Consider the following 288358-nt stretch of genomic DNA (forward strand, 5'->3'; position numbering starts at 1 on the left):
TTTTTTTAATAAAAAATACTAGAAGTCAGCTAAATTGATTGATTGTGTAATTTATTTTAGTTCATAGGATTCAATGTTTTCATAAGTTTTTGTGCAAATAACTGCCTTTATTAATACTCTATCAAACAAATGCCAAAGGAAGTAAAGCTACCTAGTAGGTACTTTACTTCCCTAAAAAAGCTATTTATATTATCTATGCTCGATAATAATACACATTTTATCATTAATCAATAAACAGTATCTTACCCGACTCGAACTTCAAAAATTATATTCAAGCAGGGACCAATGTGTGAGTACTGACGGGTACTCAAGCGCCACCATGATCTATCCATTGTACCACGTATTAAGGGTAAGCTAAACATTATGGGGGAAATATCGCCATTATGTCATTATGCGTTTCTGTTTATTTCTTTATCTGCACGGAGTTGGGACAAATTGATGCCAAAATAGCCATTTTATGTTAATCTGTTTGAGTGGTTTCAGCTAAGTTGGCAAAATGGCTTAGATACTGTCATATTTATATCTTCATTTTCTTTTTATTTATGACGTGATTATTTTTTCTTTTCAAAATCGGCAAACATACTCAAAAAGCGCGCGTCCACTCTTTTTTTTTTCCACAAAACAAAAAAAAACTGATGTTCCATTCGGCGTAGGCGTTTTCACTCTACATCTACAAAGAGCACTTCTGTAAGGTGATACACAACAAGCGTGATAAATACGTACAGAGGACGGGCAAAGTTGAATACGAAACCTACAGAATGTCATACGAGGAACGAAACGGCATCCCATATTCAACTTTTGGCCCATTTATGTGCATGAATGTACGAGATGCGAGCGGAAAAACCTGAAAACGAGGCAACGATTCATCCATCATTCAGCCTCGCTGTGGCGTAAAAGACGGCGTATGACGATTATGACATTCGTTTCACTGGAAACACGCCAACTTTTCTCTGCACACCTTTCGCCTTTATGCCGAAGCTTTAGCGACGATATTATCACGCTGAACTGCAGCACTTGAATGGTAAACTTTAGACAGTTTTTACAAAAGATTTGAAAAAAGAATGTATATGCAGCTATGATTCAACACCATTTGTGGTCCTTTGTTCTAAGTGATATCAGACAATTTCGTTTAGAATTTGAAAACGGAATGCTATTTCGAACTGGAAAGCATAAGATTGCTAGAAATTAGGGAGTAAGAGTACTGTGTAATTGTCAGCTCTATATCAAGAGCCGTAGGTTTACAATGGATTGCGTTGTGCTAAAATCCGTTTGTGTTTGGGAGGGTACTGTTAATCAGTTATTTTGGCATAATAATGATGATGTAGCTATAGATGTGAGTGCTTCATACAGGTAAATAGACTCTTGCAGATGTGCAACCAAAAATCCAGAGAAAAAAACTGATTAAATTTCGTTAAATTCTTTTAATTGGATTCACACCGTATTTGTCAGTTCAAAAAATGCTCACTCGTAGAGCATTTTTTGAGGAAACTCCGTAAGCATGTTTATAATTATAAGACATAGTTAAAATAAATAAGAGTTGAAACTAAATAATGTTTTTATTTCATTGGGAATATTTCGAGAGCCTTATAAGCGTTGTGAAGACCAAACAATTTAATTGTTCAAATATCTAGTAATTTCTGTGCCGTTGCAAGGTTTCTTTAATTACTTAGATATAAATCAAATAACCAACATTATTTGATCCCATCAACTTACTAGGAGCAGTCAGTCACTCTATTTATTTTCATTTTATCATAAGTTTTTATAATAATAGATGAAAGATTGGACGAAAGAGTAACGGTCTTTTGGCTTACTATACGAATTGTTCATTCCAAATATGGTGGTCCACGGTGGTGGTACGGTATATTTTTCTTGGTTACCCTGAATGTATAGTTTTCGTAATGTTTTTAATTGTTGTTATTATAAGGTACCCCGGTAGTACGACAGTGCGCCACGCCGGCCTGTCCTCAGCAACCCCTGGCCTCCGTCCAGTTCAGGCCTCGCAGCGCAGCTCGCCGTCCACTATACGCCGCCACGTGTGCACGGAACGACCGCGCCTGCAATGGCATCGTTTCCACTCGAATTTGCAAAAGTAAGTACTGATAGCAGCTCTCGATAATTCCTCCATGGCTGGCAGTATTATTGCCACTCCAATCATCCAATCAAGGCAAGCTTATTAGAAACCAGGTATACATTTTACGTTTTGTCAACAAACATCCATCTGAAAATAATGTATTAATTAACTACACAATCCGTGATCCATTTCTTGGTAGATTAGAAATTGTAGCGAGAAACGAGAACATTCTAAATTACTTCATTTCTCAGAATAATGTAATTGAAATGGAATTTCATTAATTGAACTTGTGTAACAATTGTTGCGCTTTGTATTTCGTAATCGTTGGCTTATTGGTATGGAATGTATGAGCTTGGAATCTAAAGTTAATTAAACAGAATATACAGTAAGTAGGTAGCTATACTTACCTAGGTATTTAAGCTTAAGCGAAACTCTCTCTACACTAAAACATATATCTAAATGTACCTTGCTAACGCCGGGGTAACTAAGTATTGTATGTGTGAATTGTAAACAAAAAGTCCTTGTGTAAACACTATAAATTATTATATGAACATAGAACTTTTGAAAATCTAAGTCTCAATAATAATTAGTGGTATGGCCACAAATTACATAAGTACACTCTAACTTACCTACTCAACAATTTTAAGGAGTTACTTAGATTTTAACTTACTTAGTGTAAAAACTTTGATACAGGGTGAGTTTTTCGTAGGTGCCCATCCGAAAATAGGCCACAAAGCTTTTCATTCTGAACAAGATCAAGACTCACCCTGTATAAAAAATCCTTTCCGTGACGAAAACATCTAAATCAATTATAGAAAGTGACATTACCATCAATCTGGCGGCAACGATATCAGCGAGTCATCGATGGTACATTACTTTCAGTCAAACTCTTTCCGTTTCTTTCCGTTTATCACTGTGCGATCATCACGAAAGAATAATAATATCCTAGTCATAAAACTTTTCTCAGGACCTAGGTATTTGTGAGTGGTTATTTTATATGATTGTCCGTTTACGTGCTGCTGGTATACTCACTTCTTCTTCTTTCGTGTTAGTGAACATACGAATTTTTAAATTTGTCCAGACCAAAAAGAAGCAACTTTGATAGCATTGTGGTTGGCCTGGAGTAAGCCACTATCTGTTTTCGATAATAAAATGATCGCTTTTCTCTCGTGGAGTTTAGTTTATGAAGGACAATAACATGTAGGTAATATGTAAAAATTAAGTAGAATCTTAGAAGAGCAATAACATAAACATAAATTCATAACAAATTACTTTATTGTACAAAACAGAGTCAGGAAATAAATAGAATCAACAGTGATTCGGTTAGCGAAGGATACGATAAGACATTGATAGCCGGAAGAAACTAGTTATTCTGAACAACTTTATTGTAAAAATTATCAAGTAATGGCCAAGTGCATGAACACTAATACGCTCTGTAACTGTAGGTTTAGATCAACATTGATGTTGTTCAGAATGTCCATAATGATTCCCTATTTAGTTTTTCCTCATTTTCGCAGGCAAAGCATAGTTATCATTGATTAAACCTCTACAGTTACTAAACTAAAAGTTATATAAACCGGGAGTAAGCACTAAATACTAACTAAACCTACATAGGTACTAAGGTAAGGACTATGATTGGTGACTTTATACCAAGAGAGTTATCGGTAGACCTGTGATTTTATTATTACCTATGCACGTACAAAACTAGAGATCACCGAAGCAGTTACTTTCATTAGTACTACAAACTATGAGTAGTTAAATGCACTATATCTTCTACAAATCCGTACAAACATCTACTGAACTCCGTAAGGATAGTGGTATGATATCCTCGCCACCTCCCCGTGAGGCACATAGTGAAGGTCCTGGTAGGCCTTCACCATCATCTGCTGGTTCATGACTGCAAACGGCCTTGGGGAGATGCTCTCGATAGACGGGAGCGGCCTCAGGTCCAGGCTCGAAGACTCTTCCTTAGGCCGCATAGCGCTCGGAGCGTAGTTTGAAGACGAAGGGACTGTATAGCTGATCATATTGTTGTAGACGAGTGGATGGTCGCAGTAGCTGATCGGGGCTAGCTGGTAGTTGACAGGAGGCTCTGGAAGTGGCTCGAGCTCTAATTCTGGCTCCCGATGGATGAAGAGCGGCGGATTGCTGAAGACGGTAGAATCCGGACGGTTTTTCCGTCGAGGCCGATACTTGTAGTCTGGATAGTCCTGCATGTGCTTTATCCGGAGACGCTTGGCTTCATCGATGAAAGGGCGTTTCTCCGTTTCGTCCAAACTCTTCCATTCGAGGCCGAGGCGTTTGGAGATCTCCGAGTTGTGGAGTTTGGGGTTTTTCAAAGAGATCTTCTTTCTCTGCAGTCGTGACCACACCATGAAGGCGTTCATTGGTCGCTTGATGTGGTACGGGTTGGGGTTTCTGGACAGCTTCGGTATCTGCTTGACTGTGATGCTCTGCTCCAGCTGGTATGCCATGGATAGTGGTTGGAAGTTTTAGCTCGTCTTACGCAACGTCCATTTCTGGAGATTCTTTGGCACAATCTAGTTTCACAGTCGGAACATTTTTGTCACATTATACGTATATGGAAGACAACAAGTTGGACGCACAATTTTGCACAAAATTCCTCAAAACTGGCCAGCGGGGACCGTGCAGGGTGACGGGTTCATACAAACTGGTCAGTCGCCCGCTGAATGCCGATCATTAGCCCAACAAAGAGGAGACCACAATTGGAATGACAATTTTCCGTCTATTATTTGCTGGTGAATAAAACGCGGTGACAATGCAGTGATTGCTCACAAATTGTCAAATGATACTGTAGTATGTTTTGTGTCCGCCGCGCCTTTGGACTCGACGCTATTAAAAACTTGACGGTAGGGTCAGCAGACGAAATTGGAGGGATTTTGTACGGTTAGGAAGGAAAATATAGTATGTTTCACTTTTGGCACCACAGTTTTGATATGCCTAATTAATTAACTAATGAAATATTTTCTTACCTACCTATACTTTTAAATAATACTTACCATTAGTGGTAGAATAAAAACGCAAGTTTTCTGGTAGTCCATTGTGCAATGGGTTATACATATATTATTTTTATATGATTTAAATCAGTGATACGTAATTAACTAACGTAAATCCTTTTAGTTAAATTAAATGAAGTAATAAAATTTAAACGACCTACATTTCAATACTTTTGTTGCTTTTTAAGCACTTCCATTAGCGCACAAATAAATAACAAACCATCAGTGGTTTCGATTTCAATAGGAATCGTACAATACACTTTCAATTGTGTTAGGCCTATCTAGGCTTGGCCAGAGTGGGTAATATGTTTGTAACATACCTATTAAGTATTACCTAGCCTAAGTATAATCATAGTAGGATTTAGTATGGTATGTTCAATGAAGCTGTAAACCAATGTTAGGTTTGTAACGAATATTATAGAAACCACCGGTTCTAAAACTGTATTGGGTGTTATAAGTTTAACGTGTGCGTGTATCTGTATTTCTGTCTGTGGTAGTGTAGCTCCCAAACGGATGAACCGGATTCCGTTTTATTTTTTAGTGTCATGCTCATGCGTAAAATTATACCGAGTATTCTTAGCCATATTTTATCAAAATCGGCTTAGCCGTTCAAAAGTAAGGCAAATTTAATTGTAGAATGCCGGTGGGGGTTGTTGGTAATTTACTTCGATCATATATTATTACCCGCACTTGGCCAGCGTGGTGGACTAGGCCTAAACCCTTCCTTCATTGGAAGGAGACCCGTGCCCCAGCAGTGGGGACGTAATGGGTCGTGATGATGATGATGATGATATATTATTAATCCCAACTTTCCCACGATAGCTGTAAAGCTCAATGTGTTCTAACGTAGCTATTTTAAAAACTTTCAGCGCCCTCTACCTATCATAATATAAACAATTTTCAGTTTTTTCCAGGTCACATTGCTTTTTACTTTTTTTATCTTCTTAATTTTGCTTATCATGCCACCTATAGAAAAATATAGAAACTTTTACCGTAAAAGCTTATCTCTGTGCTTTCATTGCCACTAAATCGCCATCTGTTGGTCAAAACCAGCACTACCTTGTACACATACAAGACTCCGCCTCTACATGAGATGTCAGGCAATGGGCGATTCATCTTTAAATTATTTGACTAGATGGCGCTAATCAGAAAGATCACCGAGTTCGTATCCCCTAAATCCTAGATGTCGCTACTATGCTTTTATAGCATTGGATTTAGATAACATTGTGTAGAGACTCTATATTTTTTTGATGGGATGTAAAAATCAGGCTTTATAATTGTCAAAATAAAAAGTATTCGGCTTATTTATGATATACCTAGGTAGATAATAGCAAAATAAGGTAGGTACCTATTTGATATTTAAAAAAAAAACTCGATTTAAAAACAAACAATTTTTTTTTATTTCACTGCTTTAGATTGAAATATTTGAAAATCGAATGTCAAGCTGCAAAATGTCAATAAGCTCTACTAGTCAATACGAATCATTAAAGCCTTTATTAAAACCAGGTAGTAGGCACCCATAAAAATTTGACACACATACTTATCTCATTCCTTTGTTAACATTACCTATAAGTGAAACAGGTATAACTTACATTTATATTTATTACACAATTCGAATGTACTTTAAAGAAGAAAACCACAAAATGGTTTCAAAGATAACGAACCAAAGAGAGAGAAAGAAAGAATGAAAAATATAAAGCGATTTACGGTCCAAATCGCGAACAACGGACCACTTTGTAAATCACAAGAAGACATAAAGATCGTTCATAAGCCTCCATATTTATGAAAATAAGAGCCTATAAAGCTGTAATGGAAAATACAAAAGTGGGGGCGCGCCGCCCGCCCTGCGTCGTAGGAGGCGACGGCGTTTTTATAGTATACGACAGTCTGAAATATAATATTAATATACTCGTGAGCAATGAAAAAGTTTCAGTGACATAGCACCAAATGACTCTTCAACGGAGAAAACTAACCGTCTGCAATATTGAAGAATATTTAGCAGCATCAGAATAACACCAAGTAATAACGTAAATATTTTGTTCAAAATTAGGTAGGAGAACAATAAGCGAATGACTGCGACATCGGCATTTTGTAAACGGAACTATTTTCATTGCTACACAAACACACACACACACACACGCACTCACGCCTTGTACTAATGTACTCCCTTGCGGGGTAGGTAGAGGTGCATTGCTGCACCCACTTTTCGCCAGAGTGTTATGTTAGTCCCAATGTAATAGGGGGCGGGCCTATTGCCATTTTACGGGCACATCCAAGACCTGAGAACAAATATCTGTGTTTAAACAAGTATCTGCCCCAGCCGGGAATCGAACCCGGGACCATCGGCTCAGTAGTCAGGGTCACTAACCACTACGCCATTCGGTCGAATTGCTAGTGAGTATATAAATACTGAAAAAATGAAAAGTGTTAAATAAAGGCATACTTATCAGGTTTTTCATTTTAGAACGACCAGAAATTTAGGTGCCATTGATTTTGAATTTATATTATAAATGTAATTACATTTATAATATAAATTCAAAATCAATGGCACCTAAATTTCTGGTTATTATAAATTCAAAATCAATGGCACCATTAATGCTGTGCTAACAGCTACAATGTTAGATGTGATAGATTCACTCATACAAGAGTAGGCATATTATAGTCTTTATTTTTTCACATACGGTTGATCTAATAAAATCGTACACTGTAAACGCCTCATAAGCCGTAACTTATTGTTATTGGTAGTTTTAAGCTGTCGTTTATGTTTTAAATCATAGCAAAGTTGAAATGCTATTTAAATACATTATTTACTTATTTCTGTCTGAATCGTTTTTATTTTGTTTAGAATAAAATCAATACAGAAGTGTTTGTTTATACCTAAGTATATTCTTATTTTCTTCAACAACATTATGGGATTAGTTTTACTTCAGCAAAGCAGACAAGACCATCATACAGTTGTATATTCGAATCTCGTTGTACCTAGTGGTACCTAGGTAGTTATGTTAGGTTAAGTTAGTCTAAAGTAAGGTGGAATTTCACCAATAACTAAACGTATTTAGTCGTCTGTCAGTTAGTACAAAATTTATAAAAAATAAGTTTAAATAAGTACCGGCAATTTTAAATACGTTTAGCCCCTGTTCCACAATGTCTGGTTAGTCGCTACCTGTCGGATAAAATACATGCTGTCACTGTCTAAAAAATAATAACAGAGAGTGACAGCATGTATTTTATCCGTCAGGTAGCCACTAACCAGACATTGTGAAACAGACCCTTAGCGTTTTATAAAATTACCTATACTTTAACTGCCAGTTACAATAACTCGTCGTTATACGAGTTTGACAAATTAAGTTACAACCTGTCAAAATCGTAACAAGGTAATTGCCAAGAGCCCTATAGCGAAGTCAAAACAAAATAACGTTTACGAAGTAATTAGTGACAAATTATATACCTACCTACATTTTAAATTAAAAAATGGTTGTCAGAACTAATTTGCGATAGGTTCACAGTTGTCGGTAGATATAGTTATTGAAAGTCGCATACATATAACATAATTTTAAAGATAAAAAATCTGCGTCGCCAAAAAATCACGATTCGCATCACCATTCCTTTCTCTTCACAATTGAATCTGACTCCTTTCTCCTCGCCACTGTAAATATAATAACGTCAGTATAAAAGGAGAACGCACACTGGCACAAAGCGGCGAACGAAGCAACTCCTGGCATTCAACGATGAATAGGAAATAAAAATATCGTATCAATAGCGACATAAAAGAGAGGCGAGATGCATGCCACACATGAGATATCTCAGCTTAAGATTTAGTTTCTAACTGAAAAAATATAATCATGTAGCAATGATAATTTTAATACGAACTAGATGGATGTCAGTGCAAAAAAAACGTCTGGAACACCCCACTTCTACTGCAGGGCCCTGAGTGTGAGTTTTTTCACCTATCGAGAAGTGAAATCGAAACGCAAATTTGTATGGCGCGGGAGACACGCCACCTAGCGGTAAGTAGCTGTACTAGCTCCGCGCCATACAAATCTACGTTTTTGATTTCACTTCTCGATAGGTGAAAAAACTCACACTCAGGGCCCAGATCTCTTATATTGAATTAGGTCGGTTAGAAGATTTATGACTTCATTCATTAGTACAATTTCAACGGTTTTACAGTAAATAAATAGGGTAAAGTAAATAAGTATTACTTAAGTATGTTCTTCACATAAAAAGGTTTCGATATAATTATTTAATACAGTGAAACCAGGATAAATGGGACCTGGATAAGTGGGAAACCTCCATATCTGGGTCTCGTGCTGAGGTCCCGGCACTTTAGCACTTGATTACCTCTGTTAGCTCTATTCTCTCTCTCTCTCTCTCTCAGCCTTCCGTAGTCCACTGTTGGACATAGGCCTCTCCTAACGATCGCCACCCCAAACGGTCACCCGCCATCTGCATCCAGCGGCTTCCCGCTACCTTCCGCAGATCATCAGACCAACGGGTTGGGGGGCGACCGACACGCCGTTTGCCGACACGGGGTCTCCACTCCAGAACCTTTCTACTCCAGCGGTCGTCGGCTCTGCGGGCTACGTGGCCAGCCCATTGCCACTTCAGCGTGCTAGGTTAGCTCTATTAGACACAGCAAACCTCTTTAAATGGGATTCTTAAGATATATTTGAATGGTAATGTTACCTCTAAAATTGAGAAAGCTAGTGTATTTACCTCTATAGCTGAGACAATAACTCATGTTGGCCCATTGGAATCTTACTTATCCAGGTTTCACTGTACTATCATCATGGGCCTTGTACGTCTATGACAGACATAATTTATTTTGACATCGTTTACGTTTAGTAACGTAAATTAAGGCACTGGTGCCCAACCGTAAATTCAAAACGAAGTAACATTTACGTGAATTAACAGTAATTACTAATGTAAAATTCTATACATTTTGAATCTGAAAATGGTTGTCAAAACAAGGTTCACTGATATAAAGTTATCGTAAGAATAATCACAGGAGACCACACCGTGTGTGCCACAGTGTCACAAGAGCGATATTCTATTACATGTGGGGTGGAGCGCAGGGTAACATTTTTACTCCCGCCCAGTCCCCTTTCTTTCTATTTGTTTGTCTGTTTATTTGGCTATTTGTGATAGGCATGCTGGTGTTAAGTTGGGCTTCTTTAAGTGAGGTATCGTTGGTCAACAAGACAATAATATAACATAGGTATTAGACGTTGATGTCTCCGATTTTATATTTTATAAATTTAAAATTTAACAAAATAATTTAGTTTTAGTTGATAATATTCTGATGCGCTGTTAAATCGATGGCGCCATTAATATTCACCGAAACGTTTTCATTGAGTGTTATACTGTATCATACACACACAGTCTGTATGCTAGTACTTAAGTATGTTACTGGGCCGCCACTAAAGTAGTGGGTCCGTCCTATCATGCACTTTCTAAGTCGTGTATTTATGACGTCACTAATAAAGCAGTATCTTTGTCTCAAACCGCGTAATGGCTCATTCCCTCGGAATAATGACACATAATGGCCGCAAATGAATGCATTATCAGACAACGCAGGCTTTCACTGAGAATAACATGTAATGTACTTAATCTAAGCAATAAAGTTGAAAGCCGTGTGACGGTGTGAAATAGAAACCGCTTCTATTTTATTAATTACATCTACAACCGAACTAACAAAACTTTTAAAATACTAACATTGCATTTATCTAAATTTTTTAAAGTTTTCAACACTAGTAATATAATTTACATACATAATTGTAATTGTATAGGTACATTCTTATTACATATTATTTAGAAACATACAAGTTAATTTAAATATAATATATATAAACATATACTTATTTGTATTTATTTTATTACTAATTAGTATTATAATTTCTTAGTAGGTAATTATATATTTTTATTTTTAAAATTACTCTGTGTGTAATTAAGCTGTTGTTAACTTCAATTTGTTGTAGTATTAGATATCTTATTGTTTACCTATTTTATTTAAGTTAGTATGTTCTTACCTTTTCTTTCTGTAAGTACCTACATATTAATGCATTTATATTATGTGCACCCTGTTTAACATTGTATTTTTATATACACTTAAGGATACTTATTATTGGCCTTACCTTACACACACTACTTATGTATAATCTACTTCGTAACGCTGTTGGTTATCTATAAATAAATAAAAATAAAACACTATGGTAGGTTCGTCTCAATCGTTATTAATAAAATAATATTTTGCGTTACCGATAAATTTTATCCAATATCAGCTCGACGTTTAGAAGAATCGTGCTGTGCTTAACGCAGAAATAAATACTTAAGTACTTACTCATATACCTACCAACAATAACTCCCCACAATAAATTAATCAGTCTCTTTGCTCCAAACCTCACATCGCCACAATACTCCTTGGAGCACAATAAGTTATATTCTCCCTGCTACAATACTGGCTGCTACGTGCGTAGCCGGCGGCTACAATATCGGCTACGAGCTACGAGTGCTACGCCGTAGCCGCCGGGGTCACGTGAATTTCAGTGGTGTAGTGACCCTTTATTTTTAACGGTGGTTCGATGTTATAAGTTCGATGTTCTTATTGGTACTATTTTCTTAGTTTTTAACGGACCTAAAAAGAAGAGGAAATTTTTTTGTGTACTGCATGGTAGTTCTGTATTTTTTTCTGTCATTTGTGATTCTCTTCTGCTTCTTTGATTTCTATCAAGTCGGAATCTGGGTATGTAGGTACCTGGAAGGTACTAAGGGACTCAGTAATTAGACGATGAAACCTGATCGAGTATGATTGTTTTCGGCGAGTAGATGCCTAATGTTAAGGGTCTGACGTTAGAATGATGATTGTAATAAAATTAAAACATTAATGGTTATATTTTAAGTATTTACTGTATCATTGTATGTAATAACCCCAATTAAAATAAACTTTTCTACAACTATTTATATTTAAAATATCTGCGTTCAATACAGTTATTTGACCGCTATTTCAAATTATTATTACATCATCAATCAAATTCAATTACCAGCCAACAGCTTTTAGTATCACCCATACAAGCCCAACAAAATATTGTGCATAATGACTTTGTTGATCAACACACCAGCTAACACGTTTAAGGCCACCGATCGCCGCGGGGTCGCCGTAACAATGTTAAAGCGTCCGGCGGTAAACGTGTTAACTCTATATTTTACCACGTTGCAAAGCCACCGCGTTATGCGGCCGATGCTTGGATATAGCTGTAAAGGTTAGGTAAAATGGCCACCAGTTAGGTACGTGGGATCAAAGATTAGATGCCATACACACGTAATGGCAATGATGGCAATTATCAATTGACTAGGTTTTTCCCAGTGGCATCAATTTCCTGCAAAAACTCCGACATATTAAGTAGCAAATAAAACGGAAATATTCTCTACCACCAACCACCAACCACCAACGAGCTTATTAAACCAAAGCTCAAAAAGTAACCTAACTTTACAACTCATAAGTCTCATAACCCTTCCAATGTACAATCACATAGAAAAGTGTTTCAGGCGGCACTGTAATGTAAACAGTGACATTGTGCGGCCCGCGGCGGGGAGGCGAGCCGTCAAAACGGCACCTAACGTGATATTGTACACCACGCCGGATTGTGCTCGGGTACACTGATCGACAAAAGTGTAAAGGTTGAAGGAATATACACTCACGTGCAATGAAAATGATCCACCTGCCATTGACATTCCTTGTATAGTTTCTCTCCTCCTAGGTACCTAGTCTGGAAGAAAATCATCATCATCATCATCAGCCTATGTCAACCCACTGCAGGGTGTAGGCCTCCTCCATGTTATGCCAAGTCCCACGGTCCTGTGCTACTCTCATCCAGTTTGGTCCAGTCACTCTCCTTATGTCATCGGACCAACGGGTCGGCGGTCTACCGACTGATCGCCGTCCCTCCCTTGGCCACCACTCCGACACTGCCTTGGTCCATCTGCCGTCTTCCCGCCTTGCCAGATGCCCTGCCCATCTCCACTTCAGCTTCGTGATCCGTCTCCCAACGTCTTCAACCTTTGTCCTGCGTCGAATTTCTACGTTCGGGATACGGTCCACTAGCGAGATGCCTAGCATGGTGCGCTCCATGGCTCGTTGTGCTACTTTAATTTTGTGCACGCATGTCTTTGTGAGCGTCCATGTTTATGTCCATGTTGAAGAAGAAATTACTCTTAGTAATAAGGCCGCCATTTGTACCGTCTATGTTGTAAATTTCTGTTTGTGTGTACACACACAAACAGAAATACACAATAAACAATTATCTATCTATTCCATATGGCACTGGAACTTGTTCATTGCTCGTTAGTGTATTTTACGGGTAAAAGCTGGTAAAATATCTCAGTTATCATCCGATAGCTGAAACACATGAAATTCTAAGCAAAAAAATTTATACGTGCAGTCAGACTATACACGTGCAGTCAGTCAGAAACCTCAACATCGACTACATGTGAATGAATCGTCGAATTCGTGTAATCATCAAGACCCACCCTCTTCGTCAACTTCATAATAATTATGATGAAAACAAGAATAATGGTAAAAGTTCATACGATTACATTACGAGATGTAACTCAGTCGAATAAGCTGTAAGTCTTTGTATTATTATTCCAGTTAACTTGTCAAAAAATATATTTAACTACTTGTCAGTAGAGATATGTTTATTTCACTTTTTTTTAAAGGACCACTCCACCAACGGAATGGTTTGTAAGAAGAGGGTTAATAAATTTTTTATATACTATCTATATAATATATACTAAAAACCGTTATGTGCCCGAGTGTCCCGCTACCCTCAGGTAACCGAATCATTGCGGGCGCTGCGTGTTTTGAAACTATACAAGGCCAGAACGCAGAGGATGGGACTGCTCGCGTATATTTTCAAATTAAAATGGTGCCATGATTTACTTGAAAGTATACAAGGCCATTACGCACTAATCGCGTATATTTTCAAGTAAGTTGGGCCAAAATTATAGCTTGAAAATATACTGCAGCAGTTACCACTGCGTACAAATCGTGTATATTTTCAAGCGCCAAGCGGCAATGCGAGCACTTGAAACTATACGTGATTAGTTACCAGGTAGCCCTTTTGAATTGTGGCTCTCTCTTTCTTTCATGCGAAATAGTAATAAGTCTATTGCTTTCTAAACATTGCATCATCATTCCGCACTTGGCATTAATTTCGTAACGTGTTTTTTGTTTACACCGTAAGTTAAAAAGTAAATTGTTATAAAACTGTAGAACTGTTGTTAATAGTAAAAATGATCAAATAAGAGGGTGTAGAAACTGTAGAACAATTCATAAAAGACAATTACGGTGAATTCAAAACTTGATGAAAAATATGTCTATAATAGGTCTATACCTACTACACTCACGAGCAATGAATAAGTCCAAGTAGCAAAAAGTCAACACCAAATGACCCAAATTTTTTTAAACCATTAAATTTAAAATTTGATCAAAATTTACTATTTTAGTTGGTTATAATAATATTTTGATGCGCTGATAAATGCACTTTAATATTGCCGACGGCGTCATTAAGCTAGTCTTATCCGTTCAGGAGTGTAGTAGGTATTACTCTTAATTCATTTAAATAATAAGATATTAGTAGGTATGCTTACTTGCAAGTATGATTGCTATAAATATCAATTTATCAATCAAATTAGAGCTTGTTCATCTTCATTTATTATCATTTTATAGGTATGACAGGCAGAACAAGTCAATTGTAGTCATTTACATTTACCGAAATAGTTAAGTAAATTAGAATCAGCATGTAGGTATAAATTATAGGTATGCGACAAGTACGCCAATCAAGCAATATGCGTAATAGCAATGTATATTTTCAAGTACGATTCAGTAAATCCCAACTTGAAAGTATACGCGATTAGTACGCACAAATCGTGTATATTTTCAAGTAAAATATTTATTTTTTTCACTTGAAACTATACAGTGCTAGTACACTATGGGTGCGTTCTGGCCTTGTATAGTTTCAAAACACGCGCGGGCGCTCTGTTTCAATTTCATACCGGCTGCCCCCGCAATAGGCGCTATGTGCGCGACTGTACCGGCTCACAATTTAACACAACATCACCAATTATGGACGCAGACATAGGTATGTAGTATATAACTATATAGGTAATTGGAGGTATATTGATACTAATGTAGGTATTAAGCATAACTTTTTTATACCACATATGAATTACAAAAAAAAAATATTACGATGGTTTCCGATTCTGAAGGAAGGAACCAATAAAAAAAAGAGCTTTTGATTTTAGAACTGTAGCTTTGCGACCTTCTATGTTGAATGTCGAGGGTTTTAAACGTTGGTTAAGTTATTTAATTCGCTTATCACCAATAGAAATGTTACTTTGGAACCGAAATCATACAGTTACATCAGTCACACTTAGCTCCAATTTCTCCATAGTCGGTTAGATCGTAACCAGGGAAAGGTTGATCAATAATACGTCATCTCCATATTAAATTATTGACAGATGGGTCAAAAGTCAAGCAATAATCCCTGGTTATGCTCTAAGCCACTATAGAGAAATTTGCACTTAGTTCTAAAAGGCTAACCCCAGTTCTAAGCCTAACGCAGATTCCCTACCCTCACTAGTGTGACCACGAGACGTGGACTCATTACCATGAGACTACGCGCAAACAATCCACATGAATGCACCCTAATGGACATATCCAGCCGCCATTCAGCCGGGTCTAGAGACCTAAACATAATACACCATGCGTAGATTGACAATATACGAAGACGATGGAGTGCCAGTGCGAAAGAAACGTCTCGACAAATAACGCTTCATTTCGACCACTGAGGGCTTATTAGGACTTAGTTCGCTTAGAAGATCTGTGATTCTGTGATATTCATAGGTACAATTCCTCCATTCTCGGTTAGAGCATAACCAGGGAGTAGTGGTTAACTTTTGAAACATCTTGCATGGATTTTATATGGAGATGACGTTTAATTTATAAATCAATCCCTGTCGGTTAGATAACCGACAATGGAGAAATTGGCACTAAGACCCTCCGCAGACTGCAGACTTTTAGTCGGCCGATAGTTTGGTCGGGTTCTTAATCAGTATGTATGGTAGTGCGCACATTCAACGATTATGTATCGGCCGATACTCCAAAGGTTAATAAAGGATAGTTTTTAGCTTTCTTTTTTATGTAACACACCGTCTTCTTCGTTTATTGTTAATCTAAGATACCATGCATTGACTTGCCGTAATCTAAAAGAAGTTAGACTGAAGCTTGTTTGAATAGCTAAGGTGAACCGACAACGCTATCTTTGCAACGGGTAGAATATGGGATATTATTTTCTATTAATTAACGTGGAGTCCAAAATCTATGGAGAAGCATAGTTGTATCACATCAGTTCCCGACTCTTCTGACTTGCATTTTTTTTCCTCACGGTTACAAAACCTAAATCTACATAAACTAGTCTATGGTGTTTGTCACCGACACCGACGTATTACAGGAATAATGAATCTTTTTTTTTCTGAGATTTAACTTGATTGAGAGTTTTTTTTTGTCAAATCGAAGTCGGTGTTGTCTTTAAAAGAGGTCATTTTTTTTTTTGTAGTCATTGTAACCTGCAATCGGTCTTGAGTGACCATAAGCAGTTGTTTGGAGTGTTTTTATGGCGTTTTAGGCACTCCCTCCCATCGTTGGGTTGCCTTCTTATTCAATTGGTCCTAGACCGTCCCAAATGTGCTTTCTTTTCAACCTTCTTATTGGAATACAACTGGTGAGGTCAGTAGCCAGCTTGTTGGGGTGATCAGCAATCCTATCTCTGTAGGCTCTGGACAGGTTTTCCACTTCCGCTTTAACCGTGGGCATTTGTAAGTACTCATGGACCTCATCAATTTTGGTGAACCATGGTGCGTGGGCTATGGTTTTTAGAACGCTGTTTTGGAACCGCTGCATTATTGCGATGTTGGAGGTTTTTGCTGATCCCCACAGTTGTATTCCATAGGTCCAGACAGGTTTTAATACAGCCTTGTAGATCAGCAGTTTATTGTTTACGGATAGTTTTGACTGTCTCCCAAGTAACCATGACAGTGACCAATACTTCTGGTTCAGCTCGTCTCTCTTCTTCTGAATGTGAGTTTTCCAGATCTGCTTCCTGTCCAAATGGAATCCCAGGTATTTCACGACCGTCTGATGAGGCAGAACTTCACCACCGAGTTTTACAGGAGGACAGTTGTCACGTCTAAGGGTGAAGGTGATGTGGTTGGATTTGGCTGCACTTGCCTTGATCTTCCATCTTTTCATCCAGTTATGGACCTGGTCAAGATGACTTTGAACAGTTTTTGAGGCTGATACAGGGTCTTTGTCCGATGCCAGGATGGCAGTATCATCTGCAAATGTGGCTGTTAGAGTATTTACTGATTCTGGGACGTCAGAAGTATAAATTAGGTACAGTGATGGACCCAGTACTGACCCTTGTGGTACTCCAGCTTTTACCTCATGAAAAGATGACGTTCCCTCATTTATCTTCACATAAAAAATGCGATCTTCTATGTAGGATTTCAGCAGTTGAAACAAATTGTGAGGAAGCCATAATTTTAATTTGTATAGGAGTCCAGCATGCCAGTGCCAGACCTTATCGAACGCTTGTTGCACGTCAAGGAATACTCCTGAACAGTACTCTTTGCTTTCTAGGGTGTGCCTGATGTGATCGCATACTCTGTGTACCTGTTCAATTGTAGAGTGCTTCATTCTAAAACCAAACTGGTGCTGTGGTATTATTCTGTTATCCTCGAGCCATCGGTTAAGTCGTCGGCTGATGACTTTTTCGAATAATTTCGAAAACAAGGGCAGAAGGCTGATTGGTCGATATGATGAGGTTTGATGGGGTGGTTTTCCAGCTTTCAGGATCATCGTTATTTGAGAGACTTTCCACTGGTTAGGAAAGTATCCAATCCTTAACATACTGTTAAAAAGTGTTGTCAGAAAAACAAGTACTTTTGTTGGGAGTTGTTGTAGGACTTCAGCAGTGATGAGGTCGTATCCTGGGGCCTTTTTCAGCTGTAGTTCTCTTATGATTCCCTTTAGCTCTCGAGGTGTGCAGCTTTTGATAGGTGGGCTTAGCTGTAGGTCACTTTGTAAGAAGGATTTTACTTCCTCTTCAAAGGCATTGTCTGCAGTGTCTGTGTTAGGAGTGAATACATTTTTAAGGAAGGCTCCAAATGCTTCCGCTCTTTCTTCATCAGTTTTGGCCCACATACCATCTGGGCGTTTCACTGGGTACTCAATCAGCTGTGGTTTCTGTGAAGACTTTACAGTTTTCCACAGTGAGTGTTCATTGTTGGAAGTAGCATTTAGTAACTCTAATCGCCTTTGCAGTGTGTCATTCTCAGCCTCGGCCAGTGGCCAAAAGTGGTCATTTGACAACATTGTTTTTTTTTCAACTGAATTATACATAATTTTAAAACTAAATATACATGTGTACGTAGATATATCTACAATGGGTATACGGTAGAAATATCACATGTCCAAACTCCACGACACGAACAGACAAAACAATACGTCACCTGAATACGATACAAAGCCTGCATTACAATTTACACCCAACTATCAACACACCAATTCCATATCATTCGTATTTCCTGCACCACAAGAGCGACATTTGTACTGCAAAAGGTGTAGCCTGTAAAGGTAGGTAGGTACATTAGGCCACAACACACACTATTCTTGGTGGTGGCTAATTGCGCCCTTGTCCGCAGATCTGTGCGACAGTCGCGGCGGGCGACGTGTGTGAATTCACCTTAATGTTGCTGGTATAGACCAACGCCCGTATTCATAGGACTTTACAAAGGGGTGGTACAAACGGAGATTTAGATATAATAATTATGAAATACAGGCTATTCCATTCATAAAAGGAAATAGACATTGTATGAGGTGAGAGGGCAATAATCCCTCTATTTTTATTATAAATATTGTTTGTGGCCGCATACAGGCCATCTTGTGCATAAGCAAAAGTATCTTCCCAGGATTTAGATTTAAACAAGAGAGCTGTGTCATCACAATAGCAGATAATTTCTCCTTGGCAAGGTTTTAAGAAGCAGAGATCATTTATGTAAACGAGAAAAAGAGTGGGGAATAGGATACTGCCTTGAGAGACTCCATAGTGTTCGCTCGAGGGTAGTTCTGAACTGAATTGTGGGCCTATCCTGACTAGTTTGGTTCGACCAGAAAGGTTACTTTGGAAGAGTTCTTCTTGTACCAGTGTTGTGAAATTTTTAAATGAGTAACGGGAATGATACGGTATTAAAAGCAAAATCGTGGAATACATATATTGATAGGCACTTTGCTTCCTTCATCTAAGCTATTTGTCACAAAGTTGGTATGGTTGGTATGGTTATGGTTGGTAAAGCCCATCATCATCTCTCCCAAGGAGCGCCACAACACTCAGTCCTCGGCCTTCCTCATCCAAGGTTAGAGCACAACATCATCATCATTAGTAAAGATAATCTTCCTAAACGAAAGTCAAGCTTTATCACTACTGTAATATAATATTGTGTGGCTTGTTATTGAAATAAATTTACTTAGTTTGGTGATAGTACAGAGTTTTCTGTCCAGGTAGCTTTCTAATCGACAACTTAGCATTTTTTCAAGGATCTTAGATATTCCGTGAAGGATAAAGATGGGTCTATATAGTTCTCGACACACGTTTTGTCGCCATTTTTATAAATTGCTATCCCCACAGCTCCATAGGTTATAAATAAACATACATTTTTGACCGCACATTGTTTTACAATCAACCTATAGGATTGGTTAGAAGAAGTAGATAGATAGAATATTCTTTATTTTTGTACACAAGAACAGAATTTATAAAGCTTTTATACAAACAACAACAACAAAAGGCGGTCTTATCACTAAAAGCAATTTTTTCAAGACAACCTTTGGGTGAAAGAATATTTATGTTCAAATAGGGTTAATATGATATAAGAATTATTAATAAATATACCTACAAACTAAATAATATACTTACATGAAGTAATGATTTTTTAAACTTCGTTAACTATATTAAATAACTCGTGGTTTATTTTACTGTAGGTGCCTAGACCAATAAAGTGTTTGATTCATAAAAAGCTCAACAGTAATTATTTCGTAAAAAAAAGTTGTTCAGGAATATCCCTTCAGTATGACCCCTTTTCGGTAATATTCGACTATAGCACTTTTGCTACATCCTGTATAAGTAGTTGTGTATTTTTTCATCACACAGCCAAGCTTTTACTACATTATAATGATCAATAAGCTTCCAGACTTACATAGTTTAGGTTTTTTTGGTATGTATACGCAAGTCCCCCCCCCCTTCAAGTAAATGTTAATTTTACGCCTATATAAACCTCACCATAAACCCGACGCAAATAGCGAAAGAAATTTCTCTGTAATTCAGAGCGGATAGCAAATTACTCTTGTCTACTTAAGTATAGCTTCACATTTCGCGTCAACTCAATCAGGGCTCACCTCCATCCTCATTTTTCAAATTGAAAACGCCATTCGATTACGAACCCGCCGCGTTCTTTTTTCAAACCTCGAGATTGTGGTTTAAAAAGAAATTTAATCTCGCTAATAAACATGCAAACAAGAACGCACTGGCTACCTGTTGCCTGACGGCGTCTCGGCCAATCGCGTGGCAGCGGCCGCCCACGGCGCAATCTGATTGGCCCGCTAGATTTAAGGGGGGATCGCACAGACGGGGGACATTGAACAGAGTTTAGCATGACACTGGCGAGAAAAGCGTCGCATTGAGCTTTCCGGAGCTTTTCACGGACGCGCGCGGGAATTCTGCAGCTCACCGTTTGACTATCAAACTTTAATTCTCGATTGTTTTTGGTGAATAACAATTTGTTTTTATTGAAAAGATATGGCAAAAAATACTTTTTTAGTAACTAAAATTAACAAAATAAATTTTATTGTCCCAAACAGCACGATAAAAAATACATTAATAAACTGTTGAAACAAAAAAAACTCTTGCTCCCAATTCGAAATCCGAAAGGAGCCACCGACTTCACGATTGAGTTTTTAAATTTCATAAATCGAACGTCGAAAGACATGTCGGTCGGCAAGCAGCCCGCTGAGCACATCAAGCGACCAATGAACGCCTTCATGGTGTGGTCCCGGGGCCAGCGGAGGAAGATGGCGCAGGACAACCCCAAGATGCACAATTCTGAGATCTCCAAGCGTCTGGGTGCAGAGTGGAAGCTGTTGACCGAGATGGAGAAGCGACCCTTCATTGACGAGGCAAAAAGGTTGAGGTTAGTGGAGTATGTATTTATTTTATATTCGTAAATTTTTCTTTAAGCTTGGTTATGCCAAAAAATAGTACCGAATTTAAAAGTAATGTAAAGTAAAAAAACGTTATTAACAAATTTGTTAACATTTTTGTGATGCGGCTGCTTACCAACAGCAAGGTAAGATTTAATTACGGAGGTTCTTTCTCCTTGGTGGAACGAAAACCTGAGGTTTGCCTGTCAGAGTGCTGAAAGATTCTGAAATTACTTACTTATAATTTTAGTTAAATATATTATTTCAGGATTTTTACAGGCGAAACTTGCTAAGTTCACTGTCAAATCCTAAGGTTCATTTCAGTTCGGGCTTTCACGGTACCACTGTACACATTTTTTTTCCTACTGAAACTGTAAGTGGGTTAAAAAAAGTACTTAATAAGTTTTGAAAAATCCTTGACTAAAAAGTAATTTTTGATTTAGATGTAAGTTTTACACACTGAAGTTTTTTCTAATGCGTTAAAACGTTTCCCTTATATTAAACTTATGTGCAATGGATGCACAGGACTCTATTTTATCAAACTATCTTAAAATTTCGTGGCTCTAAAACCATTCACTCAGACAAAAAAAAAATGTCATTTTGCTCGGTAACAGTATCTACACATACGTACTTACTAAGCAAGAAGTAATAAGGGTCATAGCGCATTTGTTCGGAATTTTTTGACCCACCACTTACATAAATCAAATAAATGCTACCATGCAGGTATTATTATAATTGATAAATACAGTGTTACAGTGTACCATACCTGCTGATTCGAGTGGTATAGCATCGCATTCTTAGATGGCTGATAAGCCATCTTGGTCGTCGTGGTAAGTCATAAGTGGAAGAACAAAGCAACTAGACGTGCGCAGAAAACAAAAAGATAAAAGTAAAAAAAAAAACTTCCGGTTTCACTTTTATAAGTCCAAAATCATTATATAGGTAGGTGTCACCCCGGTTGGTACTGAACACCCTCTAGATATAAAAGGGTAGCGTGTAGCATTAGGCCACAGGCGAATCGCCTTATCACTAAAATAACTTAAAAAAACCATTAATTGTTCTATTTAACTAACTCTAATCGCTATAAAATGTTATCAAAAACTGGCAAAAACTCGTGTTTAATTAACAAACGCGTAAAACACGGTTTATCATTAGGTAAACATATTCTTTAAAGATCCTTATAAAAGCAGGCTGTATTCACCTGTTCTTTTATCATCCTTGTGTTTTAGATGAGACAAAAAATAAAAGTTTTGTGTTTACGCTGTGATTGCTCAGCAAACACCCAGCAGTGTGTGGTAGGTAATGGTTTACTGCACATTTCCTTTATAATTAACACCCCCCTTTTTTCGTCGGTGGTTAAAAATACGCTCTGAATAATAATATGCAGCTATTTGCTTGTGCTTAAATAATGAAAGTGATAAACACGTGATTTAGGAAGTACCCACTAATGCACGCAAGAGGGATTAGAATTATTAGCCGGGCAGGTCAGTGTCATTCGGTGACTGCCCAATGCGCTAAAACTAAAACGCACCTGGTCCCTTTTGAGCTCTATCAGCGACAATAATATTTAAGTTATATCCGTAACAATATAAAAGTTGCGATGGTTGGCGTCATGAGATATTTTGATGTTGACAGCATATAGAAGAAAAGGTTTTCAGTGTGTGATAAGTTGCATAATATCTTAAATCCAAAAACCTTCTTTTATTTTTACCTACTTTTTTAGCTCATCTGTTTTGTTGAGCGAATAATTTGTGCGAGCTGTATTTTTTCTCAATAAGAACTTATTTTTACTAACATATGTGTGAAAACTTTGCTATGTATTATTAATCGAAATTTCTTATGTATAATATTTAGCTGTAAGTTTTCCTATGAATAAATAAATAAATAAATAAATATTTCAGTACTCAGCAGTTTCTCAGTATAATGCATAATCAAATTAACTTGCTTAAAACCTAAATAAAACACTCTTTATACACACCTGGAGTGAATAAATACTCAGCAGTGGGCCGGATGTGTGTTCTGCTTATCATGATGGATTTCACACGATGCACCCAATTTAATCTCTTATTTAATTAACGAATAAAGGTGTTATTTGAGCGAGTTTTGTGTACCTACAACTATATTAATATACATTATTTTATGGTGGTCCTAAGATGCCGTTTGGCCCGCTGTTTCTAAGACCTTAGTATAGACCTTAGTTACGCTCACGGGTAGTAAAAAAATTCCAGTGGCAATAGTACAAAATTAGTCCTTGACTGTCTGTAATATTGAAGTACATTTAACGGCGCGGCGCATCAGAATATTATCAATTTCACCGTAGTGGGCTAGAACATAACCAGGGATTAATGGTTGAGTTTTGAAACATCTGTCAAGAATTTAATATATGGAGATGACGTATAACGACTATGGCGAAATTGGAGCTTAGAGCGTAAAAATTAGTCAAATTATAAATTAAATGTTAAAAAAATATATTGAAAAAATCTACATTTCGTGCGTGTATACATACGTACTTCAATCAATCTTTTGTTGTGGCTCTATGTCGTGTGTGACTAACACAACAAATTCCGCCAAATTCGATTGTAGTAAGGAACACAAATGTATATAGCTGTCTTTACGGTAATTTAGATATTATACAGGGTGTTGCAAAATTGGTATACTAAGCCGAATCCTACATGTGCAGCATGGTATATCTAAGCCCGAAAATGAAATCAGAATTTGAAAATTCGCGAAAAAAAAATTTCATTTTCCTTAGAAACTTTGTTGGTCACGTGACTTTTACTGTGGAAAAAAAAATATTTATGGCGAATTTCCAAATTCTGATTTCAGTTTCGGGCTTAGATATAACATGCTGCACATGTAGGATTCGGCTTAGTATACCAATTTTGCAACACCCTGTATTTACAAGGTTAATACCTAGTAACCGGCATGGCAGTAAATGAATGAGGAAGTCCGAGGACTGAGTGTTGCTTCTTTCCAAATATTGAATACACTTGGTTGAGTTCTGAGCAGAGTGCAAAAAACAAAGAAAGTAGTGATAATATTTTTTGTATTCTGGTATGAGAAAACCGTATCATCGTATTCAGTCATTCGATAGAATCCTAATCCTAACTAATATTATAAATGCGAAAATAACTGTGTATGTCTGTTACTCTTTCACGCAAAAACTACTAAACGGATTTGAATGAAATTTGGTATACATATATGGTCTAGACCCTGAGAAAGAACATAGGCTACTTTTTATCTCGGAATTCCCACGGGAAAATCTTTTAAGGCGAAGCGAAGCTCGCGGGCTCAGCTAGTAATTGATACTTTCTTACCGTCTGGCCATTACTCGGGTACAAATCCAAATACAGTCTTGAGCAGTGAGAAAAGGGAGTAGAGAAATAGGTATAGGTACTTAGAGAAAAAAACTAAGGAAAGCTACTTAAAATAAGGCCGCCAGTCAACAGACCACCATGAATAGTTATAGAATAGATTTAATTAAAGTTATTTGGTGCATATTTCGTGTTTATCATTACATCTCATATAAACTTGTACTATAAGGGCCATTAGTGCGTTGCGTCGTCGCTGCGTACTTTTCCATATATTTATGACATACTTCATGCCTATCATGCCAATGGGGCCTCACCCTAAGTATGTCATCGTCCCTCAAGTATTTAAAACAAAACTTTCAAAAAAGCTCACAGCCCTCACATACATTATGGGAAGATAAATAATTATTACTTAAACAAAGTTTAGATTCTCATGTCAGAAACACAGTTGTTGCGCCATTTCCATTATTTTTTAGCTTCCTTTGACTGACAGTGTTTGAAAGGAGTAACAAACGATGAGAATACATCTTAGATTAAAAATATACGAACACGATGGTGTATAACATACAAAAATAAAGGAAAAAACTGTCTGCATTTTGTTTACGGTCAATCTGTTTGTGTGTTCAACAGTTCAACCTAATAACAACACTGTGCCAATGAACAAAGTCATAAATGTAAAAAGATAATAAAGCAATACAAAATCAACAAATTAAAACATACAAATTAATAATGATAAAAAACCATTGCACAAATCTCTTTCGCAACCGCATCAGTGACCGTGACAATTCAAAAACAAATACAATTTTAAACTGTAACCACCTTTTCCGACCCTATTTTGACGCGAAACAATTAGATCGCATTGTGGCTCCATTGTAGGGGCGGGTTGCTCCCCACTGTACCTTATCGCTTCGCCCCAGAGCTATAAAAATAAGCTTATGTCTTGCGTCGACTGTCTAGTCCTCTCTGTGCAGATTGGTACGTATATAGAGCTGTTGTTTGTTTATGGTTATGAGAAATGAGGCGCTGTAAGGCGTATGCTTTGTTTTGCGACGATACAGCGTTGATGGGTTTGTGTTTTGTTTTGAGTTTAAGCCTTGGAGTTTATGGTTAGGTTAGGATATTTGATGTAGGACCTACTGCAAATATTTTAGTGGTTAGTGTCCCGTGTTCGATTCGGTTAATATGTATCTATATATGTATTCAGCTGTCCGATACTCACCCCCTTATTCATAGAAAAGTTACAAGAGGTTTTAACTAATAAACTGTTTTGTCCCTCTCTGTCAAAGAACAAATTGTTCTTTATCGGATAGGGACAAAACAGTTTATTAGTTAAAACGTTCTCTAACTTCTCTATGAATAAGGGGGTCATATTACAGGATCGGCCTATTTTGGGTCGGATAACCGTGTGTGCAATCATAAGAATTTCAGTAGATATTTTAAAGTAATTAACTACTATATCCTGACAGTAGACATCGCTTATCAAACCTAAAACAAACACATCACCTAAATACTTATTGATTGCACCAGTCAGCTCTTAATAGTTCCAATGCGCACAGATGCAAGGGTTGAACGAAAGCGCACGGCCGTGGGTGCTGATTATAACGTTTATCTCTCAATCGTGCGCGTTCCATTCAATAATGCGCGAAATTCCCTTTTATTGGGCACACGAGTGCTCGTGATATCAATCAACGTTATTAGTTGCACTGGCGATCGTTTTACAGATTTATCGAAGTATTTTTGTTACATAATATTTTTTTAGAGTTTATATTTAGAGGATAGACACGCAAAAGCGCATCAAATGGACTGATTCAAACGCGTAAATATTATAAAAAACAGTTAACGCGTTGAAATTTTAAGCGTTGTTGACGATGACGAGCTAAATCATCCCCTTTCAGCATTGTGTACCAATTTTGCAACACCCAGCATATGGTACAGCCGATTCGTCACTTGAAATGGTGTGTGCTACTCGTATTACCTACTAATGTAGTAAAGATAATAAGTTAATATGTTGCATTTTATCTACGCCCAAGTAACGCTTCTACAGTACGAAGATATTCCCTTCACAAGTGATTCTCAAAAGCCATATCCCCTACCATCCTTATCAATTCTATTTGCTCCAAGCAAATTTTGTGTTGTATCGACCTCTAGAAAACCTTGCTTATGAATAGGTCGCATTCTCATGGTTCTATGTGTTATTGTATGACTTTATTTGAACATTGATAATATGATTTTTTTACCATTAGGTATAGAGTATACGTTGTTAGAAAATAAATAAAGGGTGCCTCTATATTTCAATCGTCTTTGTCGTAATGTTTTAGGGTTTTAATCTGCTTTATAAATTGATAAATGTGTAGGATGGTCCAAATGTTCGTGTCCTAGCCTACAAGAAGCTGTGACATATTTTTTATTCTACTGTACCTTTTAAAAATACGTCTCAAATCAATTTATTGTGCGGAGTTTCATTCCAATACTACGCAATACAGATTTTCTTTGATTATTTTGCTTGAAGCATTTTCATGCGAATTTCAATAATGAAGAAATTTTTACATCGTGCGGTCATTAAGTACCTTAATAAAAAAGTCCTAACACCAAAATACATCCATCAATATTTATGGTGAAGACTTTCAGGGAGTCTGCTCCATCGTATCGTAGAACTGGTTAATGATTTAAACCGCGTTCATGATAGCATTGAAGATGATCCTAGAAGTGGAAGGTCTACTCCCTCTAGCACTAACAAACTAAATTTAGACCCACTTTTCTTTCATTTTCTTAGTGGGGCTTAGAAATTTGAGACCCACCCTTACCTCGTAAAGTCCGAAACACTAATTTTGCCACAAAAACAAGTGCCAGCGCAAAAAACCTTTTAGGGCAACAATAATTATTTTTTGTAACACTGTCTGACACTGATTTGCTTGTTCTTCTTCATTCATTCATGGCTACCAATTCAAGAAAAAAAAAACTATCACCTATAACCCGCTGCAAACTAGACTCTACATAGATAAATAGTACACAATAACTTTATCAAAACTTAAGTAGGTATACCAAGTATGAATTTAAGGCAAACGTGACTGTTTGTTTACTCGCCTACCCGTCTCGCGTTATCGTACAATGGACAAAAAGGCGCACCTATGTTTGCTTTGATATAGTTTTTATCGTCTTGTGTTTAACTATTCAATATGGGGACGTTATTGTAGCATCTTTAAGGTAAGCGTCCTATCGGTATCGTGACGTGCGTAACGGATTGTCATAAATGTATCGAGAAACGGCGTCGGCAATGCCGATGAAGTGGACGCACTTGTGTGAATTTCTATACAAAGAATACTGAATGCTATGAAAGGTGGACGTTTACCTACGAATGATTGAGAAGCTCAACTTAAACTTTGTAACAAGCTATAAAAGTGTATTATAATTTTGAAGTGCATCTGTCTGTGACTTTGAGGCATAAATTTTTAGAAACATACGTACTTAGTAATTACTTAATTGATGCCTTGTCTACATGCTTCTAGTTGATATATTTTTTGAGTAAGATGACTTAAGTATATCAAGGGATTTTTTGGCTTTTAAAAATAAATAAACGGGTTATACCTTCGGTACTTCAGTTTATAAATAGGTAAGGTCTGATTGATTCTGCTAAATAGGATGTGACAAAAATCCAATGTCCTTCCTACGACTAAAATAACGATAAAATGCTCAACTTAACATAATCAACAATAAAAAAAGAATAAAATTCTTTCCACAACACAATAACATTCAGTAGTTCATAAAAGTTACCAATATCAGCCAGTGTTGACACAAACGTATAGAACCATCGATCGTTCATACTATAAGGACAATCCAATATTGATACAATTTCGATTAGGTAACAAAAATACAACACGAAAAAACCGACTTTATCGAATCTTTATCATTGACGTTTGGTTTTTTTCTCTTTCGGTTTTTTCTTCGCGGCATTATGATATTTTTCTTTTTCTGTTATCTTTGTTTGTATTGATGGCCAGCATTGCGATATCGTTTTGGGAATGATAGTTCGGTCATTGAACTTGGCTCTTGGAGTTCGATTGTCGAAAAGTGATGTAACTATCGATTTTAATTTTTCTTGTACTTAACTAGTTTACTTATATATTTTTTTATTTATTAAGACTTTATTCCAGAGACATTTTAAGTTTCAAAATGTCTACCATAAATATGTACCCTAACGTCCCGAATTACCTAATCTGTTTCTTATATGGTTAATGGAAACAATGTATCTTGATAAGTATTCAAAGATTCAAACTGATTCACTTCTGCTTCTGACACTACGATTTTACAGTTTAAGTATTAAATTTCTTCGTTTCGCTTCTGTATACTATAGACAAAGATTTTTCCTAGTGATGGGAACTCTCATCTAATGGCTAGATACTTCGTTATGATCATCATCATCATCTATTTTTACACGGAATTTTAATTCCATAGGTACGGATAAATATCGCTGTGTACGACAGTAGAGACACACGATTATTATCCTCCTACTTTGTTCAAGCAGGCATACCTACGCTTAAAACTTTTAATGACAATCATTAAACCAGTGTCATCTGCATAGATTAAAAACCGCAAAATTACAATACAACGCAATCATCAGTAGCAATCATCGATACAAACAGTCTCCACAAACGTGCCACCAGCTTACTATCGCCGACTGACCGACCCCCGTCCACTCGAATAATTACACACGACTCGCTGACAATCGCTCGATTCTATCGCAAAATCGAACTCTACGCACATCACTAAACGCTGCAACTGCCGCGCGCAACGTTGAACAACAATCTGTATGCCTATAGTTTAAGAGTGCATTTGTGTTGGACAGTTCTGCCGTTTAGTGCTGGGTATAAATTAACACCCGATTGTGACACGGACAATGCAATAATCCGCGCATTGTTGAGTCGACATTGTTGTTTTAAGAGAGGCGCGCGTCGCTAACAATTGTCAGCTTTATTGCATAAATAATAATGTTATTTTGCTATTTGCCCTCCGGCGCGTTTCATTGTAGCTCTTTTGTTCGCAAATTCTGAGTTACAGAATGCTAAACAATGAGCATGAGCTGTTATGAACAAAAACTTTATTTTTCACGTACCCACTTCTATAAAAATCATAAGGAAAAGTTTCAAGTTTTGTTTTGCAATCATATGTTTTCCATTTCAAATAAAATATTATTCTGTAGGTAACCTAAATATTTTATCACGTAACATTGCACGAAAACTCTGCTTTGCCTACAATTTCTATAGTACAAAAGCCACATGTCTAATTCAGTTTTATTTTTTAAAATGTTGACGATATTACACGTTTCCGCTTTGTTTGCCTTTTGCATCGCTTTGACTGCTTGTCAGTGAAAACAATAGAGCGCAAACGAAAGGATTAGCCGGTCAGACTATCTCCAGACTGACTGTCTAGGGTGCGCCACAAATTGAACAAGTTTTTTTTATAGTAACACAGTAGGTTCGTAGGTTCCTACCACAAAAACTTAGACAGTTTTTAACAGAAGTTAAAAACTATCAAACACCTGAAAATCTATCATATTTTGTTTTACACACTTGTTAAACTATATTTAAAGTTTTGTATGGAAATCCAGCCCGTGGCCCTAACCCATCTTTTCCTTCCCAGAGCCCTCCACATGAAGGAGCATCCGGACTACAAGTACCGGCCGCGACGGAAGCCCAAGGCGCTGGTGAAGAAGGAGCCCAAGTTCGGGTTCAACATCAGCGGGCTCATGGCGCCCGTGCCGCGGCTGATGCAGCCGGCCGGGCCGCACCCCGTGCACTCGCAGATGCAGGTAGTTAAATACAGAGCCATCATCTTATGATCATGTAAAACAAAACACAAACATCCAACACCCGATAGTAAAAGTCGCGTAATTAATAAAATTCTAAAGCCTTTATAAATTGAAAAAAAAAAGAATTTCACACGTCGTAAAACAAAAATTGTCCAGAATGACCCCCTAAGTCACCCCTTTCAGTTTTCTGTACCACTTTTAGACGCAGTGGATGATTACATAGGTACTGACTGATAATTAACTCCCGTCTTGTATCTCGCCTTGCGTGTACCCCATGTCGTACACCAACAGCTATTCAACAAACACTACCTCCACAGATCCCCCACCACCTGCTAGGCGGCGACAAGCCGGAGCTGTCGCGCGCGCTGTTCCCGCCGCTGCCCTACCCCTTCTACCCGTTCAAGCTGCCCCACGACGACGGGAAACTGGCCGCTGAGCTCGCACATTTACAGGTATGGAGATAAAGAATATTCTTTATTGCTCACAAACAGGAGTCGGATACACGGAACAGAAGATAAATAGCACAATCGCCAGCCTTATTTTACTAAAGGTATTCTCCTCCAGACAACCACAAAGGTAGGAAAAATTAAGTTACAAAAGGTAAGTATGTAGATTTAAGCAAGATGATCGGGAGTGTTAGCTGTCATATGCGAATGTTGCAGCCCTCTATGTCTATTTTCCAGAATCTAGTAGCACTCTTAAGGTATGCGCTCCACCTATCGGTATTGTCATCATCATCACGTCCCCACCGCTGGGGCACGGGTTTCCTTCCAATGAAGTAAAGGTTTAGTATCGCTATTGTACGTATCGGAATATAACGGTCTTTCATAAATATATGGAGAAACGGCTAGGATGCGACAACCCAGTAGACTAAACTGGTTGAATTCTGTAGAATCAGGCACAATATCTATTGTGTTTCGCGCGACTACGGGACGCAAAAGGTTAAGGAAGATGATTGGAAGTGTTGTTGTATGCGAATTTTTCAGCGCTCTATGTACGGTCAGCTGCATAAGTAACTATACACTTTTGTACCTTGTACCTAAATTTTCCGAAATGTACTCTAAGTAGCACTCGTAAGCATCCACCTATCGGTATCGTACGTATCGCACCAATCGGATTGCCATAAATGTGCGGAAAAACGGTTTCGGTAATGCCGATGAAATGGACGCACTTGTGTGAATTTATTTTTATGCAAAAAAATCTTAATGCGATGCGTCCATTGAATGGTGGACGCTTACCTTTAACCCACTTTCAGTTGGTACTGGGTTTCGTCAAAATAGTTCCGTTTTCTTATCCTCTCAAACCTTTCAGGCATTATACGGTGGAGCTCTATACAGCAGCGCTCTCTACGGGGGCGCCTTATCCCCCTGCGGGTGTCCCCCGCGCCGCAGCCCCTCACCCCCTCCGGCGTCCGACGTCAAGAGGCCTGTGGCCTACGTCCTCATGAAGAGCGATGAGGAGCCGCCCCAGCATGTTATATGAAGACCAGTGCCGCTCCCGGCCCGGGCTTGGCCCCAGCATTGGGAGCGACCCTCGACTTCCACTACCGAGAGGGAAACCAGCTCGCCTGACAGTGTGTGAGGGAAATAGCACGAGTGGGGGAAAAGGTAGGAAGTGAAGGACAGCTACAGTAGTAGACTGAGCTTACCTGACAGTGTGTGATGGAGAAAGGATAGGAAGTGTTGGTGAAGACTGATTGTTTGGGATTTTTCAAGGGGTGAATTTGGTGTTGGTTAGGTTACTTACGTGCTTGATATTATATTAGTGCAATATATTATAGGCAAGGCAATGTAAAATCTTTCCAGTAATAGAGGACTCGGTACTATTTGTTTTTGAAAGTCTGTACTGTAAATCTACGTATGTGTAAATATAAGTATCTTAGTTTATTGTGATGGATATCTCGGCTAGAATAACATATCATGTAAAATGTTAGAGCGTGTACAATTTATTGTTGATAGCACTGAATGTTTAGTAAACTTTTTTATTTGAACAGTAGCTAGACCTTACGACGCTATGTCAATTTGTAAAAAAGACTTTCGTAGAACTGAAGTTATAATATATAACTTCTTATTATACCTAGCACAGTTGAGTTACATAATATATTACTGACCTATTTAAACAGGTATGCACTACTGTACTATTTTACTTACGTTTCCTTTAAAATGGTGGATTTGAAGACATAATGGGGTCCGTCTAAACTTGAAAATTCAAAATAACAAAAGTTGTTCAGAATGGTGACCTGAGCCATCGCCTATTTAGCAGTTCTTTTAAATCACACTGTATATTATTAAACAATGCCCATTCTACCTTATCCCAGAATAAATACTTCGTAAAGTTAGGAAGTTTATCATGGTTTATCATATCAATGTAAATAATAGAATAAAAAATAATATTATATACTTAGTAGACACAATAATGTACGCATTTATTTATCATAACAAGGATACTACTTACTATAATAAATAAGAGAGCGTTGTATGACAATTATTCATTAACTATACTTACATTTACATTTTTTACTTTATGTGCATTTACGAGTATTTTGTTAATTATTTTTTGTATGGTTATTGTTAGAACTGTTTACATTAAACTATGGATTGAAATACGTCACCTATTTGTACATACTTACACCTTAGTGTTCGTTTGTCAGCTGTTATTTTTACATACTTACACCTTACTCCTAATAGTTTTATTTTGTTACTAGCTGTTCCCACGCGCTTCGCTTCGCCTTAAAAAGTTTTCCCGTGGGAATTTCGGGATAAAAAGTAGCCTATGTTCTTTCCCAGGGTCTAGACCGTATGTATACCAAATTTCATTCAAATCCGTTCAGTAGTTTTGGCGTGAAAGAGTAACAGACAGACAGACAGAAAGACAGACAGACACAGTTACTTTCGCATTTATAATATTAGTTAGGATAAGTAATAATTTAGCTGTCCATTGATTTTAATTGTTAATGTACCTACTTTTATTGAAGTTTTTTGAGTAAGCACACATTGACATTTAAATTTAAATATTCTTCACTATCTACTGCTAGGTAAGTACTATTATTTCTTTTGCAACCTCTTTTAGGCTAACTACATTATATAGTTTTATTTCTTTTAATTGTTTTAATACACTGTACACTTATTGTTACTTTATACAAATATGTTTGTTTACTGTTATAAATGATTAATTGTCTAAGTTTTTAATGATATCACTATCATTCTGAAATGCAATGACATTAAATAATAAAACTGAAATAAAGTGCTTTTCTTTATACCACAATATGTAGTTACCCTATTTTTAAGGGTTCCGCAGTCTGTTCCTCAAGAGGTAAAAACGGAACCATTACAGGATCACTTTTGACTATCTGTCTGTCTACCAAGACCCTTTATTTTAAACTTGAATTCATGAGAAACTGAAACTTCTCCCATAACACGTTGTGCTGAAATATTTCGGCAAAAATAAAATAGTTCCCACCTTATTCAGTATCTAGAGTTACGGGAGAGAACCAATGAAAAAAATGATATTACCATGCCTTATTAAGCTTCACTCCCTAGAATACCAATATATTGAAAAAAAATAACTACAGGTCGGAATTTTATCACTGTGCTGTACCCGCCAGCATCTCATGTCTCAGTATGTCAGCACTTACCTGCTGAAATACTGAGCAATTTAATGAAATACACTAATAATAAACCACTCACTGCTGGGCAAAGGCCTCCTTATATTTGGTCCAACGATCGCGATCCTCCGCCACTTCGGACCACTCAGGTAGGAACTTGTCCAAATCGTCCCGCCATCTCAGTGTGACACAAATCAGGCTATTAAAGAAAAAAAAAAACACTCTGTTTAAGCGAGAAACCCACCTATACAGAAAACATGACCTTTTAATTAATTAACCAGACACGCGACAGCTATCTTGCTGCGAAAACAAAACAAACAATAATCTATGGACTTTGCATTTAACACCCTTGAAAAACAAAACATCAGAAACAATCTCCAACTCTAGAACACACCCTAACCTCAAATGAAGCGATGCCACTACAAAACGCTTCCAATCGTGAATTCTCGTAAAAATCTGGGGTGAGCTACAATTTAATTTGCTCCCGTTCAATTATCAGTGCATAAACACTACATCAATTTCACTACCTAGCCTAGTGTCCCCCGGATTTGGTTTCGCTGGCTCTTAACTGGTAATATTAGGGATGATATTAGGTTGGAAAATGCTGTGGGGAGGGACGGCGTATGTTGAATGGACGGGGTGATGTGAAGAGCACTGCACATGTTCTGTTTTGTTCGAGCCGTGTTTTTGTTGGGTATTGGAGTAGGTTTTGCTGTTCGGAAAGAATTAGTTTGTTACAATTTGGTTTAGATATTATAACTATACATAGTAGGTATTGAATTTATAAGCTATCTATGAGTAGATTGGATCTATATCGACACTGGAAAAGCGAAAATTATAGAGCGGAAAAAAATACTGATTCCAGCAACGTATAGTTACGACGACTCAGAAAAAAATGTCGTTATTAATTTGTTCAAATACAATGTCTGAAATTCAAAATGCTTAATAGACGAGAAGAAAACCCACTGAAAGTCTTTTGATACTTCTGTTTAGGTATAGGTCTCCTTACTGTGAAAAGTGTAAAATATTCATATCTGCTGACCACTAAGGCCGACCGCAGTGATTCGGTGGGGAGTAAAGTAAGGGATTCCATGAATTCCCCTCTATGTAATACTATGCATATACAAGTGGTGATCGCTTTCAGGGAAGACATACGGTGATGGCCGAATGGTATGAACCACCGTCATTTTGAGCTGAGCTTTATAACTGCTAGGGGACTAACTCTGGTTCCACGAAGACAAAATATGAAGATCGAATAGGTGGCAAGTGTGAAAATGATTTAAAGAACCTTCTGTATACTATGTCGCACTTTATATTACTATTATTTGACCTACTATTTTTTTATTTTCGAAACATTACTGTAAAGACTATAAACTTTTTTATGATTCCATTTAGGATAATAATTATCAGCACTAATCTAAGACAAAACTGGGTAAGTATAGAAAACTTTTAAATACCAGTATTGCAACTATAGAATCTTAGTTGTGAAGTCACAGTAGGTGCTCCGGACGCGGCCGGGGCGGTGACTGCAATAGGCCAATTTCAATCGCTGACCCGGTGTATTGTACCAAATAAATGCCGTATGAAAGGTGTATCTGCCCATTTTGTACGAATTGGAAGATAGATGATCGGATTTTTAAATCCACCCTTTCTTTATATTCCAAATGTATTTTTTGTTTAGGTAAACGGCTAGTAGGTACTTAACATAGCCGCTATACAATTTCTACGAACAACTTACAAATCCGTCGTAGTGTACCTAATGATCCAACTTCATTACCATGGAGATCAAGAAACACTCGTTACTTATCACCAAATAACCTTACACTTCTCAGTTTCACAAAAACAAGAACCTCCCAAGCCCCAGTCTCCTCTCCCCCCCCTTTCCCTCCCCAAAAGAAACGATCAAATCACAAAGTAGTATTCAAATCAAAACGGCAGCAACCCTTTCATTCTCATTCAGGGTCCATCGCGACGGCGCTCCCGGCGACACAAACAAATAACCCGACCGGGATGGAACCACACCTGCGACTAAACTTTGCGATTGAAAAATTTATGGAAAAGTACTTCTTGAGATTATTGTTTACGGTTTCGGGAAAGTGAAAGGCTACGAAGTGCTACGGCGTAGCTCGTAGCACCAAAGCTCGTAGGCATAATAATTATTATTAAAAAATTTAAAAGTTTCTGTGTTAAGTATTTATTTCTCAGTAGGACTTTAATGTATTTTGTATTTATTATAAACATGTAACTAACAAAACAAAAGAGCCCATACCATTGGTAGCAACGCAGTTAAACGCTTAGTTATAAAAATATTCTCAAGAACAAATTCACTTATTAATGATAGAAATAAAATATATCTGAACTTACTCGTTGTTTTAGCTTGTTTTATTTGTTTTACTAGGTTGTTGAAATCTGGTGTGTAATCACAAACTCAAAATACGAAATTGCGACTGCGACTAATCGCAAGTGTGCAAGCGGGGTGTCGTTCAGAAATCGCAATGATTGAAGTCCTGCGATGCGGGTCACGCACGCCACCGGCGCTCACAAAGGCCTCAAATTTGCACGTAGCAGCCCGTTTACGCGGCATCTCGCATTCATCGCATTCAATTCGGCTGTATACGAAAAATTGCCATTATGCCGAGCCGCCGCCATGACACCCGAGAGTCAAAAGCGCGACTGTTTGTTATGACGAGATGATGTAACATTCTCTGTTTGCATTGTTGCCGATTTGGTAAGAAGTAAGTGAGTTGGTTATAGTGATAAAGGATAGATTCACTCGCAACACTAGTCAAAGTTAAAACGCGCACGGTCGATAACAAAATAAAAACTAAAAACGTTAAAAAATAATTCAACCGTTCCATTGTTGGCGCGCCTAAATTCAAACATCGAACAAAAAAAAACAAATCACGACCATAAAGAAAGAGCGATAAGTTTTATTTACAGTGACAATGTTGGCGGCGGAAGCGGTTGTCGATCCGATAGCGAAGTGTCACAAAGCAGCTTATTTCCGGAGCGCGGGCACAACGCAATAAATGGGAACTAACATCAAGGTGGCTAAGGGGCTTGCAGTTTTGTTGCACTAAAAATGCATCAGCCATTGTAGTAAAAGTATAAAACGCTGGGTACCATATTATTCTTTATACAGGGTGGTCGGCACATGTGATGTAGATACATAATTATAATACAATAACGCAACATAACAAACTGTAATTTGGATTACCCACTTTACTTAAATCTATGATCTATTGCTACTATACTTACTTCGAGATAACTTTTGAACTTTAGATTCGGTTTTCATAAAATAGCATTGGATTTTAAAGTATAAATAATTCCGTATATTTCAATGTACCTAAATAGGTTAGGTATAGGTTGGCTGGAAGAAATTGCTTTTTGGCAATAAGCCCGCTTTTGTATACGTTTGTGTTTTTTTATTTGTAACTGTTCTCTTTTATGTTTGCTTTTGTATGTGTACATTAATGTGTATAAATAAATAAATAAATAGGTAGAAGAAAATCGTATTTTAATTGGGATGCATGAAAGAAGCCGCCCCGACTGTCACATCATCTGTACGCCTTTATAGATACGTCCGGTGCACCATGGGAATTCAGCGATTGACAATAATCAGAATGGCTAATCCTTATACCACGGTGACAATCCCTAGACCAGCTCTAGTCATTGACACCGACACGCTAAGAAGAACAATGGTTTCTTTATAGTCTTGGTAAACGAAATGCGTAGTAGTAAAATATTATACTTACCCTATTTGATCATAAATATCCTTCCACCCAAGGGTTGTCTTGGAAAAATAGCTTTACGCAATAAGACCGCTAATTTTTTACCTATGTGTAAGTATAATTATAATTATGTTATGTAAATTCTATGCTTGTTATTCGATACCGGTCGAACATCTTTAATATTTGTATGTGGGTAGGTTACTTTTACTTTGACAATAAGTCAGTCGTTGTCAGCCTTCGTCTGGTTGTTAAGCTCTCGTTATTCGGCGCGGTAGCGATTATCGGAATAGGTAATTTTATTGTGAATTTGAGAAATATCGGTTAAATATCACCTGCTATTAGGCATTATATTTTTTCATATTTCATTATTATAATTATTAACGGACAAGTGAATTTTGTGTGTGAATCTCAAGATTAGATTTCTCAAGCATCGAGGCCCACGCCCAGCCTTGGGCGTACTCACGTGAGCAAAACCTATCATATTTATTATTATAAAACTTGTTGTGAAAGTATAAATAAATATTTATTTATTTATTTAATTCTTTATTCTTTATTGCACAAATATAAAAAAAAAAATGTACAAAAGGAGGGCTTAACGCTAAGAGCATTTTCTACCAGCCAATAAATAAAATCTCTCAGATAGATATATCTGTACTTTCCAGAGTAGCATGAAGGGTAGCCATAGCGTTTCTTTATTACACATACTGTGTGTAAAAGCAACAAATGTGTCCAAATAACACTTGAAACGCTATCAATATATTTTTCACTAACCACCCTATTGTGGGGCCGTTTGTAACCCTCTCAAAGGACCCAGAATCGTCGCGATTAACTCCACAATAACGAAAATACTTCACAAAAGACTCATAAGCATATAGAAGCCGTAATCCGATCAGTGGAAAAGTCTCCGTATTCATAGAATGGCGTAGGGATGGGAGATGCGCTTATAATGTACGTATGGGCTCTCTTGTTTTGTTATTATTACCTATATTATACATTTATAATCATATCATTTATTGGGCGTTTTCGTGCTTTGGTCGGCACATTAAGCCGTCGGTCTCGGTTTCTGTTTCGACAGCAGTCGTTGAGCCTAGTCAGAGGCCTTCGGTCAACTTGAAAACATCTGACAGTCGGGTTGACCACTCCTGACAACTCTCCCAGCACAAGCTTCCTTGTGTTGAGGTCCACCAATCCGCATTAAGCCAGCTTGGTGCTTCTTTCATTGGAAGTTGATCCGTGCACCAGCAGTGGTGATGGGTTGTGATTTATTGTATGCATAAAACGTTAAAATAAATATTTTTTATTGACATATCCCATCCCTAGGGCAGCTCAGCGCGGCACGCTACAATGACGTCACACAAAGTGACCACGCATCGCGCTGAGCGCGAAAGGAGTTCTAAATCTGAATAAAAAAGGTACTTGGCTTTGTGCTGAAACTCTTTGTACAAGCCGAGTCTATTTATGTTTTGCAATGTTCTGGATTACGTTCGCAGAGAAAAAGATCGGAAATCTCTCCATCCACTAAAAAGTTTGAGTCAAATTTTCATTTACATAGAAAACCATGTCACATCTTGTATGTATTTCAATTTTCAATTCTCGCAGTCATACCAAGTTACAGTGAAATAAACCCTCCCAAACACAAAATCAAAAGGTTCAACAAAACAGACTGCTCCGTTTCCCGCGCCAAAGAATGCTTGACATAAATAATAGCGGTAAATAAGAGTAAAATATTGAAAAACGTCATGGGGGCAGAAAGGCGTGCGAAACTGGATATCCTGGCATTTCCGGTCGCGCGCGCTAAAATGGCACAACGGATATTTGCAGACGCGAGCGGGACGCAGAAAGAAACTAACCATAGACAACTATCACTATTGTTTAACATTTAAATATAACCCTTTTATTTCAACAAAAAAATATGGTTTACATCTTTTGAAGTTCTTTGAAGCAATGTTTGAAACCGCCTCAGCAAATGGACTAAACGTGATTACATGCGATGAAACGGTCATACTTTTTATTTCTACAGTCACGTAACATGTGTGGGGATGAAATTACAACTTTCTATCCTCAAACGGGCAGAATTTTGAGCAGATAAAAACCCTTTCAGCTTTAAAAAATATCTCCTACATTTGGTGGACGAAACATTCGTGGCTTACTTACTCTCTCTCTTTTTCGGCCGTATAGGTACGGGATGTCTTTCATTTTCTTTTTCTACACCCATATACACATTTTTATTTCTGTTTGTCGAGCCTTTCAGGCTTTTGCGGTCTATCCCAAATTCACTCGGATAAAAAAGTCCATAGCTTGCATTGCATCCGACTACAGAAAGTTTAATTAAAAAGCGAATGTAGTTTTTAATATTTATTCAAAATACTGGCTGCTCAACTGTGAACCGTTTACATTTAAAACAAAAACCTATTATCTATGCTCCATTCGCACTGGCCGGAACCGCAGGAGGGGCGCGGTAGATTTGAAATTGGAACCAAATAGGCGTTAAATGGCGACGCTCGCTGTCATAACGTCATTTGGCGTTCATCAGCGGACGAGGCAGCACGTCTAACTGCAGCATGTTTTATTAGCGTAAGGAATAGCGCGGCACACTGCCACGAAAATTGAGATTTGCATCGAGGAATATACCGGGAGGTTGATTACATTTTCTTTGCAGTTGCTGCATCATTTAATTTCGCTTCCCGGCTGAGGCTGGGGCGCTTGGCGTTAAATAGTGACCTGTCTAGCACTTTACCTGCATCTCAGTTGGATGAGCGGTTATAATTGGGTTAGATTAGAAGCTGAATTTCAGAGTCTGCAAGGTAGAAATCAAAGGATTTAGGCACTATAATATATCACAGCGTCTGCAAAACGATTCTTATTCTAATGTGAAAGAGCTTTCTTATCAGTCGCTTCGTTGCGATTTCACATAACGGGGGATTTGCTCGGCGTTTTCTTCTAAATTTCATTTGAATGTGATCGATTCACACAGCCTGCCCGCGGCACCTTTACAATGGAATGTATTTTAAAAGAATTTGCTGTCGAGTTCTAGACAGGTACAGTCAACAAAAAATCAAGAAACTCCCCCAGTCCAACGGTTTAATTAATCCTAGAACTCAAATACGTCATTTAACGTAATGCTGACTAAACATTTAACTGATCGTCTCCATTTGTATTTGTATTGACATAAGTGTTTTTTTTTTTTTTATATAACCATTAAATTTAATGGATGTCACTGAGTACGGTAGTAAAACACATAGGTGGAAGATAATTATATAGGTAATGATGTCGATTCTGAAGGCAGAAATTCTAATTTTAACGCTGTCAAACTAAAAAATTGCTAGGATAAAATGACATTTACGGAAACAATCATAGAGTCGAATTTTAAACAAAGAAATTAAGGTTTTGACAGCACTAAATTTAGAATTTCTGCCTTCAGAATCGACATCATTGATTACCTTGGTATTTTTCATATCACCTGACATTGGATCTAAAAAATAGTATCTAAAAAAAAGAATTTGCACTAGCGGAGTTGTTACATCTCTTTTGCTGACTATACGTGGCTTTAAGCATATTTTTACGTACATGATGTACTTATTTACAAATCTATTTGTAATTCTGTAAGTTTCATTTTCTCTAAATTGGATTTACGTCCCCCCTTATCACGTCTGTAGCCTAAAACCAAAAGTCAGTCTACCATGGAAAGCCATTATTTATTTGATATGCTTGGAAATATTACATAATTGGTATATTTTACGATCGTATTAAATTATAAATCTTGTCTACCTAATTCAAAATGTTTACCAATACTTACAAAATAATCTACTACTACTAACTTGAAACGTAAGTAGTACATATTTGTAATAAAACAATGTAATAAATTAAATCAGTTAATTTTAATAATTTAATTTAATAAAAATATATAAATTTTATTTAAAAATATACACAATTTATTTAATTTAAAACCTTCCCTTTTCATCAGAAATTGTGATCAAAGATTGGAATCAAGAATAAATACTTAACGTTTTAATCCATTTACCGTCAATGGAATCGATCTAATTCTCTGTTGGAAGAAAAGGTGGCCTGGAGTGTGGGGCTGTGAGCACAGTATTGTGTACAGGACCACGCAGTCTTGGTACTGGTCAAAAAATGGTTCATCAACAACAGCTCACAATACAGTTATATGTGTCGCAGTAAGATAGTTATAGCCGTAATATAGTTATATACCTAGGGATATGATTATATACCGGAACATAGTTATACGAAAGCGATTCATTACTATCTCACTAGGGATATAGTTATAAAACGGACCAAGTTTAGTGATATAGTTATATTACTAGATTAAGTTTAGTGAAATAGCTATTTGAGTGAAACCAAGATCTCACCTGTTGATTAGTTTAAAAAGATTTGTTTGATTACTTTTAATTGTACTTATTGTTAATGCTTTAAATTCCAAAAAATATGATCGTTTTAATTATAATTTCAATTAATTTAATACTTGTTCATGCCACAAAGTATTGTAACTGCAGGTTACCTATACCTACATAAATAATGTAGATTTTTTATGAATAACTATAAAACATTTTGGCTTTGATGCCAAAGGTTATTGAAAATGTTCCTGTAATAAAACGAAAAGGTGTTCTACTAAAATATGTGCCTGTAAGTAGCATCCAGTGCTATGTTATTCTGGATATCATTATTCCTCTACTTGTCCGAACAAAAATTTTAAAATATTTTTATTGAAACCATGATCTCAGTTGATAATTGATAAGAGACAAAGATATCTCAAAATGTTGATTAACTTTAAAAGACTTTTAAAATTTTGTTTAGTTTTGATTTTATTGTTAATGCTTAAATTCCAAAAAATATGATTGTTTTAATTATAATTTAAATTACTTTAATACGTGTTAATGACACAAAATAACTAACTGCAGAAACACATAGTTGATTTTTTTATAAAGATAAAACCAATATACCTACCTACTATCGTTTTATTTAATTCTATGTGGTAGATTTCTATTTCACTAAGTGCAATCAATTAATACATTTATAACACTGAACTTAATCTAGTAATATAACTATATCACTAGACTTGTTCCGTTTTATAACTATATCCCTAGTGAGATACTAATGAATCGCTTTCGTATAACTATGTTCCGGTATATAATCATATCCCTAGGGATATAACTATATTACGGCTATAACTATCTTACTGCGACATATGCATTATTATTGGTGGATTTAAATAAAAAAAACAGTGTAATACTAAGTTTGTATGTGCAGTTTCTCACTTGAGAATGTGGTGTAAAGCCAAACTCAATATGGTAAAGTCAGTATGGAATGCAGCGTTTTCATAGGCTGTTTTGGCTGATCAAGCCCCTTATGTTCATGCTTTGATAGATTTTTATTCAAGTGAAAAACTCGAATTTTAAGGCTACGGTAAATTCGTAGCACTTTGCTACGCCGCGTCGTAGCATGCTACGAATGCCCGTAGCCTCGTAGTAATTTTCTCACGATGTTTTTTTTGTAATTTTATATACACTGAAACTCATTTTATATTTAATGAATATTATATTTAATGAAAAGTATCAAAATGAGCTCATCCGAATACGCTATTGTGTATACAATTGTCTCGCAGTGCAATTAAAGCGTGTCGAGGGATAATTGCGGTGGATTGTAACAACAATGTCGGCAAGAAATTAACTTTTGCTTCAGCGCCATAAATAGGTTTACAAACAATGTTAAATGCTATTATTTGTTGATAAATCTGTGACTTCGAGAAGACCTTTTGTAGGATGGGATATTTTTGTTGAGTTATGAAATTGAACGACAAAGTTTTTTACACTTATTTTACTAATTGATTGTTTGCTTAGTAAAAACTCAGACAAACAAGGCTAGACTTTTTCTAGTAATAGGTAAATAAATGAAAAAAGTTCTAAAACACACTTTAAGTACGCGGAAGATAAATAATTTACAAAAACTGGTAACCCATCAAGACATAATAACTTCAGAGCTTCTAACTGCATAAAAGCAGCTTTCCACCCGTTCCGAAAGAAGAAAATTTGCCAAAGCACTCTCAAGAATAAGAAGTAATAAGCAGTTTTCTTTCGCGCCAAAATTGTCCGCCATAATAGCGTCGGAGGCGAGATAGCGCGCCCGCCATAAAAAGAGATAAACGACCTCTTTCTCTATTATTTTTGCGCTTTGACAAAGGCAATGTGTGCACTTACCCTCGTCTCTGTCGCACCTACACACAAACCTATTCTCCGTCCCCGTCTGTCGCGAGTGAAAAACAAAAATGCGTCGGTTCCCCCTCCCCGCCGCCTCGCTAATGTTCGTGGGTGGAGAGGCAAAGGAAGCGCGGGGTTCTGCCTTCTTTGTAATTTAGTTGGAAAACCTAATATATGTCAATTAAACGTGATTAGACGCAGCTAATTGAGGGCCCTCCTATGTTTATACGCACGTTATTAAGCTTTTAATAACATTTTGGTAATTTATAATGCCGAAATTACGTAATAAACTCTTCAAAAGTTTAACAATGATTTTTTTTTTACACGGCTTCTTTTTTAAAAAATCGAACGCGATTTTGTAACCTTACAAAGTAATGGTAACAAAAGGAATTTATAACTCTTTCCAGCCAGTACGGTCGGTATTGTGTGGCAGGGTCGACTTTGTGTCGCCATTCAGCTGGCAACAATGGCGCGCTGTTTTGGCGGGAGAAAAAGGCGGGAGCCGTTATCTGCCGCCGCCATTATGCAGCCTGATAAGCGCGACTTCCGCCCGCCAAGACGCCCTTCCAAGGAGGTTTTTCTTTTACGGTCACGTCTGGGCGTCAGGTGAAGATAGCTACGTGGACTCCTTTGCGGGACATTTTTCTGCTTGTGACCTCTTTTCTTTTTTTAAGTTGGTTGGTTTAATTTTATAACTATTACAGTTACACCCTTTTCATAACATGAAAATGTACATAGGTACGTTCGGGTGAAATCTTGCAACTCAAAATTATAAATCAGTTATCTTTAACCAATAGGTTTGTAATTTTCAATAAAAACAACATTTTTTGTACCTGTTAAATTTGGAGAGATGTCATTAATAACCGAACAACGTAGATTATCACGATAAAAAAACCATAAAACTCGATAAACGGAATCGATTTATCCTTAACTTTAAAAGATACATAGGCAGGTATAGCTGTATGTAAATGTATGTAGCTAGGTTAGTTAAAAATACAAAATCGAAACTACTCAAACACCCATTGAATCCGAACAAGAAAGCGAACAAAAGTTCATTAACCCGCGAAACAGCGCCAGCATTTAAAAAGCAAAATGATCACTAAATGTAACTTCATATTCTTTGAGTTGACGATGGAGTATAAAAGTGCTTTCAATAAACAGGATAATTTGGGGGCGAGGGGTGTGCTAGGCGCGGGGCGGGGAACCTGAATGAGCTAATTAAGGCGGCAAACGAAAGAAAACGCGAAGAAAGCTCAGAAAACTCCGCGAAAACAAGAATATTCCGGAGTTGCAGGGGACGGACTTGGATTTAGATGCTCAAGCGGTAACGTTGTGTTTTTGTAAAGGTAGTTATTCTGTTTTCGCGGGCGAGAGATGGTGGAGTTAGGAAGGTAACATTAAACTAAGTATGTCGCGCTCATAGAAATATAACAGCCCATCAGTAAAAAATGGTAAACGGTAAAATATAAAATCGAAGAGAAACAAAAAAAATACACAATGATCTGTTGTTTCAACTTAAAATAAAAGTTCAAGTTCTCAGACATACTTAGATATTTCGTAAGTATACATACTATAAATAATGCACTTAATGATAACTTGCGCGTTTAAATTATGTCGACTGAGTCACGTCTTCGTATTAATATGTATTATTTATTTAGGTATGATTTTAACCATGGTGTAGCTATCTTGTCACAGCCATATGTCACTTTTTTCTATATATATCACTAAATACAAAATATTGACTTCCCGAGTGCGTCCCTGCCCCCCACAGGAAGCAGCCATGTCCTCCTGCGTCTGAATGCCCGCTAACAAACTCCTTTATAAAAACACAATAATTACTTTAAGCCGAACAAAACCGACTTTCTTGGCCTCAACACAAGGGCCCTAATTTCACCTTAGAAAAGTCGGATCTTTCTTTTATTTTTCCCTCTTCATAATCAGGTCTTTCTTCACGGCTAAGCGATTTTTGTTTTAATGTAATTTGTAGACAAAGGAGAGTGGAGACGAACCTTTTTCCTACTGGAATACTGGAAAAAAGTAGGTACCTACCATGATTTTTAATTTAATAGTTTACTACCGTTTTGGTTTGAATTTTAATTTTAAATCTGAAGTTAATCTTCTGTTGATAAAAAGTTATAGTTACTTTATTATTATTTTTTAAATTAGGTCCTTGCCTACTATATAGGCCACGGAACACGGAAACGGCTACATAAAAAAAACTTACCTACTTATTAATTTAAAATTCGCATGATTGGCAAAAAAACGCCCCTTTTATCAATATTTTAGGTGACTGGGTAATTTGACTTGCCTAGAGATTTCCTAGTAAAATTCCACCTTGCTCGATAGGTAGCTTACTTTCTCAAATTCATCACACAGTAAGCCCTAGGCCCTAACGTAATGTGAATACATTTCCATACAATTCAATAAGTAGAATATCATTCAACAAACCACCTAGGCCACTTACATTCAGTTGGCATCGTGGAATCGTCAATAACTTTTGCCACCTCTTTCGGCACATAAAGATAAGCGATTGTGACAATAAAATAAAATAATTCGCTTTAATATCGTCTCTTTTGATGCGGGTGTAAAAAGACGCTTGCGTAAGCGGCTTTAAATTTCCTTTGGCCTGTCGATAATGATGATATTTGGTATGGAGTAGGAATCACAATTCTAACACTAAACCGAGGTTTACGTTTCGATTAACCTGGGGTTAAATATTTATTATTTTTGATAACAGCTTTTACCGGCAGACAGAGTAAGTACCTACTAAGCATTTTAGGCATGTTTTATAATTATTCTTTAAACATTTTCATTTCTTAAATATAGCCAACCATAGTAACAATGTATGTAGGTACACACAGCTGCAAGTAACACTTTGAGACCAATCATTCAATTAATACTTACTTATTGAATAAGTACTTATAGTTTGCTGATTGCTTGATGCATGCAAAGTTTAATGCAGATTTTTATATAAGTATTTTTTTAATACAATTCTGCTCAGATAATGTAGAGATATCAATCTCAATAAGTTATGTGATAAATTTACCTACTTACTTAGATGCTTACTAGGTAAATTATGATGCAAATTGCGAAACAGAGTCAGTTAATCAGTTGTGGAGGACGGGTTAAGTTTTTCAATAAACCACGCTCTTCCTTCCGCCTCCTGACGCGCTAATGAAGCTTTACTTGCAAATCTTGCAAATACGGCACTACGTATGTACTTAGAGAGTTGAACTTTATCAGTGAACTACGCGATTACCTACTTTGTATGGCAAATTTTCTCAATAAAAATAACTTGATCAGTTCTTATAAGAATTCCGTCGACCAGCAGAATAATTATGGGCTTTTCGCGTAGTATACTTTTATTACTAATAATACTACTGCGATACTACATGTCATGAAAATATGGTACCAAAATAGTAACTATAAAAATATACTACAGAATCCAACCCCGAGTCTAAGCCCCTGTTCCACAATGTCTGGTTAGTCGCTACCTGTCGGATATATAATACATGCTGTCACTGTCTAAAAAATAATAACAGAAAGTGACAGCATGTATTTTATCCGTCAGGTAGCCACTAACCAGACATTGTGGAACAGACCCTAAGTCTAAACTATAGGCAGAACATAACCTCAACTCTGTCTGAATTCCCGCCGCGCCCCAGTGTTGCCAACTGCGCGCAATTAGCCCACGCTGATGGGTAAACTTTTATCTCGCGAGCTCGCAGCGCCGCCTAATGTACGACGCGAGATAATTAGTTCTTAGCTACTTCTGGATACAGGAGATTGAATGGAGATACCATCTAATTGATAGCCGCGAGTTTCGGGTAATTTACGGTTATGTAAACTGGCAATTAATTTTGTGTTGCAAGTTGGAAGTTGAGGAAACTAAGATGTAGCATGTTGGTTTAGGTATAGAAAATTGGTATTAACACTCACGCTCATTATACAAAATTGCTACACTAGCTACCTTAGATACTCACTACGGAAGAAGGTCCCAGGTTCGATTCCCGGCTGGGGCAGATATTTGTTTAAAGACAGATATTTGTACTCGGGTCTTGGGTGTTGATATTCATATATAATAATGTATCTATCTATGTATTTGTGTAGATATATAAGCTGTCCGATACCCATAACACAAGCTCTGCCTAGCTTGGGGTCAGATGGCCGTGTGTGAGATGTCCCCACATATTATATATTATATTATTATTACTACGGTAGACAGTAAACACTCACGAGCAATGAAAAAGTTCCAGTGATATAAGGAACGTCAATGGCAGGTGGAACTTTTGCTAGGGAGTGTATATTTCTACTGATCCATCAATGAGAGACAATGGGTGTCAAGGAGTCATAAAACACAAGTATAACCAATCCAACAATTTTATTACAAAATATTTACTTAATAAATAATATTCAACATTAGATACCACGAGGATTGAACTTATATTACTAAATAACCCAATATACCTACTTAACTAAAAATAAGAAATAAGACCACTACCAAATTAAATTTGTGCATTTTGCTTCAGTCTATAACCTAGAATGTAGCTTGCATAGATATTATGTAGTAATAGGTACATACATAATTAAGTAATGCACTATTAAAAATATATGTAAGTACCGAACTACTGACTGAGCAACATAGATTAATAACATATTAATAACATAACTCCTAATAAAACAAGATAATTTATTTTACTGATGTTATTATAAGTTATTATAATAATAATATTATCATTTAATTGTTTTATGCACAAACATAAAATATAAGTCTACAAAGGGTTGACTTAATGCTACAAAAATTGTATTGATCACAGCACTGCTTACTTTTACTTACTTGTAATTTAATGTAATAAGCCGACTGGCGAATAAGGGTTATTGATTTCATGTTAGGTACACCAAGGCACAACTTTGAATCATAATTTGACGACAAGGCAATGCCTACAAGCTAAGCTTAAACGTAAATCTAAATTTGGCATCATCACCACAATCCATCACGCCATTACGTCCCCACTGCTGGGGCACGGCTCTCCTTCCAATGAAGGAAGGGTTTAAGCCTAGTCCACCACGCTGGTCTAGTGAGGCTTGGTGGACAGATTTAGCGTATTAACTACACTTTTTTGCCTGTGAGCTTACGCTAATGTTACTCTTTGTCGGTTCAATTCTGAAGATATTGTCGCTTCTTCTTTTGTTAGACTTTCTCCTCTGAACCTCTTGTACCTGAAAGTAAATAAATAATTTTGTACATAGGTATTAAGAAAGAAAGAAAGATACTTACATTTATTTGACACACTGAGACAGAATAATAAGACAGAAAAAGAAACAAATATATTACATATAATAAATAAATATTATATAAATGCATCCCCCACCGCAAATTGTTTGTAAGGTTGCAAATAGGTTGGTGCATTGTCAGATAATATTTGAAGTACTTATACAAAATAGAAACACGCTAACCAAATAGTACCTACAGTAGGTCACTATACTTACTGGCAAAATGACTAAAACGCAGAAATTCCCGGGTTTTATTCCTAATCAGCCAAATTTTATTTAAAAAACAAAACGAAACGTACAACACCTCAAATTTTCCGTCATGGGTAAAAAATAGGGTGTTCACTTACACCGTGTCGTAAAACTTCAGTTGTTCCTTCGACAGCGAGGGCTGGGTTTCCTCCAGTGCCTTCTCTATGTCTTGTTTCGACACCACGACCGCCTTCATCGCAGACTCTTCTGGGTTATCCTATGGATAATAATAATGGAGTTATGACGGTGACAAAAGAAATACACAAAAACGTGCGTCTAGGGTTTTTGCTACCGTGATAAAAGAATCACCCAGTCAGAATAGGGTTTGTCTGACTGCCCAGTTGATACGTCACCAGCTGCCGTTACACGTTATCGACGTATAGTGCCACAACCTTATCTGTTCCGGTGACAGCTCAAATAAATCTCTATTATTTCTTAATTCTATAAGATTTTAAGTTTGCTCGTATTGTTAATTCGCTCTTGCGGTGTTAATAAACCCATCTAATGTTTTAAAATATACAATTCATAAGTAAGTAATGAGATATGGATCAATTAAGTTCGCTGTCACCGGAACAGATAAGTTTGTGGCACTATAGATAAACGTCACCATATCGCTTGCCGATTCGCCATAAATATGGTGCTGTAATTGGTGGAACGCGATTTATCGACGTCGATAACAGACCCCGTGAAGCGTCTGCCACACCAGTTTGACTTACCAGCTGATCCTCCAAGCTGGTCAGCTGAGCGGTGACCAGCAGAGACTTGAGGTCTGCCGGGGAGAACCCGTCAGTCCTGGCCGCGACGGAGCCCAGGTCTACCTCGGGGCTGATGGTCACGTCTTTGGCGAGCGTCTGCAGGATCGATAGCCGCGCCGCCTGGGGGAAAATGTGGGGATTGTGAGTCTTACGAAAAAAATATGGTAAGAAGTAATCTTTTTGAAAATGCATTCATTTATGTGGTGAATGCCAGTTTGTAAATGTCATAATTATAAAAAAAAATTGGTAAAAAGTGGGCCCTTAGGAATCGAATTCACTAAGGTACATCCGTTTCGGAGTACCTAACGCTAATGCAGAGAGAACATACAAACTTATAACACCTCTCTTTTACCGTGAATTCATTCAGCAGCATACCTAGGCAACATACCTAAGTAATAATATGTAGGTACTATATTTTTATTATTTCTTTTAAGTACTCGTATATCATTAAAAACAATTCATCCAAAATTCATTGAATAAAAAAGGTTTTCCAAGTGGAATAATCTACGACGATCCAATAAACAAAAAAAAAGTTGTCTTTAAAAAATATCTGCCCAGGCGGGGATCGAACCCGGGACCTTCAATGTAGCATTCAGGGTGGCCGCACCTCGGGCGGCATGGAGGTCATGACGTGCGTGTGCAGGCGGCCCGCGCGCAGCAGCGCCGGGTCCAGCAAGTCCGGCCGGCTGGTGGCTGCCAGCACCGCGCCCCCCGCGCCCCCCTCCGCGCCGTCCAGACGAGCTAGGAGTTGGTTGACCACGCGGTCGGTGACGCCGGTCGAGTCGTGGCCGCGCCTGCGGAGGATAGATAAATGAGGAGTGTAATAGGCACTTAATAAAAGAAAAAAGTAAAGACAATGGCACTCCACCCTCCAAAAACCAAAGATTACTGCCTACCCTATTAAGGGTGGATTCGACCAAACATCACGTTACACGAGAATAACTATACCGGAATAAAATTTATACGCGAGTAAATATCTGGGATAAGTACATTTGCATTCTACCAAGTTATACCATGATTAATTGAATGAACGAGGAACGAAACTGTACTGCAACTAAAATAAAAATAGCTGCGTTTCAAAGCATGCAATAGAAATGACATGCCAACTTAGTTTGAATGGATTATAATAAAGTAAAATTGTTTATGTTTTAATATTTTATTCGCTGTTGTTATTCTGAGAATTTGCCTTTTAACGTACTTTTGTTTATGTTTTGACAGATGTGTTTATATGTCATTATGACGGTTTTCTAATCAGCTGATGTGCCGCCGCCATTACAAAATTACTCTCGGATTAGCTCGTTACACGGTCAATTTTGGCGGTATAACATTTTATTCTTGGGATAAGCTACTTATCTTGGTTTCAGGTTTGGTAGAATGCAAAATCGGCTTACTCGCGAGTAACTGGTAGTTTACTCGTGAGTAAAAAGTTACTCGACGTTGGTCGAATCCGCCCTAAGAAAGAAAGCTGGCTGAAGGTGTTTACGTGCGCCGATCTGTCAGTTTCATACTATTTCCGAACCAGCGCTGATAAGTGCTTACAAAATCTCCATAGAAAACTCTATCGCCGCTGGTATCAAGCGTTCTTTCTGTTCTTCGACTATCTATACGGCCTCAATTCAAGGTTGATTGGTGAAAGAGTATTTTCTAGTATTTTCAAAATAAAAACGTAACTTTTTCATTTTGAAAAATAAACGCGGGAAAGTGCGCGCGTCAGAATGGGAGTGTTGAGTAGGAGCGATGCACTTTTGTTTCCAATGTTTGTTAGTCTGTGAATTTTGTGAACGTCAAATGTCACAGTGAACTGTCAAACGTCACTTTATTCCGAGCTTAACAACTGTCAATGTCAGAACTGTCAAAACTATTTGATAGCTGCATTTTAGCGAAATTTCGTGTTTTTGTTTTGTGGTGAAGTTGTTTAATCTTAGCTTAGTTAAATAAAAGGTTCTAAATAAGGAACTAAAATGACCGAACCGGCTCCAGTAAAGAGACATCGAAGCGCTAATTGGGAAATGGATGAAAAGGTTCGTCTCAGAATATTGTCTAAAATGCCATGGTTACCCAAGTGCTATAATTACTTTGCTCTATTAGTAAAAGCACTGTTCGTATAACATGATTAGGTTTTACTTACATTAGCACTAACCTAAGTATATTTTGTTTCAGAAACTGATGAGAGATGTCATTAAACCATATTTACACATAATAGAGACCAAAAAATTAACTTTGGAAGCCAATGCGGCCAAAATTAATGCTTGGAAAGAAATAACTGAAAAGTAAGAAAGTATAAAGTATATTTAATTAGCACCTACCACTCAATAACTTTAAAACTATGCCTATACTAAGTGTCTATGCCTACCCACTTATTTTTTATGAAAGTACCTATTAGTATACTTCTCTACTTATACAGATAGTTAGGTAAGTACTTATTATTTCTTGTAATCTTGAGTTCATTAATAGGTATGATTCAAAGCACATATTTCATAGTGTAAAATAATTAGTTACAGTGGCTTAAAATTATATGGGATGGATTGTTCATTATTCTTATTCCATCAATTTCATTTTATTACAGGTTCAACAAAGTAAATGACACAACAAGAAGTATGAAACAAATAATGATTCAATGGAAGATAAATAAAAACATTTGCAAAGCTAAATTTGCAGCCCATTGTATACCAAAAATGGGACCGTTGAAAGTTCTGAAACCCGTCACACCGACCGCACCCCCATTGAAATTAGGAGTTACTATAATCAAAGAGGAACCTCAAAAAACTTCTAGTAATTTAATAGAACTTGACAGCTACAATGTAATGGTAAGGACTAAACTTTAATATTATTACGGCAAGGGTAAATAACCACTCACATCCCAGTGAGTCTGGTGACCAATTGGTAAACCAGACACAATAGATTTTTAATTGTCTCTGATATCCCGAGATGTGAGAGGATAATGGTATGCTGTTATGTATGTATGTCTTTGTCACTCTCTCTCTACATTTAATGAAAATTTCAGGGCTCTACATTGAAAGGCAGTAAAATGACAAATGTTGTGATAACTTGTGCAAAACCTAAAGCATCCACATTGAAGGAAGATGGAAACATTCAAAAATTAGTAGTGATTCCTGCTTCAATAACTCAATCGGAAACCACTGATCCACTTGAGACTAAGCAAGTAAGTTACCTATATTTAGCAGAATCATTATTATATTTTGCAGAAACTTAAGCCAATATTGCACGAAAGAAGCCTGCCTGAGTGACTTATCAACAGGCAGCCATCAACTAGACATCATCATCTTATAAAATTTATTACGTTTATTACGGAGGGTTATTTCGTTTTAATCTACAACTTATTCTAATTTCCCACTCATTTTACTTTTTACAGGAAATACCAGAGACCGAAAATGATCCATTGGCTATGCTTGAAGATGTGATCATTCCTGTGCCAGTAGAAATACCAGAAATCACTGAAGAAATTGTGACTGAACAGGTATACTTTGAATGTTTAATGCTGACAATCGTTACTTTTTCCGTGCGAATTTATTATTATGTAAGAAGAAGCCATAGCACTTGGTGATAAGGTATTTTTAATACATCAGTAACTACTGAAAAGTAAATAATTAAAAAACTTTTTGAACACTCATCCTTCCTTATTACAAGATATACTGTACCTGATTAAATATTTTTTTACAGTTGGATGATGAGTACTATGACGACATTGCTGACACAGCTGCACCTACCTCTCCAGAAGTAGTCAAGGAAGAGGTATTTATGTTCTTCATGATTATATTTATGACAGAATTCGTATTTATTTACTAACTAGCTGTTCCCGCTAGCTTCGCTTCGCCTTAAAAAGTTTTGCCTATGTTCTTTTTCAGGGTCTATACCATATGTATACCAAATTTCATTCAAATCCGTTAAGTAGTTTGGTCGTGAAAGAGTAACAGACAGACACAATTACTTTCGCATTTATAATATTAGTTAGGATTAGGTACTATGCATGTTCTGACTAAACCGTGCTACTCTCGGACTGCTGTAAGTGGGAAGGAGACTTTTTTACAACTCGACGTCGTATCGGCAGAATGAATATATATCTTAATAACTTTAGCCATTCTGTTATGAATATATAAGTTTTTAAATGATAACCTTTTTTACTCTTCTCTCTAGATGGCTGAAGAAGTACCTGCAATTGCTACGAGTCCAAAAGACGTGTCTAAAAGTCCTGAAAGAGAAGCTGAAAAGGTATATTTATGAGAAGATTCATAAGCAGTAGCATCATGGGGCACAAGACAAGACGGCTTAAAAGATTTGTCATTCGCGACGCAGATGTTTTATCACGGCTTGTCTTGAGTTCCATACTACAGTACGTAAAAAATATTCTTTGACATGCTATATTATAACAAATTACAAAATTTCAGGTTCTTGAAGAAGACCCCGCAATACCCAAAGTAACCACAGATGACGTGCCTCAAAGTAGTGAAGAAATTGCTGAAAAGGTAGGTTAATCTACAACATAACACACCTATCGTATTATTGCATTTTCTGAACACTTTTTCCCAAAATGTAATATGTTTTTATTTAATTTCAATATTCAGATTGCTGCCGTGGTGCCGGGTGAAGCCACTAACACAGAGCCAGCTCAAAAACCAATAAGGAGACGTAGAAAGGTATTTTATTTTAGTTTATTGCGTGGAAAACCAACAGCTTTCACTAAAATGAAGCTAATTTTCCAATTTATAGTTATATCTTGTTCTTATCGTGTAGGTGAACAACCATCTGTGTAGGCCTACCCTTGGCGCGCAAGACGTAAATTCCTATCGTGTTCAGATTGAACACAAGTTTCAGGCAATGAGGCGTTTGTAAAAAAAAAAAAAAGTTCCTTTTTGGAGAAATAGATGGCGTTGTCTGGGGTTGTACCAACTTTCAAACCCTCAGAACACACTCAGATCACAATATGTTATTCTGTGAGGCCACAGAATAATAACTAGTACCAGGTACAGAAGTCCATCTTCGCAATGGCTATCAAAGAAATATGACTCCATCCCATAAGCAATAAGATCTAATTTAGATCGCGCTCCAGCCGCACACGTTTTTATTTACTTACCTACCAATTTATTTTTGAGGGAATATGCGCCTTATTTCACTGGACTACGGTGCATAATAAGTTATACGTGGTTATACGCATTGAAAAAGAAGCCACCTTAGGGTTGCCTCAGCACCACAGACTACAACGTTTACTAAGCAACGGACTGAGTTTGTAAAAAGAATGTCATGATATTAAAACAAAATAATTTGAATTTAGAATACAAAGCTATTCCAAACTTTTTTTCTATTGGAAACAACCAGTAAAAACAATGACAATTTCATAGTTAAGATATTTTGAAGTACATAAAATATGTATGAATCTAAGTACCTAAAACATTTAATTTTGTGAAAACATGTTTTTTTTCGTTATAATTTATATTATGGATATAATTTATATTATGATACAGAACGTGTTAGTTTCGTTAAGCACTAATCCCACTCAGCGCACATTTTATAATCGATTCATTAATACATTTTGAAGGTAGTTGTGTCTGTAAATTTAATAATTTAACGAAAAAAATATTGGAATAGACTTTGTTCAACATGGAGAAAAAAAGGGTTTGTAGTTCGGATTAATTTCATTTCAAATAAGGAACGTAGAAGAAATCAATAAAATACTTAGATTAGTTTTACCTGTCAGTATCTTTTGGTAATGTAAAAAAATTTAAATTTGGATCACGATCCGTATTTAAGCAATTAAATACGGCACAGTATCTTTTTGCTGCTTTTTTTCTTTTTATGTCCATTTTTCTATTCATAATTCGCGCGCGCGTGTATCGTCTTCCGCTTGCGGCAGCCGACTAGATTTGCCCACTCGAAGCGGCAGGCGCCAGGCTGGCGCCAGCGCCGCCCACGCGCGGAGTGACACAGGCCTGGTGAGGCTAACGAAATGTGAAAGTGACGTAGGTAGGTAGAATTGTAGTATTATTTTCTCTATGATGTCGATGTCACTGTCAGTGGTCACTGTTGCTTCAGCGTTCAGTGCGATTGTGCGTACAGCCGTTCTTTTCAAGTTTTCTCAGTTTCCTTGTGTTTCTCCTGTATTAATTGAGTTGTAGTTGAGCTATCTGCTCCTCCTCCCTTGATACTGTAGAGTTAGTGCACTTGAGATAAGGATAATAAAAGGAACCGCAGTTTTCTTTAATGCTATTTGTTTGCCACCTGTAAGAAAGAAAAGCAAGTGATTAATAATAAATTAAGTTAAATGATAAATATAGGTACAGGTACTGACTGAGCAAGCAACCTAGTGCATATAAAATGTGAAAAGCTATAAGTACCTACATGCAGCTCAAATCCTTTTTAATGAATTTAATCCCTGACTTGGTGGGTCATGTTGGGCAACTCTACCTACCTGTTTGAGTGCTTATGTTAGATAGGTAGGTACCTACATAATATATCATGTTATGTAACAATGGTTAATTTACATTACCGCGAATGATTTAACTTACTTACGTGAATGAAAATCACTTGGTATGAAATGATCCGAACACAACCATGAATGTTTTCGGAGTTTCAAATCAATTTTTCGCACATTTATCCGAGTCGCCTTAATCCATTGTTGCGCCTGGCTTTCATCATTTGGAAATTTATGATGTCCTTTATTTTTACAAGTTGCGACGGCACACATTCTCATCTTGTCTTGTAAGTATTTCTTTGGGATCTTATTTAGGATCATACAATAAATAAAAATAGAAAATCAGTTCTCGCACGCAGCACCCGTTCAAACGGCGCGCATAGAGAAAAGAACACTACGTGACGGCGCGGGTAGAACTATTCACAGAATACTTAGCACTATCCCAAGCCACATGCAGTCTGAGCCTCGGAAGGATGGCTCGCGCTACCACCCGACATTTAATCACAACTAGTGAGTTCTTATTCTGAGTTTAGTACTCTTTGCTCTCTATGTAATTTTTGACAGTTGGTACACTGCGTTTTCACGCCATCTATCGGCTTACCCAAAAGCTCAACTGACAGCTGTCAAGGAAAACGGCTCATTACAAGTTAGATTTGGCACTCCCGACATGAATTGGCTCACGATCGTGTTCAGATCATCTTGTTTGTGTTGCATGTGAGTCAATTTTGTCAGTTACTCTGTGGAAGAATGAACGAAAAACATGAAAAATTTATGACGGCGGAAAAAAAAACAAATTCTCATAAATTTTCTTACCGCCATCCCCGTCCGGTGAAATTAAATAGATAACAACTTTAACGAAAGTTTTAAAACGATATCATGGTAAGTTATTCAGTAGTCTAACGTGTTAGAATCATTCGTATATCTATACTATATTCATTCTTATTTGGCGAAAAAGGTAAACAATCTTTGTGTGTCTTTTTAATTAAAATACTATTAAACAAATAAAGTACGGCCAAAATAAATGGTTTAATTACGAAATCAATCATTTTTGCTTGTAAGTATTTCATTTGTGACTATGTTTTATTTTATAAGTTAGTTTTGAAATTAATTCAAATAAAGACACTCCAAGATTGCTCAAAATGTACGACAAGTAAGAAAAAATACATTATACTATGATCATTTTAATGAACCTAGTTTTTCCCCGCAGTGCTTCACAAGTCGGCCGTCATATCGTCAGGGTGAATTACTAGTAGAGTATTTAGAAAGGAACCCAGAGTTGGCCAGGGGTCTTCTAAAGACCGCCCAAGGGCGGAGAGAAACAAAAAAAAAATGGATATCGTTGGCCTTGACCCTAAATGCGGTCAGCGGGTCTATAAAAGATGGACGCGGCTGGTGCAAAGTAAGTTTTGTTTTGACTACTGAATTAAAAGCCCCGTAAGTTAACTTCCTTCAAGATTACCGACTAATATCACTTTATTTCTTTTTATTTTTAAGTACTGGACAGAAAAAAAATGTTATTTAAAACGCATATGCGCAAGGAATTTGGCAATGAGGCGACCTGGAGGCGGCCCTAGCGACCTGTCACTAAAATTGTCAGACTTGGAACAGAGGATGGTGGCGGTCATGGGCGGTGAAGAGTTTGCCACTGCCACCGGTGATCAGCGCTTGGTAATCAACCCATTTTTTTTTAAGTTTTTTATTCAGTAAAAATAAACAAACTTAACACTTGCCACTCAGGAGGTGAATAATAATGTTTAATTATGCTATGTGCCATCTTTTGTGTGTTATGTTTATGTATGTGGGGAAATTAGACGCAGATTACTGGTTTTACACGTTTATTTTAATTAATAACTTGCGAGTCTCTTGAGAGTGCACACAACATGACAACAACGTTATAATATGAATCGCCAGTGGCGCCATCTACCATTTCCTATCATCTTACTCGCTCACTCATACTATCTCACTCCCACACTCAGCCATCCTGCATTTAGTCTGACCCTAGACTAACCTTAGTGCTAAAGTTACACATAAAAAAAAATCTCATTATTTTACATCAAAACTCAAAACTGAACAACTTGGTAACATGTATTATCTCCTATGTATATCTTACTTATTTATCTCTTAATCATAAACTTTATAATATAACAACAAAACAGCATTATCTCATACTGAAAACAAAATAGGTACAACTCAAAACTTAATAGTTAGGTATATATTTATTTGTATGAGTCCTATGTAAGTATCAAACTCTTATCTGACATAACAACAATACAACATTATTTAGAAACTTTTAAACTAAAACCTTATGTAGGTACATACTTTTAATTCTAGATTTAATTAGGTAAGTATGACAACTTATAGCTTACAATATGAAATCTTAAGTAAACAACACAGTTTAACTGTACTTATAGGTATTATGAAAATAACATTTTGACACATTGTGTAAGTAACTGAAATTTAAGTAGAAAATCTATTCGGAAATAATTTTACTAACTAGTGCAATGCCTATTTATTTTGAATGGAACACAATGTCATGACCATCGCGTGAGGACCTGCAACATACAAAATGGGTTAAAAATAAAATAATTACTTTAGCTAGTTCAGTCTTCACTGCTGTTGCCATCATCCTCAGACAGTGTGTTATTATCCATATTTCCGCCAGGCCATTTCTTCATGAAATCAGCAGCACTTGAAGTCTTTTTAGGTCCTTCCTTGGACATATCCACTTTTTCGACATCATATCTGTTGAGACCTTTCGATTTGGTTATTCTATAAGGACCCAAGTACTTTGGTTTCAACTTCATGCCAACACCAAACTGTGTCCTCTTTATAGCGACCAAATCCCCTATCTGATAGTGTGTGCTTTCCTTTCTCTTCTTATCATAGTTCTTTTTGTTTTCTTGTTGAATTTTCAAAATCTGTTCTTTAGCTTTAACTCTCAGTTCATCCCGGTTACTCATAAAGATGTCTCTTGTTTCTTGTTGAATTAAATTTAATATTTCGGTATCTTCCTTTAATCGCATCTTCGTACCAATCAGTAGCTCATATGGTGAAGAATCAACGCTTCTTTGGTAAGTACTGTTCAAAGCTTGCTGTAGGCGACTTACATGTCTGTACCAAATATCCGGCTGCTGGATACACATCTTCGTCAACACTGAGATAATTACTCGGTGGATCCTCTCCACTTGACCGTTACCTCGAGGGATTCCTGTGGTAATTGTGATATGCTGTATCTTCTCCTCCTCACAGTATTCTTCAAAGTCTTTACTTGTGAAGGCCGTGCCTCTATCTGTCACCACTCGTCTTGGGTTTCCGAACAGCTGTTGATGAATCTTCAATTTATCTATCGCTTCTTTGCTTGTTGTGCTCTTCGTAGGAAATATCCATGTATACTTGGTGAATGCATCAATCATCGTTAAAATATAATTATACTGTTTCTTGGTCTCTGTCATTGGTCCGATGTGGTCGATATGCAATGTGTCTAGTGGCAGCTCACCCTTATCGATTGGTGATAAGAAACCTTCCTGCTTACCAGTCTTCCGGCTAGCCAACAAGCATGGTATGCAAGTTTGAATGTATTCCTCCACTTTTCTATCCAAATTCTTGACATAATAATCTTTTTTCAGTAACTCAATTGTTTTCTTCTTACCAAAATGACCATTTTCATGAGCTTGACGTATCAGCTCCATCTCCATGCATTTAGGTACCACCAGATGCTTCTCGGGACCCTTAAATAATAGCCCATTTTCAAGCCAATAGTCTTCATATGGTCTCTCTTTCAAAATCTCCATTATCGCCTTTAAAGCAACATCTCTCAGTTGGGCTTGCTTCAGTTTCTCTTGAAAATCAGATGTTATCATTGCTACATAGTGGTTTCTGCTCAGCGCATCTGCATGTCGCATTTGGGATCCCTTTCTGTGCTCCACCGTGAAGTTGTACTCCTGAAGGAGCGTTATCCATCTGGCCACTCTTGTGGATGTAGACATATCTCTCTTCATGAGCGTCATCTGAAAAGCTTTACAATCAGTTACTATTTTGAATTTAATCCCAAATAAGTATTTTCGAAACTTCTTTATTGCCTCTATGATGGCTAGTGCCTCAAGTTCATAACTTGAATATCTACTTTCAGCGTCTGTGGTCTTACGGCTCATGTAATACACAGGATGCAAACAACCATCTTCATTGCTCCTCTGCATCAATATAGCAGCATATGCCACACTAGATGCGTCTGTATGCAGCTCTGTTTCTAACTTAGAGTCATAAATCTGCAGCACTGGGGTGCTAGTAAGCTTCTCCTTCAATTGTTCAAATGACTCTTTCTGTTCTTGGTTAAAGTTAAAGTTACAGTCCTTCTTCATTAAATCAGTCAGAGGTTTTGCAATCAAAGAATAATTTTGGATAAACTTACGGAAGTAAGATGTTAGACCAACAAAACTCTGCAGCTGTTTAATCGTCTTTGGTTCAGGAAATCTTCGTACAGCCTCTGTCTTGTCTGGCGATGGTTTCACCTGGCCATTCTCAATAATGTGGCCTAAATACTCCACTCTTTTGACAACCAACTGTGACTTCTTCCAGTTCATCTCCAGTCCATACTGTGATGCTACTTGCAGTACTTCTTGCAGCCGCTCTACGGCCTGTCTTTCAGTTTGAGCTGGAATTAATAAATCGTCGATGAATATTAATACAATCTTTTTGGCAATCAGCTCACGATAGATTATCGTTATAAATCTTGTGAAAACTTTGGGACAAACGGCTAAACCAAATGGTGCTTTCAAGAACTCAAACTGGCCATTGTGTGTAACAAAGGCAGTAAACTTTACTGAATCCTCATGTACAGGTAGATGAAAATAACCATTTTTTAAGTCCAACGTACTGTATACTTTCGCTGATGCTAACTGATCAATGTGGTCCTCAATGATCGGCAATGGGTACTCGTCCTTAACCATCTTCTTGTTGATTAATCTGTAATCTATACAAATCCGAGTAGTACCATCCTTCTTCCGAGTTAACACTAATGGACTAGCATATTCTGACCAACTCACCTGAATTATTCCATCTTTGAGCCACTGTTCAATCTGCCTTTCAACTTCTTCTTGTTCACTGATGGCCAGCCGTCTTGGTCGCTGAGCCACAGGTATGTCGTCCTTCAGTATAATACGCAGTTGAATGGGAGCATCCTTCGTCTTCATTGGTTGGTAGCCTTCTACCAAACCCTGCACCTGTTGTTGGATGGCTGGGCTAGCCTCACAACCTATATCATAAATGCTATCTGAAACAAAACATGAAATATTGCGCAACCAATCCTCACTCGACGGCAATAACATTATGTTCCCTTCATTCATTAACATTGTCACATTTTGTAAAAAGTCTTGTCCTATTATTAACTTATACGGCATAGAGTCTTTAGAAACGACATGGAATGAAACTTTGTGATATTCGTGTCCATCAATAATCACTGGAACCGTCAACTTTCCCATAGAATGCACTTTCATTTGTCCAAGTCCCGACAACGCAAGTATTTCATCATCACATTTGGGACATCCGATTGTGTTGTAGAACGTTTCCGACATTAAATTCACTTCGCTGCCCGTGTCGATAAGTGCGCTTGCCATATTTTCCATAATCTTCACGTCTTTTTCGGGTTTTTTCAACCATATTTCCTTCGTCGTGTTTGAAACATCTTTGTTTACGTTCAACATAACCTCATTGCTGTCAGTTGTCAGACGTCTGTCAATGTCATCGATTGACATATCGATCGGCACGCCATTGCTCCTCGTATCCGCCATGTTTGCGTAGGTGCTGCCCTCTGTCGTCGCATCTTGATTTTCCGCTGCGAACATCGTCCGTCTTGGTCCACCTTGAAGTTGTCGCGTCTCTCCGCCGCCATTGTTGCCAACCTGCCGGAATGACTGTTGTCCCCGGAAGTTTGGACGGCTAGTTCTTGCATCTGATTGGCCGCCGTAGTTTCCGCTTGTTGAAGTTTGTGCCGATTGCGACGCCCCCTCTGGCTGGCGTGGCTGGACATTGCAACTCGTCGCGATATGCCCAAAACCATTACACTTAAAACATTTTAGCCCAAGATGTTGATGCGGGCATTCTCTAGAGTGATGGTTTCTCTCTCCACAGTTGTAGCATCTCAGCGCAGGCAGTCTGGGCAGTCTTGTATGCGTCATAGGTTCCCTATTTCTTCTTGTAGCACCTTCTATCTTAAGTTTTTCTTTTACCACCTCGTATATGCGTAACTTTTCTTTGAGTTCGGGGTACGTGGTCGCCCCATACAACATAATCTTATTGCATTCTGCGTCTTGTATGCCTTCTATAATGTATTTTATGGCCACGTAGTCCGCCATCCTGCCGCGTTTGCCCAACTCCTTCATGACGAGAAGGTAATCGAGGCAGCTCTCGTCTTCATGTTTCTTACGGCTGGCCATGGTTTCGTGTAGTGTTTTTTGATCTATGGAATCCGGAAATTCTTTGGCTAACGCTTGTTTCATCTCGTCCCACGTCTTGAAAGGCCGCTCTGATTTCAGCCATAGCGCCGCGGTGCCCACCAACGATCTTCTCGCGACAATAAGTTGTTGCAACGGAGTCCACTGCAGTATCTCAGCATTGTCCTCCACGTCTTGAATCCACCTCGAGACAGCGTAGATTTTGTCTTGGCCACTGAACTTAGGAACTAAGTCGTCCCCAAATCCAACCTGCATCACGGGCCGTGTTTCAGCCACCACAGTCTCGTCAAAAGAAGCACTTGCATTCACGCGACGTCCTTTCGGCATGATTTTGTTATGTTAATTCACTCGCGTCGTAATTTGTACGTCTTTACACACCGAAAACCAGTAACTACGAAAATTTTCACCCACGTATCCACGTGCGTCTTCCGTCTTGTCGTCTTGAAATCTTCGTGAAATCGTCTTGAATCTTCAGGAATCGTTCGTCTTTAGATCAATCGCGGTCGAGCCCCCAAATTGTGGGGAAATTAGACGCAGATTACTGGTTTTACACGTTTATTTTAATTAATAACTTGCGAGTCTCTTGAGAGTGCACACAACATGACAACAACGTTATAATATGAATCGCCAGTGGCGCCATCTACCATTTCCTATCATCTTACTCGCTCACTCATACTATCTCACTCCCACATGTATGAACTCATGTAACTTAATTTTTTTAGACAACAAGACACGTTGACCACGAGCCAGAGGAGGTGGCCACTCGTGAAGGCAGTTGTGACCAGCTTCCCTCTCTGGAGGTAAACAATTAAGTTATGTTAGGGCTGATTTTTCAATAGTCAGATGAAAGTTATCAGGGGAATAATTCTGATGCTGTCACGTCTGAATGTTTGTATTAGACACTGACAGCAACAATTTTATTCCTGACTGTTGGAAAATGTGCCCTTATTCAGGTTAGGGTCACCTTTTTGTTTTAATGTAACTAATAGTGGTATGTATTTGATTTTTTTTCAGACTGCATCATGCTCTGGTCAATGGCAGGAAGTTAACGTCGAGGCCGATCCTGAGCCCATTATAGGCGAGGTGCAGACCCCTGACTACATTGTTATCGAGGAGCAGCATCCTGAGCAGTCATCCGGCTCAGATCAGTCTCCTCACAACTCACAACAGTCCCGCCGCCGCCGCCGCAACCAACTCGACATAGAAGTCGATAGGATGACGGCGATAGAGGAAAAGAGGGTCGAGGCTGAGCTGCTGACGGCACGGGCTTTAGGGGACCTAGCATCAGCGTTCCGTGATGGGGTAAATGTGCTGAAAGAAATCGCACAATATTTCAAAAAATAACAAATTTATCTAGCTTGCGGTTTGTAAATAGACATTGATTTTAATATTATTTAGCTATGTTGATTAAGGTACCAATGTGTAAATTTTTGTTTTAAGTTGTAATTTTGATTAATGTAAAAAGCATGTATGCTGTATGGTTATGTTCCTATTGTTATAAGTTTTTAAGTGTTTTATGTTCAATATGTTTTCCCTGTAATTATAATTTAATTTTATGTTAATTATAAGTAACCTACCTTATGAAAATTTTAGTTAAAATGTTGATGAATATACTTACTTAAACAAAAATACTAGTGTATAACGGTGGTGGATAAATATAAACAATTCTGAAATTTACATTTATATTTTTATTTAAATAAACTTTTTTGCACGACAAGGCATAATAATATTTACAAGATACTATAATTTATACATTGGTTAGCGATTGGCCCAAAGTAGTCGGACCAGTTGTGCCCGAGCTGCCTCTCCCCTGTGTAGCTCTTCATTGCCCTGGCCTCCACCATGCAACTCCCCGATGTCCTGGGCTGGAGCCAGTTCCCCCTGCAACTCCTCGTTGGCTTGGTCCAACTCTAAATGTGCCTGGTTGCACATATTGTGAAGCACAACACATGCGTGTATTATATTCGCTGCCTTGTCAGGGTGGTCCCAAACAACCAACCAATTTTCTCCGAATTCCGCCATGCTCATTTCGAAAGCCTCGTCCAAATAGCGGACCATTCGCCGCTGATTTCTGCGCCTTTGCAAATCCCTTCGATGCGCATTGCGCAAAATTGAAAATTGAAGCGCTAAACGAGCCATTTAAACAGCTAATTTATTCACAAATCTCAACTTAAAACTTTGTAAAGTTGTATATTTGTTCTTGCTTAGATGACTCAAGAGTACCAATTGACATTTTGGACGCGATTTTGATTAGTTCCATGAAAAACCGCTCACTATTGAACACAAGATGGCACCACCGTCGATCCCGGGAGTGCCAAAAGGCGAGAAGACAAGATGAAACCAATAGGGAATATGCGTCTAATTCAAATAAAGGTCAAATATGATTTTTAATAAACTTTGTTATTTCCGAATTATGCCTCCATCAATATTTTTGATTATAATTCATTTTTGAGCGAGTAAATAACTGTTGAAAAGTACAAAAAAACTTCGGTAACTTGAAACATGACGGATTTTCTTAGAGCGGATGTGACGATAATGTCAATCTCAAAATAATCTATGCCCATAGAACTGAGCGTCGGCGCGACTGGTGAGAGTCATTATTCTGAGCCGTGAAACTAAATTATGACGTCACCAATCTTCACACAAAGTTTTGGCCGTTTATAATGGACGTGTCGGTTATAAATTTTTAACTTTCTTTAAAGTACCTACCTTAAATTACTTTTTTTGGCGTTGAATTTTTAGGGTTCCGTAGCCAAAATGGCAAAAACGGAACCCTTATAGTTTCGTCATGTCCGTCTGTCCGTCTGTCCGTCTGTCCGTCTGTCACAGCCGATTTACTCGGAAACTATAAGTACTACAGTGATGAAATTTGATGGGAATATGTGTTGTATGAACCGCTACAAAAATATGACACTAAATAGTAAAAAAAAGAATTGGGGGTGGGGCCCCCCATACATGTAACTGAGGGATGAAATTTTTTTTTCGATGTACATACCCGTGTGGGGTATCAATGGAAAGGTCTTTTAAAATGATATAAAGTTTTCTAAAAAACATTTTTCTTAAAGTGAACGGTTTTTGAGATATCAGCTCTCAAAGTCGTAAAAAGTATGTCCCCCCCCTCTATTTTTATAACTACGGGGTATAAAATTCTAAAAAAAATAGAGGAGATGCATGCTAATTAACTCTTTCAACGATTTTTGGTTTGATCAAAGTATCTCTTATAGTTTTTGAGATAGGTGACATAATAAGTTTATTATATTTGCTGCTACGGAACCCTTTGTGCGCGAGCCCGACTCGCACTTGGCCGGTTTTTTTTACTATAATAAAGCGATGTAAAACTATCGAATAAGAATATAAAAAAAATAAATGCATATTCCCTATTCATTGCGTGTCAAGGGTCTAGTTTGCCACCACAATTTAGTCCATTGTATCTAAAGGTACGTTATTTGTTCCAGAGAACTTCAAAAGCAGCAAAGGAAGATAATAATGTAAGTTTAAATGTTATATTGCTTGCCTATATTCTAATCATTCGATTTTAAAGTAAAAAAAAGAAATAGGTTATAAATATTTTACACACAACTTGAAGACGTAATAATGTATTGAAAAACAAATCTTTAAAGTACCATAAACATAGAAGTAATAAAACTAACAGTCATACATGTCCGCTTTGCAATATTATATTTTTTATTTGTTTTAGGCAACCAAAACCGCCAATCAAGAAGCAGCGGTGAGTTTTCTTTTTTGTACTCTTCATTTATAAATTCTAATGTAAATGAAGTACTCATATAAAAATCCACAGCAATATGCGAAATTAGAATATAACTGATATAGCCAATAGCTCAAATACTTCAGTGGAAAGCGCATATTACATAGTCAAGTTCTAGTCTTAGTACATCTAGTACAGGTTTGATGGTTTGTTGAAAACTATGAAAGTATACGGTTACTCGCGTAGAAAGAGGCGCCTCTAGTGGAACTATCATGAAACTTTTTAAAGATTACAGAAGAAAACGTAACCTTTTTTCGCTTTCGTAAAGTGCAAAACCCGCACTAGACGTTGAGGTGTGAAACTAATATATTGCTATAGCTGAGTCAGAACCCTTTTGCTAACATGATAAATACACATGTTGCTTATCTATCTGTCTGTCTCATATTAATGTTGTGTGTTTATGTAATGTTAATGTGAATGTTAGTAATCTGAGTAACCTGTGTATGTGTTGTGTTAAGTAAATAAATAATTTATCTATCATCTATCTATACAATTTCAGGACCAGCAATTCCTGAGTTACAGCCAAGCGGTGTACAACGACAAGGCACATTATAGAAAACTCGAGAACGAAAGACTAACCGCAGAACACAGCCTGAGAATGACGTGTATGTCCGAACAACACCAGGAGATTATTAAGATACTCAAGCTGCAACAGGAAGTACTAAAGAAGCAGTTAAATAATGGTCATGGTAGTACAACCACGTAATTAATTGATTAATTTTATTATATGTCTTTAATAAGTGATGTGATATAGGAATAATGTAGCTGTAAGAACATTGCGTTTGTATTTTAATGTTTCTTGTTTCATTTATAAGGCCTCTTCTGATATTAATATTATATTTTTATGGACTGGACTACCACTACTGTCACCAAGGTGAGTTTCATTTGTCCATGCATTATAAAAAGCGCTACCTAAATTTCTCATGCCTTTAGAATAAAACAATTTGGTTTCCTTGCATTAACCATGCTTTTGAATAAGCCGTATCATGAAAATATCTTAAAACTACATCCTGCCATAAAAAAACACACGTTCCGCTCAAGCGAGATAGCCCAATTCACGTAAAGTTGACCTAAAATTGCAGACGTCAACTCCCGAAAATTTGACTAAAAATAATAGCTGTGAGAATAAAATAAATTGGTCCCATGCTATAACATAACAACGCGAACTCGGGTGTTCCCTCTACTCAACGCATGCCATGCCACAGAGAATGCTAGTGTAAATACTTCTTCCAACAAGCACCCACAAGTACGGTCAGATGCAGAGAAACCTGACCCCCCTCTCATAGTAACAATGCTTCTTAGGGGGTCAGGTTTCTCTGCTCCTTACTGTACTTACAATATGGCCACTTACTTGGGAGCGAGACTGTCAAACTCGTCGAAGAACAACACGTACGGCCGCTGCATGTCCGCCCTGAAAGATCATTTCACAAATATTTAATTAAATAGGGTGGGTCAATTTCACCTTGCCATTATAATATGGAAATTATGAAATCTGGCATGTACGCTAACGATAGATTATAATCAGCACTAATATAAGGTATACAAGGCAAAACTATTTTTTTTAAAATATGTAGGTATGTGGGTATAACTCTTTAGTAAATGCAGTGGCACAGGCCCAGCAATCCGAATCTAGCTTTAGCTTTTACATACAAGACTGTACGCAACTAAAGAAGTCCACCTCCAAAACCACATCAAAATTAAATATTCAAAATTACGAATAAACTCACTTATCAAATATATCCCGCACATGCTTCTCACTCTGCCCAATGTACTTAGACAGCAACTCGGGTCCCTTCACCGCTATGAAGTTGACTTGAGGCGCGGCGCTCAGGCACGACCCTATGAGCGACTTGCCCGTGCCTGGAGGCCCGTAGAGCAGCACCCCGCAGGACTGGTCCGGGAATAGAGCTGGGTACTGGAGGATGAAGAATTGGTGAGATTAGGTTGCGACAGTGGCGCCAAGTTTTGTGGTGGCGAAATTTGGTACTATTGGTAGAGGGAAAGAGTTTTGAGTTTAAATTTTGTGGCGCTTTGCGTTTAGGAGCCAAGGTTTGTCTGAAGGTATTTCAAGATTTCAACCTTATTTCTCAATGCAAAGTAACAAAGTTTATTTACCAGGTCAACGATGGCGTCCTGCTTCTTGTCTAGCTCTGATGAGTCTGGGTGACGAAGCTTATCTGAAGGAATGTCATCCATATTTGTCAAGGCAAAGCAAACAGTGTATTTACCAGAACCACCATGCCGCCGTGTTTTGTGAAAAGCTTAAGTCGAAGCTAATCTAAATTAATTTCAAAAATATTGCTCAAAGCAAATCGAAACAACTAACCATCAGCGGCCAGAAGATGGCCTCAGTGAGTTGCTGCGTGACCTCCTCCATGCCGCCTACAGTCGCCCACACGTCTGACACTTCGCTCTGCTTCTTTTCTAACTCTGAGGAGTCTATGAGGCGGGGCTTGTCTGTAGGGTTGCCACCTGAAATGTGGGGAGGAATTAGATGAAAATTATATGTGTTAATGAGACAGTGGCGCTAGCCCTGAAAAAGGTGTATTTATGTATACAGGGCGTTCTAACGTTTACATAGGAAGGACCGCAGTCAAACAAACTTCAAGAAAAAATTGAGTTATAGAGTTATTTATTAACTTGAGAAGATTTAATTTAAGGTGGAGTTTTTCAAATGTTAAAACAAATCGAGTATCCACTTATAGAGGTTCTACTGTACAAGAAAAAATGCCTGTGGATAATCAAATGAGTTGGTTTTGTTATACAAGACTTATGTGTTTTGATACCATTAATAATGAATGAAACTTACTTTTTCTCTTCACAGCTTTGAATATTCTCTTATTGAGGTAGTCACTGATGTCCCTCACATTCTGCCCGGCCGTGTCCATCGCCAGTCTAATAACATCGTCGTCTTCTACCAGGAACTGACTACGAATGTTATTGTTGACTAGATGCTTGAATAATTCCGTTCTTTCTTCCTGTAACGCGTAATAATTATTAATCATTACTTTTTGGTACAGGATGTTTTGGTAGGCAATAGAGTTTGTGTTGTGGAAATCCATATGGTAATGATACGCAATTTACCTAATCATTATAGCCCGTAATCGTCCACTACTGAAGGGGAAGTAGAGAAATCTCAAGGAAACGCCACAACACTCTGTTCTCGACCATCCTACTGGCTAGCGGGTTTGTTTACCCCACCAGTCATCCGTTCTTCAGCTTACAAGGTGTTGCAAAAATAATAGGAATCCGAAAAGGGGTGACTCAAGGCGTCAGTCTGAACAGCTTTTGTTCTTGACTTTTGAAAAAAAGGTAAATTACCTGATCCAACTCCCCGATCTCGAACTGCGCAGTGAACAGTGGCTTCCCGCTGAACTGGGCCAGCGTGGGGTGCAGGTCGTTGACCCCGGTGGCCGTCATCAGTACCGCCACGCCCGAGCAGGACTGGAGCGACGATTTTATCAGTACTGCTAGTCTGGAATAAGATTTAACATACATATTACATACTTAAGTACATACATATATTATGCTCACGACTGTAAACCCCCGAAAGAGGTAGAGTAGTCAGAGGTGACACGCAAGCGAGCCATCCGCTTTTCGCTGTACATTTGTACTCAAGTGATAGGTCGCGAGCCGTATCGTCGTTTTTAAATGAGCACAATGTACCTAGGTTACATGTATAATCTAGATGTGCAGGTTTCCTCGGACTATAGCTAAACAAAAGTGATAGAAAGTAACTTACCTTTGATAATAAGCTATGTCAGTCGGCGAAGCAGCCCCTTCCATGTCAGGGTGAACTAACGAGTCCACATCATCACAGATAAGCACAGATGGACTGTGTTCCTGACACATTAAGATTGCTTTTCCTAAAACATCTGGAATGTCTTTACGACCCTTCAGAGATCGACAGTGCAGAATATGGGACCACACTGTCAGTTCCTTTTGTACTATTCGGCATAAGGATGATTTTCCTGTGCCAGAAGCACCTGAAAATACAAACAATACAAGTTACATAATATATTATGATTAACAACAACAAAACATATTTATGAATAATGTAAAGAAAGAGATCTTACCAGTTACTAAAACATTGCTTTTAATTTCTGAAGCACCTTTAAAAGTTGCTTCTCTATCGATTTCAAAGTACAAATGTGAGACAACCTTCATGACTAAACTCTCTACAGACTTCATACTTCTACATAAATTCTTACTATCATAATCTAGACTTGAATTCATTATTTTTTGAGGGACTAGGTCTGGATTATGTTTGGCGGAGATTGTGCAATGCCGCAATGACTCAGAATTCACCACAGTGTATTTCAACCTCTCTGGTTGCAGTTTAAATTGTATAAATCCATCAGATATCTGTACATTTTGTTTGACTATGTTATTGTTGATTAGGAACTTTCTACCGGAATGTGTATTGTCTATGACACAAGTCTTGAACTTTTCTACAATATCTGACTCTGATTGTGACCCATCTGTTACTATATCTATGTGGTCTGGTTGTTCTATAGGATTATTTATGAGTGTCATTATAATTTTCATTCCATTTTCTATATTCACTATGGTATTCAGTGATTTTGGGATAAGTACAGTTGGTATATTTTTATTGTACACTTCTCTGCTTAGACTCCTAAATATTACTTTGTCTATTGGAACTATTTCTACGCACATATCATCAATCAATTCATTTTTAGTTTCTCCATCATCTTTGAAATCATTTATGACTGATGGACAGTTTTGAATTGTAGCTAGAATAGTTGAGCCTTTATCCTTCTCTTCTATGAGATCTTCATGTACAAAAACTGTAAATGGGTGGATTAAGTCTTTTTTACCATCACTGTCTATTGCTACTGCTCTTAAGACCAGTCTCTTTGGAGGATGTAGATATGGCCTTAGCATGCCTTCATTTATTTTGCCAATGTTATTGAATGAGGTATCTTCACTTTTGTTGGTAGTTTTATTGGTTAGCTGTGGTGGTTTGTGCAAAGTGTTGAAGGCATCTACTTTGATAACCACTCTGCTGTGGTTGACTAGAAGGCCAGTCTGTTTGGCAGTGAACACTATGGGTAAAGACACAGATATCCACACTACTGCTTTCTGATTGGCTGCCACAAATCTTAGTTGATCTAGAATTCTCAGCTGAAGAAGCTCTGCATTGTGTTCCTGAAATGAAATAAAGAATAAAATAGCACATATTGAAATGTTTTTTTTATGGATTAATAAATACGAAGATTACCATAATATCCAAATCCAAAATGTTTCTAATTAGATTTTTACTATTTTTAACAACAATAAAGGAGATAGTCTGCTTCATACTAATATTAATACTATGCCTATTTCTTGAAAATTTTCCTATTTATAAATTGCATTATGTTAATCTCCTCACCAGTATTTCCTGGTCATCAGGGCTGTCGGCATCAATGTAGAGCTCCTCCAGTACCTTTGTGTCACTGTACGGAGACACAAACACCTCCGCTCCCTCGGAGAGACCCACTAGCCTGGCGAATATGGGGTTGCAGGCCATCTGGCCTTCTGCCACATTGCTGCTGAACATCACCCATAGCAGGATGTGCTTGTCCTTGCATAGCACTTGAACGCATTGTGACTGGAAGTAAATAATTAGTTGAGTAAAATAAATACATATAAAAAAATTAGGCAAATAATCACATTAAACTTAAGTTAAACTTTACTAAAATAATTTAATATAATTATTATGTTCAGATGTATGAATTATAGTAAAGCAGCCTATTGCACAATGTTCTTAAATTTTAACTAATAGACTGGAAAAATTAATAAATTACAGTAATTTTAATGGTATAATTTATCTTTTCTGTAATTTATATTTTCTTACTCTAAAACTTCATTAAGTAGGGCATTAAAGAAATAAGTTGCCAACAGTAAAGATAAAATTTTGTAAGTAGATAAGAAACTCTGTAGTCAAATCATCATCAGCCCGTAATCACCCATTGCTGGATAAACAGTTACATATTTATGTATGCATCTCACTACACATATTATTATTTACCTGTTCATTGTTTGTGCTGTACTTTGGACTGATATAACCAAAACAAGTCTTCTCGTGCGTGAAATTTACTTTTAACTTTACACCCCCTAACATTGTGGTTAAGCTAGCTGAAGGTTAGGTTAAAAACAGGGATGTATGTATTAATTAATAAACCACTGGTTAATTTACTTTGTTTTAAGGCTAATTCATATAATTTGATTTTATATTCGTTCACTAAACAAAACAAACACAGATTTGGCTCATTTGGATGTGACTGACAGTGGCATCACTGACATTTGATTTGACATAAGATTGTCACCGGCACCACAGGTAAAAGTTTTTATATTGTGTCACTTCATTTTACCTTTTTCAGGTCGGTTTAAAATTTTCTGATGTTTTGGGAACTGGATTTTTCGGGATTAGATGCTTGAGAAACGGATTGTCTGGCTTCGGAATAATACCGTTAAAATAGTAGTAAGTATTCAAAATATTATTCTGAGTAAACACACAAAAAACACACAAAGGACATTCACAGACTATAAACATGTCGTAAAACGTTTCGATAGCCGTAAATAAAAAAGTATTGTAAAGTTTTAGGGATTGATGATTAGTGTTCCAAAAGTTGTAACTGTAGTTCGGTAAATTAAAGAAGATTTTATTTACTTTTTATTTTGTGAGAAGTAGATTTATTTATTTTCTAAACTTCTCTTTTTAGAGTTTATATTATTTTCCAAACAATAGTTTTGGTAGCGGTTTACGTTTGAAGAAACGTAATAAACAGAAAAATGGAAGCATTTCTGTGATTGGTCGGTCATTGACCAATAGAAAAAAAAACAATTCAAAGCAACGGTTTTTGGCTGATTGTTGGTTCATTCCGGTGGCGTTAAATATTTTATAAATTTTGATCGAATTTTACATGAAAGAGATTTCTTGGACTAGGAAAGTTTTACAGTAAATCAAAACGGCTACTGCCGTTAATGAAATGTAAGTGATTTCGCAATTTATTTGTAAATCGTTGCCCTCTTGACTCGACAAGCTAACAGTCGCTTGTTTTGCCTCCATTTTTGGTCGTTAGAAGTAACGTTTTTAAAATGCATGTTTACGTTTTGTCTTATTTTATTAGCAATTGAATGTTAATTCACGTGTCGCCGAACTAAATAATTATCAATTCAGTGTTTCTGTGCACGTGATAATTTGTGTGTGTGAATTTTAGTCGTAATGGCGCCAACAAGACTGGCATCAAAGCCCCTAGCTGTAAACGAAAACTTAAATATTTTGGGCCATGGTATTACAACGAGGAGTAAGCAGATGGCTACTCTGAAAACCTACAAAGACAGTCTGAAGGCGCCAAACAAGAGGAAAGCAGATAGTCCCATGAAAGATGCGACTGCTAAAAGGGCGGCATTCGGTGATATTACAAATGCCTTCAACAAGTCCAGCGCTTTGGGCCTGGAAAAAGAAAAAGCCATCGTCGTGAAGAAAGTAACTGTTGAAAGCAAAGTGCTACCTACAGTTAAGGTCTGTACTTTACAATTTTTTTCTTAATAAATACTATAACTTCTATCATGTACCCTCTTTTCTTTTGTAATTTTATGAGGTTCCTTATTTCTTGATGATATGGGTAAGCAGAAGCCGCATTTATCATAATTGTCGTATAAGTAGACTTTAGTTATATTTTCCCTCCAAAAAAAACGAAGTTTTTGGCATGGGATTTTCAGCCATTGCTTAGTTTGTTAAGTTCAATGATTAAGTTCGTCCAACCCATCTGTTCTACTGCAAGATAACAATTAACTTCCCAAGTGACTATCTAACCAATATTGTCAACTAACCCAACAACCTAAAAACTTGAGACATTTCAGAACATAAGACTGCCGCAAGCCACACTAAATGGCAAAACCTCCAAGACAAAAACCCTGCAAAGGGTTGCAACAAATGCCATTGAATCAGTGCAGAAGCACTTTGCCAAAGATCCCCCTAAACCAGTTGCTGCGCGAGCCCAGAATGGGATTCTCAAGAACATTGAGAAGAAAGAGAAGACAGTTGTTAGCAATAAGGAAAACCAGAATGTTTCCCAAGGGTCAGGGAAGTCGGCCCGGAGTGACATGTCTGGTGAACCCTCGCTCTACATGACCGCGTTGGAAAATATGTTAGTATTTCATATACTGTATTGTTTTCTTACAGCTCAAAGCACATTTTCTGTAATAATCGAAGTGTAGGTGAAAATGTGGCAAGAACTTGACACAGTTTGATAACAAATATAAACAATAATTTAAAATAAGCTGCTATGTAGGTAATAATACAGTATCTTCTGTATATTTGACCTCTTTTACTGAAATAGTGGACTTTTATTGACGACCGAATGGCGTAGTGGTTAGTGACCCTGACTACTGAGCCGAAGGTCCCGGGTTCGATTCCCGGCTGGGGCAGATATTTGTTTAAAGACAGATATTTGTACTCGGGTCTTGGGTGTTGATATTTATATTTAGTATCTATCTATCTATGTATTTGTGTAGATATATCAGCTGTCCGATACCCATAACACAGGTTCTGCCTAGCTTGGGGTTGGATGGCCGTGTGTGAGATGTCCCCACATATTTATTTATTTATATTTATTTATATTTAGTTAAAGAAATATGTAATATGATAGGATACAACTATATTTTATGCAAATAAATCCATCCATACCATGCCACAAAAATATGTCTCCTTTAGGTGGACTTCTGAAGGGTCTAAACTAAATCTTAGATTATCTGGCTTAAAAAAATAAGCATTATTTCCTTTTGTGTAGGTTCTACCATTTGAACAATGGAAAATAAACCTGTTGTAAAGTTGTATCTATGTGTGGTAGTGTGGTAATGTCATTATTATCAGTACCTAATGCCCCATTCTTTTCCATGTTGAGAGATGCCTATCCTTATGGGTATTATGTATTGGTCGTAGAAGCAGGAGGGGTGTTTTTGCAAGTTATGCTAAAGTTGGTACATGCTTATTGCACAGTGTAGCCTCCAAAGTATTTACCAATGTTGTGCATTTCAGAAGCCCGACTGATGTTACTAAAGAGGAATACAAGACTATTAGTGAGAAACTAGACAAGGTGGTGCTAGATGACACCATCAACAAGTCCCTGGATGATGAGACGGAGTCCCCACACGAAGCCCCGGCCGGGGTGCCAGACTTCGACCAGGAAAACTGGAACGACCAGTTCCAAGTGTCCAACTATGCCATGGACATCTTCAACTATTTGAAGGGAAGGGAGGTAGGTATTCTTCGGTTTTTTTATTTTCTTATTCCTACAGCTTCAACTGGCTACATGGATAACATAATTATTACGTAGGTACCAAATGGGAATCGGATCCATACCGCGAATTAAATATCTTTTACTTTAAAATGTAAAACGGATGCCGATAGAGCCTGAATTTGGGGATTGCGCCAAATCCATTGGGATCAAATGGAATCTTTGTTCAAATCTCCCTAAGTTCTAATCTGACTTAGATCCACTGTGCATTTGTGGGGTCACATAACTAGACTTGCGAAAACTAGATGGCAGAAATTCAGTGTAATCGATTATTTTAGATCTCGGATTGTGTACGCAGTAGGTACAAATCCTTCCAACAAGCTTTTCACGAATACGCGATTTCCATTAAACCATATTCCATACCACTATCAGACCTCTCTACCAACATACTACACCAAACCATACCTACATAACCCTTCAAGCTTAACCAAACCTCCGCCCAACAGCACATCTTCCAAATCGACGACTACCTGCAACGAAGCAAGGGCATCACCAGCTGGATGCGATCTCTCCTCGTCGACTGGATGGTGGAGGTCCAGGAGAGCTTCGAGCTGAACCACGAGACGCTGTACCTCGCCGTCAAGTTGGTAGACCTGTATCTGACGCGGGCCACGCGCAAGCAGAAAGACAAGGATCCGCTGACCAAAGAGGAGCTGCAACTGCTTGGAGCGTCGTCGCTGTTTATTGCCGCTAAGTTTGACGTAAGTTGTGTTTTGTCTTTGTGAGTTTGGGGTTGGAAAATGCATGGTGTTTTTAAGGAATGGTTTAAGTTTAGGATGAGTCAGGAATTTGGATGATGAGGTGTAGGTATTTGCGGTGCGTTGTTGAGCGAATGGTTTCCAGCTACCTACTCAATACTGTAGATTTCAATATAAATAGTATATAATTCAATAGAAATAGTTAACAGTATATCTGTAAAGGGTCCTTGAATTGGAGATTATGCAATATCCCTGGTGTATCGTTTGGTTTGACTGCTCTTTTGAGATGATGCATGATAGTTACATAAAGTTTTTTTATTCTTGAAATTCTCAAAGTTGCAAGAACTTTTATTTCACTTTTTTTACTAATCTACGGCTAACACTAACACACAAACCTAACCTTTCCTGGTTTTCTTTAAAATTATCGCATGGTGTTTTATACATGACTGTTTTTGTTTTTGGCCTAACTTGCGCTTCAGGACAGGGCTTGGCAATCTAACACACAAATGCGCGGTGGAATGTCCACGAACCGCTTATGGTTCTTGACGAAAAGAAGATACGAGTTGTCCCGAGCAGAATGCAGATGCTTACAAGTACTTAAATAACTCTTTTAACACTACACTGCCTTGGTTTAAACAGGGTACAATGTAATATATTATGTAATAATTTCACAATTAATCTTGTTATATTCATCACATATCCAAATAAACAGAGTTTGCGTAAAGGGGAGTGTAATAATCCTTTCTTTTTTCAATTTACATCTTACCCTGTTTGATAAGTTCTGATACTGAACATCATTTTGTCCGGACGATAATTTCCAACATTTCTATCATTCTATCACTTCATTGGTAGACTCGTCTCATATCATAGTCAAGTCATTCAATAACGATACTGTAGCTGATGGATGGATACGTGCTAAGAAGCAATGAGATTACTAAAAATCAGTACAGCATCATACCACAAACATTTAAACACAACCAAGCTTAAATTTCTAGTTACAGCTTTTAATAGGGTTAAATTACATTCCATAACTCATCTCAAACCTTACGCGACGACGCATACACTAACTATCGATTATTTTATAAAAAAAATTAATAGAACTTAATATTTCTTGTAATGTGTGAAATACAAACTAATTATTATACTTAACCTACTGATAATTCGTTTACCGCATTCGAAGCGATGAGCGCAAAATGTGGCGTATCCTAAGATCATGAAATCTCAGACTATCTCCACTACTACAGCAGAAACTTTTCAACAAAACTATTGGTGTACACCATTTTCGCACTCAACGCCCCATTTTACACGCCCACCTTCACAAATCTTTTACTACCTCACCCGCACCAAAATCTCACCACATTAAACCCTTTCAGGAGCGCATCCCACCCCTAGTGGACGACTTCCTGTACATCTGCGACGGCGCCTACACGCTGAGCCAGCTGCTCAAGATGGAGATGGAGGTGTTGTATGCCATCGACTTCGACCTCGGCGTGCCGCTGTCGTACCGGTTCTTGAGGAGATATGCTCGCGTGAGTTTCATGGTCTATTTATTGATAATAGTGTGGGTTTTTGGAGTAGTATTCTGCTATCACTATCGTCATTATATGACCGCAGGGGTTGGTGTGTGCGGTTAGAAACGCAGACAGTAGAGAGTGGAATGAATGTTCCTGTCTTGACAGTGAAATATCCTGAATGCCACTCTGCCAAGCGTTAAGAAAATTAAAATAACTCACTACTCTAAGAATTCTTTGTATGGCCATTATGCGTCTTGCCACTCAGGAGGACACTTGAGGCACAGCACCTCAAGGCGAAGGGAAGAAGCCGCCGGAAAAGCGTCTTATGAAGAAATAAGCCTCACGTTACTTTTAGGTATAATTATATGTTAATTTTGGGTCATAAACACGATAACTTATCTACTACTACTTCCTGCTCTTACAGTGCGCCCGTGTGTCGATGCCCACGCTGACGCTAGCGCGCTTCATCCTGGAGCTGTGCCTGCTGGAGTACGGGCTGGTGTCGCTGTCGGACAGCAAGATGGCGGCCGCCGCGCTCTACATCGCGCTGCGGATGAAGGCGCTGGGCAACTGGACGCCCACCCTCGAGTATTATACCGGTTAGCATTACCTACGGCTCAATATTCGTCCTCTGATCAACTTACTGGGCACAAGGAACGTCACAATACTCTAGCCTAGGGCTAGTAGCACGGAGCGCCTTTATGACGTGACATAAGTTTTGCATCTCGCTCACTCACATCGCGCAGCCTCAAGAGCGAGCGCGACGGAGAACATTTGGTCACGTCTTAATCCGCCCCGTACTAGACCTTCAGGTCGCTACTCGAGTAATATAGGTACAGTCAGCTTCATAAGTAGATATACACTTTTGTACCTTGTCAATGTGAAACCGTCTATCAAATTCATTGAAACATTGACGGTTCGTCAGTTTGACAAGGTACAGAAGTGTATAGCTACTTATGCAGCTGACCGTACCTTCGAGTGCACATAGACCAATGACGTGGATGTAGCAAGTTATTACAATAAATTGAAGAATAGGGATTTACTGCATTGCAACTTGCAGTCAACAGTCAAAGACTTTGTATGTTGTGTAATACAAGTTTGAATAGTCATTCTGGTTGTGATGCTCATCTGTCTGATATCTATATCTCACTCCAAACCTTATCATTTTCAGGATACAAACTAGCAGAGATCCTCCCGGTGGCGCTATTACAGAACGCAGTATTACACAAGAAGCCCAAGTCAGCTATCAGCACAGTTAGAAATAAGTACTCCCACACCATCTTCTTCGAAGTAGCGAAGGTCCCTCTCGTAGACGACGCCTTCCTCAGCAGCTGAAGCCGGCCTCGTGGCACTTTACAAACTGTAAAAAGTATACTGAGGTGGGTCCAAATTATCTAACTTAATTTATTAGACTGCGGAAGAAGCCGATTTTACTATTTATATTCAGCCATAGAGTAAGCTAGCCAGACAGTTACTCCCGAAAATTGCGGTCCCGGAATTCCTCTTGTAAAAAGTGATCAGTTTAATGAAATCGGAAGCGCGCGGACCTCCATTTTGTAAAACGTAGAAATTAGTGACGTGGTAGTCGTAAGATTCACCTTTCGTAGATGGTTTGGAGGTGCCACAGGGCACGGCGAAAGCTTCTTAGTTGCACAACGTGTGTAGCCATTCTAACTTATACTGGTTGCAGTATAATTAGTATCTGGCATGACTCTAGAAAATGTTAGTTTACATGAAACTAAAACAACTTTTGTGGATGGCAAACGCCAAAAACTGACCCTTTTGTATTAACTCTGGAAATAACAATTTGAAAGGCAATTCGAGAGGCCACTTGAATGCAAAGTTTATTGGCAATTTGAACCCCGCAATGGGGTTGTTAAAATTAAGACTGACACCGGTGCAGGTGAATAGAAGCTTCAACTATTTTATAGGATCTTTTGAGTTACGGAGATATTTCTTCTTATTTTAGACCAATTTTAAAAGTGCCATTTTACTTGTATGGCTATAGAAACAATGTTTCATCAATAATCAACAAGATCCTAAACAATTTGAAGCAGTGAGTGAGAGCTTGAAATCAACTCTTTGTTTTGTGTGGACAAAACCAAATCAAATCATGATATTACTTCCACTAACCTCCATAGCATACCAAAAACATAGTCCAGTACCCCACATTCCAATAAAAGATTGTTATTTTCATTTTGCGTATTAGTTTTAATATTATTTTTAAGACGCAATAATTTGCTACTTTGTCTCTAGGAAATCTGTCTTCCTATAGTCAGTTTTAGTTAATTGCTTGCTCTGAAACCCTTTTGAGATTTAGTTTTCTCACCTTTCCTTTAATATGAATTGTTTAATAATTAATAGATCAATTATAATAATAAGATGCAGAAGGCCGAGGGAGCTGAGCCAGCGATCCTGATAGTTTTTGTGAGATGTCGTATTGAGCAACATTTGCTATCACTTTTAATTATAATTGTTATTATTAGATGGATTTTGTAAGGTTTTAATAAGTAATTTACATAGTAATTATTGTGAGATTATTCCATCTTTGTCTTATGTTTTGTAATTTATCACATTTTAAAGAGTACAAAATATTGGAATGTTATAATAATGTTGTTCAATTAATGGTAAGTTTTAGATTAATGTCATTTTAATGCTGTTTTTGTATTCGTCGTCTAATTATACAAAGTTAATGTAAACCTGAAGTGTAAATAAAGTGATTTTGGTTTGGTATCTACCGTGTTTTATTTTATCTGTGACAATAGTAGGTATGCATAAAATAATGAATTACTTCTAACTAATCTAACGATAAGAAGGAATCTAGGTATGTAGAGCAGAATCTAAGCAACATAGAGCAGGATCTGAGTGATGTACAGCAGCATCTGAGTGATGTTGAGCAGCATCTAACTAATGTAGAGCAGAACCTAAGTAATGTAGAGCAGCATTTAAATAATGTAGAGCATCATCTTACTAATGTAGAGCAGCTTCTTAATAATGTAGAGCAGCATCTATGTAATATAGAGCAGAATCTATGTAATGTAGAGCAGCATCTAAATAATGTAGAGCAGCATCTTAATAATGTAGAGAAGAATTGAAATAATGTAAAGCCGCATCTGAATAATGTAGATCAGAATCTATGTCATGTAGAGCAGCATCTAAATAATGTAGAGCAGAATTGAAGTAATGTAGAGCAGCATCTAAATAATGTAGAGCAGAATTTAAGTAATGTAGAGCAGCATCTATGTGATATAGAGCAGAATCTATGTAATGTAGAGCTGCATCTTAATAATGTAGAGAAGAACTGAAATAATGTAGAGCAGCATCTATGTAATATATAGCAGAATCTATGTAATGTAGAGCAGCATCTAAATAATGTAGAGCAGCATCTTAATAATGTAGAGAAGAATTGAAATAATGTAAAGCCGCATCTGAATAATGTAGAGCAGAATCTTACAAATGTAGAGCAGCATCTATGTAATGTAGATCAGAATCTATGTCATGTAGAGCAGCATCTAAATAATGTAGAGCAGAATTTAAGTAATGTAGAGCCGCATCTGAATAATGTAGAGCAGAATCTTACAAATGTAGAGCAGAATCTTACAAATGTAGAGCAGCATCTATGTAATGTAGAGCAGCATATTTGTAACATAGAGCAGAATCTATGTAATGTAGAGCAGCATCTTAATAATGTAGAGAAGAATTGAAATAATGTAGAGCCGCATCTGAATAATGTAGAGCAGAATCTATGTCATGTAGAGCCGCATTTAAACAATGTACAGCAGAATCTGTCATGTCGGGCAGCATCTTAATAATGTTGAGCAGAATTTTAGTGATGTAGAGCGGAACCTAAGTAATGTAGTAAACTAGTAATAGTAGAAGAAATTCTCGTGGCACAGGAAATACAATCAAATAGACAAATAATCTAAAACTTTAAAAATATTTATTTATTTCATGGCGAATACGGAATTTGGCAGATAAGTGTCATTGTCTGAATACAATTTCTGATGTAGTAAAAAATCAATAATTTAAATCCAATACAGAATTCCTTCAAACTGAGTTAATGATACAATCAAAGGTAAAAAGGTGATACAATGCTTTTAACTCTTTAATGCGAATTAAACAGAGTTATTTTAAAATATGACTGGTAACGATTTTGAAATTAAATATAATTGCTTCGTACAGATTTTGAACAAAATGTAGTGGTCAGTAGCCATTATGATATTGAAGAGATTTTACAGTGATTGAACCACTGGCACTATACTATCATCTATCACAGTAAATGCATTTTATCTGAGCCACAATTCTACTAATCAAGCTACTTTCAGGCAGTGGTGAAAAAATATAACGATACAAGCTGGTTTATTTCAACTGGAAATCAGCTCGTTGTATTTTATACTCATGTACTGCTTGTCATTCCGAAATGTTAAATCCATGGAACAAATTAGTAGAATCGAGCCTGAGATAACTCCACATCGACAAATTGGTTTCTCTATTGAATTCCTAATGTAATCAGTTATTCCTAAATGGTTATGTTGACAACATAATTGTGTCGTGCTGTCGAGCACAAACAAGTTTGTCTGATGCTATTTCTATAGCAGTGACTCAAAATTACAAATTAACAGATTAATAAGCTAATCACATCTTAGAAACTATAACAAGAGGTTACTTATTTTGGCCTTCTATGTCTTAACATGGTGATAATATGTGACTTTACCAGAATAAAGAAAACTCACACCTATTCCTTTCCGGGAATGTTGTATTTTTCATTAGCAATGGCCAGCCACAGCTACTAATGAAAAACAAATATGTGAGCCTACTTTCCATGGTGGATTGCGGTACACTAAACCTTAAAATATTATGTACAAATTACACTGCGTTTCTAACAAACGAGAAACGCATCTAATATATTTACAATAAAGTTTTGAATGCTTTGGCTATTTAGGGCACTAGTTTTATGTTTATTTCTATACTTTATAATAAAGTCCTTATGTAGGAACTTGTACAGCACTATACATTTGCCGAGTCTAGTATTGGAACAAACACAAAACGTATTCGAGTGCGACCCTATAAAATAAATAAATTACCAAGTTTGCTTCGCCTCCCTTCACACTTCACTGCATAACAAATCAACTACTACAGACTGAAATAATAAGACAATTTTGTATTGACCAAATGCATATAAGGTGTACTATAGCGAATCTGAAGGCATAACATGGTATTTAAACATTTTTTTAACACCCACTGGGAAATGAGATTTACACAACGATAATCATAAAATAATTTTACGTTCTAACCGTTTTAATTTAAATGCAATGCCTTCAGAATCGGCTGCAATACACATTGAATCACAAATCAAACAACAACAAAAAACATTCTTATCGCGACACTTTGCCTATCGCATATTTGTCAGATTAACCTGATATATTTGCACAAATGCCGGCTTAAACTTGACCTATGCATTCCACGGGTGTATGCCATATAATTTATACATTAACCGCGCCGTCCAAACACGAGAAGCGAAGCAAACCCACGTCAGAGCTCACCAACAGTCTATTAGCTAGGATTGATATTCTTGTGGTTCGAATCGTGGGGGTCGTGCGACTCGTTCATTGGCTGCGCCCGGGGGGAGACCGGCCTGAAGGTGCACTCTAAGGAGTCGGAGTCTGGTGTGCCGGGGGTGGACGGGGTGAGCCGGTCCGTGCACATCCTCTTAGAGAGGGGAGAGTCAGCTTCGTCGCACCGCCGCTTGCCAGTAAGTAGCAGGTTTGGTCGTTGTACTGGACTGAAGCTCGAAGCTCGTATTGCGATGGGGGACAGACTGCGTCGCGTCGTGTATTTTCGCGTCGGTGACGGTGATACTACTGGGGAGAATCTGGAAGGATAGAGACGGTAGAGTTAGTGGAGAGTTAGTAATAAACTGTAGTATAAATAATGATGCCCTACTAACAGAGATAAACGAGACAAAAGGACACTCATGAACAATGAAAAAGTACCATCTGTCATTGCCGTTCCATATTATGTCACTGGAAATTTTTCATTGCTCGTGAGTGTATTTGTTTGTAAGTGACAGAGATATTTAGCGCAAGACTTTATTTCGCGCTAAGTATACTCTACAACAGGTACATAAAGAGCTGTTTTCCAAAACGATCTTTAATTATCTCTACCTACATAACATAATAGTCATAATACCTATTAATAGGTAAGCATTTAACCTATATTGTATTACCTAAACTACACTTATCTATGTTTATGCAATACATCCATGCGTGCAAACAAAAACACACATGTTTAATTTATACCATAGCGACAACACGTATTATGAACAGAGCGATGCGGGTCTGCTGGGATGACGACAGAACAGACCTTGACTTGTTTCAGCATTCGCAATCATTTGCACTGCGGACAGTATTCTAGAAACTATTCTAATGCAGAGGAGATGCAATTCAAATGCTGATAACTTCGCTATACATAATGTCTTCTTGTTTCATAATGTATATGTTTGTTTACCCAATACTTGTGACTAGTGATATACAATAAACAATCTATCTCCAATGCTCTATGTTGAATGACATACAAATCACGCCACTTGGCTCATGATAATCAAGTAAGATTTTAAAAGTTGATCTCTTTTGCCATGGCATCCGAACCACATTCCAGCAACAATTTCAATACATATTATTAGGTGACTTAATCATTTAATAAATGTGTTGTGTCTAGAACATAAACATGACTAGACTAATAACAATGTGCTATGTAAAGAAACATGACTAGACTAATATCCAGAAATAAATCCATTGTTGATAGTACTCTCGAGATTAGTTCTAGAATAGGTACGGCCCTACGAGTTGGTATGATGTTGCGGAATAACTGAATACTTTCACGAATAATGGCATCTTATCTGCTAAATGTGAATAATAAGCCCGCTCCGATACATATCACCATTCTCTACACAATCTTCGTCTAGACGTTGTTTATTTCGATGATTAAAAACACCAAATAGTCCTAAGTGTACTATGATTATCAAACCCCACCCTAAAGGCCCCACCTTAATAAAGCTCCACAATGATATGCCGTTTCTTATTTTAATATTTACACATGGTAGCTAAAGTATGTAGATTACGATTGCATATTAGCATACATTCGGGTCCACAGTTTCGCAATAACATTAATCATCATCAGCCAATAATTTTAAAATCGCAATAATGCTTCCTAATGCTATCCACCACTTGGCTTTTCGAATTTGTGTAGGTATTTGCCAAAACTGCCATGTGTGGTTAATCAGTTAATTTTGCTAACATTATTGCGGAATGTAGGTACCAAAATTTTTGGTATTTGCCAAATACAGCCAACATCTAATAAGAAATACGAATAGCCAGCCTAAGATATCTAAGTCACACAGCTTACCAGCGTCTATGTTTAGTCTAGACCTTAACAATAAGTCACCTCACAATTCCTTACCTGGTAACTCTAGTAGGCGAATTCGCAAGCCCGGAAGCCACCAGCGTGAGGTCCTCGCAAGACTGGCCCATCTGCATGGCGTTGTGGGTCTCCCGCTCGTGGGCCACCTCGCGCGTGTTGCTCACGTCGGCACACTCCTCCGCGCGGAGCTGGTTCACTCGCGGCGTGAGGCGCGGGCCCCAGGAGGTCTGCTGTGGAGACGGGGATGGGTTACTTTATCATCAGCCAAAGTCTCTCAACGCAACTGCTCATAGTACATGTATTGATCAGATGATTGCAAAATCTAAAAAAAAAACTTTATTATCACACCCTCCCTGCTGGGGCAGCGGGTCTCCTTCCAATGAAGGAAGGGTTTTAGGCCTAGTCCACCAGGCTGGCCTGGTGCAGGTTGGTAAACGGTGCGGGATGGGATACTTGTTATTGGTTAATAGGAAATAGGACAGACGCGGTCGCCCCGTGCACACATGGCGCACAGTGGACGGCGAGCTGCGAGCACAAGGCCTGAGCTGGATGGAGGCCAGAGCGGTTGATTAGGACAGGACGGCATGGCGCACTCTCGTGAAGGCCCTCTGAACCAATGGGGTACCATAGGTCAACAACAACAATAGGAAATGAGTGAATGAGAGCGATTGGATAATGAGACAGTACAATGAAGCCTAATATGGATGAGGCTTATCATCTGCAGTGGGTAGGGATATGCTGAAGATTAAGAAGGTAGTGGCAGAAGTTGGTGCTCTAAATGCACCTTAGCATATGTAAAGTGTAATTTTGTTATGTGTTTCTTTTCACTCAAGCCATATCATAAGTGGGTCGACTATAATCACCATTTTGCTCTATTACAATAATTATGTTTGCATTCAATTTGTTTTTTGCAAAAATACCATAAATATTATCTTGATAACACAGCATTCAGGTAATTGAAATTGATGATAGTGTTTTTTTATGAAAATTGCTTTATTTATAATCTTACCATAAGCCAGATAATTTTGTAATCTAAAACTCAATTTGATCCCCAAATGCCTACATTTACAATATTTTGAGGGTAGGTAATTTATGTACAATAGCATAAATACACAATTACACAGTAATTGTACTTAATGGGGGTTGACTGGTAGAAAATGCTTTTAGCATTAAGTCCACCCTTTGTACACTTATTTATATATTTGTGCAATAAAGGATAGAAAAAAATAAAATAAAATAAATTAAAACTTAAGTACTTCCTTACTGGGTATAGACAAAAGTATTGGTGCACCCATTAAATAACAAATATATATCTTTCAAGTACATCCAACACTTTAGGAAAGATCAATCTATAAAAAAGATGCTTACTTGGAAACAAGATCAATTTTCTGGCGAGTAGTCATTGTTACTAAGTGCAGCACTGCTGCCTATCTGTCTATGCTATACAGACTACTGTACCCGAGCACTTTTCAAGACTACCCCAATAACACACATTCAAATATAGCAGAAGTTGTGGCTAGTATATTAATATATCACATTGACCAACCAAATAAAACACATCAGATTAAATTATACTATGATACCATCGCATTGCCAATACTCTTAACCCTAGAGTGCTCGCGCTATGAGCATTTTGCCGCCCTCAGCAAATAATGTTTATTATTTTGTGAACTATACACTCCTCAAGGTCCAGCGTCCATGTAGCTGCCCTCTCGATCTTCTCCTACATGTTACGTAAATTTGGAGAAATTCAGTGCACAGGTTATAGCAGGAAGAGAGAATTGAAGAGAGTGTGTCGCACGGGGCGGCAAAATGCTCACGGCGCGAGCACTCGCGTCAGTGAAATTAAAGTTATTTTTTTTACAATTGTTATGAAATATTGTTAGTTTTTCAGTCTTTTTTGGTAATAATAATGTAAATTAATTTAGGTATGTTTCTATTTCAGTTTACATTCGATTTACGACATAACTTTGTTAATTTACTAACAAGTTAATTTTACGAAGAATTTACCTGGAAAAAATAGCTCTGCCTATAACTACACCACGTATAACAATAGAATCTTACATATGGACAGTACATAAGTGTTTTTTATTGGTCTGGTGGTACAAATCTCCCGTTTTGTACCACCGGACCAACAAAAAACACCCTAAAGAAGAGAGGGTACCTACATGCCTATAACTATGTCCATATAAGAAAAATAGCAGGTCAAAAAAGGGTGCAATACATGAAGAAAGTTAATGTGCAACGAACACTTTGTGTTCATGTTTCAGTACTGTGTTGCTAAAATAAATGCTGTAGATGACGATAAAGTCTAATTTTTTTAATAATTTTGAGATTTGTTGATTTTGTGTGGCTTAAGACAAATTTATACCTAAAAGATCAAAATTTTTCCCAAAGCATGAACGATAGCTCATATATTGAACAATTATAATATAAAAACTATAAATATTACTTTTTCTAATACCATATGATTCATTTTATTCAAATAATATGCATTTATAAGTTTTCGTAATTATTAAGTGTCCAAAAAATTCATTTTAATATGGGCGGCAAAATGCCGCCACGCGAGCACTCGCGTCACAAAAAATGGCGCGACTACTCTAGGGTTAAAGAGACATATTTGCGTATGTTAAAATATTATAATGTAATAAAGTCTTAACTCACAACTGCATTAACTGGGGAGGCTACGGGGCTGTAGCTGGAGCTTGTGCTGAACCGCCGCGTCCGCTGCAGGCTGTTGTTTGAGAACATGCTGAAGAAAACCGTGTTGTTCCTGAAATTCACAGTAGACATTAGCAATAAGGAAATGTATGAAAGAAATTAAATGAAAGATTGGATTTTAGAACTTTAAGATAATAAACAAATTTTCAGACTTTGTGTGGTGGTGGTCCAGAGGGATACGCAGACACACACTTAGATTATAACACCCCTATTTTTCAAAGGGATGAGGCAGATGGTGGATCATTCCAACATTTAAATAATATTAGATAAGATAACAGGTCTGTTTCCCAAAAATATTTAACAAATAGGTATGTGTTCACTAAAATAGTTATCATTTACATTTTTGTGTACCTAATACACCATAAGAATGTTGAAGAGTTGTGATAGCACAGTCATTCCAATCATAAAAAGCACTATTCACATCTACAACTAACGATGCAGACTCATTAGTGAGCAGAAAAACACCACAATGTTACTAAACCAACATCATTATTGAACACAGGTTCACATCCATACCTACGGTGTACCTACTCAGGATAAAGTCGTGCATAGTAACAGTTTAGTGACATGGGCACAGATATTGGTCGCGCAGCGCGCAGCCGACCTCTCGGCTATCGAAAATAGTCGGCTTCGGGCGATAAACAGTAACAGTAGGCTTAGTACGTAGGTGTCGACGAAACATGCACACGTCTTACTTACCTAGGAGTCGTGCTCGTCGTCGGTGACGTCGCAGAAGTCGACGCCGCCTCATTGATCAACGGTGCACTACTGCACCTCTTCAATAAGTTAGGCGTATCCACATCCATTATAGCTAAATCACCATTCAAACCGTAATATAGGCATCAGTATCAAATTCACAGGCACAATTGCACACGCTAACGCAGTTTATGTAACACACAGACGTAGATTGTTAGCTTAAAAAGCGCCGGTCCAATTTGCTTTTCCGTTTGGAGTGTTAAAATATTGACCACGAATGAAAATAAACCCGAAATGATCCGTAATATGCTAAAAACCTACACTTTTGAAGAGAAAAAAATGGCTTTAGAAACGATCTGTCAAATTGCCGCAACTTGAGATGCGTTCGGTTTTGAATGGATGCGTTCATATTATTAAATAAAATATGAAATTGTTAATCTCAGAATAATTATTCAGCTTTTCACAACTCTTTTTAGAGAATTCTCGATCCTAGAAAATGCTGACTGGTCGAGGGCCAAGTAGGTAGCTTTATTGAAAAAACACATCATATTCTACATTTTTTATTTAGAATAAGCAGCCTTATTACTAAAAATGGTCCTGCGTTTAATTTCTTACCAAGTCAGATATTGCTTTGCTGGTAAATAAGGTGCACTTCCTACTAGAGAGTCCCTAGTTAATACGTTGAGATTGGAACTAACTTCATCAGTGCGTTTTCGTTCGTCTACTGCTGGACACAGGCATATCAAGGAGTACTAACTACAACACTTCTATCATCGGCTTTCCTTATCCAACCAGAACTTAATTAATTTAGCAATAGTTATTACCTGTTATCACCTTCATATAGGTAAGTAAGTACCTATTATTTAGGCTACAGCATTGGTATGTACTACATACGTAGATGATACCTACCTAACTTACCCAGGACAGGAGAGACCTCTTCATTGAGTACCTAGTTCTTCATAAAATACCTAAGTAGGTATATATGGTAGTGCAGGTAGGTGTAGGGTTTCTATTTTTTATATTTCCGCCTGAGTTTAAGAGGAGGCTGTACGGTGTGATGGGAGTGCAGTATATCAAATTAAGGTACCACCTCAATAGAGGTGTAGTAGTTAGGACTAGTAGGTATGTTCAGTGTTCACAGACCAAGTGGTATTTGATGTAAAACTAGTAGTTAAATAACTAGAATTAACTTAACAGATTCTGAGGATATCCTATAATGATACCTTCTATGATATTATGTAAATAAAAATTCTTAAATAACAAATTACAATTTAATACCTTTCTTTTCCAAACATACAGCTATAAAAATTGTGGCTATCATGTAAACATTTAATACAACCACAGCAATATAATTGGATACAAACAAAGTCCTCACACTTAAATTTATTGCACCAGTCATCAAATTAGCACTTAAGAAATACAGCAATCCATTGCTATTTATAGCTGACAATATTGTAGGCAAATGTAACGATTTCCCCATTGCTTGGGAAGTAACTTCTACAAAGTAAAATAATGTTAAAACAGGGAGTAGTATTGCTAACAAATGACAGCAGTATCCTGCATTCGCTAAGGTTCTTGATGCTGGCCTTATAAGGTTAACTACAATAGTGAACAGCCAGGACAATAATGACCCATATAATAATTGAAATAAGACCTTAGACCTTGGCAGGCTATGGTTACATAATACTCTTTTAAAATGAACAGCTAGTAGATACATAGCCACATAACCAAGGCATGAGGATAGCCCTTCTCGGTTGGCAGTTACAAAATTATCCCTTGGAGCATTACTGAAGACCCAATCTTCTAAACCTAAATCCAACATGAATTCATGCAAAATAAGAACACATAATCCTAATTTTAAGCTGTGTTGTTTGGCTTCATCAAATATTAATAACAAAGATGAAGACAGTACTTTGGCTACTGCTAATGTGAAAAAGAAATTCCAGTGTACTCCATACTCAGTAACATGCTCCTGATAATTGAGATACTTAATAGAAACAAATCTTGCAATACCAAGAGTTACTAATATCACAAACAATTTCAAATTACTTCTAAAAAAATGGTTCACACTATTAATACTGTCTTTATGAACTAAACCACTCATCAAGACAAATAAGCCAACACCTGTGTCCATAAGACTGTAACCATAATTTTCTGTCTTGGCCAGATATCGGGGAAATACGCGAAAATCAACAGCTAATATGCAAAATGCAGTTATCAAATATGTAAGGCCTCGCAAATATGATATAGTTAATACTGTTTTAGTTTTAAAAACATTATTTGTTTGGAATATTTCCCTAAAATCAATTTTAAAGTGTAATCTCCAACATTTAGCAAAGATGATTGTTATTAGAAACGCGATTAGATAAAATATTTGTTCTGCTAATAAAGTATGCACTAATATTAAAGGAAATACAATAATTATGTATTCTAAAATAATAGAAGGACCAGTGTTTCGCCTGAATACTGCGCTGGAGATTGTACAAAGCACGGTGAATAGGATGCACAGAAATGTATGGCCCGAGGAAGAACCACTGTTATTTTGCATAAATGATTCATGATAAACTTTATATTCACTGTCGTCCATTGTTTTCATTTGAATTTTAAAGATAGTTCTTTGAATTTATAGACTGAATGAACTTTTTCATTTGTGTTTTTGTTGTTGCGGTGTTGCCTTGATGAGTTGAGGTTATGTTTTGATTTTGACAGATCAGATTATTAGATGTCAACTTGACAATCAATCTCAACTGTTAACAGAAAAGGTTTGTGTTCAAGAAACGAGTTCGTTATTATTTTAAGATTCTAATGGGTGTTCAAGAGTACTTACATGTTGTATGTTCATTGTGTTCAAGGCAATTAAGTACTTCTCTTACGAATCTTACGATAAGGGCGCGTTGTGAACGTCGAATGTACCTCGCTACTACCTACTTCGATATAGCAAGGTGTGTGCACTGTACTTACAAGACAAGTCACGCAAGTACACAGTTACCGGTTGGTTAGAGCAGTTGTACAGTACCCACCATAGAACAATGCAGCGTCGGATGTAATGGTACCGACAGTCAGTTTTATAGTTGTTGTATGTAGTTACACAACACTCGTGATTTTCATGAAGGTGGCAATAGCCGTATCTCTAAGTAGGTAGGTGATGATAGGTATCTACACAAAATTCTCGAAACAATTTTTTTTTATAGTCAGGTCACTTAAGTACTTCTTATTTAATTCGCACCGGCGCGCGGCATAATAGGTGGTTAATAAGTTCATTGTTTATGAAAATCATCTGGTATTCTTAACCTACATGTTAGCCGATTCCTCGATTCGGTCAGAGATTAAAATAAGGCAAATGAAAAACAACCAGACTCGATATAAAGTATTTTATTTACAAATGATTGCAACAATGAAGGTACAGACGATGCAATATAATTACAGAGTATGTATGTTCAAAAATGGGAAATGGATAATATCTAATGGTACTAAAATTATTTTTATGTAAAATTTATACATTTGACGCGAGCTCCACCTCCGACAGTACGCTAGCCTATATTACTTCTCTCTCCGATATCAAATGTTACACCTAGCGCTCGCGATCATCCGCGACAAAATATTGAATGGAACCGAAACACTTTATACAAGACCGTCGGTCGCCGCGCAGAAGCGTATCACAAGAAGCTCACAGCGAAACGAACACCCTTCGCGGGTCAACGAAAACTGGCAACGCAGGAAGTGTCCAGCATGGCGCCTAGATGGCGTTGAGCGCGCGGCGCGACGGGCCGTAGTCGTCCGGGGGCTCGCGCTCGGCGCGGCGCGGGGGGCGCTCCTCGCGCGGGAACCCCCCGCGCGCGTAGTCGCGGTAGTCGTCGCGGCCGTACGCGCCGCGCGTGTAGTCGCGCCCGCACTCCGGCTCGTAGTCGCGCCGCCCGCGCGCGTAGTACTCCTCCTCCAGCCGCTCCGGCCGCGCCGCGCGCCCGCGCCCTCCTGCCGGACAAAACACAGTCAACACCCCATCATCACTAGACGCTTCACCGAGGCGCCCGGACCCCGCCCCAGTCACACAAAGGGTCACGCATGCAGGAGCGTGCGGGGCCCAAGCGCCCCGCGGCAATCGGCACACGCAAACACCACGCTTCGGTCGGGGGCACGCCACTTACTGCCTCGCTAGGAGACGAGGCCCAGCGAGCCCTGCACGAGGGCGGCCCCGGGGCGGCGCACGCGGCCCGGGCACGGCAGCACCGCCTCGGCCGCCGGGCTGGGCGGCGGCGACGCTGCAAACCACACACGGTAAAGCCGAAGCACCCCACACACCAGCAGCTACACAGCTTCTGGTGTCGAGATTCGCTAAGCCCCGGTTAGTAAGCGCCACCCTCGAACAGCAAGTCAAGCGGTTACGAACGGTCGCGCCGTCTCAAAACTGAACCTGTGGGTCCTCCGCTAATTAAATGTGGCCGCCGGGTGTTAATGGGCTTGTCCCGACGCTGGTACTGAAATGAACGGGAGAGGTCAGGGCGTGCGTGGTACGGGGTGACTAGTGGTCTACGGTACACGAGCGAGGGTCCATTACATTGTCTACAGATGATGATGATGATAATTGATAATGAGAGGGTGCTAGGGTACGGTTAGTGTAATGGTAGCTACAGTATGAATATTCTAGTAAGGAAACTGTTACAGATGAAAACCTAGAGTGATCTAGAGATGCATATTTGTACGGTCATGAAAGTGAAAATTAGATCCTGCTCTGTAAAACTATCTGTACTAAAACTAATATGAAAGGGTCAACTGAAAAACATATTGTTAGACACAGGACATTGTTAACTAAAATGGATTATAACTACAACAACATTAAGATGCAGAATCTCATTGTTAGTTACCTCTCTCCCGCTCGTAGTTATACGAGTCGGCTCGCTCGCGATGGCCGCCCGGGGGCGCGGGGGCGGCGGGGGCGTCGAGGTCAACAGAACACACAGGTAAAGCAACCACACATTCATAGGGGGAGACTTTAGACCACACCTTTACGGGTGGCTCAGTTTATAAGAAAAATTGGCTTGTATTCAAAAGAAAATGCAATGGCTACGAAATGCTACAGCGTAGCCGCTACGGCGTAGCGGTCGTAGACTCTTGCTACGACATTTCGTAGTCAACTTATTTAATTTTTACAGTTGTAAAACCTGTAAAGCCATATTAAAATGTGTATTCTCACCCTATGAATGCTTGGTTACGGTTACTAGGAACATATTATATGAAAGTTATTTAACAAAATGTATAAGTTCATTAAATGGATAGGTATACCGTGGGTTAGTAAATGGCATGGTTGAGATAAGCATTAACGTTCTTCCTGTAAATCTAAGTAATATAAGTTTAACAACAACATTGAATACAAGGTTTGTAAGGCAAGGCCATTATCGCACTTTATTTCTTTATCATTTAAAATCTATTGACTCAGATGTTATCAGAAGGTGACTTGATTGCCTCTTTATATCTCTCACCCACAGATGGCAATTTTTCATAGTTAAACTTATTCTGCTGTGACCACTGAACTAAGGGTCGGTAAAAAGAGGTACTTTGAATGACGCGACGTATCAACTGTACTTTATATGTATACGTCCACACTTTGGCATCGACCTAATTTCATTTTTATACGTACGACTCTGGCCATCTATGGCCATATCTAATCATTTTACCCCAGTGATACACCCTACTCCAGTTCTAGTACACTTGCGAGCAAGGAATAAATTCCAGTGGGATAGCATCTAATTACTCCTAAACCGAAAAAACTAACTTAATAGGTCGTCGTCTGCAATATTGTCGGAACATTATCAACTAAAAACATAAACATTTTGTTCAAATTTCAAATTAAATGCTTGAAAAAATTGTGGCCATTAGGTGTCGGCATTTCGTGAGTGGAACTTTTTCATTGCTTGCCAGTGTATTTGTCACTGATACGCTAAAGGTAACTGTAACTAGCAGTGTTTCCTCACCAGGCTGCGCTTGGTGTGGGTGATGCGGGTGGTGCGGGTGCGCGGGGGGCGCGTGGGTCGCCGCCCGCCCCACCGCCGCCGGCGGGTGCGTCGCGCGCCAGTATGCCTGCGAAGAGAGAGAGAGTTTATGGTTAGGAAAAACATATTGGGTAAGTATTTTGGTTTCCGGAAGAGACTTTAGTACTCTTCAAATTACAGGAAGAAAAATAATTTAAATGTAATGACATAATAGCTAATCTGACATTTTAAAGAGGCTTTCTGCAACTGAGTGTTAATGGATCTCCGGTACCTAGAAGATGATCTCCATCTGTAAGGATACATCATCGCCATATTCAACATTTATGGTGATCCTTAGACGTGAGCCATGTTCAGTCATTACTCTTTCCTACTACTTCCAGCTGACCCATATTTACACCAGACACAATATTTTTTTAATTGTTTCAAATTCACTGGGCACGTGACGGGTTAATTTACCAACCACCATTTTCAAATAGTTTTTTTTTATGAACAGCTTCCCCGCCAGCAGCTGCAACACCCTGTATACAGTCTGTGAGCCTAGTACCTCGAGATACTCGCCGCCACCAGATGCACCGACAGGTTCTTACTACTCTCTATACAGTCTGTGAGCCTGGTACCTTGAGATACTCGCCGCCATCGCCACCAGTTGCACTGAACTTGCTACTCTCTATACAGTATGTGAGCCTAGTCCCTAGATAAACTCGGCGATGTGCCACCAGCTGCACCGACCTTGCTACTCTCTACACAGTCTGTGAGCCTGGTACCTCGAGATACTCGCCGCCATCGCCAGCAGTTGCACCGACCTTGCTACTCTCTACACAGTCTGTGAGCCTGGTACCTCGAGATACTCGTCGCCACAGCTACACCGACAGGTTCTTGCTACTCTCTATACAGTCGGCGAGCCTGGTACCTCGGGATACTCGGCGATGTGCCACCAGCTGCACTGACAGGTTCTTGCTACTCTCTATACAGTCTGTGAGCCTAGTTGTTGGAAATGAGACCTGAAGGAAGGCGTAAGAGGGAGAAGAAAGACCTGGCTTGATTGTGTGAAAGAAAATATGAGAGAGTGTGGAGTGAATGAGGATATGTGAGAAGATAGGGTAAAATGGCGTGACATGACGCACAAAGCCGACCCTAAATAAGGAAAAGGCTAGGGAGAAGAAGAAGAAGAAGCTTAGTACCTCGAGATACTCGGCGATGTGTTCGCACGCGTCCTCCAGCTGGTTCTCGTCGAGGATGACGTCGAACATGTCCGGCGGGCACTGCGCCAGCTTCTCCGCCGCTACTAGCTGCACTGAGAGGTTCTTGCTCTGGCCCTTGCCGCGGGACTTTATTAGCCGCTGTAAGAGAAACAACATTTGTGTTAAGACAATTTTAATATCAAAATAGTTTTGGATTTAACAACACAAAAGGAGAAGAGAAAAGAGACAACGTTTTCAGCCGGGGAAGATCTTTGTTTAAATGTCGATACACGTTTGTCCAAATAATGGAGGTTTACCTACCCAAGAAACTAGGTACTAATGATAACGACTGTGTTATTAATAATAAAAACGCATAATCTTGATAAATATAAGCTGCATGAGTCGAAAAACAATATGTATTTACTAAATGTTGAAAAGGTGCTGGTGAAGTTATTTTTCAATTTATCTCTTTCAAAGCCTTTCTAAAATCTGTAGTAATTTTACATCAAACATAGAATCTTGAACAGGTCACTATAGTCTCATAAATTTCTACATTTCCCTCTAAGATCTCACCTGAAGCACTTTCGGGCTGGATATCTTCAAGTACACGATGGTGGGCGCCAGCGAGGTCTTGGCGAGCTGCGACGGGTGGTTGATGGTGTCGCAGTCAAGGACCACTAGTTGGAGCGTCCGCGCCAACTCGAATATTCGCTCGATCTCCGCCTGCCGTGTTAAATGTTATGTTAAACTAGGGGATTCGTGGGAAGATAGGCGATTTGGCAAGGTGTGATTTGGGTTTTAGTATATGTTTAGTTAAGTTCATGACATAGCAACACAAATGTATATGCTTAATTATTCATGTGTAAGAGTTAGTAATTAAACCAAAAAAACATGCATTTTTTTCTGCTTTGAGAAGCATTAATTAATATTTTATGTAGGTTAAGGTCGTGGGACCAGATTAACAAGGTTCAGTTGCTACACACTGTATACCATCTGCATTCTATGGTACAGTGAGCTTCATAAGTTATACATGTTAATCCCTTGTTAAACTCAAAATCCTTCATTAATTCAAACATCGACGGATTATTTGACAAGGTACGAAATGTATACAAACTTGCCCGCCTACTACAAAGCTGAACGTACTTATGTGATTGCGATGACTTTAGGTAAAAAAAACATACTGGAGGGTCTACTGCCTAGTTAAGAACATAAACATACAATGCAGTCACACCACATTCATTGACACGTGTTAGATCACACCAACACAACGAGATAACACATCAATCATTCAATCAACACTCGCTGTGACCTGCACTTCCTGTAGGCAATTGGTCCTAGAATTCGACTTCTCCATTATTGGTTTCTTCGGCGGGTTATTCAACAACGACCGCTTCGCCAGCGAAATATCCACCGAGACTCTCGTGATGATTATTCTGAAATTGAACGTTACGTTTAGAGGTGTAAGGTGGAAGTTACCTGGACTTCCGCTAAGCAGGTAGATCGAGAGTTGGACCGCTCCATGATGGCTCGTTTCGAAGGGTTATTGAGCAGCGATCGCTTGGCAAGGGATATGTCGGCCATCACTCTTGTTATTATGATTCTGGAAGGTTAGTTTGATTGTTAGTAATGGGATGAACAAGAGTGATTAGATATATTATTTTTAGTGAAATAAATATTCGCATAGCATTAAATTTTTTCTAGATATGGAACAACAACTGCGTTGTATGCATTAGGTATCTCCACCACTCCTCTTTGCAGAAGTTGCATGAAGGAAGATGAAACAGCTTCCCATGTCTCTAACATTGCAAAGGCGTGGAGACACTACGATCCAAAATCCTCGGATCTCCGGGGTCCCTCCGGGAAGTCATGAGCAACCTAGGTCGTCTACTGGCTTTCTGGCGTGAGCTTGGGTGGCTTAATAGCTAGTCACCCCATAGGTATTTCATGCATAATGGCCCACCTTGGAGACTAAATGCGGAAAATCAGCTCACCATGATAGATAGATAGATGCCTTAGGTAAGTAAAAATGTGATATTCATAACAATTCATTAGACTTGACCCTCGACCACACATATCTAATAATAAAGAATTATCAAAAATCTATCATTTTCCAAATAATTGAATTTTAAAAACTAAAAGTTGGCAACAGCTTTTCCTTTCCACCCACCTGCCCTCAAACCGTCGTTTCAGAAAGTCGAACAGTGCTTTCTGCATCATATCCGTGACCTCGTAACCCTTCAGCGACGGTCCCACCAGCACCACGGGCCTCATCGACGGCACCACGTCGTACGGCGTGCAAGCCTCCTGCTTCTTGAAGAAGGGTTTTCTCTTCTCCTTGCCAGCTGGTAGCGCGCCCGCCCCCCGGCCGCGGCCAGCTGAGTCTGAGTCTTCGCCTGGAATTTGTAGAGGGTGCTTTTCAGTGATGGTGGATTTTTAGAAGTGGTGTGGCTCGTTTTTAAAAAGTATCTATGCTTTCTATCAAGTTGGACCTGAAGGGTTACATATAAATTGGAGGAGTAGTTTCTATACTGACTAGTATTTTGGGTAATAAGGAATGCCTAATCAATGCTTTCAAAAAAGTAGGGTTCTGCCAAGATATTGGGTAGGGAGGGAAATAGAATTTAACTGTAAAATAATTACTTAGGTAGGTACTTAACATAATAATAATTATGTATTTACATAAATAACAACAATATTACCATTCCCGGATATGTTATTAAAGGTCACGTTAAACACTGTAAGTATGCAACAGATTATAAAAATAATAGAAAAGGAAGTTAATGGGTTAATGGAAATGTATATGAAGAAGATGATGAAATAAAATATTTAAAAAGGCTTTGTATAAACATAATAACTTTAACCTTGAATAAATGATATAAGTACATCAATACATCTGTTACATAAAATAAAGCAAAAATAAATCGGTGAACAATTATGAAATTCCCAGACTAAGTGATGATTGTACGTGATCTTACCTCAAAAGGAGAAAAATCTGAAATAGGTAATTAATATGTGAATGGTGCGATACTACTAGCTTCTGGTCAATTTCATAACATTTCACCAATGGGCCATGAGGTATGGGACGAAATGATAAGTACAAAGCAGTTATAAGTATATTAAATCAATACATATACTGAAAATAATTTGGAAATTATACAATCAGTTCATGTCAGTCGCTGCTGTAAGTGTTAGTTATTTCTCCGAAAAACATACTTACTAATTATTACTAAAGTGTATGTATTTGTCTCTAAATAACCAGTTGCAGTCACTACAATCCCCGATTGAAATAATATAAATTTTGAAATACATACCAATTACAGAAAACATCGAGCACAACTACTAATTGGATTGCCCTTTTCTTATTTTGGATTCAGGTAGGTAGTTAGGATTTTACTACTATTCATTCTATATATTTTCAGATGAATCGGGTAAAGGGTAATAATGTACTATCTATCATACATAAAACATACTTCATTTAATAAGATCAAGGCAATCTAAAATTAATACAATTCAACTGCGTTGTACGATTATTGTACATTAAACGAAACTTTTTAACAAACCGATACATTATGTACTCGAGTCATTTTTTTGTGATATTGTGTGATATTAAAAGTTTCGTTTAATGTATGTCTATAGACAAATTGTTACAGATCAAAAGAACTTTACACTATAGTTTTATTACTTTATGTTCGTACTTGAAAAATAATGTAAATAATACATTACCAAATCACCCATATACAATTAGAAGAAACACATTAAGTTTGATCACATATCAATTTGTCAGCATGAAATCAATCCAAACAGATTATCAATCCAGTAACTGAGTTTGCATATACGCCACGGCTTTCGCTTATAGTATAATCTCTTAATTTCGGCTTCCATATTTTTTTATTTATACTTGGTAATAAGCGCACGCTAGATCAACCGCCAATACAAATCAAAAGTTTAACCTCTCAAATCCGTCCAATACTAAGCAAACTCAGTGCCCAGATACAATCCATGAGGACACAAATGTAGTTGAATGCCATGAGGCGACGTACCAGGCGTGGGTGGGGTGCTACCTCGGCTGTGGTCGGCGGGCGCGGCGGCCAGGTTGGCCTGGCTGGCGGGGCGCGGGTAGCGGCCGCGGGCGGTCAGGCCGGCCCGGACCGTCTCCAGCTTCACCGGGGACGGGATGAAGCCGACATCGCAGCCCTCCTTCACGAGCCGCCCGATCCACCAGTTGTTGTCGTACTTCTCCTGTAAGTGAAGGTTGTTGTTATTGTGGAAGTTTGTAGCAGTAGTTGTTAGTGCCAAACTCCAGAACGGGACTAGAGTATGATACCTTGGAGAAATTATGATACAGTTGGTGCATTATTAGGGGAGGCTACTTTTGTGTAACTTTTAAAGAAGTAAGTTTGTTACAAGGTAGTTATTACTATTACAATTAAAATGGTCAATCAACAACCATTCGATGATAATTAGAGTATACCTTCACAATCATCATCAATCAAAATTTGCCGTATCCAATCCGTTTTACACCAATTTATTCCACATTTTACTATTAAACGAAAAAAGCATTACAATATGATATACCTTGATGTGCAGGAAGTCCCGTACGTCGAACGAGATGGCGCTGCCGTGCACGGGCGAGTCGTCGTCGAGTGCGCCATCGTACGACACGTTCGTGCGCACCGCGAACGCCACCGGCTTCGACTGCGGACACGGAGACGTTACTTGTTAGTTGGCGTGTGTCACGTAATGTGTATGTCTAGTACGGGTAAAATAAGTTTAGGTTTTCTTCTGTCATCTGCATGTTGTTGTTGTTGCAGTCCTATGGCCCCCAGAGGTGCAGAGGGTCTGCATTAACGTCCGCCACTTCCGCCTAACTTCGGCTGTATTTTTGCCCTCGCTCTGTCATCTGCATACATCAGTCAATGTTTCGTGATTCGTGAAACCTTTGCGAGAACACTATCAAATCTGTTGACATAGTAGAGATTCATTACCATTCATGTTTTCTGTTTTGATAATAATCGGAGAAGCGTAACATAAATAAATATATAAATAAATATGTGTAATATGTAACGATAAGGCCTCTTCATCTTATTCGAAAATCCATAGGTAAAAATCCTTGGCTGCTTCAGTATGTGTTTATAAATATTCTGATCCAGTATGTAATGAATTCGCCAACTTTTAATTGTAATCTCAAATTTCCACTGTATTTTTTTAACCCTCGTATAAAATAGCCCGGATGTATGACACTAGAAAATGTTGGCGTGAAAGAGGGGTTGGGGTGGCTTGGCAGGCCGTGCTAGTGAGCCTCTGTGCCAAATGAATACTGCAGTAGAGCCTTTGTCTAGTCGCAGCCAAGTGAGTCAAGGCCAAGTACAAAATAATAAATGACTTTCGGGAAGCCATAACCATATTGTTATAGCACCAGAAAAGGGAATATAATAATCTAGAATAATATTATGTTTATTTACGAGTGATTTCTAGGCCTACTTCCCACTACCCTACCCTACTCCAAGGACCAAAAATCTATCTCTATCAAAAAATTCAACAAAATGAGTTCATATCATAGGTTATGATATACCAACTGCATGTATAATACTGTAGCTATGTATAACAAAGGCTATGTAGACATTTAATGGATTTATATAAAATGCATCTATAATTAATTGAAAAATTATTTTACTCAGCTAATGATTTCATTCACTATTAGATACAAAAAAACATACCCTCGCCTCATCTAGATGAGCTTGTGCAGGCACTGCCATGTGGCTGTTGACTATCTGACTCCAAGACCCCAACTAAAGCTGCGAATCTGTGGTGCAACTTAACTTCGTGCTCTCAAGGTGAAATGAGCGAGCGAGACGGAAGACTTTGGGCAATACTTCACGCGAGCTAATGTTCAGGGGGGTCACTTTCTAATCGACGAACGAACGAACGAGAATTGTCACGCTTAATACAACGAGGTAGAATCGTGGTTAGCGCTGCAGTTTGTTTGTTCCTAAGGTTCGGAGCGCTGCGCGAACCACGGCTCTATCCGTTGTATTGTGGGACAATTCGTCGATTTAGAGTGGCCCCCTTGTATGGGGTTATTTTAGTGCCTGTTTTTACTCCGTTCGAGTAGTGGCAGTAAAGGCGAATTTGTATGGCGCGGGTGATAGAGACTTACGAGACTTACATAATTATAATACTCGTTAATACGACATAACTTGTATCTGACAGATATTTGACAGGCGAGTGACGGCGACGCCTGCTTATGGATTGTTAAATGCTAATGTATCGGCGGTGGAACGGTAGCTGGTGTTAGAAGGAGACGGCGACATACCCTGGCCTTGTCCAGCTGCGACAGGGCTTGCGCTTCCTTCTCGCGGCGCAGCGCCTCCTTGTCTTCGTCGAGAGACAGCTCCGAAGACGGCTGCGAGTAGTTTGAATCGGCTGAGCCCTGGAACGTGATAAAGGGGTAGGTTAAGGGCTGATTGTGTGATGGTTGTGGATTGTTGTTCTGTTTAGACTTATTATAATGTATTTTTTCTTACTTGTACGTAGATTTTGAGCAATATTGGAGTGTCTTTTTAATTGAATTAATTTAAAAACTAAGTTATAAAATAAAACATAATGAAAAATAGAATACTTACAAGCAAAAATGATTGATTTCGTAATTAAACCATTCATTTTGGCCGTAGTTTATTTGTTTAATAGTATTTTAATTAGGGATGGGCCGAAATTCGGTAGACATTCGGTTTAACCGAACTTCGGCAGGTTTAACCGAACTTATCCCGACGAATTGAGAACCTCCTCCTTTTTTTGAAGTCGGTTAAAAATGCCGAACATTCGGCACACCTATTTCTATAATTTTGTATGAAATAAGTACAATGTGGAATTTGGTCAGAGACGTTTTTGTTGTCTGGTACCGAGTCTACCTGTAAAGATTCGCACATATCAGTTTTGCTTCAGAGCCGGCACAGGTCCGGCGCAGTTCAGTGTCAGTGTTTCAGAGTTGCTTCAATGATATTCACACATGTCAGTGGAGCTTCAATGATAATTTTACGACCCTTCAGTGAAAACGGTTACGTCGTCAGCTAATTTTAATTTGTTTGAATAGAATTTCAATCCAATTGTTTATTTTTTAAATACAAGTAGCTTTGCATGCAATCATTTAAAAAAGATTTTTTTTTTGTTTTTAATTAAATTTCAAATAATTTGTATTCATATTTCTAATCAATGTATACTTTGCGTGCGACAAATCATATAAAATACCACATTTTTACGAACCAATTCCATCAAACCATCATCCTCCATTTATGGATGGCGGATAGACATGTATGAAAGAATACTTATCACTGACACAGAACTGCGCCGCACCAGTGCGGGCCCTGAAGCAACACTGATCTGTGGAAATTGGCCTTAATGCTTTTTGAATGGCTCTGAAATCGCGAAAAAAACTACTGTTTCATAGTAAAGTTAAATACGTCATTAACAAACTTAAATTTATAGAACAACTGTATTCGTATTTTCGGGATTTCATTGACAATTTATGAACCTGTTCAGTATTTATCGGCTATATTTCCTTGCCTTCGGGAGCTTTACTGCGGAAATTCCACCCTGTATAATAGAATTACAAAGGCAACAAATTGAACCGAATGTTCGGCCGAACTTTTAATTTTAACCGAATGTTCGGCCGAAGCCGAACTTCGGTTCAATCCACATTCGGCCCATCACTAATTTTAATTAAAAAGACACACAAAGAATGTTTACCTTTTTTGCCAAATAAGAATGAATACAGTATAGACATGTTGATTTTGCAGGACAAACAATTTTATGTAAGGGCTCAATCTATGTATGAATTGAACTTATGCTTATTTTCTGTACTGGCAAAAAAATTTGAATCAACATAGGTAGGTATGTAAATTAAAATGCATCAGTGCTAGCTAACATAACCCGGTAGGTATCTACAAAACTACAAAGACAGTAAGGTATGACGGTGAAAATTAACCTCTCTGAAAAAACTGGCACGTAAAACAAAGCCTTACCCATTTCGCAACTCTCAACAACACTTCTAAGCTCAAAGAAGAAGACAAGGAATCTAGCTCAGACGACGACAACCTACGTACAAGGCAAATTAAAAGTACGGCAATGTTACGGACCTCTTTGCTCACACAATGAACCGAGTGGCTTTGTAACAGCGTAAGTATAAATTCATTCACGTAATATTAACATTAGAAGTTATTTTAAAATTATACTGCACACACAAATATTGAAATAACGGACGGTTTCTGAAAGTTACAAGATAGAGTCTACGTATCGTATACGTGCTTATAGAGCTGTACTCTGTTTTAAGTTTTAATTTTAGTCAATAGCAGATAGACACTAGACAAGTCATTATAAATAACGTAAAGTGGCGTGAACGGAAACATTTACTTTGTAAATTTTAATTTGTATATAATAAGATTTTACCACCATTTGTGTTTCATCTTTCGTGAACCGAAGTATACAGTTTGTTGCTTATCTGTCACGTGATCACGTGAGCGTTGAGGGGTCACTTTATATGACCAAAAACTAAGTTTCGGAGCGCTGCTGCACGATCCCCAATCTCTATCTCGTTGTATTAAAAACCTGCAGTCTACACGATAATCTCTCGTTAGTTCGTTTTTCGTCAGTATAGAGTAACCCCCATGCGGCGGCGCGCGCACCGTCGCAACGAATCCTGCAGGGAACTTCTGTCCTAACCTTTACTATTGTATCTACATGTAAATGCGAATGTTTTGTCGTTAGTGTGAACGGGACTTTAGATCGTTAGCGTTGAATGGCCTCTGTTGTTTGGTTAGCATAAAAGTTAAATGCTTTTTCATGTGGATGTGGATAACACTCCAATTTGTGATAAAAAAAACGAGCCTTGCGTAGTAACTACAGAATCGTGCGTCGGTTAGCTGAATTCTACATGCAATACAAAAACTATTAAGTAAGTAATACTTATTTATAGCAGGTTTAGGAGTTCTAGTACCTTTTACCCTAGCAAATAACTTTAAATGCGATTAAATTTAATTACGAATACAATTTTGTAAAACGTTTAACGGTAAGGCATACAGGCAGTGATAAAAATATCGAGGAAATCCTTGTTCCGACTGTCAAAAAAGAATGCTACTTTCATCGAAGTTTACTAAAAACTTACCAAAAATACAAAACCTGTTTATATCCCTATCCAAGAAACAGAGACCTATTTACAAACCCCCATAATCTCGTCGGATGTCACAACGAAACAGTCACAACAGTCTGTCTCTAGGCTATTAGGATATCTAGACGCGAGAGGGGGTGGAGCGGGAGGGGTAATTCGGTCAATGGCTGTGACGGCAGAGGGCGTCCCACGCGTTTCATACACGTCACGCTTTCACGATATTGCAGCGTTCGGGGTGAGCCCTATTTGCACAATATTGTTTATTTTACTTTGTTCTAGCAATGGGAATTTTATGTAGATACGAATGATGTAATACTAGAAATATTGGAACTTGTGAAAGGTGGTGGTAAACGATTGTGTACCCTAACTGCATTGTATTCATTCCAAAATGGCGATACTACGGCTCGCGACCTATCACGTGAACACAAATGATGTACTTAAGGTAAGCGTCCACCTTTTGGCATCGCACGCAACGGACGCATCGCATTCGGTATTTGTTGTATAGAAATTCGCACAAGTGCGTCCAATTTATCGGCATTGCCGACACCGTCTCTCCATGCAAAAATTTGTTTGTTACGATACCAATAGGTGTACGCTTATCTTATAGCGAATAGCGCAAATCGGACTACCATTTCTGGGGTTATAGTAGTGAGCGTATGATAATGATGATGATGATGAAACTTGCGTGGAATAGAAGTAGCCAACATAAAATGGACCTAGACATACTATTTTTCACATCACAATACTTGATTAGCTATCAGTGAGCCATCTAAATAGCTAGACATGAAAGTAAAACTTCCTTACCAAGGGCTGGTAGCTTTGCATTGGTCGGCGGAGGCCCCTGCTGGCATGCAATACAACACACACACATAAACACTGTCAAAAACATGCCAATTCATAAAACATAATAGTTATTGGATAACAAAAACAGTTTAGAACGTAAAATTATGAAATACATACACTTAATTTGAGGCAATTACTTGATGGATAGTTGCGAATAAAATAGTTTCGCAAAGTAAAAGAACTAAACAACTAAAACACAAATAAGCCTGAAATGTGCAGTTAGAGATTTAAGTAGGTAGGTTCTAAATAAGTAGCTGCCAAAGCCTATAGGTGCAAGATGAGTGCAACAAAAAATTAAAATTGTGATACAGATGAAAGCCATTGCGAGTTTCCTCTCGTATCTTACAGGTAGGTATATAAGAACAAAAAAATATAAATGAGAAATTAATAAATATGCAAATTGTTAGTATTGCTTGTAAGTAGTTACAAAGATTTGTTGAAAATCGCGAAACTGGAAAGAAACCCCCGCCCAAATAGATTTAATTAAAACTGTCCACATGTCCGCAACCCAATTCATGATTCAACGTTTTGTGAATTTTCGATTGACAAAATAGTTATGTAGTTCCTCGGCAGACAGGCTTCTGTGGAGGCATGGAGACAGCCGCCGGGGCTGCTGCCGGCAGACGGGCGGCGGGTCGAGGTCAGTGACGTCACTTCCCTCGCTCAATATCCCCACCCGCCCTGCATATTTTACGCCATGTTTTGGGGCATTGCCAGTTGAGTATAGGCCTCTTTTTTCGGGCCAACAAAAACCAATTTTGGACTTGTTCAACGGCAGTGACGTCATTAAGGCCGTGGGCTTAATTCGTTTTCGGTGTTATTATGATTATGTATGATATGACCGAGGAGTAGGTTAAATAAATTCAAGTAAGTATTTTGGGTTTACTGATTGTATTATTCATAAGTCAACGAAAATAGTAGCGGGTACACGCAGGCAATCGTGAGGTTATAGCACTCGAGCTTTTTATAGCTTGCTATGAAACTACCGATTCCCAATTTCATGTCGGTAATGTAAGTAGGTACATAGAGTTAATAATCTCACAGAGGCGATCCTAATATTACAGTAATAAATAATTACAGATCAATATTATTGAACTGCAATAGCTTGTTATCTCTTTATGATAGTGATAAGCTTTGTTTAAGTTTGTTTAGTGAGATACTACGAGGGATATTGTTAGATCATTGTGTTTAATACTTAGCCTATTGTACCGATACCTAATGAACAATCAAAATACATAAAACCTGATTACACCACGTATGGAAAACTTACAAATTATAAAATACAATTTGTAACTTATTGCATACATATTATTTTCATAACATGATGTGCAACTCTGTGAATACTTTATCACCTACATAGGTAGGTACATCACAAACATATTTAGATCTTGAACATTCTTGAAGCATAAACAAAGTAAGAGTAATGGTATTTTCTGGAATCCATTATGTTTGAACGGATCTATCAAAACTGCATATAAATCATTTTCATGCGCAAGAGACGAATTTAGACACACATGCTAGTGTGTACTAACACTTTGTGATCCAGCGATTGTGTACTAACACTTTGTACACACATACATTACACGTCATAGTTTTTAGCCAAGTAGGTACTACCCCGAATACTTATTTCTGATTATTATACCTTTTTTCAAAGTCCTATAAAGTAAGCCTTCTATACTCGTGTCCATCATCCCTAAAAGTTACGATAGATAATGCAACAAAGATTGGTCTTGTGTCTTAAAACATTGGGCACTATAATGGACTCTAATGGTATATGTATCCCAGGGCTAAAACTTTTAAGTCTACGAATCGTAAGGGGGTGTTAACCCGTAGCATGCTTCGTAGCCTTTTCGTAGCATCGTAGCAAATTGTCGTAGTATCATTTCTTCAGGTATTTTTTTTAAATTTTATTTTTTAAATAACATCATTATTTGTAGCTGCACAAGTTTAAGTAAACAGCAAAAGTGTGACTTTACATTTGAGAAAATATGAAGTATAACCAGTCAGTTTCCAAAATTATTAATATTAGGAGCAAAGACAAAAGCGCAGAGTCTTCAAAGGATATTGTTTCAAGTAGCGTAGCAGTGCTGAAATGTAGGTCAATGAACTTACGCGGGCTCTGAAAGTTTCAAATATATTTCTGTAAATGTTACTTTCATGTTCGTGCAGTTACGAACTTTATTATTCACGGGGATGTATGTAGTGGGTCATTGCTCACATAATACTTACATGGAAACAAATATGTACTACATGTGTAGTAAAAATAATAACTTACGCGTACGTACGTACTTTGTAAAGATACGCATTTTACAAATTTATATGAATGTTTCAGCGCAACATAAACACGCACTCACGCCTTGCACTAATGTACTCCCTTGCGGGGTAGGCAGAGGTGCATTGCTGCACCCACTTTTCGCCAGAGTGTTATGTTAGTCCCAATGTAATAGGGGGCGGGCCTATTGCCATTTTACGGGTACATCCAAGACCCGATAACAAATATCTGTGTTTAAACAAATATCTGCCCCAGCCGGGAATCGAACCCGGGGCCATCGGCTCAGTAGTCAGGGTCACTAACCACTACGCCATTCGGTCGTTGCTTTAATATAAACACAAAAACATAAAAGCTTACAACCCCTATCAGCCACCTATCGTCCCCAACAACCAATCAACTGGACGACACGCTCGACCACTTCCCAATTAATACACAACCATCACAATCCTAGTGTAGGGACTAGAGATAAGATGCATTTGTGTGAACTTTTACTTACTTAGCACCAAATAAACGATTTGTATTTGTATTGTATTGATTTAAGTAGAACATTAATTGTGATGAATTTTTGAGGTAAACATAATTTAAAGTTAACTTATGTTACTGAAATAAACAAACAAACAATATCTGCATCTACCACAACTTAAATACAAAACCACATCACGTAACACAGCCCTACAACGCACTATATATGTACATTAACCCAACAAAAACACTGTACCTACAGACACGCACAGAAAAAAACACGATCGCAAAACGCGTATACATTGCGCGCGCACCTGAGTAAACAACTTGTTGTACCCCTGATAGCCCATCATGCTACGACATGGCTGCGTGGGGGCCCGCTCCACCAGCGGGATGGCCTCGTGGTCAGCCGTGGTGGCGGGCGGCCGTCCGCGCGGCGACGGCTCAATGCCGGCGGAGCCCGAGCGCCGCCGATAACAGGCAGGGTTGCCAGTGGAGGGGAAAACGTGCGGAGTGTACGAGGGAAATTGTTGGTGGGGGAAAAAGTTTGGGTTGATGGCTGAAAGGAATTACTGGAAGCGGTAAGGGCTCAAGACGCTAAAATTACTCACAGTGTTACTTAAAGTGTTTGGGTTAGTTTAATGTACCAATACACTTTCAGGGATTTCAGGCGTCAGAATGTTTATTATTACTTAAGCTTCTAAAACTGGATCCTGGAATTTACTTGTATAGCCTTACATTGTCGATACAAATCTAAAAATCAAAACTACTGATTGGAAATTTACCCTCAGTTCAAACAAGGACCCTAAAATCCCACGTATCCTGCAACAAATCGTACAATCCCGGTAGTATGCCGTGTTCCGGGTATCCCTGTCCCCCCGCGCCCCCCTCCACGCCCCCCCGCGCCCCGCATCGACCTCGCCCTGTATGAATGGCGGCGGCGGCGCGCGCACCCCGCGCAGCCCTACGGTCGCCGAACTACAGACCGCCTAATAAACCTTTGAGGCTCACCGTGGCGCTACTGGAACTGTACGTTTGAAGCCACATGTTTTAAAGTACGGTGATTTTAATGGGTCCGTTTGACAGATGCCAAATACGTGAATGATTGGGTTTCCGTTTAGTGCTTTATAATTTCGAATGAATCGGTCCAGTTATCATAAAGCTAAGTTTAAAAGCTCCCTGTGCTTAGTCTGTCTAGCAGAAAAGCTATAACCATCACTCGCATACGTTATTTTAACATGGTTAGTATAAAACATTGGCTTTGACAGGCCTTCAGAATCAAAACAAACATTAGCGCGTAATAATTAGAAAACAAAAGCTTTTAAAACGGGTTTCAGTAATTCGCATTCCTATCCGTGTAAAAGCTGTAAAATTTGGTCGCGCTGTAGTTGTGGCGCCTCCTGTATAATTGCAGTTTGGTTGGCATGGAAATTGCTAGGCATTCCAAATGTTTGTGCGGCTCTCTAAATGTTTATACGCTACTTTATGAACAAACAGCATTTCTGAATACCATTGTTTTCAGTTGCGTGTAAAACCATTTTCTAGCCTCCGTACCATAACCTAATCTGAGGCAGCTGATACTCAAATTCAAAGTACATGACTAAGAGATTTTCAGAGTAATAAATCTATCCTATAATAGAACCGGCTTTGAGTCGCAAATAGATATCATGGTACCGGGTCAGGTATATCCACTATGGCTGTATAAATTCCGTGTACAGAATTGGCTGTTTGGGCGGGAACGAGTAAAGTAGGTCAGGCTGATAATAGCTTTTTGGCATTTGCAGCTGTACTCCCGAAGTTTGCATCTGGTCTGGCTTTGTTGACACATTAAAATGTTTCTTTGAAATGGGTAATCCCGCTAATGGAAGTTGATAATTGGGTGGAAGTGGAGATTATTTCCGCTCGGACTATATTGCAAATGTCATGAACTAGAACGGGTATGATACACCTCGTATAATGGTCATCAATGGACGACTGATTATGATGAGGGTGAAAAATCATGCTCAGTAAGCACGAGAAGAAGTGACAACAGTAAGTGTTTTTCATTAACCCGACATTTTCTAGCACATATCTCGTCATTTAAGTAAAATATTGTACGTAGCTTTCGAAAGTAAAGTAAAAGTAAAAGTAAAAATCATTTATTTGCGTAAAAGTGGTAATAATACAATAAGATCTTAAGTTTCATAATTCGTCCAGCACTTCCTGTCAAGTTTTTGACATGCAAACATACAAAGAATAATAATACAAAAGGCCTACAATATTTAAAAAAGATATATATATCTGTACAATACATATTTATCAGCGCACAAAATAAAATAACAATCTAAAAACTCCTTTCGTTTAAGTATTCATTTATTGAGTAATAGTTTTTTTCTAATAGCCATTTTGTTATTCTCCTTTTGAAGGTATAATCTGTCATTGTATCATTCCTGAGATCATTTGGTAATTTATTATAAATACTAAATGCCATGCAAAAGCAATTATTTTTGTAAATTTTTAATTTATTATGTGGCAAGCACAATCTATTTTTGTGTCTTGTTTGTCTACTCAGTGATTCACCATGTGTAGGGAAGTAGTATTTATTTTCGCGCACAAATATTGCCATTTGTTTTATGTACATACCTGCTAATGTGAGTATTTTTAGTTTTTTAAATAACTTTTTGCAAGACTGCCGTTTTCGTGCTTTGCAAAGTGCACGAATGCATTTTTTTTGTGCTACAAATGCTTTATTTGCATCAGTTGAGTTTCCCCATAGTATTAAGCCGTAGTTCAGGACGGATGCGACATATCCATGGTAAGCAGCTAGTGCAGTCTCTAATGATGAGGTACTACGTAGTTTTCTTAGGGCAAATATAAATTTATTAATTCGTTCACAGACACTAAGCACGTGATGTTTCCAGTTACAATTTTTATCAATAATAAAACCCAGAAATTTTATGTCATTAACTACTTCAATATTGTTATTATTATAATTTATGTCAAGTGTAATTGTATTAGATCTATATGTCGAAAATTGCATTATTTTGGTCTTAGTCAAATTGATATTTAGATTATTATCTTCTAGCCATTTAATAATAGTATTCAATGTGTCATTAATTTCTAAGTTAAATGTATCTTTATTGTTATTTTTAACCATTATTGTAGTATCATCCGCAAACATGATGCATTCATTTTTAGTAGCTTCCGGTAAATCATTAATATATAATATAAATAGAAGCGGTCCCAGAACACTACCTTGTGGGACTCCGCAAGCGTTTGTTTTAAACTCAGACATAAAAGTCTCTTTTGTACCATTAATAATACGGTCAATTTCCGTGCATTGTGTTCGGTTTTTAAGATAAGAGTTTACCCATTCAAATGCCTTTCCCCTGATTCCGTATTTCTCTAATTTTGTTAGTAGTATTGAATGATTAACAAAATCAAATGCTTTGCTCATGTCTAGGAATAGTGCTGCTGTTTGTTTTCCACCATCCATGTTATCAGTTACTTTACGAATTAGTTCAAACCCTGCTAATGTTGTGGATCGACGTTTCCTAAAACCGTATTGTTCGTTTTTGATTATATTTTTTTTTTCTGTAAATCTAGTAATCCTATCATGCATAACTTTTTCAAAAATTTTTGATATGATAGGTATTTTTGTCACTGGTCTATAATTACCCATATTTTGTTCATCGTCTTTTTTGAAAAATGGTCTAACATTCGAGAACTTGAGTCTGTCAGGGAATTTACCCTGTTCAAATGATAAATTAATCAAATAGGCAATTGGCTGAGCGAGGTGCCTTGCACAGTACTTGATTACTTTTGTACTAATGCCATCGAAGCCTACACAGTTACTATTTTTTAATGACATTATTATTTTGTACACTTCAATTTCGTCTGTTGGTGATAAAAATATAGAATTTTGTACTTCATTATTTTTTTTAAAATTAACTGTGTGATTTGTATTATTGGTATTAGCATTGTTGGTCAAATTGATATAATAATTATTAAAATTCGTAGCTATAGATTTGGGATCAGTGATTATATGTCCATTTACATTTATAGATTTAATTTCATGTAGATCATTATTTACATTATTTATAATATTCCAAGTCGCTTTACATTTATTTTTAGAATTCCTAATAATATTGTCATTGTATAATTTTTGCGCTTTATTAATGCATTTTTTAAGTAATTTTGTGTAATTTGTATATTGTTCTTTGATTAAGTTATTTTTTCCTCCTTTCTTAGTTAGTTTTAAATACAATTCCCTTTTACGTTTACTAGACTGTTTCAATCCTTTCGAAATCCACTTTAGTCTTGATTTTTTGTTTACCGTCACAAGCACTGTTGGAAAACACAATTCATTAAACAAACTCAGTGTGTCATGAAATTCCTGAAAAGCTTTGTTAAGGTCACTATGGTCATAAATTTCTGAAAATTTTAAGGATGATATATAATTTCCAAATTTAACCATATTTTCGTCACTGTAGTCTTTTAATTCTATTTTATACTGTTTCCTACTCTTTGTATTTGCTTGGAATGTGATTGTCTGTGCTGTTTCGTGATCAGAAAGGGCAAGTTTATGGATTCTGGAGTCGGTTTTTTTTATGTTGCTTGCTATTTGGTCCAAACAAGCATTTTTTCTGGTCGGTAAATTAATATGTGGTTTTAGATTGTTATTATCTAAAATGCTCATTATCTCTTTTGTTTTGCTGCTACATTTTAGAAAATTTATGTTCCAATCACCACAAATTATAATTTTGTAATTTTTCTTTTTATTTGTTAGGTAATTTAATAATTGATTTAGTTTGTTAAAAAATATATCTATGTCACTTTTTGGGATTCTATAAATATTGATGATGAGAATTTTACTATCAAAAATTTCAACACCACATATTTCAAATGTAAAGGGAGAGGCTAGTTCTTCACAAATTTTTAATGGTTTAGCGTCTATTCCTTTTTTTATAAGAATACTAGATCCTCCTCTTTCCTGATTAGTACGTGAGTAGTTTGAGATTAATTTAAAGTCATCAAGTTTAATATTACTCTCTTGACCTTTCATTACAAATGTCTCACAAAGACAGACGGCTTTTACTTCTAGATTTGACTTTGACAGTTCCTGTAATGCTATTTCAAGATATTCACTTTTTTTTAATAGCCCTGCAATGTTTTGGTGAAAAATTGAGAATTTATTGTTATTCTGATTGTCTGCGAAAGGAATTTCTTGTTTCTTCTGTCATTTTATTAAAATAGTACGGAATAGTTCCTTTTTTATAATTTTGTTGGATAGTGTCAGATATCTTATAATTTTCATCTATTCGTTTTATACTGTAAGCAATGTCATTAAATATTGTTTTTAAGCCTCTATCGTTAATATGTCCGGTTTTGATGTCAAACATGCTACTGGAGTAACTTAAATTTTGGTTTGAGTCTAATACAAATGCATACTCATATTGCTGGTTACTTGAATACAGTATACTGTTAAATGATTCTATGCGCTGATTAAAAAGATAAACATTTCTTTTAACTTTGAATGTCGGGACACATAAAATGACATTTGTGTGCTGTACTTTGCTAAGTTCGTTTTTAATATTTTCAATAAGATTATTGTAATCCTTCGTGGTAGTGAAGTCGCTTTCTCCAATAATAACTATACAGTAGTCTTCCATAGTGAAGTGTTCTAGTTTTTTCTCAATTCCATTGAAAAGTTCTATAGCTCCTGCATTTGGTTTAAGATAATGGCAAAGTTTACCATATGTCAGTGACTCTTCTGCCAGTTGAAGGCTTCGGCTTTCAGTACTTAATATCACGATTTGCCTTTTACATTTTGTTGGTTTTCTTTCAATTGCTTTTGCCCTTGTTTCTTGTATTGGCTTTTCCTTATTGACCTTTACTTGATCTGTTTCTATATTTCTATGCTTATTCGCTTCTTCTGCTTCTCTTTCTTCCACTTGGTTACTTTGAAACTCTATTCTTTTTTTACAGATTTTGACACTTTTACTTGTACTTTTCGCATGTTTTTTGGCAGATTTTGTTTTATTTTTATTTAAGAATGTTGGTGTCATTGACTGATTGTAGTCAAGTTTTTTGAATGCATCAATTGTTGTTTTAGCTTTTGCTAATTCAGCTTTCAGTTCTTGGTTCTCTAGGCTTAAACTTTCTATTTCGATATTTGCTCCATCTAATTCCATTTTCATCTGGTCAAGTTTCATCTTAAGGTCCGTCAATTCTTCGCATACTGTCGTTGTGTCATTTGGCATACTGTTGCTTGAACTATTCAATTCAGTGTCCACTGACTGGTAGTCATCCGTATCGGCTAATTCTGTGACATCGTCGAGCGATAAAGCTCTTTGTTTTCTGATAGTTACATATTCACTCATGATGTTACCTTGCAATATTATGTAGGTATATCCAATCCAATTGCTTAGATTTTAGTATATGTAGTGTGTTGAGATGATGTCAAGTGAGCAAAAAACAAACCAATGATGTTCTTAAAGAAATACCCATACCATATCCCATTGAACTACGAGTACTTAATCGCTATAAACATGATATTTCAAATTATATTAACTTGATGATAACTGCAGTATCAATGATAAGCTGGAACATTCCAGCGGCGTCCCAGGTTGAGATTGCCAAGCTCCGGCATACAAGAATGCGGCAAGGTGAGGGAATAGGAGCACTGTTCAGGGGGGTCACTCTCTAAATCTAAGACCGATCGAGCACGAATTGTCACGCAATCGGCACGCTTAATAAAACGAGATAGAGCCGTAATTAGTTCATCCCTCGTCTCTAGGATAGAGTACGCGACGAGTAACATGGCATGCAGAGTCCGAGGGTGGATTCTCTGTATTTTCTCTCGATCACGTTTCTAGGACATTGTGATAATACACAAGCAAAGCAATGGAAAAGTTTCAGTAAGACCCCCTGCAGACTGCAGACTTTTAGTCGGCCGATAGTTTGGTCGGGCTCTTAATCAGTATGGAGTATCGGCCGATACATAATCGTTGAATGTGCGCACTACCATACATCTCCATACTGATTAAGAGCCCGACCAAACTATCGGCTGACTAAAAGTCTGCAGTCTGCGGAGGGTCCAACAATAGCACATGAAAAGACTAGCTATCCAATATTGCAGTACATTTAACAGCGCATCAGACTACTACCAACTAAAAACGTTACCATTTTGATCAAATTTAAAATTAAATATTTGTGAAAATTGGGGGCATTTGGTGTCGACATTTACTAAAGGAGTCTCCTGATTCTTGACACTTATGTGACTGACCAATCCGTTCCCCATGGTAACCCTAATCTAGCTCTTCCCGTCTAGTACAGGTTTTGCTGTTTTTTAAAAATAAAAAAGTTTACGTTTTCTTCTGTCATCTGCATACATGATCTGTTAAAAGTTGTATGATAGTTTCCGCTAGAGGCGCCACTTTGTATGCGAGAAAACGTAAACTTTTATAGTTTCCGATAGTCTAACAAACCTGTACTAGACCCTCTTGTGTTTGTCACCGAAATGATAAGGACACATTTACTGACGAGTTGGAATCTACGCGCTGCCCAGAATAGGGCTTCAGGATTACTCAGTTTTCAACGATTACACTTGGATCATTGATTTTAATTGACTTTGTTTTGTAATATACGAAACCATAATGATTGAAGAAAATTTCATTGAAAATTATGGGTTACTGACTTGGCAGTTTCTAACCGACTTCAGATAAAGGAGTAGGTCCGCAATTCATCTAAATTTTTGATTTTTTCTCTTATTTTCTGAAAAGATAATAAATATGTATATAATTAGAATTTCCGTTAATACAGTTTATCATAAAATAATTAGCTAATGTTTAAATTAGCATGGGATGTGGAATTTATATAATTATTAGAGTTATATGAACAGTATAAAAAAACAATTGTCCTCCTTTATTGCAGCCTTGCGGGTGTTGAATAATATATCGCTTCCCACGAGAATGCAACAGATGACCTAAAAGCTATATAATTAGCGTTCGATATCAATTATTTTCCATTATTCTTTTCCTGTAGTCTTTCTTTTAATGGAACTACCTTCTAAGGTTATAAGGTAATATTAGGTAAGTCCACCCACCAGTACTAGGCCAGCGTGGTGGACTAGGCCTGAGATCCTTCCTTCATTGGAAGGAGACCCGTGCTCAGCAGTGAGGACGTGATGAGTTGTGATGATGATTATGAAATATAAAATCTCATGATAAAAGAGCTAGAAATATTGAATATACAGTGGGATTTCATCAGATAAAATATCGAATATATATCATTATAGGATCAACGCAGATGTGACAAGCTAGCTAAAATCAGCACAATCACATTAATCAAATAAAGTCACTGCACATAACTTAAAGTTCTCCAATGACCTGTTAATAATTAAGGAAGGGACATTTTGAGGAAAGGACATTTTGTGGAAGGGACATTTTGAGGAAGTGATATTGTGGGAAAGGTAGTTTTTGAGGAAGTGACATTATGGGAAAGGGACATTTGAAACCAGGGGACATTTTGAGAAAGGGACATTATGGACTTGAACGCTAACTAGTGGTTCAGATATGTTCATGCATAGGTTTTGTTATGTTTGTACCTATTGATCTTTAGTAAGTAGTAACTCCTCCAAATATTTTAAATAGATGTCATCAAGATAGTACCAATATTATTCGCGAGCCAATGAAATAAGAGAAAGTTATCGAAGCAACTCGCAGGCTTGCTACGAAGCGCTACGAGCTACGAAACGCTACGGCGCGGCGTAGCAATATAAAAATAAATTAATAATTAATAACTTTTTCCAAAGTATCTTCGGCGTACCTTCCAGTAGTGTTACATCTTGCCCTTGTTAATTCTCTTCTTCTTCCCATTTTAGACTATGCGGATGTGTGCTATCTGGACCTAACTGAAGCTTTGCTCAATAAGCTTGAACGCTTATTGAACACGTGCATTCGTTTCGTTTTTGGGCTGCGTAAATATGATCACGTTTCACAGTACCGCGCTCAATTGAAATGGCTCCCCATCCGTGACCGTAGGAACCTGCGTATCCTTTGTCTTCTCTTCTCTATCCTCCACGAGCCCAATACCCCACCTTATCTTAAGTCTATGTTCCAATTTCTCTCTGACACTCATACCAGAGACTTACGTTCTTCTCATAATTCAATTTTAGCCCTAACCTCCTTCCACTCTGGTTTTATGTCTGACTCTTTCGCGGTCACGGCTGTGCGTCTATGGAACGATCTCCCTGATTCCATTAGGAAAGCTCCGTCTCGCAACGTTTTTAAGCGTCTTACTCGAACTCACTACCTTAGTAAGATAGTTAGTTGATAGCTCTTTCCTGAACCTCTAAATGAATTATTGTTTTATAATATTAATATTTATATAATAATATATATTATAGTTTTTTATATATTTAGGTATATATTATTTATATTATGTTTATTTATATAATCATAACTTATTTGTAGTTACGTATTTTATATTATATTTGGTAATTATTATTAAGTGACTTGTTTTGTTTTAATTTTGTAGTAATAGTGTTGTTTTCTTTTTGCACACCTTATAATAAAATTTTCTTGCACCTCCTGTGGGTTGACTGGTAGAAAATGCTTGTAGCATTAAGTCCACCCTTTGTACACTTATTTTTATATTTGTGCAATAAAGGATTAAATAAATAAATAAATAAATACATCACAGGATCTGAGTTTGAGTCCTGACTGCCTATCCGGTTTGCAACTCTCCAGTAATACTGTAGTAGTGGCTCTCAAGAATCTAAATGACCTGAAAGGAGCCGGCAGTGACGGCATTCCTCCATTCTTCTGGAAACAATGCGCAGACTCAATTTCAAAACCTATCACTTCACTTTTCAACCGGTCGCTGGCAGAGGGTAAATTTCCTGCTATATGGAAAGTAGCACTCATAGTTCCAGTGCACAAAAAGGGTACTAAAATCAAGGTCGAACATTACAGAGGTATTTCAATACTCAATACGTTAGGCAAATTATTTGAGAAAATTGTCTATAATGCTCTTTATCCAGTAATAAGTAAAAGCCTATCAGATAAACAGCATGGTTTCCTCCGTTCACGCTCAACTTCTACTAACTTGTCATCTTTCCTGGACTACACCCTTACTAGTATGGACGGCGGGGGACAGGTTGATGTGGGCTACACAGATTTTGAAAAGGCCTTCGATCGTGTGGACCACGCCATCCTGCTCACGAAGCTTGAAAAACTAGGAATTCACGGGGATCTGCTGCGATGGATCAAGTCATACCTAACTAAGCGTTCTCAAGCGGTAGTTTTAGGTGGCTACCGTTCTGACTATATAATGATACCCACCGGAGTCCCACAGGGTTCTCACTTAGGCCCCCTTTTCTATTGTGCATATATATACGACATCGCGGATTGTCTGAAATTTTCTAACCATCTTCTATACGCCGATGACAAAAAGGTTTTCTTTCGTGTCTCCAACAAACAAGATTGCGCCTTGATTCAGTCTGATCTTGACAGATTGTGTACATACTACAAAAATAATAACATTACTGTCAACGTTACTAAGTGCGAATGCATAAGTTTTACTCGAAAACGGAATCCTATCCAATACCCTTACAATTTCAATAACACACCAATAAATAGGGTCAATGTAGTGAGGGACCTAGGTGTTTTGCTTGATAATAAATTACTATTTGATCAACATGTCGATGCTATTACTGTAAAAGCTTATAAAAATCTGGGCTTCGTACTGCGCACATGCCAACCCTTTAATAATCCTCACACTATTAAGATAGTATACTATGCGTATGTGCGAAGCTTACTCGAGTATGCGTGTCCCGTTTGGTCACCCCAGTACGTCATCTACAAAAATAGACTTGAGCGCATCCAACGAATTTTTGTCAATCACTTAAATTACCGTTTCAAGAAATCCGTGAAATCCTATAGCGACGGATGTCGTGAAAACGGGCTCCTAACACTTGACCAACGTCGTACAGTTCTAGACATGAGTCTGCTGTACGACATTGTACGTAACGTAGTGGACTGCCCCGAACTGCTTGGTCGCATTGGGTACTGCACCCCGCGCCGTCGTACTCGCCACACACCTCTGTTCCAAGTCCCATTTTGTTCCACCAACTACGCAGCCAACTCCGTGCTTACAAGGCTAACGAGAACATACAATAAATTATTTTCTAAAATAGATATTTTCAACTGTTCTAAAGCTACGTTCAAATCCCATATAATCCAAATGCTTGTAGATGATGCTGTTCAAGAGTGAATGATTTGTCAGAGCCGAGATATCCTACCTTTAACTATTTTATTATTATTATATATTAACTATTTTTATAAAGTATATACCTATTACTAAGTATATTATTAATATTACTTACAAAGTTTATATTTTTGTACAATATATGGATAAGCCTTTCTCCAAGTATGTTGCAGTTCTACGATTTCCTCCCACAGTTTTGCATAACACCATCCTTTCTTAAGAGTACTAACTATGACACCTTTTGTAGATTGCCTTTGCATATCATAATTTAGATACCTATATAATTTTCTCTTCAATTATTGTCTATTAACTAATTTTATTTGAGCGCAGCCTTTGGCAAAAACACACTAATGTTTAAACAATTACTTATGTAGCATATAATATAAAATTAGATTAAGTAGTAAGTGTGCAGGTACCCGACCGTGATAATGTTTATTATTTTACATTACCTGTGAATCCTATCATTGGCCTTACTGTGTGCATATATTAAAATTTATGTTATTTAAGTTACGCTGTTGGATTCGTAAATAAATAAATAAAAAATAAATAAAAATAAATAAATAAATAAACTGTAACGGCTGGAAATCATTACACTACGAGTATAACCTACACTTGTTATTCTATGCCTATAGTAACTGATTTTACTAACTTTTAAGTACCTACTAAACACGTGAGGACAACATTATGGACGAAAGTGCACATGCCTAAGGCATGGAATAACGTGAGTCTGAAAACCTATATGTAATTGAAATTGCATTTAAGTATTTACATTTTTTCAATGCAACATGGACTCTATCACGTGAGCGGTAAGGTTGCATCAGGTGGGGCAGCGAGACGCTTGCGCCGTGCGTTCGTTTCGGTCACAATCGATAGATGGCGCCTCGGCGGCGTCCACTTTGACCTATTTGTTTAGAACTGTCTGCTGTCCTACCATCGACTACTGTAATAAACTGCGTAGTAGTGCAGTCCATAGACTAGAATATTTTAACTGTGCAGTCAATGAAAGATACGACCTGGCTATGCCATATGTTTGTTCACTACTATTTTTACCCGACTGCCGAAGGAGGAGGGTAATGTTTTTCGATTGTATGTTTGTATGTATGTTTGTCTGTTTCTTTGTTCTCTCCTGTAGTCTAAACGACTCGATAGATTTTGATGTATGAGGTATCGTTAGAAGCGTATTGATCGCGCGATGGTTATAGGCTGGTGATGGTTATGTGACGTTACATTAAAATGTATATAACGCCCTCTAGAGGACATAAAGTGATGATCGAAAAAATAATATTTTTCCAACTAAGCTGTGTGGGGTATCAAATGAAAGGGCTTGATTAGCACATTACAAAAATATGCATATTGGAGGTATTTAAATTACAACACTAAAATTATTGAATTAAAAAATGTTCATTAACTAAACCGGACTACTGACATAAAATTTCATAAAATAAAAATAAATAAAAGTTACAAATAAAAAATATATAATTATAAACAAACAAAAAACTCGACTTCACGCTAAAAAGGTCAAAACAAGCCTCAGTGTTAATGGAAAGTACTTATCGCAGGCGGGGACCAACTTGACCACAACACAAGGTGTCCTATCTAAGTAACATTCAGCTAAATGGTGAAATCTCTGCTGGTCCCCGCCTGCGATACTTTCCATTAACATTGGGGCTTGTTTTCATCTTTTTAGCGTGTAGTCGGGTTTTTTGTTTATTTATAATTGCCTTTGTGGTCTGGTGGTAGCTGTGCTTCATGACCCAGGGATCTGGGGTTCGATTCTCGGGTCAAATTGGAGTTTTTAAATAGCGGTAGTTTGGTTAAGACCTAAAAGGCTGATCACCTGTTGTCCAAAACCGTGAAACGATCCATGCTGCCGCATGGGCAGCAGATCCTGCGCCTAGGGCTCTCTCCAGTCGTGTCGGTCAATCCGTCCCATTGGGTTATGAGAGTGATGGAACAAAGAGTGCTCCTGTGTACACACTTGGGTACTATAATCTACTCCTGTGTAGATGAGACTATCAGCCGTGGTCAGAATGCTGGCACCAGTGATACTAAACGCTAGAAATATTAACTGGCACTTCAATTGATTATCCATCGATGACTGACAGTTTATTTTATTATGGTTATGATAACTCATTACCTTTTAAATTAATAGCCTAATAAAACCGACTTTTAAATACTCTACATTTCACTCAATACCAAACATGACAACCTAGAACAAACCATGTTTTGAATAGTTGTACAATTATTAACTCGCATCTATATGGGACTCACGATAGCCTGCCAACTCTTAGATTTTCAGTGTCAGCATTTGGAACTCCGGTCAACAAAGGAGGAGCATATCTTGAACCTCAGACACTCAAGTTTTTGCACTTGAATTTTGCATCGGGGCTAAACCGACTAGTGTATTGATTTGTAATTGAAAATGGGGTTAATTTGTTTGACGTCATCCGTAGGGCGGCATCGTTTGTGTCGTATTGTTATTATGTTAGCAGTGACGTGGTTAGAGACTGTAGGAGTTATGTAGGAGTTCGAAAAGTGGAATGAGCTAAGGCCAATGATATTCTTAAAGTGAAAAACAGCATAGCCATCTCAAAGTGAAGGCGTACAATAAAAGTCTATTGACTACTGAGCTTTCTTTAGATTGTAACACAGGTGTAGATCTGTTGTCTGGAAGAGGTCGCTTTTAGCGATAAGACCGCCATTTGTGCATCACTGTTATTTAAGTTAGATTTAAGTTTTTTTTTATGGTGTGCAAATAAAGATTATTGTATTGTATTGTATAGATCTTTCGCCATTTCAGTTAGTTTTTTTTTATTTTTATTTATTTATTTTGTGAGATGTAATAACATATCAATGAATATAATATTATTATTAGCGTTCCAATTTCTCCATAGTCGGTTATCTAACCGACCGGGATTGATTTATAAATTAAACGTCATCTCCATATAAAATTCATGACAGATGTGTCAAAAGTCAACCGCTACTCCCTGGTTATGCTCTAGCCGACAATGGAGAAATTGGCACTTAAAATGGTTAAGTATTGTCTAAACTTTACTTGATTTTTGAGAGCTTTGCGTTGGCACTTTTTAAAGTTGGCAATGTTATACGATTTGTTCATAAGGCATTTTTTTCAAATGCACCAACATGTAGTTTGATGTTTATTTACTAGTTTATAGATAGTGACATCTATTGGAATCACGTGGAAACAGATCTGATATAGGTACATTGCTTAACATTGTAATAGGTATACAATACGAAGAGAAAATATAGTATCCTTAATGTACTGTTAAGATCACACTATCATGTATTGTATTTTCACAACTACTTATCGATTTTTTTATAATGATTTAGATGGGAAGAATTGGTTAGACATACAAACACAAACACTTAAACCTAACTAATAAATAATAGTTTCTTTAGTTATTTGTATTGCTTAGTGTATAGCCGAGTTTTGAGCATTTTTGATCCAATAACTAATAAGAATAATCCGTATAATTAAATCCATAATATAACATTAAATAAATAGATTACCATGCATATCTATTGTAGGTGTAATAATAATTGTATCAAAACGTAAGTATGTCTGGAAGATTATATTAAAAAAACCATGAATGCTAGTTTATAATTAGAAATACGGGCATAGTACTCGGGCACATGTACACTTCCACGTCATGTTTAGATCCAATACCCTTGTAATCAAAACTGTTCTTAGCCACAACATTTCATTCCCTCAGCTTCTTATAGCCTCAGAGACTAAATCATCGTCTAAAACCAGGCATTATTCATAGATCGGGGTGTAAAATAAACAATATCGCACACGAAGGAGACATTAGTCACAAACCATCTGTTTTCATGAACCTACCCGCCGCTTCAGCTTGTACCGTTGGCGCCTGAACTTGTCCATGTTTCGGCCTTTGTCATAAGTCACTCATCACTAATATGTTTTATCACTTATCACTACGGGACACTGTACACAGGGACACTGGTTTTTGTGCATTATTTGAGTGTTTTTTGTTGTAAAACTGTGCTGGGAGCGGCGCGCGCGCCGAGCGGCTGCGCGCTAAAAATATATAACTTTTACTATGAAATGTGGGTGGAGCGAGCGCGCGCGCCGCGGCCGCCGGGAGCTGTACATTGGGTCATAAGATAAAACATATTTTAACCAATACTTTTGTTAATTAAAAATCTAAGAAAATCACACATATATTTTTAACATCTCATTTAGAACTACAAATTAAATACCACAATTACAAAAATGAAGGCTGGGTGTCGCCAAACCAATCCCATAACGAGCCGACAAGGTCACTACTCCCTAGAGTTTTACATCCCAATCCTTTTACCAGCCCGAGCGGCAATGGACGTCGATATGCCACAAAACGCCACTTCCATTCTATCAGCCGGATTACCACAGATCCGTCTCACTTCCACTATCATTGTAGCTCTTATGTCTAGCGGCTAAGGTCGGGAATGAGTGGTCGGAGCCCCAGCTGGTTTGCAATACATCGTCTGGTGTATGAGCCAGCGGTTCCGCCTGCCACGACATTGATCTGTCAAACTTCATACACACCGCGAGCGTAGCTCTGCAGCAGAAGCGAGGTATAAAGGAGCTTATGATGATGGTGGTAAGGGTGACGGGGGGTGCAAAGTTATGGTGGTAGGTTGGTACTGGCACGCGATGGCATTGTTTGATAATTTCGTAGCCTCCTGCTGATACTGTGTCTAGGTACCTATAGCTACCCAACTACAACTCGTACTACCAATATTGTAAATGTTATAGGTAAGTACAAATACATTCACATATAGCGTGTTGCAAAAAGATAGAAAGCCGAAAGAAGGGGTGAACGGTAATCCTAAGCAACTGCGAAAAAAATATCAGCTCCCCATACACCTACTTAAAAATGACGTGATGTTTTTCTGCTTTAATTTTCATGTGTTTGTTAAAATTATAAAATACCAATAGCAGCAGCAGTTCTTATCTGAATAATATCGTTCTTAGTTTATATTCAATAAACTGTAAGTTCAGTAACTTGTTTAGGTTAGGAAAAGCTCTACGAGAGCTTTAACCAGTCACGCCATCTGTTGACAACCATTCGAAGCACCAGATTGGCTCAAAGAACCGTAAGCTTTACAACTGGAAATGGAGCTTTCATTCAGTTGATAGTCACTCCAGTGCCTCGACAGAGGGCGTAACTGTAGTCTAGTACCTCTGCTTCTGCATAGATGTCGCTGACAGTTTCAAAAGTGATCATGTCCGATGAAAACAGAGGAGAGTAGAGTCATCATTACATATTTGTATTGTATTACATACCTTATGGCATGAATCTGTGTCTTTCTGTCGTTGGATGGGCCGATTTTAATATTGTTAATAGGTAGGTACATAATGTTAATAAGGTAATATGTTTAGCTATCTTTAAGTTATTTTTAAGTCATTTGACTTTAATATAACTTTCAGCATTTCAAGGGTTAATTACATTTCTTCATAACGTCTCGGTAGCAAACTACGTCAAGGAATAGGGGTCACTTAGTTAGAAACATTACTTATAAGGACGTTTTCAACATATCTTCAACAACCTAACCGGTAATGAAATGAATTCCTGTTTTAGCTAAGTTCAAAGTTTTAACATCCAACTTGCATGATTTGCAAATCATTTTATTTTTAAATAGATGTTTTAAAACAGTTCATAGTTTTTACAGGAATAAGTACTAGAATAAGCCGAAAGGGGCTGACTTGAAGCCATCCTGTAGGTATACCATTTTGTTATAATAATACAACTGGAAAATTCTAAGAACATTTTTTTTTTCATACAAACTTTTTTGTCTCTTGTCCTTTTTCGCGGATTTTTTTTTATTATAACCAGCCACTGCTCAAAAATGCTTCAATCAAATTAAGCCCTAAAATTGATTCCCCCCGTGAGACCGGTGTGTAATTATAAAATACTGTGGAGTAAGTAAATAGTTTTTTTTGCAACATGAAGGACTAAAATGGAAGCAAACATTTACCGACAAAGTGAATCGATTGTTATCTCAAACAAACCTCTCGAGACGGCCATTACAAATGTCTCAATTCCAACATTTAAATGTATTTTTAAAGTCACTCCGAGTACTTACTTACAAAGCGTCGCCAACACGGAAACCACTTCAGCCATTTCCTTCAGAGACATCCACTGAAAGGACATTGCCCTCTCATTAAAGGGCTTTCACCATCCATCGACGGTTTTACAAGAAACTAACTCAAAAATGTAGAGGCAAACAGGCAATGTACACCGCCGGACTATATTTGTGCTAGTGTCGCGTTACCCAGTCCATTTCGGTCACGGCACGAGGCCCTTCTCTTATTTTTATTTTGTCAAATTGTATCTGAAATAAAAGCGGCTCGTGTAATAAAAATACCATCGGTAACTGTTATTGCAGTGGAGTGAAGGTGACAAAAATAGAGGGAATGCTGAGGGCTGGGCGCGGCGGCCACAGAGTAAGGACTCGCGTAGATGCATAATATAGGGCAAGTAAGAACGTACGAAAGTATGTATATTATCTTGTTCTGTGTGATTTTTGTGACTAAATATAAGAGCTTAACTCCATTCAGTATGGACTTGGGTTTCGAAATTACAGGAATCACTATAAAATAATCATTCAATTACCTGAATATATTATATTTTACAAAATTGTGCCAAGGTTTATAAAGTGTTATGAAACTTTTCATGTAAAACCGTAAGAGTGAAAATAGAAGTGCGGTGATGCCTGTGAAATCAATGAAAATTGAAGTAGTCATGCCCTCGTAAGGGTTAAAATGTAGTTCAGTGCCCATGTCCAAGTCTACTACAGTCCCTACTCCCGCGCGCGCGCAGGAAGCGAGTTTCCACTTATTTTCTCCCGAGTCGCACTCATTAGCGCCCGTGTATAATGTTCTCATTATTTTTAGCGTTTTCCATATCTATCTATTCCCACTTGCTCTTTGTAGGTGTTCTTTTTTCAAATGTCGCGCCTCTAATTATAAGGATGTGAGGGAAACGGATGCTACTCGTTGCGATAGATATTTTTTAAATAACTGTTTTGTTCTTGATTTTAGACGAAATAGTTATGGGACTGTATGTATTTTTCATTTGTATAACACGAGAAGTATTTCTCTTAAACAAAAATAATAGATATTGAGAATTTTGTGATCGATTTCAATATGTTCCTTTACCGAAACTTTACACCCCATTTACGCTTTAACTTTGATACATGTAGGTAAGTATCTAAATAAAGTTGAATTAAAGTACCGAACTACGTTTGTGGACACAATTATGATATTAAATTTAATTTATTCTGCACTTCATAATATTACATATATAGTGAGTTAGTGACAGATACTGAAAGGAAATGCTGGCAGTAAAATAGGAGTTTAATACTGTTTATTCAAGACTGTCGGCCACTTAACATTGTGAGCAGTACAAACAGTGCAGCTTGCTTGTTTTTCAGGATATAATTACAAAGATTCAGAAATAGACACGACTTGACCGCCCCATGCTGAATAAAGACTGGAACAGGACATTGTATGTGAATTCTATTATTCAGCTTTATCTCTACAAATGTATGGAAAACTATGAAATCAAAAGGTATATGATCTCGTTCTTAACTAACCTAATTTATACGTTTAGGTATAATTTCTACGTTTCAAATATTTGGTAAAAAAACATTTTTTTCAATAGTCACTTAAAGCTATCATTAAATGAAGTTATCAATTAAGTGACAACAACTTTATCAGATTACTTTTGAGAAATAGGAATAAGACTGAATTGTATTTATTTGATTATAAGAACTAGGTAGGTACTTACGAAGTCAATGTTATATTCGGCGACAATACAACCAAAATAACACTTATAATATAAAACAGGGCGAAAGTAATGAAAACTCGAAGAAGTTTCGTCAGAAAGTGATATAAATTTAACACCTGTCGTACTATCATTCAAAACTACCCTCATGTTTCCACTTCGACTGTTAAAGCGATGAACAGTATCCATTGACGGCTTATAAACTACTGAAAATTAATGAATCTTCATTACTCCTAACATTTTAGTCTTTAGAAATCAAGGTTTATTGTAGATAACTGTTTTATTGCTGTCCCTATTAACTCATACAGAAATCATAAAATCCGTTTTTGCGTTAGGCCACAATACACCAGATTAACTTAAAATAATATGAAAAGTAACATTTTATTTCAGCAAAACAGTTTACCTGTAACAATACTCTACAGGTCTTTAAAAATACAACGAGTTCACCATAGTCTAACAATCCACTAAAAGTACACAATACAACTTAAAAGTTATACATATATAAATGTTAAGGGGAAGCCAGCAATGCATACCTCTCAACTTGTTCGGAAAGTTATCACTTTCAGCATGGCGTGGCACGGACAGCGCTGGGGGTTACTCTATATGACGAAAAACTAAGTTTCGGAGCGCTGCTGCTCGATTCACGACTCTATATCTGGTTGTATTAAACGTGCCAATTGCGCGACAGCTCTCGTTCGTTTGTTTTATGACGATGATAAAGTAACCCTCCTGGAGGCGCCATCGCGTTCCTCACGCAACTCCACCTCTGCTCCGCTGAATAATTGCCAGTCATCAAACAATACATAAGTTTTATTGCACTGCTATTTCGTTCGAACCGAAAGTGTCAGTAGGTTTTGGGAGTTTTTAAAAGTTTGTCACTCGTTGCGTAGTGATTCATTATCATTAGTTTGAAAAAAGTAATTATGTGTTCGTAAAAATATTTTTACGTCAACGTCAACGAAAACTATCCACATCAGCCAAAAGACGAAACTTTTACACCCGGTGACAACAACTACTATGTTGTAATAACACTAGTTTTACTAAACCATTTACAGGAGTACTACTTATGTGCTATAAAATCCAAACTATAACTATACTAACACTATGACCCACTTAACTCCCACCAACATATTCACATGTATACTCCGGAAAATCAAGAAACCGCTGACTTGGCAGTAGGCTACATAACTTACCGCAATATACAATCCCCCCTTCTTTAACCACTAGCGCTCAATAAATAGCGGCGTAGCGCTGTTATCTTTGTATTTTATTATTTTACGCAACTGTCAGGAGGTGGCGGGATACTATCGCACGCACGATACAATACATAAAAACACTGAGCAATTTCGTTTTGGCAAGTCGCTCCGGCAATTAACGCCATCACGCGAGGCGCCGACATCGCCGCCTGCCCCTTAACAGAGGGTAAGGGCTTTTAAGTGTTAAGGGGCATGTGTTTTGATAGCTGAATTTGTAAGGAACAAACGATGTTTTGAACAGATTACTTAGGCGCTGCGGTAAATGTAAATACATGCCTTAATTTAACAGTCTTTCGGTTTAGCTGATCGCTAAGGAGTGACTTTATTATATCACCTAGAAATAAACACTAGCGATGACGTCTATTATAATAATTCAAGATAAGGAGAGTTTTTATAACATGCTATAAAACTTTCGGCAATTATAAACCATTCTAATATACACTCACGGGCAATGAAAAGGTTCCACTTAGAAAATCACCAAATAACTCCTAAACGGAAAAGGCTAGATTAATTACAATTACTGCAACATTAAAATACATTTAACAGAGCATCAGGATATCACCAACTGAAAAAGGTACCTATCAATTATTAATTGATAAAATTATATGTTTGAAAAAATTGGGGTCGTTTGGTGTCGATATTTTGTGAGTGGAAACTTTTCATTGCCCGTGAGTGTATTAAATTCGTTTATACAAAACATGTGTAATGAAAAGCTTACTTCTTGTAACCACCAAAAATAGTCCACCTGATGGTACATATACTTTTGTAAATTGTGCAATAAAAGTATAAATAAATACATCATTCCGGCTTCTCCGGATGTTTATCTAATAGGCCACATATCTTGGTATCATCTTAGTACATTTAGTGTTATACTTACGTTTTTTGATACAAAAATCTTAACTTCGCCTTAACCCCAAAAGTCCACTTACGGCGTTTTCACCTCGAAGCGCTAAGTACGAAGTTTGTATGCGCGATATCACGCCTTCCCCCAATCCATGATGGCGTGAGGATTATTGTTATTTACCCCATAATTGTGCCCCAATCCGCGCTCTGCCACGCTTGTTATTGCTGTATAAACTCATTTTGTGGGCAAAATGCGTTGTAATCGAGAATGCAGGTTTCTGGTGGACTTGTGTATTACTTAGGTTTAGCTGGGTCAAAGTATTTCCCTTCAAATGAGAAGTTTCACGCTTCTGGACCGATTTTAGAAAGTAATTGCTACCAAACGAAATAGAGAAGATTTATTACAATCAAAGTATGTATATGCATACATAGGTTGGCTGAGCTGAAATGAAGGGGAAATGTACAAAGGTTCCACTCGAGAGAGACACGTACAGGAACTTCACCCCATCTCAGAATAGATTAGAATAGAATATGCATACATAAAGCACCTTAAACAATTTTTTCACGAAAATCGTACTCAAGTATAGTGTTAAAATAAACTTTGAGCTTTTGTTACCGGATGACCGGTCATCACGAAATGTCCCCTTCGTGATGACTAGTTTAGTTACTAATGGTAAGCTCTAGAAAATAACCAGAACTGTTCATATAAATAGATTAGGTTTCTATTATAGTACCAAACGAAAAGCTGACATAGACAGTGGTTGTTTAGAAACTCAGTTTTAACAAAAGCATTTTCTTCCTTTTACTTTTCTTATATACAACTTTATTGCAAGAGATCTATTTTACCGATAAGCCGCCTATTGTGCATAATCGTAGGTAGATTTGTTGTTTGTGAGCTCAATGTATTATAGTCGCAATATTATATTCAGTACCTTGATCATGAATGCATTAAGTACCATCTAGAATCCCCAATCATACCCGACATATAATAAGTAACAGATAAATCCCAAGACGCTCGGCACACGGCGAAAACAAAAAGACCAGTGTCTGATATAAATATACTTCTCCCACATCTCATCGCCACAAACTCGGCCCTAAGTAGGTACTTTCACAATGTATTTACATAAAAGTGACTGAAAATAGTCGGACTGTCTGTAGGAAGCGTGATTCAGTCGCCTGGAGGAAGATTACTGGTGTCGCACTAAAATAAATTGTTCAGTGGAACTACTCTTACGAGGTACGGTCGGCTGCATAAGGAGCTATACAGTTTTGTTCTTTGTCAAACTGACCGACTATCAAAGATAGGTGGTTTCGTTTTTGGTGGTTTTGAAAGCTTACGCTCAGAGAGTGTAAGAAATTAACCTCTTCGGGTGCAAATGACTGTCATCAGGCTGGCTTTCACCATGGCGTAAACCATAGTCAGTCAGTTCTAGAGTTTATCCCCGACCACATAGAATTAGAAGGATAAGAAGCAGAAGCTCACTGTACCTATTTGCTGGAGAATTTTCGGGCGGAGTCAATGCAACGTTCTTTGGATGTATAGAAAGTTTTTCATTAATCTTTGGCTATCTGTAGGAATCTCGTTCCTAGTTCCGTGTGTGGTTAAGTCTTCATTGTACTTCATTTAAAAGAAGGAACATATAAAAATTCTAGGCCATATTGACCCTAACCTTAAAAGTGTCAAGTTGACCTTTGATTCGTAGCAGCTACAGTGTTCTTGGGAGTCCTTCGTCCAGCAGAAGTCACTGGATGTGATTCATAGCTTTCCGTATCCAATAATTGTTGTTGTATATATTGATTATGAATGCTTTCAGCCTCTATCTTATACTCCCCAGTCCCCAACAATTATGAGCCATCATGATGCACATCTAATTGTAAAAATATACAAGTAGTCAGTGGATCTGGGTCAGGCAGAGGTGATTGTGATGCAACTGGCTGGAATCTTGTTTTCTTCAGTTTTCATGAGGCGTGTAAGTACAACGACACTTTGATATGTACTAGATGGAGTGTCAGTGCAAAAGAAACGTCTTGACAAATAACACCCCACTTTACTACTGAGCTAGCTAGTCACCTTTTTTATGGATAGCCTGCAGGTATTGGACATCAGCGTATGAATGATGAGCTATTTCTGGAATATACCTACCACAATTTTAGGCTTCATCAACAAAATCTATGAAAAAATAGCTGTTAGGATTAAGAAAAGACTAGGAAAATCAGATCATGTCCCACAGCTGAATTAGACTTCCCAAAAGTATCAAATGAAAACCCACCACTATTTTTCCGCATGATTTCTCCACAACAATCCAAAAACACAGCCAACCATAGACAACAAGTTTCTAGAATATAGCGTTAATTTATTTACTTCTATGAGAATACATGTACATAATTATTACATCAAAGGGTATACAAACATTGTGAAATCTACCAAACGCGTGACACATAATCCGGGTAAATGAGTGAACAAACTACACAAGAAAGAGTGTAATAATATGAAACGCGTAAATATATATCGCTCGGCGGCGCTATGAATAAATACTCGTATAAACTCGGAACTGTAAAGATTTTAGTTAGAGAGCTCTATAAACACATGGAGTTACTAAAGTTTAGGGCCATCTTTATTTTGGATGTGGCAATTATAGTTTTTTTATGCTTTTATGCTGTATTAGGTACCTGTCAAAAGTTTCTCGGCATTTGACAGAACCTTTTAGCAGTGTATATCTATGTACAATTATACATCTGTTTACTTTGGTGGTAAGATCATAACTCATAAATATTTATCATCACATCATCACGACCCATTATGTCCCCACTGCTGGGGCACGGGTCTCCTTCCAATGAAGGAAGGGTTTAGGCCTAGTCCACCACGCTGGCCAAGTGCGGGTAGGTGGACCCCAACACAAGCAAGCTTGTGCTGAGAGAGTTGTCGGGTAAGTGGGCAACCCGACTGTCAGATGTTTTCAAGCCGCCCGAAGGCCTCTGACTAGGCTTAACGACTGCTGCCGAAGCAGCAACCGGGACCCACGGCTTAACGTGCCGTCCGAAGCACGGAATAAATATTTATAGATGATTGTAAATAATTGTTTGTCATTCTTCATCATTCTCAGTTAATGTATTGTGCAGTGCTGGACATAGGTCACTACCAGGAGGCAACAATAATCAGTTTAGCCATTACTCTTTAAGAAATCGTTGAAATCATTTATATAGTTTATGACAGACTAATAGTATAATATTATATAAAAAATTACACTCCTCAAATTAAACATCCAGACGATTGATAATAATAATATATGTTCCTAGTGGCAGGGTGTTTCAAGTTGTAAAAGGCATTTTACCAGTCTGCGGCTGGCTTTTCGGATCTGGGATCGGACTCTATATGACGAAAAACTAAGTTTCGGAGCGCAACACGACTCTGTCCTATTGCAATAAATGTGCCGACTGCACAACAGCTCTCGTTCGTTAGTCGATTTAGATAGTGACCCTCCTAAACCTTTGCGCCCAGATTTGCTCACGTGAATTTTGTTAATTAAATCTACCACATCCACTGAGTGTAGGTATTCCTACTCCCAGTAGAGTCGAGTGCAATGCGCCCACACGCATATATTTTTGTTGGCGACACTCTCTTGCTTCATTTTGAGTTATATCCAACTGGTACTTACCGACGTTACTTCGGGAATTTATAAAGATTAGCACGTGTATTAGATTAGACGGTATTAGATGTACAATAAATATAGATACAGAATCGGTTTTCCGTAAGTGATTCTCAGTAAACTGTGGTTTGGGTCGGATTAGAGAGATACTTTTATATCTTTAGGCTTTGTTTACAGATTTATCGAAATAAACTAAAAGTATTTTATTTTCTTGAATTTCACATAGTTTCAAGTATGTATATTTAGTAGTACCTTAAGTAGTAGGTAATTGCCTTGATTCTTTCAGACAAAAACAGTTATTTGAATCCTAACTATATAATATTATAAATGGGAAAGTAACGGTGTCTCTCTGTCTGTCTGTTACTCTTTCACGCCAAAGCTACTGAACGGATTTGAATGAAATTTGGTATACATACGGTCTAGACCCTGGGAAAGAACATAGGCTACTTTTTATCCCGGAATTCCCACGGGAAAACTTAATAAGGCGAAGCAAAGCTCGCGGGAACAGCTAGTTAAATATAAATGCAATGCGACATGGGCGGAAACAATAACTTATTGGCCACATGAGATTTTGATGATATTGACAATATTTATTGTAATTATCATCTCATGAGGTAATTTTACGCGAATCGCAGTATAGTAACTACTACTATCTACGGTACATACTAAAGACTGGTAATCATAGAAATCTAATGTAATGACTCGTAAGATAATATAGGCTGACTCACAAACACCAATCTAAACTTCCATGAAAGTCACCCCCCTTTCTCTATGTTGAGTCAGTGCTCAAGACTTCAGTATGAGTCACATTGAGTGTATGAATACTGGTTCATCCGGGAATCACATTACTCATATAAATAAGTAAGCTTGAATTACAGCGGTAAGGGGCCCCCCACCCTCTCTTCTTACCCCTCTAGGACGCGGCGGTACTATCCTAACTAATATTATAAATGCGAAAGTAACTGTGTCTGTCTGTCTGTCTGTCTGTTACTCTTTCACGCCAAAACTACTGAACGGATTTGAATGAAATTTGGTATACATATAGTCTAGACCCTGGGAAAGAACATAGGCTACTTTTTATCACGGAATTCCCACGGGATTTTTTTTTAAGGCGAAGCGAAGCGCGCGGGAACAGCTAGTTTTGTAATATCGACGTGGCAACGTAACCGCAACTATGTGCTAATGCTAGTAGTTATATTTCTAAACCCCGACGGCAAAAGTCAGGTGTTATAGGTAGGTTTAACGTGTCTGTTTATTAAATTTGTACCGCCCGTCTTGAAAGCAGAGTAAAGCAGTTACATACATGAAACCATCGATATAGATTTCATTTCATCTTCTAACTCGCTCAGGAGACCGTTACAACGAAGTTCTTTACATAGGGTAGCAGTTATATTTATTTCCGGCAGCCATTCCTAGTGACTCCAATGTACGATAATGTGTACATAATATCTTCATTTTCAGAATCGGCGCCATTATCTTCCGATAAATTAATGAATACCAACACCATCTGACAGGAAAGGAACCTGTCTACCCTCTGATTCTGTGCGCACGCGCCGCAACAGTGTGGGTTACTCTAGCTTAGGCCCGGATCTCCTATTACGCGCCGCAGGTCGCGTCCAGCGTCACGCCGCAGGCCGTGTCACAATGCTCACTACATTTACGCGCCAACGTCGGCGTGTGAGGGAGACCGCATCAGTACATTTCTATAGTGAGCATCGTGACGCGGCCTACGGCGTGACGCTGGACGTGACCTGCGGCGTAAATAGGAGACCCAGGCCTTATTAGTAAAAAAAGAAACAAACCAGAGCTGTTATGCAATCGATACGTTTAATACAAGGAGATAGAGTATACATCTAGTACGGGTTTCGCTCTATGTATAATTTAAAAAAATACGTTTTTATCTGTCATCTGCACAGGTTAGGTATACTTATATAAAGAAACAACATTAAAAACATCCGCTAGATGTCAGGATCCTGGAAAACGTAAAATTTCACATCAATCCCAAACTTCGTTTTCCGTAAGCTAGAGTGACCCTGAGTTCCGTCCTGCGCCCGCGCACGCGTCGCGCACCACGCGCCGGCGCTGATTGGCCGCAGCTGTGGGATCCTCTTATTGGTAACGTTTTTGAATTGGAAAGCTTTTTTATGTGCGAATAAACTGCATGCGGAGCTAATACGGAGTGAGAATTTTTAAGCCATTTGGAAGACCCTTAGAAGGCTCATAAGTAAAGCAACATGGTATTTTTAGTATTTATGATTACCGGACCGGTGGGCCATAGTTGTCACCGAGTGGGTGCCCAGACTGCCCAGTGACGGACGTCGGCGCCGAAGAAGACCTAGGCGGAGATGGCGGGACGACATTGACAAGTTTTTGCCTGAGTGGTCCGAAGTTGCGGGGGATCGCGATATTTGGACCAAACATAAGGAGGCCTTCGCCCAGCAGTAATAATAATAATAATAATAACCGTGGGGACATCTCACACACGGCCATCCGACCCCAAGCTAGGTAGAACCTGTGTTATGGGTGTCGGACAGCTGATATATCTACACAAATACATAGATAGATAGATACTAAATATAAATATCAACACCCAAGACCCGAGAACAAAATATCTGTGTTTAAACAAATATCTGCCCCAGCCGGGAATCGAACCCGGGACCTTCGGCTCAGTAGTCAGGGTTACTAACCACTACGCCATTCGGTCGTCAATGGGACACAAACTAGGCTACATGTATAAAAAAAAAATGATTACCTGTATGCCATCATCGTCAAGTCAACAATGACTACATAAACATGATTACTTATGAACAATGGCTCACGAATTCAGTTAATTTATTGTTTTTTTTTTTGTAAGTACCTACATATTTTAATTCTAGTTAGCTCAATTGACAGGTAATATATGAATCTTGGGGCCGGGTAATGGATTCATTAATCTTATCAACAATAAGCCTTAGGTATCACAATGTATTAGACTTAAATATATTGATTGTAGCTTAGAGCAACGTTGCTTGTAGCCATTAGGTATCAGATACCATCCGGTACTTATTTATAATTATTTAAAAATATCCATACTATCCATTAATGTTAGTACTTAACTTTGTAAATAATAAATCTCGTATGTAGTTTCGAAGAGTAGTTAAAATTACGTAAACATAACATAACATAACGTAAGTTTTATAACGTATTTTTTATTTTGTTGTTTTTTTCTGTTTAATACACTATTTTAATTAAATATCGAAAACTATTGAGTCTAAGTAGTAGAAAAGCATACTCAAGAGAAGGTACCATCGAAATTGAGGAAAAAAACTAGTTTTGAGAAACACCAACGCACCTTCCAGTTTAATTAAAATAAATTAAGTCTGATCTTAAATCGGTACTGCTCTTTATAGACCGAGAGCTGGATTACATAATAACTATACAATAATAATAAAATAAATATTTGGGGACATCTCACACACGGCCATCCCACCCCAAGCTAGGCAGAGCCTGTAATATGGGTATGGGTATACCTACACAAATACATATTAAATATAATAGTTGACGACCGAATGGCGTAGTGGTTAGTGGCCCTGACTACTGAGCCGAAGGTCCCGGGTTCCGGATTCCCGGCTGGGGCAGATATTTACCTCGTTTAAACACAGATATTTGTTCTCGGGTGTTGGATGTGCCCGTAAAATGGCAATAGGTCCGCCCCCTATTACATTGGGACTAACATAACACTCTGGCGAAAAGTGGGTGCAGCAATGCACCTCTGCCTACCCCGCAAGGGAGTACATTAGTACAAGGCGTGAGTGTTTGTTTTTTTTTTATAATAGTTAATTAGGTATTAGTGCCTAACGACTTATAGGTACTAATGCGTTAGATACATAGAAAGATATTCTAAATTCTGAATGTAAACAGTTATACTGGGTTATCACCACCGAACAGCAATAAATAATACTTCAGTGATCCTCGTTTGTCAAATCTGACCAAACTTGTATGAATCTGACAGATATTTGACATGCAAGCGACGCTGCTTATGGATGGTTAATTGCTAATCTGTGAGTGGTGGTACGGAAGCTGTGTGCAGGGCGCACTATATAAATTGTTATATTGATAATTGTGTATTTTATCTATGGGCCCCATGTTGCCTGATAATAAATGATTAATAATAATAATTAATTGAAAAACTCAGTGGTGGTAGCTCACTGGCTTGTCATGCAGCTCCCGGCATGTCCGGCAGTAGATCCCCACTATTCGGCGACAGTGCGACACAACCTAACAGTACCGGATAGAAATAGCCGCGGCCGTCGGCCCCCGTATAAATTACACATTCTTCTACGTACCGTATCGGATGGGAGTGGCCCGGGCAGACGAGCGGTTGGAACGCGGCGGTTTTTCAGCGGTTATAAATTAAAACCTAATTTGTTAGAGGTGGAAACTTGTGCATAAGTTACTCTTTTAATGTTATCTATATATTAAATTAGTTAGGTTTTCCTTATATTGTAAAATAAATAATAAAATTATGCAGGATAAACTCTTAGCAAAGCTTTGTTTTGGAATCACCAATACTGTTTTGTCATTATTCTAGTTCGTTGTTGCTCTGCTTTGTTGTTTAAAAAAACCATCATATTATCATTTTTACGACTCGGCACTAAGGGAAAATGATTCTAAACTATTCTATCCGAGCAAATAGGCAATTACGCCGTTTTCGATGAAAGTTGTATAACTGCAATTTTAAAAATAGCATTTTATAAAAAAAAAAATATACAAATGTGTAGTGTTCAGGTTTTTCCTTTAAATTTTCTATTGATAGGTCAGCACCTTTAAATGTATATGTTTGCGAGTAGTCATCATTTTCTAATTACTTTTTTATAAACGCAGCGTTCTAGCCGCTTGTTCAGTGATGACCGGTAATAAACAGAACAAGTTCAAAGATGAAACTTGTTTAATACTCAACTGTTCAATACTTACCTAATTTAAAATTTACGGAATCGATATTATTTTGAGAGTAAAAATAATATTAAGGCCTTAATAAGTTATTACTTATTACAATTACATACAAACTTAATGAACAAATACTTAGAACTATCTTGACTAACTTGAATATCTTAAGGTTTTTATTTGTTATACCTAAGAAATATCGACATAGTTGAAAAATCTTCTGTAAAAGCAAACGTGTTTATAAAAATTATCGTTATGCATCGACAAAAAAACAGCAGGATAATTAAATTTGTTTCACGACCGCACAAGAAATGAACAACAATGCGATGCCAAGGCAAAATGAGATTTACACTAAATTGGTATTTATAACGCTTATTTAGCTTACCTTCGAAATAAGTGTAAATATGGGCGGAGACCCCTGTGAAACAAACAATAAGTATCCGGCTTTAATTGTTTCTAATTTTAAAAAAAGAAAAACGATTAGTTTTTCCTGTGTGAGAATACGAGTATGACCCTTTTTGATGTATGTAGTGTGATTTTCTGCAAACATGCTCTTTCCACGTAAATATATTATGAATCTTCATTATTATTAAGATGTATAACTATTATATCGTAGTAAATATCCGTAAAATTTGCCTTCCGGTCTGAGTAGTTCGAGATTGTAGAATCATGAGAGCGAATTTTACTTATATGTACATATGTGTACAAGGATAACGCAAAAGCAACTATGTAACCTTCACATTTCTCCCAACCTCAACATTAGAAGAAGCCAAAGTGCAAAAAGTTGCATGCTTACTTTGGCACTGCTCTAAAAACGAAACGTTTCAAACCACCCTGAATTATCCTGTCACGCCTAATCTAAGACTCAAAGCCGGGAATCAACGCAAAACCGCCCTTAGCACTAATAGAATAAAACAATAAATACCACTCCTATAGGGTGTCAGCTTGCGCCGACAATGCAGGTACATAGATGACCTGCAAAGCCTTAACCTTTTTGTGAAGTGGGACTATGAGCCATCGCGGTCGGTGATAAGGTTGCGGGTGACGGCAAAGCTAGTATGGTATGGCAAGGTGACCTATCGTCTTGAAGGGCACTTGGGCGACTTGCCCTTGCACCCCCCCCTCCCCGCGGGCGGCGCGGGCGCAGGCATTGTTCGACACGCCATTACCAAAATGACCAGAGTGTAGAGATGGCGAGAATGTCGATATTGGTCTATTCTGCCCGTTGATTGTTGATTTCATTATTATCGTGTATGCAACTGACAAAAATGCTTAAGGTAAAGTTGTAAGCGGAAACCATTTCACTTACCTAATTGACGAAAAAATATAAAACCAAGTTATTTTTTTAAATTCTAAGCTCATTGATTACTATACCTCAGACTAACATAAGTCATGACTAACCTGAATCTGTCGAGTGAACCACTATGAGACAGCCATTAAATGAATATTAATTTGTTTACTTTAAAACGGTATGCTAATAGGGCATTCTCTAATGAACTAATGGCTAATCAACGAGCAGTTAGAACTGAAAACCAGACTGCCGCATTTATCAACGCACATGCTGAGATGCGGCCCTTTTCGACCATCCGGGGGTACATACTGTACGGGGATTTGATTAGTGGTTTTATGTATTATTCCTTCTGTGTCTGTAGGTAATGTGAGTTTGTTTATATGTTACATAAATGTTGTTTTGTATGTAGGTATGGTGTTGAGTCTTAACTCATATTTTAGTTGCATCTTCCGGTTTGTGTCTGGTTGTTGAATATATGTATTTGTGTAGATATATCAGTTGTCCGACACCTATATCACAAGTTCTGCCTAGTTCGGTCGGTCGGATGGCCGTGTGTGAGATGTCCCACATATTTATTTATTTATCGATAACTTTTCCCATCCTTTAGCGAAAAAAATGCGCAAACCTGACACAGCTCCCGGCGACAGGTGCCAGTACTTTATTTTGGATTCTTTTTTCAAAATCAGTATGATACTAAGAATTATTTAAACGCAGATTGCGCAAACGCACAAATAGTTGGAACTTTTCGGTGGATAATGGCCGTAAGCCGTATGCAAATGAGTAATCGTCCAATTGCTCTTCGAGTTTTTGTCGTGAATCACGCGATTGTATTTTTTAATATTCAGTTTAATGGATTTTAAGATAGAAGCAATAAATTTATCCAAAAAAACACCTGTGGTATTAGCAGATTACGAATCTTATTAGATCCTAGTAGGCAGGTTTATCTTTAATAGTACCTACCTACTTATGATGTGACGATCATATTTTATCTAATATATTCATAGTGTAAGACGTAACGAATAAAACAAATTGAGATATTAATTTCTAACTAAGTACATATGTCTTTTGCAAGATCGGGAGTTATACAGAAAGAATAATCACGGCCCTCCGACCGCAAACTAACTAGTATCTAAATACCTGACATGAGGTCATAAGACTGACATGAGTTCACAGTCACTGTGGCTGTGGGAGGGTAGGACGGCGGCGGATGCGGCGCTGACCCAGTTTTAAAATGGAGGCAGGCGCGCTTCCGGTTTTCAATCTAGCGGGAAAGTGTCACGGCGGCTCCACAAAAACAATCCTCACCGAAAAAGAGGGGTGTTAATGGAGATAAATTTGTTGCGTCTCTGTGTCTGGCTGTGGCAAGTTAGCTTAGAAAGGAATAAACCAGGAAATGATGTTGAGAAAAAATACGAATAATCGGACAAAAGTAATTTTATAAGTTAGCGCACTTTTCATTTACATGTAGCTGTCGTGTTAGTTAATTTATAAAACTACTATGAGTAATTAATGTTTTTTTTTTGTATTGTGTTATACTTATCATCCGTCTGCCTCTAGCATTAAGTATTGTATATTACAACGATCAGAAACGCGTGACGTGAGATAATGACTAGGCATTTCGTTACTTTACCAGCCTACATCATGTTTCCACCAATCGCAGGCGTTCAGATACCATTGTCACCAATCGGAGGTACGTTGGTTGTTATTAGGTATATTAGCTGAGGTGGTAATACCTACTTCCGTTAACTGTAACTATCGATAAATTTGGTTCAAAAGGAGACGTTTCCATGAAAAATAACGATTGGTTTCACGATAACCTTATCAAATTAAAATAAATTAACAAACTGGATGTTTTTTTAAATAGTTTACTATATAGTGGACTATAGTTTTTATTCATTGGCATTTTTAAGAACATAATCTAATTGCTATTATTTGTAATGTTTCCGATGAAGCGAGGTCAGGTGTAATTATAGCCTACACGGCTCGAGTCTGGCTGCCCAGGTATGACCCTAACTTAGGTTACCTATACTTAACTGATTCGTGGCTGACTAGAGTTTAGCAATAAGGTCACAGTTCTTAGCGATGTAGTGATGAGAGGGTCATTCTCCTACAGGGTGTTCCATGTTAAAGTGCACATCTCGTCATTCTGAACAACTTTGGTTGACTTTTTAAACATCACGATTTGTTAACTTTTTCATATAAAGTTTGCCTCGTAACTTTTTATAGTGTTGTTTCCCGAATTTCCAAACGTCGTAGAGTGTGTTCTTAAACGTACATTACTCTTATTTTACAAAGACCTTCGAGTTCTGGATGGATCTAGAACAAAGGGAAATCTGATAATCATATATTATTATTAACAATTACAAATGGAAAATACCATTGTTATATTTAATTATCAGTTGAAAGCACGATTAATATTCCGAAGCAATAATCAAAAATTTTTATGCAACCAATTATATTATACAGATTACAAAGGTCTAGATTTGGCGCTAGGATTTAGGCAATAACTTTAATCTATTTCTACGAATTTGTGCAACAGCTACAAATTAATGTCATCTCTGTTATTTTAATTATGAATAAAATACTGTTATTTTTTAAGATAAACATAAACAAGACAATGATGATGATGAAACTTGTTTATATATTCAGAAAAATCCACAGGTTTTAAATAATGAAGCATTTAGGTAGGTACAACGGACATATGATACCTATTTCAAATCTAATTGGAAGAACGAGGAATACTTTAAGGCTTGCTCAAAATTAAAAGATAGTTTATCGTTTATTTAAGTAGTTGTTGGTACGTTGTTTAATCGCATCAGAGATGGCCATTTCTTATACGTAATGTAAATATAAGCTCCAAATAAAAACACATGCAAACAATTTTCAGTAAAATCAATTCCGTGAATGCCTGAAAACAACCACGGATGTGAAGGAAGATAAAAAAAGATGCAATCTCCGCAACTCGGGCGGCTATTACAAAAACAAAATTCATGGCGAGTATTCGTAAATTCTTAGGCAACAAAAACAAGCAGAATGGTGCGCGCCACCAAATGTTTTTGTAAACCCCCCCCTCCCCCCTCTTGCCACCCCCTGTACCCCTGCCCTTACCCCCTCTCGCCCAAGCTTCGACAATCGTAAAACTTACCCAATTAAATCTTTATAGCCGTCTAAAACTTTAACATAGACTTACGAATGTTTAAAATTGAATTCTGATTGCGTGACCGCAGGAAAGGCGTTCTCGCTTCTTCACATGATCTAAATGAGATGAGGAATGGTTTTGGTATGAACTAAGGTAACCAACAACTTAAAACTCTATAAAAAACCGCCGCACTGAAAGAAGCTACCGCCGGACAAAATAAAATAATTTAAAAGGCTTATTTTTTCATTTTTATGTCTATGGTTACCAACTTAACGCAGCCGAAAAATAACAATTGTTCAAGGCTTGCTGGTGAACCGATTTCGTTATAGCTGCACTACCAGGTCTCAGAATGATTATGATCAGAACGGAAGACCTATAAGTATTATTATTGTATTACCAATATAAAATGCACTATCTATTAATAAACGTATATTTCACATACTAATCTACATTGTTACCTAATATAATGTTTGAATGTATCTTCTCAAACATTTAATATCATAAATCGATGCACAAAAACTGTAATGGCCAGCAATCCCATCTAAATAATCCTTATTGGATCGCTTCAGTTACGACCTTAAATTTATTATGAAGGTTCCGTACTATACTGTCTTAAAACGTATACTTACCTTATGGTCTTAACCTTAAAATTGTACCTGACCGTCTACGCTCTTTTTCAGGGTTTAAGACATGGGTGACACTTTAAAAATTTCCGTTTTACGCATGAATAATATTGTTAAATCTGTAATTTTATTGACAACGACCACAGATAATATATATTTCTTGAGTACACACTTTGGTAAAATGGAACGTACTGGAGATGGGACACATCAAAGTCGACGTTAAAATCGATAAAATATTAGAAATTTTTACATTGCATTAGGTACATTGTATTAGTAAGTAGGTTATATAATATTTCTTACTTACTTTCTCATAAAATCAGAATAATAACATATATTAAAATTAATATATTTTATTAATAATCTACCTTAAGTTTAATTTATGGTTTTATTATCTGTCTGTTTTTGGAAAATTTCGGTCTGATTTTTAGGGTTCCGTAGCCAAAATGGCAAAAACGGAACCCTTATAGTTTCGTCATGTCCGTCTGTCCGTCTGTCCGTCTGTCCGTCTGTCACAGCCGATTTACTCGGAAACTATAAGTACTACAGTGATGAAATTTGATGGGAATATGTGTTGTATGAACCGCTACAAAAATATGACACTAAATAGTAAAAAAAAGAATTGGGGGTGGGGCCCCCCATACATGTAACTGAGGGATGAAATTTTTTTTTTCGATGTACATACCCGTGTGGGGTATCAATGGAAAGGTCTTTTAAAATGATATAAAGTTTTCTAAAAAACATTTTTCTTAAAGTGAACGGTTTTTGAGATATCAGCTCTCAAAGTCGTAAAAAGTATGTCCCCCCCCCTCTATTTTTATAACTACGGGGTATAAAATTCTAAAAAAAATAGAGGTGATGCATGCTAATTAACTCTTTCAACGATTTTTGGTTTGATCAAAGTATCTCTTATAGTTTTTGAGATAGGTTGATTTAACTGTAATTTTGCTGCTACGGAACCCTTTGTGCGCGAGCCCGACTCGCACTTGGCCGGTTTTTTTGTCATTTGGTTTGCTTTTGTCAAAATGCCGAGAATGTTGCCGAGAATGCTGTTTTAAACTCTAAATGTCATGAATTTGTAATTCATTTGAGTTTGGTTGATAGAACAAAAACAATTATATTACAGGACTGTGACTATTTGGCTCGGATAGATTGTTTGCAAGATGAACTGATCATCAATGTCGGTGTTGAATCTGACACATACAAATTGACCCGTACAAATATCGATAGGTACAAGTCGATAGGATTTTACATACTCTCGGACATCTCTAAAACTGCCAAACTCAAAACGTCATGAAAACGTCCCCCATATCATTAGTTCTGAAAAATCGTGTAGTACGTGCTTTGCAATTATTGAAAACGAAAAAAAGTTTAGGTTTCCTTTTGTCATCTGCATACATTATATGTCAAAAGTTTAATGATAGTTTCCGCTAGAGGCGCCACTTTGTATGCGAGAAAACGTAAACCTTTATAGTTTTCGATAAACTATCAAATGTGTACTAGACGGGCTGAAATGATGTTTGTACGATACGTGGATACATAGCCTGATAAATGCATAGTTCACCACTATTAAGTAAAATTACGTTTATTATTTACGGAAAACTACTTACACAGGGGTAGTTATAGAAATAAAAAAGTTACTGACTTACTACTAGACATTGAATATGAATACCTGAGTCCGCGTTGTTCTATGCTACTAGATGATGAAATCGTAATTTTTCTGAAAATATAATAACTAATTTAATTATAAAATTGTAATGGGGACCTTTGAGCCCGGTGGCCCGGTACGATCAGGAGTGGAATTTTTGAGTAACTAGGTATATAAATTATGTATACTTAACTATATTTAATTTTTTTATTTTATTGTTTATAAGATTTTTCATCAATAAATATAAAATTGCATTTATTTAAAAATTAAAAATATTGGCTCAAGTTTGAATGTTCCGGAACCCTAAACTCGTAACTAAACAAAGCGCAATCCATTGCATTCCATAACTTCACACGGATTCGGAGTCGCGCCGAAATAGCACTTATACCCTTAACAGAAGGTAGTGGAAACACTATTTACGTTTACTTATTTAACTTTTTTTTCTTATTTCAAAGTGCGAAGGGTCTTGGTCCAATTCTGCCAGTTTTAAATGGTAATACTTTTGGGTGCGAGGTAAAAACTCGAGATGAGTTCACTTGACAGATGAGTTACCTTGGTTGATAGAGGTAAGGTGGCATTCGATTTGAACAATATAGTTCGTTCTTTCACAGGATGTTCAAAAAAAAGTTGATGATGTAGGAGTTTATGCAAATTATTTTCATTCAATGTGATTATTGTTTTCTTAATTTGATACCAAACACAGGTAGGTACGTAAATAAAATAAAAACACATAGTAGTAACTAAGTTTAATTTGTGATTAAGCACATAACTGAAAAGAAACATATGAATATTATTATTATTATTATAATTTTCCATTAGACAACTCGCTCTTCTCGACTAAAAATAATTAACCAACAGATTATTGTCAATTTATGCTAAACAGCACATTCACTAGAAGAACGGAAAATCATCATAAAAGCATAGAATTTAAAGGCGTTTATTGATATCAGAATAGAGTGAATTAAACCAATAGAATTATCGTCGCAAAAGCTGCGCGGGCGCTACCTAAAGAGTCGATTTATTATTCGGTGCCGCTTTTCTTTTTAATAATGACATTTATCTTAGTGAGCATATATCGTGCGTTTTTATATAAATGGATCTGATTTGGAATTATTGCGTTTCACTTTACGGTAAACGCCAATTTATTGTCTCGCATCGTCTCCTACTTTATTATGCTATTTGTTAGATTAGAAAGTGGATTAATGGTATCAGTATAGTTTTCTTAGAATGTTTATAAAAAGTCATGAATTGATGAGATTTGGCGCCCATCTGCATAAGATATTTGTTATGATTATGAGGCTTAGATACTCAACATATTTTATTTATATAATTTGAGTTACATTTATGTTTTGTGTCTGGAATAGATACTCAACTAAAGTTGCTTGATGAAAAATGCTCGATAGAATAAACGAGTGCTAAACTTTTCTTCATCAAAAGGAAATCTTTAACATAACTATCTGCTACGCATTTCATATTGATTGAGATCTAATCCTAATGATCTAGATCTTCTTTAATCGAACACCTGCGTACAAGATGGCATTAAAATATCTAGTCCAAAACACTAGCAACTTACGTAAATTGCTCTTCAAGACGAGTATTGCACAGGCCAGTATGGTAATGAGTGTCATAAACAGATATACACTTTCTAATTAATTAATTATATATATATATATATATATTAGGAATATGTAACGCCGGAAACAACACAGATAAATGAAACCCTATTAAAAATATTCACAGTTCACATAAATAGGCAATTCGGAATTTGTTATTTAAAAAATAACTACTTGTAGAGCCGAGTTTAGAGTTTCGGCTTTTCGGCCAGACTACCTACTACAGATAAATTTAATTTAACCACTGTATTTAGAATTTTATACTTAGTCCGTAGGTACAAACAATAATTTGTAGCAATTTTTATCTCGCTTTTCTTTGAATAGTGGTGATGCAACTCATTTATTTTAGTATGTGTGCATAGGTATAGGTCGTTAGCATAACATTTCATATTTGTGACGCGAATAATAAAATAATAACCTATGCATATTTGGGCCGAAATACAATATGATAGTCCACTAATAGGATAGGTGATGTGATGTACGACCCTCTTCTATATCTGTCTAGGAATCGTCCAATTAGGTGTGGAGCTACTGATTTGTGGTAACTGTAATTCACACCCATACACTCGCTGCTATCTGAATAATCTTGAATTAATTATATTGTCTCTAAAACTTGTATTTTATCATCGAACAGACCGAGCATTATCATTTTGTGCCATACAAAATAATTTCAAATTAGAATCTGACAAACACACAGATTATGGTTTGTCTTACTGACCCATGCAACATTTCATTTTTCATTTCATTTATTTATTTCATAAAACAATGTACATTGTATTTGAAAAAGTATTTACATAATCAATATTTACAGCTTAAACTAAAACAATATAAATAAATTATTATAGTAAACATCATTACAAAAATCATTACCTAATACAGAATTAATAAATTTACATTAATTAGATTTATTAGCAATTTACAACATTTACAAAAATAATAGTATTAATTAACAATATGCTTATTCAGAAATAAAAGACACAATAAATTAACGTTAAAATTACCAACAAAATAAAAAAAGAACTGAGTTAATGTCCCTTATCATTTAAGTATTCCTCAACACTGTAATAGCACTTTTCTATGAGGTATTTTTTAAGTTTAATTTAAATGAAATATATGAGTTAATTTGTTTGAATTCCAAGGGCAAATTATTGAACAGATGAAGAGCCTGATATCTAGATGAGTGCTTCACTATATTTATCCGGGGGCATATCGGAATTTTTAGGTCTTTCCTCCTTGTTTTCAGTCTGTCAATTCTTTCCAAAGCCGACTCGTATCTGTGCAAGTGTTTAACTAAGTTAGATGTACAAACTAACAAAGAGGTCCTTGATAATAATAAGTGGGTACAGCATGAAGAATTGGGAGCAAAAAGGTTGGTTAATTTTTTGCGTCAACTGTCAGGCGAAGTGCTGGCCGCATAGACAAAAGGAGACCATTATCGGCAGCCAGTGCGCTCATTACCGGCTTTTTGCTTTTAAATTTGGAACTCGCATTGTTCGGGCGCGTCTACCTGTGGCGCGCTTTTTATACACGAGAATGGTAAAGTTGAAATGGGTAATGTTTTTTTTGTTACTCTACAGATAGTTTTGTTTGGGGGTCAGTTTATGCTCAAATAGATTATTTCGACGGGAGTGTGCCGATATCGAATACTGGGTTTTAGGTTACTGTCTGGTTGCGGGACTTGGCGGATTGTAGATACATATACATAGGTACCTACAGGTGCATGGAGGAATATTATCACTGATTGATGCGAAGGCGCGTCAATACTCACATTCGTCACGTTCACGTTGAATGTGTATGTATTTATCAAATAATTTTCAGCCAAATCACTTTCCAAAATCCTTCAAAGGATTTTCTTCTATTTTAAGTGTTTTTTACCTAGGTAGGTACCTAATTTGATTTCAACTCCAGTGTTAGCCGCAGTATATCTTCTCGCCCTTTAAAACCTGCATTCAACAACTAAAATTGAATAAAAAACTAAACTGGCTATAAATAAGTAGAGGTTTTTTGAAGCCGACATGAGTTAAGTAATACGATAAATTCCACACAAGCCCGGCAGGATTTTGTGTCAATTAAATGTTACTCGCACGGACCGCGCGCAGGTAAGGAGGTAGGTAATAAGATTAGATTCGTGGATGTAGAAATGCAGGGTTGGGTTTGGATGTGGCTATGTCAGCCACCGTACCACCACCGACACATTAGCAATTAACAATGAGTCGGTCGCCTGTCAAACATCTGTCAGATCCATACAAGTTAAATCCGATTTGACAAGCGAGCGCGGCTGCTTAAGGATTGTCAATTGCTAATGTTCAGTGTTGCTGGTCCACTGATGGAGTGGAGACCGCGATTAGGAAAATGTAGTTTAAGACGCCCTCATACCAGATAGGGTGACGACTTGCGAGATGTGGCTGATAATATAGAGAGAAGGTATAGGGTATAATCGACTGGAAATGCCTTCCTCTATTACCTCCTGAAAGGATCAGGTCTACTTGCAAATAACCCTGTATAATGTTTAGATGCGGAAAGCTGTAGATAGCATCCAGTGGCCTACGTCCAGCAGTAGATTGCTACATGCTGAAGAAGAGGAAAAAGACGAGAGTTGTTCCAAATTGCGGTAAGTGAAGTGGCAAAGCAATGAAGCTAATATACGCTCTCTATAATTTGTAATCCCATACTGATACACAGTATGGGATTACAAATTCAGTTCCAGTTTTTAATAGATTGTATGTCTGTAATTCGAATTGTAAAATAATAAATATATAATTAAAAAAAAAAACTACTTATTTATCAGTTTCTACAAATCACCACATCCAAAACGTCTCCCTACATAGCTCGTACACCGACCTAACACTGAGGCACAGGTAGAATCGTACACTCCGTCCGTAGGTGGTGTAGGTACGACGGCAATTAACTTTTATCCGGTACCTGCTCGCCCCTCGCTCGGTGCAGCTCGCGGGTAAAAGGTGACTTTTACGCTTGCACAAGCAGCGAACGCGGCCAATAAGTAGGTAATAAGTATAATAAATTAATAATGTTCACTAAGGCTGTTCATAAAGGCTGTCTGATAGAGATTCATGTTTATCTGATAGAGATTCATCATCATCACGACCCATCACGTCCCCACTGCTGGGGCACGGGTCTCCTTCCAATGAAGGAAGGATTTTAGGCCTAGTCCACCACGCTGGCCTAGTGTGGGTTGGTGGTGTTAGGCCACGTTCAGATGACAAGCGCTCAACGCGCGTTTTGGTAACGCGCGTTTACAACTACATACATTTTATTCCGCGCGATGCACGTTAGCATGTGTACAGCCTGAATAAAAGGTATGTAGTTGTAAACGCGCGTTACCAAAACGCGCGTTGAGCGCTTGTTATCTGAACGTGGCCTTAAAATGATTGTCAGCCGTAAATTGTCCACTTCTGGTAATATTAAACCATACATTATACCTAATTGCTTACTCTGTGTTAATCGCATATTGTTCTCAAACTGGCTTAGCTTGTGAATGCGATTTCAGGCAATCGTATCAATATACATTAACATACAATGTGCATCGTCTTAACTACTACTATAAATTGTAAAGAAAGTAACTTCCTATAAACTATTCAAAGACACTTAAAAGCGTCAGTTGAAATTGACCGAAAAAAAGTGCACAGACGGAGCGTAAAAAAAAACTTTTGTAAGTCGAAACAAAAAATTGCAAGTCAAACTAAAACCGGAGCAAAAACTACAGAAGCCAAGTAACGACTGCGCAGTGACATATGGATCGGAAATAGTTAAATCTTACTTTGTTTTCTTGGGACGCACTTTAAGATTCCAATTAAATATGGATGCCGTATGCCCCTTGTAGTTAAGGGTGGGCATAGACTATGCATAGTATTACGGCAGAAGGTACAAACGTTTGTAATATGCATTAGAGATAGCTTGCAGCTTTAACGTTACTGAAAGTAATTTGGAGGCAATGATTGTTATAGAAGCTACGAATTATGAAGTTTACTACGAACAAAAGTGTTTCACCAACCTTTACTGCTTCTACTCGATGATCTGGCCTGTACTTGAGCACAAGCAGCATTGACTAACACGGAATGATGCTTACCTATAACAAAATAATTGCACAAAATTAATTAAAAGTCAAATCACGGGATTATGGTTCTATGTGATCTTAAAGTGGGTTAAATGTTAATATGGGTTTCTAGCCTGAAATAAATGACTATATTTATTTTTTATTATTTTATTTATTTATTACTTCAATGCACTGTCTGTTCTGCGACGGGACGAGGAAGCCGCCACCCGCGGCGCTGCGCGTACGCATCCTATCCTCAAATAGTTGCCGGCGCAATTACCGCCCTCTACCCGCAATTTATGCGAACTCCAAACGAAATAACAGGGCGCCATCGCATGATTTACGAGTACCCTGTTGTTCTAAGAACCCCGAAATACAGGTAAAAAACCGCAAAAATATTACGTACTGCAATCATGAGATAGTGAGTCATGTATAAAAAATACGTGTAGGTTATGTGCGTGATTCAGTGCCAAATATTACAATTGTCGAAGGCCGCATGCACGTGTGTCTATGCCTCATGCTCTTGCGCACGATAATTAAAAATAATTAGGGACAATCCAACATGGCGGCTTCTAGGAAGGACGCCAACATTTACATATGGCGGCTGTTCAAGTATAAAACTTAAATCGGGCATGATTAGAGGCAATCGTGATTGAAAAGGGCAAAAGAACCGACAGACAAGTAATAATTTCAGTTGTTATTTATTTTTGCCCCATATTTACACGATCAGGGTCTGTTGAAATTCCGATAAATACTTTATTAACGTAGGGGAGATATATTGTTACGAGTATATTGTAGTCTTACACCTATCAATTAGGATTTTATTGAGCTTTATCGGTAGCTAATAATGAATACCCAAAACACTCTTTGTAAACATATTTTTATATATTACCTATAACATTACGGGTAGCATTCTTCAGTATGATATTTTCAATGAGTCAGCCTGGTAGGTACAGTCAGGTGCAGATAAACCTGACCCCCTGCATTTCAAATAGAAATTCTAACTACGCAAAGCCAATTTGTCGGTGTGACGTATGTTGCGGTAGTGCTCGTGTCTATAGACAGATATAGAACTATTTTACTATTCTCCTATTCATATCCATCATTTAGATAATATCCATCATTTACACAAACTAACGAATTCATAGAACAATAATATTATGAAATACAAAATTTAAATTCTTTTTGTTTTTCATCTGGGATCGAACCCGCGTCGCAATTATCCGCAAACCAACCATTTGCCCGCTGCGCCACGAAGCTTGTTAAACTCGTTTGCAAAATAGTGAATATGTTGCGGTTCATTAGCAAAAGTATAATCTATGTAGTGATAATTGTTTACAATATGAAATATTATAAGCGCAGAGGGTATTTTGGATTTATTTCTCAATTGAAATTGTAGACTTGAAGAGAATGTTTTGTTGCATTGAGATGGGTTTTGTTAATTCCATCTGATTTATATTTACGTATAATACACATTATTAATTTGTTATCAACATTATTAATTTGTAACGATGACAAACGATTTTATTAACAAGGTCATTGTTAATTGAGTTAAGTGCCAGGACAACATTGGGTTCGTATTTTCTCTTTATAATTTTATTGGTTACTTTATATAAGTATTATTGGTTTTCATTTATTTTACTTATAGATTATCATAATATACTTTTTACACTATAGTAATAATGTCACAATTATTATATTTATTAAGGCATGATCAAATTATTGTTTTTAAAGGTTACCGAAGATGGATGTCCTATAATGGGCCCTGAAGAACTGTTATAAAATAGCTAAACGCATGACAAGAATCAATTTGAGAATTTTAAAGATGATGTTATGGTTGCTGTTTGCATTGCGTGAGAAATATCTTCTACACGATAACAGCACAACTCGCATTGAAGAAATGGAACATTATAACTATGTTATTATACGTTTAGTAGGTATTTAACGGGTCTCCAGTTTAAGTATGAGTAAAATTTATTTAGTAACTAGTAAGATAATTGTTCATACTGTTAAGATAATTGATTACATATTTATAAGTAATTAGAAATAAAATTGTTGCTTATTTATAATTTAATTGTACAACAACAAGAGATGTAAATTGTGAAATTTAGTAACATGTTGGTTCTCTTTGTTGTAATTCTACAATTTTTGAATTTGTTTACTTTTGTTCATAATTATTCTGCATACAGACTAATAATATATACTTGTTTAGTGAAATAAAGCTTTTTTTTTCTTACATATTATGTTTTTATTTTATTTCCTGTTCATATTGATAAAGATAGTCTAAAATAACCTATCTATAATGATTAACAAAGAAAAACATAAAAATAAATTTTAAAAGTCACTCCTTCCAGAGATTTGAACTCTGGACCTCCATATTGAAAGCCGAATACCTTAACGATTAGACCACACCGTCAAGTAGTTAAACTGGTGAAAAATGCAATCACTTCGTATCACACTGAGCTGGCTTGCAATAGTTAAAAGTGAACAACACAGGTTTTAACATTCTGGCATGAACTTTATGAAGCTAGTTCCAATATTTGATTTAAGATGGCGCTTAAATTAATAAAGGTCGATATTTAGCGCCATCTTTTTACACACACACAGAAGTCTTAGTAACGAAACAAGGTTTATGTAGTTCAAGGTTATTTTATATAGGTGGCGCCTAAGTGGGAGGGTTGTAGTTATAGCTATATAGGGGTGTCAGGAGTTCTTGACCTTCACTGTACTTACTCTACTTCACAGCCGCAGCTCTGAACAAGATCTAAGAAATCTCTACCAAAATGCGACGGATAATGTGAGCAATTTCCGATTCTTAAAACAAGAGCAAAGAGTTACTGAGTCATTCGGCCAGTGGGTCCCGCGATGCAACTGCAGGGGACTGGCGGGTTACTCTATACTGACGAGAAACTAATAAAATTTAGCTGTCGTGCATTTGGCACGTTTATTATAACTAGATGGAGTCGTGGCTCGCACAATAGAGCTTCGTAACTTAGTTTTTCGTCATATAGAGTGACCCCCGGAGAAGGGGGGGTCCATTCATGGTGGGATTTGGCCAACATTTTCCTCCTCGTTAAAAACCGTTGCAAACCAAAACAACTTTTATGAGAACTGTGTAAAACCTGATTTGAACCCTCTTACCAAGACATAAAGGGTGATTTTTAAGGTTCGAGAACTTAAAGCTGCTTTACTGGGTGTAATTCGTAGTAGGTATATTATTTTATTTGCAGTTACCGATTACTTATAAGGATTGAGATGAGTCACAGTTCCCGGGAAAGGGTAAATCAATGAAATCGAAAGCTTATAACGCGGGCATTATTACTTTTACTCACTATTTATGATTACTCAAGTAAAATGACTCACAAGAGTCACAAGCGAAACGCTCGCTTTTCGACAATCTACAATTTTCTTACCACCTTACTTGATAGGTAAAACGTCGTGTGTTTTCGTAAAACATGATAAATGTATTTTACTTTCCTTATACACTCGAGAGCAATGGAAAAGTTCCAGTGACATATGGACTGGCAATGGCAGGTGCTCTCGAGTGTAAAAAATCAGAAACCCTTTATAATCATAATAATAATATTTGGGGACATCTCACACACGGCCACCCGACCCCAAGCTAGGCAGAGCCTGTGTTATGGGTATCGGACAGCTGATATATCTACACAAATACATAGATAGATACATATTAAATATAAATATCAACATCCAAGACCCGAGTACAAATATCTGTCTTTAAACAAATATCTGCCCCAGCCGGGAATCGAACCCGGGACCTTCGGCATAGCAGTCAGGGCCACTAACCACTACGCCATTCGACCGTCGCGTCTTTATTAGTCTTATTAATTAAGCTCACATAGGTAAGACATTATATCAAGGGCTTAACTGAGATTCGAATCTACACGGCACACTGCACATCTTTGCGCATTCAGCATGAGTTAGTCAGCCTACTTCCAGTGTAGATTCTAGATCCAGCTCACTTGCATGGAGGTACAACAAACGAATGCATCCTCTTTGAGACAGCCTTTGTGCACCCCCTCCGTCTAATTTGTTCAATTCAATGGAGTATGTAAATAATATGCTTTGATCGCCCTTCTGTCTCATATTTACAAAGCGGGGTCGGTTTGTAGTTTGTACTAAGTAATATTTATTAACATTTATAGAAGTAAGTAAGCGTGGATGCATTTCTATTCAATGGACACAGCTGTAGGTAATACAGAGACAAACCAATAAATTACTCTAAACGGAATAAACAATAGCCGAATGTGTTTATTAATTACGCAAAATAATACACTGACGGGCAATGAAAAGGTTCCACTGAGAAAAGCACCAAATTACGCCGAAAAAGTTAGCTTAATGTCGCATTCTGGAACATTGAAGTACATTTAACAGAGCATTAGGATATTACCAACAAAAAACGATAATATTTTGTTTAAATTTTAAATTAAATGTTTGAAAAAATTTGGGTCATTTGGTGTCGGCATTTTGTGAGTGGAACTTTTTCATTGCCCGTGAGTGTATTACTATACCTACTTACTATCAATAAACGATGTACTTCTATGGTCAGGTATTCATCGCCTATTTATTATCTTAAATATTGTTGATTAGTTAGTTTGACAAGGTTAAAAGTGTTTATTTAGTAATGAAATGATTGCTTGACTGCGTTGTCTTTTTCAAGTAAATTCCTGTAAAATGTAAGTACTTAGTCATTGAATTACATCTACCTATTCTTGTAGAATTCACAGTACAGAGTGTTGTGAGCTGTTTAGGACACGTTTATGTCCAGCAGTGGAATATTATTAGCAAGGTGAAGGTAATAAATAATCATCAGATGTAGTCTAGAATGCTTGTAGGGATCTGTATCAAATAACCTCCCATTCACCTAGGCCGCTGACCTCTTTATACTTCCAAATGTGATTTGAGGTCCTCAACGGTTATCGCACTCGAAATTTAAAAATATTTGAATGTACAATCGAAATCCAAACGGATTTTTGAACGAATTGCTGTCCGCATTGAACTCTCAGGTATTTGAAATTTTAAACAGATAACGTGGTAAAAATATGTCGTATTTTAGAAAACACCATTTTTGTATTCATCATATCTCATACGTATACAAAGTAAGACTTCTAACATTTGCTTTTATAGATAATAAAATAATCACATACCTAATTTATACATATCATAGCATGATTTCCTTTTTTTAAATACCTTAAATAATATAAGACCAGACCAACAAAAAATGCAATTGTAATTGTAACTTAATAAACGTCTAACCAACCAGTATTTTTACGGCGGTTAAACAATTATTCTTAATACGCCTTCGTAAAAAAAACCTACGGATGAAATCACATCTTTATCCGTTGAACTTAAGGTTCATATTTGAATAGTTACAAGTATGTTATACGCATTGTTGTTTGTAACAAATAGATAAAACGTGCAACAGTTCATGTAAAATGACATTATCCATACTTATTGTAAAGCGATTGTATGGATCGTAGTTCTATTGTGGACGCATTGAGCTCATAATACCTCCACAGCTACTGAACCCTGCCGTATTGAAGTTTGAATCTGTAAGTATATTACGGCAGAGTATTTATTATTTAGAATCCTCAATATCGATAAAGTTGAACTAGATAATAAAAGACGACCGAATGGCGAAGTGGTTAGTGACCTGACTACTGAGCCGATGGTCCCGGGTTCGATTCCCGGCTGGGGCAGATATTTGTTTAAACACAGATATTTGTTCTTGGGTCTTGGATGTGCCCGTAAAATGGCAATAGGCCCGCCCCTTATTACATTGGGACTAACATAACACTCTGGCGAAAAGTGGGTGCAGCAATGCACCTCTGCCTACCCCGCAAGGGAGTACATTAGTACAAGGCGTGAGTGCGTGTGTGTGTGTTTTTTTGAACTAGATAATTACTCTATGTTTAAAAACGGGGTAACCGGGAACCAAGATATGCAGGTTTCATCACGATGTTTTCCTTCACCGTAAGAGCGATGGTATACATTGTAGGTACTTTAAAAAAAACCTTTGTCAGGCATATCTTTGGCACCTACCCACAGTCCAGCACCTGTTTGTGGTGTATTTGGTAGATGTAGGTAGGTATTATCTACCCTCTACTGCCATGGTATTACCCTATGCTAGAGGCTAGAGGTAACACGTTCCCGCTAAATCTTTTCATCGTGATATTACAAACACACCTTGCATTATCGATGGTATAATATATAAAATGGTAGAATATAATACATAATCAATTGAGGTAGGTAAATAACGTAGCTATTGGCATCGTGTTTAGTCCTAAACAAACATTACCCAGAAGTAGAAAATAAACTTTCGATTATGCCTTGCATAATGAACGAAGTAACACATTTTGGTAGATACCTGCTACGTTAGATTGTTTTCTAAAGATTTATTATAAGTGCCATAATTATTGGCTCAAAAAGCATAAAAAGTATAGTTTTTTTTTGTTCATCATCAATATTGATCGCAAGTAATGAAAAGTTTCAGTGACTTCATTATCATCATCACGACTTTCATAGCCACTTATCTAGTGAGTGGTCATTTTCATTGCTCGCAAGTGTAATAAAATAAATAAAATGCTACGAAAATGTAGATATGAATTCAATGTTATATTACGTTAAAAAAACTGTCAACACGTGCAATATTGAAGCGATTGCCACACTCTCGGTTTTCTCACGTTTCGGTACAATGCAGCGCCGCGCTAGTGTTGTGCAAAAAACGTAAAAACGTGATTTATCGCCGTTGCGAATCGACCCCTGCCCCTCCCTAGCCCGGTCACCACCTACCCCCGCACTTTGTCTAGCTTGGTTGCCACTACTGGGTAGGACTTAGGAGTTTAGAATTACATGCGGAAAATACTTTAGTAATGAAGCTTTTTAAAAAGTATTTTGTCAAATATTTCATCAAAATATTAGATTTACCTACGTTTAAACGTTTATTCTCATAAGAACATAATACATTTGTTCACTTAAAATGAGATATTAATTAATTTTAGCATCAAACCTCCTATTCAGGTATATACCTAGTCGCGTTCCTATTCTAAATATCTTCAACAGTGGTAAACAATGTTTATTTAAAGCTTCAACTAGGTACAATAACACTAGGATGGCATCGTTACGCAAACTCGTAGAAAGCTATGCTAATGCCGTACGTCTAAAAACCTCATATAAATCTCCATACACGGGCCGTTACATTAATTCAATTTGTTTTATCATTTTTCCGTAAAATGCAATGGACAATTCGATTGAGAGTCGTTCCCGTTGGACCGAGATTTGGCAATTATTTTTCTTATCGTCATCAAGTTCAATGGTCAGTCTTGAAATGTATTTATAAGTAACAGTAATTTATTTGTAAGTAAGTTTTCATATATGAATATAGCCTTCACAAGTTAAACCTACAAGAATTTGTCGGTCCTTATTTTATAATTCCGAAAAATTTAATTGTTGGTAGAAAGCCTGCGATCGGGCATAATAATTAGCTGTGTGTAAAAACTAGCCAAATCAGACCTTAGGCTACAATACATTATTTTATGTTATAAGAAGATACGATATGTTATACTGTTACTTATAAATAAATTTCAGGACTGACCATTGAACTTGGCACCTATTTAGATCTCACTTCTTTTGTAGTTTGAAGTTAACAGCCAAGGCATTTATCATAATATTGAACTTGGCTCTCATTTTACATTTATTTTTTTGATGGGATTATACATATTTTACTTTAACTCGGATGTCATTGATTATTAAATATATAATATGTATTTGCGTCGTTGGGTCCAAACTCCCCGGTCCGCGTCAGGGCAGAGGTGATAAACAATTTTCTAAGAAACGAATTTGAACGGTATTTATTTGACATTTCTTTGAATATTTTAATAGAAATTTCGTTATTTAACACACTTGTGAATAAATCGAAGTAATTTTTTAAATATCTATTCATAAGTGATGTTTAACATTTCTTTCGGATGTATCTTTATGCTTATTTCAGGACATAACTTTAGAAGCGATAGCCTATGGGTTAACCGTGCTAAAATAAAGACATTCGATATCAATCATTGATAAATTAGGCAGGTATTAATTTACACTTTGTTCGATTATGCGTGAATAAATGTTAAAATTATAGATAAAGATATCGGAGACACTAACATAATATTTAAAAAGTTTAGTTCGCGCGGGCGGCTCGATCTCCGCAGAGGTTTTGCAACAAAAAGGTTGCATTTTAAGTGATCGTGCATGAAGTTTTTGTTTCCGAGTGGATCGTGCTCGGCGGATCGAGTTACCCTCGGCCGCCGGCCGGGGTCGCAATGCGCATATGCCATGCGCGGGCGCAGTCGGCGTGCAGGGTTCCTTAGCGAATGAAGACAATACGCGCAATGTTACATTACATGTTAGTTATTATTCTGGGGTATTGTCAAGCAGAATATGTCTTAAAATGTTAGATATGCTCGTTATACCCCGAAATTATAGTAATCATAACTTTTTAATTTGTTACAAGTAACTCAGATACAAAGTTTATTATAAGAAAGGGTCCCGACGAATTGATAACCTCCTCCTTTTTTTGAAGTTGGTTAAAAAACTCTCTCAGTTTCCCACCTGAAAACGTCCAGCTAAGCAAGAACGTGAGTATGGATTGCAGCGCTGTGATTGGGCTGAATTTTCGTTGAGTAGGACTTACCTTTATGCTTTGAATAACTTACTCGTCTAAGCAACTGAACCAAAGTCACGGAACCATCTAAATCTCCAGCACACATATTAACCGAAGGTTTTTTTTCGCCCAACTATTCTCAACACTTACTTGCTCTGGCATCAGGTAGATATTTTTTTGTGATATTTACGGATATGTTGGGTCGTTATGACACCGACTCCATTATTTCTCCCTCATACGATCTACACTAACAATGCAGGTACAGAAATGATATTCTGAACTCGAGAGAATGCGTCGTGTGACGCAATCAGAATAAGGGATTGTGAGACCGTTTCAATTAAGGTTATATTTTCATGTAAATACGCACAGCTCGAATACAATTTTTGAAATTTTAAAGGAATTTAGCTAGTGACATACTTGTAAACAGGTAGGTATATTATTTTATTGATTACAGCTTTTATCCACTATATTTCATGCTACCTCAAGCAAGGGTTGTATTCACGCAAACAATAACGATTTCAACATTAAAATGTAACTTTTATCGAGACCCTTCCTCTAGCAACCCATGTAAGAGTACTGAAATATAAAATGTAGCATTCCATCGTATATTCCACGAGTAAACACACTGGCCATTAGCGTGCTAATAAAACATACCAAATTAGTTTTATTGCGCGACAAGCACCGCGCTTCAATTGCTACATTACCGGCCACTTGCCGATAATAATCCAACGTTGAATAAACGGAATTATAAAATAGTGATGCCGACGAATCGATAGGTAGTATTGCAATCATGTACCAGCTACCGTACCACCACCGACACATTAGCAATTAATAATCCATAAGCTACACACATATGTCAGATCCATACAAGTTGCGTCAGAATTCACAAACGAGCGACGCTGCTTAAGGATTGTTAATTGCTAATGTTTGGTGGTGGTAACCCCACACATCGGTTATCAGTCGGTTATCGGTTAACAACAATACCTACATAATATCGATAGTATAGTGGTTGGCAACCAATTAGCTATTGGCCAGGTCGACACTATCGATAGTAAATTCTGTTTAGTTTTTTGATACATTCTAGATTTCTTCAACTGTCGATAGTCTATCGAATCGATAGTATCGATACATAATCGATATTGACCTATCGCGCTGCAACACTAAATCGGACGAAGCCGATGGATAAACGGAATTATATAAAGTTTAACACCGACAAAAACTTAGGATCGGATAATTAACATGTACCCGCTACAAACATGTACGTACGTCTGCGGTTTAATTGGACGGTTGCGGGGGCCCGCACCAAAATGGTGCAGCTAGATTGTCTGGGCAATAGCGTAAGGTATACTATACCTATACGTAAATATAGTTTAATAAAACTATTGCTAGCAGAATACATTGATTTAGATTTTTACCACTAGTAACTTTTTTTTACATAAAAACGCATTATTTAACACATTAGGTAGGTATAGGTACCTACATTCGCATCAAATACTTTTTGACATTTATTTATAAATGATTATGTACTAATTACGTATTTGTAAGATCTTGACATAATTATTAAGTTACTTAACAATAACCAATAGAACACCAGTGCACTAATAAGACTCGCACTTAGCCATTTTTTATTGACCAAGCAATTACAAGGCGTACTGATCCTAATTTCGTTATTATTTCAAAGATCCTTGAAATAAACCGACAACATGTGAAAAAAACATCGCTTTTTAAAACTGCAATCGATATTCACGATGTAGGTACGCTAGTGTTTATTACAATACAATGTGCACAAAAAAGTTAATAAGTATGTGAAATACCGACGTTTTAATTGTACAACATTGTTTATTTTTGTTGTTAGGTAGGTACTTTGCTTGTATTTTTTAAATCAAAGTGAATAAGTTATTTGACTTAAATTCGGCTTAAAAAATTTCAGGTAGGATAGGTACATACATACTGTGTACAAATGTGTTAATTAAAAATATTAAAATAATAACATATACCTAATAATATTGAATAAATGTTAGCGAAGTTAATATTTTTTACTACCAGAAACGTTATCTTGGGGTGACTGCATAAAAAAAAGTTAAAAGCATTGCTCGCAATACCAAGTTATGGTACCTGAATTTTTGACGAAAAAAATTTGATTAATGGAGGTCTAAAATTTAATAATTTCTGTGCAGGTAAGATGGCAATTTTTTACTTTTTTTACCCATTGTCCGTATGGTTGTCGCTACTTCGAGCTACAATTTTAAAACCTTCGGAATGATTAAAAGGTTTACAACTTATGATGTAGGTAGGATTTCGATTTTAATTGGCAAGTATAATTTTTCGCTATTGTGCTTCAGTGATTTATGGAAATGTAGGGATGGTATTTATCTATATTAATTGAATTTAAATCGACCACAAATTAAATTTATCATGAACCTAGATAGGTATAAACTGGAACTTTTACATTGCTCGTGAGCGTTGATTTGTGTTATTTCGATATGTTGTACGGGCTTTCTACACGCAACATATAAAATCAAAATCAAAATGTATTTTTTTTAACATGTAACATTATACAGATCTTATATATATTTAACATCTAAATACACTTTACCTTCATTGGATCTGGTACTCTGTCTTCTAAGCTAGGATACGATTCATTATTATTGGTAAAAGCTTACTAGACTTCGAAGGCCTGCGTCGGTCACAGAAGGTCGTTAAAGTTGTAATCCGAAGCCGACACATGTAACTAGCGTGCACTTCCTAAAATTGGCCTTTGCAAAAAAAAACAGACTCACACTTAGTGGATGCCGCATGCTTCCTGAGTCACGGCTCTGGTTTTAGAGGTTCCGCATAGTAAGTATTAATTTTAAATATTCTGTAGTTAGAGCTGGTCTTAAAACTACACTTACGAGCAATAAAAAAGTCCCGCTGCCATTGACGTTGTATACCTATATCACTGGAACTTTTTCATTGCTCGTGACTGTAGTAGACCTAAGTTGTCTACCTTACACAAAAAAGTCTTAAGAAACCAGAATTTAGAAAAAATTATTGTTCGACGACGAACAAATTTAATATATCGTTACCGTCTAGAAAATGGATTCTCGACCATGGAATCCTGAAAATGCACTAACATAATATTGCAATTGCAATGAGCATGAGCATGTGATGAACATTTGGTGCTAAATCTAATACGTACTAATAAGTTTCACTTGGACCATCTGGTCGGTAGTAGGTATGACGCAGGCAATTTGTAAGATCTCGTCGTTTACATACGGCGTCGTTAGTTTACAAACACTCGCAGTTTTTTTAATATGACGAAGGTATATTGATAACTCGTTCAATCCTTTTATACTGTTTTGACTGTTTCGACTGACATTGTTGTAGTTCACTGCTTCACTAGAATGCAATGCCCGGCATCACAGTGCGTGTTGCGTGAAATGAACTCATATGAAACTGTATGTCATATTTTAGTCCCGACAAAACTGGATTTCATTGCAACTATGAGAACTTGATACGTCAAACGCCCAAAAACAATATTTTTTATCACTGTATTTTCAACAATTTTGTTTATTACGGTAAAGCCCAGAGAATGATTTGGTTTAAATTGGTCGGAGCCACGAACGTGTTAACAATTTTTATACCGCTTTACATCAAATTGATTATGATGAGCTATTAACATGTGCCTAAAAACTAATAAATTCCGAATAAAATTTTCTTTAATGCCTACATTTTATAGTCTACATCTGACCGAAAACTTATTATTCACTGGAAATTATTAAAAAAAACAAGGTAGTAAAATGTCACTAAGTGATTTTTATTGGCTATAACATGTTGGAAATCAGAAAAAAGTTGCCAACAAGGATCTATGTTGGCCACTGAAAGTGTATCTTCACTCCGCTAACACGTGCATCTCCAGTAATTATAGGGAAATAATAATTACTAATGGGAATTCTTATTTAAAATAACTATAATAATAATAATAATAATCCCAAAATCTATCATTTACACCCTACAAAAAGCCACCATATTAAACACATGCCGCATCACCAGAAAAATCCTCACAACCTCCGTCATTTCATCCCAAAATTAGGCCCTCCTCACTTGGCTTACGCCCGTGAGATAGGGAATAAACCTCCAAAAGGAGTGAAAAACAGAGAAAACATATAATAATAATAATAAAGCCTTTGTAAAAAAAACTATTAAACGACGAACTATTTAAGGAGGAGACGGATGCTTCCTCTCATCTTCGATGCTTAAAACAGATTTTGACTAATATGATGCATTTACTATAATCATTATCACTCGTCATCAGCCCACAATCCTGCACTTCTGGATATAGGCCCTTGCCAAGGAGTTCTACAACACGCTATTCTCTACAATACGCGATCCTCGAAGGGGTAGTCAGAGGTGAGTCGCAAACGAGCCACCCGCTTTTCACGGTGCATTTGTACTCACGATAGGTCGCGAGCCGTATTGCCGTTTTAAATTAAGTACATACTAAAACTAATCTTTCAAAACAAAAGTGATTATGGCAAAAATATAAAATAATAAAAAGAACTTCGATCCTCCAACCCGGCACGGTCACGGGGCGCCCGCCACAATACTCTGTCCTCGGCCTTCCTAATCCTGCCTCTACTTGTCTTGAGGACGTCTAACAGTTACATGGGATGATTAAAATACCAATACTTATTCAGAATTTTTATATTATTACCCATATTTAGAAACAAATTTCAGAACTGACCTGGCAACACTGGTTCAGATAAATAATTCATCCACACATAATTCGTAACAATCTCAACTTGTGTCATGATGAGACGAGAGTTGACTGCCGTCATTAATTTACTGAATAATATTCAATTTATTAACAGTTTTCGATCGTAAAACGTAATGGACTCCCACAGGGTATGCTTTTCTCTCTTTTAACTGGGCTAAATTAGCAGTATTATTGTACATTTAATTAATAAGCTATGTAACAATTATACTTTCTTTAATTAAAAAAATATTAAATAGTTTTGGTATAAAAGGTAAATATCTATGTGGTAAAAAGAAGCGTCCGTAGTGAAGCTGGCTTCAGTGATCGTAACTGATCACTGAGGTTAAGCAACACATGGAGCGGTCAGCCATTGGATGGGTGAACAATTTCAAGTGCCGTTCACGTTAAGCCGTGGGTCCCGGTTGCTGCTTTGGAAGCAGTCGATAAGCCTAGTCAGAGGCCTTCGGGCGGTTTGAAAACATCTGACAGTGGGGTTGCCCACTTACCCTACAACCTCTCTTAGCTTGCTTGTGTTGGGGTCCTCCAACCCGCACTTGGCCAGCGTGGTGGACTAGGCCTAAACGCTTCCTTCATTAGAAGGAGACCCGTGCCCCAGCAGTGGGGAGGTGATGGCCCGTGACGGCGATGATGATGTGATAAAACAAATGCTAAGTCACTTTTAAATTCTGTATAATTAAATTAAAATAATTATTACAGGAAACCAGAATACATGGTTGTAAAAGATGGCATGAAAAGTAACACTTTTAATTAACACAGTCTTAAAAGCTAATTTTGGAATTATGAACCAATAACCATCACATTTACTGGCTTCCATATCATTCAAGGTAGCAATAGTAGAAATATTTTTACAATATTTTACAAGTTTATTTCCCTATTAGCTTTTCCGGAGCATTTAAGGATGTAAATCACAATATAAATTCCATTTGACGGCCCCTTAGCTTAGGCGGTAGTGACCCTGCTTCCGAAACTTGGGGCCGCGGGTTCAAATCACGCCAAAATTCCAACGTCAAATCATTTCACATCATCGTATCGCCCTGATCTAAATCCATGACCAATAATAGGCCATTGTGGTTTAAGTTTTCAGGCACATGTAATTTACGCCATGTACATTTTAGAACAATCTCTACAAGTAAATTTAATTGAAATTACAATTTTAGACCATTAATTTATTAAATTCTGTTCATAATACAATACACATAATAATAATAAGTATTGTGTTTGCCATCCGTTTAAATAACTGTTGATTATTTACGAGTGTATAGTTTTCAGTCAGACCGACCGACAATCGCGGTGGTGCGTGGGCGAAGGTTTATGGTCGGAATACTAATGTTACACAAAATACACTGTTGTTAAAAACTAGCGGAAAGTCTAGACAAACACTGGTTCATATAGGTATAAGACGTTTTATGGATTAAAAAAATGCGAACGCTTGTGAAAACGGATATTACATACATAGTACGACTGTATCTAAACACCCATCCATTATTAAAAGTGGGTTTTGAGGAAAACTTACTTTTTGTTACATACATACCTACATACATTGTGTGTAAGAAATTCGAATCCATAATTATAAACTATTGTTTTATTGGATATACATACTGTATACACTAATAAAATAAAATATACATCACAAGTAAGTACTGACACCGTTTCTATTTATGTAGCTCAGTACCTATATAATATTGGATAGTATAAAAGTCCGTCAGCTGAAAGAACTCTGAGTTTCAGCAGACCAAATCTTACGTCTATGTTGTGCAACACCAAACACAGTTGCATGCACACCCGCACTAGGCCAGCGTGGTGGACTAGGCCCAAAACCCTTCCTTCATTGGAAGGAGACCCGTGCCCCAGCAGTGGGGACGTGATGGGTCGTGATGAAACACAGTTTACCTTAAAAAGGCCTACTTCATGCAATTACAAAACGCATCGATCTACTTCACAAAACGCTTTCTAATTTTATTGTCACTTGGAAATCCACGGCTGACACTCGGCCATTGATAAATCCATATATTAATGTCCATGTCGGAAGATATTTATAGTTTTTAACTGCGTTTTAACATATCAATCGTAGCCGATGCTGCCTGACCCCATACATCAGTGGAATGGTCGTTTTGACTGATGTCGTATCGTCTAATGAAGACAGACAATATGACTATTTTATTGAATGTTGCAATAAAAATAATTATATCTCATTAGCTGAGAATACTTAACATATTTACTGGTAGTGCTCGAAATATGGCCACGATATTTTAACTTAAGGTCCAAAACCAATGAAATATTTTAAAGTTTCTACCAGTTTTAAAGGGTTAATGTGGAATGTAACTGTTTGTTTACTGGTCTGTGTAACTGCTCACAGAGGAAAAAAACACTAGGTATTTTTGACGATCAAAATGGTGCAGCAGTCAGCACTTATACTAATGAACAAGTACAATAAGTAAGTATGCGTATAAAAGTTTTAAAAAGAACACCGAAGCGTTTATGACATTGAAGTTGCTTTGATACAACCAGAGTTTGATTAGCATTTAGGGCGCCTTCAAATTAGTCGCTAAGTGTCGCGCGACTGCAGCGCTGCTGCGGCGCTGCAGTCGCGCATCTTTTAAATTACAAAATTTATATGGATTTTGACAGCAGCGCGGCTGCAGCGCTGCAGCAGCGCTGCAGTCGCGCGACACTTAGCGACTAATTTGAAGGCGCCCTTATGCCATTAGCAATAGGGCTTATTGCTCACAAACAATCAATTATACCAATAGCTGACAATACGATTTGTCCAAGTTTTGTAACTCAACAGTCGTATAAATTCCAATACTCTTTCCTACAAATTGTCACACGCGAGTCACCTGCGTTCACTTGACAAACAAGTTACAATCTCCATTCGATAAGTTACAGGCACGAGGTACTTTCCAATTTTTATCACCTCGCGACCTCTAGTGAAGCGTTTATGAAACAGGGCCGGACTCAGTACTCGAAATGCGGTACACATTCCGACCCTTCACGTGCCCACTGTTGGAGTACGGGTCTCTTTCCAATGAAGGGTTTCGAAACATACAGAGAATTTTTAACATTTTAAATTTTCACTCACAAAATTCCGACACCAAAGGGCCTATTTTTTATTTATTTTGTCTAATAGAAAAATTTAACCAAATATTTACGTTTTAGTTGGTAATAGGCTTTCAGATGTGCTGTTTTATGCACTTCAATATTGCAGACGGCGTCATTAAGCTATAGTCTTCTCCGTTAAATAATAATTTGATGCTATGTTATTGAAAATTTTTTATTGCTCGTGAGTGTATAAATACCTATCTATCTAAGTACTAGAGAGACACGCTAATTAGTAATCCCTCCCTGAATCCGTGTCTGTGGTAAAAATATATTTATATGCAGATTTATCAGAACTGGCTGTTTTTAGCGGACACATTCACTCATTACGAGAACATTAGCCGCGACTTGTTCCAGATTGTGCTTTATTGACCGCGGGGCTATTCTTAAAACCACGATAACAATATAAAAAAAATAAAAAAATTGTACACCTTATTACCTATTTTTTCCTGCACATCCTGCGGGTTGACTGGCAGAAAATGCTTTTAGCATTAAGTCCACCCTTTGTACTTTTATTTGTGATATTCGTACAATAAAGAGTTAAATAAATAAATAATCAAAACTTGACTTCACTTTGGAAACATATGGTAAATATATCGAAGGATATAGAAATAAATAATGGTGTGATTACAATATTTTACTAGGTGTAAGAAAAATAAATAAATACAATAATTAAATGTTTTAAAAAAGTGGGGTCATTTGGTGCCGATATTTTGTAAATGGACCTTTTTTTATTGTTCTTGAGTGTAGTAGTGGTTTCGAGAATACACCTCAGACCAAATAATGTATTCGGATGGAAGATTAAAATGGTTTTAATTAACATCATGGCGGAATTAGTCTTTGGAGTGTTGCGCTCTTTGTGGCCGATTATTTAAATAATCATTTTACGATTGGTATTTTAAATTTAATATATATTCTGTTATAGTTGAGGTCCTATTCATAATTATCATAGTGCAAAACGGTCACCGTTAATGATAATTGCGATCCGATTAATGAAATCAAAGTGACCTAATGAATAATTTATTATAATGGGCAACTTATACAATGGCTCTGATTGCCAATGATTTTATTGAGAAAAACGGCAAAAATACGGATAATTTCTAACATTCCATATTACATTGCGATGTTTTGTACTTCAGAACCCCTTATTCCCTTTACCGTTGCACGTTGGTAACATAGGAACATGCAAATACTTACTAATTTTTTATAAATCTTGATGAATAATATTGTTTCATAAAATTCAAACAGAAACGAACCAGAACCTCTCAAACAAAAACCCGCAATGATCAGCATTTCTCAACTACCGCACTGCAGGGGACTACATCCTACTCAATGTACATAAACGTTAACTAGATATAAGGAAAAGTGGTCATTAATATATCCGAAAGAATCAAGATTACATAAAATATACATAGAAGACATTAGCACACTACAAACAGGCAGCTTACGCCCACGCACAATTAAAAGTAAAGTCCGACGAGTTTAAAATTTGAATAATAAAGATATGGACACGAAATATACAGCCATACGCCACGTATCTACTTATCGGGGACAATTTTAAATCGGCATAGAGTAAGGTGCTGTGCGGAACAGACATGACCCGTGAAGTGACATCTATGCCTATATAGTTATTGTACCCATGTATTCATTCAAACATGTATGTATTCATTGTAACAACAAGAAATATGTATTTGACAGTGCGATCTATGTAGTAGGTACATAAGTAATGATAATGATTATAAAATTGTAAAATCGTATTAATTATTTAGTAATAAACAGACCAATATAACTAAAGCCCATTGTATAATGTTTTACGCAAACCACACATTTTCACGTCCAAAACTAAGTACCTACGTCTAACACGTAAAAAAAAGTTTAATACGTTACCGTAAATGGAGTAACTTAAATACGTTATACTCATTTATCTTTTATATCGAATTGAAATGTATCCTATTTGTGTCTTTAAGTCTAGAAGTTTCTACTGATAGTTTGTCTCGGTGTAACCTATCGTCTAACTATTCTATGCTAGTTAGGCCGGGCGCAAACGTCGGCAATTCGCGGTGTCGATGTCACAACGAAGATGTCGCCGCATTACGTATTCATACAATAAAACAGAAATAACGAGCCCGAAAACATGCCGCCTCTTCGTATTATTACACCACTACATAGAAAAAAACACGTTCCGTATACAGCAATGACGAAAGAGCTGTACTAGAACATAAATTAGACATTATCGTGGAAGGAACAAGTTTTAATACATTTAATGAGTATTCTCGGCTAAAAATATCGATGGTTTTTTCGGATAAACGTGTGTCGCGTGACTGTGCCCGAGTGATTTTAGGAATTGCATATCTACATAATGTTAGCTCTTTGCTCAAAGCCGCTAATTGCATTCTTTGGCCGAGTCTCCTGTTGTGGAACATTTCATTGCAATAGGCAACCCATAACTTATAAAAATGTTCATTGAATGGGAAGGCACTGACTCTCAAGATACAGGGTTACCTAGTTTGGGAGTCAGGGTTTTCATGTTTTATGTTTACTCTGCTTGTTTTCAATAAAGATTATTTATTATTATTATTTATTATAAATTACCTAAGTGACGTCAGTTAACAGTTGCGCGAATTCAATAACGTGCAAATGGTGCTACCACAGTGTTTAGTTTACTCTGGCGCATTTTAATTTAGGTATGACAAATATATTAAGATCCAGACGTGGAAATAAGCGTCAAAAAGAGGATCTAGGGGTTGCTTAAGAGGTGGTGGCTACTGTTTCAAAGAAGGTTATAAAACGATATCGGTAACACATAAGATAACTGGTACCTATTATGAATACGAATTACGTGGACCTTTTAGATATTTCGAGGAATGTACAATAACAACACACCGAACGAATACAATAACAGAAAAAAAACAGTCCCAAAATCCTTCCACTGCTTCTATTAATATCCACATTAAGCGTTAAACATTTTATAGGCGATTCCAACTCATCAACTACCTTAGTTTTTTACCCGCAATAAAAAAACAGAAGTTTGAAACATTAGCCCTGCATAGCCGACAGTTGAAGGAACATTACCTTAGTTTTCCCTTAAAAATAATAGTTACCCTATTTATGGGGAAATTTATTGGTCTCTCTTTAACTTTTTTATGGATGTTGTTAACGAGTTTTGGGTTTAACTATCAATGTTTTATGCATACAGTTAGTGGGGTTAATTAGCTGTAAGACGGTAGATCTTGGGGCCGCGATGGCTATGGGAATCTCAGGGTATAGGTTGCGGGGCTTGCGGGGAGACTGATTGGTCAAGAACTATCCTTTTTTATTTAAATATAGGTTGTTGAAGCGACTGTTGAAAGGCCTATGGGGTGGGTTGACTTTGTGTCATAATTGCACGAATAATTATTATGTTTTTTTTATTTTCATTCGTACTACATAGTTTGTATGCATACTAATATGAAATACCTTATTTTGAAGGTAACTTCATACTATTTGTGTGCAAAATGTAACAGCCAAAACGAATTCTTCTTCACAAAACCTTTTGATTTAACACATATTAAACATCAAACTATAAAAGAACTGTTTCCGACTGTATCCTCGGGAACCCTAGTCCTGAGATATAAAATATAGTTCTCCCATAGGTGGGTACTTAAACAGTGGCCAGGCAGAGCTGATTCGATGGCCCTCTCTCGGTAAACACGTTTTATTTGGACGTTACTGAATAAACTATCCCACATGGAGGGAGGAACTTACATAATATCTTAGGAGGTTGATAAGTACCAAACAAAACACTAATCTTGTTTTGATACAAAGTTGGTTCAATTATATCTCTGCTGAAAGTGAAAATTTAAGTTGTATCAATTACTTAGCTGAAGCAAGGCTAGAAGTAGGAAGACGCCATAGGCGGAAGTAGTGACACCTCAGGGATGCCATACGATACCAACAAATAAAAATGTAGGAAGAAACAACAAATAAAAAAGTAGGAAAAGGTGTAGCAAGACGTCCACATGGCTCCAACAGCAATGGGTGCACCTATCATCTGATCAGATCGCTTCTTGCGGCGATCAGCTCTTGTGTAAGGCACTAAACTGTTATACTTCAACTGTTTATTAGATAGGAGGCAGTTTCATCAGTGGTCGCGATGAAGGTATGCCGATATACTCAATTTTAATGAATCATATCTGCTGAAAGCTATATATTTGAAATTTACCGAAACATGTTACAATAAGGCAGCGTCCGTAGTCGAGCGGGCTTCAGTGATCGTAACTGATCACTGAGGTTAAGCAACAACTGACACGGTCAGCCATTGGATGGGTGACCGATTTCAAGTGGTTCTTTTCTGGACGCTTCCGTGCTTCGGACGGCACGTTAAGCCGTGGGTCCCGGTTGCTGCTTCGGCAGCAGTCGTTAAGCCTAGTTAGAGGCCTTCGGGCGGCTTGAAAACATCTGACAGTCGGGTTGCCCACTTACCCGACAACTTGCATTGTACTCATTCAAAAACGGCGATACGGCTCGCGACCTATCACGTGAGTACAATGCACAGCGAAAAGCGGGTGACTCGCTCGCGAGTCACCTCTGACTACCCCTTCGGGGATTACAGTCGTGAGCATATGTATGTATGTATGTATGTTACAATAAGGTTAAATACATATAACGTATAGGGTTTTTAGGTAGAAAAAATTAGGCGTATTTAGACTTTACGTTTGTCGATATTGTACAATTAACGACTTACGGATACCTACTCGTACCGCCTACCGCACAGCGACATCGATCACGGATAAAACTGCACCCCACAGAACCGAACAGAATACGTTTATTACAGCATAATAACCGAAATAAATACTCTTTCATTCGGTTTTGATGTTGGCCAGTGTTTATCTTTTCATCGAATACTTCAGTTTTATGCTCTATGCGCTATTTCATAGTCCAGCCTACAAACGATAACAATTATTCGGCTTTTTATATTAGGAATACTTTCGGGTAAACATGAAGTTGATGGCGTACAATAAAATTGGTTACAACGTTTCCCCGCGTGGGTTTACGGGGATATAAATATTTGTTTTGCTAAGTTTACCTCTGTTTTCATTGACATCCGATTTTCCGATGGCGGACTCTGATACATAATATTAAGTGTATTTCTGTCGCCGTGAGTAAAATTAAGGGTGCTTCTGAAAGCCTAGCACGGGGCGCAAGATGCGTACGTCAAGAGTGACAAAAGTTATCGCCCCGTGCCTCTTGGCCATAGAACTACGGGGACTCGGGTGTATGTTTCTGGCTAACGAAATTGACCGTTGCATAGTTACTCTTCCATAAGATAAAAGTGTCCAGCAGTGAATGATTATTGGCTAATTATGAAGATAAAGGTACTTTTCTATGTGCTATATATGCTTTTCTGTGTGATATATTAAATCGTATCTGTGTAAAGCTACACAAGTTTTTATTATTATACTTTTTATCTTTTCTAGCGCTCTCACAATAACTTCCATGAAGGCACGTAGGTACTTACATAGCTTAAAATTTTACAATAATAAAATACCAAAACACTTAAATATGTTCTTAAAAAGCTATTATGATCGACGATTAAATACCAAAATTTACGTACCGACATACTGAGCATTTTTATGCTCTCTGATCGGTAATACTGAATGCGTGTGGTCAACTAATTAAAAAGCGTTCTTTTTTAATTTATTTCGATCTTTTTAATACCCACTCGTAGAGTCTTTGTAATACTTAAAGTTGGAATCAGATAATTTGACGTTATTCCAGAAGTGTCCGGTTTTAATTTAAAACTGTAATGACGATGAGATTTGGTTAGATAAAAAATATCGAGGTAAGTATGTATAGTTTATAGGAAACTTTTTAAGATGAAGCCTCGTAAAGTTATCACACATGAAGCAAAAATATATATTTTCTAGAGCGACCCTAAATCATGTTATTAAACCAGTAATCGATGTGTAGAACTACAATACGCGGTCGCCACTCGAAAATCCGCCACTAATTGGACACCCATAAAACACGCGGCCATATTGAATCCTTCACAAAACTCAATTTATTTCAACAAAGAGATTTCAAACTTAAAAAAACATAACGGTCGGTAACACAATCTTGTACCGCGAAAGAACATAAAAATCTTTTGGCTATTAGATTCCTCGCTCATACCTGAGTAAAAACGACATTTTTATTATTTTTGGGCCAGCGTTTGCGCCCGCGCACACGCACACATCGACACACACACACACACACACACACACACACACACACACTCACATACACACGGCAGCGCGCACACACTGACGTGCTAAGTAAAAAATATTATTATAGCATAATGTGCCATAAAACACCAGATTCTCGGGCAGCGGTCGACGCTTCTCAAAGTTTTTTTTTCGTAGCCGCGGCTGGTTGCTACGAAGTTCGTAGCGCGTAGCAATGGCTACGAAGACGCGTAGCAGTAGTAATATTGTTTACATTTTTGTACAATGTTTCAGTACAGTAGAGACGGGTTTCATAATTTAAAGTAGGTATTTCAGGTGTTTGCATATTCACTATAACATTACAGAAAGGCTAAAAATAATTTAAATATCTATAAAATAACCAAAACTGTTGAAATTTTATAATTAGGTAGGTACTTTTAATCACTCTTTTAAAATCAGTTTTTTGTAATATTTTAAAAAATCAACTGTAAATTACTTAGGGCCCAAAAAATGAATTCGTATATTTTTATAACACGATTTTAACTTTAAATTTAAAGAAAAGTTTGAGAACCGCAAGAAGACGGTACTCTATCTAACATAAACAATGTCAGCGATTTCTATTAAACCCATTCGGCGTTTGTCCGAACAAGAACGGGTCTCTGTAATAAGTAATAAATAACCGATGGACAGACAGACGGTAATAAGCTTTGTGTATATGGACGGTCGCCATTTTGGAAACTTTTTTAAATAATACAATAAATTTATGTGGCAATGAGCACATATTTGTACAAGGTTTATGCGAAGTTTGTGGAGGAGGTATGCGGATTGGTGTAACACGTTGCTATTTTGCTATCTATTGGATTGGAAAGAAATACACAGTATGGTATTTTAAACTATGGTTAATAGTAGTTTCCGGGAGTACTAAATTATAACTTAACTAATTCTACTAATAAAGCTAAACTAATTATACGTAATTCTAAATATTTAGGTGCAGTGCAACTCTAGAAGCAGAAGAATAAAGTCCGGATGAAACATTAAACTGACCTCTTTCGGGGTCACTCTGGTAAACGCGTTCAGTTTCGCTCACAAAATATTTAATGCAACATCCGTTCGAAAGAGTATCAAGTAAACAGGGGTGTGACAAGCGAGTACGAACCCAGTATCCAGCGAGGTTAGGTTGCAGTCGGCTCTGCAGGTCCGGGTCGGAGAGCGCGCCCCGGCCCAGGGACGAGGTGGAGCTGCCCGAGGGCCGCTTCCCCCCGCGCCCGCTCCGCTCCCCGCCGGCACCCTGCGCACGTCACACCCCTGACCACTACCGCCACACACTTCGACTGACAACCCTAGCGTAATGGTACCCACCTGAAGGTTACATATGGCGAAAAAGCAGAAAATAAAATATGTGAATGAATATGAGAAAATACGAAATAATATAATATCGGATTATTTACGAAAGAAAATAAAAATGATGGATGTTAATGGTGCATTAAAATTTAACGATTATATTTTGATAAGTGTGAGTTGCATAAATAAATAATAAATGATGAAAACAATATAGTACAAATGTTCTACGTAGCCCCTGAAGTGATACACTTAAGGTGTCAAGCTCGAAGTGTGATGGTGTAGCGATTTAAAAGTGATACTACCACGTTAGTGGCGTAGTAATTATTGAGGCTAATCCAATTTCCTAAATACAACTTCAGATTCAATGGAAATGGCATAACTGGAGTAACCTCAGAAGTAACACGGGCCAATAGGAATCCGGCATTAAAATAAACGTTTCCGATTGGCCGCCGAGAAAGAATCGTGAGTGCTAATTTGCAAAGTACACAGTAATCCTAAAAGCAATCTATTTATTCATTAACAGCTAAGATTGGCAAAAATATTTTGCCATGTATGTTTAGTAAAGCGAAATAACAATAAGTAGGTACTAATTTATTCTAGTTCTAGATCATACTAAAACATACTTCATAGTTTAGTAGAACTCTGTGGTAACCAATAATTAATTAGCGTGTAAGTACTAAGATAACCTTTTCTATTTTAACTTTAACGTTGTAACTACAACATCTATTAAATTAACTATTTATGTTTACTAATGAATAGATGATACGAGTGTGACTTACTGAAAAAGAGCGATGCTTATTTACGAAAAAATTGATTAAAGTACCTAATTATGGTTACAAAAACTTATTTATCAACCTTAAATTTTATTCAAAGAAGTAGGTGTACAACCAGATCACTTAAAGCCCAAAAATATTCGGGTTAACCCATGCCGAATATAATTAAATAAATCACCACATAAAATTATCAAGCTCGATCTCTAAGTACGTCAGTCAGTAAACAACATAGTAACAGTCGGATGACACGAAAAAAACCAGAATCAAATACATACATTAATTTATTTTTTAAACTAGCATGTTAACCGCGGCTTTACCCGTGCAACAATTTAAATAGCTTCAATGCTTAAATATAAAAATTGGTTTATTGGACCAATACTTATGCAATATTTTTGTCAGTTACCTATATATATACCGACGGTCGAATGGCGTAGTGGTTAGTGACCCTGACTTCTATGCCGAAGGTCCCGGGTTCGATTCCCGGCTGGGGTAGATATTTGTTTAAAGACAGATATTTGTACTCGGGTCTTGGGTGTTGATATTTATATTTAGTATCTATCTATCTATGTATTTGTGTAGATATATCAGCTGTCCGACACCCATAACACAGGTTCTGCCTAGCTTGGGGTCGGATGGCCGTGTGTGAGATGTCCCCACATATTTATTTATTTATTTTATTTATATCTTAACTACCAAGAAATACACTCACGTGCAAAGAAACAGTTCCACTTACAAAATGACAGACAAATGGCAGTCACCATATGGCCCCAATTTTTTTGAAACATTTAATAGGAAATTCGGACAACATATTTATGTTTTTAGTTAGTAATATCCTGATGCTCTATTAAATGTACTTCAATGTTGCAAAACACATCATTAAGCTAGCATTTTCCGTTTAGGAGTAATTTGTTTTTTTTTCTCAGTGGAACTTTTTCATTGCCCGTGAGTGTAGAAAATAAACGAACATTTCGAAAGTTCGATTTTCAAATGATCCATACTGTGTGTCGTAAATCTATGGTGAGTACCTTAAACCTAGTTCCTATGGATAGCCAGACAGACGGACTTATTTTTATTTTATATGCGTATAAAAAGGCCAAGCCCACACTTATCCAGATTGGTTGTTACCTCATTCTATACTCATGAGATTCATTACATACTTATTGGCCACAGTCGAATATATCCATTTTTGTTACTAGTGATGGCTGATGTAAGAAATAAGAAATCGATAATATGCGGTTTTAAAATTTTAGACGGTCAAATGGCGTAGTGGTTAGTGGCCCTGACTGCTATGCCGAAGGTTCCGGGTTCGATTCCCGGCTGGAGCAGATATTTGTTTAAAGACAAATATTTGTACTCGGGTCTTGGGTGTTGATATTTATATTTAATATGTATCTATCTATGTATTTGTGTACATATATCAGCTGTCCGATACCCATAACACAGGCTCTGGGTAAAGATGCCGTGTGTGAAGATGTCCCCACATATTAAAAAAAAAAAAACGTCGCGTTTTCATTATCAATAATGTTTGCAGATACGATACTTTGTGAAATGGTGGTAGAGTAATATTATGACTTTAGACAAGTAATTGTAAAATTTGACGTCAAAAAAATAAACGATTTCATTTCATTTCATTGTTTTTATGCCTATACATACTACAAGAAAGTAAAATAAAATCGATAACGTCCCAACACTATCCACAAACCAGTTCGCGTGTTAATTGCGGTACCGAATACGTAGCACAACCATTTGAATATCGATAATTTATGGCAAAGACACATCCGAGTATCATCTCTACTGCTAGTACACACCCACACATTCCAAATAATAGGTGCTATGAGTGTGTCATGTGTGTGCGTCACTTCAAACGTGATATTGGGTGTATTAAGTGCCTATTTCCCTAAACGACATTGTTCTACTTAATCTTCATTTAAACACCTTGTATTTTAGAGATTCATAGGTGGACGGAACTACCACTGTTTCTTCTTCTTCTTTGGGTGGAAAATTAACTATTACATATGACTGATTTCCCCTATACTAATTTCCATTATTTGAAAACTGATTGTATCATCAAATAAAAGTTTAAACTACATATTTGCAGAGCCTTCCGTGTTGGAAGTTGTTACGGATATTTTGTTTAGGCATACCGAGGACTATCGCGAGTCACTCAGTCTAGCGTTCCCATTCATTTGGATTGATGAAGATGATCAGGTAATTTACATGTGGAGGCAACACATCAACTGATTATGTAGATTTAACGACGTGGGTATGTACGTATACGCGTGTGTGCTGCAGTTAATTTAACTTGACATTTATGAACATTTCCTAACTGTGAAATGTACTAAAACATATAAAATTTGAATTTATACTGGGAGATAGTGGCCGTTGCTGCATTTGTACAAAGTTTGACACTGATATCAGAGATTTCTTCAATTTCTCTGTTCCGTTATGATGCCATCAAGTTCTAGTTAAGAAAACAAACTTTAGCTAATAGTACCTACCTATGTATCCATTTTAAAGGTTCTCTCCGTAGAGATTTAAGCTTTTAAGTAGCTAATGAAGTGAAGTGCTTTCATGATTGCCGCATCAACTGTACCGTGAAGGTTTCTATGTTTATAAATTTTAGATTATAAAAATCATAGATCTAGGTTCTCATTATCACAGTAAAACTCTCATTCTAACAAGAAACTTGCACGGCATGCATCGCATAAAAAATAAAATATAACAAAAACTGGCTTTGTTAAAATATCCAACAACAATGTTACTTAAAGTTCTAAAAGCCTCTTTCCATAAAACTATAAAACAAAACAAAGATGGCGACTCGCCGCCGCAAATAACAATAACAATAGCTCGCGACTCGCGACCGAATCCCATATCGGCCGAAAGAAATGAGTTCTTTTTTCGAAAATAAACTTTTTCACCTACGTGACTTCCACCACTTTTTTGGCCAGTATCATTCGTACCCTTTATTTTTTTAAGTCTTTTACGCCTGGCACAATGCATCGAATCATGACGGTAGAGATAAATAGAATATACCTTTTTAGGGTGAAAAAAATACTGGCCGTAAGGTTGTGTTCAATTTAGAGTGGATACCGCGTGGCACGCTGCATAAAAACGAAAGTGCATCAACGATTATTTACCACTAGGATGCTATGTTTGAGAGGGTGGTTTTCCTGGATGTGGTATATTAATAAAATCCTAATACCTTTTATAAGAGGTGGGTAGGTATTTTAAGTAAGAAAATGGTTTTAATTTAAGTAAGTACATTTTATATTTTTTTTAAGTATTCTCATTAAACTAGTAAACACTTTTCGGATGATGAAAGAAAAAGGAAAATACCTATATCTAGTAGGTAACCAGGTGACCATATTTTTTATTCTGCTGCATTAAAAAAATATTATGTAACACTCGTATTCGTAACGGCGCATCCAAAGATGATCGCACATCTCTAACAAAAGTAAGATTCGGTGAAGTGATATGATATGTTTTTTGTGCCGCCCCCTCCGGGCGCGCGCGGGGGCGGCAAGCGCTCGCGGGGCGCGGGGGGGCGTCAGGTGGATCAGCTCTTCGCAACGAATTGTTAGCGACGGCAAACAACCGCCATTATGACTCTATGCCATAGACCATAATTTATGAAGGTAACAAATATACGTGACAATTCACATGGTCCTTTAAAAGATTTTAGCCATTCTCGCCGAAAAAACTCCATGGGAAACGTGTATGATGGAATGGAAATAATAAATATTATTTTTATGTGTGATTGTTGTATTAATGCAGGTTGCGTATGGTCGATTGGATATTCTCCGATTTTGTTCGGTACTTGCGCGTTGATGTCTTTTGTATGGGCAATTTCGCAATATGGCCTTTTCATTAAATTTTGTATAAAACTCAATCCTAATCATCTCTTTTGATACAATCAATTGATTTAATTAGCAACAATAACTTCACCAGGTGATTCACGCTCGCATAATGACCGTGATCGCATAATTTCTAACCCTCTCTCTGGGGCGGCATGCGCCGAACAAATCGCGACTCCCGCGCACCTGCCTCCCACTAATAATAACAATTATCGCGTGCGCCGGCGCAGCGCTGAAGGTGACCGCAGTGTTGCCCGCACCTGACGCCGACATGCGGTGCGCTAAAGGGTTACGCTGTTACCGGGGGCGGAGTTGGCGAAATTTTGAGTCCGGCGCTGTTTCTTTTTGGGATCTTTAGGTTACTGAAACTTTTTAATGGACATATTTTTCTATTTCTACTTACGTTAAGAAGGTTTAGTGATTAATATGCGACAATAAGCACAACAACCAATCATTTACCCCTACCTCTAATACAGTCCTATCTACCCGACTTAACCCTAAACAGCATTCGCGCAAGCTTACAGCACCAGATGATATAACCTCAGCGTGGTACGGAACCAAGTCCTAACGGGACCCGGGCCTGGTAACCCAGAGAGGGCCCAAGGCCGAGGGGCGCGGACCGGTTCGAGTTTTTACTCTTTTTGTTTGCGGGATCAAAGTCAAGGGCACAAGCCGTGTCCCGCTGCACTGGCGGATTATCGCGTAACAAAGGGATGTGGGTGGATTTTGGCAAGGAATTAAGGCTGCGACTCCGACAGGCAATTTTTTTGTTTATTTATGTCATAAGACTCATAAGGGTTAAACTATGATTGAAGAGTAACCTATTTCGATAGTTAGATTATTTAGAATTCTTTATTACATAATAATGTGTGAGTTCGCTTCCGACTAAGTTAGCTGCGAATTAGTATAGGGTGCGGAGTTTTCTCAGTTTGATAGTTAAGCAATTTGCAGCATTACGAGCGAAAAGTTTGCCTACTGGAGACGCATCCGAAATGGGTATAGTTGAAGACATAGGTTTTCACTGTGACAGTTGCGTTCAAAATAAGAAGAATTCCCATTGGATGTAGGACATTATTATTAAATTAGCATTTGTGTTTGAATGCGAACCAATTTATATTTGTTTGGAATCTTGTGAACTGAAAACCTACTATATAAGGCAACAATTTAATGGATCGGACGTCAGATTCGTAGAATTATAGACGGTTACCTGCCTCAAATGGGATGATGCAGTATACCTAAACAAATTATTCAACTAAATATTATTATCACTCAGGTTTTGCGGCCGTACGCCCGTTTATTATAAATAATAAAGGTACAATACATATGAGAAGCCTTAATAAATCAGTATTTGACAACGTTCAGAACAGTTTTGTTACTATTTCGTACCTAATCATGATAGATTACGATATTACTCAATCATTTCACTACAGAAAAGATAGAGGTTAATGCCTATTACTATGCATTGAATTTAAATATTTGACGAAACACCTGAATGCAAGTAAAACCTACTAATTAAACATCACCGGGAAATTTCTTAATTTTGATTTATTGCTATGAAATAAGATGATGCGTCCATAATTGAGGCCCAATTAATTTTAGGCACTTCACCATAGCAATAGCTGCGTCAATAAACATTCGGTTATAAAAGTTTAAAATCAATGGAAAATAGTTTCTACAGATTTTTTACTTACAACCTTTTTCTTAGCAACCTATAGAAATAACAGCGCCCAAGGGGCAAAAGATCGTAAGTCAAGTCAGCGATAAGGTCTAGTATAGCATAAATACTCGGGTAAGTGTTAAATACGAAGCTTGTTTTACTTCGCATGGTAATAACAATTGTCCACTAATAAATTATAAAAGTTGTGGTAAGGAGTTTAACCGGCAATCTTGATAGGTATTTATTATGACCGCACTTAGCCGTATAGCTTCTTCTACTTCGTTTGTAATCTAAAAGTATTTGCAACAGTAATACTTAATTTTTTTTCTTTGACTATGTATAATAAATATTTTTCGTCGATTGATCCAGATATCATAAGCAAATGACATTGTATTGCATCCAATAGATGTTTAAAGTGCTGTATGTTTCGATACGGTACATAATCTACGATTCGTATCCTCTAGCACTAAAACAAGTCCATACACATATCACCTATCCGCTTTAGGAAAATTCCAGAAAAGTATTACACACTGTATTAGAAGCATTATTTTCGTGAAGGCGTCACGCCGATCTTACGTCCTCAGCTTAGCGCATTACCGATAAGCCAAGTGGAATAAACCGTTTTATGAGTGCAATAGCTTAAGAAGCCATATTGAACGTACCCGTCACAACACCTCCGTACTACAAGAAATATAATACCTGGAGGGTTACTCTATACTGAAGAAAAACGAACGAACGAGAGCTCGTGTAAACGGCACGGTTAATACAACGAGATAGAGTCGTGGCTCGCGCAGCAGCGCTTAGAAACATAGTTTTTCGTCATATAGAGAGACCCCCCTGGACCGGATTGTACGTACTATTTTTATAGCTCTTTTTTACTGGCTTCGTAAATAAGTAATAAATTCGGTTTACTAATATCAATTCACAATATCGAGTGTTGTGTTTTGAGAGATCTCGAGTGGGTTTTTGGAAATATCATACCAGAATTATTTGTTCCTTATTTTACGCGTACTGTTATGCTTCAAGAAGATAATATATTTGAGAAAATACATATATGATTGTGCCGGGCACGAATAGAACCTCCTGGGTTTAATTCTGATCTTCAATCATATAATGGCGGCCTCTGCATCGTATAATCGCCAACAAAAAAATGCATTTATAAATTGTTATAATAAAAACAAATGAAAGGGGGAACAATTATTCAAACAACCTGACAATGGCATTAATGTATACACGAAGCAATATTTTTTTATGTCTAAAGAGAAATATATTGATTTCCGGTTAGAACTTTTAAGCCTTCAAAATACTCGTATTACTTTCTGGTTTCAATTTATGGACGTGGCAATATGGCATCAGCTTTTAGTTTAAATAAAAAAAATGATTTAATAGGTTTAATAACCTAGAGCTCATTCACTTTATCAAATTAACTAAAATATACTGAATTATCCATGTAACATACTGCATATTACACATATAGTACAACCAATACAACCATGTGTGTATGTTTTATATTATATTTATGAAAACTAGAACTGTCTTAATCCCCGGAAAAAACATCGACAGACGCGGCTTGGCCCCACTGCGGGCAAAAACAAATAATTCACCCACACCACGTAAAAACAACATCCCGACAACACCAAAACAAAGTCCACAATATCTCGATCAAACGCCATGGTGTATAATTTCACCAACGCATTTGTATCTATACAATACAACCTATGAATTATTTATGCGAAGGCTACGCTCTCGGCGCAGTCGTTTTGTGACAGACACAGCATTCTTACAATTTCATACATTATTTTGGTGGTCGCAATGAGATTATTTATTCGTACCACCTGCTTAAAAAACAGTCTGATTTTAACGTCAAAATGTCGAACCTTTGTTTTGCGACGATATTGGGTCAGTTGCGTTTGACGGTCTTTTTTTATTATTGTAACAAATAATTTAGGAATCACCTGCCTGCTAGTTGGAAAGATAAATAATTTTGCTATATTTTTATAACGCGTTGAAAATGTGCCCTGAGTGTCAAAGGTGTTCTCGAGTGGAGATCACGATAGCGTGGGGCGCCCTTCGGCTCTCTGGACGACATTAGACAGGAAAATTATGTTTATAATATGACGATGATGATGACGATTGTATTACGCGCAAATTATCTTAAATTCGTAATTTTTTTACTTTAACTTCTCGATTTTAACCTTTTTTTTATAAAATCGAAATCACACTCTCAAAAGAGGTTGTGCTCTCTTTTCAATCAAAAGAGGTTTCTCAGCAGGCTGCATCCTCCACGCACGGTCCCGTTGCCGCGTGCGCTACGCACCGCTACGCATTTTTACGCTTTTTGTTGTTGTTGTTGACGCGTTCCTTTTTCGAAAACTCCGCGCATGCGTATGAGATTCCTGCAGTGTGCGTGCGCGCAGGCGTTACGCAAGGGACTCTGTAATTTGAGATCCGGGACAGGTTGGGAAGGGCCGATTGAAATGTTTGTTTCTTTAATCAAGTGGGCTTTTCGCTCACTGGTATTAATTAAGAAAAGCCGGCTGGCTTTTATGAGATGAAAGGTTATTTGGCGCAGGGTTATAAGAGTTGCATTTTAGACAAATCACAGGGGTATTAAGCATAGGTATATCACTTTCAGTGTTCAATTGTTCAGCTTCACTCTTAATTTATTTAAAATAAGGCAAATCACATAAAATATACACCAAACCACCGCGCTACATATCCCGAGAGAACAGGATTTCGCACACAAAACCTCGCTACATTTTAATACCAATTATCCTTTGAATACTAAACCGGAGCAAAATTGCTTTACAGCTCTAATACCGAGAATCTATTCGATCGTTTCACAAGGTTACAGCCGAAATAACCCCAATAATCAGCCTTAGCCGAGCTTTCATTAATTATCTTCAAGCGCTTCAAAGTTAAATGTTCCGTTTCTTAATTACACTTGAAAATGCACCGACAGTCCGACAGTGCGATATTAAAAGCTGCGTCTGCGCACAGATTGTTGCGAATACAGAGACGCCACGTTTGAAAAATTTCTGTTACAGAATATGTTGACGACCGAATGGCGTAGTGGTAAGTGACCCTGACTACTGAGCCGAAGGTCCCGGGTTCGATTCCCGGCTGGGGCAGATATTTGTTTAAACACAGATAAATGTTCTCGGGTCTTGGGTGTTGATATTTATATTTAGTATCTATCTATCTATGTATTTGTGTAGATATATCAGCTGACCGACACCCATAACACAGGTTCTACCTAGCTTGGGGTCGGATGGCCGTGTGTGAGATGTCCCCACATATTATTATATTATTATTATGTTTTTGTTTATGAGCCTTAGTATCAAAGATAGAGAAGGTGGAGCGGCTGAATCATCCATGTTTCTTTGATACCGATTTTAAAAATGTAATAGACAAAATTTCCGTATTGTGTTACAAATAATTCTATAACCGTATAAACCGAGCCTATAGTTTCACATGGTTCCTTGAGATGTAGATGCACCAAACCATCATCATTTTCATCGACCGTCATCGTCTACTACTGTACTTGTAATTCACATGACTAGTTATATAATTATTACTTACATCTTTAGTAATCAATAGCTTGATATTAAGTGTTCTCTATACTGTTGTTTAGCCTGTGCGCTGACCGACCGTAAATGCGCAAAAAACGAACAGCCACAGCCCTACCTCAACATGCAACACAAGTAAAAAACTGACCCAAAATTAAATTACTAAAGCACCGACACGATTTTACCATTGCATTGCAAAGATACACATCCGTTGCTGGTTTTAAAACTTATTTTCGACATGTAAATTAGTTTGTAATGATCAACGCAAACATCGAGTAGTCGAGTAGAGTACCTAGTTTGTAAAAATTGACGTTCATCAGAAAACTTTATATTTATTACGATGAATAAAAACATTTGACTTTTGACTTTTTTTTGACATCTTTGTAGACTGAAAAATAATTAAAAAAAAAATTTAATCTCGTATTGACTTATTAATTCTAATTTTCTCGAACACTTCCATATATAAAGCAGCAATGGAAGCGGTTCACATGGTAATCTCCGCCGCAAGTTTAGATCCTAATTCGATGTTCAATGCAAATCGGTACAGACATAAAGGGCAGGCTATTTTCGATGGCGAATATAAGTCGGACTGTATATACGAGTTTAAAGAGCCGTCGGCTAAAGTTTTTTTAGTTTATTTCAGGGTTAGTTTAAGTATGTCTGGGCTCACTACGAATGGTTTGTTTTATTATTTAAGTAATCTAGGTGTTGGTTTGCCTTTTAGATAAATTATTAGATTCTACGAAAATGAATCATCTTAAGAAACTGAATTTTATGAATAAAAATGGACACAAAGCGATTAAGTTATAATTGCCTAAGTTCAACGACTTATGATGTGTCACAGGGGAAACGGAATTGGAAATAATCTATGTTTTTAGGGTTCCGTAGCCAAAATGGCAAAAACGGAACCCTTATAGTTTCGTCATGTCCGTCTGTCCGTCTGTCCGTCTGTCCGTCTGTCACAGCCGATTTACTCGGAAACTATAAGTACTACAGTGATGAAATTTGATGGGAATATGTGTTGTATGAACCGCTACAAAAATATGACACTAAATAGTAAAAAAAAGAATTGGGGGTGGGGCCCCCCATACATGTAACTGAGGGATGAAATTTTTTTTTTCGATGTACATACCCGTGTGGGGTATCAATGGAAAGGTCTTTTAAAATGATATAAAGTTTTCAAAAAACATTTTTCTTAAAGTGAACGGTTTTTGAGATATCAGCTCTCAAAGTCGTAAAAAGTATGTCCCCCCCCCCTCTATTTTTATAACTACGGGGTATAAAATTCTAAAAAAAATAGAGGTGATGCATGCTAATTAACTCTTTCAACGATTTTTGGTTTGATCAAAGTATCTCTTATAGTTTTTGAGATAGGTTGATTTAACTGTAATATTATATTTGCTGCTACGGAACCCTTTGTGCGCGAGCCCGACTCGCACTTGGCCGGTTTTTTAACATTCAAACCGAAAGTTCAATCTTTTAAGTACTTTATATACCTTTGTGATCCTTTTACCACGTTGACAAACCCTAGACCAAATCTAGTAGTTTGTTTTCGACGCGCAAAGGAGAAAAAAATAAAAAGGAGCGAAAGTAAACCAATAAGTGTTAAAATTTTATTTTGAACTTAAAAGCGTATTGACAAACAGATACATACCATTACAATAAATTCATTTCATTGAACTTCGGACAACAATAGACCACCATAAATAGTGCACTTTCTTAACTCCACGTGTACAAATGTGGAAACTATACGTTACGTGTCTTAACATTATTTACTGCCCATAAATTTCCTGTTTCTCATTAAGAAGCGTGTGGGTCTTTATGAATGCGCGACTTAAAAATACTACAATTTCATATCTTTTGAATGTTCTTTGTTGAAAATACTTATTACTAGCTATTTCCCGCGAGCTTTGCTTGGTTTTAATAAGGTTTCCCGTTGACATGTCGGGATAAAAAGTGGCCTATATATTATGTTAATCCAGGGTCTCAGCTTCCGTCACATACTGAATTTCATCAAAATGTCTCCAGCCGTTAGCTCGTGAAAGAGTACAGCCATCCATACTACAATACTTACAAGCTTACGCATTTAAAATATTAGTAGGATTCTGATTTAATTGCTATGTACCGTGCAATAGGAATGTTTTGTTTAACCACTATGGTTATACAAAACATTCTGATTGCAGGCTACATTATACTGAGTTATGTACCTAATAATGTCTAAAACTGATGATCAACTTTCATTTACACCTTATAATTACTCCTACGTAATCCTTGATCTTAACTGAAACTTTCATACCCGTTTCAGTAAAAAAAAACTTTTAAAACAGTTCGAGGACATTATAACAACTGTCTATTGTTTCATGGACAACAAACACACTCGCAGAAACTCCCCAAATAAAATTGAGACGTGAATAAAAACAAAACGTCTGTTAGTCACGACATTATCGAGTCGCCATTTTTGTCGTATTTAATTGACTTAGAAAAATGCTCCGCACATCTCATGTTTGCGATATTGTGGAGTAGGTCCTGGTCCTTTAATTGTAGGTTGTTTCCGTGTCAAACAATAAACTAGAAGAATGAATAAGTTGCCATATTATGTTACGGCATGTTATGAATAAATACAAAGTCTGTAAACGTCGCTGTCTTCTCTTATTTTCTGGAATTCAGGACCTGAAAAATACCTACAAGTATTCATACCAGCACTGCCAAAAAACAAAAAAATACTGAATTCAAATTTTAACCGACCTCTTTCTGCTGGCAATCCTATGCCGCCTCTAACCTCATCCTCCTTGGCTAACAATAGATAGTCGCAAAACCTTTTTTGTCTTGCGTCCGTGTGCAGAAAGAATGTAGACAGTACGTTATAATGAGACCGCCGAAATTTATCACCAGCCTCCTTCTTCTGAGAAGCTACTGAATAATTCGTGCGCGGTATGCCGGTTCGATTCCCGTGTGCCTAAGCACAGTTATGTTCGCTATTCTTACGCAACCACTGTTAATGGTGATATTCAGAGCGTTCTTAGGGTTTTTTTGAGAATGTCTTATTGTCATACTTTTTATTTGGGTGCTATTATTTTTCAATTATGTCCAACGAATGCGTGGTCGAGATAGAGTTTTAGGTGTTTGTTTATTTTTATTACGCATTGTCCGGTTACAAGTATTTTTTCTTAAATGAGACTCAAGCTTAACTAATGGTTTTTGTATGTTTTTATGGTACAGAAATAAAATAAAAAAAATTGCAAATCATAAAAATAACTTCCTGTAAGCTTTTTGACAAAACTTTTTTTTACACAAAACTCACTCATACTTTCAGTGCTTCGAAATATCCATATGTTTCAAAACACTGGCCGTATATTCTGGTAGCCCCTGTATATATGATCCTTAGCATATTTTAGCATGGCCGCAGCGGTATGTAGCTTGTGAGATAATGAGTCTAAAGCAAAAAGTCCCCGGTCAGGAATGCTCGGTTAGTTGAGAATGTAATTTTGTTAGCCGCCGGGTTTTAGTATTAGAATACTTTTATTTGTTTCGCTCGGCCTGTTGTTTACTATCGGCGTGTATAGAACGGCGCATTTTGTGGATGGTAAAGGATTTTTGAGAGTGCTATTTAAATATCAATGCTTGTACTTGTCAATTTATATGTCCTGCCCACCTGCCCTGGTGGACAAGGGTAGCGAGTAAAAGGACTCTTGCTATTTTTTCATGTACCTAATGTGTTTAGTTTATGACAATGAAATTGGTGATTGGCGGAGATTTTATGAATTTACCTAAGTAGTATTCGGTGTATATGACTACAGAACTTTACTTATAAGTACATAATTATTTATTTTTAAACACGAATTTCATAGCATATTCCTTCAACTTGTACTTTATTGCAATTTTTATAAACCTAGATGTATGACGAAGCATGTTGTGGATGAAAAAATTGTATTGCTTGAATAAATAAAATAATTTAATGTTTATAGTTAAAAACTTCTTATAATGTTTAAAATATTCTAACAGAAGTATCACATTCTGAAACCCTACTGCCTTGAGCACATTTAAAAGAATTGGTACACATCAATTTCAATTTGGAACTCACAAAACCTTAATAACAAAGAACAAAGCCACTTATCTCCAAATACCGTTATCCGTTAAACCTTAGCCGAATACCTATGAAAATTTGAAAAAGGAACACGATCAGGCATTTGGTCAGACGGCCTTGAGTGCTTCGCGGAACTGCGCGCGCGCCGCCCCCGCCCCCCGCGCCCCCCGTCCCCGCGCCCGCGCGCTACCGCAGCCGGGGCGGGGCGGGCGGATCGTTAGATATTATGCCACTTCTTAGGTTTATGAAAACGTATTATACCTACTTCTTCCATGCATATGAAAAGCTATGCAATTTTGCTTTTATTGTTAAATTTTTTAGTATGTTGCGTAACAATTTGCTAAATTAGGTGCAATATCAGTATCAGCCTGTATATTTTGGTCATCATTATGGTTTTCTTCGGTTTATTGGTTTGATAATTTCTCTAAATTGGATTGGGTTTTTAACTGCAGTTAGGTTATGTGCTAATGTAAATACAATAAAATATTTTGACACACAAATGTTTATACAAATTGCGTGAAACAACCTCATGACATCATGTAACAGTAAATTGAATTTCGTCCTCAATAAGTTTTGAAAGAATGCGTGTTATTAAAGTATGTTTAAAGGAATAAAGCAATATTGCGAATAAAAATCTGTAGATGACTAGAAGTGTGGGTGGCGCAAATGGCCATAAAAGTAATCGTTCCTTTGAACTCTCGACAAAAACTGTACATTTAATTCGCAAATTCTTTTAATTGTACACGACACGGATTACTTTATTGAGAGACAAAAATATTTGAAGCAAATTACTATCAACAGTAATTACCACTTTGGCTTTTCCCAAAGGCGTGTGAGCATCTTAACTGTACAAAGGAAAGGAGTGATCAGCGCAGCCTCGGGATTCGCAACGGCTATAGTGTTTGTTTTTTAGCAACACGCGCCAAATTCTGAGAGAGATCAATTGTGACGAATTGATAACTACTGACTTCCACTTTTGTAAGTAAAAGTAATTATTTTTAGATTGGAACGTTGGAGTACAGATTGAATTAAATGTTAAAGTGTTTTTGAGGCGCTTAAAATTTCGTTTACGATTGTAATTAAGTAGGTTTTTCTGATAAATCTAGCATAGATAAAACTTGTATTCTACTAACAGCTACGAAAAACCTCCCGTTCTTGACTGTTATTGTAAGCTCGGTAGTAGTATTCACACTAGTATTAACACTAATACCCTGATTACACCTCCCGAGTACAGTGAAGAATTAAATGAGTGCTCGGCTGAGGATACTGTCTCGCCCCTCTACTCGCTAGGTGTAATCCTGGTATAATTGAACCTTCAGTAGAAGATGCCCAGAGCTCATACCTGGTGCCTGGTGCGGTGAGAGGCGCGCGCGGGGTCGCGGGGGGCGGGCGCGCGCGCCGCGCTCATCACTCAGCGCACCGCCAGCATGCCACCCGCCGCCCGGCACACCTGCAACCGGAAGTCCGGGTTATGGTCATCGTCATAGCATATAATATAAGGGTAACGTAAACGGATCGCCTTTCTTTTCCTCTGTTAATCAGACGTTCGCGTGCTCGCGATAGAAGAAAAGAAAGGCGATTAAATGTGCTGTGACCTTTACAGCTACCGTACCAACACCGGCACATTCGCAATTAGCCATCGTCGTCTGTCAAACTTCTCTGTCAAAAAGTTACATCAGATTTTACAAGCGAGCGACGCTACTTTGAGGATCGCTAATTGCTATAATGCTGGTGGTGGTAACCCCACAAAAGTAGTCTGGAAGATGAACACATTAAAATTTGTAAATTACGGTTCCCCCACATGACCAACTTAACGTGTATTACTTTGTAAAACCGATTTTTCTTTCTCCTGATTTAAGTACAGTCAGCTGCATAAGTAGCTGTACATTTTTGTACATAGTCAATCCGAAACCGCCTATCCATTCATTGAAACATTGACGGTTCGGCACTTTGACAAGGTACAGAAGTGTAGCTACTTATGCAGCTGACCGTACTTATACATACTTTCCGACCGAATGTTTGTAGACTTTGGCGTCGCAGTACTCGCACTATTGTGATTAGTATTATTTTATGCAGTAGTATTTTCCTCCAACAAAAATTCTATCACCAAATTGTCGGTCGTGTGCAGGCAAAGAAAATGGCAGGGACTCTGAAGACAAACTATACCTTGTTTCACGGGGAAAGACATCTGATACAAACGAAAACTACCCTTATTCAAATGTAATAAAGGTCCTGTCAGATGTCTTTGGCCGAGAAATAAGGTATAAGAACACGGTATCGTAATATGTGTACGAGTAAAAAACATACTTTTATGTCAAAAAAAAACTGCTTCATACAAAAGAATTCAACGGGCTACCATTGAAATGTACCCACCCGTAGTTCATAAATAAGATGAAAATGTGAAAATAAAAACACTGCATTTGATTTAGCTAAACATTAATAGTATCGGAAAATATGCATCAAGTAGGGAAATTTTAGGCATGAATTATTGACAGCTCTAAATGTTTTGTTGCTTTAAGAAAGTGGTATTCATACTTACTATTGATGTTAGTAATGTGTATCTAAAATCAACTTAATCATCAGCCCGTAATCATCAACCGTTGGACATATTATGCCTCTCCTTATGAGTGCACAGTTTCCACGGCCTTCCTCATCCATCCACGACTGGCAACATTTCTGAGGTCACCCATCCAGCGGGCCGAACATCAACAACATAAAACACTAAATTATAACATTTATAACAAATATTTAAATACGAGAGACTTAGCGAACCCACTTGAAAACGAAAATAATTATTCAAATCGGTCATCAAAGTCAAGAGTTGAATTCTTTACGTTCAGTCACTCGACCTCATAATCCCGTAGCGTAGTGAGTGTGACAAAGTTCGATAATATCGAATTTACTCACAAAACTACTTTCCAAAGTAACCGCTGCTCGTTAACCCCTGGCCCCGGGTTCGAAGCCCGACCAGGCAATTGAGAAAGTGTCACTTCGGTAACTAATTATTTTGTATACTTTTTTTTAAAGTAAATATCTACAAATTTACTTCCTTGTTTTGACCGTTTAGGCTGAGTTCTGTGAATTGAATATATGGAAATCAGTAATTGATTAACATTTCACTCGCTATTGCCTGGTTATCAATTTGCATGTGTTGACTCAACATATACAACACATTTTTATGTTAATACGTCAAGTTAATTAGCTTTTTCTATTTTGTTAAGGTTTTTACTTAAAACATGAATAAATACGCAGTACAATCTGCCACGCAGATTGTAAAATGAAATAAGTAAATGACTTACGAACTTTTAATTAATTTCCGGAAAAACATAAAGTACTTTCATGAGCAGATGTTCGTACGCCATTTCCCTACTTTCTTTATATGAGAACAAGCATGACATGGCTTTTCACACGTTGAATATGCGACCAAAATGCCAGGTCCCCGCCACCCTCTCTAAGCACACTGCATAAAGCAGAGCGAATGTCAAATGAAGTGTCAACTCAAATTAGCCGGGCTCCCGCGACTGCAGCGCCCGGAGGCCTCCACGTAAACAGGTCAAGGTCAGAGGCCCCCAAGCAAACAACTTGAGCCTTATTACAAGGACGCTAAGGTCGACTGTTGCCTGGCTGTGTAGGCTTTTACAGAAATAACCTATTCTGCTTCAGGATCTTTCACGGTAGCCTGTTCATTTACTGTGACTAATAGTGACCTACCTAACCTATCCTATTGATTAATAATTTACATGGTTGGGTGTTGTCTTGCCTTTTTTCTCGTGTTTATTCTTAACTATTGTATATTCATTATTATTAAAGACTTATTTCAGAAGACCGGTTAGAATAATTTATACATAAAGATTAAAAAATTGGTTTTTGTTGTAAAAGAGCTTTGTAATAAAGATAACTTTGGACAAAAACACGTATGACGCAAAGCGGTCAAGTTTCGCACATGCGCAGTGCTAGCACCTCGATAATTTTATTACCACTTTTCCTGCTGTTTTCCCAATTTTATTGCCTCTAAAATACATTTACAATGTCAACAACACCTGTGCTATATCTCCCCTAAGTCCGCACATTGCGATAGTGCGGGTACTTCACAATTTGACACAGAAACCTGTTACCATCCCAGCGCGGCTCGCTAATCATTACAGGCTTTCTGAACCTTGAAATTATAATTTCACAATCTCATCACTTAGAGTCGGTCCTAAAGCACCATCTAATAATGGAAACCTGAAGGTTAACCCGATTTCTATAGGCTTTCGAGAAACCCTGAATCTTTCAGCACAACCGTCAATAGATACTCACTTTTTACACAGATCTTCGCGAATCTCAGTTCTATTTCACCACTGAACGAATCCTAGAGGCACAATGAACACACTACTATCACCATACAGTTGTTGGGGTTGCACTTTTGTCTGTTTTTCACGGTTTTCAGCGAGGGCTGAGACTTGCTGAGCGGTTTCGCAGTGACATTTGTCATGTGCGGCGCGCATTCGGGTTTTTCCGCCTATCTTCGGGGGGCTTCGGGTGTTTCCGTGGGGCCTCGGCCGCGGTCGGCGCGTATTGATCGCTCGGGCCCGGCGCCGCGCCGCCGCTGCGCCCCCTGCCGGCCGCCACCAGACCTGATCAGACTTCATTATTAACAGCATCAGAAACATCCCCACGACGTGGATGCCAATTAATAAGAGTATTATTTATTGAATGCGAATTGTTTGCTTGATTAATAAATGGGCAATAAAAATTGTAGCTATGATGGATTGTTATAGTTACTGATTAATTGTTACGTCTTAATTTGGTAACGATAACGTAGGAAGTTGACGACGAAGTCAATTGATATTGACATCCTATTATCGCTTCATTAACACAAGAGACGTGTTACACAAATTGTAACAGGGACTCAATGAAATGACCCCTGAATTTTAATAAGGGTTCATGTTTTATCGTCATTCTTTTCAGAGGGGTTGGGTACATCAGTATTTATGTACCTACTTATACATTTCTCTAGTGATCATGATTCGTGATTATATTTCATGATGATAATTATAGACTCGTAGGTACTTTCCTACCCTTGCGCAATGGTAGCCTAGCGGCATTTAACTGTGAATTAATTAAATAAAAACAGTGCAACAAAACTCCTTGTTCCGAAATCCTGAACCTTTTTGCGGGGCCGAGTTTCACCGCAATCGACGTTCCATTGACAGGTTGTCGGCGGCGGCCGCTAGATGGAGTGCACTTGTTTTTCACTGTCTGAGTGGCTAATTGCGCCATTTTTCATTTGCCCTTCCGCCTCCCCCCGGGAGAGGGCGTTGGAGGGGGCGAGTTGTCCATATTTGGCTGCTTTTTTGCTTTCTGACCTTAATATTTTTTACTTTTTTATAACAATATTATTTGCAAACATTTCATATTATATATCGGGCATACTTTAAATATAAACCTTGTTCCACATCATCTCGTATTTTCAGCAAAGAGCGGTTAATTATCTGGCCAGTATGTGTATGTATCGTCTACAATAGAATTAAATAAACTAAAGTTAGGTCTGTAAAATTTACTCATAATTTTAGGATGATAACCGTGTCTGTCAAATTTTTCAATCCACCTGAAAAAATACTTTCACGTTTTCATATTTAGTATTCGATTCTGTTTCCCGATTCGGCCAGCATCGTAGTGTGAACGCGGAATTACATTTACCACGAGTAGCCGACGGGGGTGGGGACGAGGGGGGCTGAATAACTTGATACAGCTACACTTATTTAAGTGCCCACCGCTTTCACACAATGCTATAGCCTCGTGATTTCTTAGTTAATTTAATTAGCTGAAGACTTCTTAAAAAATACTGATGAATAAGAGCACACAAAATAACATCTAAATGTCGTTATCGTCATACAAAATCGCTCTCAAATGCTGGATATTATTTTTCATCATCATCGTCAGCCTCTGACTGCTGGACATAGGCCAGGGAACACCCAAATATTCCGAAAAACTTTTTTCCGAATTTGATAACTCCGAATATGTAATTTACCAAATATTACAATACCGATTTTTTAAAATACCGAATTATAAAAATGACGAAAATTATAATTTCGAATATTATAATCACGAATATTTGTTATTACGATTGTTAAATATACGAACGTTAAAAAATACGATTACTTTAATATACGAAAAATAAAATACCGATTAATTATAATCACGAAAAAGTCAAATCCCGATCGGAAATATGATAATTCGTGATTTTGACAAAAAAAAACATAATCGTCTTTAAAACTTCAGAACCCAAACCAAAAGATAGGTGCGACGACGAGCAAAGCGAGGAGGAGCGTGTTAGGTGCACATAGATATCGAAAAACAAAGCGGAGCGCAGCGAAGCGGAGCGGAGCGTTTCAAATATAGAGTATAACAATTGCTATGATTGTTATGGTGTTTAACCTTAAAAACCTTAGGACCTAAACCTAAAGATAGGTGCGACGACGAGCAAAGCGAGGAAGAGCGTGTTAGGTGCACATAGATATAGAAAAACAAAGCGGAGCGCAGCGAAGCGGAGCGGAGCGTTTCAAATATAGAGTATAACAATTGCTATGATTTTTATGGTGTTTAACCTTAAAAACCTTAGGACCTAAACCTAAAGATAGGTGCGACGACGAGCAAAGCGAGGAGGAGCGTGTTAGGTGCACATAGATATCGAAAAACAAAGCGGAGCGCAGCGAAGCGGAACGGAGCGTTTCAAATATAGAGTAAAAATATTGTTAAATAGTAAACTATTTGTAGTATTTGTTGTTAAGTTAACAGAGCAAGCCTACAAGATCATGAAGCTGTTCAAGCAGACCTGGATGCCTTATATCGCTACTACCTAAATAACAAAATAACAGTTAATGTCAAAAAATGCATGTGTATTAGTTTCACTCGAAAACCTAAGCCCTCCTATTTCAATTACGCCTTTAATGGTAACACTATCGAGAGAGTCAACTCCGTCCGGGATCTCGGTATCATTTTGGACTCAAAATTTCTTCTCTCTGAGCATATAGACCACATTGCTAACAAAGCATATAGGAATCTCGGGTTTGTACTGCGGTCTTGCAAACCATTTACTAACATAGGAGCTATCAAATCGGTTTATTACGCATATGTACGCAGTACTTTGGAATATGCTAGCACCATATGGTCTCCACATTATACCATCTACAAAGAACGGCTTGAAAAGGTACAGAAAGTCTTCATAAATCACCTTAACTTTCGTCTACGTAACTCCGCTAATTCCTACAAGGATGGTTGCCGTATCAATAACGTAAATACCTTAGAGGAACGACGTACGTTGCTTGACATGTGCTTCCTGCACGACCTCGTCCACGGGCGCGTGGACTGCGCGGAGCTGGTGGGCGGCGTGGCGTACTGCACGCCGCGCCGCCGCACGCGACACACGCCGCTGCTGCAGGTGCCATTCCACCATACCAACTACGCTACCAATGAACCCATCACACGTCTTACACGAACTTATAATAAAACATTTAGCAATATCGACATATTCCTTCATACCAAATTCTCATTCAAATCCAGGATTCTTAATCAGTTGATCGAAAAGCAGTAAGATAAATTATGCCAATTGAACTAGTAAGTACTGCTTATAAATAAGTAGGTAAATTATGTATTATTAATTGTATATATATACATGTATGTGCGTATGTGTGTATGTAGGTATATATGCATATACATATCACAATTATGAATAATAGTATAATAAAAATAAATATGTGTAGTGTAGTAATAAATTGTGATTATTTATATATAATTATTATTTTATACCTAACTATGTATTATATTATATTACATCTTTACATTATAATATTTATAACTTATAATCTATTTATTCTTCTCATGTATGCTTTTTATATGTATTTCGAAACAATAAGTTGAATTATGTAGGTATAGTTTTTCAGTTATGCTCATATTTTAATTTAAGATTTTAAATTTGAAATAAAATAAAATTGTTAAATTGCACAGTGTGCACCTTTGTTACTATGAATGTTTATGAAGGAAAATTTGTAATTGGCCTTACTAAATAACGATGTAATAGTTTATAAGACTTTTGTTTACGCTGTAAATTTTCTTAATAAATAAATAAATAAATAAATAAAGCAATACAATTGCTCGGATTTTCACGGTGTTTAACCTTAAAAACCTTAGGACCTAAACCTAAAGATAGGTGCGACGACGAGCAAAGCTAGGAGGACCGTGTTAGGTGCACATAGATATCGAAAAACAAAGCAGAGCGCAGCGAAGCGGAGCGGAGCGTTTCACATAATATGGCTTAAAAAATATTGTTTGTATACGATAACTATTTCTTGTTAACTAAGAAACATTCGGGAATTTGTATTTTCGGAATATTAAAACTTCGGAATTCGTAATTTTAACAATTCGATAGAATAAAAAATCGTACTTGTGAAACATCGAAATAATAATATTCGAAAAAAAGACTTTCGTAATTTTAATAAATGTGTTGTTTGAAATTTCGTTTATAAACTAATCGCGATTTTCGTTATTCGGAATCTTAAAATTCGGGATTTTGAATTATTCGGAACTATGAAGTTCAAAATTTTTAAAATCGATATTTTCATATTCGTAAAAAAGTAATTCGGAATTATGTAGTGTACCCATATCGAATCTCATTGATCCAGCGGGTATGAGAGCAACCCACAAATATTCTGTAGCTGCCTAATAACAAAATTCTTGTTGACAAAATATTGGGTTCAAACAATCGGAGTTATTGATTGAATTTTGGGTAAACAACCTCAAAATTTTCACTTTCGCAACAATTTATCCAACTCTAAGTACGTAAAATATATTATGTGTTTCTATTTATGCATTATTTTTATTATTTCGGAATGTGTAATCTTTATAATTTATCGACATTTAAAACATTAAAATGCTGTCAAAACCACACCGTTACTGGATATTACAATATTATCCCGTTAGAGCGTAGATATGTTTAAAATTGTATTATTCTTGAATTTAAATGTACTAAGTATATAGAATCTTTATCCAAGCGTGTCGGAGATAAATATGAGACACTAAAGTGTGTTTTGGTCTAGGGTTACTCAGTGCTGAGAAAGAATACTTGGTCAGTCAGAATAGCGACAGAGTGCCCAGGGTCGTATAAAACCGCTTTTTTTACGTATAAAAAGTACTTACAGTTGATACGTTCGGGGATGCTGCTGGCTACCATGATCTAAACTTTATGCTTTCAATATTTTTTAAATTTTCTAATATATGAAATGGTTCTCTTTTTTATAGCGACTGGGTTTTTATAGGGGTGCTGGTGATGGCGTCAATGTATGAAGGAGCATTCCTTGCCTTCATTTCAACGTTCCTATTGCTACGGACGGCAGAACCAAACGGGAAATATACAAAACAAGCGCATATTTTTGTCATCAAGCACATTAAAACTATGGATCGTATCAAGCCGCGTCTACACTTGTGTTCCGTTACTCGACATTGCGCGACGACACTAAAAATGTCGAAATAGTCAAAATAATTCGAAAGTTGAGAACATAAAAGCGGCAATTCCGAATATAAGTTCATCTTAATAAGGCCTCAGATAGAAACTTGTTGCCATTTAATTAGAAAAAGGTGCATTAAAGTTGAGATATGTATCCGGTGCGATATGACGCGGCTTACCGCTCGCGTAGGATAAAGAAATGATAGACAGGGACTTTTTATTTAAGAAAAAAACTTTGGATGAGGAAATTGCTGTTAAATACGTACATATTGTAAAATGACAATTGTTTGATACATGCAGTATTTGTTTAAAAATAAGTATTTCATAAAAATATTACCAATACAACTTTTACGCTACAGATATTAAGAATATAACTGAAATAAAAATAAATAGCAATTTATTTCAGTATAACTACTGTGAAATAAATAAATACGTAAAGCGTTTGGTTTTTCTTTGCTTAACCTTTATCCTGTACAGTGGTTATTTGATCTGTGACAAATCGAATCATCATGTATCGAGAGATATCTCGAACCGGTTATCGATACCAGGGGGTCACTTTATAAACCGACTAACGATGGAACGAGAATTGTCGCGCAATCGACGCGCTTAGACCAACGAGATAGAGTCGTACAGTTTTGTTTTTCCGAAGCTTCGAAGCGCTGCGCGAACCACGGCTTTATGTCTTTGTATTAAGCATACCGATTGCGTGGAAACTTTTTATCGTTCGTTCGTCGGTTTATAAAGTGACCCCCCAACGACGAGTGCCCAGCTTGGACAATATGATTTTTCCGTATTTCTAGTTTCTATTAAGTATTGGATAATTCGTTTAAAAGTAATCGTCTACATATTTTTTAATTGTGAAGATTACTGGCTTAATGAGGGCCGGTTTGTTATTAACATTAACATGCTATACGTAGTACATTTGAGTGGATTATCGTATTAGTTGGGATATTTCGTGAGTGATAATTGTGATTCTCATCATCATGCAAATGCGTGAGATATTTTTTTATTTTCTAAATAGCTATTTAAGAGCTATGTTACTTTACTTGTTACAGTACTGAAAACTACATCCACAGGGCAATCGTAAGCAATAGGGTCCTATTAGAGTTTTCGTTTTGGAAACCTTAAAAGGCGTCATTAAACCCAACCCCAGCTCGTTTGAAGGAAACAGGCTAAGTACATTTCCTGATTTCTCGGCATTTCGTGTCATGACAGCGGCACTTAGGCCGGCGTCTCACGCGCGGGCGCGGCTGCCGTGACCCGCACGCATTACCGAAGACACAGTGTGGACGCACCCTTATTGACCGCCCCGAGCGCACAAGAGTAAACACCTCGCGCGCTACTTGTCAAAAAACAGCCACGCTTTCGCTTTGCACACCCTACATTGCTGGTTTTGTTCGAAGTGGACTGTGCAGCTGTGAACTAAACCAGCAATAGTATACCCATCAGTGTAAGCGGTCGTTGATAAGATTTACAGTCGCCGCCCGCCCGCAAGCTAGCCTCTAGATGAGTGCGTACAAATCACGTTTCGCGCGAATCAATACTTAAGTTGAGGCGATCGCCCCCTGCAATAAACAGGGGGTTAGTTGGGGGCGCGGGGGGCGGGGGCGGCCCCACCTGACCGTCACTAATCACGACTCATCCCGCCGCGGACACCTAAAGTAATTGTGAGCACTTTATTGCGCGATTGTACTGGGAACGTGGTGGAGGTACACGGAGTTTTGTGGAGTAGAATTTGAAAGCTGTATTGATTAATACAGGATTGTGAAAATTGATGTATGATTCACGGGTTACAGGATATACAAAATATATGCAATGTAGGTACATGGATTAATAATTAAATTCATAATCTTTCATTCTAATTCTCTTTCTTCTTCTTATCGTGTCGGTGATAAACGCTAGACCTCGCCTAGGGTTGGTCGCCGTGCTGAAACGAGTGACCAGCAACGACTTTTGTGACCAGTCAGATTATCGTCGGTTGCTGACTGCCCAGGGTTGCGCTAAACGTGTAGGTACATACTAACAGTTGATATGTCACTCACGGAGCACACGGAGGCTACTTTCATGCACCCCAATTTAATATGCAATGATGGAGTACGAATCCACGTCAACCAAATAATAATAGCAGTAATAATGTACCATGAGGTGGACTTAGTGCTAAAAGCATTTGTCAGTCTTCTGCAGTCAACCTGCAGGAGATTCAGAGAGTGTTAAGTAGGTAAGTGTGTGCAAAATGCACATTAGGAGCGATTTTAAGTAGCACAGCCTTTAAATCGGTGCTGGCAGCGAGCTTTTCACAAGTTTATGCCCTTTATGCTACCAAAACAAACATTTCAAACAATACTTTCGTAATTGGGAATGTAATTTAAATAAGGAAACGCTGTAATGGCGGTCGTGCAGTACAGGGGGGTTACTCTCTACTGAAGAAAAGCGAACGAACGAGATCTGTCGTGCAACCGGCACGTTTAACACAACGAGATAGAGTCCAGCGCTTCGAAATTTAGTATTTCGTCAATATAGAGTAACTACAGAACGCATGTAACTACGGATTGCTTCGTCACGCGAGTGGGGTACGTCGAATTACTAAGTTCAATAATGGGCAGGTACAAACACCGGTACGCACAAATATCGGGGTAGTTTATAATGAGAATGTAGGCTTGCATGAGTTTTAGGGTGGTGTTTCTGGTTTTCCGAACTGATTTTGGTTTTGGTCTGATACAAGGTGATTTAGAATTTGTTGATAGGTGTTTCTGTTTCTCTTCAAACTCAACTTTGATCTGAGATACTTATGCCAAACAGCGCAAGCTTTAGAAATTACAGTTGAGCTTTAAAATCAGAGGTCACATTCAAGGTACATCCTAAAATTATCTATTGTCAGCTTTACTTTACTTATAAAATCACTATCTACCGCTTGTACAGGGTGTCCCAAAAGTAAACGTCATCCCTTTGAGGGCTGGCTGATACCAGGAGATACTATACACTCTGGAGTGACGAAAATTCATAATACGTTTCTGCACAGTGGGCTAGATAGTTTCAGCAGCACTAGTACTAGGGCCCCTTAGTTATGTCGTCAGCAGTGAGTACGCAACATTGTGCACGCTATACTGTTACCTCAATAGTTATTACAATCGAATATAGTTTGACTATTATAACAACGTAAGTGCGGAAAAATATAAACGATATATTGTTTAATGCCAACTATGAAATTGATAAAATATAATTATGTAAGTATATGGACAAATACACTAGACGAACACTGTTATTATTATTCTCATATATATTTTTTTATAATTTAATAATAATATATTTATTCAGAAAACACTATTTGGTGAATGTGATAAACAATAATAGGTCAAATCTTAGTGTAAAAGGTAGGTAAAAATACTGATCTGAAATAGAACTAGGAAATAACAGATTTTTTCCAGTATTTCACATACCTATTCATAAACCACAGCCATTTAAATATAGCTTTTTCAATAGCCTGTTTATACATAGGTATTTCTAATTAACAAGCATGTATTGTATGCACTATTTAAGACATTTATTTTTAAGGTTGGCGACGGCAGCGACTTCCATTGATAAACCTTCGTAGATCACACTATATTATATTTTTATTACTACCCCATAACATAACACAGTGTAATTGTGGCGTGCAGCGCACAGAGTGTGACTGCCAAATAAAATAGCAAACAACTTGCCTTCATTCACGCACTGCTTCGACGAATTAACAATAATGATCGTTATACAGGATGTTGCAAAAAGGGTATACTAAGCCGAAAGGGGTTGTAGTAGTAGTTAGTATAAACTTTTTTCAACACCCTGTAAATAAATTAAACTATGTTTAACGGGTATTTCAGGTGTTTAGCTGCCCGTTGACAGTGTTTAATATTGTATAAGAAGGTTTTGCGGTATGGCCTATAGAAATATCCAAATTCTTTTGTGCCATATTACGAACCTACACTTTGTAAATTCTATAAATATGGGAGTTTGCAAAATTTATTTAAAACGTTTCAGTATTGCTAATTAACAGGAAACAAGTACATACAATTATATCACCTTAAACTAAAAGCTGACTGAAAAAGAAATATATACAAGCTTATCACGACACAAACCACACTTATAACATCTTGAACTTCTAGCCAGGGGGTTAAAGCGTTGCTAAACGCGTACCGAGGGCGGCGGACGCGTGGGCGGGCGGCAGATAGAACAGATACAGTCGCGCTGGGCGGATAACTAATAGTTGCCGGTGAATACAGGGGTCGACGGCATACGAGGTGTGGTATTAGTTGGGTTTTAGTTGTACGTGCTTTTTGATTATGAAGGTTTGGGAAACCTTTTCAGGCGGTGAAGTTGATTTGGTTATGTGAACTTTCAGTTTATGGATATGGATTGGATTAAGAAGTAGGTACAATTAATAATGACATATTTATCGAGGAAAACAGTTGATATAGAAACAAAAATATTATACATACAGGATGTTGCAAGTGGAAGGTCGTAAGTCGAGTAAGAGATGTTTAGAATGAGCCTCTGAAACTTTCCGTTTAGTACTTACTAGTTTTGCAAAATGTCAATAACTTATAGACAAATAAAATTTAGATACGTTACCTAATAAGTACCTATAGCCAATAAGAAATCAATACAAAAACAACTAATTGCAAGTACACCCAGCAAGAGCCGTATCAAATCGTCCGTTTGACATTTAGCCGCGACGACGCCCCCCCCCCAGGTACAGTCGCGCACACAATGGCATGAAAATGAGTCATTACGGGGCAGGGAACGACGCGTTCTATGGAGTGTTCTGTTCTGATTCAGCGACCCGCACTGAGCTCGGCCTCCGAATGAAAATAGGACATCACCACCCTGTAGATGTAGAGTTTAGGAACGATTAGAGGTGGCGGTGTGATTGTTGAAGATGGTTTATTGATAAGCGTCGTCATTTTGGGGTCGCTAGATATAAGAAACGAAGAAGAATAAGAATCGACGACCCTTGAGAAATAAACATATTTGAACTTACATTATACGCGACATCGTAGTAAATATAGAAGTATATTATTTGTTCATCTTGTATATTCGTTTTGTATATCGGGCGTTCATACTATTTTTAATTGTACCTTTAACTAGCTGTAGTCTACACACTTATTTTTGTAAGTTACACATTCTTGGATTCTCCCTACCATTCCTACACTTAAACCAACTATATGAAAATTGTAGCTCATTAAGAGTTTCCTGTTTCAGACCTGTAATTTTTGACAGCCCTGAAAAAGTCAGTTGCCCTGAAAACTTAGGCACTTCTATTCATCGTATAGGCACTAGTTCTCCTAGCCGTGGCTGGTTTCAGGTCACGCCCCCCCCCCCCCTCGTTGATAGCTGAAGATGGACTTGAAGCTTCACGCTAAACTATATTTTTCCCGGTTTTGAATTTCTTGTTTTTTCCTACTTTGAACTAAATTATTAAATAGGTACTTATATTTTTTGTAAGTATGTATTAAGTCGTTATCTTTTATAGTCTTAATTGTGCAAAATTACGTTTTGATACTGATATGATAAAAAATACAGAGGTTTGAATTCAGTTAAATCAGAATGTACATACTTACATAAATCACGATACTTTATAATAATATATACATATAGGTAATTATAATTCTATCAAAAATGAAAATGCTATCACTTTTTAGCTTATAGTTGCATATTCCTGTCTCATCAGATTATAAATCTGCAGTTTATAACCAGCGCTAATGAAGTATCCGTCAAGACAAGTTATTTGTCACTTCGTGGCACGACGTGTGAGTTGTGCGAGTAACCGTTTCCCCCTGTTTGACCCCTCCTGCAGTGGGGGTAAGATTACCCAGTGAAACTGTGCTGCTGTAGAATCATATTTGTTTCAATTGAGTGTACCGGGCTGAGATCACGTTGGATGAAGTAATGGTCAACGCTAATTAAGTGCGTTAAAAATAATAGACACATAGATTACATTTATACGCACATAGAGTCATCTCCTCTCAGAGGCATTGTTACTATATGAGAGGTTTCTCTGCTCTTGACTAAGTCATAAGTAAATTAAAATTCAAACTAACACTTCACCCTACAGTGAACTCCGCAATCGCTCTTTATTCAAAACAGCGTACCTAAATCAAAACCATTATCTATTCCATTGCAGTAACTGCGCATTAGGAAATTTCCGTCCTAATGAAGTGTCCTCAGGAAGACATTTGTCACATCCAGCGGCTGACGAATGACCCCCTCCCCTGCAGGGGTCAGGGGGGGTCAGGGGGCGCCAGGGGGGTCAGGGGGACAGGGGCGCCCCCTGCACCGAGCTGCGTGGATTTATTCTGCCCGCGGCGGTCAAATATAGAGATGTATTTATAAAAGTGTTGTAATTTATTTAAGGAATTTTATATTCGGTTTCCGTTGCTAATTAAGTCGTTTTAAGGGTTGGAGTGGAGGTCAGTTGTAAGTTAATATTTAGATTTGTTATGACAGTAGCTGAAGTTTTTTTTAAGTAAGTACTGTTTTTTATTTTTGGTTTCAAAAAAGTATGTAATTACGAGCAATTGCTACATTTATAACACGGATCTTATTAAATTATAGCTGTATTAATCCTGTCATTGATCACCCGCAAGTCCCGCAACAGAAAACATCCGTAACCGATCCATTCGGCCGGCATCCCAAGCTTCATAAATAACAGAACCAACGCACACAGGCACAAAACAAAACACAACATAAACAAAACCAGAGTCCGGCGTAATGCGCACCGCTCACAGCGCAACTTGTAACCTCGATTACATCCCCAACTATCATTACGGGCGCACTATTGATCCCTAATCCGCGGCACTTCCGGATCCGCGTTACGTAACCCCTCCCCCCCGCCCCCCCCGGCCGGCCCTGTCCCCCCCCCTCGCAAGATTTACGGGTGAGCGCGCCCGCTTTGAAGAATGATTGGCCGGTGAAGACCTATTGTATTGCCTCTATCTTGTTTTGTTTCGTTTGTTTGCGTTTTTTTTTTCTTCCATCATTCGCGGGCAAAGAAAGTGCCGTGGAAATGTGTTGTCGCATTTCCTCCCAAACTATGAGATTGATGGCGGAAATATCTATACTCTAAATTTAATGCATACTTACTTCGGTTTAAAAGCTTTTCAATCAGTTTCTTAACACTAATTTCATTAAAATTCCATTGAAATCTGGTTTGTAGAAAATTTACTTTGCTTTCACTAAATAAGAAAACATTTTAAGTGTCGTTGAGTGCCCCATAAAATGATTCGTGAACTGTTTCGGACACTTACTAAGAATAAAAAAGCTCTCACCCGAACTGTAGGATTAGAATACTTAGTACTTAACATAACCAAACCTTTATGGATAAACCAACCAAACCATGACCCAGCGTGGTGGGAAATGGGCAATGGTTAGACCATAGGAGTAGTAGGCTATATTTTATCTTGAAAATCCCATGGAAAACCTATATTTTACGTATATAGGAGGGGAAGCTGATGGGAAGAAGCTAAAACTCAACGAAACAGGATGACCATCATTCATAGCATTTGGTTTTATTCACTTTATTTTCAGTCGTGTTATTCATAGTAGTTATGTTATAGTTAACGTAGTAACTATGCAATCTGTCACGCCGATATCTAACCTCTCCCAATATACGAAAATTTCATTGGAAAGGGTTAGGTAAGCATTGCAGAATGGGCCGGTGTTTTGATCAGTAGTTAACTACCATTGGTCAAAGTCACTTGCGGCAAACGAATTTTGCTGATTATTTACTAATGGGTGCTTTTTATAACAATGCGCAATGGTTGAGTTAACTACGGATCAAAAAACCGGCCTTTAACTTAAGGATATTGTCACCGAGTGCGACTGCGATATCGCTTTGATCTGAAACAGAGATTATAACTAACTTAAACTAAGTTCCTAATAAGGTAATTTACAAATCTAAGTCTAGTGAGACTTCATGTTTATTTATTTATTTATATTGTCCGCTCGCATCTCAATCGCAACAAAAAGCTCGACCACGATATCGCTTAGATCAAAAAGCTTATAAAAGCTTTTAATTAAGGTACAGTCACACATAACAAATTCATTAAAGATTCCACTGTGGACAATGTGTAGACTGGAGATATAATATATTATGTATGTAGCTATATAGATACATATTAAATGTGGAACTGAAGAGGAGGGGAGGGATCTTCGCCCGAAATATTCAAGGTCGCGTGTTAATGTATGCGGAAAATACCTATCAGTTCATTCATGGAATATGTATTTTCGTGAATGAAATTTACTGACGTCCATCAATTTGTAGATATGCGTAAATTGCTACGGGTATTCTGAATAAATACACTACTAATATATAACTTTAATTAGTTTTGACTGCAATCAGGTTAAATTAGAATAGTGCATTTATACAGTGCTCATTAAAATGCTTAGGGGATTCAGTCTTTCTCCCCTTACTTCTTTAATTAGATACTGATTGGAAAAAAGTATCTACTAGAAAAATCTGCTAAGAAAAGCAGCCCTAACGCCGAGCTGCCAAAACTTTCCTACTTGAACGACCTCTTCAAAATTCCCTTACAGCAGTATAAATTCAAACGAATGAATATAGAGATTCTGAACGGCATCCAACTAGGCTTCTATCGAGTGTCTGAAGCGTCAAGAACGCGAATCTGCAAGCGTGCAGAGCGAGCGAGGTCCGGCGGTGGGGGCGGGGGCGTGATGCACCGCCGCCCCGCCGCCCCCGCGCCGCCCCGCTACACCCCCACGCTGTTTATTCTCGTTCCATCGCGGGCGGCGCGCGACAGTCGAACGCGTGACGCGCACCAACACGGACGTCCCGCGTCAGGTGAATAAACAAACGCGCGCCGGACACTGGCTGAAACGGGCGGTGCATTACACTACCGGACCGGAAAATAAACGATTTCGGAAAAAAAAACGGTACAGAAATGAGTGATTTTTTAAATAGTTTGAGATGGTGTGAGGAGCAATGGTGTCGCGGAAAATGCATTTCCCGGCGAGTGCAAGGCGCAGGCGGGCGCGGCGGGGCGGGGGGGTGCAGCGATGATGGACATCGTATTGATTTCTATCTGCCCGCTTCTCCCGCCCGCCCGAGGTGCAGGGCGGCATCGATCGCTGCACCGGCCCTTCATTAACACCCTGTAATACCGATATTACTATTTGATCAATGTAATTACGCTCGTCAGTATTCGTGCAGTGGTTTTGTGTTAATTAAAGTGGTGATTGATATTTAATTAATTTTAAATTTGCGTCACGTGGACGTGTATTTAAAAGGTTTGTTTGTGCGTAGAATTTATTCGGTTTGTACTCGACACATTAATTATTTTTGGAGTAATTGACAATTAATTGAACGTTGTTCTCGTTATCGCATTTTATAGTTGTGTAATCTTTTGGGTCAAGAAATAATTATACTTGAATAAGTGTCTCGATTAATTGGAATTTACATTAACACTAATAATAAAATTGAATTATTATTTAAAAAGTATCTTCACCGCCGCTGATTTCAACATAAATTCGCCAAGCTCTTAACACCATCTCAAATCACAATAACAATTTAAAAAAACAACATCACACCGTAAAAATAAGAGAACAGATGATGTCACCGCCCGCCGTAGCCGTATCCGACATCCTCCACTATTTCCATCGTCCGTACTCGTGCTAACTATAAAAACTCTTTCAGGTCACAAAAACACCAATAAAGAAACAAAACGCAATAATTCTAAACAATATCAAGCTTTAAACTATAAATAGAGGAAAAAATACAGACTTAAATGTTGTATTTTTTAAAATAAGAATAAGAAGTGGGATCGTCGGTTTTTAGAGGCGTGGAGAAGAGGAGTTTTGTTTTTAAAAGGAGCAAAAAGGCGGAAAAGTGGCGGAAGTGGCGCGACTGGAATGCGCTAGGGCGGAAACCTTCAGCGCGCGCGCCGAGCCGCCAGCGCCCCCGGAGCAGGCCCCCGACCACGCCGCCATGGCCAGCGAGGCTGGTGAGTACACTATGTTTTTTAATTAGATAATCATAATAATGTAAAAAAATATTTTGGTTTTTTTTTGTAAAAAAATATTTTTTTGTGAAATTGTATAATTTATATTGGTATGTTAATTATGACGAGAATATAAGAGTAGACTTTCTAGTCTAATTTAAAATGAAAAAAAGACTTAATTTTTGTATTTAGCTGTAGTTACGCTATATACGCTACGACTTATACATAAAAACAGAATTCCTGCAAGTATACCAAAAATGAAACATTGCAAAATTAAATGTAAACTATGTACTCGTATAACGCAGACAATCTTTTAAAACAGCAGTTATAAGACGGTCCGCAGACAACATATACAACCTCCCGTCTGCAACCACACACGCGAGTTGTATTTGAATACAGAAATCAATTCCGCCCGACATCCGAACCCCGACAGAGCTATCAAAAGCAGACTGCAAAAAAATAAAAAAAACACTTCATTTTTCCGCGTCAACGCAACTGTTTACCAACAACGCTATATGTGCGTACAACTCATGTCCACCCGTCATACGTGGGTACGTGGGTTCGTTGATACCGCCCCCTCCCCCTATAAGGACCCTCCAGGATTCGCCCCCTACCCCCCCGGCAGACGCTACAGTGAGACGAACTTTCCGAACGCAAATTAGCTTTCTTCCAGCCATTCGAGGGGGGTCGATTGTGGAAAAATGTCTCAAGTCATCGAATAGGGGGATAACGCATTTTATAATTGCGTCGTTGTTTGAAAATCTCTCACATTGTGAGACAAAAAATTGTTACCGGACAGTACTTTTCTGTTTTTTTCGCCGTAGCTACTTTTCTCTTTATTTAGATTAACTATAATATGTAGATAGAGTATATTATTTTAAGATGAATTTAATTGATTTTGGCACTTTATGAGCTTTACAAAGCCTTACACATTTAACTTGCGATCCCAATGTGCGTTGACCTTTACTTGGCGCCTGTATTCACTCATACCCAGTGTTATAAAGAGAAGAAGGGGAGCCCGAAGGCTGCATATGAAATCAAACACGGCCCGCCCGCTGCAGCACAGATCGATACACACAGACCAGACACAAGTGTCTGAGCCCAGGGGTACTGCTTACTTTATGTGTGTACGGAAAAACATGTCTATGAACAGTAGAATATAGATTGAATAGGTATCTGAACGGCCACCGTACGCAGTATACATATTAAAATTTGTTGTTACTGATGATGATGTTTTGGAAGAGAAAGGGTAAGGGTTGGGTAGGCCAAGGGAGGCATTAGGTATGTACTAGCTACATACACTTTAAACGAAAAACATAGAGAGAATAGAAGTGTTTATACTAAGTATATAGAAATAGTAAATTCAATTAATTATTACTTCTGAGTATGAATGTTAATTCTGTAAGTATGCTTAGTATTGAATAGTGTGTATTTGGCCCAGTTTCTCAGTTAAGTAAATGTATCTAGTATAAACTAAGTCCAACCAATTAAACTCTAATAGGTAGTAACTCAATGTTAAAAAGAAACAATTACCCGCGTAAGTAGACTTGCCAGTACAGATAAAAAAGTAGGTAGGTATATTATTTCTCATTGAGATTTTCTTACGCATAACAAACTATGAATGAATTCAGACAAGATAACACCTAGACTCGTCTGGAGCTGATAAATCTAAAACTGTTTAGTCACAATAATATGTACGCTAAGAATACGACGTTCTAAATTTAAATAGCGAGATCATATCTGCAATTTTAGACTGTATCTAACTAAAATTTCTGTTGTTTACCGACAATTTTTGTCACGATGCCATTTTGTTTTACTAAACTACTTACTATTTTTAAAATGTATTTATTTACAAACATCCACTTTATATTTTAAATCATAATAATATCGCCATAACTTTCTAATAAATTCCTATATTTTCCCCGAATCTTGAGAAAGGCAGTTTTATGAATGCACTAGACTCATCGATAATCGAAATGTCGAATTTTTGCAACTTTGTCTTGCAATATGCCACGCCTAGATCAAATTTCAATATGAAATCATAAAAAATTCCGAGCAATATTGTAGGTGATAATGATTTATAATGCCAATTCACTAATAATACCTCTCGGAATGTATAAAAAACCGTAATCGCTAATTAAATATTTAAAATAGGAAACGTGTAATTCCAAATTCTCAGAATCGGATTTGATAGATATTGGTAGGATCCAAATGCAAGATTATCCCTGAATTAATAAGTTTCATTATACCTAGGTGTGATGGGTACTTAATCAATGCCTAGGTACTTGAGGGGTATACCAAGTGGTAATAAGTATTTAATGAAGGGAACAAGTGTCAAAACGATTTGCAAACTAAGTACCTAACTACAATTTAATAATCACAAATAGATGATGAAAATTGACCTTTTTAAGATCTGTCGAGAAGTGAATGACCTGGGTTGCCGACTTATGCAAAGCTCTAGCCCAGAGTGTCCAGCCATACATTATGTATGGAGCTACTTACATATCCCTCGAATGTAAAGAAATTTGAAATTTAAATAACACTTTCCGCGAAGTTTTACTTACTTAGTTACTGAGATTTTGCGAACCATTGTAAAAATACTTATGCGTGTTTAGAAAATAAGGTAGATTAGGAACTTCTTTACGTGTACCTAGATATCAAATACAAACAACACATAATAATGCAGACAACATATGCCATTTTGCAATCTAATTGCCATGCAAATTTTATGCAAGGTTCGGCAAAAACAAGAGGTTAACAAAAACAAATCGTCTGCGCACCGTTTTTGATACAATATTATAAATTGCTTTGCAATCTTCATTGCAATTATTTAATTTTCGGTCGATTTCATACAAAGTTGATTTGCTATTTTTGGTAAATTATCGGTTCAACAACAACTTGGTATAGGACTAAAAATATTCATATACCAGGTCATTTAGCCATGTTTCAAAAAACAAGAGACTGCTACTAACTACACTTTAACGTAAGATTTTTGAGAGTTCATAAATGATCCAGGCCATTAGGGATATTGTAAACCTACCTAACACAATATGACATGCTTATGTTATGTACCTATGTGCCAATTCCATTGATCAATTAAAAAAGACGCTACCCATCCTTGACATTTTGCCGCTAAATAATGGTCAATCTAGGTGTAATAAATCGTCTGCATCTGGCAATATTTGCTTCTTTATTCTACATACACCTAAATTAATGATTTACCTTGAGGCTATTTGTTATAATATTTTTCATAGTACCTTATACAAGTATTGACAGATTCACTTGGTATTCTACACCTTAAACACAATCTGTACTACCACAACTAACTTTAAACACTGTTTAACATGTTTTTAAAACCAAATTTGACAGATTTTATAGGCGTTTGACAGCGCTAAACACCTTGTTAAATACTGTCTCAGTTTTGTGGTAATGCCCAATGTAATGAAGCGTTGTCTAACCAGGTGTATGGTGCGCAGGCGCCGGCGCGGGCGGCGAGCAGCAGTACTCGCTGCGCTGGAACGACTTCCACTCGGCGATGGTGTCGTCGTTCCGCCGGCTGCGGGATGAGGAGGACTTCGTGGATGTCACGCTGGCCTGCGCGGGCGCAACGTTCAGCGCGCACAAGGTGAGTTTGAGCTGGGATAGTATGGTGAAGTAGATTTGACAACAAAAAATTTAAAAAAAACATATTTAAGAAGAAATAAGTGTTAAATTCATTTCAAATAAAATAAAACCTATGTAATTTTTTGCACTCTTAAAGACACCAGGTTGAAAAAGTGGGGAAGTAGCCCTTCTCAGCAAACTAGGCAAATCTAATGAAACTGGCTTCAAAAGTCACTGAAAATAAAGAAACAACTTAATTTTGAGACCAATTCACGATTTACTGCCAGTTTCAGAACTCTATCTATCGATAGCTGACAATTAGGGCCTGTTCCACAATGTCTGGTTAGTGGCTACCTGTCGGATAAAATACATGCTGTCACTCTCTGTCATTATTTTTTAGACAGTGACAGTATGTATTTTATCCGACAGGTAGCCACTAACCAGACATTGTGGAACAGGCCCTTACTATCATACACTGGCAGTTACTGAGAAGCGCCACAAACCACCACCAGCCATAGGCTCGACTGTTCATTTAGTAACCTCCTACCGTGTGCCTCAGGTGGTGCTATCAGCCTGCAGCCCGTACTTCCGACGGCTGCTGAAGGCCAACCCCTGCCAGCACCCCATCGTCATACTGCGAGACGTACACGACAAGGACATGGAGAGTCTACTCAGGTTAGTTCCGCTGTTTCAGAAATATACAAGAAAAAAAATCGCTAACGGTTTCACACGAATGAGTTAGTTACATTTTTTAACAATATTTGTTTATAAAAAACTATGCCAGAACAACAAATAGATAAAAAACCGATAGGTATACTTACATTAAAGTGTTGGTACCTACAACTACGTAAAACTATGGTGTAACACTAACACAACCACTAACTAGAATGGAGTTAAACGGAATAGTCTATATAGTAATCAATGCACAATTGTAACCTTTTAGTTTCGTTTCGTCTACTAGCCTAGAGGCCTAGTGCTAAAGCCTGCCACTATAAATAGTTGCCCTCGACTCCTCGACCGTATTGGGCCGTCTGACATTTACCCGCGAGCCTTCCGCGAGCCTGCCCCATATCTCGTTTTAACCCTCTTGAAATAAAGATAGCATCTTCTAGGGAAGGTCTTTACCCAGTTGTAGGAAATAGTTAAAAGTATATACCTACATATAGGTAATAGAGTAAAGGCTATACATTGGTACTACTATATCTACTTAGTCATGCAAAGTAGATTTTAATTCATATTAACGCAACGCATCAATTTACAACGCAGATATCAATTTACATGACGAAAAGGGTGTTTAGTTATTTATGAGATCTATCTATCAATGGCAATCTGAATTTCTTTACCGTACGTACAATAAAGTCACTTTGGACAATGATAAATGCTAATTAACAGATACAGGACATCCACATTTGCTCCCGTTTAGATAGAAAATTATGTACCTATTTTTATATGCATAAAAGCCAAGGGAATTCTCATCCAATAAATTCCGTATCACTAATGAAATGACATGTTCCTCATTTCAGTTGCCACAAAAACATGAGTCCCCCTTCTTACAACTTTACATAACTTCTTCTGCTTCTTAGCATCTCGGTGATAAAGACTACAGATGGACTAGGCGTTTATCACCACATAATTATAACCACTCAAAGTTGTCAGTCGCGGACTGCCATCGATTTGTTATACGGAACCTTAGATACGTCCCTGTGTTATCCAGTATCCAGGGACGTATCCAGGGTTCCTTTGCCCCTCAAACAACACTGACCCCCCGCCCCCACAGGTTCATGTACCAGGGCGAGGTGCACATCGGGCAGGAGCAGCTCAAGGAGTTCCTCCGCGCGGCGCAGCTGCTGCAGGTGCGCGGGCTCACGGACGTGCCGCCGCCCGGGCCCGTGCCGCTCGAGCAGAAGGCTTCTCCGGTGAGTACTGATACCCTAGTTTTTATTGAAAGACAATAATTTACATACATGTATGGATTTTTCCCATGATGCGCCACAATATTCCCTTGGCGTTTTTTATCCAACAATAACAACCATATCAGATAGATATTTGGGGCTAGATGGGATCTCACGCTACGGTTCTCCACACGAGAACTCCTCTACCAAATGACTGTAGAGCTAAACGGTATCTTAAATAGCCAATAATTGTGGTCGTCTTAACAATATCATATCCATATAAGACTAACAAGTAGCTACCCAAAACGTTATACGCCTTCAGATTACGGTCTAACCACCGTGATCAAAATTACCGTGCTAAATAAACATCCAACAACATCTCTCTCCGCCCCCAGCAATCAGCGTCATCGTGGACAGAGACGGGCAGCGGCGTGTCTCGCGAGGGGGCGCAGCCGCGCGAGGGGCGGCGGCCGCGGCGCCCCGAGGAGGGGGTGTCCAACACGCCGCCCCCCAAGCGCGCGCGCAGTTCGGACCTGTACCAGGCGCAGATGAAGACCAGGTAAGGGTCGTGTGCTGCATGCTTTGAGAGATAATTAACATTGTTGTTTTGAAACTTGGGGTGCATATCTATGATGAGATATGAGCTATGTTAGGAAAAATGGGCGTATAAGTCCAAATGGGAGGCAATAGTATAAAGTTACTGTAGTTATTATGTGATTTACTTGTGCACAACTTACTTGACAGAAGTCTTCCTCTATTAACACTGGGGGATATATATGTAGCGTATATCAATCGATGGGGCTAATCTTGAAGGTAGAAATCTAAACAACCTAACCAAAAACTACATTACTAGCTAACCTGCATTTTTAAATCAACCTTTTAACAGTTTGAAATCTAACCTTAACCTTCAACATTAGCTCCAATATTGACGCTCGGTGCCCTAAAGGCAAGTCCCCTACTCCTACAGGACGGAGCAGATCCTGGCGGCGCAGGGCGGGAGCCCCGAGCGGCTGGGCACCAACGGGCACGAACTGGCCATGCTGAGTCAGGCCCTGGACAACGCACAGAACGCGCACCTCTCCGTGTCGAATAACTTAGTGAGTATGATCATTGTGATTGCCTTTTGTTTTTTAGTGTGTTGTTTGCGCTTGAAAAGTGGTTTGAATGTTGGGGTGTAAAGTGGTGGGAGGATTATGATTATAATACGCAAGACAGCAGAGCGATGTTGCAATCAAAATATAAGTAATGTAGGTAATAATGGACAAAAGATGCCTCATACCTACCTAATGATGTCTAAAAAATAATGTCGGCCAAAACTGGATTCGATTTGTACTTAATTATGTAATGAAGGTGAAACCTCGGCGGCCGATGAATATAATTAAGGATCGCATGAGATTGTAATCTTTTAATTTCAACTATTAATATCGAAGTCCAACTATGTCCTATTCCATCCATCACGTTAACGATCCAACACTACTTATATTCGGGTACATATTGGCACTAATGATGCTTAGACCATTAGAATATCCTAATTTCTTAATCAAGATGATATCGCAAATCAGCGTCTAATGGACACACAGCTAGTCATCGGGGACGGTATTCTAAATGTTATAAATTGGCAAATGTTCGATAACCCGTGGGCAGGCGAGCCCATTAATTCCGAGGTGTGAATGTAAATCGCCCTCATTATCATTTCGCGAATGTTCCCCGCTGAACTGCGGTGGGGTCACTCTATATGACGAAAAACTAAGTTTCAGAGCGCTGCTGCGCTAGCCACAACTCTATCTCGTTGTGTTAAAGGTGACAATTGCACGACAGCTCTCGTTCGGTCGTTTTTCGTCAGTATAGAGTAACCCCCCCGATACGGAGCGATCCGACATTATGGTCAATAGAATCGTTTCGTGTCCGTTACCTATTCGATCCGGTTCTTTACAAGGATACGTTTAAATTATGGTTCATCTAAAAATATTAATGGAGAATATGTGCACGCATCAATTGCGAAATTTATAGATTTTAAAGTCGTCTCCAAATTGTATATTGCTGTAGTATGTGTAGGTATGTGGTTGTTAGAAAATAAATTCCACATCCATATATCTCATAACGATCCTCATCCCAATGATTGAAAAAGTTAGCTAACAAGCAGTTCCACGTATAACCGCAGAGTCTAGAACTCTTTACCCGCTGTACCTAAAGAATTTACCACTACCCCAATAATAATTACCCTCAAATTCATAGACCGTATGGTAAAACTATAGAATTAGGATAAAAATGACTTTGAAACACACTACATATTTTAAAGTATCAAAAATTTCTATGACTTCGGGGGTTACTCTCGCAATTCCATGACTCATCACCTCATCACCCCCACAGTCGGGCGACGGCGAGGACTCCTCATCAGACGCGGGCGCCAGCGACATGGAGGGCGAGACGCGAGCCAAGCAGGAGCCAATCGACTACGACGACCCCGCCATGCTGGCCAATAGCAACGGAGCTTTGCCGCACAACTTCCCCGGACTGCTTAATCTGACAGGTGATTTGATGATTCTTTCCTGTGACTTGTCATTGTGTTGTGTATGCTGTAGGCGAAAGTTCTTTGTGTGATATCGAAAATAGTATATTCTAACTATTGCAAGTGTAACGGTCCTCGCTGCATTTCGGAATATGTGACAAGGGCATCATATAATACTTTTTGATTTATTGATGGCGTTGTAAGTTAATTCTATTATATTTTCCAGGCTTCGCAACACTGCCCGGACCGTCCGGAATACCAGACAATTTCGGTAAGCATAACATTTTTACTTCCTAAATAACACGACTCGATCATACCTTGAAACGATAACAACACAAATCGATTAGAAACATCCAGAATTAATTGCGATGAAATATTTTAATGGTATCTTACTCGATAAAACAATGAAGCCAATTGAATATTTAATTAACGGGGCATAATCGAGTCGTGTAGTGCATGCCAGTTGACACTAACTACTAACCTCGTCATGTCTATGCGCTTAATTACCCGATCACTTATGAGACAAGCCCCTGCACCCACATACCGAGTCGAAAGGCAACAATGGAAGTTAGTCGCGTAGAGGAGAGTCGCGGGTAGCGCGGTACTGAAGCAGTTCCGTCTGCCCCAGGAGCGTCCTGGCCCGGCGGGGGGGCGGCGAGCGGCGGGGGCGCGGGCGGCGGGGGCGGCAAGCCCGCGTGCCCGGCGTGCGGCAAGCTGTACAGCAACAACAGCAACCTCAAGCAGCACATCGCCAACGTGCACGCGGCGCGCTCGCTGGCGCACGCCTGCGCGCTGTGCGGCAAGGCCTTCAAGACGCGCCAGTACATGCAGATCCACATGAACTCCATCCACGGCGTGAAGCAGCGGCGCGCGCCCCCCGCCCCCCCCGACTCCCCGCGGTGCGCGTAGTGTGTTGTCTAATGCCGCCTCTGTGTTGCAGGGGCGGCCCTGGCGGGCGCGGGCGGGCCGGGCGCGGGCGGCTACCGGCCGCAGTGTCCGCTGTGCGGCCGCGTGTACTCGTCCACGTCCAACCTGCGCCAGCACATGCTCAACGTGCACTCGCAGACGGACCGCGACCAGTGGTTCCCGTGCGCGCACTGCGGCAAGCGCTGCAAGACCAAGCACTACCTCATCAACCACCAGCTGCAGGCGCACGGCATCCGCCAGCGCCAGAACTCTTAGAGACGGCGCCCGGCGCCCCCGGCGCCCCCCGCCGCGCCCGCGCCGCAAGCCGCCTGGTGGTGACCAGGGACGGACACCGAGGAACGGAACCCCATTCCATATTGCATTAAATATAACGTCATATTTTTAGAGAGTTTATTGCCGCGAGTGTAGAGGTGCGCAGGGGCGGGACGCGGGGGGCGCCGGCGGGGGCCGCGGGGGCGCAGGCCTGGCTCCGGACGAGCGATATACTTTGATAAAGGCTGTGAAACGGAACCGCACTTGGGGCTATTTGTAACCGATTACGTAAATAACGATCTCAAAACGATGCATTTTCGCCGTCATTTGTTTGATATAACCCGATATAAAGTGTATCTATGTATATGAATATATCGACTGAAAATTATTTTTGTAGTAGTATTAGACTGATATTGTTTAAGTATATGATATACATAGTGTAAGCGCATATAATATGTGATGATTGGTGCCATTGATAGTTTACGAAGTGGAACTGCGAAACATCTGTTTAATTTGTACATTCTGTGACTTCCATTGTTGCTCTGGCTCGATTTTGTTTAAGGCCTAATTAAGTACTGTAATATCATAACCCTAAGTTCTTGTATACGTATTGCCTAGTCTTCTCAGAAACCCTGTTCTCCCGTTGAGTGTATAGTTCATAAAATATGTATTTTTCGACCATAGTTAAGACAATACGAAATAGTTGAAACGAATGCCTTTATAAACGCAATAGTTACGAATATGTTGAACAAAAACTTCCAAACGATAGAATCTTCCATAGTTCAGTAATGGGTGGGTGTTGTTACGGTAATAATATGAAGTAATAGATCGAGTGATAACGCTTCTGTTCTGACGTAAATACTTATAAGAAACACCATTATAAAGACTACATTAGGCACGTAGCTTGCGAAATTGATCTAAAATTAGAAAAGCCAAAATTTTCATAATATTCTAATGCCTAAAAGCTAAGGATCATTTTCGCATGCAACGTTAATAGGTATTATGAAAGTAAAAAGTTATTGTATTAAAGGATTTTAAAATATAAATATGTTAGGTTCTGACACGCACTGTGACAAGAGCACAAAGCAAAACATATCTAGTCAGTGTAGAGGGGAAATTTATTACATTTCAACTTAATTTTATTGGAAAAAGACAGAAATAGACCCTGATGCACATTGTATTAAAAATATAATTTAAGAAGTTTTATCGCATGGTTCTTATATTTATGTTTTCGTGACCCATCATGAATATTTTTTAAATGAAACAAAAATATCTAGAAACATTGTTTTATACCAATATCCAAAGAATACTGTGCAATAAAATTATAAGTATCTATATAATATTTAAGTATGTCCGCATTATGAAAATGTGCATCAAATTAGAGTCGAGAAAAGTTAAATAGAGATCTCAAATGAGGAGAAATGTTGGTAAAAATTAGCGTGTAGTGGAAATTGTTCCTGTTGCCTCTGAGGCATAATCTCGTATATCTTATGTACATTTACTAGAAGAATAGATTTAAGTGAAAAAATATATAAACGGGCTCCTGGGCTAGCAGTGGATCATTTATTATTTCCAAAAATGCTAAATTTCATGAAAAATGTAGTCGCGCAGAAGGTAGCCAATTGTGGCAGTAAAATTATGAATTACTTGTGTAAATATTATTACAGGGAAAATTGTTCTTCCACTTTAGTCTAGGAGCCTTAGATTTTAGACAGATATAAATATACTCTTTCTCTCTCTTAACACGATTGCTACAAGTGAAATCAATATAGAAAATGTTCTTATTTTTATAGAAAACGGAATTATGTTAGGTGTGTTAGTCGATGCAATAGATAACGTGCCTATTAATTGTTTCAATAGCAATTACAATTAAGAGAGAATGTCTGTCTTGACTTGTCACAGGAAAAGCCCCTTACAGACCCTATACACCGCCTTTATGTACTTAATGCAATCTAGGGAAGTCACAAGGGTTTTTTTCCTGTACAAGCGAACACTGTTTCAATGTGAAGTAAACGATTCTAGTTGCGAGTGTATTAGTGATATGAATATATACGTAATAATTTAATTTTTACCCGAAGAAAAGTGTCTGCTTATATAATACGTATACATACAATAAAACTACCAAGTAGATCGACTCCGTGTTTTGACTTTAACTGCACCTTAACTTTCCAAAATGCAAAGGTAAGACGTCTCCAAACCGCTTGAAACTAACAATCAACTTTTAACCTTAAAGACTAGGGGGCTAAAACTGAGTATTCTTCAACAGGAGGTTCGAGGAGGACTCAAGATCTGCTTCGAGTGCGCGCAACCGATCCTCGACCTTGTCCCAAGTGCGGTAAGATCTACCGCTCAGCGCACACGCTCAGGACGCATCTTGAGGACAAACACACTGTCTGCCCGGGATACAGGTTAGTCATAGAATTATTCACAAGTATACGTAATTACGTATATATAGCTGTACAAATATATAGACCCAAAGATATGAAAATAGTCCATAGTCCAATATAGTTAACTTGCTAATCTGTGTGCTGCTTCAGAATCACATTTTTTCCACATGAAAATACTACATAGTAAACTATCGAGGAGGATCAGCCCTCTAGCTTACGAAAAACGATGTTTCAGAACGCTAACCACGACTGCATTGTTGTATTAAACAACATTCAATATTTTTGTCAAGCTACAGTAACCTTCCAGTCGTCAACCACGACAACCCATAACAAACATTTGTGTCCACCCCCAGATGCGTACTCTGCGGCACGGTGGCCAAGTCCCGCAATTCTCTGCACTCGCACATGTCGCGGCAGCACCGGGGCATCTCCACCAAGGATCTACCCGTGCTGCAGATGCCCACCAAGTTCAACCCCGAGCTGGCCAGCCAGTGAGTATACTTGTTGAGTGATGGTGGGGGAATAATAGAGCGGGTTGTAAACCCTGAACTGTGATGAGATATTGCTGTGAGTAGAAATAGGTAGACGACCCATCACGTCCCCACTGCTGGGGCACGGGTCTCCTTCCAATGAAGGAAGGGGTAAATAATTCTTCATTAGGGCAGTGTTTAGACGCTCAAGTATGTTTGTCTGCATCACCTGGACTTAATTTCCGGCCTCCCACATTCTTATGTATCAGTACATAACCAGGCTATCGCCACCATATCTCATCCAATACATCTTCTACAACATCGATTCATCATCAAAGCAAACAAGAATGAAGTAAAATAGCAATCACAAATGCTGTCTCCTTCCAACAGCCACATATTTAACAACTACAATTTCCCACCAGGTTACTAGCAAAAGCAGGAGTGAAGGTGTCTCCGGAACAGCTCCGAGCGCGCGCGTCGCCCACCGGCCCGCGGCGCTCGGACATCAAGCTGGACGCCAAGTCAGCAGCCTCAGAGAGCAGCTCAGTCTGTGGAGACAATGATAATGACGACCTGAGCCAGTCGCGGTACCAGGACAGCATACCTGTGTCGCCGCCTCGTGAGTATTTTGTGATTTATTAAGTATATTAGTATGAGTGATGATGTGAATCAGATAGCTTTGTACGAAAGGTCAAAGGTCAAAAGCTAGAGGCATGAATTCGGCCAATAAGCCAAAAAATAAATGTTTGAAACCATGCCTCAAATTAGCCTTGGTCCTATAGCTAGTGTAGGGAAGACGATTAAAGACAACATACTCAACAACCTTCCCTTCTTCTGCAGACATAAACAGCCTAGCCAACACGACCATCACCAAGGTGCCGGCAGTGCGGGCAGTCACGGCCAAGACCATGGAGCTGCCGCCGGGCCTGGGGCTGAAGCACGACGACTACCCGCCCGGCTTCGGCGGCGGGTCCGCCATCCTGGACACCTACCTGCAGTACATCGGTGAGAACGTCTTCGGTGAGTTTGTGTGGAAACTCCCGTATCATGACAAAGCTTTTCCATTTTGGTTTTTACATTTGGATTGCCAACTTTGTAGTAACAAGCCCGATTGATTTGCAGGAATGAACGCAGCAAAACTGGCCCAAATGAACGCTTTACACATGGACAGAAAAACGTACGACGAGCCGTCCCCACAGATGGGCTCCCTCCCGCCGCCGCCAACCACCCTCGCACACCAACACTTCCTCAAGCAGATGCAGAGGAACTACCCGGACGGACGCAAGCCTGACATCATGAGGGACGCCGACGAGCCGCTCGACCTCGGCAAAGAGAGACAGAGGGGCGACAGCATCAGCGAGATAGACGGAGACAAAAACCAGGACACCATGAATGATAAAGACAGGGATTACTACAGCAAAGACACCTTTAACGACAGGAATCGGCTGACCTCGGAGAACGACCATGAGAACAGCGGTCAGGAAGAAGGCGATTATACAGATGATGAGCAGAAGAACTCATGAAACGAATCCATCTTCGATTACCTGTAAGCTGTAGCCGTGAGTAGTTCGTGTTGTCAGAAGTATCCCTAAAACACAGAAGCTGTTTAATAATATTTAGAGGGAATGTATCGCTTTAGTGTCGCCGCGTATACACGTTTGATAGGACAATATTTTTGTTGATGGTTTTTCAAAAGGTGCTTGAGTGTTATGTTTTGTGGTGAGCTGAGAATCGTTTTGCGGTTAAAGTATCGGTTTTATTGTTGACCCGTGGAATGTCGCCGGTGCCATTTCCGATTATTTTGTATAATAGTAGTTTAAGAGTCGCGCCGTAGCGCTGGATGTAGGTGGATATACGGAGTAGCCATAACACATGAATAAGTTAACAAAACATTTCAAATTGAACCCTAAAATGGGTTATTCAGGATTGTTTTACAACCTATAAACCAACCTTTTACTGGGTGTTGTTTCAGGTTATTTTTATAACCAATTACTGGTATAAATGTTTGTTTCGACTCCAGTTTTCCTGGGTTCGACTCTAGTTTCGAATCGACCCTGAAACAGACATTTCTACCCCCAGCCGGATATACACACTTAGTGGGATCTTCAGTTTGTACCCGATGTGATATCACAAAGCCATTACACATTATGCCATATTAGTATATTATTATAACCTCACGTAGTTTGTAAAGATTGCCACGCGACAAGTTTTTTTTTTCGTAGGGTAATGATAAAACTAGTGAGTAGTATTTTTGTATTGTTGTATCAGGTCCCTGTCACATAATGTAGGGCACCTAAATCCGGTTTCTCTACACTCTGGTTTCTACAAGACGAACGATATTGCGCTATGTAAAATTCAAAGTGTAGAGCGGCCATAACATAGTTATTCCATCCAACTACCTCAAGATTCGGGCCAATCACGGCGTCATTGTATGAAAAAAAATCCACACAAATTGTGAAATTCCATCCATCTACCTCACTTCAATAGATTTTATTTAATATTTTATAAAATTTATAGATATAATAACTGTTGTTTTATGCATTTTCAGATTGCATTTATATATATAGAGTATATTGTGTAGGTAAATATATGCCAGTCATTAGGTGATTGTTAGATCTGCCAGTAGATGTATGGTCTACCTTTTTCGTTCGTTGTAATAGATTGCGCACTCAGTAGAGACAAGTAGACTGTGACACGAGCGTAGCGAGCAATGGATGTATCGTACGAGCGATGGATGAGTGAGCACATCATTTTTTCAAACCCTTTGTATACGAACAAATATAACAGAGCTTAAAATGTAACTGTTGAAAATTATACTTATATAAATACCATGTGCAAAAATGTATCTTAATATTTAAATGACTGTTACAAAGTGAATTCATACTGCCTTGAGACTGAATGCTATCCAGGGAGACGCAGTCATTGCTTATGAACCTTAAAGTTCAAATATGAATCTATAAGTACTTAAGTCACAAATTGCATTGTATATAAATCGGACGTGATATGTAAAGTACATACAAAATAGTAACAAAAAGCAATAATAAAGTATACCTTGACGTTGCCTTCGATTGTAAATATTTGGGTAGAGATTGGTCGATGGTTCGCCGATTGCGAGCGAGACAGCGGTCGCCTAGAGCGAGGCAGTGGCGGGATGATGTTGTAACGGAGTAGGCTCGTTACTTAAATAACAAATACTGTGATTACAATCTCATGTTAGCCTTCAATACTTATACATATTTTCTAGAGTACAATGTTATAATTATTTAGAAATAATAAGAGTATTTTTAAGTGAGTCACAAAAATATTTACTTCCCTGAACTTAGAGTACACGTTATTTAAGAGTTTAGAGCAATAGGTGAAGCATTTAATCTTTATATGAGTTTTATGTGAGATACTTGTATAATTTTGTTGATATGTCCTCCCGATAGCATTCTCTGAATGCAGCCCTGTGTTTGTTAATACATCAGCCAATCACAGGCGATTAGATATCTATTCCGCGTTTCCGATTGGCTGTTGTAACTAGAGCATACACTGGGCCGTATTCATTTGTTCCAGGGATGACAGTACAAATTTACTCATATTCAAAGTTGTTACTGTGTGCTGAGGGCCTCTCAACAAAATTGTAATACTAATAGTGTTAGCTACGGGTTGGTACAGAATATGTTTCGTTTAGTGTGTGGTGAGATTTAGTTTGCGGTTGTAACCTCGTTGAAGTTAGCAGTGTTGCCATAGTATGTAATAATTTGAGTGTACATAAATAAGTTTTATAATAATTGTTTAGAACCCTGAATGCTTACTTACCCGTTTAGGGAGGACAAATTAATGAGAATTACTATATTCTAACTTTTTAATGACTTAGATGATAATAATAATGTTCATTAAATAATGGCACAGAAACACTTAGACATCACAGACCCGATAGTATACTAGTTACCAGAATGTGATTACAAGATATATATTTTTTGCAACAGAATAATGTACTTTTAGATTTCCATCACAAGAAGCCAACAATATACACAATATTTACCAGTGAAATAAATAAATATATAATGTACGACTGTAAGTCATCGATTACGTTCTTTGTTTTATATGAAACATACATTTTAGTTACCTTTGAACTTAGAAAGTTCTCTAATGTTTTTTTTCTTTATAATTATAGTGTAATTTACCTCATTAGCATGAGTATTCATGTAAAACTTTGATTAGTTTGTCTCAGTACATTGTTTTAAGCCGTGTGGACGGTGAATTTGAGTTGTTAGCGACTCAATAGCGTTTTCTGTAGATTACTTTATGTAACTTACGTCCCGATTTTGTCCTTAATCATAAAATAATTCGCATTTAATACATTTAAAAAAACGAAACTGATAAAGGACAAGTCGAGGTTAGCACAAACAAGTTAATATTTCAAACAAGTTATGTGTGTAATGTTAGTTGATTATACTTACCACCGTTTGTAATAAAGGTTGATTTTGACTGATGTAACTTCTTATTTAGTGTGGGCCTTTGTTACGTTTTCTGAATTGTTAAATTATTGTATTAACGTTTATGTTTAGGGATCATTCCGGGCCGCCGCCGCGTGACGTGGCCGACTTCACTCGTATTTATTTAATTCGGTACCTAACGGAGCCTTCTCATCAACATTAGATTAGGTGTACGCCGCTTCACACATTATTATATACCTACAAGAATAATAAAAATAATTGTTTGAAATAACCTCGTTTTATTTTCTCCAAAGTATCTTATTTATCTATAATTAAATTATATACTATATTAAAAATATGTATGTTCAAGAGGTATATTAGTAGCGTTTGGTGTTAATAGCAATTGAGTACAGATATATCTATTTCAATCGAAAAAAAATATTTATTTCATGGAATTGTTTAACAAAATCATTAATTATATCATCACATGCCCTTAAATCTATTAAATAAGTGCCTAGATTTCATAGGAAATTAAATAAACTACACATATACAATATAATTTTAAATTATGCTTACATAGAATAGCTAGACTAATATTTTTTGGCTGAAGTAACTAATCTAAACTAAACAGTGTCCAAAAAGCAACTGCATTTTTAAGTTCGCATTTATTACATTCTATCAACCAGGGAGTGTTTGTACAAAAAACATTTAGTATATTATTATTATTATCTAAAGCTGTGTTTTATATAGTGAATTTGTGGTGTTTTTTCTAAATATAATTCGGGAGAACACCTATTAATCCTTTTTCTCCTTCCGCTTGTTGAGAAGATAATGAATACCAACCAGGGAATTCATTCTGTAACAATAATTTACTTTTATAATTATTAACTTAACTATGTCTTATTTATCTAAATAAACGGAAGCGTATTTAAGGACTTCATTTATAGTTCCAAATTAATTAATTAGCTGTAAATTTTATAAATGGAAAGCTCTTTTATAAATCGTTCAAGTAAATTATTGTAATTAATAACGGCCAAATAAGGTCGGAAGGTTTTTGTAAAATCAAATAACGATTTTAATCACCGTATAAAATCGTAAAATTGGAAGTTCGATTTTGAATGTTACGTATTGTAGCCGCCCTATAAAGATCCAATCCGCTCTTGACCGCCAATATTGTCCAATATTTATTTGCATAAATATAATATGCTAAAACGCATAGAACGTTGGTCCACCGCACGCCGTCACGAGAACGTGATATTGGTACATAATTTTTACTTAGCCGCGTGTCCACCGCACATCCGTCACGTCACCGTCAATGAAGTCATATCAAACGAACCTCTGTTAACGTTGCGTATCGTCAACTGTCACTGTCAAAATATAAGACAAATTTGTTAGTTCCAAAAGAGATTATGTTGGCGCAGTTCTTTTTCCATATGTTCGTGTAGTATCGTACAACGCTAGCGTATTGCCACGTTAGCCTGGGGTAGAGGCTCTGAAATAATCTCGTCCTTCTGACGTGATGGCTTGCGGTGGACAAACGAGCATACAAAATCCAGAGCTACTCACACAAAGGCCCAATGCTATTTCTTGCTGGCCAGAGCTATGCCGAGTCCGACCAGCCCGCCCAGCGCCAGCACCGCGCCGCCCGCCACCGCCATGCCGATGAGGCCCTCCTTCTCCATGCGCTTGTTGATCTGACGCTGGAATTACGAGACAAAAGGTTTTAAGTAAAGTTAGACACAAACACACAAATGCACTGACACATAAAACTTATCTTTTTGCATTGGGTTTTAAATTTAAATATGCCATTTTATATCAGGACATTCAAAAACTTTAAAATTTATGGTACTGGATTCCAACAAGGGTACATTCCATATTTAGCATATTACGGTACTGATATCGATTGCAATTTAACATTGATATTGCTGATGGGGTATATATATATACCTATGAATGATACCAAAAGTGTCTTAAGTAAAGTAAAAAAAAAAAAAAAAATCTATTAAATTTACTTTATAAAGTACAGCATTCAGACCCTAAAATATATTTCAGTTCAGCTAACACAGCATGCAAAGACTTTTCCTTGACGTAGCATTCGTAAGCTGTAGATATAATTTGATGTGGTAGGTTGCTAACCCTATCACTGATTATAAACAGGATATCACCCAAATGTTATCAGTTTGAAGATTACAATATTTATATGCTTCTACACTAACTTCAATGAGTATGTTCACACAAACTACTGATAATGATTATGATGTAACTGACATTGACCGATTCTCACTAAAACAATGACTAATAATTAATCTGATAAATAAATAACTACACATGGTAGGACAGTAGTTAAAATTTGATAGTACATCTCCTTATCATGATGGTGACTAACACAAAAGCAATACTAGGGTTTGTCATTGTGGTGAAAGGATTGGCCAATCAGATGAGAATAGTGGCTCAGGGTGCACCAAACAGGAATGGATCATATGTCAATCGAAGAGAATCCTTAATATGTGCACATATTAAGGATTCCCCATGTAGATAGTTTCCAAATCTGACTTTTCAGCTTTTGAGACATCTGCAGCACAGAGTAGTACATGACGCACCAAAGAAGACATTACAAAAATCTTGCATCACTCTCGAAGCTCTGCTATGTCTTGATCTTGATTCTTGAGTCCCATACTAGGTATTAAAGCTTTTTTTATTTTAAGTACATACTTAAATGTGACTACTAGGATAAATAATCTTATTGCTCACCTCTAAAGCCAGGACCTGTTGGTTGGCTGGCTCTATCTCCAGGAATGCCTTCACATAGTGTAGAGCCTTGTTGTACTCTTTGATCCGAGCATTGCCGATCGAGAGGTAGAACAAGTAGTCTCTTTTACCTTCAGAGTGGGAGTTGAATAACTCTTTCAGAAGGAGGATACCCTGAAATGTTATTTATGTTTCATTAACATTTCATCTTAAAAGTGCAATCCTATACATATACTTAGTGTATTCCATTTTACAATGTGTATGTGGGCTAAGGCGCATAATGTAAATCGTAGTTTCGCTCTACTATTTATAATTTGTTGGTATTTAATCAATAAGTTACACAACAAATTAAAATAAAGTCAACAAAGAAATAATCATCGCCGAAAAACCAGTCCATTGATAAAATGAAAAATAAAGTTATAAATTTGCAAATCATAAAGTGACAAAAAATAAATATGAGGTAATGGTAAATAGTGAGTCAGACCTTTCTTATATCTGTCGGATATTTGCTCCGGACGAGGCACCAGGCGTACTCGAACTGCGCCTTGTGAGTCACCTTCCCCTGGTGCAGCTGCTCGTGGAACACTTTCTCGAACTTCTAAACAATAAACACGAACAATCAGATAACAAAGCACGAAATGACTTGAGAAACTATTGAACACGAAAACGTACCTGCAAATCTTCCGACGAAACTACTTCATCCAGTACATCCTCCATTGTGAGTTTGTAGACGGAACTATAAAAGTACGAATTTACAATTAGCAGAAAAATTGTTTCTTTACGTTATAAGAATGATTATCATTTTATTTTCTTTTTGCGATCATGTAAAAAGGGAAATTTACGATTTGACAATAGGAAAAATGACAACAACAAACGTCAAATCGTATTATGACATTTCAGAAAATGTTGCCATAATAGAAATAAGTCAAGACATTGCGTTTTTTGACATTCGAAATCCTTGCAAAGAAAAACCAACTTTACTCACCAGACATAAGCGAACGTCAAAAATTCTGTCTCGTCTACTAAGCAAATGTGGTCTCGTCAAAATCTTTGGTCTCGTACCTCATACAATACAAGGACTTTGTATGTCTCATACAGTATGAGCAAACCAAGCCGCACCGTTTTCTTCTGGGGTGCCCGCAGACCCCGCAGAGCGTGGATGAACGCCGCGCCGCCGCCGCCTTTGATATCTCATACAGGAGTCGCCTTCGCCGGATACGGCGTGGAGGACATGATGATAATATCTCAGAACAACTACTCTTAGGACGCACGCGCGCCAACAGAACTATAGAGCTTCCACTTTGTTATTGTATTTTAGACGTTTCCTCATCAAATATGTATGACCAATGAAAAAACCAATAATATAATGGACAGAGTATAGGGGTCGAAGTGGTCGCCATGGACGAAATCGGTCGAACCAATCATCATCATCATCATCACTGAGAGTCTGTGTTTTTTCTGTCACGTACCTTCATGTGTCATTTGAAATATTAATGTCATTGTCAGCTGTCAGATTTCTCAGTACAAATTTTCTTTGTGAACCAGCCGATTTACTGAAATTTCAGTTTATTTCAATAAATATTACCTTAAAATCAAATTTGTCAGATACTAACTACAACTAAACAAAATGCAGAGTATGATAAATACCGTTAAAGGGACTGCTCTCGGAGTAGCGGGGTATCTAACTCCTGTGCTAAAGGTAGTAAACATTTGCGTATTTTACAGCAATAGCTGCGCTACACCCACTCACGCGATATTAACATAACAATGGGAATGCCAAGTAAACAAACAGCATGATACCAGAAAATTCTTACACATGTTTTACCGTTTTAAGTGTATCCGATTAAGAACTGAAATTTGGTCCTATTTAAATTATCAGGAGTCGAAATTCCAAGAGACTGGAGTGCTGACTCCAGAGGAGTTTGTGGCAGCCGGCGACCACCTGGTGCACCACTGTCCCACGTGGCAGTGGGCCAAGGGGGAGGAGTCCAAGGTCCGCCCGTATCTACCTGCAGACCAGCAGTTCCTGATCACCAGAAATGTGCCATGTTACAGGAGGTGTAAACAGGTATTTTGATGTATATTTGAAACTCTTTGTATTATCAGCAAACTAAACTGAAGCTTTGTATTTTCTGAGGTCTCCAATCCTTGAAGATAAAGAAATAAATAAACTGATAGTTTCAAGACACCATAAGATAAATCTAATTATATTTACAGATAGAATATTGTGAGGACAATGAGAAGGTGATAGAAGATGAACATGATGAGGATGGCGGGTGGGTGGACACACACCACTATGACAACACTGGCTCACCTACTATTGAGGAAAAGGTATGTTGTACATTGAAAAAACAAGCAAGAGTGAAATGTTGATGGGACATGAGTAATGTAAAATTAGCATGGAAAAATCTTGAATTGTACTTCAGTATCAGGAAGTCTTAAGTTTACTAACTACAAATGGAAGATTTTTCCCAACTAATTTACATATACCCCTAAACATCAAATCTCTCTTGCTATTCACCTGAAACATTCAAATAAACAGGATTATCATATTCTTTGGATTTTACAAATTTTATAAGACTGTGGAAGCAAAGCATCTGCCGATAATGGAACCAGGAACATGAGTATTTGTGTTTGTTATTCACATTATCATAATTGAATGCAATTAAGATATGCTTGTCTGTCAGTCAGTAGGCTTTCCATACTAATAAAATGTATTTACTACTATTTACTGTTTGATAATGATAACCCAACATGCTGGGAACCCTTGTATAAATAACCTATAATATCAATTAGCTACTATGTTGTTATCATATTTGTTAGTGCTGCTTATACTGTTTAAATCCTGTGGAATCAGACACAACTTAAAATCTATTGTGTCGTGCCCACAGAGTTGATGATGGCTTTAAAAGGGTTAAAAGTTAACTATTTATTACTTGTATATTTTATTACAAAGAAGCTTATGCTAATGAAATTCTGATCATATGATTTCTGTAATTCAACTGAATTCAGTCCATGTGTAGAGAAAGATTATGTCTATAATAACACATTAGCATCTTCAATAATCTTAAGTTTTATATTGGCAGGTGTGTGAGATGACCCTAGACGCAGCGGACGCGGGCGACAGCGACGGGGAAGCGGGCGCGGGGGGGGACCGCGACGACGATGATGATGATGAAGATGACGACGACGAGGCGGCCGACATGGAGGAGTTCCAGGAATCCGGCCTGCTGGATGAAGTGGACCCGGTATGTGAATTGAAGAGTCACAACTGACTAGTATACTTGATGATACTGAGGATTACAATGCTCATTACAGCTTCAGTTTATACTTTCTGATCACAGAATGGGGGGCCGTAGGTAAGGTTTTTATTTCCTGTGTATAAAAAGACCCAAACCCACATCAAGAAGGAAGCACAATATAGAATCAAAAATCATTACAATTGGACCTAAATCCTAAATATTATGAGCTCTATCTTCTGATATTTCTACTACTTAGCAATATCATTTTACTAAATACAACCATAAGTTCATATATTGTACTAATGCTCAATCCACCTTGCAGTCCACAGACCTAGCTCAGAAGAAGGAGCCGAAAGTGAAAGAGGCCAAGAGCAAGCAGAGCGACGGCGACGAGATAGTCCGGACTCGAACCTACGACCTGCACATCACTTACGACAAGTACTACCAGACGCCGCGGCTCTGGCTCATTGGGTATGATGAGGTTAGTAAAAGGTTTGTGTAAACTAGGGAGGGTTTCGGTTTCTTGCATAAATAGTGGCGGCTCTAGCGGGAAACTTTAGGGAGTATATCAGAAGATGTACTTAAGTCTGTTTCATCATTATCAACTCATAATTGTCCACTGCTAGACAAAGGTCTCTCCCAAGAAGCATCACAACACTCTGTGCCTGGTCTTTTTCATCATCATAATTGGCACTTCGGCACAAATGGCTAGCCCACTGCCACTTCACCTTGCAGATTTTAAGAACCTGTAGTTTACTTGAATTCTCTTATGAATAACCTTATTTCTGATTATTAGTACCTACTCTGACAGGTTTACTGCTCAACATAGCTTGGCTTGTTGTGTCCAAGCATCAAATAATACATAAAACAATGTAATTACAGAACCGAACACTCCTGAGCGTCAAACAAATGTACGAGGACGTGTCTCAGGACCACGCCAAGAAGACGGTCACCATGGAGTCCCACCCGCACCTGTCGGGGCCCAGCATGGCGTCCGTGCATCCTTGCAGGTTTGTTCATTATTTTTTAGACTATTAACTTATTATAGAAATACCATTATACCACCTATTCTATTCTCTGTGGGGGTGTAGGTACCTGCACCTGGCTCTCTCGAATGGATCCTCCATATCCTCAAGGTCTAAACTGCCTTCCTAAGCTTGGACCATTTCCCACCACGCTGGTCCACTGCGGGTTGGTGGGTTCACATATCTAGATGTGCTAAATCTAGATATGCAGGTTTCCTCACGATGTTTTCCTTCACCGTAAGAGCGATGGTATACATTGTACTTAAGTTAAAAAACTCATTGGTTCATGTCAGCGCCGGGATTCGAACCCGCATCTCTGGCGTGAGAAGCGGGCGGTACCGACTGAGCTACCACCGCTCCACCATTATACCATCTTATCTCATATATACGTAGGTGGTCTGAAAAGTTTCCGACCTCAACGTGAAGATGGCAGCACACATCAATTAAACTCAGGGAATGTAATGGTGCATCTTTTGACAGCAACACTTCAAAGTTTCAGCCATTTTTGACGCGCGGTTTTTATTTGACAGTGAGTGAGTCGATGTGAGTGACCTCATTTGCAGAATAAGAAAATTCTGTTTCACTAAGACAACACCCCGTCTCATACCTCAACGGTTGCCATGGCGAAAATCCATGAATTACGGTTTGAACTGCTTGACCATCCACCTTACTCACCAGATCTAGCCCCAAGCGACTTCTTTCTGTTGCCTCAACTAAAAACTGCGCTCGGAGGACAAAGATTTTCGACGACTTCGAGATCGACTCCCTCAAGCGACTGTCAAATAAAAACCGCGCGTCAGAAATGGCTGTAACTTTGAAGTGTTGCTGTCAAAAGATGCACCATTATATTCCCTGAGTTTAATTGATGTGTGCTGCCATCTTCACGTTGAGGTCGGAAACTTTTCAGACCACCCACGTATTAATCCCTGTAATAGCTCTCAGTTTAATCATTATTCTGAGTCATCCACGAACGAAGCAACACTGGCAATGATTCGTCTCTCTTTACCGACGTCTTGATACAAGTATCCTGTGGATGAGAAAGGTCCATCAGTAGTCAGGCGTTTTTAAACTGCAAATTTATACATCATTCCAGCAGCCAAAATTAAACACGAAATTGTATATTGCGGTAAAGTCGCCATCTAGGGGTATGCTTGCTGAACTACATACACCCACTAGAGCTACACAATAATAATGTATAATTCACAGGCACGCAGAAGTGATGAAGAAGATCATAGAGACGGTGACAGAGAGCGGCGGAGAGATGGGAGTCCACTCCTACCTGATAGTGTTCCTGAAATTCGTACAAACCGTCATTCCGACCATAGAGTACGACTTCACACAGAACTTTAGCATGAACTAAAGCTGCTGACGTCAGGCTGCTTCGCTTAGCTGTGAGCCGTGCGCTTGGTAAGTGTAAAATTGTACCTGTATAAGCTGCACCAATAAAGAAATGAATGTAAGATGTCGGCCCATACTTTGAAGTGTAAGACAGGGTTGCAGGTTGATTGGGAATGATTGAGCGCCGCTATTTTAGATAGTTTTCTTTGTAGGGGCGGTTTAGATGGGCGGATGGAATAATAAAGGTACTATCATATATATTATAGATTGAGATATACTATTGTGGCTTTAGCAAAATTATCGTCGTACTCACTGGCTAAGATGTGTTCCCAACAGTGTGAACAGTGTATGCTCTTAGTAAGTTGCATTCGCTTTTGCCTGAAGCCACAACATTCTCGCTGCTACATTACAATAGATATTTTAGATGAGTTGGTAGCTTTGTACAAACAACGCCACCTGTTGGGCGATTAAATTAACTATAATAGTGTTTATTGATTGTAAATGTATATTTTTTGTTGTTTTTTGTATTTGTAAATATTTTTTATACTGTTAGTTGTATGTATGAGATAACTTTTGATTGCATTTAATTATCATTGTACACTATAGTTTTATTGTACTGTAGTATTTTTATACATGAAGTATTTATAATATGGCACACTTTTTGTCTAAATATCAATTATTAAAAAACTCTCAATATTGTATTATCTATAAATTTTAGCACTGGTATTCATGATATTTTGTAAGTATGATATTCTCATGAAAAGCCTAGTATGCTGAAAATTTGGTCAATAATGATGATTGTTTTCGTATTTACAAACATTCCTTGGAAAAGGCATAGTGTAAGTCACGCAGTAATATCAATTATGTTTTCTGTCAAAAGTTTGATGACTGGTCGTAGTGGAACGGAGAGTACTGATAAAACTACGGAAGTCTCGATTTCAATATCTGACATACGTATAAATTATACAAAACAATACAGTCGTCGTAATCTATAAGCTCACTACTTTTGTGTACCTACGTTTTAGAATTGTAAATGCTCGTGACATTTTGTTGTGTTTACTGTATCATTGTACCTTACACTTATAAAAGTTATTTTGCCATAATTGATCGTCTATTATTCCATCCTATTCCATACACTGTCAAATTATGACGGGAATATATTTAATCTCGGATTAATTTCGTGCCAAACACTCAAGGAAGTCAAACAAATCGCTGATCTAATATTGATTTATTTATATCATCTTTATTTTCATTATTTATGTACAATCTTTCCACATTCCATAGTAATAAAATATTATATAGCACAGTAATAAAGCCCATTACTTAACGGTTTTTAAAATTAACATCTTAAACAAAATAAAATTACCCAAACATACAACACTACTTTGCTCAAAGTACCTAACGAAAAAGGGCACTTATCGCCCACTCTTATACAAAATTATGTAGGTGAATTCTAATTGATATTTATTGGATAATTCATTAAGAGTTCATACCAGATTTATACCAATACAAACTCTACATAGGAGCCAGTAAAGTACATACACATCACTAGGTATGTAGACTGCCAAACTTCACATCATGCTAAACTTACTTTAAGTATATACTCAAATAATTTCGTGGTATGTTCGGGATACTTAAAAAGATTCGAAAGTAAATAGCATTATGTCTATTTTAAATCACAGAATAATCATTTAAAGTTTTCTCACTGATACGCAAATAGTGACTACTTTAGAAGGACATAATTAAACTTTTGCCTTTTGTATTTAAAACTTTTTACCTTTGCGTATCTGCAAGAAACATTTAAATTATAGTGTTTACATGTAAAGCCATTGTAACTAAAATACCATTAAATTAAAAAACATAGATCAAATTATTGCGAAATTACAAATAAGTAAGAACTTATTTACTTTTGTGACCAATCTAGCTCCATTCCAAAATGTTCTAGATCTTCTGTTTTTCACTGGACCTATAATTATGATTGTTTATATTAAAAAGTATAGGATAGGTAGTTGTTGAATTTGTTTTTTATTTTGATTAAATAAATGAAACAATGTAAACCGGTAAATGACTAAAATAATCGATAAATTATTACAACAAAACCAAACACACTTGGATATGGATATACACCACTAAACCATAATTACGTAAAATAATAAAATCAGTAACTTGATTAAAACTAATACAAACCTAATACTACGATCATTAATATCTTTGGAATCATACTTTAGATCACGAAGTCAAAATGTGATGCGATTATATTTAACAAAAGGTTGATGCCTTTTTCTACATATTCCTTAGTGAACATATTCTTGTTCCAAGCGATCTCAAAGTGTGTGTGCAATCAGGATTTTATCAAAAAAGGCATAAACAAGAAGATTGTACTTAGCAATCATCTAGAAGCACCATTACCGTTCATAGGCCATTAAAAAAAATTAAACTCTGCGACTAACTACACTCATTTTACATTAGACCCTCCCATGCTTTGTAGATAAGTTTACAAATACGAACCTATACATCGCTACAAGGCTTTCATTGCTATTGCCTTTACGGTTCCTTACAAAGAAGTGGTTAAATACTAGTCAATATTATAAGAATTTACATTTTAGGTACGGAATGAAAGTGTGTGTGTAATATGTTAACTTACGATATTTGTAAGAATATTTTATACTAAAATAAAATTTAAATGGACTAACTTGAGGGGATTACATGTGTATATCAAAACCGTTAACATGAATTTTGCTAGATTTCATAAGAATACATTGCGGTATTTACTAGTCCTTGGAAAAGGCGCCGTTTATTTATTTATATTATGTATAACTAGTAACTTTTGCGACTTTTGCTTCGCATCGAAAAATGTTATCTTTTTGCCCTTCAATCATTACTTGGGCTTGCTGATAGAAGACGGATGTTCTGATACATTCCTTACATTTATAACTAGTCCAAATTGAACTACTTATTAAATTAAAACAGAGTTGAGTGAAAAATCTCTAAAATATTCAGAAAAATAGTTTTATTGCATATGTTTGCAGATGTCGTCCTTTTAATTTCATCAATATTTTCCTACACAACTCCTAAAACGATCTAAAAAACTGCATTATAAGGGAGATTTTCCGCATACTCCATTGGTCCAATCACCATTCTATCTCTACCTATTCGTTCACACATCATCCAATCACAGTGATTAATAATGTGAGAAGGATAGAAAATCTACATTAGAGGGTAAGTATTTATAATTTAAGGTAGATCATGAGCCCAGCGTGGCCAGTTTGCAAGATAACCATGGTAACTCCAGTTAACAAACATAACAAAAACTTTCCTGCACTGCCTCGCATATTGAATGGCAAATTAATTAAATTGGCAGTATTTAGTTTTAGAAATTACATAACCAATTAAAAGTTTTGCTTCATCCATTGCAGCAAATGCAATTTTATTTTGGCAGACAAAATAAAATTTTGTTCTAGAGAAAAAAGGTTCACCAACCCTAGGTACCTTAGGGTCACACCAACCGGGTAGGTTTGACATTTGAGACCATTGATGTCCTGTGAAAACTTAATGCAAAAATAGCCATTGTAATTCATCTCTTTAAATATTTTTTTCCGTAGCCAAATTAGTTTCCACAGCACAAAATTCAAACCTCATTACTTCCCATCACAATACACTGATCCGATCACTATAACCGTTACCTTGACCTCACTTATGAGGTACTATAGCGACCAGTCTAAGTAGGACCAGCGACAGGAGCTTGTCCAGTGGATCGAGGGTCCCTCTCTGCAGCCACTTGGGGATGGTGGTGCGCGCGTGGCTGAAGCCCAACTTCTGTAGGATGTAGTCTACGCCGTACGGCTCGATGGATTTGCCGCCCCAGGATAACAGTCTGTTGGGAAGAAAAGGTGAATGAGTTTTTTTGTAGGTAACTAGTGGATATTGCAGACAATTTGCAACAAGTGAAAACACCAAAAAAGTTTAGTAGGCATCAAGAATTATTCTTGTTGTAGTTCTGTACATCTTATTCTTATTCATTCATTTAGGTCTACCAGTTAAAGATGAAGAGCTAGATTTAGCACATCTAGATGTATGAACCCTTCACCCCGCACCCGCAGTGGACCAGAGTGCTGGGGGACGTCCAAGCTTAGGTTAGGAGGTTAGGAGGGTTGTTGACACCTTGGGGATATGCTTTGTCGCACCGCCATCTAGTGGACACACTGAGTAGACTGACCTGACGGTGGGCTCCAGGTGCCACTGCAGACAGTTGTAGTCGCGGTAGTCCTGCGGCAGCGACGGCTTGCAGTCGTCGCCCGCCGCCGCCGTCGTGCCGTTCTCGCCCCACGCCGAGCGGCCGCTGCCCGCCATCTAGTGGACACATTACAAATTAATATTTAGTTTATATTTTACACAAATTTTATAAACTCCAGTCTCCATGTTTCATATAGTGATAGGAGCTAGAGGGTCTGTGTTGATTCCCTGCTGAAGTGAGAATACTATACACTTTAAAGAGTAGTAAGGCGCCGACGGATTGTTCGTATATCGCTGGTTATTGGTCTATTGCGGCATTGAGAAGCCCCGAATCCGTTCATTCGTAAATGCACAGCACTCGTGCCTATAATTTTATAAAGGATTGAAGCCTATATCTAGACGTGCTAGCTGTGGTCGATTAGAGGCTGATGAAGATTGTACTAACCACGCGATCCTTCTCCTTAATATAAGAAGAGATCAAGTCGTGCAGGAACAGGAAGGCCTCCGCGTCCACCGACACGAAGATGTGGTCCTCGAACTCCGTCATGAAGCTGCAGTCCACCACCGGCTTCTTGTCTGTGAATTAAAGAAGAGTTTTAAGATTTTTGTCTCGACGAGTCGACACTAGATGGCGTTGTCAGTTCACCACCGGCTTCTTGTTTGGAAATGAAGGGAAGAGTTTATAGATTTTTGTTTAGTGTACTCGGTACTAGATGGCGTTGTAAATAGTGAACGGATCCTTCTGGAGCTGCAGTGCACTGCTAGCTTTTTGTCTGGATTAATTGACTATAGGATTAGTTACTAAAAGGAGAGTAAGGTTGCACATTTTGCGTCCTCACGTCTGTCTGTGGAAGATTAATTTGTATGCTATGCTTTTGGAACCAACTGAGTTTATTCGACCACATCGCAAAACCATTAGTCAACGGTAACCCTGTAACCTTGGACCTCGCTCTTACCGTGTTCGGTGGGCGGCTGCGCGCGCTGGCGGTGGTCGGTGCGCTGCAGCAGGCGCAGCGCCGGCAGCGCGAAGATCACCTCGCGCACGTGCTTGTCCGCCGCGCCGCGCTCCCGTCTCTCTCTGTCGCGCTCGCGGTCCCGCTCCACGGAGGAGGTGTTGGGGCCGGATGGGGCGTCGCGCTCGATGGACGGGAAGTTTTCTATTGCTGTGGGTAGAAGGGAATCAGATTGAAATTTAGCGTAGGTATATCGCAGCAAGCGATTTCTTTAAAGTTTGATGCTTTAGTTATGCCACGGTCACTAGAGCTGTATAGTTTTGCGGTTACAGTCCGAATACACACACAGTTATACCTACCAGTACCTAAACCTGCATGATACACAGGACTGCAGTCAAAATATTATTTTAATATCATTGATTATTTTTAGAAATTTATGTATATGTAATTTTTTGTGTTTAAATTTGAGTGTGAATATTAATTATGTTAACTTATGGACTTTGAGTATGAATTAAATGATTTGAATTTGAATATATACAGCCTGTAAAAAAAAATCAGCACGATTTTAAGTTACTATTCCCTAAGCGAAACGCTTGTAACTATAGTATGCTGCGATGCACATAATAGCAATTTTACATCGCCTCTAAAGGAGCATATTTTATATGTGATAATAATGCACTCCAAACTCACCATCAATCTCGCTATTAGCGAACGCATAATGAAACCACTCGCGCAGCGTCTTGAACTGCGGCGGGAACAGCAGCGCCCGCGTCATGCGACACACCGTGCCCATGGACTGGTGGCGGGCTCCGGCTGATGATGAGGAGCCGAGGGAAGCTGTCAGCGACTGCACTACGTGGACCTCCATCTCGCCTGGGGGTGTGTGAAATGTGAAGGTTAGGATTTCTCAAGATTGATTGAGGGATACTTCATAGAATCGATGCCGTTGTGGGTTGCATTACGTAGATGTAAAGCCTAATTTAGAATCGAAATGCTACGCGGCGGTCACGTAAACGTCTTGACAGTATGTGGCGCGGACTCCGGTGATAATGACGAACCGACGGTGGCTGTGGGTGTGTGAAATGTGGTGGTTAGGATTTGAGAGAGATGTTGAACAAAGGGAGAATAACAGCAGTGTTCGCGTCATGCGACACACCGTGCCCATGGACTGGTGCCGCGCTCCGGCTGATGATGAGGAGCCGAGGGAAGCTGTGAGGGATTGCACCACGTGGACCTCCATCTCGCCTGGGGGTGTGTGAAATGTGGTGGTTAGGATTTGCGAGAGTTGTTGATGAAGTGTGAAAAGTGTGGGATAGAATTAGAGACAGCTGTTTTCTGTATCTCGCATGTGGGTGTCTGAAATGTGGTGGTTAGGATTTGCGTGAGACGTCGAATAAAGAGAGAACAACAAGTGCTCGCGTCATGCGACACACCGTGCCCATGGACTGGTGGCGGGCTCCAGCTGATGATGAAGAGCCGAGGGAAGCTGTGAGCGACTGAACGACGTGGACCTCCACCTCGCCTGTGGGAGTGTGAAGTGTGGTGGTTAAGATTTGCGAGAGACGTTGAAAAGGGGAGTATAACAGCAGTGCTCGCGTCATGCGACACACCGTGGCCATGGACTGGTGCCGCGCGTCGGCTGATGATGAGGAGCCGAGGGAAGCCGTCAGGGACTGAACGACGTGGACCTCCATCTCGCCTGTGTTTGAAATGTGGTGGTTAGGATTTGCAGGACTTATTGAGGGTTACTTCATAGAATCTTTGTGGGTTGCATTACTGTTAAGCAACGCGGCGGTGACTTAAACGTCATTGACGATATGTGGCGCGCCTCCGGTGACAATGAAGAACCGAGGCAGGGAGGCTGTGGGTGTGTGAAATGTGATGGTTAATATTTGCGAGAGACGTTGAACAAAGGGAGAAAACATCAGTGCTCGCGTCATGCGATACACCGTGCCCATGGACTGGTGCCTGGCTCCGGCTGATGATGAGGAGCCGAGGGAAGCGGTCAGCGATTGAACGACGTGGACCTCCATCTCGCCTGCGTGAAATGTGGTGGTTAGGATTTGCAAGAGACATTGAATAAAGGGAGAGTAACAACAGCGCCCGCGTCATGCGACACACCGTGCCCATCGACTGGTGGCGGGCTCCAGCTGATGATGAGGAGCCGAGGGAAGCTGTGAGGGACTGGACCACGTGCACCTCCATCTCGCCTGCGTGAAATGTGGTGGTTAGGATTTGCGCGACTGTTACGGGTAGGGCTGGGGTGTGAAAAGTGTACGTTAGAATTGTTGCGGGTTGGGTTGTGTGTGAAAAGTGTAAATTTGAGTCAACGATAATCATTGAGATTAGCGTTCGGAAGAAGGCCGAGGCCACACTGCTGTCGGTGGTTGTCCTTTGGAGCTGTTTGTGTATAGCTTATTATACTAATGCTTCTTTCATTTGCGTCAAGCTACACCACTAAACCTCACCTTCATCATTCGGCCGCTGCTGCGCTTCAGTAGCAAAACTAATACACGGCTCCTTCAGACTGAACAGCGCCCAAGACTTGGCCTTGAAGCTGTTGCCGTGGAAGCAGGCGAGGGACACGTTGGTGCCTTGCAGCTCCATCGTGCCGCCGAGCACCGTGCCTGGGGGGGAGAGGGGTGGTTGGATTAGCGGGATATGGACAAACAAATCCGGTATAAAAAGTTGCCTAAAGTAGTTGGGAGCAATTTAAGTACGTTTAGACTAGTTTTGGAGCTTATTGATTACGAACAAACAATTTTTTTGACCAGTGGCTGAGGTCTACTGCTATACCATAAGGCATCCCAAATATTCAAGCTAAACCGGAGATAGGCTGACAACAATTTTATGACATGTAGGTACAAAGGTTGCATTCAACAGAGCCATATTTGACTCCCTAATAAAAAATGCATCGCCATTATCTCATCATCGATTTTCGGGATATTAGCTCTTTTACTGAAAGATTGCGAGACCGGTGCTGATGATGATGATGACTCACCGTTGCACTGCATGGTCTCGGGCAGTGTGGTGAGCCGCACGCCGGTGATGAGCTGCAGCACCTTCTGCCAGTGCCGGTGGTGGCGCAGCTCGGGTTGAGGCACTGGTGCGGCGGCTGATGATGATGATGGTGGTGGAGCTGTGGGTAGGTAAAGTTAGCTTAGAATCAGAATAGATTCATGAAAACAAAAATCTCAATTACAATATCCATAATGCGTAATTTCACACTCTTGCAAATCGCGAGCCAAATAGCGTTTAGATAACGAATACGTATTATTATGTAAATAACGAAATCACTTCTGCGAGCTCCCATATTCATGTGCGCATGTCAAATTTCACACCGCGAATATTTCTACATAGTTCGCGTCGTTTCTCGTATTCGTATGTTTTACTTTTGACAAATGACGACAAATGCGCTAAAAGGCTGCTGTAGATATAGATCCAAATGACCACTAACCTCCCTTATCCTTAGCCCTCGCCCTCGCTCCCCTATACCCCTGCCCGCCCTGCAGCGAGCTAAACACCCGCCGGCTGGACTTGAACTGCTGGGAGAAGAACTCCTCGAGCTTCAGCTGCATCTTCAGCAGCTCCGGGGTGCTGGAGCGGGACATCAGGATCTGGAGCTGGTGCCAGCTTAGCGCGCCGTGGAGCAGGATTATTGATGGGCTGTGGGGGGAATGGCGGGTTAGTTTTTGGGTAATAGAAGATACGATGTTTTCGAAGGTCTTGCCATAGTGACGCAGCATTTAGCAGCTTATGTTAAATTATTAGATGCTTCTGGAAGGTCTATATAGTTATGTTTGTTTATGAATGAGATAAGTAACCTTCTATTCTGGCGTGCAGCTTACCTTCCCTTGTGGCTAACTGAGTTCAAAATCTCCAACCTCCCCAAAGTACAATGTACTTTGGGGAGCATGGAGCAATGCACTTATAATTTGGGGAGGTTGGAGGCAACTGCCTTAAGCCTGCCTGCCTGGAGGCAACTTTTGGCAGTATATATGCTATCTCATGCTAACTTTGTACTCGCGCCATGTACTGCAGGCTACTCCAGGGTGCAGACACATGCCACACTCACCCTCGCGGCTGCGCGGGCTCCCTCCACTCGTCCCTCAGCTTGCACTGCAGGCGAGACACTCGCGCCATCAGCACGCCACCTCCCATGTACTCTAGCCGTAGTTCTAGGGCTCCCAGGGATAAGCCGGCGACGTGGCCCGGGCTGCGGCCGGGTTCCTCTTCTATGTGGACTGTGGAGGGAAAATACAATATTTTAAACAAAGGTAAGTGAGGATACCTGAAAGAACCCTTATAATCCTTTGTAGCGTAACATACCGGTTTATCGATGTTCTCTCTATGGGAGATGGGATCTCTTATGGGTTTTGTAATAATGACTCGTCACAGGGGACTTTTACTTGTGCACTATAAATATCAACTATTATCGATATCCCATAAAGGCCCAAATACCCTTTATCTTCATACTAAAAGTACAAAGACTAGCTAAGCACTTACCATAAGTATCAAGCGAAGACAGCGATATAGCCCCACCAACTATCCCCCCCCTCGCGTCTAGAGAGGAACCTCCTAGGGCGACTCCGACCAGCATGTTGCGGTGCCCCGTGCTGCCGATGCCGAGCCGCCCCGTGCAGTTGAAGTCGTTGGAAAGCCAGCTGGGCAGGAGAAATATGAATTTTGAGTCGATAAAATATTAAAATTGTATGTCCAGTCGAGGATGAAAAAGCGGCTTCACAGATCTACTTTACAAACAGACAGACACACCGGAAATAATGGTCTGTGATTGAACTGAAAGACTACGTATTTCAGATACATAGCATAGAAATTATCCGGATCCTCAACAGATGATCCACGCAATCCGATCGCGTGCGGCACAGAGCTTTTATGTATGTAAACGTTCCATGTGCTCATGATCATATCGACTAAATTCCTAGATTGTCTGGTACCTCTACAGGGGTTCGTTAACGACACGCCACCCGACTATATCGCGATTCTCCGTAAAACGGCGCTGTGATTGGTGGAACGCGCACTAACCGAGTTTATGGAGCGACGTCGATAACGAACCCGTGTAGCGGCCGCTCGTCTAGATTAAACATGAGAGTCCTGACCTGACATTCCCCATGACGTTGCCCATGTTCATCTGCACGTTGAGCTTGGTGAAGTTGACGGCGAATAGCACCAGCGTCTCCCACGCCGCGTTGCCAGCCGTCATGGACGCTGTGCTATCTGTTAATGTGATAATAAAACTAATTAGTAATCATTTATCTTAGGTTTAGCCTAGTTGGAAAGAAAATTTAGGAAACTGGCATATAAAGTATTTTTCTAAATGGCCTTACTGGTTTGTTTGTATGTTTCACATGGCGTGAGAGAACACTGCCACTGCCTGTCATACAAATTTCTACCTAGCACTAAATTACCCTCATACCGAATAATATTTTTTTAGATATCTTTGGGCCAAACGGGTATATTATGTGTTTTTATAAAACTTACAGAAAAGTTGAGAAAATCCAAAACAATAGAGTATTCTTATTTACCTCTGGACGCCTGGCTGTTCATAGTCTTTGCCCTCTCTCTCTGTGGTAGCACCGGAGACACTGGTACGTTGTTTGCTTGTCTGAAACATACAAATAACTTGAAATCTCACCCAAAAAGAGGAATCATTTGCAAGAAATGCTTATTTGAACGGATCACTTCTCCAAAGTTCTTGGACCCTATGACCTGATGAAAAGGAACTACATAATCCATAATAAAGTAGACAACATAATTGAATCTTGACCGAAACTTTCATACATTATTATGTATGTAGTACGAATGATAAGAAAGGATTCGGAACGCATGTCCCTAATACTAAATACCTAGTGACCACCAATGACGTTCAAACATCAAATCAATAAAGGGGATCAATAACGTGTTTTCATTGGTAGACACCCACGGGCTAGCCTCGTGCGGCATCCTTGTCGCAACAGACGAATAGCAGCCAAGTGGCATAGCGCGAACCAATGCCGTCGCGCGGCATCAATCTAAATGCTAAGCGGATCAAACATGTGTTTCCAGTGGTCAACACATAGCTATAATAGTAGACACTCACGGGCTAGTCTCGTGCGGCTGGTTGATGCTGAGGTCGCCCAGGAACATGCGGCGCACGATGGTGCGGCGGTACCACGCCTTGGGGAACGCCAGGATCTCCGACAGGCGCCGCATGTCGTACTTGAACGACGCCGAGCCTATGTCCACGATTGCTGCAAGAGATGAGGACGTGTGATTTTAATGTAGTTTTTTCTTTTTGATTTAACGGTAGGTTTTTGTGGCTTTTATCTATTTGCTACTGTCTACTGCCAGTTTCAATACTCTCACAGTTACTTTCATACAATTTTGACACATAAAAAGTTGCATTAACTGGCAGCTATCGAAAGATAAGAGTTATTGAAACTGGCAGTAAGAGATTTCGGAACATGTGCTATCCCAAGTGATTGTACACAAGGCATTTGAAAAAAAGCATAGTAAATATTTATATTTGTGCAATAAAGAATTTAATCAATAAATAAAAAGTTGAATAAGTATGATTTCGATTCGTAAGATACGATTCAAACGCCATTAAAAAAATGACGACGGTATATGTACAGTACAGGATAAACAGGTGCAGAATAGACAAAATACTCACTTGAAAACCTGACGGTGGCCTTTGATTGGTCGTTGTGGGCGTGGTCCAGCTTACGAGAGCGAGACAGGTGGAACTTCACAAACTCCACGTTCACACTGAGCGAGTCTTTGCGTTCTGTGTCCGATAGAGGGGACCACTGCGCCTCCTGCGTTGGGAAATTGAGTTTATGTTTTGTGTGTTACAATAATTTTTATTGCCTCTGTTGGTACTGGTAGACTAATTACTACTTATGCATGTATGCAGCTTTAGACCTGGTTTCTCATGATTCTGTTAGTTACAGTCTCAATAACGGATTTGCTGACGACGCGTTTAAGGATTATTACCCTTATTAACTGGATGAGTCCCACGACGAAAATCTAACAGACCATTCATAAATCCAGCATTATGTGTATCATTCACTCATTTCCCTCACACTTCACTCAATATTCTGTCATATTCATTGAAATTTGTTGTCTATGTCTCTGTGATTTCAAACAACCTCAAACAACCAAACTTTTTGGTTTTGAGGTTGCCATGGTTACTATTTCTACCGAGGTTGTTTTTTGACATCCGTCATTGAAAATAATATTATTACGCCATGCCCTTTGAAAAACAATACAACGAACAAGATGGAGTGTCAGTGCAAAATAAACTTCTCGGGAAATAACATATCAATTTCTAAGTAAGGTCTTATTTTAAAATATTTTGTTAGAAGATTTTTCACTTAATTCAATAGTTCTCATTAAGTCATTAGGTTTAACTTCTTGAATCTACCTCTGTGGTCTAGTGGTAGAAGCTCAGCTTCATCACCCAGGGGTCCCGGGTTCGATTTCCAGGTAGGGCCATCAATTTATGTTTCTATATTGCGGTTCCAAGTTAGGTTAGGACATTAAATTTAAACTTTTATCTCGGTTTGACATTATATAAAACCCAGACAGTATTTCGCTTAATTTTTTATGTCACACAACATCTAGTTCGTATATTGTTTATCAAAGGCTCTGTTCATTTTTCCATCTTGAATCTTGACAGAATGAGTGACAAGTAAACAACCCGTTGCCTGGTTACCGGTCTTAACCAAGTCTTAGCGGAACCCCACAGCAGCAATCAAGTTTATCACCCGATCAAAGGAGTTAACCCCGTGATTTAGCATGGTGGGACACTCACTAACCTTAACGGTCCAACATGTAACCAAACCGAGGTATTTTTAACCTAACCGAATGGTGTGAAATTAGGCCTAAGACCTGGTTTCTCATGATTCTGTTAGTTACAGTCTCAATAACGGATTTGCTGACGACGCGTTTAAGGATTAATACCCTTGTTTGGTTAAATAAATTGGATGAGTCCCATGACGAAAATCTAACAGACCATTCATAAATCAAGCATTATGTGAATCATTCACTCACACTTCATTCAATATTCTGTCATATTCATTGAAATTGGTGTCTATGTCTCTATAATGTCAAACAACCTCAAACAACCAAATTTTTTGGTTTTGAGGTTGCCATGGTTACTATTTCTATCGAGGTTGTTTTTTGACATCCGTCATTGAAAATAATATCATTACGCCATGCCCTTTGAAAAACAATACAACGAACTAGATGGAGTGTCAGTGCAAAAGAAAGGACTCAACAAATAACACCTCAATATCTAAGTAATGTCTTATTTTAAAATATTTTGTTAGAAGATTTTTCACTGAATTCAATAGTTCTCATTAAGTCTTTAGGTTTAACTTCTTATATCTACTTCTGTGGTCTAGTGGTAGAAGCTCAGCTTCATCACCCAGGGATCCCGGGTTCGATTTCCAGGTAGGGCCATCAATTTGTGTTTCTATATTGCGGTTCCAAGTTAGGTTAGGACATTAAATTAAAACTTTTATCTCGGTTTGACAGTATATAAAACCCAGACAGTATTTCGCTTCATTTTTTATGTCACACAACATCTAGTTCGTATATTGTTTATCAAAGGCTCTGTTCATTTTTTCATCTTGAATTCTTGACAGGTGTGTCAAAAGTCAACAACCCGTTGCCTGGTTACCGGTCTTAACCAAGTCTTAGCGGAACCCCACAGCAGCAATTAAGTTTATAACCCGATCAAGGGAGTTAACCCCTTGATTTGGCATGGTGGGACACTCACTAACCTTAACGGTCCATGATGTAACCAAACCGAGGTATTTTTAACCTAACCGAATGGTGTGAAATTAGGCCTTAGCTTACTACAGCTATAAGCTAGTTTATTTGGCTATTGTTCAGAATGTCATAAGATTCCAAATGACGTAAAAGTTGGTAAGAATTATAACAGATTGCATCTCCTTTCGGCTTACATAACTACGATACGATTGTAACATTCTATTAACTACAACAAACTAAAATATGGTTTTCTAAGTGATAAGAAAAAGAGAAATTACGAAGAATATAAAGGCTTAGATCTATAGAAAAGTGTACGTTACCAGCTACCATAGCGAAGAGTGAAAGACATAGTTGAGAAAGTAAGAAAAATACAAGAATGAGTGGTGATTGTTACTAAAATAGTAACATGTAGGTTGACAAATGTTTGCCGATGATAATAAAGTACAGATTAGAAATATGTGAAAGAAGTTATTCGTGGAAGAAGTAAGACAAAGAAGGCTGACTGAGATAAAGATGATATTTGATGCGTAAAGCAAATTCACTTCTGCCTACCCTAGTAAGGCCATTACAGGCGGTAAGCTTTACATTTTTACCTATATGTATTTAAATAGAAAAACCAAGAAAGATAGAAAACGGATGACTGCTATGCAAATGAGTTGGGACGACGGTAAACATGGTTTTTATTGTGCAATAACTCTAATTCGCCTGCCATGAGTAGAGATTATAGTTTATTTGCATGACTGGTTGTGGCATCCAAAATTCGCGATATTTGCGAGATCGTAACTATCAGTTTGTATATCAGAACTAACCTTGACACTGGACTTCTTGCCGCCGTAAGGGTGGAAGATGTAGACGGAGAAGTCAGCCAGGCAGCCGGTCACGCTCAGACCGCCCATGGCTATGGCTGGCTCGGTCACGTCCCTGTAGGATAATACACATTTCTTATAATAAATTATATTGCCCAACAATGTTACAGATGACATTGAAGCCGATAAACGTTTTACTAAATATGACATCCATAATATATTATATCATAACAAATGAGAATAAGACAATAGGAACCCCGTCCAACCCTGCACAGAATATGCAAATAAGGAGTGCTCACGCTACATACAAGACGTCACAAAAGTTATCCGTCGCGCTCGATCTTGAGGTTGACGGCGGCATGTGGAAGTGCACCATGACATCTACAGGAGCGAGGCAGTAGGAAGGATCTACCCTCAGCACTGTACTCACTGGTCAGTAGCCCGTTTAGAGCTGGCCACAATCTGCAGAGAAGGCAGTTGTAACAGACACTCGACCCTGGACGCCGGCAGACAGCTGAACCGGAACGTGGACGGCTGCATGTGGAAGTGAACTATGACGTCAACGGGGAAGGAAGCGTAGACGTATTGGTTGTAGGACGGGTCTTCGGTCGCGCGCGAGGTTTCCGCTTCTGTGGAGAGGTAAATGGGTATTTAAAAATGTATTGGTTTAAGTAAAGTCAGATTCATTAGAAGCTATACATTTTAGTAAATTGTTCAATTAATAAATTCAAACATTGAGGGTCTGTTAGCTTCACAAGGTATAATAGCGTATAGCTACTTATGAGCGGACCGTACAAGCGAAGGTCTTCGGTTTCATCGAGTTTTACTTTACAACTGCAAACAAACAAATGATTGGAGGTGCATTTTTTTAAAATGTAGAGCGAATTAACTTAAAAAAATCTTTTTGTCATTCAAATGACATGGCTTGGCGGGGCGCCACCGTTGCGCATTTTTGTCATTTTATAACTTTTTTCTCAGCTAGTTTAAGGCTTTTTGTGGAATCGAAACATCGGCAGTCAAGTCCTTACGCGGCTGCGGCTCGTGTTTGGGCGGCAGCGGCTCGAGCGTCTGCTCCAGGAACTCCAGGATGTGCGGGCTGATGACCGTCTCCTCGGGGATGCTCTGCAGCGTCAGCCACGCGAACAGCGCCGCCTTCTTGCAGGGCACCTTGCGCGCCTCGCCCGGCGACGGGGAGACGGTTTTGGACTCGTAGTGGACCTGGTTGGAGAGAAAAACGTGTAAGTTAAAGGTATAAGTAAAGTTTACGCACTGTAGAGTCTGCCATTGGTACGCAATAAAGTAATAATAATTTTGACCAATTAATTCTGACTATTTCCGATACACGCTACGAAAGAGAGCTTGGTGTCCTGTAGGCCTATCACGGGCTTACGTGGCAAATTCGATACTATTTTAGATACTACACATATGGAAAAATAACTGTCACTTTTGGAACTAACAAATTTGCCTTACATTTTGACAGCGACAGTTGACATTCGTTGAGATTTGAAAATCTCATAGACTTAGTATATACTAGCGTATAGACGAACAAAGCGAGCGAGGAAGAAGAAAATCCCTTACGGAAATTTGGCAAGTTAGAAAAGGATAGCGAATCCAATGAAAATGTGACTGGTTTTGAATGACAGAGCGTCACAATTGGGCACGCGGAAAATCAACACCTTAGTATTTTGGATTTTTTGCGTACATCGTGGTTTATTTTCAGTAAATCTAAGTGTATTCAACAATGGTAACATCTTCTGCGAGTGATTGTGGCGTTAATCATAGAAATAATCCTGAAAATTGCACATTTCACAGGTAAATACCAAAATAGTCATCACAGCTACGACGCGTTTATTTTTGGTTAAAAATTGTCTTTTATCCTGTATTAAATATAAAATAATGCCAATGCTGTTGTTTACTTTCATATTTTGTGTATGTGGAAGTCCATTTGTTAATAATTTTCATGATTTTAGTGGATATATTTTTCATCAATTTATTTTACATGCACGCTAGGGATTGACTCAAATTAATCGATATCATTATCGATATTTTATCTTGAATTTTACCTATGAAAATAAATGCTAGCTTGCGTTTACCGTCTCGGATCTGAACCATTTAGTTAGGGCAAGGTACATCTTTTAACAAATACATAAACTAATTATTTTCTATAATTTGTCCAACAGATTCCCTCTATAGATACTATAATAAGACGAAAGTGGTTGAAATTTGTTGGACGCGTTGGTTGGAATCCAAAGAAGAATTCTACCATTTCAGTCAGACAGATGATATAATATCTAAGATTGTTCTGTTTAAAAGTCAATAAAATAAGGAGCGATGAAAAAAGTGTTTTTATTTTTATTTATGCATTTTTTTACACTATGTCAAAATTATAATCTGGAGAACAACAGTCTATGGAACAACTCTCTCCAAGGGTCGAACATCGAACTTCAATAACTTATCGATGGTCCTCCAAAGTAAAGAAAGGTACATCACTAGCTAATGCACACGCCGTCAGTTCGTCTATACGCTAGTATATACTAAGTCTATGGAAAATCTTATAATCGCCATACTGCTGACAAATGTGGCAGATTCTCGATTTAGTATCGTTAACAGACTGTTAAGATTTCACCATTTACGTTTTAAAAGCATAAAAGGAATCATGTTTCTTGTCCATATTACGACATCACAGGGACGTTGTTGAACGCCCTATTGATACATATCAGAAAGACATTCTCAACTACAAACCTTAACATCCAACCCAGGCACTCTAAACACAGTGAGGTCGATGGCAGGCGAGCGCGGGGCGGGCGGCTTGGCGCGGCGCGCGGGGGGCGAAGGCGGAGCCCCCACTCCCAGCTCTGACACGCCCCCACTGCAAGAGCGGCCTACGCGCATGCGCGAACCACTGGAGAAGGAGTAGGGCGGTTAGTTAGAGACTAATATTACTTAGTACTACTTCGTATTATGATTGTTTTTTTACATGCGTATTCAGAGCTGTATTGCAATTGCACTTAATCAACTCATAGTTAGTGTCTAGAATGCTTTTTAAGGTACCGGGCACAATGCTGGCTGCTCATACGAAGTGTGTTCTAAATTAATGCAATAGCAAATCTGTAGAGACATGAAATATCTTCAAGCAATCTAACAAATTTATAGACAGTGTCTTTATGAGAATAAACATTTTAGCGTTTAGTATAAATACATTTACATAGTTCCCTATACAAAAGCTAAATATTAAATACAGTTCAATCAACTCACATCTTCATATCATCATCTTTAGTCGGCTCCTTCGTATGCAGCATGCACTTGCCACTGTTGATGTGCACCTTCACGTCCAACTCGAAGTCTATGTTGGGCTCCGTTTGCTTGGCTTTGCTGCTCTGACTTTGGGTTTTAGATTCTGTCGATGATTGTCCTCCGCCGTCTGTTGTTAGCAATCTGTTGGAGATGTGGTAAGTTAAAATGGTGTAAGAGATTAGTAGTGCTTTGTTTTTGGTATATTTCCATAGTAATCATCAGCCCCACTCGCAGACATATTATGCCTCTATCAATAATTACCAAGCTCTGCCATCTGCTTTTCTTATCAAACCACTCGATCCATGTGCGGTGCATGGTCGGTTCAGAGGGCATCTCACGTAAGTTTGCTTCTCGTTTATAGACAAAAACTACAATGAAAATGATGATAATACCTGGTATAGACACACATACCCAGGGTCGTGCCTCCAGCTGGGCTGCGGCAGGGAGCGCTGGCGCTGCACGGGCGGCGGCTGGAAGCTGACGCGGGCACCTGAGCCGCGGAGCGACGCCGAGCGCGATGGACCTGGCGGAAGATAGTTTATGGTCAGGTATTTTAAAGATATGTGTTGATGAATCATTACGATCATGAAGTAGGTACAGTGCAATATTGGGACGTTAGGCGTCGTCCTGAACAAACAGCAGAACGCCTGAGTAAGCGATGCGACCATCACCATCGCATAGTATATATTGTATAGAAAAAGGCTGGAGAAGCAATGATACCCAGGTTATCCAACGAGAACAGGGAAACGAGAAACACGGAAGAAGCATGTGCTTATCTTACCAGTGTCGCTCTCGACGGAGCTCCAGCTGGCGCCCTCTATGATGTCTGCCAGGCGGTGCTCGTCGTCGCCCAGCAGCAGGGTCTCACCGGACGAGCCCGCGCCCATGGAGCCGAGCGCCAGCGGGTCCGCACTGGGGTGTGAACCCCCTCCCCCTTCCCCTTACACCTCCCCTCCCCTTGCGCACTGTACCCGACGCAGGTATTGTAATCGGGTTGTATAAACTTTTTTTTACTGAGTTACGAAATCATCCTTTTTGTCTTACTATACCACTTTTGTATCACCCCGCTGCCTTTGCATGGGTCTTTTATCGACGTAGATAAACGTCACTATATCGTGACACACTGTGACAGCTAGAACGCACATTAAACGAGTTTATCGACGTCGATAACGGACCCGTGTAGCGGGGTCTGTATAATTACCAGTATCACTCTCGACTGATTTGGTTTACTATACCTCTGTTTCAACACCCTGTATAATTTCTGGTATCGCTATCGAAGAATTTGGCTAACTGTTCAGAACTGAAACATAGACTATACCACTTTTGCACCACCTTGTACCGCTTAGCTTACTAATCAATTTAGCAGCACCCTGTATAATTACCGGTGTCGCTCTCGACGGAGCTCCAGCTGGCGCCCTCTATGATGTCTGCCAGGCGGTGCTCGTCGTCGCCCAGCAGCAGGGTCTCGCCGGACGAGCCCGCGCCCATGGAGCCGAGCGCCAGCGGGTCCGCACTGGGATGTGAACTGCCTCCCCCTTCCCCTTACACCTCCCCTCGCACCGTAAGCGACGTGACGTCATAGACGCAGGTCCATAGGTATTGTAACCCCACTAAATCACTGTTTTTGTTTACTATACCTCTTTTTCAGCACCCTGTATAAATTCTAGTGTCGCTCTCGACTGATTTGGTTTACTATACCTCTTTTTCAGCACCCTGTATAATTTCTAGTGTCGTTATCAACGGATTTGGCTAGCATCCTGTATAATCACCAGTGTCGCTCTCGACTGATTTGGTTCACTATACCTCTTTTTCAACACCCTGTATAATTTCTGGTATCGCTATCGACGGATTTGGCTAACTGTTCAGGACTGAACCATAGACTATACCATTTGTGCAACACCTTGTACCGCTTAGCTTACTATACCGCTTTAGCAGCACCCTGTATAATTACCGGTGTCGCTCTCGACGGAGCTCCAGCTGGCGCCCTCTATGATGTCTGCCAGGCGGTGCTCGTCGTCGCCCAGCAGCAGGGTCTCACCGGACGAGCCCGCGCCCATGGAGCCGAGCGCCAGCGGGTCCGCACTGGGGTGTGAACTCCCTCCCCCTTTCCCATACACCTCCCCTCGCTAGTAACATTACGCACTGTACCCGTGAAGTAATCGACGCCGACGCAGGTATTGACTTACTAAATCATCCTTTAATGTCCTACTATACCACTTTTGTATAACCCTGATGTCGCTGCACGGGTCTGTTATCGACATTTTACTATATTCGATTCGCCATAAATAAGTAATGCGTTGTAATCACTTTTGTATCACCCTGCTGCCGCTGCACGGGTCTGTTATCTACATATATAAACGTCATTTTATCGCGATTCGCCATAAATACAGCACTGTGTGTGACAGCTAAAACGCAAATTAAAGGAGTTTATCGACGTCGATAACGAACCCGTGCCGCAGCACCCTGTATAATTACCAGTGTCGCTCTCGACGGAGCTCCAGCTGGCGCCCTCTATGATGTCTGCCAGGCGGTGCTCGTCGTCGCCCAGCAGCAGGGTCTCACCGGACGAGCCCGCGCCCATGGAGCCGAGCGCCAGCGGGTCCGCACTGGGATGTGAACTCCCTCCCCCTTCCCCTCCCCTCGCTAGTCACCTTGCGCACTGTACCCGTGACGTAATCGACGCCGACGCAGGTATTGTAACCAGGTTGTACAATTTTTTTTTACTGACAAATCCATCCACTTTTGTAGCATGCCGCTGCACGGGTCTTTTATCGAATTAGGTAAACTTCACTAAGTATATGCTATGCGACGTGACGTAATCGACGCACGTTCAATAATTAATACGAAAGTTGTACCTTGCTGCCGCTACACGTGTCCGTTATCGATATAGATAAACGTCACTTTATCGCGATTCACTATAAATACGGTGTTGTAAATGATGGAACACGCATTAAACGAGTTTATCGACGTCGATAACGGACCCGTACCACGGGACCTGTATAATTACCAGTGTCACTCTCTACGGATTTTGCTTACTATACCACTTTAGCAGCACCCTGTATAATTACCGGTGTCGCTCTCGACGGAGCTCCAGCTGGCGCCCTCTATGATGTCTGCCAGGCGGTGCTCGTCGTCGCCCAGCAGCAGGGTCTCACCGGACGAGCCCGCGCCCATGGAGCCGAGCGCCAGCGGGTCCGCACTGGGATGTGAACTCCCTCCCCCTTCCCCTCCCCTCGCTAGTCACCTTGCGCACTGTACCCGTGACGTAATCGACGCCGACGCAGGTATTGTAACCAGGTTGTACAATTTTTTTTTACTGACAAATCCATCCACTTTTGTAGCATGCCGCTGCACGGGTCTTTTATCGAATTAGGTAAACTTCACTAAGTATATGCTATGCGACGTGACGTAATCGACGCACGTTCAATAATTAATACGAAAGTTGTACCTTGCTGCCGCTACACGTGTCCGTTATCGATATAGATAAACGTCACTTTATCGCGATTCACTATAAATACGGTGTTGTAAATGATGGAACACGCATTAAACGAGTTTATCGACGTCGATAACGGACCCGTACCACGGGACCTGTATAATTACCAGTGTCACTCTCTACGGATTTTGCTTACTATACCACTTTAGCAGCACCCTGTATAATTACCGGTGTCGCTCTCGACGGAGCTCCAGCTGGCGCCCTCTATGATGTCTGCCAGGCGGTGCTCGTCGTCGCCCAGCAGCAGGGTCTCGCCGGACGAGCCCGCGCCCATGGAGCCGAGCGCCAGCGGGTCCGCACTGCGGAGGTAATGAGATGATAGGATTATTGTAATGGATGGATTATTAAATAAAGAAACATGAGCACATGGCCGCCATTTTGTTATCATCATACAACATGCAATGTATACTAACATGTAACTGTGTTGGTATTCAGGCGCCACGGCCACTAAGGACTTGCGCTAAAAAAGTCAGCCGTTTAAATCTTTTTTTTTATTTATTATTAAAGTGTACATATTATATATCTATAGGTTTTACAGTTAATGTCCCACAAAACTGTTTATATACAGTTTGTCTGTGAGATCGCAGTCTCATCGACTGAAAGGCTTCGCCAGCCACATTAGCGTGTCAGTCGCTCACTGTCTGCTGCAGATTGACTGCCAGTTTCAATACTCTATCTATCGATAGCTGACTTTCATACGATTGTGTCAAAATTGTATGATATGATATGTACTTACAGGTCCACCTGCTGGTCTTCAGGCGGCGCGGCCACGAAGGACTTGCTACGGTTGGAGCCGAGTCCGAGTTTTCCTTTCGTGATGGAGCTGGCCCGCACGCTCTGGCGGCGGAGCTTCTGTATCATGTCGCTGGGGGAAAAAGAGAGTTAAAATGAATTAAACATGGTAAAGTTACCGTTGTCAAACTCTATAAGACTGCCATTAATTTATGTAGGTAACTATATCTTCAGCCAAAACTAACAAAATCAATTCAGAAGCTTGGGCGTAAAAGAATCAAAAACAAAAAATTAATCCATAGCTTTAAAAAAAATATGAATCGTTTTTATGTGACGGAGCATAAAAACTTCTCTAAATCCTGGTCATCTATCAAGTCCGTTAATCCTCTACAACGTAACACGATAGACACACAAAAGCAACATGTTCCCTCAAGCCTATTATTATCAAGATACATTTATACATTTTGCTACACTCACCGTCGGAAGTCCTTAAACACTAGCGCCTCCAAATCATGTAGCCTCTTCATCTCATACTCTATGGTGCTATGACTGGCTCCCAACGTCCTCAAGTCATTGATGATCTTGGCCTGTTCATTCATTTCTTTCTCGATGAGCTTAGACCTCTTTTTGGCGTCGATGGTCGTGTCGAACACGAAGGCTGGCAGGTGGTCTGTGTATTTGCGCCGGAGGACTATGCTTTCCTGGTGGAGTATAAACATTGGTTAATTTATTAACTAGTTTTAGTAGTGTTATAACTGTCGTCATACGACCCGTGATAGTATAATGTACGTAATTGTTGTCACAAAGGAACATTTGTTATTAGGAACCTAACAAAATGCTTTATTTGTAGCTGAAATCATTGACTATTGCCGTATATTTGTTTTCAAGCAATCAAATCTATAGCCAAATTTGTTCCACTTTCTTTGTCAAAACTTTCAAACCTTAGAAATAATTTTAAACAACCCGACGTCATTACCGTGCCTGTGTGTAAATCACGTAAAGCTGGGTCCACATTAGTGTAATTTCCTCATATCAGATCACCATGCACAAGACTATCCCACAAACCTGTGAATCCTTGCTATTATCAGCCTCATCATCCAGATCGCTCTCGTAGTCCATCTTCAGCGGGTCCTCCTCTTCCACCCCGGTCAACATAGTCAAGGTGTGCCCCAGGGCGGACAGCTGCTTGCCCTAGCTCTAGTAATCTACATGTGCAGGTTTCCTCACAATGTAGTAAGTTTTAACCAAGCGACGTCATAATCATGTCTACCTATGTGTAAAGCTGGGTCCACATTTGTGTCATATCCCCGCCTACTATAACAAACCTGTGAATCCTTGCTATTATCGGCTTCATCATCCAAGTCACTCTCGTAGTCCATCTTCAGCGGGTCCTCCTCCTCCACTCCAGTCAACATAGTCAAGGTGTGCCCCAGGGCGGACAGCTGCTTGCCCACGTTCACGTCCAGGTGGATGTCCACGCCCTCCATTTGCCAGGACACGTTCAGGAACCATTTGGCGTTTTCTGTGAAGGTTAAGGGTTGCGTGAGTCATGGTGAAATGTTTTTTTTAGCAGAATTGTCAGTTTCATGCAAATTAATAGCGGTTACAAATTAAAGAAATAAAAGCGTTATGTTTTGCGTGTTATTAGGTGTTTTCTTACAAGGTGTATTGGAAATCGTCGTGTGATACTATAGTGGAAGGTCATTACAGTCTCGTCACTCCACTACGTGTCGTGCAAACACTAGCGTACTCGACTTTAATAACCCTTTTCCGCGTTCGTATTACAACGTACCGTAGCTTTTCGTGGCCACTATACTATGGTTCATAGAGGTTATAGTGCCACAATCTTATCTGTTCCGGTGGCGACGTCGCTGTCATTGAATCCAGTGATGCCATCGATTAAATTTTGCCTATTTCTGATTTAAACGACAACTCATTTCTGCTATTACCTATTTTTATAATCAGGTACATTCATAAGTATAGATAAATCAAAATATAGGGTTGATAGTAAATGAAAGAGGATATAATATATCAATCGACATTTGTTGTATAAAAAAATTGTCCACGGCGAACAGAAACAAAATTAGTTCTGATTATGTTCTGATATAAGACATTAAATCTAGATTTTACAATGATATAGGTAATATCCGTGGGTCGTGGGAATAACTATTGTACTTCATTATTATTTATATATTTATGAACACTTTATTTTTTTTATTTTCTTAAGTAACAAGAAACAAGAGCATAAAATTAAAAGAAATTCAGACAATGTACAAAGGCTAATTGCCAAAAATCAATTTCTTCCAGCCAACCCTTGATACTCGTAGTGGAAGAAGAAGATGATGATCATTAATGATCATTATTTCGTCAAAAATCACTGCAGGTGCGAGAAATTATTCCTGGTATACTGCCTAAGGTATAGGTTCGCAGCTTCACTCACACCTGTAATCAAAGAAAAATAAAGATTATATACTTTCATCACGACCCATCCCGTCCCCACTGCTGGGGTACGGGTCTCTCGGGAAAATATTAATAAAATTACATGTGAGTATATGGGTAAAATTATTCGTCATATTTGGCAACACTAACCTGTAACCGCTGCAACTCGTTCTTCCAATTTTTCAAACGGAATTAAAGGCGCCTGAATACGTTATCCTTCTTGCATAAAAGCCAATATATCTAGTATTACTTTTCTTGCATCACTTTTCACCGGTTTTGGCATTATTACACCCAGAAAATCACAAAACAAATTAAATAACGTAGCGTCAGCCTCTTCGCAGAAATTGACAACTCAAATAACGCACAGAGTATGAAAAGACGTTTGACAAGAACGTCTCGTTAGTACACATTTTGACCACCGGAACAGATAAGATTGTGGCACTATAACCCTTTATAAGGCAGAGTAAGATCAAATATTTAATAGGCTACATGACTCATATCAAATTCAGGACAATAAATGAGTATTTATTGCAGTATTGAATTTACGAAACCAAAATATACTGATTTCGGCTAATTAAACTCCAGGATGGCTGCATAAATTCAATTTAAGAATTATTATTATTTTGAAACCTGCGCATTTAAGAAGTGACAAAAGTTTTGCATCGCGCTCACATACATACATCGCGCAGTCTTAAGAACGAACGCGACGGAGAACTTTTGTCACGTTTCAATTGCACCCCGTGCTAGCCCTTCAGAGCCTTGTAAAGGGTTAAAACACCAACTCACCATTATGTTTAGCGGCAGTAGTAGTGCTGCACACTTCATACGTGCCCTCGGAGACGCTGCAGATGTTGTTGGAGTCGTCGGGGTTCGGCTTCCAGTCGTCCAGAGACGTTTCGAAGTCTTCCGCAAACCGTAGGCAGAGCCCTACGAAGCGGCCCTGGAGAATAAAAGTTTTTAGTAAGATGCGTTATGATTATGAAGCCCCTAATTTTTGTGTGTTTTAATTTTTACAACAATCGAACTCATCTTTTAGTATATTCTGTAAACAACAAAATTAGTTTTAGCAGCTTCAACCAATCATAAAGTAGAATTTTCAACAGATAATTTACGTTTTGACAATGTTAAAATTGAAATTGTTGCCATGCTAGTCACTATTATTGCTGTAAATAGAGATTATTTCTTCTTTTGAAACTCTATTTTTAGTATATGACACTTAGTATTTTACCGCATATAAAATAAATCTTAAACTTTACCTTGCTGACTAGAGATCCTGAGCTACAAGCGGAGATGCTGGTGCTCTCCAGAGTGATGACAACAGCGCCCCGTGATTCCAACTCGTACAGGTTTCGGTGTCCCCACGGTGCCTGTATAATGAAGTCAATGCGATTAATATTAGATTTCCACAAAAAGTTAAGATAGACCGCTGTCAAACGCCTGACGAATCTGTCAAATTTCGTTGAACCATTTTAAAGTTTTTGTGGTTATAAACAGATTATGTTTTGGCTCAATTGGCTCTACTTAGGACTGGCATAACCCCAGCCAGCGCTGCATTTAGTAGTCTATTCTATGAATTTACGGGGTAGTCTATAAGATTATTTTAACTTACCACAGGCGGTTGGTTGAGCGGCAGACAGATCCCGATGTCATCGACATTCAGCTGCAGGAACAACGTGCTCAGGTGTGGAGCCGCCATTTGTGATGACAGTTGCACCTAAAAACATAATTACATTTATTCACTTTTGTTTCTACAGAAGGAAGTTGTCTGTAAGAGATCGCTGTTAGTAATAAGTTCGACAAAGATATATTACCTACATCCTAATTTAACTTTAGTGAGAAAGTAAGGCGTAGGTACCCATATTTCTAAAATCACTTTTCAATTGGCTTGCAAAGCTTCAAATTTCGACATTCCGACTAAACAAAAAATCGTAACGAGTGTGGTATGTAATCGCTGATTTATGAAGGTCCCTATCATTTAATTAAACTCTTGGCAAGTTCTATGAACACACTACATACATTCTACATTTATTGTTATTATTATTCGTTTATTATCAGGCAACATGTGGCCCATAGATAAAATACATTAAATACACAATAACTTATCAAAATATACCTAATACATAATATTATATTCTTAATAAAAGTCTAACTTAAACTCTAGCACTTTTAGGGGATTTCATAGTCTTTTTCGCCTCCCTATAGCGTCGAAACACTATTCCCGCTGGCCAAAAGTCCTTGCTCAGGAGAACCTTCTGATGGGCGGCGGGAATGCGAATTCTGAACGACTTGAAGTCTGTCTCCTTGGCGGACTGCAGTCTCTCGATGGCCAGCATTTGGGGTGGCGTCTCGGTGCGGCCGACACTTTTCTCCTTGATATAGCGCATTTATGTAGGTACCTAGTTATGTATTACATTGACACCAACCTTCTCAAATAGCTGCTGCGTGGCCGTCAGCACCTCCTTATTCAGACTCAGTCGCTTCTCGGTCCAGTATTCATACGCGTTCTTATAGTTCAGCCACACGAGGATGGCCTTGTCCACGGCTACTGGCTGGATGTAGATGAGTGGTCGCTTCAGGGTTATGAGGACCACTTCCTTGTCATCACCGGCCACCATCTCGTCTTGGAATGCGTTGCGGAGGGCTGGGGTAAGATAATATAAATAAAAAATCTTTAAATGACACAAACAAATTAAATTAAAAAAATGTATTTTTTAAACATCAAGTCTAAAGGGATAGGGGGTGAAATGTTAGTATTGTGAGGCCATTGACGAGAGGACTAAAGGATCGTGCAGATTAGATATGACAGAAGTAACATTCCTTGAGAATAGAATAATTATGTTTCAAGACGTCTGTCATCACTTACTTTATTCTAATGTTCAACTTCAACTTCAAGTAGATGTCATTTGAGGTAAGTACTTACATATTTTAGTGTTGAAAAATGCATATTGTTGAAATTCCGGCTCCGCTTCTTCAAACATGGCGTTCCGGATCAGTTGGCCGAGACTCAAGTTTAACTCCACCTGTAACAAATAAATGATATAAACTAACCCCCTTATTCATAGAAAAGTTACAAGACGTTTTAACTAATATACTGTTTTGTCCCTCTCTGTCAAAGAACAAATTGTTCTTTGTCGGAGAGGGACAAAACAGTTTATTAGTTAAAACGTTCTGTAACTTCTCTATGAATAAGGGGGTAAAGGTTTGACACCATGGTAAGACGGTGAAATAGTCAGATAAGTTGTCAGTAGCTGATTGCCCAGTGTGCGTGCACCGTGTGTTACGCGTAAATAACTTACAGTTGATATGATACGTCAAGGAGAATCTACTTTGGTTGATCGAAGTGTGGGGGCGGTCAGTCAGCCTCTTTCTTCTTCATGTCGTGTCGATGGCAACTGTCTTAACCGGTAGAATCCCGTGAGTAAAATTTCATTGTTTTACGATCGATGTCGCAACTATGGGACGCAAAAGGTTAAACTCGCATGTTCCAGTGGACCTACACGTGGATACCCTTCTAATCTCTAATCATTAATTCCACGGAATTCTGACAATTATCAATTTTTGACATGTCAGAGATCACAAACCTTTTTTGGCTGGGTACTTTTTTCAATACGAGTCTGAACATCAGTTGTATCCGGACAATTTTCTATATTATATTTTTAAATATTTAGAATGAGGGTCTTTACGTTAGGCGCAAAAGAACCACGAGGACGCTTCTTTCTGGGAGAGAGAAAGTCTGACTCTTGTGTTTTGTCAGATGGGGCTGCTTCCGGGGAAGGGCCAGGTTGGGGCTCCATAAAGTTTATAAAAATCAACAAACGATCACAACGCGAAAGGTCAACAATAAGAAACAGGCCAAGTGCCAGTTGGACTCGCTTACTGAGGGTTCCGTACAAGTCAACTTGCCTGAGATATTTTTCTTTTTAATTTCATAATTATGTACATCTATACGGAATATTAGCTTGATATCTTTAACCGTTTCTGAGAAAAAGGGTGGTGACAGACAGACGGACAACATTAAGGGTTCCTTGTTTCCTTTTGAGGTACGGAACACTAAAAAAGAATTGTAACAATCAGATCAATCGTTTCCGAGACATTCGTGGACAAACATACATACCAACAAACATATAAACATACTTATACAATAAAAAAAAACATATTTGTTTATTAGGCTTAATATATTGTCATAATATGTGAATATGGTGCAGTTCCAATAATCTTACATAAAGATAAAATACTCTTTATTGCACACAAAAAGAAACAGTATTACAAACATGAACAGAAAATAAATAGCACAATCGGCGGCCTTATTACTAAAAGTAATCTATTCCAGACAACCAAATTGAAAAGAAAATGGAAATAATGAAAAAGCCTTACATACCTACATACCGAACATATTATTATGTACTTACCGAATTGAGAATATTTTATTTGAAATGGATTAAAAAGGTTTGTTATCCCTGATTTTAGTAGCAAGTGATGCCATGCTAAAGAATAAAATAAAGTAATTAAAATTAATTCGATACAATGGTCGTGAGTCGTTATTTTATTAAATATTATAAATGCGAAAGTTTGTGAGTATGTGTGTATGTATGTATGTGTGTATCTTTGTTACTTCTTCACGTCAAAACGGCTGAACCGATTTTAATGAAATTTGGAATGGAGTTAGCCGACACCCTGGATTAACACATAGGCTACTTTTTATCGCGGAATTCCCACGGGAAAACTAATAAAGGTGAAGCGAAGCTCGTGGCAACAGCTAGTATTGAAATATTTGTTATTTTTGTATTACCTACTTCACTTGAGCAAGTAAATATTTAGATTTATCTTTTAGTATGAAAACATTAAAAAAATGCACTGAAATGGATCCAATTTTTTCCTTTTTTCGGTGAAGAGCTTTTTTAGTGGTATCACTAATGAATTGTCAGAATTCCGCGGAATAAAAAATTTGAGTATAGTTGGTCTTCAGGAGGTCGTCCCGGGTGCAGATGGTGTGTAGCACAGACGTCTATTATACTAGAAACCACGCGTGCCGATTTTTGACACTGACAATGACAGCTGGACGGAATTTAATGTATGAACAAAAGTTGATCAATGATTGCATTTCAACCTTTTGACAAGCTGATCTAGAACCCGTTTCTGCACTGGGAAGCAACACCCTTGCTCATTTTCCTTTACCTTTTTTTATTATTTGTTTTATTATTTATTTTTGTGTTGTTTCCGTGTGTGTGTGAAATAAATGTATTTTCTTTCTTCTTTCTTTCTTTCTTTTTGACACGCGCAGTACGTAATAATTTGACGTCTGTGGTGTGTATCCTAATGTACCTGTGCCTTGGCGAACATGCGCAGCTGGCCCGGCTGCTGCACTCTATTGGACAGCTGGAACTGCACGGCGCCCGTCTCCAGCCGCACCGCCGAGTTGCTGGGCGTGGTGGCTGTCAGTTGGATCCTCTGTGGAGGTGGTCGAGGGTTAATAATACAGTACTAAGGGACTGACATGACGTAGTATCAATTTTTGAGTGTAGCTGTAGTGTGAGCTATAGTTGCAGTGGAGGTCGTTTATGCTAAATGAATAGGAAATATAAATGTATTTATTTATATTCTTATTCGATAGATTTACATTGCTTTATTATAGTTAAATCAAATTCAACGCCAAAAAAAGTAATTTAAGGTATTTCAAAGAAAGTAAAAAAATTATAACCTACACGACCACATAAAACACACAAAACTTTGTGTGTTTGAGTATGGTTTGAGTTTCACCAGTCGCGCCGACGCTCAGTTCTATGGGCATAGATTATTCTGAGATTGACATATCAATCAGTTTACCTACGTCACATTCGCTCTATTAAAATGTGTCATGTTACAAAGATTTGAATTCGCGAAAGTTTTTTTGTACTTTTCAACAATTATTTACTCGGTCAAATATAAATTATAATCAAAAATATTGATGGAGGCATAATTTTGAAATAACCAAGTTTATTAAAAATAATATTTGACCTTTATTTGAAGCGCATGCATATTCCCTATTCTCGAGTGGAAACGAACGATCAGCATGACGTGGCTTCCAGCCGGCTGCGTTGGACCGACGACCTTAGACAGGTAGCTGTTAATGGCTAGATGAGGAAGTCGGCGAACAGAAAGTTGTAAAACGAGAGGCCTATGTGCAGCAGTGAATGATTACGAGATGACATTGCCATGTTTTGATGTATTATTGCTAACAAAGATAATTTATTTTTGAATTAATCAATATTAATCATACCTTTATTCTAATGGTGAGTGAGAACAGAATCCTGTTGAGAGCAGAAGTGGACGCCTCCTCTTCATTCCAGAACGGCACGGGTTTTTCTCCTCCGTAGACCTTCTGCACCACTTCGTTCACTTCCTGAAAACAAAACATTTACGTATAGGTATATGAGGTATTAAGTTTTTATGCTAACTAAAATCATGTAGGTATCTGGACCAGAATGCTGTCCATTGCATTTATTAACGAACTACAAGAAAGTGTTTAACGCTCGTGCTTGACGCAATGAACGAATAGCGGCCGAGCGGCATAGCGCGAATCAATGCTGTCGCTCATTCTTTAAGCATTCTCCTCACCCCAGTCACCAAGGCGCGCTGCCTTCTACCAAGAGGCTCCACCTTGGTAACTATATTAAATTACACCACTATATAGTACTAGAAGATGGATCAGCCTTCTGAAAGCGCACTGATAAAAATCCGCTCTGGTAACTGGTAGATTAACCTGCTTTCTGGAAGCTCACTGACGAAATTCCATTCTGGTAACTAGGTAAATTACATTAGGTACACCAGTAAAATAGTAGTACATGGATCAGCCTTCTGGAAGAGCACTGATTCTTCTCCCACCCCGGCAACCACTAATCACCTTCATAAAGACCTTCTGAACAAAGACTCGGTGGTTGAGTGCGGTGCGTTGACAGCGTCGCTGATTGCGCCGTAGGTTGAGCTGCCTTCTGGAAGCACACTATAAAATCCTACCTTCATGAAGACCTTCTGCACAAAGACGAGGTGGTTGAGAAGGTGTGTGGACAGCGTGTGCTCGAAGCGCGCGATGTCAGCGGTGGCGGCCAGGTAGCGGCCGGGGCGCAGCACCACGCCCTCCGCCTGCTCGCCCGCCCCTCCCTCCACCGTTCGCGCGCCGATGTGCACCCCGGGGAGGGCCACGCTCGCCGCGGCCGGGATGTTCGCTTCTGTCACCTGTGGGGGAGGATGTGGTCAGCTATAGCTATTTTGGACTCATATACCTGAAGTATATGATTTGTATAAAATCGCTTCGCTCGGCTCTTCAGGAATTACAAAATGGCAGTAGTGAATGTATTGCCTCGCTTCGCTCGGCTCTTCAGGAATTACAAAATGCCAGTAGTTAATGTATTGCCTCGCTTCGCTCGGCTCTTTGGGAATTACAAAATGCCAGTAGTTAATGTATTGCCTCGCTTCGCTCGACTCTTTGGGTATTACAAAATGCCAGTAGTTAATGTATTGCCTCGCTTCGCTCGGCTCTCTATATAGGCTTTAGGGAATACCGGGTTGAGATGAATGGCCCCACTTCGCTCGGCTTATAATGGTTCAAGAAATGTCGACTAAGATTGGTAGATAGATTGTAATCTTTCCTCTTAACGTGTCAGTGATGAACAGTAAAGCTTGACTATTAGCTAGTCAGATGAATGGTCAGTCGATGATTGCCCAGTCCAGATGCCTCTTTCGAAGAGGCTCCGTTCATTGGTCATTCATACCTGTTTACAAGTTAGTATTGACTTCGTATTGGCATCGTATGAGACACATAATACATACTATAGTACTATATGGAGCTACAGTCGGTACCTGCAGCTTGGTGACGAAGCTGAGCTCGTGCTGCGGCAGTTCCACCGTGAAGTGCGCCTTGTTGCCCGTCACGCCCACCACGTGCACGTGCTCCATCTTGTATTGGGCTTGTAGGGACGGCAGGAGCGCCGCTGTCACGCTCAGGCTCTGGTGGAAATACGGTCTAATTAAGAAAAGCGGTTTTAAAATGTTCAAGTATATGGAGGGTTTTGAGGGCATTTTTTAAGTATTTAGAAAGATTGTAAGATTTTAGATTTCTAATCATTTGCTTTCTTTATTTGCTAAACAAAAGAATACCAAATAGTTTAACTTCAAACTGGACTTTAATTATCTGCGTTGTGTGTTTAAGTTCACAGTCAATTAAATTTAAAACTATCCAGAGCGATATTAACAGATTTAGGTAGACTTTCACTAACCTACAGAACCCAAAAACACTCACCTGTAACACAATAGAGAAGTGCAGCAGCGGCGGCAGCGGCGGCGGCGCGGCGGGCGGGGAGCCCTCCTCATCCTCTGAACAACGTTCAACATGCACCCGGACTTACATACGTTCAGACTTACTTCCATCCATTGACTTATATATTACAAGCGTAAGGACAGGCCCAACCGGACTAGAAAATTACACCCTCGCGTTGGCAATAAAATCTCATAAATCTGTCACAATTTGTATGAATTAGGGACAGCGCGCGGGTGTCATTTTCTTTTGACAAAACGTTCTGACAGGTGTCTCCTTCCTTTTGAAATCATTGCTTCTATCGCATTCACCTAAGAACGTATACAGAAAGAGAGCTGGAACTTTATAAGCTCTCATATTTTCAGCTTACTTGTAGCACAATAGAGAAGTGCAACAGCGGCGGCAGCGGCGGCGGCGCGGCGGGCGGGGGCGGGGGTGGCGCGGGGGGCGGGGAGCCCTCCTCGTCCTCTGAGCCAGCCCCACCGCGGGAGAGGCGCGGGGAGGCGCGGGTTACGCCTAGCTCCTGGTGGGAGAGTGTTGATAATTAATAAATTTTACTTCTACTTACTAATGCTTGTCTGAATCTAATACCTAAGCATAGATTTTTTTATTGATTAAATCACTACTACTACTTTATTGCTCAAATTAATTTGAAAAACATCTGACAGTCGGGTGGACCACTTACCCGACAACTTCAGTGTATTGTACTCATTCAAAAACGGCGATACAGCTCACGACCTATCACGTGAGTAAAAATGTACAGCGAAAAGCGGGTGACTCGATTGCGAGTCACCTCTGACTACCCCTTCGGGGATTACAGTGAGCGTATGTATGTATGTACAAATTACTAATAGGGAAAGCTTTTTCGTTATTACATATAATATGTAAGGTACAATAATTGTTTATGTGTAAATAAATCGACGCAGACTGGCCACACATTAACCAATACAACATCCAAACCGTTAAATAAGTTTTTGCATTCGATGTTGCCTCAATAGCAACCAACTTCTCCCTCACATCCTCACAGCCACATACCTGCAGCGTATCACTCAAATGCCTCGTGCTGCGCGTCATGACGCCGTGCAGCGCCACGGGGTGCTGCGGCAGCTCCACGCGCACGCCGCCCACGGACAGCAGCGCGCCGCCGCCCGCCCCAGCGCCCTGGGCGTCCCACGAGTAGAGGGATTGGGACTTGCCGACTGTGACTCGGACTACGGTTCTGTGGGAGATATGAAGTTTGGGTTAGAGTTGTTGTTGGATGATGAAGTATGCAGTTTATGAAGGACACAGAATCATAGCTATTGACAATGCGGACTGGATCTGTACAGCCGTATCTGTCAAGTCAAATAACTTATAAATACCGGTTTCCCCCCGATTCTGGTCCTTCAATCCGGACAGACTACGTCGCTGGACAGAAAGAAAGCTTGAATCGCTTTCAGCGCTTACTGGCGCTTGTGAGCGCTGGTCCATTATATACAAAGGAAGCATGTTTTATGGAAATAAATACTTTCTTACTTTATGTTGAAGCATACTAAGCAACATGTCGATCTCAAAACCAATCGGACTGTCGAATTATAAATGGCAGCGGCCAGCAGCACCGTTCAACGCTTATCGACGCCCGTTCATATAATATATTCCTGCGCGGGTTGTAAACGCTTATAAGTTTCCAGCATTCTTTCTGTCTATGTCACACGCTGAGTGAGCCCTGGAGCGACGTGATCTCCGCTTCGAGCCTAGGGTGTAGACGCTACGTGTGCACTAGTACTGACTGTTGCGCGGGCGGCTGTCCCTCCAGCAGCACGATCATGCTGCGGCCGAGCGTGCCCGTGAGCGACCACTGCCGCGCGCGCGACGCCGACAGTGAGCCCTGGAGCGAAGTGATCTCGGCTTCGAGTTTGAGCCCCGAGAGAGAGGCTAGCAGACGGGTGCGGTGGATTCTGGGGAGGAAATAGACAAGATTAGTTAAAGTACCCTTGGACAGTAATGTATGTATTATAATTATATAAATTGTTGGCTAATGTTTACAACGATGAATTCTAATGGTGACCTTCATCTTAGGTCATTCAGGCTTCATCTTGTGAAATGGTGGTAGAGTGACTATCGACAAATAATTGTAAAATTTTACGTCGATAAAATTAAACCATTTGAATTTGACTTTGAGGGGCGTATAACACAATACAATTTGCAATTAGCACACTTTGGGAGTTAAGTTTCTAGGTAGTGAAGAGCACAAACAGGCATAGGTTGCTGGGACGTCATCCAACCCGCTGTCTGACGACCTTATTATAGGGTAGTGGTTAGATAAAAAAACCAAAATACTTTACGTCTAATCCATATGATTTCTCTAAATTAAAATTATATTCTACTCGGACTACCACAATAGATTTTTTGGGTCGCCGTGGCATTTGACCACAGTTGCCGTCCTCTTTTCTATAACTACCATGTCTCACCTAGCGACTCCCCTCAGCACGATGCCAGAAGGCGTACTAGACGATACTGAAGCGTCTCGGGCGTGGGGGTCCGCCGAGGGCGCCCCACGGTGGCGGTACTGCTCCGGCATGTTCGGCGTTACTGAGAATCTGGAATGTTGTTGTGTTATTTATTAGATTTGCGTTTGGAATAAATCATACGTAGATTATTTATACATACGTTATTTATATTGTAGGGTTCTATTGTAAAGTGGTCAAAAATTAAAGTGCTTATGAAAACGACAGAATTATCTGTTTGACACCATATGGTGGAGAAGAAGACGATTCTGGTCTAACTGACTGAGGCGTCCGCGGACGTGTGGTCACGATGCCGGACGCTCGCGCTTGAACCCTTTGATGTGTGCCAGAAAAACCGACAACAAGCAGATCGGTGGCAGATGCGTCTGCAGACGTCAATTACCTACAAAAGATGCCCAAATCACCCCCTCTACACGTCCGCGGATGTCATCTCCGGATGCATCTACAGATGCATCCGCGGACGTGTAGTGGCGCCATTAGAAACCTGTGAGTGATGGTGCTGGCGTCCGGCATGGCGGCGCACAGCTCCAGCAGCAGGTACAGGGTGCGCGGGGGGCGGGGGGCGGGGGGTCACCTGTGAGTGATGGTGCTGGCGTCCGGCATGGCGGCGTACAGCTCTAGCAGCAGGTACAGGGTGCGGGGGGGGCGGGGGGCGGGGGGGCTGGGGGTCACCTGTGAGTGATGGTGCTGGCGTCCGGCATGGCGGCGTACAGCTCCAGCAGCAGGTACAGGGTGCGCGGGGGCGGGGGGCGGGGGGCGGGGGGTCACCTGTGAGTGATGGTGCTGGCGTCCGGCATGGCGGCGTACAGCTCCAGCAGCAGGTACAGGGTACGCGGGGGCGGGGGCGGGGGGCGGGGGGCGGGGGGGTCACCTGTGAGTGATGGTGCTGGCGTCCGGCATGGCGGCGTACAGCTCCAGCAGCAGGTACAGGGTGCGCCAGCAGCGCGGGGTGAGCTTGCCGTCGGGCGCGGGGGACGCGGGGGGCGACGTGGGGGGGAACATGGGCGTGTGCGCGCCCTCGTTCAGCGAGCTGTAGCCTGAAATAGAGGGTTGACTTGTTAGTTGAATTGGGCAGTCGCATCGACGTCACAGCCAGCCGGCTATGTTGTAGCAACCTTGGGGTAGGTATGTGATTAAAATATTTTTTTTTCTTACTTTAAAAATATACACGAAACACTTTCAAAGACTTTCATCGACAGAGCAGTCAACAATCGACCGCGTACCATCTGTACCGCCGTCCGTATCAACCTAAGTAAGTAACTGACACAATAGGACAGAAGCTGACAGCAGACCTGGTAGCGGAAGTTATCATCCCCTTCTAAAGATGGCAATACTAACATTCTCCGAAAAACAATAACCTCAAAATCCTTACCAAGTTTCCCCTTAACAGTTTTCCCGGTAGACCTCAGTTTGGATTAAACTAAGTAACTGACATAATAGGGCCGAAGCTAACAGCTGACTCATCCTGGTATTATCATCCCCCTCTAAAGATGGCAATACTAATACCAATAAGCTCAAAATCCTTACCAAGTTTCCCCTTCACTGTCTTCCCGGTGGACCTCAGTTTGTGCGCAAAAGACTGCGGCCTGGACCTCACGGGCTGAGGAGTGGTGCTCTTCTGAGTGCCCCAGGAGGCGCGGTCAGGGGCGCTGGGCAGCGGAGTCAGGACGTCCCACTTCTGACTCTATAGTTACTTACCTCTATAGAAATGCTTATAGACAGTAAGTTGTCGCCCCAAAAGACACGTGATCTTGATCGTTGTCTGTCTCCCAAAAAGCCAATTTGGACAAATTTAATCGCACTTCACTATTCGACGCTTCGATTAACCTAAGTAACTGACCTAACAGGACAGAAGCTAGCAACAAACTGATCCTGGTATTTTCATTCGCCTCTAACGGTAATAATACAGGCATTCTCCGGACAACAATAAGCTTACCAAGTTTCCCCTTCACAGTCTTCCCCGTAGACCTCAGCTTCTGCGCAAAAGACTGCGGTCTGGACCTCACGGGCTGAGGAGTGGTGCTCTTCTGAGTGCCCCAGGAGGCGCGGTCCGGGGCGCTGGGCAGCGGAGTCAGGACGTCCCACTTCTGAATCTATAGTTACTTACCTCTATAGGTATATAAATGCTTATACATATACAGATCGCAATCTTCCTAAACGACACGTAGAGACGTTTATTGATCTTGGTCTGTCTCTCAAAAACCCAACCCGGACAAATTCATCACACTTTACTAGGTCGTATCGCGATTAATCTAAGTAACTGACCTAATAGGACAGAAGCTGACAGCTGACAGATCCTGGTATTATCATCCGCCTCATACGGCAACAATACTTATATTCTTCAAACAGCAATAAGTCCAAAATCCTTACCAAGTTTCCCCTTCACAGTCTTGCCCGTAGACCTCAGCTTCTGCGCAAAAGACTGCGGTCTGGACCTCACGGGCTGAGGAGTGGTGCTCTTCTGAGTGCCCCAGGAGGCGCGGTCAGGGGCGCTGGGCAGCGGAGTCAGGACGTCCCACTTCGGCTCCATGGCTGCGTATTGTGCGTCCTTTTCTAGCGAGGTGACGCTGACTAGGTTCTCTTGGAAGTCTGAAACTGGAATTGGGTGTTTTAGATACTGATAACTGTTGAATTGTATATGTGCAATTGTGTATTAAGATTATGTGTATAAAACTAATCGAATTCGAACTAATAAATGCTTTTAGCATTAAGTCCACCTTTTGTACACTTATATTTCATATTTGTACAATAAAGTATCAAATAAATAAATAAATAAATCCAAAGAACGATAAAAGAAGTCGAATGTATGGAAATCGTTTATTACGTTTCAAATTTATTTCTACATAAAGCGCACTCATACACTGAAACATAACATTGGTTTACTTATTTATTTTATTTAATTCTTTATTGTACAAATATTACAAATAAAAGTACAAAGGGTGGACTTAATGCTAAAAGCATTTTCTGCCAGTCAACGCGCAGGAGGTACAGGAAAAATTGGTAATAAGGTGAAAATATTGTGTTTTCTTCATAAAATACGGCTTACCTGAGGAAGAAGCGTGTTTGTCTTGTCTATGTGAGATCTTGGTTTGGCTTCTTAGCTCAATCTGTGTGTCTTTGACGTTTTGGTACATATTGCTTATTTGATGCAGCAATCGCAAAAGAGGCATGTTGACCTGAAATTGGACAAACACATAAAATACATATTTACTATAAAAAAATAATAATAATGAAACTGTTATACATTACTAAGAAAAAAACATACATAATGGCACACAGTTTATACTATGTACTTAAGGAGTAACTAATAATGTGGCAAGTTACTTGGCGACCCTCCTTGCGGGGTGAAAGAAGTGGCGGGGGCGAGGTAGCACGACATGCTACACACGTAGAAAAGTGTGCCCGGATTAATCTCGCGATAGCTTGTAACTATTTCTGACGTAAGTAAAATTTTATTCTATGAGTGTTCCCGTAAATGTCATATTTAGCTTAAAATTTATAGTTTGACAGCATTAAAATTTGGATGTTTACCTTCAGAATATCTACCAATTTGAATTTATTTATGTAAAAGTGTTTTATTTTATAAATCAATTTCCATGTCACTTTTATGTTCACTCTCTGTTTGAACTTGTTCATCGTCGTCGTCATCCTCATCTTCATCATCGTTTTCATTAACTTCAATTATAAATCTAAGACAAAAACCAAAAAACATTATACCTACTTTGAAGTATAATGTACTAGAGTACGCCAGTCATATTAGTTCAGTGTACACCTATAATATTTTATGTTTAATTTACATTAAATTATAAATAAACAATAACATACCTGTCCAATACATCGTCAAATACTCTATCAGATTTATAATATTCGTCTTAATTTTTTATGACATGGTCGTCACAATTTCTCCACTTTTCAGGCGAATAATTAGAGAAAAGCAACTCTAAGTCTTTTATCTCTTTTTATCTGAGTTAGAGTCAATCGACGTTCTTGCGAGCTCGCCTTTCACGTACCGCCACAAAAGTTCAATAGGATTTAATTCCGGGTGGTATGGGGGTAGGCGAAGCACGATATAACCATTTTCTTTCAAAATTTCATCAATTTTGTAATTTTTCTTTCTGTTTTGCTCATTAATTACTTTCATTGAATCACATAAATTTTGGTTGCTTTCCTAGTTACAAGAACTGACAACTGACGCACTGTCATATGGACTCTTCGTCTTTGTTGTTTACTTTTTCGTATCTGACTGCGCAGTACCAACCTTTAGCCGCGTAGCATGACTGATCCGGTACGCTGTTCTACAAGAAGCCCCTATATTGAGACATTATACGATTTGTTGTTTTTAACGTTATTTTGTTGACGAATTATAGATACCTAATAATCATTGGAAGGAGACCCGTGCCCCAGCAGTGGGGACGTAATGGGTCGTGATGATGTGATGAATAATAATATAATGATAATATTAAAAAGGCCTCAACACTCATCCTAAGACTAATGGTCTCAGGATCAATGATCTCATGTGGGTCGCACTCAAATTATGACAGACTATACAAGACATGTGGCCGCCTCGGCTGCGCGGCCGAGACTGCCGTAACAATGACATGCAGTGCACGCGTTGCCCTTCACCGATACCCCTCCCGCTACCCGCTGTCGTCTTGGGTACCTCGTCCCCTCCGCGTCTTTCACCCCGCAAGGAGGGTCGCCAAGCAACTTGCCAATCTATAGTCAATCATTATTCTAAAATAATGTCAAATAATCTCCATTTTATTTTTACCTGTTGTGAAATAAACCGCACACTTATATTAAAGTTGACCATAGTGCTGATATGTTTCTTCAACTGTCCTCTGGAAATATACAGGACGTTTTGTCTCTGAATGAGGTCATCCACCGCCATATCTGCCACTTTCTTGAGGTCCACGTCTATTGACACCTTCTCGCATAGAAATGCTGGGGCTTCGGAGGTCAGCTCTGAGTGGGTTTGGGGGTCTGGAGAAGTAAGTCTTTGTTAGTATGTTATTAAGGTAGTTTTAGGTTAAAATTAAAGATTGAAGGAAAATTGGTAACTGAAATGTAAACTTCTTAAATAGTCTTCAAACTTTTTAAATAATGGTTATACCACTAGCTGGATGGCTTATAGGTGTCTTTCCTGAACCTGCGCCAATTTTAGACATCAAAGGGAACGAGGTACATTAAGTGGTCAAGTCAGTTTGTAAGTTTAAATAAGTTTTGAGAGATAATTTATTGAATACAGGCAGTAATTGTTCAAAATAAAGCACTCAGATTGCGCATAACAACGTATAACTAAATTATATATAATTTTAACGACTTACTCTTCCCCTTAGCCTTCCTATGCTCATGCTTGGACAGGTCGCTCACAATGATGTGTATCCTTAACATCTCCATCCACGCCACTAGAGACAGTCTAGAGCCGAGTGACTCGAGCGCGGGCGAGGTGGCACGAGGTGATCCGGTGGCAGGGTTTGTGGATTCCCCTGGTGATAATAGGGATTATTAGAATGGGGTAGAGTTAAGATGAGCTGGTGAGTAAATTGAATAATGTTTTTTGTAAATACAATCCCACCAAAAACATAAATTGTTAAAAAAATGCCAAGTCTCTTGATCTCATAGAAGCCAAGTCCTATTCAAATTATTTCGTAGTAATAAATCACCATTTAGTAATTTTATCTATAGTTTTCTTTATATTATAATTATAGTGACTTGGCAATGAGCACAAACTAACTGACTAAGTTTGTGGACTGATATTATAATAGTGTTTAAAATAATTCGGTAGAGTTTAGCTTAGTAGGCCTGTACGAGGCTGCAGCCGTCATGTCGGGGTCACCACACAACACACAGTGTACTCACGGCTAGCCACCTGGTGCGGGGACACGCCCAGCGCCGCGAGCAGCGGCTGGAACACGAGGTGCGCGTCCAGCAGCATCAGCGAGCCCTGCAGCGGGTACAGGCTGCACGCCGGCATGGCTAGAGGCACCAGCCGGGGGGTCATGGACGGCGGGAGGTGAGGCTTCTTGCTCTTGGTTTCCTGGTGGGGGGAGGGCTTCGTGAGATCGTCATCAGATACGTAGTAATCAAGCAGTAATTCGCAGTAAGTGTCCGAGTGTTCCGAAAAAAGAAACTAATGAACTAATCGGGTTAGAGGAATTACATCATTTTGATGAGTATTGATAACTTTTGAAAAGCTTCACCGATTTAAAATCGTCTCGGATAAAATAGGTTTCGAATCAAATAATCTCTGTCAGAACAGGCACACGCCGTACACGGCCAACTTATAAGTCTTATAACTCAAACCTGTGTGTTCAAGCAGTGACTGAGAGTTATCCCATGTACCTAAAATATAATGAAAACCAACTTACCACTTTAATCGGCTCCTGCTTAGCCATCCACTGATAAAGGTCTTCTCTTGCTCTATCGTTTTTGATGTTCTCATCGCTTCCATGAGGCGAATACAACGACGGGTTGGACCCCACCATCGGTAGATCTTCCTTCAGGGTTCCGTAGTCTGAGAATGTTGGTATCACTACGTAAGGACGGGCGTGTTAGATATTGGCTGTTAGTGTTGAAGTGTGAAGCAATTTGTAGCGATAGCGTGTTATGGTATTATGTATTATGTATGGGTGGTATTGAGTAAACTATAGATATAATTATACCGATATAAAGTAAAAAAATGCAATATAAGAGCACGGTTAAACTTCAAAGGCAGATCGAACATATTTTATCACTTCTTTTAAAAATATCAGTCGGTCGCCAAGCTAAATATTTAATAATTTTGTAGCCGTATCTTTATGACACCTTTTGCGGAAACACAACGTGCGTTGAGGCGTCGAACCGTAAAAATTTCGTCGTGCGATTTTGCTAAATCGGCTTTTGACTCTCAAAATTGCCAAAAAGCACCGTGTGCTCCCGCTTTACCTTTGAATGCAACACCTACGCAACCCGCAACAAGCAAGCTCACACACCACAGAGTAACTAACAACTAGCACACTCACTAGCGATGGCGTCATCATGGAAGGCGGGTTTCCTGGTGGAGAAGGGCAGCGTCGGGAACGCCAGGCTGCCTCGGGCGCTGTGGGAGCCGCGCACTGTTGGTAATGTTGGGGTGTTATGTGAGATGTAGGTACTAGCTAGGTTAGAGGACATTGATAGCTAAAAAGGTTAGAGAACATTGAGACCTGACTAGGTTATTGGAAAGTTGTAGAAAGGAACTTTAAGCTAATGTCGTAATTAAATATATGTCTGTCCGTATGCTTTCAAAGCAAGGCAGCTATACTTTTAAAGTCGATATTAGCTTAAAATTCGTTTCTACAACTCAGTGATTGAGGACATTGATAGATAGCTAGGTTAGAGGGTATTTTAGGTGTAATACAAGTTATGTTATGTTTTTATTGTGGCACAGTGATAAATCGTGACTATTAAGATAGAGCTATACGTTATGATTATGAGATATCCATTATGAATATGAGACTGAGATTGCACAACTCAGTACTTAGTAGGATTGAATGATGATAATGGGTATAATGTTTCGCACAAGTAGGTATAGGATTAGAAATTATACTTAGAATCTTAATAAAGTAATGCTGAAAAATATTTTAAAAAATGATTATACAGACCATGCAATATTCTGAATTTAAATAAAAGTAATTAACACAACTTTTGCATAAAGTGCAATACTGTATGTGTAGGACCATGAAGATAATGTATACATTCTTTGTGAATTCTTGTAAATATAAAACACAATAACTAGCAGAGTACAAGTACATATAATTTAATCCACATTCAAAATATTAGCAATCAAAAAAACTGAAGAACACTTTAGAAACACCAAGATACAGTTTTACATACATAACGAAAATCGTGCAATATGAAAGAAACACATATAACTCTCACTGAATTGTTTTCATTACAAATCAGAGCACATAATTCAACCATTAAAACATTCCATATCACATTCAGATCGATAATGCTCTTCAAACCAAAATTACCTTAACGAAATGTAAACCTCAGAATATGATATTTCGGCCAACAGCCACCAGAGGGCATTGCATTATACTAGTTATATTTGAAGAGCACACCGACACAACTATAGCCACGACACTTCACAAAGACTACGCACCGGAGGGCGGCGCCGACGACGGATGCGAGTGCGGGCGCGGACTGTCGCCCGCCGCTTCGTGCAACACACCACCTCGTTACACGCACAAGTTACACTATAGGCGGGACGCTACTAACTATAGGGCTGTATAATGTATATGCATAGAAAGCTGGTTGCCATAGATAAAAATCTATACCTATATAATGATGTCGATTCTTAAGGCAGATATTCTAAATTTAGAGCTATCACAACCTTAATTTCTTTGTTTAAAATTCGACCTTATGATTGTTTCCGTAAATGTCATTTTATGCTAGCAATTTTTTTAGTTTGACAGCGTTAAAATTAGAATTTCTGCCTTCAGAATCGACATCAATATTTAGGTAGGATAGGGCTGCCCGGCTGGCAGCAGCGTTCTACGTGAATACGGCCATAGATAAAACCACTCGCTTGCACTTGATTCTATATAGGGTAGGTTGATGTAAGAAGCAGATTTTAAATAATTTATGTGATCTTAGAAGAAACAGTTTGTGCAAGCGAGAGATCGAATGTTAGTAACGTCCAGACTATAAAGTTTAATATTAATACTTAAATTTTAGATAATTTCACGCATTCAGCGACTCAGTAGTCGTTTACTTTCAAATCTACACAACAATATAAACATGGCACCCATATTAAAATCACGTCACAAAGCTTGTCCAAAATATTTCAATAAATTCCAGCCACATTCAATAAATCAGTATATTTGTATGATATTATATCTGTCATAGCCCACTGCTGGTCATAAGATAACTCTACTGTGAACAGATCTATAGATCAGCATTCACGGGTGCCCCAGCATGAAATTGAGCAGTTATTTCAATTTGATTAGTTTTAAAGCAAGTCTATTATGACTTACCTGGCATGTTGAGTTTGTCCACCTCCATGTCCAGAAGTAAACAGTTTTCGTCCAACACTTCTGTCTCTAGCTGGTACTCCTGCCACCCTTCTGCTGAATCCTGGAATTAAAACAATAATTTATGTAATTAACATGCTTTGAAAAACGTGGGTGATTATAAGCTTAGCAAATGAATGATGGCTTGGAACACAAAAAAATGGATTCATCCAGCCAATTTAGCTGGTAGTAATTGAACTGAGAAGACCAAGGGCAAAGTAATGTTGTACTCTTATAAGATACTTGTGTCGAGCAGTAATGATTATGATGAGTTAAAATGATTTTCCGGCACACCTGTTGTCTGATGATCGTAATAAAATGTAAACATACTCGTATTAATGAGACTAATGATTGCCATATACATACCTCCATCAAGTTGGGCAAAGCGAAGGTCACATTCAGAGGCTTCATGACTTTGCTCTTGAAGTTGTGCTCGAAGAGCAGCGGCGTGTACAGAATGTTCTTCCACTGCCGACTCAGCACGATCACACCCTGTAACAGACACCAGTAAATAAAGTTATACAGGATGTTTGATAATAGAGCATTCTTAACAAGATTGCAGAAATTGTATTTTAAGCGAAAGAACCAGTGTTTCAGTAGAATAGAGGGCGCATAGTTGCAGCGTAGACAAGGACGGCAGGTGTCTCTCGGCCAGGTCCACCGTAGTCTCTACTGCTCGCTACAACTGCGCGAGAGAGAGCGACTATATTACCTGTCGCAGCGTAGACAAGGACGGCAGATGCCTCTCGGCCAGGTCGGCCTGCACGGCCGCGGCGTCGGCTTGCAGTGCGTATCTCAGTAGCACGGCGCACAGTTGCAGTGATGGCTCTTCTCGAAGTTGCTTAGCCATGGGCGTGTGACGGCCGTAGCGACTCTGGGGGTGGAGTAAGTGAAGTTATATCTAGGTCGTAGATGCAAAAGATGGTGGATATAGTGATTGGGTTCATAAAAAGTACAGTATATTACTAAATGAATGTATAAGACTAAACTTCAGTAATTTGCAATAAAGGTTCGAAAAGTCTAGGTTTAATAATCTAGGGTCAAAGCCGCTGTGATTTTGTTGAGTTAGTATCGGTTGCTCTTCGTCAGTAGCACCGTAGGGTGAGCAGATTAGTCGTCGTCTAATTTTCTAGCGTTGGGGCATCCGGAATAATCTGGATGTTCGCAGCGAAGATAGTAAAAGTATACCTACCTACTACCTAGCCTATATCTCTAAAGCTATACCTTAGGCAGCGTGTGGTGGTCAGGCAGGTCGAGCGCGGCGGCCATGAGGCTGGCGGCGGTGGCGGCGAGGCGCCGCGCGCGCGCCCGCCACAGCGCCACCACGCGGATGCCCACGCGGTTGCACGGGTTCATCCATGCGTTGATGGCGGGAGAGGCTGTGCTTAGCAGGTTCCAGTCTAGTCTGGTGGGGGTAAGAATGGTTTGCCGGTGAGTAAGTAGCAAGAACCTATCAATCAATCAATCAATTATGGTTATTTACTTAGGCAAAACTTTTAGCATCGCGGTCGTTGCGATATCATGCGAGGCACAATAGAATATTAATTACTCGGTACTTAATCATGTTCTTCTTATCAAAGGCTACTAAAACTATTGTATATTTTTTAAAACTAATAATTATTATTATGTCTAACTCCATATATGATTCTGATTTGGTTAGAAATATCTTATTTAGCGTTCACGAACATTACAAAATTGGATTGAGAAAGTAGAAATAAATATGTAGATTATGTACAGTTCTTGCACTAAGCATAATTGGTAGGGCTTCTGTTTACAGTAGTAATCTTGTGTGTGCTTATTGTATAATAACTCTAAGCAATAAAACCCTGACAATGATCGCAAATGACCTCTGCTTCACGGGAAATGTTTAGATAGAGATAGATAGATAGAATATTCTTTATTTGTACACAAAAATAGAATATTTTACAAAGCTTAAATATAAACACATAGGTACAAAAAAGGCGGTCTTATCACTAAAAGCGATTTTTTCAAGACAACCTTTAGGTGGAAGAATATTTATGTTCAGATAGGGTCAAGTGTACTAAAGAATTTATTAATTAACTATAAATACCTACAAACTAAACAATATACTTACGTGAAATTATACTTATATACCCATAACAATCATATATATCATATAATAAACTACATATACCTACATAAATATAATTATCAGATTTTATAGGATTATATTAATTCTTGTCTGAGCTCCAATAATAAGACAACGGAAAAAAAAAACTACCTAAACACTAAGAAAATGATCCTTTACCATTCTTTTAAAAGAAGCCAATGACGGTGCTTTACGTATGTGTAGTGGGAGATCATTCCATAAGGTGATGGCTTGTATGGTAAAGGAATCACCGTAAAATTTTGTTGAATGGGGAGGGATATTGAGGCGAAGATTATGTGATGAGCGAAGTGTCCGAGTATGAGATTCGTACCGAAAGTTAAAGCGCTCTTTAACTTCTGTTTATGATCATACTCAATAGCGTTCAATCTACCTTTCCAACAAAAAAATGCCATATAAACCCGTTTTAGAGTTTTGTGGACAGACAATCAGAAAGATAATATCTCACATCAGATACTAGACAATCTGTCATACTCCTTGCTTGTAGATACTATATCTATTTCATTAATTAAAACAACAGTGCAGTGACTCATTCATAAATGCAACGACAAAATAAACAGTGACTTTTTAATCAAAACCTGTTTGCATCTTATCTATAAGTGCCGATAATTTATTGATGACTACAAGTTCATTCATATACCTTATTAATGATGTTTACCTTGTAATTCACCTATGTTGCTGTTAATTATGTTGGATTTTGGTTCTACTAATTATAAAGGTCATTGGTTCATGATAAAAACCGGTTCTGAATTGGCCTACATTTGTCTCGTATCTAGTATCTCGATGCATAATAATAATAAACAAATTAATAAACTGAATATTTGACATTCTTTCCACAACTCGAATAGAAACTGTATCTATTGTCAGCTTGCGCATTATTTTATTGCAGTTTGAACAGCCCTTATTTTTGCTTTTATTTTATACTAGCAGTTCCCGCGAGCTTCGCTTCTCCTTAAAAAGTTTCCCGCGGGAATTCCGGGATAAAAAGTATAAGTCCATATGTATACCAAATTTCATTCAAATCCGTTCAGTAGTTTTGACGTGAAAGACAGACAGACAGACAGACACAGTTACTTTCGCATTTATAATATTAGTTAGGATAACTTCCGAACAACCAATCAGTCTAATTACCTCGTATAGTCAATCTTCTTAGTAATCGGCGTACGAGGAGGCGCGGCGAAGTTGAACCACACGACCTTGAGATCTATGGCGCAGGACGTCGAGTTGCCGTTGTCCTTGACCGGCACGATGGTGGTGTTGCTGTCGTTGTTGGAGCCGTCCTGGTCTGGGCCAGGGGTGGAGGGTTCGGGCGCCGCGGGTGGTACTTGCTGTGAAAATTATAGAAAGTTGTACAAAAAGAAATGAATATGATGTGAATGAAAAACGTTCCAGAAAAAGTATTGTAAGGCAAAAGGGGGTCGTTATTTTTCAATACATAATACTAAAAACAATTAAGATTATTGTCTGCAACAATAGATCAGAGTGATGCCCAATCAACAAGGGTTAAAAAATACTGTTTCCTAAAAAATAAATATCCCGGTAATTCTTGGAAGAGCAAAATTCACAATTAAAAGCATCAGCACTGCTGAAAAATAAGCCAAAATATCATCTTCAGTTGCATTTTTTTAAATAACTGTTTATTTACCTGTGGCGGCGGGGGCGGCGGCTGCGTCGCACTCAAATTAGGTGTACTAGGCTTTGAACTTGACTCCCTTTTCCGAAAGAGATCCTCAATACCGGAGGTTCTATTCTTGACTTTCTCCGGTTTCTCTACCTTCACTTCTTCGGCGGATTTCACAGATTCCCGACAACTTTCATTCTCTTTGGACGGTTTCTTCTCTTCGCTGGGTTTTTGTAGCTGGGAATGTTTGGACACCTTCAGGGATATGCCCTCGAGGCCGCACTCAAACATGATGTAGCCAATCGCGTTCTCTTTCTGGGCGTCTGTTGTATTGCCGTTTGGAACATTCTGGAAAATCTTGGTACATTAATATGGACGAATATACAAAGAACTAAATTATCACGTTTTCTATCGTTAAATGTGTCATACCAATGGTTCGGGTCCTTTAGCGCAAGGGTCCACCTTGATAAACTTGAAGGACACTTTGGAATGGTGGCTCGGAATGCCAGTGATCGTTGCATCTTTCAATGACGTCGTTTCATTGCGTATGCGCCGAAGTTGACCGTGCACTTTTCCTGAAAATATGTTTGAAAATTAAAATTCATTTAATGGACTGAAAAACATCATTAGGTATAAAGACTGTGTTAAACTTACCGACAGTTAAGTTGAAGTTAATATCTTCAGATTGTTGTTGAGAGTTCTCAATATAAACGGGGTCACCCTTCTCTTGTCCTCTCTTTCTACCTGACCCCGACGAGGCTGAAATCAGAGCTCTCGGCCCTTTCATTATCCCAAAGGACTTCTTACTGCCAAGAGCCCTCAGAGTCGGCCTGTAGTACAACTGGACAGACTCCAGTGTCTTCTTTGAACTGACGAACTTCGCCGTAATGTTCTCCACAGATATTCCGAAAAACGACACGCATGTCAAGTCTTGGATATTGTCTAGTGCCGAGAATGATATCATGTCTTCAACCACAGACGATTGTATGAACACCATGTTCACTTTAGGAATGTTAACTGTGGCTTGAAGGAGATCGTATATCGTTTCTTCGTAGATATTTGTGCTCGGGATAGTTGAAAGTTTGCACTTGTCATCTTTGTCGGCTGCTATGCTTTGGTTAGCTCGAGCCTGCATCTGAGGCAGCCAGTTAAACACGAACTGTTTTTGCTTCAGCACGTTACCGCTCTCCACAGACGATATGCACAGCAGTCGCAGATGGTTGATGACAGTTATCGGGTGCACGTTGGCTAGAACTGGCGTGAGTGATTCGACGAACTTCTGCGTACTTTCCAGAACTAACGGACTCAGCATGATGTCAATTTCTCCACGTAGTTTGACGAATATACCCACTTTACTGTCGCTGGTGGTGGTAGCAGTGGATGTGGTGCTGCTCTTCTCTGTCGCATTTTCTTGGTTATCTTGAACGTTTTGTTGAAGATCCCACCACGCTATCGGATACGGATGCGACTTGATTTGTGAATTAAAATTGGGGATCAAGTTGCTATATGGCCCCGTCTGGCTCTGGTTAGGCAGGTCCTTTTTAGGAACCAATTTCAGAATGCTGACCTTTCCAAGTGGTTCAAAGCTTGGTAGATATTTTTGACCAACATAAATCAGGGAGCCATCGTCTGCTCTCCTAAACAGCGGCACTGTGTAGACGTCACTGCCGCTGGGTAGCGAGCAGGTGTACCAGTTGGTACATTTGTACTGAGGCAAGTTCTGCATGTAGCTGGCCATGAGCAGTGGAGAGTCCACAATGGGCTTGTTGGTCTGCATGTGAAGATTCACGAGCGTCATGTCTTCCTGCGACGAGATCGCCGAGATGAATGACGTGGAAGAGACTGAGCCGCTTTCCGAATCTGGCTGCGCTCCTGTACTCAAGTTACTCATAGTGTCCGGTCCGTCAACAACTTCAGAACGAGGCATCGAATTGGTCCATTTTTCGGTATTGATATCGTTGATGCCAAAAGAGCTCTTGTCTTTATGATTGCTGTGTCTACTTCCAAACGAATGTTTTAAGCTAGACGATCGGCTAGGGAACATGTCTTCATCAGCTGAGAAGAATGCCTCGGAGTGGTTTTCGCTTGTGATGGACATAGTTCGCTGCACTTCCTTGGGAGCAGTTTCTTCGTGCGGCACTTGTGAGTTCAGCGAATAGTGAGATTCTGAAACTGCTACGCTTTTTGACGGTAGTTTGGGTACAGTAAATGCATCGTTTTCTTGGCTTTTCTTCGTGTTTGATAGATTCTTCTCGATGCAGTTTAGAGCCAACCTAGAATCAGATACACTGCTCTCCATTTGTGGCACACTAAGAATGCTTTTGTTTAGTTTGGAATCACTGTCAATCTTTGAGCTTCCTAAGGGAATGCTGGAGTCGACCAACCTTGCGTATGGTACGTCACTTTTGGTACTAGAGACCAATAGATTGGTGCTTCCTTTACCCATGCTGGTGTATGAGAATCTTCTTGTTAGGCTTCGTCGCTCTATACTTTGTGGGGACTTGTTCATTGTTTGAGGCAAAGGCGACGGTATCAGAGATACAGCGGGTTGCAAACATACATTCATTGTGTTGTAAGGAGGCGTGTGGAACACCAGCTGACCTGGATGCAGCAAACTCTGACCGTATCCGTATTCTCCGGGTGTTTCTATTATATTGAACATGGCAACATTAACACCTTCCTGAACATCCGAGGGAGTAGGCTTGAAGAAATTGGGTCCGTTTCTGTTCGACCCAAAAAATGCGCAGCCTCCAGTGCATCCGCATTGGCTGGTTTTTCCCTCATTGGGCCATAAAAACCAAAGCCTTTTCGTTTTGTCATCATGTAGTTTTAAAAACTTCTGCTGTACTAACTGCAAGTTCTTTGGACTTTGTGGCAACGCTGTGGCGACTTCCATTAGTATAGGGCCTAAGGATACGGATCCGACACCGACCCAATTGTCCATTTCAGGAGACTTAGTTTGACTGACGCCGCTTCCAGTGGATTGGTGGTGAGAACTTGTTTGCATATTTGTTTGTGTGTAGAGAGCAAGTTTTATATTTGGCAGCAAACAAGAAATTCCGTTGCCGCAACCTGAGCCGTGGAGGTTACAGAAACTGAACCTCACAGGAGACACCCACGTCTGTAGCGTGGTGTTGACATCGGCGATGTAGATGTCGATCAGGTCAATAGCCACACGGATCATTTTATATTTGATCTCGTTCGGAGTCGGACATCGGTATTTTGATGCCAAGTCCGTTTCGGAACACATCACATTATTTAGCCCATGATGACAATATTTCATTGGATTCGGGGCAGCTAGCTCATTTTCACTGTCGCAAATGAGTAGAAGGAATGTTTCGAGCGATGAAATGATTTGGTATAGTTGTGGCATGGTGATTCTGCCTGTCAACTGCCCAAGTTGCAGTTCCATCTTCCATGCGTACTCTATGGTATCTTCTTCGACGGTTCTATTTGAATCACTGAAGAAACCATGCCCTCTTAACTGGAAGGATGATAACATCAGGTGACCTTGATAGAGAGCTCCTGAGTTGCTCGGGTTTGTTCGGGACAAATTGTTAGCGGATACTAATATGGAAGGACTTATCAGCAGCTGGAGTTTCGTCTCTTTGAAGCTCTTGTCCATTTCAAATCCAAATCTTTCAATCAGAACGACAGGACATGGTGGTTCGTTTTCACTGCAGTTTTTCACTAAATGCGCTTGAATATCGTGAAGTATGATTGAAACCGTCACGTCTAACGGTCTATACTTTCTCGGGTCGAAAGGACCTTTGCACGAATCTGATGAGTCATCCATATTAACTTCGGTGTGTTGGTTAATACTGCTCTTATCATTGAGCTTTGTTATGTTTTCTGGTGGCGTCCAATTAAATACGTCCATGTTCGGTGTCTTCTGCATGTCAGTAAATGTTTGGTCTTCTCCAAAGATGTTCTCGAGAAGGTTCATGAAACTTGTGATGATAGTTCCATAGGCGAGGAGTATAGAAGGTCCCACTTCAAGTTCCACACTGACTTTATCTGGCGGCAGCGAGGTTCTGTCGAAATTGTTTCCATCTATATTCCAGTTCATCTGAGGCTGTTTCCTCATTCTTGGTATTCGCATCGGAGATAGGAGTATCTCCTCTTTTTCTGGTGTTGTGATATCTGCTTGGGGCTCTGGGCCGAGCGGTGGGACCGGGTGATAATTATACCGCAGACTGAGGGCTACTATTGGCACTGACCAACAATCAACCCAGCCTTGGGATTTAACACATTTCCGTCGCCATTTCGAAGCTTTTAATCTGCACGGCACTAGTTTCATATTCTTGTCTATTGATAGCAGAAGAAGTCTTGATGTGTTTACTTCTGGGAGATAAAGGCTCATGTCGACAGCCTCACCTTGAATCCAGAACTTTAGGGGAATAACATCGGGCAGGAAGTCAACAAACGGAAGATCGAATGAGACGTCCAGAAGGTCCCCGCAAAAGGCGACATGATTATTTTCTTGGTTGGTAGAACTGCAGTCTATCCAGTTGTACTGGTTGCTGACCGTGACTACTTCGCATTCTTTCAGGAGCAAAGATATCTTCCATGTGTATGGGACAAAGTGTAGGATGTCGGGTCGTGCTTTGTTCGACCAATCATTCACTAGATCTAGGAAGAAGTCTATGTGAGTGTAGACGAGATGGGCGGTGGCTTTGCACCCTGTGAGGGAGAGCTGCCAGCACTGATGGTGGTTCCACACTAGAGGGTAGTGACATTTCACTGTATACTCCAAGGTCTCACTTTCCGCCAAGCTTCTGTACTGCAGACTTGTTGTTGCTTCTAAATGGAGGAGCTGTCCAGTGATTTTGGTTGTGTAGCCATCTTGGAGCACAATCCAGGGCAGAGTGACTTCCAAGTACGAACCAGCACCGATATTTATATGCACTGCATTGGTTTCTTTGTTTTTCGTAAATAGAATGTCTATAGTTGCCTCGTTTAGTGTAGAGAGCCTGATGTCAAATGACTGTGTTTGCCTTCTGTCGCCTGGTTTGGGTTGTGGTGAAACCTCCAGGCTCTTATAATCCGGGGGGAAGAAGAATTTGAATAGATGATCCCTCTGCCTATCCGCCCAAGGGCCGTAGCTAAAATCAGTACCTTTCCCGCACTTAATATCGACACCCCATATGGGAGGAGCAGACTCGACCACATCGCCATTAGCAAGTTGCAGTAGGACTGGTTGCTCTGGAACTAATCCTGGCTCGTCCATGTAGAAGTACACCTCAATGTAGTTAGAGCTCATGACTACAAACCCCTCCCCCATATACCTCGGCGGCTCATCCACCATGGCCGTGTAGTTGGGGCTGGGCGCCAGCATCACCTTACAATTCTCTGCTTTAGCTTTTACAAAATGCATGAGGTGGTCTAAGCTTGAAGCAGGGGGTTTGGTGCTGTAGACCAGATGAGCTTCTTCAACACTGATAGAGAGCGTTGTAGGCACTAGTCGGTTTCCGAAAACGACGCGGCCCGTGCAGATGTCTATTTTGATGACAGGTATGAGATCACGCCACGTCCTCGCCATCGCGGCCTCTGACCTGACGGCACCCTGTGCTCGTCTTCTTTTCTCATTTGCATCATTCATAGCTTTGTCTCTGTCTGCCGAGTCATTGTCGTCATTGTGTTGTTTGATGACAGGCTCAAGGCCGAATATCTTCTCTAGTTCATTGTAAAGGTCACAGCGGTTGTAGAAATGAAGCTCGAAGCCGTTTAGCATGATCGACAGGCGCGTGTCTGAGTGGGACAGATCTGTAAGAGAAGGCTGTGTAAGAAAAATATGTGCCTACTTGAAAATACTAGTAGGTAATTTACATAGTTTCTGATGGCAACAGAAGTTTTTACAGAGATTGTATACATAATGTTACTAACCTATTAACTGTAACTTGCAAAATTATGTTTTGATGATAGTATTTTACATAATGTGATAAATTTACACTATAACCTTGGCAGTTCACCTCTTGAGACCTCTTCATACAAAAAACACATGAGAACATAAGTGTATATATTTGTGAGAAAAAAATATATAAAGGCCATGTTAGAGTATAGAACAGTATGATTTTATAGCAATTACACTGGACTTATATCATTATTAAATTTGAAACAAGAAATTTATCTTTGATGTGGCTATCTATACAACAATAGAACTATAACAAGTTTTTGGATAAATATAGCTTGTACAATCTACATGCATTTTACATTTTGGTTACATTATAAAAAAAAGGTTTAAGAAATAGGTGGGAGACGGAAGACCCCTTTGCTTAACACTTTTAAGGATTGGTAGTGTGGGTCACAATAAATTTAGGTTGATAAAAATAAGAAAAAATAAAATAAATGCTTGATTATTTACATGTTTAACACATTTTTTTTTTGTATGGATACTCATTGGCTGAGTCTTGACAAGGCTAATCATGCTTACTGCCCACCAAAT

At 38.6% G+C, this 288358-nt stretch overlaps 12 protein-coding genes and 1 long non-coding RNA gene across 34 annotated transcripts in view; 6 read left to right on the forward strand and 7 right to left on the reverse strand.

The window, feature by feature from the left end:
- Nucleotides 1–3348: 3348 nt before the first annotated feature.
- LOC105394004 (transcription factor sox-3) lies at nucleotides 3349–4698 on the reverse strand. Its single transcript, XM_011565843.3, has one exon. The coding sequence runs from the start codon at nucleotides 4543–4545 to the stop codon at nucleotides 3865–3867; it is 681 nt and encodes a 226-aa protein (XP_011564145.2). The 5' UTR covers nucleotides 4546–4698; the 3' UTR covers nucleotides 3349–3864.
- A 16149-nt stretch (nucleotides 4699–20847) lies between these two features.
- Nucleotides 20848–32738, forward strand: LOC105393996 (transcription factor Sox-14). The gene is made up of 4 exons (XM_011565833.3): nucleotides 20848–21387; nucleotides 30346–30514; nucleotides 30832–30966; nucleotides 31826–32738. The coding sequence occupies exons 1-4, from the start codon at nucleotides 21185–21187 to the stop codon at nucleotides 31994–31996; spliced, it is 678 nt and encodes a 225-aa protein (XP_011564135.1). The 5' UTR covers nucleotides 20848–21184; the 3' UTR covers nucleotides 31997–32738.
- A 15687-nt stretch (nucleotides 32739–48425) lies between these two features.
- On the reverse strand, nucleotides 48426–73264 carry LOC105397758 (peroxisome biogenesis factor 1). Its single transcript, XM_048627280.1, has 13 exons — nucleotides 73013–73264; nucleotides 72374–72592; nucleotides 71058–72150; nucleotides 70724–70967; nucleotides 70303–70456; nucleotides 69791–69959; nucleotides 69308–69453; nucleotides 68709–68896; nucleotides 68333–68392; nucleotides 50947–51133; nucleotides 50301–50459; nucleotides 49683–49801; nucleotides 48426–49281 (listed from the first exon to the last, which is right to left on the reverse strand). The coding sequence occupies exons 1-13, from the start codon at nucleotides 73103–73105 to the stop codon at nucleotides 49194–49196; spliced, it is 2919 nt and encodes a 972-aa protein (XP_048483237.1). The 5' UTR covers nucleotides 73106–73264; the 3' UTR covers nucleotides 48426–49193.
- LOC105393980 lies at nucleotides 52200–67835 on the forward strand. 2 transcript variants are annotated; one of them, XM_048627289.1, is made up of 13 exons: nucleotides 52200–52360; nucleotides 52500–52609; nucleotides 52906–53146; nucleotides 53344–53502; nucleotides 53713–53817; nucleotides 54021–54092; nucleotides 54495–54569; nucleotides 54746–54823; nucleotides 54923–54994; nucleotides 57974–58165; nucleotides 58261–58434; nucleotides 63938–64015; nucleotides 64230–64801. In XM_048627289.1, the coding sequence occupies exons 1-13, from the start codon at nucleotides 52301–52303 to the stop codon at nucleotides 64557–64559; spliced, it is 1746 nt and encodes a 581-aa protein (XP_048483246.1). In that variant the 5' UTR covers nucleotides 52200–52300; the 3' UTR covers nucleotides 64560–64801. The 2 variants fall into 2 exon arrangements, with proteins under 2 accessions (XP_048483246.1, XP_048483253.1); XM_048627296.1 differs by lacking the exons at nucleotides 57974–58165; nucleotides 58261–58434; nucleotides 63938–64015; nucleotides 64230–64801 and adding exons at nucleotides 66671–66703; nucleotides 66913–66942; nucleotides 67481–67835 and having other exon boundaries at nucleotides 52201–52360.
- A 554-nt stretch (nucleotides 73265–73818) lies between the features above and the next one.
- On the forward strand, nucleotides 73819–81231 carry LOC105397248 (G2/mitotic-specific cyclin-B3). Of its 2 annotated transcripts, XM_048631007.1 has the most exons (9): nucleotides 73819–73975; nucleotides 74205–74509; nucleotides 74851–75137; nucleotides 76028–76247; nucleotides 76733–76987; nucleotides 77464–77577; nucleotides 78358–78513; nucleotides 78923–79097; nucleotides 79670–81231. In XM_048631007.1, the coding sequence occupies exons 1-9, from the start codon at nucleotides 73969–73971 to the stop codon at nucleotides 79831–79833; spliced, it is 1683 nt and encodes a 560-aa protein (XP_048486964.1). In that variant the 5' UTR covers nucleotides 73819–73968; the 3' UTR covers nucleotides 79834–81231. The 2 variants fall into 2 exon arrangements, with proteins under 2 accessions (XP_048486964.1, XP_011567569.3); XM_011569267.3 differs by lacking the exon at nucleotides 77464–77577 and having other exon boundaries at nucleotides 73820–73975.
- A 1185-nt stretch (nucleotides 81232–82416) lies between these two features.
- Nucleotides 82417–89719, reverse strand: LOC105393965 (P2R1A-PPP2R2A-interacting phosphatase regulator 1). 4 transcript variants are annotated; one of them, XM_011565802.3, is made up of 4 exons: nucleotides 89338–89719; nucleotides 88582–88690; nucleotides 85957–86144; nucleotides 82417–84370 (listed from the first exon to the last, which is right to left on the reverse strand). In XM_011565802.3, exons 1-4 carry the CDS (start codon nucleotides 89442–89444, stop codon nucleotides 84052–84054), a joined length of 723 nt encoding a protein of 240 aa, XP_011564104.2. In that variant the 5' UTR covers nucleotides 89445–89719; the 3' UTR covers nucleotides 82417–84051. The 4 variants fall into 4 exon arrangements, with proteins under 4 accessions (XP_011564104.2, XP_011564099.2, XP_048486579.1 ...); XM_011565797.3 differs by having other exon boundaries at nucleotides 85957–86147; nucleotides 89338–89717; XM_048630622.1 differs by lacking the exon at nucleotides 89338–89719 and adding an exon at nucleotides 89155–89297 and having other exon boundaries at nucleotides 85957–86147.
- Nucleotides 89720–90591: 872 nt separating this feature from the next.
- LOC105393954 (uncharacterized protein At4g17910) lies at nucleotides 90592–92040 on the reverse strand. Its single transcript, XM_048631673.1, has one exon. It carries the CDS (start codon nucleotides 91928–91930, stop codon nucleotides 90599–90601), a length of 1332 nt encoding a protein of 443 aa, XP_048487630.1. The 5' UTR covers nucleotides 91931–92040; the 3' UTR covers nucleotides 90592–90598.
- Nucleotides 92041–92690: 650 nt separating this feature from the next.
- On the reverse strand, nucleotides 92691–193801 carry LOC105393908 (voltage-dependent L-type calcium channel subunit beta-2). 13 transcript variants are annotated; one of them, XM_048627161.1, is made up of 14 exons: nucleotides 193617–193799; nucleotides 190660–190767; nucleotides 175196–175327; nucleotides 102816–102932; nucleotides 101078–101197; nucleotides 100543–100741; nucleotides 98670–98895; nucleotides 97979–98102; nucleotides 97076–97225; nucleotides 96503–96661; nucleotides 95304–95409; nucleotides 94197–94277; nucleotides 93746–93809; nucleotides 93169–93306 (listed from the first exon to the last, which is right to left on the reverse strand). In XM_048627161.1, the coding sequence occupies exons 2-13, from the start codon at nucleotides 190723–190725 to the stop codon at nucleotides 93784–93786; spliced, it is 1506 nt and encodes a 501-aa protein (XP_048483118.1). In that variant the 5' UTR covers nucleotides 190726–190767; nucleotides 193617–193799; the 3' UTR covers nucleotides 93169–93306; nucleotides 93746–93783. The 13 variants fall into 13 exon arrangements, with proteins under 13 accessions (XP_048483078.1, XP_048483074.1, XP_048483073.1 ...); XM_048627121.1 differs by lacking the exon at nucleotides 93746–93809 and having other exon boundaries at nucleotides 92691–93306; nucleotides 100564–100741; nucleotides 193617–193801; XM_048627117.1 differs by lacking the exons at nucleotides 93746–93809; nucleotides 97979–98102 and adding an exon at nucleotides 97812–97935 and having other exon boundaries at nucleotides 92691–93306; nucleotides 193617–193800.
- Nucleotides 137771–152484, forward strand: LOC125489847. Its single transcript, XR_007267275.1, has 2 exons — nucleotides 137771–137824; nucleotides 152285–152484. It is a non-coding gene; the product is annotated as an uncharacterized LOC125489847 (long non-coding RNA).
- Nucleotides 193802–207534: 13733 nt separating the features above from the next.
- Nucleotides 207535–226107, forward strand: LOC105390200 (protein abrupt). Of its 5 annotated transcripts, XM_048628183.1 has the most exons (14): nucleotides 207535–207634; nucleotides 208487–208793; nucleotides 212252–212415; nucleotides 212953–213068; nucleotides 214171–214309; nucleotides 214681–214844; nucleotides 215253–215382; nucleotides 216656–216815; nucleotides 217021–217065; nucleotides 220240–220381; nucleotides 220714–220851; nucleotides 221253–221449; nucleotides 221671–221850; nucleotides 221953–226107. In XM_048628183.1, the coding sequence occupies exons 2-14, from the start codon at nucleotides 208778–208780 to the stop codon at nucleotides 222351–222353; spliced, it is 1992 nt and encodes a 663-aa protein (XP_048484140.1). In that variant the 5' UTR covers nucleotides 207535–207634; nucleotides 208487–208777; the 3' UTR covers nucleotides 222354–226107. The 5 variants fall into 5 exon arrangements, with proteins under 5 accessions (XP_048484140.1, XP_048484115.1, XP_048484138.1 ...); XM_048628158.1 differs by lacking the exons at nucleotides 220240–220381; nucleotides 220714–220851; nucleotides 221253–221449; nucleotides 221671–221850; nucleotides 221953–226107 and adding an exon at nucleotides 217735–218337 and having other exon boundaries at nucleotides 215232–215382; XM_048628181.1 differs by lacking the exons at nucleotides 220240–220381; nucleotides 220714–220851; nucleotides 221253–221449; nucleotides 221671–221850; nucleotides 221953–226107 and adding an exon at nucleotides 217735–218337.
- On the reverse strand, nucleotides 225670–228869 carry LOC105393879 (mitochondrial fission 1 protein). Its single transcript, XM_038120883.2, has 5 exons — nucleotides 228672–228869; nucleotides 228484–228597; nucleotides 228003–228173; nucleotides 226818–226951; nucleotides 225670–226107 (listed from the first exon to the last, which is right to left on the reverse strand). Exons 1-4 carry the CDS (start codon nucleotides 228714–228716, stop codon nucleotides 226832–226834), a joined length of 450 nt encoding a protein of 149 aa, XP_037976811.1. The 5' UTR covers nucleotides 228717–228869; the 3' UTR covers nucleotides 225670–226107; nucleotides 226818–226831.
- Nucleotides 228870–229501: 632 nt separating this feature from the next.
- LOC105386927 (ubiquitin-like-conjugating enzyme ATG3) lies at nucleotides 229502–234495 on the forward strand. The gene is made up of 7 exons (XM_011557580.3): nucleotides 229502–229698; nucleotides 229879–230067; nucleotides 230217–230330; nucleotides 231086–231247; nucleotides 231564–231722; nucleotides 232124–232251; nucleotides 233473–234495. Exons 1-7 carry the CDS (start codon nucleotides 229627–229629, stop codon nucleotides 233624–233626), a joined length of 978 nt encoding a protein of 325 aa, XP_011555882.2. The 5' UTR covers nucleotides 229502–229626; the 3' UTR covers nucleotides 233627–234495.
- A 322-nt stretch (nucleotides 234496–234817) lies between these two features.
- LOC105386955 (transmembrane protein KIAA1109 homolog) overlaps nucleotides 234818–288358 on the reverse strand; it is a 54742-nt gene continuing 1201 nt past the window's right edge. Inside the window, exons 4-59 of the mRNA XM_048627695.1 lie at nucleotides 282568–287679; nucleotides 282343–282488; nucleotides 281938–282261; nucleotides 281424–281620; nucleotides 279389–279569; nucleotides 278877–279038; nucleotides 278531–278656; nucleotides 278129–278228; nucleotides 277255–277308; nucleotides 276131–276223; nucleotides 275498–275643; nucleotides 274989–275166; nucleotides 274454–274615; nucleotides 273898–274109; nucleotides 272173–272302; nucleotides 271497–271721; nucleotides 269998–270163; nucleotides 269070–269198; nucleotides 268389–268556; nucleotides 267655–267838; nucleotides 266990–267142; nucleotides 266166–266312; nucleotides 265323–265541; nucleotides 264586–264708; nucleotides 263652–263777; nucleotides 261250–261349; nucleotides 260753–260970; nucleotides 259939–260043; nucleotides 259586–259696; nucleotides 259116–259269; nucleotides 257216–257412; nucleotides 256368–256591; nucleotides 255895–256023; nucleotides 254141–254271; nucleotides 253617–253787; nucleotides 252447–252599; nucleotides 252077–252188; nucleotides 251627–251806; nucleotides 251114–251273; nucleotides 249400–249589; nucleotides 248802–249000; nucleotides 248375–248486; nucleotides 245461–245605; nucleotides 244888–245038; nucleotides 244334–244413; nucleotides 243908–244025; nucleotides 243297–243454; nucleotides 242866–243034; nucleotides 242248–242456; nucleotides 241792–241929; nucleotides 241259–241417; nucleotides 239481–239663; nucleotides 238794–239000; nucleotides 238283–238413; nucleotides 237821–237954; nucleotides 234818–237478 (exon numbers count right to left, since the gene is read on the reverse strand). Of these exons, the coding sequence (XP_048483652.1) occupies nucleotides 237295–237478; nucleotides 237821–237954; nucleotides 238283–238413; nucleotides 238794–239000; nucleotides 239481–239663; nucleotides 241259–241417; nucleotides 241792–241929; nucleotides 242248–242456; nucleotides 242866–243034; nucleotides 243297–243454; nucleotides 243908–244025; nucleotides 244334–244413; nucleotides 244888–245038; nucleotides 245461–245605; nucleotides 248375–248486; nucleotides 248802–249000; nucleotides 249400–249589; nucleotides 251114–251273; nucleotides 251627–251806; nucleotides 252077–252188; nucleotides 252447–252599; nucleotides 253617–253787; nucleotides 254141–254271; nucleotides 255895–256023; nucleotides 256368–256591; nucleotides 257216–257412; nucleotides 259116–259269; nucleotides 259586–259696; nucleotides 259939–260043; nucleotides 260753–260970; nucleotides 261250–261349; nucleotides 263652–263777; nucleotides 264586–264708; nucleotides 265323–265541; nucleotides 266166–266312; nucleotides 266990–267142; nucleotides 267655–267838; nucleotides 268389–268556; nucleotides 269070–269198; nucleotides 269998–270163; nucleotides 271497–271721; nucleotides 272173–272302; nucleotides 273898–274109; nucleotides 274454–274615; nucleotides 274989–275166; nucleotides 275498–275643; nucleotides 276131–276223; nucleotides 277255–277308; nucleotides 278129–278228; nucleotides 278531–278656; nucleotides 278877–279038; nucleotides 279389–279569; nucleotides 281424–281620; nucleotides 281938–282261; nucleotides 282343–282488; nucleotides 282568–287679 (13775 nt within the window). The 3' untranslated portion in view covers nucleotides 234818–237294. The remainder of the gene's footprint in view (nucleotides 237479–237820; nucleotides 237955–238282; nucleotides 238414–238793; nucleotides 239001–239480; nucleotides 239664–241258; nucleotides 241418–241791; nucleotides 241930–242247; nucleotides 242457–242865; nucleotides 243035–243296; nucleotides 243455–243907; nucleotides 244026–244333; nucleotides 244414–244887; nucleotides 245039–245460; nucleotides 245606–248374; nucleotides 248487–248801; nucleotides 249001–249399; nucleotides 249590–251113; nucleotides 251274–251626; nucleotides 251807–252076; nucleotides 252189–252446; nucleotides 252600–253616; nucleotides 253788–254140; nucleotides 254272–255894; nucleotides 256024–256367; nucleotides 256592–257215; nucleotides 257413–259115; nucleotides 259270–259585; nucleotides 259697–259938; nucleotides 260044–260752; nucleotides 260971–261249; nucleotides 261350–263651; nucleotides 263778–264585; nucleotides 264709–265322; nucleotides 265542–266165; nucleotides 266313–266989; nucleotides 267143–267654; nucleotides 267839–268388; nucleotides 268557–269069; nucleotides 269199–269997; nucleotides 270164–271496; nucleotides 271722–272172; nucleotides 272303–273897; nucleotides 274110–274453; nucleotides 274616–274988; nucleotides 275167–275497; nucleotides 275644–276130; nucleotides 276224–277254; nucleotides 277309–278128; nucleotides 278229–278530; nucleotides 278657–278876; nucleotides 279039–279388; nucleotides 279570–281423; nucleotides 281621–281937; nucleotides 282262–282342; nucleotides 282489–282567; nucleotides 287680–288358) is intronic.

The sequence above is a fragment of the Plutella xylostella genome, chromosome 4 (genome assembly GCF_932276165.1).
Source record: "Plutella xylostella chromosome 4, ilPluXylo3.1, whole genome shotgun sequence".
Lineage (NCBI taxonomy): Eukaryota > Metazoa > Arthropoda > Insecta > Lepidoptera > Plutellidae > Plutella > Plutella xylostella.

Bases quoted from the DNA above. Each gene is read 5' to 3' on its own strand.
- LOC105394004 (XM_011565843.3), bottom strand. From the start codon at position 4,545: ATGGCATACCAGCTGGAGCAGAGCATCACAGTCAAGCAGATACCGAAG.
- LOC105386927 (XM_011557580.3), top strand. From the start codon at position 229,627: ATGCAGAGTATGATAAATACCGTTAAAGGGACTGCTCTCGGAGTAGCG. The intron at 231,248-231,563 runs GTATGTGAATTG...TCCACCTTGCAG, and splicing joins TGCTGGATGAAGTGGACCCG to TCCACAGACCTAGCTCAGAA. The intron at 232,252-233,472 runs GTTTGTTCATTA...TATAATTCACAG, and splicing joins GCGTCCGTGCATCCTTGCAG to GCACGCAGAAGTGATGAAGA.
- LOC105397758 (XM_048627280.1), bottom strand. From the start codon at position 73,105: ATGTTAGGGGGTGTAAAGTTAAAAGTAAATTTCACGCACGAGAAGACT. The intron at 69,960-70,302 runs GTAATTTACCTT...TACGCGTTACAG, and splicing joins AGATCGGGGAGTTGGATCAG to GAAGAAAGAACGGAATTATT. The intron at 68,393-68,708 runs GTGAGTTTATTC...ATGATCTTTCAG, and splicing joins GTGCGGGATATATTTGATAA to GGCGGACATGCAGCGGCCGT.
- LOC105393908 (XM_048627117.1), bottom strand. From the start codon at position 190,725: ATGAGCGCGGCGCGCGCGCCCGCCCCCCGCGACCCCGCGCGCGCCTCT. The intron at 98,896-100,542 runs GTACGTCGCCTC...TACAAATTCCAG, and splicing joins TAGCACCCCACCCACGCCTG to GCGAAGACTCAGACTCAGCT. The intron at 93,307-94,196 runs GTAACTAACAAT...TTTGTCCGGCAG, and splicing joins TAACTACGAGCGGGAGAGAG to GAGGGCGCGGGCGCGCGGCG.
- LOC105393879 (XM_038120883.2), bottom strand. From the start codon at position 228,716: ATGGAGGATGTACTGGATGAAGTAGTTTCGTCGGAAGATTTGCAG. The intron at 228,598-228,671 runs GTACGTTTTCGT...TTTATTGTTTAG, and splicing joins TTTCGTCGGAAGATTTGCAG to AAGTTCGAGAAAGTGTTCCA. The intron at 228,174-228,483 runs GTCTGACTCACT...ATAACATTTCAG, and splicing joins ATCCGACAGATATAAGAAAG to GGTATCCTCCTTCTGAAAGA.
- LOC105393996 (XM_011565833.3), top strand. From the start codon at position 21,185: ATGTCGGTCGGCAAGCAGCCCGCTGAGCACATCAAGCGACCAATGAAC. The intron at 30,515-30,831 runs GTAGTTAAATAC...CTACCTCCACAG, and splicing joins CCGTGCACTCGCAGATGCAG to ATCCCCCACCACCTGCTAGG. The intron at 30,967-31,825 runs GTATGGAGATAA...CAAACCTTTCAG, and splicing joins CTGAGCTCGCACATTTACAG to GCATTATACGGTGGAGCTCT.
- LOC105393980 (XM_048627289.1), top strand. From the start codon at position 52,301: ATGACCGAACCGGCTCCAGTAAAGAGACATCGAAGCGCTAATTGGGAA. The intron at 52,361-52,499 runs GTTCGTCTCAGA...ATTTTGTTTCAG, and splicing joins ATTGGGAAATGGATGAAAAG to AAACTGATGAGAGATGTCAT. The intron at 54,093-54,494 runs GTATTTATGTTC...TCTTCTCTCTAG, and splicing joins CAGAAGTAGTCAAGGAAGAG to ATGGCTGAAGAAGTACCTGC.
- LOC105390200 (XM_048628183.1), top strand. The intron at 215,383-216,655 runs GTGAGTATGATC...TCACCCCCACAG, and splicing joins TCTCCGTGTCGAATAACTTA to TCGGGCGACGGCGAGGACTC. The intron at 221,450-221,670 runs GTGAGTATTTTG...CTTCTTCTGCAG, and splicing joins CATACCTGTGTCGCCGCCTC to ACATAAACAGCCTAGCCAAC.
- LOC105393954 (XM_048631673.1), bottom strand. From the start codon at position 91,930: ATGAAAACAATGGACGACAGTGAATATAAAGTTTATCATGAATCATTT.
- LOC105397248 (XM_048631007.1), top strand. The intron at 74,510-74,850 runs GTCTGTACTTTA...GAGACATTTCAG, and splicing joins AAGTGCTACCTACAGTTAAG to AACATAAGACTGCCGCAAGC. The intron at 79,098-79,669 runs GTTAGCATTACC...TATCATTTTCAG, and splicing joins CACCCTCGAGTATTATACCG to GATACAAACTAGCAGAGATC.
- LOC105393965 (XM_011565797.3), bottom strand. From the start codon at position 89,444: ATGGATGTGGATACGCCTAACTTATTGAAGAGGTGCAGTAGTGCACCG. The intron at 86,148-88,581 runs GTGAGTTAAGAC...CCGTCTCCACAG, and splicing joins CCTCCCCAGTTAATGCAGTT to CAGACCTCCTGGGGCCCGCG. The intron at 84,371-85,956 runs GTAAGGAATTGT...CTATCCTTCCAG, and splicing joins TCGCCTACTAGAGTTACCAG to ATTCTCCCCAGTAGTATCAC.